Genomic DNA, 288,358 nt, shown 5'->3' with positions numbered 1-288,358 from the left:
ACAGTCTCACCTCCGTGAAAGCAGCGCTGCAGAACGCCTCCCTTCGTTCCTCCTTCCCTCCTTGTGTCCCGCCCTTGCGGAAGTTACGTCAGACGAGGGCGGGACACAGGGAGGGAAGGAGGGCCGAAGGGAGGCGTTCTGCGAAGGTGAGACTGCGATTTCAATGCAAGGGGCAGACGGTCGACGACGGAGGGTGGGTGGGACTGCGGCGCCGGGCCTCCAAGCCTGGGGAATTTTGTCCCCCCTGCCCCCCCTCTCAGCGGCTATGAGTCTCTGTTGTCTAAGTTGACATAAGAATAGCCATACTGAGTCAGACCAATAGTCCATGTAGCCCAGTATCCTGCTTCCAACAGTGGCCAATTCAGATTCATGCTACTCATTCCAGGGACAAGCAATGGCTTCCCCAGGTCTATCTCAATAGCAGACTATGAAATTTTCCAGCGGGAACTTATCCAAAACTTTTTAAAACCCAGATACACTAACCACTGATACCACATCCTCTGGCAATGAGTTCCAGAGCTTAACTATTCCTTGATTAAAAGAATATTTCCTACTGTTCATTTTACAAGTAATACCATGAACTTCCTTAAGTGTCTCCTAGTCTTCGTACTTTTTAAAAGAGTAAAAAAAAAATCAATGTATGTTTACCCGTTTTACACCACTCAGTATTTTATAGACCTCTATCATATCCCCCTCAGCTGTCTCTTTTCCAAGCTGAAGAGCCCTAACCTCTTTAGCCTTTCCTCATACGAGAGGAGTTCCATCCAGTAGCGTAGCCAGACCTCAATTTTTGGGTGGGCCTGGGGGTGGACTGGGTGGGCATTACTCATATATTTCCTCTCTGTCCATCCCCCTCCAGTAAAGATAAATACCTGGGCTGGCGGGGATCTCCAGGCCCTGCCAGCTGAAGAATCTTCTGGAGGCCCCCAAGGCTTTAGAAGTCTCATCCTTGCGCCAGTCACCAGCGTGGCGGGAAGCAGCATTCAGCAGCGTTGCCTGCGTGCCTGCCTTTTAAAATAATTTGTCTCCCCAGGCTCCGCTGCATTTATTTTTTCGCCCGTCGCAAAGCGCTGCCATTCGCACAGGCAGGTCCGCTCCCCTTTGCCGCGTCCATCCGGCCCTCTCTGATCCACTTCCTGTAGTGGATACGTAGGGCCAGATGGATGTGGCAAAGGGGAGCGGAGCTGCCTGTGCGAACGGCAGCGCTTTGCGACGGGCGAAAAAATAAATGCAGCGGAGCCTGGGGAGACGAATTATTTTAAAAGGCAGGCAAGGCTGCACAACACTTCTTTCCGGACCCGGCAGAGTTGCGTGAGAAAAGGCAGCCACAGCAGCAGGATGTTGGATGGGCGGACCTGGAGGGAAAGTGGTTGGGCCTGGGCCCATCCAGGCCCGCCCGTGGCTACACCCCTGGTTCCATCTCCTTTATCATTTTGGTTGCTCTTCTTTGAACCTTTTCTAATTGTGCTATATCCTTTTTTAAGATACAGCGACCAGAACTGCACACAATACTCAAGGTGAAGTTGCACCATGGAGCGATACAGAGGCATTATAGTATTCTTGGTCTTATTTTCTATCTCTTTTCTAATAATTCTGTTTGCTTTTTTGGCCAACGCCACACACTGGGCAGAAGATTTCAGTGTATTGTCCATGATGACACCTAGATCTTTTCTTGGGTGCTGACTCCTAGGGTGAAACCTAGCATCAAATATCTATGACTGGGATTATATAAGTAAATAAGCATCGCCATGCTGGGACAGACCAAGGGTCCATCGAGCCCAGCACCCTGTCACCGACAGCGGCCAAAAGAACAAGCAATTTGTTCCGCCCATCCTAGAAATGCTGTATTATTCCCTCGTCCATTCAATAACATTATATGGCTTTTTCCTCCAGGAAGCCATCCAACCCTTTTTTGAAGTCCGCTAAGTTAACTGCCTTAACCACCTTTTCCAGCAGCGAATTCCAGAGTTTAACTACGCGTTGAGTGAAGAAACATTTCCTCCAATTCATTTTAAATTTACCGCACTGCAGCTTCATCGCATGCCCCCTTGTCCTAGTGTTTTTGGAAAGCGTAAACAGACGCTCCACATCGACCCGTTCCATTCCACTGATTATCTTATAGACCTCTATCATATCTCTCCTCAGCCTCCTTTTCTCCAAGCTGAAGAGCCCCAGCCTCTTCAGCCTATCCTGATAGGGAAGTTGTCCCATCCCCTGTATCATCTTTGTCACCCTTCTCTGCACCTTTTCCAATTCCACTATGTCTTTTTTGAGGTACGGCGACCAGAATTGAACACAATACTCGAGGTGCGGTCATACCATGGAGCGATACAATGGCAGAATAATATCCTTATTTTTGTTTTCAATCCCTTTCCTAATGATACCCAACATTCTATTTGCTTTCCTAGCTGCAGCAGCACATTGAGCAGAAGTTTTCAACATATCATCAACGATGACACCTAGATCCCTTTCTCGGTCCGTGATTCCCAAAGCTGAACCTTGCATGACATAGTTATAGTTTGGGTTCCTCTTTCCCACATGCATCACTTTGCACTTGTTCACATTAAACGTCATCTGCCATTTAGACGCCCAGTCTCGTAAGGTCCTCTTCTAATTTTTCACAATCTTCCCGTGATTTGACTACTTTGAATAACTTTGTGTCATCTGCAAATTTGATTACCTCACTAGTTACCCCCATTTATAGGTCATTTATGAATATGTTAAAAAGCAGAGGTCCCAGCACTGATCCCTGAGGGACCCCCTAACTACCCTTCTCCATTGTGAATATTGACCTTTTAATCCTACTCTCTGTTTCCTATCTTTCAACCAGTTTTTAATCCACAGTAAGACACTACCTCCGATCCCATGTCCCTCTAATTTCCTCTGTAGTCTTTCATGAGGGACCTTATCAAATGCCTTCTGAAAATCTAAATACACAGTATCAACCGGCTCACCTTTGTCCACATGTTTGTTTACCCCTTCAAAGAAATGCAGCAGATTGGTGAGGCAAGACTTCCCTTCACTAAATCCATGTTGACTTTGTCCCATTAGTCAAAGTAGGGTATACACAAAAAGTAGCACATATGAGTTATCTTGTTGGGCAGACTGGATGGACCTTGCAGGTCTTTTTCTGCCGTCATATACTATGTTACTATCAGCTTATTTTCGAAAGTGATCGCCGGCCATTTCCTGACATAAATCGGGAGATGGCCGATAATGGAAAGCTGCTTTTCTGACAGCATCGCCGCTTTCCAGTCGTCTCGCCGGCAAAAGTTGAAAGGGGCGTGTCGCCAGCTAAGAGTAAACAAGCGATTCACGTCTACTCTTTACACTGTACTCTGTATTTTATAGACCTCTATCATATCTCCCCTCAACAATGTCTTGTCCAAGCTGAAGAGCTCTAGCCACTTTAGCCTTTCCTCATAGGGAAGTCGTCCCATCCCCTTTATCATTTTTGTCACCCTTGTCGGTATCTTTTCTATTTCCACTATATATTTAGCCTTTCTTCATAGGGAAGTCGTCCCTTCCCCTTAATCATTTTTGTCGCCCTTCTCTCTACCTTTTCTAAATCTACTACATCTTGACTACCACCGGTAGCTTCTTTTCGTACTACTTTTAATGCAAAATACGTTTTATAGTTCCCCTTCTTGAAAAACTTTCTGGCAGGTGGAAATTAGCAAGATCTTAATTCAGTCCTTCTGCTTCTTTTCTCTGGAAGGGTGACAAGCAGGCTTATTTTCGAAAGAGATGGAAGCCCATCTTTCGACACAAATTGGGAGATGGGCGTCCTTCTCGCAAGGTCGTCCAAATCGGCATAATCGAAAGCCGATTTTTGGGCACCCTCAACTGCTTTCCGTCGCGGGGACGACCAAAGTTCACCGGGGTGTGTCGACAGGGTAGTGAAGGCGGGACTGGGGCGTGATTTAGAGATGGGTGTCCTCGACTGATAATGGAAAAAAGAAGGGCGTCCCTGACAAGCACTTGAACGACTTTACTTGTTCCATTTTTTTCACGACCAAGCCTCAAAAAGGTGCCCGAACTGACCAGATGACCACCGGAGGGAATCGGGTATCACCTCCCCTTACTCCCCCAGTGGTCACTAACCCCCTCCCACCATAAAAAATAAGGTTAAAAATACTTTTTTGCCAGCCTCAAATGCCATACTCAGGTCAGGTCCATCGCAGCAGTATACAGGTCCCTGGAGCAGTTTTAGTAGGTGCAGTGTACTTCAGACAGGCAGACCCAGGCCTATCCCCCCCTATCTGTTACACTTATGGTGGTAAATGGGAGCCCTCCAAAACCAACCACAAACCCACTGCACCCACATGTAGGTGCCCCCCTTCATCCCTAAGGGCTATGGTAGTGGTGTACAGTTGTGGGGAGTGGGTTTGGGGGGGTTGGGGGGCTCAGGACCCAAGGTAAGGGAGCTATGCACCTGGGAGCAATTTGTGAAGTCCACTGCAGTGCCCCCTAGGGTACCCGGTTGGTGTCCTGGCATGTGAGGGGGACCAGTGCACTACGAATGCTGGCTCCTCCCATGACCAAAAGGCTTGCATTTGCACGTTTTTGAGATGGACGTCTTTGGTTTCCATTATCACCGAAAACCGAGGACAACCGTCTGAAGAATGACCTAAGGACAACCATCTCTAAGGTCGACCTAAATTTCATGATTTGGGCGTCCCTGACCGTATTATCAAAATGAAAGATGGACATCCATCTTGTTTCGATAATACGCATTGCCCCACCCCTTTATGGGGCCGTCCTGCAAGGACGCCCTCATGAAAACTTGGGCGTCCCGTTTGATTATGCCCCTCGAGGTCTCCTGACCCTGGGTCTTTGCACAATTTGTTAATGGGAGGGAAGGGAAGCTTTGTGTCTGTGGAGGTTTATCCTGTGGAAATGTGATTTACTCAGTCGGAAACTATTTTCTTTTTCAGAATCCCTAATATCCGAAAGGACCTTTCCAAGCAAGATTTTTCCAGAGGTAGAACCCAGGTAGGTACCGGGGGTAGATGGGGGGGGGAGGTGAATATAAGGGAGTATCCAGAGGCAGCATATATTCTACAGTGGAAGAAAGTAACCCAGATACAGGGTAGGGAGTGTGGGTCTCAGTATAGTGAATGGTACACTAAGAGACGCAGGGCATGGTCACTCTGTACAGAGAAAGAGAGGATGGCGGGGGGCACTGACAATGACCAGGTACCAGAAAAATAGGCAGGATATAGATAGTCAATGAAGAGGAAACGGGAACAGATGAGAGAGAGAGAAAGGCTGGGTGTGTGCAGAAGTGAGAGGAGAGGGCTTCTGCCTGTAGGATGAGTGGAATGAGAAAGGAGAGATAGTGGATCGGGGGGGGGGGGGCAAGATGAAAGAGGGCTATCTATGTAGGGGGCATGGCCTGAGGGATGTTGTCTGTGAGTAGACCGGGTGAAAAAATAGAGGTTGAATCTGTAGGAGGAGAGAGGCTGTTTTCCTATAGTAGACGTAGGAGGGCAGAGACTCTGGATGAGACATTAGAGGTTTCATGGAGAAGTTGGGGGTCTGAGAAAAAAGAGGTTCTGTGTGGAGGAGTCAGGGTCATGGAAAGAAGAGGTTACGTGGAGGAGTCAGGGTCATTGAAAGAAGAGGTTCCATGTGGAGGAGTCAGGGTCATGGAAAGAAGAGGTTACGTGGAGGAGTCAGGGTCATGGAAAGAAGAGGTTCCGTGTGGAGGAGTCTGGGGCTAGAAAAGAAGATGTTACATGGAGGAGTCAGGGTCATGGAAAGAGGAGGTTCCGTGTGGAGGAGTCAGGGTCATGGAAAGAAGAGGTTCCGTGTGGAGGAGTCGGGCTAGAAAAGAAGATGTTACGTGGAGGAGTCAGGGTCATGGAAAGAAGAGGTTCCGTGTGGAGGAGTCAGGGGCTAGAAAAGAAGATGTTACGTGGAGGAGTCAGGGTCATGGAAAAAAGAAGTTCCGTGTGGAGGAGTCAGGGTCATGGAAAAAAGAAGTTCCGTGTGGAGGAGTCAGGGTCATGGAAAAAAGAAGTTCCGTGTGGAGGAGTCAGGGTCATGGAAAGAGGAGGTTCCGTGTGGAGGAGTCAGGGTCATGGAAAGAAGAGGTTCCGTGTGGAGGAGTCAGGGGCTAGAAAAGAAGATGTTACATGGAGGAGTCAGGGTCATGGAAAAAAGAAGTTCTGTGTGGAGGAGTCAGGGTCATGGAAAGAGGAGGTTCCGTGTGGAGGAGTCAGGGTCATGGAAAGAAGAGGTTCTGTGTGGAGGAGTCAGGGTCATGGAAAGAAGAGGTTCCCTGTGGAGGAGTCAGGGTCATGGAAAGAAGAGGTTCCCTGTGGAGGAGTCAGGGTCATGGAAAGAAGAGGTTACGTGGAGGAGTCAGGGTCATTGAAAGAAGAGGTTCCATGTGGAAGAGTCAGGGTCATGGAAAGAAGAGGTTCCGTGTGGAGGAGTCAGGGTCATGGAAAGAAGAGGTTCTGTGTGGAGGAGTCAGTGTCATGGAAAGAAGAGGTTACGTGGAGGAGTCAGGGTCATGGAAAGAAGAGGTTCTGTGTGGAAGAGTCAGGGTCATGGAAAGAAGAGGTTCCATGTGGAGAAGTCAGGGTCATGAAAAGAAGAGGCTACGTGGAGGAGTCAGGGTCATGGAAAGAAGAGGTTCCGTGTGGAGGAGTCAGGGTCATGGAAAGAAGAGGTTCCCTGTGGAGGAGTCAGGGTCATGGAAAGAAGAGGTTACGTGGAGGAGTCAGGGTCATTGAAAGAAGAGGTTCCATGTGGAAGAGTCAGGGTCATGGAAAGAAGAGGTTCCGTGTGGAGGAGTCAGGGTCATGGAAAGAGGAGGTTCCGTGTGGAGGAGTCAGGGTCATGGAAAGAAGAGGTTACGTGGAGGAGTCAGGGTCATGGAAAGAAGAGGTTCCATGTGGAGGAGTCAGGGTCATGGAAAGAAGAGGTTACGTGGAGGAGTCAGGGTCATGGAAAGAAGAGGTTCCATGTGGAGGAGTCAGGGTCATGGAAAGAAGAGGTTCTGTGTGGAGGAGTCAGGGTCATGGAAAGAAGAGGTTCCATGTGGAGGAGTCAGGGTCATGGAAAGAAGAGGTTCCGTGTGGAGGAGTCAGGGTCATGGAAAGAAGAGGTTCCCTGTGGAGGAGTCAGGGTCATGGAAAGAAGAGGTTACGTGGAGGAGTCAGGGTCATTGAAAGAAGAGGTTCCATGTGGAAGAGTCAGGGTCATGGAAAGAAGAGGTTCCGTGTGGAGGAGTCAGGGTCATGGAAAGAGGAGGTTCCATGTGGAGGAGTCAGGGTCATGGAAAGAAGAGGTTACGTGGAGGAGTCAGGGTCATGGAAAGAAGAGGTTCCATGTGGAGGAGTCAGGGTCATGGAAAGAAGAGGTTCTGTGTGGAGGAGTCAGGGTCATGGAAAGAAGAGGTTCCATGTGGAGGAGTCAGTGTCATGGAAAGAAGAGGTTCCATGTGGAGGAGTCAGGGTCATGGAAAGAAGAAGTTCCATGTGGAGGAGTCAGTGTCATGGAAAGAAGAGGTTATGTGGAGGAGTCAGGATCATGGAAAGAAGAGGTTCCATGTGGAGGAGTCAGGGTCATGGAAAGAAGAGGTTCTGTATGTTGTGGTGGGATGAAGAGAGGAGGAAGGAGAGTTTTGTGTGGATTTGGGAGGGAATAGCAATGGAGTAGTAGGCCTGATATTTGGACCAGCAGGCTGGGAACCAGGGACGCCATCTTTCAAATCTCACTGCAGAAGTAATTTAACCTCTATTGCCTCCGGTAAAACTTGAATTATATGCCTTCAGAGGAGGAGGAAGTAACTACTATACCTGAATGTAAGTGACCTTGAAGTACTGAGAAAGGCATGAGCTAAATCCAGATCCCTTTCCCTGTCTGTAGAGATGTGAGGACTGAAGCTTAGCTCTGCTAGAATGGAGGGGACAGCAGAAGTGTTCTGTTTCGGGAAGGGTGGTGGGTGATATTGCGTCTGTATTAGGGAGGGAGAGAAATATGTATGTGTCTATGTAAGGAGAAGGAGACAGATATTGTCTGAGCTTAGGTTGGGAATATAAAGGGTCATTAAGGAGGTAGCAGGGAATACTCCACAATTTCTGAGCCTGACATGCCTCTCCTCAGTACTGAAATGGAGTTCCTCGAACAGCTGGATTGGTTGCTGGACAATTATAAAGATAAGCCACTTCCAGAAGCCAAAGACTGCAAATGTGCCTTTATCATGGTTTCTGTGACTTCTGCCCTTGCACGCCACTGGAGAGGAGTGGGAAATATAACCAAAACGCTATATTACTTGCTGGAATCTGCAGCTGCAGCTTTGTACCTTTCAAATAGCTACATGGTAAGCACACGCTATTTCTGTCAGATCATGTTAAACTTGTGTAGCTCTCTGGTAATTACATGGTAATCACTTACTATCTCTGCCAGCTCATGTTACACACGTGTAGCTTCTGGTAATTACATGTAATCATATGCTATCTCTGCCATCTCATGTTACACATGTGTAGCTCTGATAATTACATGGTAATCACATGCTGTCTCTGCCATCTCATGTTACACACATGTAGCTCTCTGGTAATTACATGTAATCATATGCTATCTCTGCCATCTCACGTTGTACATGGTAATCACAGGCTATCTCTGCCAGCTCATGTTACACATGTGTAGCTCTCTGGTAATTACATGTAATCATATGCTATCTCTGCCATCTCATGTTGTACATGGTAATCACAGGCTGTCTCTGCCAGCTCATGTTACACATGTGTAGCTCTGATAATTACATGGTAATCACATGCTGTCTCTGCCAGCTCATGTTACACACGTGTAGCTCTCTGGTAATTACATGTAATCATATGCTATCTCTGCCATCTCATGTTGTACATGGTAATCACAGGCTGTCTCTGGCATCTCATGTTACACATGTGTATCTCTGATAATTACATGGTAATCACATGCTGTCTCTGCCAGCTCATGTTACACACGTGTAGCTCTCTGGTAATTACATGTAATCATATGCTATCTCTGCCAACTCATGTTACACATGTGTAGCTCTGATAATTACATGGTAATCACATGCTGTCTCTGCCATCTCATGTTACACACATGTAGATCTCTGGTAATTACATGTAATCATATGCTATCTCTGCCATCTCATGTTGTACATGGTAATCACAGGCTGTCTCTGGCATCTCATGTTACACATGTGTAGCTCTGATAATTACATGGTAATCACATGCTGTCTCTGCCAGCTCATGTTACACATGTGTATCTCTGATAATTACATGGTAATCACATGCTGTCTCTGCCAGCTCATGTTACACACGTGTAGCTCTCTGGTAATTACATGTAATCATATGCTATCTCTGCCATCTCATGTTGTACATGGTAATCACAGGCTGTCTCTGCCATCTCAACATGTGTAGCTCAGCTGAGTGTGTGAGGATACGCTGAGCTGGGTCTGTAAGGTTAATTCTGTGAAAGGATGAAGGCTGCTGCACAATGAGAGGCAGAATCACAGCATAAAGCCAGATGCCGAAGCCAGGATGAAACACAACAGATACTAGGAAACTGACACAGGGCTGAGGACTTTAGACTGAATTCCAAGGGGTAGAGTTGATACAGTGAAAATGAAGAAAATGCAAAGCTGAAGATTGACCAATAGTGTGGAACAAAGGAGAGATCAAGCTACACCTGGAAGGTGCTCATACGTGAGAAGTGAAACACAGCAGATACCGAGACTGAATGGAGGTACCCCTGCAAGGCTAAACCAGGGCTGGCACTGCTAAGCCAAATTGTAGCTAACATTCAGAAGATTATCATTTTCAAAACACTTCTGAGGCTCCCTAGTTAATCTAAAACTGATCTAAAAAGCTTCCTTCTTAATCTGGTCACTGCCCAGGACTGGATTGTGGGTACGGATAGACAGCCTGGAACAAGCTTCTCAAACCCTATCTTCAGCTTTCCTATAATAATGGAGTTCGTCATTTTTATCTGTGTAAACCACTCAGATGGAACCCGATGGGCAGTGTAACAAAGAATAAAGAACCTGGGCACAGCTCATTCTGCAAGACCAACTAAATATGAAAAGAGAATCACCAGTGATTTTGAGAGATTAAGCACAGACCATTCTGTCAGGAGAAATTAGGGCCATTCTGTGAATAAGTAGTGCCATACTGGGAAAGACCAAAGGTCCATCTAGCCCAGCATCCTGTCACCGACAGTGGCCAATCCAGGTCAAGGGCACCTGGCACGCTCCCCAAACGTAAAAACATTCCAGACAAGTTATACCTAAAAATGCGGAATTTTTCCAAGTCCATTTAATAGCGGTCTATGGACTTGTCCTTTAGGAATCTATCTAACCCCTTTTTAAACTCCGTCAAGCTAACCGCCCGTACCACGTTCTCCGGCAACGAATTCCAGAGTCTAATTACACGTTGGGTGAAGAAAAATTTTCTCCGATTCGTTTTAAATTTACCACACTGTAGCTTCAACTCATGCCCTCTAGTCCTAGTATTTTTGGATAGCGTGAACAGTCGCTTCACATCCACCCGATCCATTCCACTCATTATTTTATACACTTCTATCATATCTCCCCTCAGCCGTCTCTTCTCCAAGCTGAAAAGCCCTAGCCTTCTCAGCCTCTCTTCATAGGAAAGTCGTCCCATCCCCACTATCATTTTCGTCGCCCTTCGCTGTACCTTTTCCAATTCTACTATATCTTTTTTGAGATACGGAGACCAGTACTGAACACAATACTCCAGGTGCGGTCGCACCATGGAGCGATACAACGGCATTATAACATCCGCACACCTGGACTCCATACCCTTCCTAATAACACCCAACATTCTATTCGCTTTCCTAGCCGCAGCAGCACACTGAGCAGAAGGTTTCAGCGTATCATCGACGACGACACCCAGATCCCTTTCTTGATCCGTAACTCCTAACGTGGAACCTTGCAAGACGTAGCTATAATTCGGGTTCCTCTTACCCACATGCATCACTTTGCACTTGTCAACATTGAACTTCATCTGCCACTTGCACGCCCATTCTCCCAGTCTCGCAAGGTCCTCCTGTAATCGTTCACATTCCTCCTGCGACTTGACGACCCTGAATAATTTTGTGTCATCGGCGAATTTAATTACCTCACTAGTTATTCCCATCTCTAGGTCATTTATAAATACATTAAAAAGCAACGGACCCAGCACAGACCCCTGCGGGACCCCACTAACTACCCTCCTCCACTGAGAATACTGGCCACGCAATCCTACTCTCTGCTTCCTATCTTTCAACCAGTTCTTAATCCATAATAGTACCCTACCTCCGATTCCATGACTCTGCAATTTCTTCAGGAGTCTTTCGTGCGGCACTTTGTCAAACGCCTTCTGAAAATCCAGATATACAATATCAACCGGCTCCCCATTGTCCACATGTTTGCTTACCCCCTCAAAAAAATGCATTAGATTGGTGAGGCAAGACTTCCCTTCACTGCCTGTTTTTTACAATATACAGTTAGAGTCAATATTCAATAGCACTGCCCGATTGAATATTAAAAGTCAGCCACTCAGCATGGTTTAAGTGGTCAGGAGGAGTCTTTCTTGCTTACTTAAACCGAGCTCAATATCAACCCCAAAATCACATAAAAATGTCAGTATAGCAAAGGACAGAAGGTCTTTAACAGCTTCTTAAATTCTACCATGTCTGTCAGAAGCCTCCGGGCAATGGGAAGTCTCTTCCGTTCCTCTGGACCTGCAATAGAAAATGTGAGCAAAATGAATTTTAGGAATTGAAGGGATGGATGGAAGCTGAATGCCTTCAAAGCACAAAGATCTACTCACTACTACTACTACTACTTAACATTTCTAGAGCGCTACTAGGGTTACGCAGCGCTGTACAGTTTAACTAAAAGGACAGTCCCTGCTCAAAAGAGCTTACAATCTAATGGGCGAAATGTCAAGTTGGAGCAGTCTAGATTTCCTGAATAGAGGTATGGTGGTTAGGTGCCGAAGGCGACATTGAAGAGGTGGGCTTTGAGCAAGGATTTGAAGATGGGCAGGGAGGGGGCCTGGCGTATGGGCTCAGGGAGTTTATTCCAGGCATGGGGTGAGGCGAGGCAGAACGGGCGGAGCCTGGAGTTGGTGGTGGTGGAGAAGGGTACTGAAAGGAGGGATTTGTCTTGAGAGCGGAGGTTACAGGTAGGAATGTAAGGGGAGATGAGGGTAGAGAGGTAAGGAGGGGCTGCAGATCAAGTGCATTTGTAGGTTAATAGGAGAAGCTTGAACTGTATGCGGTACCTGATCGGAAGCCAGTGAAGTGACTTGAGGAGAGGGGTGATATGAGTATATCGGTCCAGGCGGAAGATGAGGCGTGCGGCAGAGTTCTGAACGGACTGAAGGGGGGATAGATGGCAAAGTGGGAGGCCAGTGAGGAGTAGGTTGCAGTAGTCAAGGCGAGAGGTAATGAGAGAGTGGATGAGAGTTTGGGTGGTGTGCTTAGAAAGGAAGGGGCATATTTTGCTAATGTTATAGAGGAAGAAGTGACAGGTCTTGGCTATCTGCTGGATATGCGCAGAGAAGGAGAGGGAGGAGTCGAAGATGACTCCGAGGTTGTGGGCAGATGAGACAGACTCAGCCCATAAACATTCAATATATTAGTCAGAGGTCACCTGCATTGAAACATTAATTCCACACAAGGAGGCATTCACAGGACGTGAGCATAGATGGGGTTGATAGTTGACACAGAATACTGGAAATTACAGCAGTCAAAGACCTAAGTGCCTGCTGCTTAAAGTTCTTCTATAGTGTGAGGTATCATGTTGTGAAGTTTTAGAGGCTTAATAAACCATTAAGTAGTGCAGCATTTTCAAACAGGAAGCAATGTGAATGTGCTGGGGAACATCTGTCAGTGGGAAACAAGTGCAGTGTCTTCAAGCTATCCAATAATCAGTTTTAGAAAGTACAGTCCTAAAATCACGATAGGCAGCATGGTTTACTCCTGCTTAAGAGCCACAACTGAAAAAACGCTGGACTTTCATAGACAATGTGGAATCAAGGGTCCCTTCTCTGTCAAATACCAGCTGCAGCCCCTCTAGGAAGGTTCTCTGTGCGGCCCAGTACCCCCAAGGAGAAAAATACAGCTTGTCAGATTGACGACAAATTTACCACAGGAGGAACCAACTTGTAGTACTGAGTCCCATGGTAAACTAAGCTGCAGTATAATGTCGTAGTTCGCCAGAGTAATCTCTTCTCTTAAGGATCTAAGGGGCCCTTCCACTAAGGGTTCGCATGCCCTAAAGCAGCTCTTTCCCACGCGCTAAGGCCATTTTTATCAGGGCCATGAAAAGGGACATTTTTTTAATTTTTCCAGTTTATGGCTGAGCTGCAAAGGCTGGCGTAGGTGAAGGCTGAGCCCTGCTTGGGTTTTGGAGAGAGCTGTGGAATCTAGATTCCAGCGTTGCTCATTTCCTGTCAGCAGATTCCAGAATTTGATCCGAGTTTTGGACTCCTGATGAAGGTACATGCTAAAACACGGACCATGTTGAGTCCATCTCTAGGTCCAGCTTGAGGCTTTCCTTCAATGTGCTGTCTACAAGCAAATGCTGATGTGTACATATGAATAAAAGATTTGAACTTTTGATTCATCGCATTGCTCATTCCCACCCCTTTTTATTTTCTTCATGTGCACTGTTAACATTAAGCATGTGACCACTTAAAAAAAATTACAGATTAACCGTGTGCTCACAGTAATGTAAATGCGCTGACAGGTTAGTGTAGGAATGCTCACTCTCCTCCCCTGACATGTCCCCTCATTAAAAAATGACAAAAAGACATGCAAAAACGAATATTTTGTGGTGTTAAAGCACATCTTAGTAAAAGGACCCCTAAATGTATTTACCTTAGAACAGTGGCTCCCAAACTTGGTCCTGGAGGCCCCCCAGCCAGTCAGGGTTTCAGGACTCTGTAGAATTCAAAGTAAGTTGCTCATAAGCTTTTTGTGCATCTAAAAACAAAAGGAGGAAAAGACCTCAAAAGACCCTCAGTGCTCAAGTGAACTTGTCACTAATGTACTTTCAGCACTCAATGGGTCGTTACATCATCATTGGCCAAAAACCTTCCTAAAATATTTTTGCACTTTTTTAAAATTCAGAATTTGACTTTTTGCTCATATATATACAGAATCAATAAAGTGGTGCCAACTTCTAACAGAAAAACAAAACATTAAAGCAAAAACAAGTAGGGCGACTTAGCTTCCTTATTTGATCCAACTTCAAAAGCTTATGAGCAGTGGTGTGCTGGTAAATTTTTAACAACAGGCTCTCTCCCCGGTCCACCTCGGCGCCCCCCCCCCCCCCCCCGTCCACCTCGGCGCCCCCCCCATCCACCCCTGCGCCCCCCGTCCACCCCTGCGCCCCCCCAAAAAAACAATTGCAGAGCTGGCTATACCCGGAGGGGGGGGGGGGGGGGCAGCGGCCAACACATTACTCTCTCCAGGAAAAAAAATTAAATGATCCCAGGTTCCAATCTAATTCATGTTTAATATGGGATAAAATGCCATAAATAAGTAAATAAACATAAACCTTTAACGTTCAGCACCTGATTCTCAAAGTGAACATATTCCAAACACTATAATGAAAATAAAATTATTTTTTTCTACCTTTGTTGTCTGGTGACTTTGTTTCTCTGATCATGCTGGTCCAGTATCTGATTCTGCTGCTCTCTATCTGTTCCCTTGACTCCGTTTCCAGGGCTTCCTTTCCATTTATTTCTTTTCTTTCCTCCTTTCTTCTTCATTTCTGGTCCTCCGCATACTTGACTGTACAGTGGATCCAGCTTCTACCTATTTTCTCCATCCATGTGCAGTTTCTCTCCTCACTTCCTTTTCCCTCATCTAATCTCCTTCCTCTATCTTCCCTCCATGTCCAGCATTTCTTCTCTCTCCCTTCCCTCCCCTCCATCCATGTCCAGAATTTCTCTTGCTCTCTCTGCCATCCATGTCCTGAAACTCTCCTCTCTCCCCTGCCCCTCTCTATCCATCCATACCCAGCAATTCTCTTCTCTCCCCTGCCCCCTCTGCCCAGCAATTCTCTCCTCTGCCCATTCATGCCCAGCAATTCTCTCCCCTGCCTCCCTCTGCCCATCCAGCGATTATCCTCCCTCCCCTGCCGCTCCTTCGCTCCCACCCTCCCCTCCGTCTTTTTTGAATTACCTCCGTCGAAGCGCCGCCATTTAAAGCCCTGCTGCGTGCTGGCTGGCCGTCTCCAGGCTTCCCCTGCTTGATTTGGATGATGTTCGTGCCTTAGTCCCGCCTTCGCGAAAAAGGAAATGACGTCAGAATGAAGGCGGGACTAAGGCACGAACATCATCCAAATCAAGCAGGGGAAGCCTGGAGACGGCCAGCCAGCACGCAGCAGGGCTTTAAATGGCGGCGCTTCGACGGAGGTAATTCAAAAAAGACGGAGGGGGGCGAAGGACATGGTTGTACATGCTTCGGAGCGGCAGGGGAGGTAAGCATGGCCTGTGATGGCGCCCTCCTGCCATGCTTACCTCCCGCAATGGAGCCGGCTCGCCCCCAACAACAACTGGCTCGCAAGAGCTGTCAAAATTTAACAAGCGGCTCTTGCGAGCCGGCTCCAGCACACCACTGCTTATGAGTATAAAGAGCCTACGAGCAACTTACTTTGAATTCTACAGTTTTTTTTGGTGGAAGTAATTCTTATATTCTATAAAAACGTTTTCATGTTTTCAGGATATCCTCAATGAGAGAGATTGGCATTTAGTGGAGGCAGTAGATGCAAATCTCTCTCATGAATATTCACTGTGGATATCCTGAAAACCTGACTGGCTGGGGGAGCCTCCAGGACCAGGTTTGGGAAGCACTGCCTTAGAAGAAAGGAGATCTGATAAAGATATTTATGTACCCCAAATTCTGAATCAGGCACAAGGGCGAACCTCTTTCAGAGAAAATAGTGCACTAGGTCACAATATGAAGGAGACTCAGGAGTAACACCTGCAAGTATTTATTCATGGAAAGAGCGGTGGATACGTGGAATGAACTCCAGAGGATGAGGTGGAAACAGAACCAGAATTAACAAGAATAGGAGACACGCAGAGGAACACCAGTGGCAAAGCGAATAACAATAAATCAATGTTTTCAACCCAAAATAACAACGGTAAGACTACAGTGGGCCTTCAAAAGGGCACTGGGGTAACCTGCATGGAGTGGAGGTTTTTAATCGTAAACAGCAATGGTATCAGAGACGCAGGCCTCTAAGAAAGCTGGGGCGACCCACATGAAGAAGTAAGGTTCAAGCCATGCATCAATAGGCATGAGGAGGCTGGATTTATTATGGAGAACAGCCTGACTGACCCTGGTGGATGAGAGGATTATTAAAAATGTTGGTAACATAGTAGATGAGAGCAGATAAAGACCTTTCCAGTCCATCCAAGTCTGCCCAACATGGAAAGAGGCCTAGGTTGTGGCTTGAAATGACTTATTAGTGAGGTGATGGATGCAGTCAGTATAGTAGATTCTGGGCATAGTTAGGACAAATGAGGAGAGCAAACATGGGGAAGATAAAGCTGATATTGAGTTGTATATGGGAATTTACTGTATATGCAGATACATCTCCACTGGGCAGACTGGATAGTTCAATTGTGTCTGAGCTCAACCTGGGGATTGGATGCTTAATTAAAGTCATAAATGCATAAATAAAGTACTAGTCAATTACTTTCTATGGAAATAATTACATGCGTCCTGATTTCATCCTGTGGTGTACATTTTCTTCTTTCTATTATTCCTGAGGCACTCTCATACCTGAATGAAGCCTCCAGTCTTCTAGACTTGGTGAAAAACCACAAGAATACAGGTTCCTTTATGTCTGACATGGATACCAGTAAGGTGAAGATCCCACGATTTGAGAGAGCCTGCCTGTATGCGCTGAAGGGAGAGGTACAAAGCTAACCATAACTGTAAATTATAGAAATTTCGAGAAGGCAGCTTGGATGAGATATGAACCCAGAGCAATTTTTCTGTAATGCATAAGGACCAATACAAAGAGAGAGATTTTGTTTGTTACCAAGTATGAATGCAAGTTGATATCACAGCAGATGATATATTAACATTCTATGAAGGGTAACGATCTTGGAAATATTATACTTCACTAGGGGTAGTGTACATCCGTATGCCATTAAAAGCACCGCCAGGACTTATGGGACCTGATACAAGAAAGAAGTTACGGTCGGTAAAAAAAAGGCTAGTGAGGGGGGGAAATGACTGGGGGAGAAGTACTTGGGGGGAATTGTCTCGGGGGGAATTGGTGGGTGGGAACCAGTGGTGTGCTGGAGCAGGCTCTCACAGGCTCGCAAGAGCCGGTTGTTAAGTTTTTAAGAATTTGGGGAGCCGGTTGTTAAAGTAGGGCCCTCCATGGCTACTTTAACAACTGGCTCCCAAAATGTGAGCTTGGGCCCCCTGCTGAATTCTCTTTTACTTTGCTGGTGGGGATGCTGAGCCCTGCCAGCCAAGTAAATAGACTACTGCTGCTCCCCGCTCCAGCTCTGGGCAGCAGGCTGGGACTTCTCGAGCATGTGAGAGAAGTTCCAGCATGCTGCTCAGAGCAAGACGTTGGGAGTGGTGGCAGTCCATTTATTGGCCAGCAAAGGTATGCCTAGCGTGCCCGAACGAAGGGAGGGAGGAGAGAGAGGCAAGTGTTGCTTCCCCACCCCACCAACCCCCATCCCCCCGGCCACCCCTGGCCCTTCCAACTGCAGAGCTGGCTACGTCCAGAGAAAGAGCCTGTTGTTAAAAATTTACCAGCACACCCCTGGTGGGAACTGTCCGGATGGGAACTCGCCTGATACCGTATGATTAGTGATTCTGGTCTCCAGCATAGATTCTTCTGTCACATGTGCTCTTTTTTTTTTTTCAGGTGTTTTTTAACATGGGTCAGATTAAGCAGTCAGAGCACACGCTGAAGAAAGCCCTCCATCAGCTCCATCGCAGTTTCCCCCACACCATTATTGCTGCATCCTTTAAGCTCTTGGTTGAGAAGGCCAAAAACTCCATGCTTCATAGGAGGAAGGCCCAGTCCATCAAGGAAGGAGACTATAAGTGAGACCACCACCCTCTCCGTTCTCCTAGTATTCAGAATCCCACGAAAAGTATTACAATATGAGGGAAATTGTTGAAAGGATGATGCAGTTGTGCCAGGTGATCTGCCTGTTGTCACGAAGAGTGAGGATTGGGTAACAGTACTGCATCACAGGATAATATGGCTGTGACACAGCAAGGGCTGATTGTGTAATATTACCACAGCACAGGAAGTGTGTATCACTTAATATGGCCATGCCGGAGAGAGCACTAATCATCATCTTGCCTTGTAAATATGAGACCTAAGGATCTGAAATGTGTTTGCTTGCACATGTGGAATTGTGCATTTGGCACTTCAGATTCTTTTCGCTTAGTTTAGTCCCTTACCAAACGTACTGTGGGCTAAATGTGAACCAGGCTGCATATAAGGGATACAGTATATTTAATCCAACAAGACGCTGTCAGAAGTGTTACTGAAAGGATAGAAATGGCAGATATTTAACTGGCTATCAAGATAGTATAGGTGCAATTTTCAGCTTCGGTGCTTTGAAAATTATGCCAAGGATCCTGCCTGTGCCATTTCTATGGAAATCAAGACATGTGGATTTAAAAATCCAGACCACATGCATTATTTTCCAATTCTACCTGAAATACTCCTCCTCCTGGAAAAGCCTCCCCTAAATGTGGGTAAAAGTAAATACACTGAAAATGATGACAATTTGAGAAAGGGAAATCTAAAAATGTTTCTTTCTTAGAGGCGCAATGGGTGGGATTTAGATTTGACCATTTTGTATTGAACTGTATCACACATTATTTTGCATTCTTCTAATTTAGGGATATCGGGTGATTTTAATTTAGCTGTGGATTCTGTAGTTACAGCTCCTTTTAACTAAGCTGCGGTAAAAGGCTGTCTTTTTTTTCTCAAAAAGAAATGGCCGTGCGGTAAGTGAAGCACTTACTGCCATCCATGGAGGGCAGCATTTTGTAGCACCAGAAATGGCCCTGTAGTGATCCCACTATCCAGCAGGTCACAGTCTTCATCTGTCTTTTTATTTCTTGTTCTGCAAAGTCAAGATGCTTGAATTGATCCACGGTCATGGACAGAACATATTTTAATTACATGTGAGCTTTTACATGTGGGGAAGTGAAGGCTGAGGAAAACCCTGGGTAAAAGAAATGCATGGTGAAGGTTGGCTAGTAGGAGAGCTGATGAACAGGTCAGCTATTGGACCTCTGATTTAAGTGCAGCAGCTAAACATGGAATTAAGGTTGTGCTTACCAAAACCTTTTGCAGCTCCAGAAAACACGTGACCCCTGCTCCTACCCCTCCTTCTGTGTTACAGCCAATGCTATCACCATGGACTTGAGGGGTGGCAAGCCTGGTGACTTTCCTTTTTGCCTTTCCAGGTTGTGGCTTCAAATTTGAATATTGCAAACCCATTTGGGATTCTGACCCATAGTGTGGGAAGCAAGGTGCCTGAAATGTAATGTTGCGTTAAAAGGAGATGGTGATGGGGGAAGAAAGAAAAGAGTACATTTTTTCTAGAAAACAATATCATTCTTATCATATTGAAAACATAATCATGGTGGAAGCAAAAAGGATTTCTATAGGATTAAGAGTGATACCTCCCTGCAGTCCCTTCCAAACATAGTGTTTTGAATGAGAGTCATGATTTTTTTTGTTCCAATCTCTTTATTAATATCTTTCAACAATTTACAAACATCTTCACAAACAAGCATTGGCATCAGAGGTGGAGTCTGTGACAGAACAGTGTTCAAACCTGCAAAACTGCCTTAAATAATTCTGAAGTGTATTTCACTAGTTTGGCCAGCAGGTGGTGCATGTTTATATTTAGAAGCTGCTGCAGAACCAAGGCTGTTCTCTTTGTTTTAAGTCTTTTGGAAAGGCAGTCTGCAATATACTTTCAAACTTGTTGTCTGAACTGTAATTAGTCCAGGAGCTCATTTTCATTTGGATTTTACTGGCTTTTTCCCCAGTCTTAGCCTGGAAGAAAAGAGAGTAGTATCTCTTTGCTGAGGCTCAGTGAACAATTACATGTCCTGATCTTCCTAGGTACTGTTTAGACAGTATACAAATGTTTAGTTAGTTTTCTAATTGATCCATTTTTTCAGTTACTTGTTAACTGTTTGCTGATTGCACATTTTCTGTCTATTGTTCAATATTTTTATAAGAATAAACATAATTGTTTGTTCGCCCTGCTTGTCTGGACTGTTAAAGAATCCTGGTGGTTTGTGTGTTGTGTCTGTGAGTGCTTTCTGGGAACTGTGGGACCACTGGGAGTGTGGCCCGAGTAACCTAGAAATTACTGGGGACAATCTGTTACTGAAGATAATGTTTGGTCACTGCTGGTACTGCAGCCTCTCATTAATCCTTCATTCTGACTGATATTGTAGCGTTTTATCTATTTATTTATTTATTTATTTATTTATTTATTTGTAACATTTGTATCCCACATTTTCCCACCCACTAGCAGGCTCAATGTGGCTTACATATTACCGTAAAGGCGATCGCCAAGTCCAGTGGGGGTAAACAAATACGATTTAAAGTAAGGGTCAGGTAAGGGGAGGGTATTAAGGTGCAATAAGGGTAATTAATCTGCTTTGCTAAACCTTTGCAGCTGCTGTTGGTACTGAGTCCTCTTTATGATCCAGCATTATTTTTAAACAGTAGTTGAGGCAGATAAAAAAAATAAAATTCCAGGTATTGAGGATCAGTATCTGGACAGAACCAGAGTCTGGAGAGTGGCAATATTCAGCCTGTTATGAAGACTGTACTGCTGAACAACCCTGAGTAGACCCCCCCCCCCCCTCTTCCCTACTGTATCTGGTGCTGCCCGTTATGTATATTGTCTCCTTTATACTACACACTTTTAGCTGTACCAATAATTCATATTTATGGGAGTTATTTTTGGATCTCTTGAGAGACCTGAAATGAAAGCGCTAAACCCCTACGAGAAAAGCTACACTGGCTCCCACTTAAAGAATGCACCACGTTCAAAATATGCTCCCTAGTCCACAAAATCATTCACGGAGATGCACCTGCCTACATGTCAGACCTGATAGACTTACCACCCAGGAATGCCAAGAGATCATCCCGCACATTCCTTAATCTGCACTTCCCTAACTGTAAAGGTCTAAAATACAAACTAATGCATGTGTCAAACTTTACCTACTTGAGCACACAGTTATGGAACGCATTGCCGCGCAACCTAAAATCAATTTACGAATTAACGAACTCTGCAAACTGCTGAAGACCCATCTCTTCAACAAGGCATACCAAAAAAATGAACAAATGTGAACATACATAACTCCTACACATATATTCAGAACTGTATTACAAGATCTGCCTGTTATACTACTATAATGTTTCTTCATTATCATGTTGCCCAAGATCCTACTGTTATACTAAATTTATATTTTCTAACACATTTCCATTATTCATGATGTATTTTAAGCCACATTGAGCCTGCAAAGAGGTGGGAAAATGTGGGATACAAATGCAATAAATAAAATAAATATGAAATACTCAGTCTCCAGGAGTATCCCGTGTTACTCTTTAGTCTGGAGGTAGAGCTACATTGTGCAGAAAAATATTGGTCAGGATGTAGAATGGGCCAGTCTCAGGGAAGGCAATTGTTGGCAGATAGATATTATGTGAATTATTTCTAATACTGATGAACGTTTGCTTTCCCACAGTGAAGTAGAATTGGCATACATACATCAGCAGATCCACTGCCTGTCCCTGCTCTGGCAAATATACAGTATGAGCTCTTGGTCCCAGGGCAAGCTGCGAGCCACCCTTGCTGTCACCATGCAGGTCAACTCAGCTGAGAAGTCCAGAAATGAAGCCAAGGTATGTCAACAACTTGTTACCACTAGGATATTATTATTTTGCATAAACTAAGAATGGAAGATGAAGGACAGAAGAAGGAACATTTTCTACAGGCCATGGATTGCGTAAGTCATACCAGAAATCAGTTTTAAGTTACATAGGTTTTCATTGCTGGTATGACCAAGTGCCAGCACTTTGTATGGCTTTCTTATGTCTGTCCATGGCTTGCACAACTCCTATCCCAAAGAAAATATTTAACTATTGGCCCTGCTTGAGGCTAGTTTTGTAACAGGGCGTGATGTCTATGGTGCATATTTTAAGCCCTTTTTGTAAAGGTACCTATGTCTGTAACTCAGGACAGCTACGTCCCTGCATGAGTTTGGATCTATTTTACTTCCCCTTGGAAGCTCACATTTCTATCTCTTGCTTTTGTTCTAGATTATTTCCTCCTACATGGACTACTTCCAGTGCTGCCAGAGTCTGGGGAGTAAGGCACATTACAGACGCTTTGAGGTGATGGCCATTCAGCGCAGCGCTCAGCTCCCCCAAACCAAAGAAGGCATCTTTGTCCTTTGCCAACTGTCCTTAGCCTTGGCCAGCATGAAGCTGTCCTCGGGGCACCTGGCAGAATCCATAAAGTTTGGTGAGTGTGGGCAAAGATGCTGTTGTGTCTTGGGATTGATGGATAAGACTCACTCATGACTGCTCATTTCTTCGGCTTTGCAGGATATCGCTCCTATCACCTGGCCACACTGCTGAATAGACCGAGTCTGGACTGTGCGGTGCTTCCTCTTCTCTTTACAGCTTTGATCTTGACTAGCAGGTAGCATTTCACCGAGGCCTGTAGCTTCTTATATTGTTTTCTTAAACACTGATGCCACATATGGAGATGTGCCAGCAACTTCGTTTCAACTGGGGAGGGGGGTGAAGGGGTTCAACAGCCTACCCAAAGCAATGTCTAATATCATCACAGAAAAATATATTTATTTATTTAATACATTTATATCCCACATTTTCCCACGTTGTAGGCTCAATGTGGCTTACATAGACCCGTAGTGAAGACTACAGTACAGAAAAGTACAATTAAACAATGTAAGAGTAAGGTAATAGACAGATAGGTATCATTTTAACAAGTAAGGTAGCAAAAGATAATACAAAGTTACATGTTAATAAGGTCGATGAATCTTGCTGAAAACCAGGAATGGGTGGGTTAGGTTGAGTCAGGAAAGTAAGCCTTCTTGAACAGGATGGTCTTCAATAATTTTCTAAAATTTAGATAGTTCTGGGTTGATTTTACGGATTTGGGTAAGGCATTCCATAGTTTTGTGCCTGTGCAGGAGAAGTTGGAGGCGTAGGTAGATTTATATTTAAGGCCATTACAATCAGGATAATGTAAATTTAGGTAGGATCAGGTTAAACTGGAACTGTTTCTAGGTGGTAGGTCAACCAGATCAAGCATGTATTCGGAAACTACACCATAAACGATCCTGTGAATCAGGCTGCAGACCTTAAAGGCAATAGGTTCTTTGATGGGAAGCCAATGTAATTGTTCACGAAGGGGCTTGGCAGATTCAAATTTAGATTTACCAAAAATCAGTCTCGCTGCTGTGTTCTGGGCAGGCCTATCTACGTAGGCCTTAATTCTATAAACTTGTGCAAACAATTTTACACTTAGGGCTACATTCTATATATGGCACCTGAAAAATCCACACGGTAAAAAATACGCCGAGGCATATTCTCTAAAGTACGCCTAAATTTTATAGAATCTGCTTAAATTTCTATGCGGTATATAGAATATGCCGAGTGCCTCTCTATGTGACCAAATTTGGTCGTATCCATTTAGGCCATGTTTTACTTGGCACAAATCCCGACACCTACATTAGGTGCAGAGCAGGTTTATTCTATAATAATGCGCAAAGATTTTCAAAACACCCATGACCTGCCCATAACCACGCCCTTTTCAGCTATGCGACTTGGAATTTACACACATCATGTTACAGAATACACTTAGCGAGTTGTGCCTGTAAATCTTAATGCCAATTAGTGCTCATAATTGCTACTTAACATCCAATTAACAATGCTGATTAGCTGGTTAACCAATTAAATGATGTGCATTGATGTAGAATACGCTTTGATTTCCCTGTGCAAATTAAGGCATCATATATACACATGTGAGTTATAGAATAGTGTCAGTTACAGCCAGTTAGCTGCTAATTAGTGTTAATTGGTGCTAATTGGCATTAGGTGGCAGTTATCCCCATAACTGCCCTTAGGTGAGATTCTGCAAATTGTATGGAAAAGTCCATAATATGTAAACTGCTTTGATTGTAAACACAGAAAGGCAGTGTATCAAATCCCAGCCACTTTCCCTTTCCCTCTATGTAATGTGTAAACCGCTTTGATTGTAACTACAGAAAGTGTATCAAGTCCCATCCCCGTTCCCTTTCCTAGGCTCACATGCTAGGTAAAGTGGGCACGACCATTATAGAACTGCCCCTGATGACATGAGATAATGCCACTGACACTCAGTATCAATTCAGATTGTGCCTTCTAAAATACCACAATGTGAGCAAATTGGGTCTCCATTCACACAGCTGCCTGTAAGATCGACTAACAGCATCCTTGACACCCAGTATTAATGCAACTACAAGCTTAGGTAAGAGGATTAAGGGCCGGCATTCACTTAAACTGTGGCTGTGATATCAGGGACTAGGATTTATGCAGTTACTCACTTTGGCCATTAGTGGGACTTATTTTCAAAGCACTTACTTACAAAGTTCCAAGTGCTTTGAAAATATACCTCAGTGTGACTCTGCTTTAACACTATACTTCCTTTACCAGCAGGTAAAAATGCTGAGGGCAGGTGCTGGTAGAAATATAGAAGTATAAACAGTCACAAAAAGAGAGGGAATACAGCACACAAAAACAACCAAGCAAACAAACAAACAAAGCAAACACTGGGCCTTCAGGATTGAGAAAAATGTAGTCCTTTATTTATGATGAAGACCCGACACGGGCCGTGTTTCGGCGTACAAACGCCTGTTAAATGTTTTAGGGATTTGCACACATGAGTTTGAAATATGATATAATTGTGTGTAATTGTGCACATATATGTATATGTATATGTATGCATTTTTATGTTTATGAGTAAGTATGTGTAGATGTAGATACATGCAGATTTACATGTGTAGATGTATGTATGAAAATATGGTTTTTAAAGAAAATGTCTTTTTTTATATATATGTACATGTATGGGTATAATAATTATGACATGTATATGTGTATGTATATAGGATTGTATTTGTATTTTAATTTTTAGAGATTATTTTGATGTTGGTCCTCCACTATTGTATTGTTTTTTAATAATTTTATATCTGACATATATTTTTATGTATTTCCATGTTAGACCCCTGATGCAGGCGTTTCTACTCCGAAACACGGCCTGTGTCGGGTCTTCATCATAAATAAAGGACTACATTTTTCTCAATCCTGAAGGCCCAGTGTTTGCTTTGTTTGTTTGCTTAGAAATATAGAAGTTGACATGGGGCTTTTTCATTTTCTTTTGCTGTAACCCACTATCTAGCCTTTTTGCAGTGGTCAAGATCCTTTCAACTAACCTGCCCTGCAAGAGTATGTGAAGGCAATGGTTGTTCTTTACCAGGAACCTTGCTCCTTCCTCTAGGTTCAGTGAGAGTGTGACTGTGATCCGCTGGCTGGAAAAACTCAAGGACCGACATCATATCATCAGCACCAGTGCCTGGTATTATATGTTCTGCTTAGACCTGCTGCTTCAGTGTGGTAAGTGGGCTGTTACCCAGGGGTAGAAAGACAGGTATTGAAGATATAGTACAATCAATAGTGATGGACTAAATTGCAGATATCAGGTGGTATGAGAAATACGGATGTGACCTCTCAGGTTTGCGAGGCTGAGGAATATCTCAAGGCCAGTGCAACCATCATTGGTAGGGTCTTGGCCAAATATATACAACTCTCGTCAACTTTCTTTCCCATGAGACAGAGGCAGTGAAGGGTTCCCTGATGTTGCTAGCTGTTAATAATTATTAGGCACATTAATTCAAAAGACCATTTCTCAACTCATAATACAATTCCCTTATACAGGACTCTCCAGTAATATATAAATATATACAAATGAAGGGATAGGAAAACAATGAAACAAGTAGTCCATGAAAAGAAAAAGAGACGGTTACAAAAAGAATCAAATAGTCCCACTGAATGGGTAATTCTTAGTCGCTCATTTTCAAAAGAGAAAAAGGTCTCAGAAGTAAGTGGCATAAAGTGCCAGATGGAGATTTTTTACAGGAAAACGACCAAGTTGCTATTTTTCAAATACAGAATTGGGACTGATTTCTTGGACGTTCGTCTAAATCACAATGGGACATGTTGAAGGTGTGTTGGGGGAGGGGGGGCTATTTTGGATGGGCCCCAGCATTTGGACATTTTCCCAGGATAATGAAATAAGATAAACCATGTCTAGGGCAAAGATTTGGACATTTTTATCTGGACCTGTTTCAATTACAGCTACGTCACAAAAAGGTGCCCTAGCTGACCAGCTGTCCACTGGAGGGATTAAGGCTTGACTCCCCCTTAATCCCCCAGTGGTCACTGATCGGTCCTCCCCCCCCCCCCCCCCCCACAAAGATGTGACAGTACGTACCAGCCTCTATGACAGTGTCAGATGTTATATCCATTCCTATTAGAGCAGCAAACTGGTCCCTGGACTAGACTAGTGGACAGTGCAGTAAACTGGAGAGAAAAGGACCCAGGTCCATATCCCATTCTAACTAGTACACTTGTGGTGGGAATTGTGAGCCTTCCAAAACCCACTGCACTTAAAGATAGGAGACACCTGCAGACCTGAGCACTTTATTACTATCATTATTATTCCAGTTGTCCCGGATTCGGGTATAGTGAGCTCTTGGACTGCAGCCGGAGCTGAGGCAGACAAGTCACCTGGGCTGGCACAAGGCAGAACAAGATAGGACTAAACAAGGCAAGGAAAGACTGGATTAAACGAGACAGGACTAGAATAAACCAGAAGACTAGACAAAGCAAGGCAGAGGTAACAAAGTACAATAGACAAGACAAGGTTCGGATCCAGATGAGGAAAGCAAGGCAAAGGGGCAGAACTGGAACCCAGACAGGACAAGGCAAGACTTGGAACTAGATTAAAACTGGGGCTGGGACCCAGGCAATACAAGGCAAGGCAGAACAAGGCAAGACAAAGAACTGGATTAAAACTGGGTCCAGAAAAGGCAAGACAAGGATTGGATCCGGACAGGGAAGGACTGGATGAGATGAGCAGGGCTGTAATAGGCAAGACTAAAGACAAGTAGGACAGGGACTGAAGCTGAAGACAAGCAGGGCAGAAACAGAAGCAAAATTACAGACCAAAGACAAAGCAGGAGCAGGCTGGAAGTGCAACAAGAACAAACAAGCAAGACTATAAACAAGGCAATAGCCAGATTTGACTTGGCAGGAACAGGAACCAGGAACAGATTGGGCTGGGCAGGATCAGGAACAAGGAACAGACTTGGTTTGGCAGGATCAAGAACCAGGAACAGACTTGGCTTGGTAAGAATAGGAACCAGGAACAGAGCTTGGCTTGGCAGGATCAGGAATGTAGCTTGACTGTAGCAGAAACCAGGAACAAAGCTTTGGCTATAGCAGGAACCAAGAACAAAACTTGGCTGTAGCAGGAACCAGAAACAGAGCTTGGTTTTAGTAGAAAGCAGAAACAGGGTTTAACTGTAGCAAGAGTCAAGAGCAGGGCTAGAGTAAAGCAGGAACCAGAGGTAGAGTCTAGCCATAAGAATTTGGTTTTGGTTTAGTTTGGGTTTGTGGAGTGCGGTCCAATTTTCTATCACTCTGACACAGGTTCTGATGGCATCTAGTGTCTCGCACCATGTTTGGAAGACAGGGATAACTACTGTGATGTCATCTGCGTGGATGAAGTATTTTAGCTAGTTCAAAGGTAAGGCCCAGGGATTGCATTAATAGGTTAAAGGGGGAGAGTGGGGAGTCCTGGGGAACCCCACTAGCCGGCCTCCATTTGTCAGAGAGTTTCCTGTTTTTCTTAACAATGTAGTATCAGTATGTTAGGAAGACATGGAACCAGTCTGAGACCTGTCTGACAATTCAGAAGTGATTTAGGATTTGGCACATCAGTTCAAAGTCTACTAAGTCGAAGGCACTGCTCAAGTCGAAATGAATGATGATTGCGCAGTAGCCAGTAGAGTAGTTCCTTACCATAGGTCATTAGGCCAGACACTACGGTTTCTCCTGAACTCAGCCGGTGAATAGGTATAAAGGATGTATTATGTTGACCACTCTCCAAGTTTCAGGTTCAACACTTGATTTTAAAGATGGTTACAAATTACTAATAACAGAACTAAAAAATGAACTTGCAGATCTGCCAGTACTCTGGGGAGTATACCATACGATCCTGGTGATTTGCTACTCTTTAGTTTGTATGTCTTTAGTTTATTTCCGGCATGGATATCTCCTAAAAATAATAGGTTAGAGGAGTGAAGTTCAATGTCTAAAAATGAAAACAAAAACTACTTCACTAATGTCACTACAAATCTTAATAGTCATGTATAAAGCAGAAGGAAAGCCTCAGAAGCTGGAAACGGCACGTTTCAGTGCTCAAACTCGCTTATAATCATTGGCAAAAAAACCCTCCTGCTTGTATTAATATGAACTATTGATCACTATTTAAATCAAATTTTAAACACAATCACCACTTAACTTTAGTGTTCAAACAGCAGCATAGCATCCTGAATGCCCTCTTAAATCTTTTCCGACAGTTGCCAGTGTTTCACGGCTGCATCAGGGAAACAGGCTTTATCTAGTGCACAAACAAGAATCCACTTAGGATTTTTTTTCTACCATAAAAAGATTTTTCTGCCGACTTGAAATGTTAAACATTACATACTGTACATTGTACTGCTCCTGATTCAGTGAACAATAATATGGCAGGTTGGTGTTTTCATTAATTCTTTATATCTTATTTTATCCAATCAAGGATCTGATTGGTCCACACCCCAACCAATCGAAAAAAAAGGGGCAAATTGAAAACTTCACAAGCTGCAATTACTTCAGTAATGCTTGCAAGAAAAAAAATTGTAAATACTAAATCTCCCCCAGCAAAACAAGGTACCTGACAAGAAAATTAAATTATACATAATAAAACCAGTCAATAGATGAATTCAGACCAGTAGGATGTAAGGAAATCAATTTTTAAATCCATACTTGGCTCACGTTGTTGCAGTTGGGGTTTTTTTCTATCTCCTCCTCTCACATTCGGGGGTATCTGGTCTATTATAAGACATTGTAAATCAGAAAACACATGATTAGATGACAACCAATGCTCAGCTACCAATGCTTCCCTTCTTTCTCTTATTAATGTGCTACTGTCATTCTTGTTTTGTGTTTCATCAGTTTTTATTAATGATACTACAATATAATATAGCTTACAGTCAATAGAGACAATATTTCCAATGCCAAAACATTCAACATAACAATAATAACATAGCATGAGGCATCATTAATTATTATTTTACCCCTCCCCCCCCACATTCCTCCCCACCTCCCCTCCCCCCTCCCTCCCCTCTCCCTCAAAATGTCATTCTTATTTTACATTCTCTAGATGTTTGACCTATATATAATTTCATGCCAGGACACTGGATACAATAAACCATGTGATCTGATTCACAGGCTGTAGTGTGTTTTAATTTGTATGACTTGCCGTCTGCTGGATTCACAAAGCAGGACAGTGTTACCATCATGCCACAAATCCAGGCATATTAAACAAGGGGAATGCTCACCGCAGGTTGAACCATGAGTTAATTTAGTGCCCCAAAGTTTTTTTTTTATTAATTTTTCCCCTGCGATACACTAGCCATAACTTATTATCAGTGAAAGGTGGTAAAAATGTCACTGGGTTCCAATGTTTCTTCAAAATCGCTGCTGTCTGGTGAGCACCTGCATTATCTCTTAATACACGTTAAAAATTATTATTATTATTATTATTATTATTAATTATATTTGTACCCCACGCTTTCCCACACATAGCAGGTTTGATGCGGCTTACGTAGTAAATAGAATTACAAAGTCTTGAAGGAGAATGTTACAAGTTGTAGTAAACATAGTAGTAGTGGGGTTTTGAGAATATGTAAATTGAGCATGGAAAGGTAAACAAAGATAGGATGATCAAAAGGAGAAGAGATTGGGAGAGGTAAGGAGTAGGAAGGATGGAGAGGAAGAGATTGAGGAATGAGCATAAGGAGATTGTGAGACTTGGTCAAAGGTATAATAATCGTCGGGGCAGGAATCATGTGGGTGGGCTTAAAAAGTTAAGTTGGGTCATTAGGGTAAGCTTTCTTGAAGAGATGGGTCTTCAACATTTTTCTGAATGGTAGATGGTCGTTGATTGTTCGGATGGATCTTGGCAGAGTGTTCCAAAGCTGGCTGCCCAAAAAGGAGAAACTGGATGCATAGGAGGTCTTGTATTTAATACCTTTGCAGTTGGGAAGGTGTAAATTGAGGTAAGTACGAGAAGACGATGATCTACTTCTGGTTGGGAGGTCGATGAGGTTATTCATGTAGTTAGGGAATTCTCCATATATGATCTTATGAATCAGAGTGTGGACTTTAAAATTTATTCTTTCTCTGATGGGGAGCCAATGAAGCTTCTCTCGAAGAGGTGTTGCGCTATCGAATCTTGACTTGCCATAGATAAGTCTGGCTGCCATGTTTTGGGTAGTCTGAAGTTTCTTCAGGATTAGGATCTTACATTCTAAGAAAACACTGTTGCAGTAATCTGCGTGCGTGAGTACTGTGGATTGTAATAGGTTCCGAAAGGTGTCCAGGGGAAGGTATTGTTTCACTCGTTTCAAAATCCACATCATCTGTTGACTCATCAAGTCTGACCCTTTCTTGACATAACAGATCTCTGTCATTAAGGGGCCCTTTTACTAAAGGGTTGCTGTGCCGGCCCAATGTGGCCTCCGGTGGTAGGTCTACCTGGAGCACACGCCATTTCCGGCACAATAAAAAATATTTTTGTAACTTTTACTGCGGCACTAACCGGCAATAATTGGGCAGCGCTGCGTGCTGCCCAGTTACAGCGGGACCCTTACCGCCACCTCAATGGCTATCAGTAAGTGCTCCTTGCTGCATGGCCATGTGGTAAGAGTAATCTTACCGCATGGCCATTTGTTTTTTAGGGGCTTTTTACCCACTGCTGTAAAAGGGACCTGGTGTTCGGGAAAAAAACGTTCCCCACTGCTATCGCAGAGCCCTTTTTACCGCAGCTTGGTAAAAGGACCCTCTAAATAAAGCTAAATGTCTTTTTAATTAAATCTTGAGAGCACCAATGTTGTTGCAATTTCTTAGATAAAAGTTTTGATTGTAATTTATATTCCTCGGTGGAGGAGCAAATCCTACGATACTGCAAAAATTGTGAAGAAAGCAAACTCTTCTTTAGTGCAATAGGATGTCTGCTCGAGAAATCCAAGAACGAATTTCTGTCAGTCTTTGTGGAAAATTGAGTGCCAGGGTGAGTGATTAGAACATCCACAAAAGACATTTGTGACTCATGACAACACATTGAATACTCAGCTTTAGGATGATAATCGTTCAATTCTGCTGTAAACACTTGGAACAGGAAACAACCACGGAAAGTGGAGGAACACTCAGTCCCTACGAATGTCAACCAAACAAATCCAAAAGTAGGGTAGGCTGGCTCTTGCAAAAAAACAGCAAGGGAGACTCTTTGTCAAATGTATAAACCTTTATTAAAAGTCACCAAATTACTCAGCTGCCGTGTTTCAGTGACGAAGCGCCTGCTTCAGGAGTCTTATGGTGATGGTTATAAAAAGGTAGATGATATTTCAAAACCAAATGCAAATTGGGTTATCCAGAATTTAAGAAGATACTTCCAACAAATATCATAGCTTAATACACGTTACAAATTCTGTTGACTTATCAAGTTTGACCCTTTCTTGACATAACAGATTCTGTCATTACAACGTCACTTTAGTAAAGGGTTGCCGTGCCGTGTTGGAAGTATCCTTTTAAATTTTGAATAACCCAATTTGCATTTGGTTTTGAAATATCACCTACCTTTCTATAACATACACCATAAAACTCCAGAGGCAGGCGCTTCGGCGCCAAAACACGGCAGCTGAGTCGTTTGGTGACTTTTAATAAAGGTTTATATGTTTGAGCAAGCATATCCCTTGCTGTTTTTTGGAAGAGCCAGCCTACCCTACTTTTGGATTTGTTTGGTAAAACATTGCAACTCATCTCAGGACCCTTCCCATAAGAAAATAATGTCATCAGTGATCTAGACCATAACTTGGTCTGGGCAAAAACTCTTGATGACAAATCCCATGGTTCGTCAAATGCAGTCATAAATACATTTGCTACTGAAGGAGCCATTGTGGCTCTCATTGCTACTCCAGAGATTTGTTGATATAATGGTCCTTCATAGCAATCTCGATAAACTGAATTATTAAAGAAGCAGGTACTCTCTTTGAGTCAGGTCTTTTTTTCTAGACAATCCTGCAGAATTGACAACAGCCCATCTTGTGGAATTATTGTATGTAAAACTTCCACATCTAAAGTTACTAATAGAATTTCAGAATCATATAATGATGTTACTTAATTTTACTCTGGAAATGGGTAGAGTCTTTTATATATGAAAAAGATGTCTTAACTAATGGACGTAAGAAATAGCAAATACTGAAAGCAGTTCTAATAAAGAATCTTTACTCTACACAACAGGTCTTCCAGGGAGCTGGATCAAAGTCTTATAAATTTTTTGTAAAAGATACAGGACTGGAATTTTGGGATATTTCTTGTTCAAAAATTAAAATTCATGATTTGTTAAAAATCCATCCTGAAAAGCCTGTTCTGTAATAGTTTTGATTTTGCTCTATAAAGCTGTTGTAGGGTCTTCATTCTAAAGAATATAATCCTCTTGTGCTGATAAATATCTCTCAATTGAAGAGCGGGTGAAGGCAGTAGCCAAAAAGGTGTTTATTGCGCTGTGGAAGTTATGTTATATAAGATCAAATTTTATGCCAGAAGTGTTTAGATCGATTGAGCAAGCAACTGGGCTGTCACATACTGATTATTGTACCATTATTTACCTAGGTTGTAAGAATGAAGTGTTACAATATAAGTACCACTGTGCGATTAATATTTAGGGTTTCTAGATTTAACCGTTTCCCATTATTGATACAGTTGTATTGGTTGCCAACGCAAGTGCGAGTTGTTCCTTGTTTTTTGAATAGTGCACGGTGAAGTACCAGAGTATATGATGAGTTTGATATGATTATCGCATATAAATATTACAACTGGATCTAGATGTTTTATACTTTTACAATATCCAGATCCAAAACAGGTGGTTTATAAACAGGTTTTCTCTGGCACATTTGCTTATTTAAAAAAGAGAAGTGGGATCGAGAACCAGGATTTACAAAGACTGGACCACAGTAATGATGAAGACGAAGCAAAAGTTTATTGAACAATAAATGACTCGACACAACGTTGTGTTTCGGCCAGAATGTCACGTCTGTGGCCGTGACCACCTTCAGACTTACCTTATTTCTGGGGGTCAGCATCTGTGCTGGCTTCTGTCAGTTTCTGTGTTAGTTTTGTCTCTGTCTCTGTGTGCTGATTGCTTCACGACCTCACCTATGTGGGCTATGCCTCTCTGAGGAGCCAGCTTCTAAGATGGCTCCCGCTTGTTCTGTTCCAGCTTCCAAGATGGCCCTTCCTGTGTGTTCACTTCCTATGTGTTCCAAGCCTCTACTTGGTGTGAGTGTGTTCCCTGCTCCTGTCCTGCAGTAGGTGACATCATCAGTGAGAGCCTTCATAAGGAAGTGCTGTGCTTGCATTCAGGGCCTTTGCATAGAGAGTGTTATGCCTAAAGGTCGTCAGGTTAGTGAGTGCACTGTTGCGCTGCTACTTAGCCTTTCTCTGGGGCTCTTGCCCATCTGCTATTTGTCTCTGTGGACTGCTAGTCCTTCTGAGTGGGCTCTTGCCCTTCTGCTTTGTGTCTGTGGACTGCTAGTCCTTCTATTGCTTTGCTCTGTGTTTGAAGTCTGAAGTTTCAGCCTTTGTTGTCTCCCAGTCTGTGTTTGGAGCTGCTGAAGCTTCAGCCAAGACTCTGCTATCCCTGGTTTATTCCTCTTTCTGCTGCCTGCCCTAAGACTCTGTTAGTTCCTGGTTACTCTCTTGTCTGCCGCCTGTCCAAAGACAAAGACTCTGTTAGCTCCTGGTTTATTCTTCTGTCCGCTGCCTGCCCAAAGACTCTGTTAGCTCCAGGTTTATTCTATTGTCTGCTGCCAGGCCCTAAGACTCTGCTTGTTCCTGGTTGCTTCTTCTGTCTGCTTGCCAAGCTTGCTTGTATTTCCTGAGTCCTGTTTCTGCCAAGCTTGCTTGTATATCCTGAGTCCTGCTTCTGCCTAGCTAGTGTGTATATCCTGAGTGTATATCCTGAATCCTGTCTCTGCCTAGCTAGTGTGTATATCCAAAGCGTATATCCTGAACCCCGTTCTGCCTAGCTTGCATGTACATCCTAGCCCCTGCTCCTGCCAAGCCTTGTGTACGTCTTGTCTCCTTAGTCGGTCTTGTGTTTCTAGCTTGTGGCTGCGTGCAGCTTTTAGTCCTAGTCTAGTTCCATGCCAAGCCTCCCTCGTGTATCACAGACCCAGGGTGGGTCCTCTGGATCTTCAGTTCCTGCCTTGTCCTGCAAGTCCTGCCGGCCACCTGCACTCAGGAGTTCAACTCCTGAGGAACAGTGGTCAAGCACAGGTGAAGCTGTTACTGTTCTGCCTGTTCTAGTTGCCTGCCTCAGTTACTACTCCAGTCCAGAGTTCCTGTCCTGCTCTTCCTTGTATCCAGTCCCAGGGTGGTCTTGCCTGCTGCTGCTGCTCCTCGGCAGTGGTCCAAGGGCTCACGAATTCCGGTTATGCCTCGAGGACCTGACACAGAAGGCCTACAGCAGGAGTCTTTGTGTTCAAATAAAAAATGATGATGAGGGTCTTGAAATAGTATGATGAGAATCCAAGTTTGATGGATTATGGTGGTCTTTAAAAAGACCGTTTTGAAAAATCTGTATTGAGTCTCGAAATAGACAGTCTCTAACAGTATTTGCTTATTTGGCAGCTAGCCACTGGAATGATTACCTATTGATCTAAGAATGCAATCTTTTCGAAAACTATCATGTATTATTATTATTAATTGACATTTGGCTTCCATCTCATATTCCACTCTGTTTTGTATCACAGTGGCCCCACCTTTATTGGCTCTGGAGATCAGCAATTGATCATTTTATTTTTGTTACATTTGTACCCCGCGCTTTCCCACTCATGGCAGGCTTAATGCGGCAGGCAATGGAGGGTTAAGTGACTTGCCCAGAGTCACAAGGAGCTGCCTGTGCCGGGAATTGAACTCAGTTCCTCAGTTCCCCAGGACCAAAGTCCACCACCCTAACCACTAGGCCATTCCTCCTCCTCATTATTATGCAAAGATCTTAGAGCTGATTTTTCTGCTCCAGAACAATTTGAATAAGTGGAAAACTTTTTGTCCTTTTTCCAGTTATCTTTGTCCCTCAATATCAGACCTTTAATAAACCTGTAAAACAGGATCCAAGGTGTAGGGAAGACCCTAGTGGATGCATTCCTCCATAATGGAGGTATCACTCTGAATTGTTCTAACTTCTTCTTCCAATCATGATTCTTTTTCAAAATATTCTAATTCCGAACCCGATTTTAATTCCTTTTCTTTCTCCTCAATTTGTATTTCCAAAAGTCCTGCCATTTCATGTGTTTTCTCAATAATTAGCACCATAAGATCTAAAGAGCATTTATTTAAGATGGAAATCCATTTTTTACAAGAATCTCATCATCAGAAAATAACTGGGTTGTTTAATAATACGGAAACCCTGGGGTATATATTCATGTTTACAACATTCAATGATTGTTGCACTGTAGAATGTGCAGTAAGTAATGTTTAACATTTCAAGATGGCAGAAAAACATTTTTATGATAGAAGATCCTAAGTGGATTCTTGTTTGTGCACTAGATAAAGCCTGTTTCCCAGATGCAGCGGTGAACGGACTGTGAAACGTTGGCCACCGTCAGAAAAGATTTAAGAGGGTATGCACGCTGCTATTCTGCTGTTTGAACGCTAAAGTTAAGTGGTGATTGTGTTTAAAATGTGATTTAAATAGTGATCAATAGCTCATATTAATATAAGCAGGAGGTTTTTATGCTAATGATTGTAAGCAAGTGTGAGCACTGGAAGAGTGCTGTTTCCGGCTTCTGGGGCTTTTCCTTCTGCTCTATATATACCTATTAAGATAGATATCTCCCCCACATCTTCCTCAGTAAAGACTGAAGTAACAAATTAATTTAGGGAGGAAGTTATCAATATGAGCTACCGTTAAGATGAGTTATTTTACTACAAGTTGTACTGTTTTAGCACAGGGTCTCATTGCATAAAATGGGACTATGCTAAAACAGCATGATTTGTGGAAAAATAGCCCACCTTAACAGTAGTCCATGTTGATAACTTCCTCCTTTGGTCTCTCTGCTATGGGTTTGTTTTCCCTTGATCAGCTAATGGTCCAACTGATTCACTTACTCACTTCTTGCTTCAAATGTACCTTAAAAAGTTTTTATTGTGTGTTTTGTTTTGCCTGTAAGCCTCTCTTTGCCTTCCTTATCAGTTTTTTTTTTTTGCATCTAACTTGCGATTTTTTTATGTTGTTATCCATTATCTTCATTTGGATCCTTTTTTCCATTTTCTCAAGTATGTTTTTTTAGCTATAATAGTTTCCTTCATCCCATTTTTTAACTATGCTGGCTCAATTTGTCCTGCCTTCCTCTTTTTTCAATATGTGGAATACATCTGGTCTGGGCTTCCAGGATAGTATTTTCTTCCTGCAAATGCAAAAGAAAGCACATTTTGACAGTTTGCTACCTAAGGGACACTTGAGAGACACAGACTGCACTCCTGTTTCAGGAGAGTGAAGGGAGAGACTCTGCTGGAAAAGAAACAGGACATAAGTCCTGGGGACCATCACATGTCCGGTCAGACCTGGATAGTCACTGCAAGTGCTCAGCATTGAATATCTGGGTATAGTTTAGCTGGTGACAGCACATAAAAAAAAGCTGAGTGCCATTGGCTGAATATTAGGGGGAGCGTAAACAATCATTTTTACATCAGTTAATTCCAATATTTCTTTTGATACCTAGAGAGTGCCCTCTTTCTTTTTAAGGGCGCAAAATCCCTTCAGTCGATGAGCAGATTTCATGGTACAGGCTAGGCTCTCTGCTGCTCATCGGAACAACCGATGTGAAGAGAGGCTGCAGAGTGTGTGTCATTCTTCCATGACACACGGAGAGAATACCCATTCCGGAATACCCTGCATGTAGAACCTGAAGCCTAAATTAAAGCAACAGTGGCAGGAAGATATTTTGGATAATGGAGTTGGCAATTAGAGGATCTTAATAATATTTTCTTATATATTGTGGTTCATTTGAACTATAATGGGCCATTCTTTCTAAGGGTAACCACTTCAGGTTTCAGGATGAACAAGATCCTACCCCAGGACCAATTTTGGAACCAAATTTGAAAGGGAATCAGGGTTTGTGCTTGGGTTATTTATTTATTTATTTATTGCATTTGTATCCCACATTTTCCCACCTTTTTGCGGGTTCAGTGTGGCTTACAATATGATATAAATGATGGAAATACAATTTGTTACAACTTGGTTATGGATTACATTGTGTAGATTTAAGCGAGACAGTCAAGTAACGTTAAGGAATATAACAATGGAACACAGACATTGAAACATTGGAAGGGGACAATGGGAGGCTTAAAGGGCAATATTAAGGCATGAAGACATATGGTATACATATTTCTCTGAGTGGAGGTATGAGTGGTGTGCGATTACGGGAGAGGATTGTAGAATTGGATGTGTGATGCATTAGTGAACAGTGAGTATGGACTTTATGTGTTTTGGCTCTTTCCGTATGTTTTTTCAAAAAGATGGGTCTTCAATACTTTGCGGAAGGAAGTTTGTTTGTAGATTGTTCTTAAGTTGCGCGGCAGTGTATTCCAAAACTGCGTGCTTATGTGAGAGAAGGTTGACGCGTGTAGCATCTTGTATTTCAGGCCCTTGCATTTGGGGAAGTGAAAGTCGAGGTTCCCAGTATCGCTCCATGTTGCAACCTCACCTTGAGTATTGTGCTCAATTGTGGTCACTGTATCTCATAAAAGATATAGTAGAATTAGAAAAGGCTCAAAGAGTGACTAAAATGATAACGGGGATGGAACCGCTCTCATATGAGAAAAGGCTAAAGAGGTTAGGGCGCTTTAGCTTGGAAAAGAGACGGTTGAGGGGAGATATGATTGAGGTCTACAAAATCCTGAGTAGTGTAGAATGGGTAGAAGTGAATCGATTTTTTACTCTTTTCAAAAAAGTACAAAGACTAGGGACACTCAATGAAGTTACATGGAAATACTTAAAAAAAAACAGGAGGAAATATTTTTTTATTCAACAGATAGTTAAGCTCTGGAACTTGTTGCCGGAGGACGTGCTGACAGCAGTTAGTGTATCTGGGTTTTTAAAAAGTTTGAACAAGTTCCTGGAGGAAATGTCCATAGCCTGTTATTGAGATGGACATGGGGGAAGCCACTGGTTGCCCTGGGTTGTTACTATTTGGGTTTCTGCCAAGTACTTGTGACCTGGCTTGGCCACTGTTGGATGCAGGATACTAGGCTAGATGGATCATTGGCTAATCTTATGTTCTTAACAGTGCTAAAGTGTTATGCACCATTTCCATTTGCATCTTTGAGGCCTTCTGTCATGACTAATTTGTCCCACTGTTACTCAGTTTGTGCATCCTTTTGGCAACACTTTACCTTCATTGACCATCGTTTAAGCCCCTGCTTCTCTCATCATGCATCCTTTAGAACCCTTCCTGGCACCCACACAGCATTTTTGGGCTTTCTGCTGTTCCACACCCAGTGTCCATTAGACCCCTGGTACCTCTACTAAGTTTAAGCTTCGAGTTTATTATAATTAGATATACTACTTATTGGATGACCACCTAAGTGGTTTACAATATAAAATGTAAAAGGGGAAAGTAGAAACATCTTTTGGGGCCCCTTGTACATTCTTTGAGCAATCTACTGAACCCACTGAGCACCCTTAGGATAGTAAGAGGGTAAGCGTAGAATATGTTTGGAAGAAATTGCAAGAAATGGGCTCAACTGATTGCCAGTCAGGAAGCAGCAGAGCCTGGTCAGTTTACACTGAAGAAAACTGTTAAAGAACCAAGTAGTGAAGTGACAATGTTTACGTGAGATGGCCAACGCAAGTGTAGGCTTATAGCAGATTTATTCAGAATGATATAGCCCAAATTTGATTGAAATTAGTCAAGGTTTGAAGAAAACAAGCTTGTACATTTAGTGTAGGCCTAAGCTAAATGGATAGAGGCAGCGGTGATCCCAGTACTGATCAGTATACATGTAGATTTCACCTGGGAGGAGCCGATTCTACAAAGGAATTCTACAATGCGTGAGATAAACACAAAGGAATCCTGTTTAGAAGGTATGGATCCACAGAAGCTTAGCGGAGATGGGTGGCAACACCGGTAATTGGGAAGCAAAGCCAGTGCTGGGTAGACTTCTACGGTCTGTGCCCTGACAATGGCAAGGACAAATCAAGGTCAGGTATACATATAAATTATCACATACAATGAGTTTATCTTGCTGGGCAGACTGGATGGGGACCGTACAGGTCTTTATCTGCCATCATCTACTATCTTACTATGAAATGTAGGTGCCGACTTTCCTAAACAAAATAGTAGCATAACAGTGAAAATAGAGCAGGCAGAAATGTGTGCATCTAAGAGTCCCGGCTCTACACTGAATGTTAGATACAAAAATAGGCTTATCGGGATTTTGGCATGTGCATTTGCCATTATTCTAATGACTTATGTATATAATCAGCATGTAACTGCCAAACTTCCCTTTATACAATTGCTCTGCCTGTGGCATGGAATATGCATATTTATTTAACTGCTGCAGCCACAAATTACTTTCCAAATATCTATCAAGTTCCTCATTCAAAAAAATGCATCCACTCAATGTTTGCTTTATAACCTAACCTATTCAATGGAGAAAGTCATCGTTGCTCCTTACATATTCATTTTTTGGCTCTATCATATCTTTGTATCGTACAGGAAACATCGTCAATAATTCTACAGATTAATGAGTTCAGGAAATGGTGTTTCTGTAACAGCGTGTAATTATCAGAGCCTCACTGTGCTGATTTTCTAACATCCTAACATTTGATTTCATTTAATTAGTTAATATACTGCTTAATATAGTTCAGTTTTAAAGCAGTTTACAATAAAAAAAAAGTACAATGAGTGTCCTAACAAACAACAGAATTGCATAACTAAAATTAAAGTAAATAATCGGCAATGATCACAGTCATCCGTCTCGTCTTCCGCCAGGGTCGCTTTACTCATACTACCCCTCTCCTCAGGTCGCTTCACTGGCTCCCTATCCGTTTTCGCATCCTGTTTAAACTTCTTCTACTAACCTATAAATGTACTCATTCTGCTGCTCCCCAATATCTCTCCACACTCGTTCTTCCCTACACCCCTTCCCTTGCACTCCGCTCCATGGATAAATCCTTCTTATCTGTTCCCTTCTCCACTACTGCCAACTCCAGACTTCGCTCCTTCTGTCTCGCTGCAACCCTAAGCCTGGAATAGACTTCCTGAGCCCCTACGTCTTGCCCCATCCTTGACCATCTTAAATCTAGATTGAAAGCCCACCTCTTTAACATTGCTTTTGATTTGTAACCACTCGTAATCTCTCGCTTCTATCTACCCTCCTCTCCTCTTCCTCTACATATTAATTGATTTGCTTGCTTTATTTTTTGTCTATTAGATTATAAGCTCTTTGGGCAGGGACTGTCTTTCTTCTATGTTTGTGCAGCGCTGCGTACGCTTTGTAGCGCTATAGAAATGCTAAATAGTAGTAGTAGAAGATGAAAGGGCCTCACTCTTTGTCCTATATAGATGAATCAGTGACTGTCTTTAGAGGACTACAGAAGTATGTTTCCCTGCATACGGGGGTAGGAGGGAATTACCATCTTCAAGTCTCTGTTCAATGCTGTATATGTCCCATATGAATTACACAAATCATGACAACAGTAAAAGGCTGCATTGGTACTTTATTGTCTTCTGCGAACTGTGATGAAAGTGACGTGGTTGCTATATTTGTCCACTTCAATGTGCAAAAATAAAGGTTAACAAAACTTCAAAAGTAATACCCTTTCATTGCTTCTTGACTAGGTTTCAGGAACTAAAGTCTCAATTTATTTTGACCAGATGAAGGGTAGAGACCTTCCTCAAAAGCTAGTCAAGAAATTAAGGGGGTCTTTTTGCTAAGCCGCGAAAGCATCTACACATATCCAACGCTTGCCAAAATGGAGTTACTGCCTGACTACCGCGTGGCTCTTGAAGTAATTTCATTTGTGGCGCGCGTCCAATACGCGTGGTCTGAAAAATTTTTTTCGGATGAGCGCCAAGTGGCATTTGGCACATGTAGGTCATTACTGCCAGGTTACTGCGTGAGTCTTACCACTAGGTCAATGGCTGGTGGTAAGGTCTCAGACCCAAATGGACGAATGGCAATTTTCATTTTGCCCCATGTCCATTTTCGGCAGAAATTTTAAAAAGGCCTTCTTTACAGGCACGCTAAAAAATGGATCGTTGCGCCCCCAAACCCGCGCCTACACTACAGCAAGACATTTTTCAGCGCACCTTTGTAAAGGACCCCCTAAGTTAGTTTTTTTTTAATAAAAAAGGTATCACATTATGTTATTTCTCTTGACCTTGATCTTTCCACATTTTGGGATAGACACAAAGGGATCTTCCCAGATTCAGTAAAATGCGTGACCATACAGAGGGATAGGAAGGATCAAATGCTCACATTCAGTGGTGCTTATTTCAATGTTTCTTTCCTATCCACTCTTTCTGAGTCCCTTCCAACTTACTTGAAAATCCTCATTCCTATAGCTTAAGCTCTTCAAATCATCTTGCTGTCCCTCTACTACTCAGTGGAAAATCCAGTGCTTTTCAGTTGCAAGCTGAACTCGTCTGCAATATGTTGCCCCTTTCTGTCCTAGCAGCTTCACCATATCAGGTCTTTTCCCTCACACATGTTTCATCTTCACCGGATTATCCTACACGGAGAGCTAGTAGGCTATTCAAATAAGTTTGAACTGAACAAACCTCTGCTCTTCTTGCAAATTACCAACTAGGCAACCTTTTCTTCCATCTTTCCATCTCACCCTCTATTGTATGCCTTTCTTTGTAACCATTTCTGTATCTTGCTTTAATTCTCCCTGAAAGCATTATTTAACTCATATGATTACAGGAGGAAGTTGAAGGACATCTGATATGAAACTGTAACCATCTCGTTGCAGGTTTTGCTATTCAGTCATTTGAAGAGTGCCTGGAATTTTGTAGACAAACATCACACCACTCCATCCTGTTGTCTGAAATACGCTTGTTGTTGAATCTATACTCATCACTGGCACTCTGGTAAGGCACCAACTCCCTTCCCAGCACTTTAATCCACAAATCTCTCCTCTTAGCATTGTATAAGCCACCCCTCTGAATTCTGGTAGCTGATTGATACCTCTCTCCAGCACTCTGATAAACCAGACACCAGTGCTCCAGTAACCCACAGACCCCTCCTACTCAGCCTTCTAGTAGCACACAGATCCCACCCTCTCAGCTTGCTGTTAACCCAAGACCCTTACACTATGCACAGTAGTAGTTCAAAGACCCTCAACCTTTACTTGTCTACAGTTCACAGAACCTTCCCCAACAGCATAGGAACACAGAAGGTACCAAACTGGGTCACAAAGGCAAATCAAGCCAGATCTTTGACAGTAGCTGAATCTGTTCACAAATACCCATGCAAAGAATAGATCCATACCTTTTTGCTTGGACCTGGAGTTAAACAATGACTTTCTCAATTCTGCATGGCTAATAATGTTTTATGGATTTTTATTCAACAGGAATTTTGTTTTAAACCCAGCACCTCTTAATCAAAAGAATCCACTCCTTCCACGCTCCATAAAGCACAGGCCCTCTCTTTTTGGTAGTCCAGAACCCAGAGATCCCCTCAGGACTCGAGTAATCTATGATCAGAGACCTCTCTCCTTCAGCTCTTCATACCTACAGATAGTTCCCTGAGCAAGCTAGAATTCACAGACCACTTCCCCTTGGGTATTCTCACTCTGCTCCCCTTCAGTATTTTAACAACCCACCAATCCTTTCCCTTCCACTCAGCAGTCTTATTTAAGTTTCATTATAGATTAACTATCCCGCCTATCAGAGCAGGTGTCTAGAGAGCGTACAGGCTAAAAACATAAAATAGATATCCTATACATATCGACAATAAAAGATATAAGAGGAAATAGGGTAGAACTACAATATCTGGATAGGAAAGAGGGGTGTAGGGGCAAAAAATAAATAAAAGGGAGGGGAAGCATTAAATCTCATCATCAGTCAGACTCACCCTCCTCGGTGGAGGGGAAGGGGAAATGAATGAAAAAGGTTTAGGAAAAAAATGCATTTAGAAACAGAAAGGTCTTAAGCTCCTTTTTAAAACTTTGGAGATGTGGTGATGAAGTGATTATGGGAGCCTATTCCAATGTTCCAGGTCCTGTACAGAAAAGATAGCTTTCCTAGTATGTTCGTGTATAATATCACGAAGAGACAGTATTACTAGTAAATTTTGAGCGGATGATCAGACTAGTCTCTGGTTGTCACATGGAATCAATAACTGGGAAAGATATGGTGGTTCTCCAGATTGGTGGATCTTATAGACTAGCAGTAGAGAATTTATAGATAATACGGTGGGGCAGTGGGAGCCAGTGGGAAGCTTAAGGAGTGGGGTCACGTGGGTCAATTTCTTTTTGACAGTTATTAGTTTTAATGAGCTGTGTTTTGATTATCTGCAGAAAAAGAAAGCACCAAGAGCCTTCAAAAAGGGACACGGTTCCTTTAATCCTATCACTTGAATATCATCTTCCATAAATGGCCCGACACGAGCCGTGTTTCGGTGCACAGTGCCTGCGTCAGGGGTCTGTGTTAAACATATACAACATTATAGATTAAACATAACAAATCAAATTGCATTTGCTTAAGAAATCAAAAGGAATGAATGGGGTGAAGGAAATGACATTGCTATCTGTGATTTCTTATGTAAAGTGTACTGTGTGTGCACTGTGAAACTGCGTATTACATATTACAATATTACAAGTAAAGTGCATATTGTCTGAGTTAAGTGAATAAAGAAAGAAAGTGTTTAAAAATTTTAAAAAATGTGTTTGGATTATGAATTCAGTTTATTTTGAGTTGAGTGTCTTGAACCACCAGATAGTATGGAAACATGCTTGAGTGCATTGAAAGTGTGATAAACCATATAACGAATGAAGTGCTTCATTTCACGAAACAATGTGAATAAATTATTCTAAAATGTGTGGAAGTAGTGTAATTGTTCGGGAACTCATAAAAATGTAACAGTATCAAAGTGATGGCATGTGCGGAGAACAACACATTCTCCTTCAGAAATAAAGAACAAAAAACAATGTTCTCGAACAATTACACTACTTCCACACATTTTAGGATAATTTATTCACATTGTTTCGTGAAATGAAGCACACAGGCGGACGATGGCATCTAAATCAACTAGATGAGAAAAAGCCCTGTGCAAGCGAAGACAAAATGGCGGAAGTGCATGGGCCCACGACGTGGCCCTATACAGAAGGCACAGCTAGAACGACTTACTCTGGCAGTTTCATGAGCGCTGGAGCCTCAACTATCGCAACTCTCGAGCCAGATCCAGTGATTTGCAGTGCAGATGGCAGGTTTCTCCATGAGGGCAGATGAACTGGAGAACCGTGTCTCCGTTGCTGGAGGACCTCATCCAGGAATGGTAGCATGCAGCTGGAGAAACTGCAAGCGCGGCTGCCAGAACTCAGCATGAAGCTGGATGATCTGGAAAATCGTTCCAGACGGAACGATGTTCATTTTGTGGTTTGCCTGAATCCATACCTGAGCAGATATTATCACATTGCTTGAAGCACTGGTTGTTGGCCCAATTGCCTTTGTCTAATTTACAAGGCCACTGGTTCTGGAGCACTCGCACAGGATAGGTTGCAGGTGGGAGGACACGACTCATCTTCTTGTGGTCACAGCACAGATTCTCAACTACACTCATAAAGTAGAGCTATTGCAGCAATACAGGTGACATAGAGAGGATCTTAAATATGTCTGTGACACGGTGTTTTTGTTCCAGGATTATTCTCCAGCCCTAGTGGAACAGCGCCAATGTTTTACCCCTCTCTGCAACAAGCTCCGTGAAAGCAATGTGCAATTTTTACTTTTATAGCCTGTGATTCTTAAAGTTTACTGGAATGTGGTGTGGAAGGTGTTGAGATAAGTTATGTCTCTGGTTGTGGCAGCTGGGGGTCACCAGCATAAAGGTGATACTGAAAACCATGGGAGGAGATCAGCGCACCAAGGGAAGAAGTATAGATGGAAAAAAGAAGAGGTCCCAAGACAGAGTCCTGAGGTACACCAAATGGTAGTGTGATAGAACTGGAGGAGGATCCACCAAAGCTTACACTAAAAGTGCGATGGGAGAGATAAGAAGAAAACCAAGAAAGAACAGAGCCCTGACATCCAAGTGAGCACAGTGTATCAAGGTGTGATCAACAGTGTCAAAAGCAGCAGATAGAATAGAGATATTTGGATCTGACTAGTGATGCTCTCCCTTCAGGAAACCTTTCTCTACCTTGTCTCTGTAGGCCTGCTCTATAAACCTCTCTGTCTACCTCAGCTCCTTCAAGTCTGTTATTCTAGCCTCCAGAGATCGAAGCAGTTCCCTGAGTGCTAGGAGCTCTTTGCACCGAGTACACACATATGACTTCTCACCAACTGGGAGATAATCAAACATGTGACACTCGGAGCAAAAGACTGGATAGCCCCCATCTCACTGCTGGAGTGGTTGCCTGCATCTTATTATTGGTGATTTCTCAAGTTTCTAATGGAGTGGGAATATGTAAACTAAAGTCCCCTAGATTGCTAGCCATATGCTAGGCTACGCTAATATTTAGTTTTTATATTATTATTACTATTATTATTAATTTTTTAAAAATGTTATTAGTGGGATCCCCTCTATGGATCTAAGTAGACCTCCGCTCACAGGACAAATCCCTCCTCTCCGTACCCTTCTCCACCACTGCCAACTCCAGGCTCCACCCATTCTGCCTCGCCTCACCCTATGCTTGGAATAAACTTCCTGAGCCCTTACGCACGCCCCCTCCCTACCCATCTTCAAATCTTTGCTCAAAGCCCACTCTTCAATGTTGCTTTCGGCACCTAACCTTTATACCCTCAGGAAATCTTGACTGCCCCAATTTGACTACCCCTTTTTGACTGACTGTACATTTGTCCTTTAGATTAGATTTAGACAACACCCTCATCCTCCCCGTCTCGTCAGCCCGCAATCTCGGAGTCACTTTTTGACTCCTCCCTCTCCTTCTCTGCCCATATCCAGCAGACAGCTAAGACCTGTCGCTTCTTCCTCTATAATATTAGCAAAATTCGCCCATCCTCTCTGAACAGACCACCCGAACCCTCGTCCCACTCGCTCGTTACCTCTCGTCTTGACTATTGCAAACCTTCTCCTCACTGGCCTCCCGCTTAGCCACCTATCCCCCCTTCAATCTGTCCAAAATTCTGCCGCATGTCTTATCTACCGTGTGAACCGATACTCTCATATCACCCCTCTCCCTCAAGTCGCTTCACTGGCTCCCGATCCGCTACCGTATACAGTTCAAGCTTCTCCTATTGACCTTCAAGTGCACTCAATCTGCAGCCCCCCCATTACCTCTCTACCCTCCTCTCCCCGTATGTCCCACCCGTAACCTCCGCTCTCAGAACAAATCACTCCTTTCTGTACCCTTCTCCATCCACCGCTAACTCCAGACCTCCGCCCCTTCTGCCTCACGTCACCTTAGTGCCTGGAACAGACTTCCTGAGCCCATACGCCATGCGCCCTCCCTGCCCATTTTCAAGTCCTTACTCAAAGCCATCTCTTCTCCCTTGCTTTTGGCGCCTAATCACACCTCCCCATTCATGTTACCTACACTGACTACATAGTTTTTACCTTTAGATTGTAAGCTCTCTTTAGCAGGGACTGTCCTTCCCCATGTTTAAACTTGTACAGCGCTGCATAACCCTGGCAGCGCTATAGAAATGCTAAGTAGTAGTAGTAGTAGTAGTAATTACAGTCTAATGGAGATGCCCTAATTAAATTTGTAGCCTCCTAATTGGTTCCAAGGGCCTATATAAATCAGAGATCAGGCCAAGGGTGGATGAGAGGGAATTAAGTCTAAACTGAGGCTTCCTGTGCTATTAGCTGTGCTTTATACTATAGTAGCTGTAAAATAGCCCCCTTGCAATGCTAGCCTATGGGACTGTAACAGAGACTTTATATGCTAAGAGAAACTATCCTTAAATCCCTTTGTAACGTGAACAGAGTAACTTAAAATAAAGTCCCTGAGGTTACCTAGTTAATTCTAAGTCTACCTTTCCTCAAGTTTAAAAACAATTTCCCCACAAATTCTTATCAATGAAGCTCTTTCTTGCTCTGGAAGTCCTCCCTATTACTACTACTATTTAGCATTTCTATAGCGCTACAAGGCATACGCAGCGCTGCACAAACATAGAAGAAAGACAGTCCCTGCTCAAAGAGCTTGCAATCTAATAGACAAAAAATAAATAAAGTAATCAAATCAATTAATGTGAACGGGAAGGAAGAGAGGAGGGTAGGTGGAGGCGAGGGTGTTACAAGTGGTTACGAGTCAAAAGCAATGTTAAAGAGGGTGGGCTTTCAGTCTAGATTTAAAGGTGGCCAAGGATGGGGCAAGACGTAGGGGCTCAGGAAGTTTATAGGAAGGCGTAGGGTGGCAGCGAGACAGAAGGAGCGAAGTCTGGAGTTGGCAGTAGTGGAGAAGGGAACAGATAAGAGGATTTTACCATGGAGCGGAGTGCACGGGAAGGGGTGTAGGGAAGGACGAGTGTGGAGAGATACTGGGGAGCAGCAGAAGTGAGTACATTTTAGGTTAGTAGAACGTTTGAACAGGATGCGAACAATGGATAGGGAGCAGTGAAGGGTCTTGAGGAGAGGGGTAGTATGAGTAAACGCGACCCTGGTAGGAAGATGAGACCGGGCAGCAGAGTTCTGAACCAGACTGGAGAGGGGAGAGGTGACTAAGTGGGAGGCCAGCAAAAAGCAGATTGCAGTAGTCTAAACGAGATGGTGACAAGGGTGTGGATGAGGGTTTTGGTAGAGTGCTCGGAAAGAAAGGGGCGGATTTACGGATGTTGTAAAGAAGAAACGACAGGTCTCTTCTGTCAGGACTAGAGACTACTTACTCTAGTATATATTTCTGGCTCACAAATTAACTTTTTTTTTTTACCTATAAAAACTGGGCTGGGCTTAAATCCACATTTAGAGCAGAACCCTTTCTGCTTCTGTAGCCACCCTGTTTTGCATTTTGTCAGTCTATTTTTATGCTATCTCCTCTGAGAATTTTCTATTTTACTTGTATTACATAAAGGTTCATTTGGATTCATAGGACTATGAAAAAAACTTGACATGAGATTTGCCCTGCCCTTCCCTTTCCAGAATCATATCATTACACATGCAGATTACATTCACATGTAAATGGTGATTTCAGAAAGCCTAGATGCTCTAAAATGCACAGATTGCAAGGGGGAGTGGTGCGGTGAGAGGGAGGGAGGGATTGAATCACGGTGTAGCATATTCCTGACTATTCAGACTCTGTTCCTCCTCTGTTCATAGGTTTGCTAGGCTGGAAGACTGGGATCTCTTTCAGCCCATGTTTAAAAGAGCCAAGAAGCTGGTACCACAGACCAACGCCTCCTTCTTTGCACTCTATGGATTTGCCAAGTTTTTGGAATGCATGTCCTAATGCTAAGGAAAGCCATGGTAGATGGAAGTGAGAACCGAGAGAAATCTTTGGCCACACACTCAAGGTTTCTACATAGAGTAAATATTTTTTTACCAGTTGAGAGAACTCAGCGCTGGTCTGAGTCTCACTGCTGTTCTTCTCAGCATATCTGAATTGGGAATTTTGCTGCAACTGCATAACAGTTCCCTTAATAGTCCATCTCTAATGCCAACAGTCTCTGCGCTGAGTTTTGATGCTGCTTTTAACTCCTAACCCTTATTCACTTGTTCAGAACCCTTATTTTATCATCCCTCACTTTAATATTCCCTTATGCCTGTTTGTCCGTTTTGTCTGTCCTAATTAGATTGTAAGCTCTGTCGAGCAGGGACTGTCTCTTCATGTCAAGTGTTATGGTGCCTTTCTCCTCCATCCCAGTCCCACCATCTGGTGTCTCCCATTCACCCAGCCTGTGGCCCTCCCCATGCACCTTGTCCCGTATTTACACCTGGCTTTTCCCACCTCTAATTTCTATAATTCTTCTCTCCTTAGTACCTGACGGAATTTAAATCAAGATGCACAACGACACCTGTATTTTTTACTCGCCTGTTCCACCTGAAAAGTTTTGTACTCATGCTGACTAAGAAGCCAGAAATTGGCCTTGTATTTCTGCAAAGGCTTTTGCTTTGGCAGAGGAGCACGGGAATAAGCTGGAGGAACAGTGGATAGAGTTAAGTGCGGTGAGTGCAAACGACTGGAATTCACACTGCTTCTTATAAGGGAAGCTAGAACAACATGTAGGCGCAGAGCAGAAACAAAGAGGGAAAGGTCAGATAACAGGTGTGTGACACAGGGTGATAGGAGGGAGGAGAAATGAGCCTGCAAAAAAGCCAACAGTTGTGAGACTCCGGAATAAGAAAGGGAAGGTTTAGACTGCAGGTAAAAAAGAGAAAGAGAGAAACCATGAATTTAGTGATAGTGTGATAAAAGAAAAACTCTGCTACATATTACCCTTCAAGCTTCAAATAGGTGTTAATCCCTGCCATAAACTAATTGAAAATGGGAGAGGCTCATGAAGGTCAAATTTCAGGATACTGAGAAGAGAGTATTAAAAGATAAAAAAAAAAGATTTCACTTGATATCACACTATAGCTACTGTAGTACCTGTGTTAGGCCTTCTTCAGATCAGTGGCATAGCCACAGGTGGGCTGGGGTGGGCCGGGGCCCACCCACATAGGGCTCAGGCCCACCCAACAGTAGTATACATTTAGCGGTAGCTGGTGGGGATCCCAATCTCTGCCAGCTGAAGACTTCCCCCTGATGGTAACGAAAATGCTGCTCTCCACGATAGTGGCACCTACGCATGCTCAGTTTTCAGCGCATGTCTGCTGCAAACTGCCAAGGTGGAGAGAAGCATTTTTCCACCAGCTGAGATATTTTTTTGGTGCGGTGGAGAACACTTGGTGCCCACCCACTTCTTGCCTAGGCCCACCCAAAATCTACTGTCTGGCTATGCCCCTGCTTCAGATGCTCATTATTTTCACCCTGAATATTTTACATCCATGTAATTTCATCCTTTATGGTAACCTAAATGTACATATCAGATGGGAGACATCCTAAATGTGTGTACCAGTGGGTGGGGGGTGGCAGCGACCTAAATGTAATACCAGATGGGGTGTCACCACTAGGGGTCACTCTCGTACCTGCACACTGGTCTTGATTCTCTTCTGGTGATAATGTCTGGATGGAGTCCCACCCTGATACAGTGGAGATTGCTTGCCTAGAGGGAATCATTCTCTGCTTTGGAACAGCTGCTCTGCTAGTCAATGTGACTTCTCAGAGATCAGGCTGCCCTGTCCTGTGGTGGTTCCATCTGCGGACGAACTTGCTAAGCACTTCAAAGAAAAAATTATCAATCTACGCAGCACACTATCTCAGAATAACACCGACCTGGAAAGCTTTCTTAATGAGCTGGACCCAAAGCCAGGAGAATACCCGGCTGACCAAACTTGGTTAAACTTCACCAACCTCACTGTCGATGCAGTTGCCCAGGCGGTCAGCAAGTTCTCCACCACCCATTGTAAACTCAACACCTGTCCCAACTATCTAATGAAATCAGCCCCAGACCATTTCATAGTAGACCTCACATCCCATCTAAATTACATGCTACAACAAGGACTCTTCCCTAAGGAAAAAAGCAGTATCTTACTCACACCAATTCCTAACGACACCAAGAAAAAGACAAACGAAATTACTAACTACCACCCAGTAGCATCCATCCCGCTGACAACAAAACTGATGGAAAGCATGGTAGCCAAACAACTTACAGAATACATAGACAAAGTCTCTATACTCCACGAATCGCAGTCTGGCTTCTGACCCCTCTACAGTACAGAAACAGTACTAGTCTCTCTCCTAGCCAAATTCAAACAGGAAATAGCAATAGGCAAAAACATCCTCCTCCTCCAATTCGACATGTCTAGTGCATTCGATATGGTAGACCATAATATACTAATAAGATTACTATATAAGCTCGGGATTGGAGGCAACATACTTAACTGGATCAAGAGCTTCCTAACTACAAGAACATATCGAGTAAAGTCAAACTCAAACAACTCATCACCGTGGAAAGCAGATTGCGGAGTACCACAAGAATCATCCCTCTCACCCATCCTCTTCAACCTAATGATGACCCCACTAGCCAAGTCCTTATCCAACCAAGGCCTTAACCCTTTTCTATATGCAGACGACATCACAATATACATACCTTTCAAATCTAAACCATCAGAAATCACCAACGAGATCAAGATCAGCTTGAACATCATGGACTCCTGGGCAATGGCATTCAAACTAGAACTCATTAAAGAAAAATCACACTGTCTCATTCTCTCATCCCAACACAGCGCTGCCCACCCCACAACTATTAATACCCCAGACTATTCCCTCTCCATCTCAGACAGCCTGAAAATTCTCGGCATTACCATTGACCACAACTTAACACTAGAGAGCTAAGCCACAACCACAATAAAGAAAATGTTGCACACAATGTGGAAACTCAAACGTGTGAAACAATTCTTCCCGAGGGGAATATTTCGCAAGATGATATAATCAATGGTACCAAGCCACGCTGACTACTGCAACGGAATATACGCAGGATGCAAAGAACAAATCCTAAAGAAACTGCAGACTGCTCAGAACACGGCAGCTAGGCTTATCTTTGGTAAAACACGATTTGATAGTGCGAAACCCCTCTATGAAAAACTACACTGGCTTCCAATCAAAGAACGAATCTGCTCACTGTTTCATAAAATAATACACGGTCTAGCTCCGGGATACATGATCGACCTACCAACAAGAAACACATCTGAAGCAGCAAGAACATACCTAAATCTTCACTTCCCAAGATGTAAAGGACTCAAATACAAATCAACATATGTGTCCAGTTTTTCCTACATTAGCACACAACTGTGGAACACATTACCAAAAGCCTTGAAAAATATGAATGACCACCTAAACTTTCGGAAAAACCTAAAAACTCACCTGTTCAAAAAGGCATACCCCACCGATCCAACATAAATGCCCAATCTCTGCAACACAACATAACTAAATCACGGTACAGATTGGACACAAACCTTCCGTTGCACGATCCCAATGTGGTTACTCACATTAACTGTATCGTACTACTTAACCACATCACCTTGTATTTATCTACACCGGAGTCCGCAAGTACTGCTCCGGAACTATGTAAGCCACATTGAGCCTACAAATAGGTGGGAAAATGTGGGATACAAATGTAACTAATAAATAAATAAAGCAGCCTTCCACAAGCTTTCATTGAACAAGTTATTATATGTGACCATCTCTTGGATAAGGTGACTAATGTCTCAGATCCAAAATGTTCTGAATAGATGATTTTTCATGCAATGGGTCCATAAGAAGTCTGTAAAAAGTTACATGTTTGAACTTCTGTAACTTTTTAGTATTTTTCATATAAAAGGATGGGAGTTTGGACTGTTGTATTACAAATCGTTTGCTCTAACAGAATTCATTATAATCAAATTTTTTGTTTCTGGAAACTTCAGTCACCTTTTCCCAGAGATGATCCCATACATTAAGGGTGTGTGATACCCCGAGTCAGTGGCGTAGCCAAGGGTGGGCCCGGGTGGGCCCAGGCCCACCCACTTTTGATTCAAGCCCACCCAGTACCAGCACACCTATGATATGGCTGGCAGGGATCCCCAAGCCCCACCAGCCAAAAACTCCCAACAATTGTACCTCCTGCATACCTTGTAAATAGCAGATCTTCGCCTGCAGCCAGCAGCGACTGATACACACTATTCGTACCGGCTCCACAGCCTTCACTCTGATGTATTCCCGCCTATGTGGAAACAGGAAGTTGCATCAGACTGAAGGCTGTGGGGCCAACGTGAGCAGTGTGTATTAGTTGCTGCTCGCTGCCGGTGAAAATCTGATACTTAAAGGTATGTGGGGGAGGGGGGATATTTGAGAGATCATATGGTATGCAGGCGAGAGAGGGAAAGACCAAATTATTTGTCGGACAGGGCAGAGTTCTTCTGCCCACCCATGTGGGGCCCAGGCCCACCCAAAACTGGGTGTCTGGCTATGCTCCTGCCCCAAGTGAGGGTTGAGGGTAGGTCTGTGAAATAACACAGCCGGACAAAGGGATATAAATGAAAACATGCTTATTTAATTGAATTCTGAAGTCTGTTATGTCACAGGGCCAGGAACATAAAGTAAAACACCTCTTTAGTTAAAAAAAAAAAAAAAGCACAGTCTTAAGCAGGCCTCTGGCTGCCACGCCCCAAACAGCCTGTAAGACTTTCTCGGTTCTTCTCTGAGTTGTAGGGTTTGGCTCCAGCCAGACCTCAGAGTAAGGCTTGCAAGTCTCAAACAAGAAACAAAAGTGGTTACCTCAGTCAGGTCACAATCATTAAACGTAAGTTGTTGTGGCGTATGCTGGGGCTTTGATTTTACCTTCCCTGGACCTCCTTAACCTCAGACTAGACCTGTCCTTTATACTTCCTGGTTCTGACTCCAGCCTTCGCTGCTCACTTCTTCACAGGGTGGGACTAGTGTTCTTAAGGTGGCTCAGGCTACCTGAGGGACTATTCTTGTGGGAGGGGCAGTGTTCTATAAACCCCCTCACATACCCTCCCCCTCAGATCAACTGTGTCCTGTTGAGCACCTGCCATATCGGGATCCACCTCCTAGGACGAAAAGTCTGTCTTAGCATGCTCTCGGCCCATCCAATCATAATTTACTTCTTGACACACTGTCCTCATTTGGGTTCCAGGGCTCCGTCCTCTCCTGGTTCTCCTCGTATCTTTCCCAACGCACCTTCAGAGTATTTTCTAATGGCTCTTCCTCCACCCCCATCCCACTCTCTGTTGGGGTTCCTCAAGGATCTGTCCTTGGACCGCTTCTTTTCTCGATATACACCTCTTCCCTGGGCTCGCTGATCTCATCACATGGTTTCCAGTACCATCTCTATACCTATGACACCCAGCTCTACCTCTCCACTCCCAACATCACAGTCGAAACCCAGGCCAAAGTTTCGGCCTGCCTCTCAGATATCGCCGCCTGGATGTCCAACCGGCATCTGAAACTGAACATGGCAAAGACTGAGCTCCTTGTCTTTCCACCCAAACCCTCCTCTCCTCTTCCCCCACTCTCCATCTCTGTTGACAACGCCCTCATCCTCCCCCGTCTCGTCAGCCCGCAATCTCGGTAATCATTTTCGACTCCTCCCTCTCCTTCTCTGCCCATATCCAGCGACAGCTAAGACCTGTCGGCTTCTTCCTCTATAATATTAGCAAAATCCTCCCGTTCCTCTCTGTACAGACCACCCGAAACCCCTCGTCCACTCACTCGTTACCTCTCGTCTTGACTATTGCAAACCTTCTCCTCGCTGGTCTCCCGCTTAGCCACTATCCCCCCTTCAATCTGTCCAAATTCCGCCGCACGTCTTACTCTACCGCGTGGAACCGATACTCTCATATCACCCCTCTCCTCAAGTCGCTTCACTGGCTCCCGATCCGCTACCGTATACAGTTCAAGCTTCTCCTGACCTTCAAATGCACTCAATCTGCAGCCCCCCATTACCTCTCTTCCCTCCTCTCCCCCTATGTCCCCACCTGTAACCTCCGCTCTCAGGGACAAATCACTTCTATCTGTACCCTTCTCCACCACCGCTAACTCCAGACTCCGCCCTTCTGCCTCGCATCACCTTATGCCTGGAAACAGACTCCCCGAGCCCATACGCCATGCGCCCTCCCTGCCCATCTTCAAGTCCGTACTCAAAGCCCATTCTTCTCCCTTGCTTTTGACGCCTAACCACCTTCCCCATTCATACCTAAACTGACTACATAGCTTATTACCTTTAGATTGTAAGCGCTCTTGAGCAGGGACTGTCCTTCCCCATGTTTTAACTTGTACAGCGCTGTGTAACCCTTGTAGCGCTATAGAAATGCTAAGTAGTAGTAATATCAAAGTCTCCAAAGATTCTAACCTTCTCCAAGGAAAACTGCATTTTTCCAGCCTTATGCTGTGATGCTGAAATGTAATCTTTCTGTACCTATTCTTTGGATTTTTTAGGAACTGTGGTTTGGAGGACAAAACATCCCTGAAAACCGGTGGAGAGCAGCAGCAGAAGTGAAAATGCCACACTGGGGCGAAGTGTAGCAAAAAATGAACCCGGACATTCTTTACAAGACCAAGTACCTGTTAGAGCTTCCAGCTTTGTGCAAAAAGATATAAAAAGGAAAGATTCAGAAGACACAACTGTCACAGATCAGTTTTGATGAAGACTCCACAGGTTTCTTCAGCCCAATGCCATGGATATAAAAAGCATTGACAGCGAGTTTCCAGCCTGCCATAGCTGCCGTACCTCAATTTGTGCAGAAAATGAATAAACACACAGAAAAGCATATCTGACTCTGTTCGATATAACATTAGTGATTCTAGATAACTCCAAAATGATTAATGTTTATTTTACAATGTAATTGTCTGCTCTCAATCCACAAGACACACTTAAAGTTCAAATATACACAGAAAGCTCCTTATTCTATCAGGGCTAGATTCTATATATCATGCCTAAAAATTTGACAGCAAAATGAATCTTTTGCTCAGTGTGTGGCGGCGACAAAAAAAGCAGTTTTGGATGAATTCAATTGAAGTTTATTCAACACCATCCAATTCATAATTGCAGTCAGACAAGTCAATGACTTCTTCAACTGAACTCCACGAGTAGACCCCCAAGAAAGATATAGCTTAATATCATCTGCAAAGGGTATGGATATGAATCCCATGATCTATTGCAATATCAAATTACAGGTCTCCCATAGAGATTATAAAGCAATGGACATAAAAGAGCACCTGGAAGAACTCCATACATTAGGGCTTAGGTTTGAAAAGCTCAAAATCAACTAAAATATGTTGGTACATAAGAACATAAGAGTAGCCATACTGGGTCAGACCAATGGTCCATCTAACCCAGTATCCTGTTTTCCAAATAGTGGCCAAGGCAGGTAACAAGAACCTGCAGAAACCCAAATCTGTGCAACACTACCATACTACAAATCCCAGGGCAAGCAGTTGCTTCCCATGTCTATCTCAATAGAGACTATGGACTTTTTTTCCCCAGGAGCTTGTCCAAACCTTTTTTAAACCCAGGATATGCTAACCACTGTTACTTCATCCTCTGGCAAAGAGTTCCAGAGCTTAACTATTCATTGAGTGAAAAAATATTTCCTCCAATTTGTTTTTAAAGTATTTCCATGTAACTTCATTGAGTTCCCCTAGTGTTTGTACTTTTTGAAAAAGTAAAACATCGATTCATTTCTACTCGCTCTACATCACTCAGGATATTGTAGACCTGAATCATATCTCCCCTCATCCATCTCTTTTCTAAGATGAAGAGCCCTAACCTCTTTAGCCTTTCCTCGAGGAGTTCCATCCCCTTTATAATTTTGTTCGCTCTTCTTTGGACCTTTTCTAATTCCGCTGTATCTTTTTTGAGATACAGCGACCAGAAATGAACACAATACTTGAAATGAGGTTGCACCATGGAGCAATACAGAGGTATTATAGTATTCTCAGTCTTATTTAACCTTCCTTTTTCTAATAATTCCTAACATCCTGTTTGCTTTTTTGGCTGCTGGAACACACTGGGCAAAAGATTTTAGCATATTGTCTACAATGACACCTAGATCTTTTTCTTGGATGCTGACCCCAAGGAGAACCCTAGCATCATGTTCATGTCCCTGGTTCGGATTATTCTTCCCAATATGCATCACTTTGCATTTGTCCACATTAAATTTCAACTGCCATTTGGATGCCCAGTCTTCCAATTTCCTAAAGTCTTCCTGCAACTTTTCACAGTCCACATATGATTTAACAACCTTGAATAGTTTTTGTGTCATCTGCAATTTAATCACCTTGTTCCAATTTCCAGATCATTTATAAACATGTTAAAAAGCACTGGCCCCAGTACAGATCCCTATGGCACTCTACTATTAAGAAAACACTCTAAATATTTCTACTGGGACACTCCAAATCCGTATCTCCTCATTTGAATGGCAAACCAAGCTTTAGTAGCAATGGGTGTCCATGAGGTGGTTTGAGGTTCGTTGGTTATAATTTAATTTAGATCCTGTATTTGGATCCCAAAGTTAAGAGTGGTGACACACCTGTTTAGCTTTTGAATTTTCCAATCCTTTAGTTATTTATAGTACTCTACTATTAAGTACATAAGTATTGCCATAATGGAACAGACCAAAGGTCCATCAAGACCAGTATCCTGTTTCCAACAGTGGCCAATCCAGGTCACAAGTACCTGGCAAGATCCCAGAATAGTAAAACAGATTTTATGTTGCTTATCCTAGAATATGCAATGGATTTTTCCCAAGTCCTCCATCATTGATAGAAATGGTCATTTAACCCTACCCTGCTGACTCTGTCCCATTAAACCATGTTTATTTATGTGTTCCTTAATTGTATTGTTTAATAGTTTCCCCTATTTAAACAGCACTGACTTCAGGCTTACCGGTCTGTAATTTCCTGGATCACCCCCGAAACCCTTTTTAAAAATCAATGTCACATTGGCCACCCTCCAATTTCCAGGTACTATCGACAACTTTATGGTTAAATATTTTTATTCAGTTATCAACAACCATTTCAATATACAAGGGAGAGAATACTCAGTTTGTTAAACAGCCAAGTCTTTAAAGTGCATTCTGTGGGAGATGCAGCCAAATGGCGTTCCTTTACACCTATTTATTCTTATTTGAATTGCGCATTCAATTTGCCTTGCTTTATCCGGACTGCCTATGGGTGTCTTACCAAGGATGGACTCATCTTTTGATAGCTCAGAGGCAGTGCGGACTTTCATGGATGGACTGGAAAGAGCATTGGGAGTCTCCAGTGCAGCAGGAGTTATTATTATTATTTATTGTATTTGTATCCCACATTTTCCCACCTATTTGCAGGCTCAATGTGGCTTACAGAGTCCTGTTATGGCATTGTCATTCCAGGATATCAGATACAATTAATAATATAACAGGTTTAGTCAAGGAGAAGGAAAAGAGTTAGGCGGATAAGTGCAGAAGGTAAACTTTCATGATTGGGGTGGGTTGGCGAGGTGGTTTAGTAGGTTATGGGTTCTCTTTGTAGGCCTTGTTGAAGAGATATGTTTTCAGGGATTTATGAAAGTTAGTTATTTCATCAATATTTTTCAAGGCATTGGGTAATGCATTCCACAACTGCGTGCTCGTGTAAGAGAAGGTCGTTGCATGTATCATTCGTATTTTAGTCCTTTACAGCTGGGGAAGTGCAGATTGAGAAATTTGCGGGATGATCTTTTGGCATTCCTGGGAGGCAGGTCCACAAGGTTTAGCATGTAGGTTGGGGCATCTGTGTGGATGATTTTGTGTACCATCGTGCAGATCTTGAACACGATGCATTCCTTAATTGGGAGCCAGTGAAGTTTCTCTCTTAGGGGTTTAGCCCTTTCATATTTAGTTTTTTCCAAATATGAGTCTGGCGGCGGTATTCTGGGCTGTTTGGAGTTTTTTGATAGTTTGTTCTTTGCAGCCAGCATGGAGTGCATTGCAGTAGTCCAGATGACTTAGTACCATTGACTGTTCCAGGGTGCGGATGATGTATCTCGGGAAGAAAGGTTTTATTCTTTTGAGTTTCCACATGGAGTGGAACATCTTTTTCTTCGTATTCTTCACGTGGGTATCAAGTGTGAGGTTTCGATCAATGGTAACTCCGAGAATTTTCAGATTTTGTGAGACGGGAAGAGAACAGTATGGTGTGGTTATGGTGGTGAAGTTGTTTGTGTTATGTTGTGAGGTGAGTACAAGACATTGTGTTTTTTTCTGCATTTAGTTTTAGCTGGAATGCATCCGCCCAGGAGTGCATGATTTGGAGGCTTTGGTTGATCTCGTTGGTGATTTCACTTAGGTCATGTTTAAATGGGATGTAAATCGTGACATCATCTGCGTATATCTAAGGGTTGAGGTTTTGATTGGCTAGTAATTTGGCTAAAGGTATCATCATTAAGTTGAAGAGGATTGGTGAAAGGGGGGATCCTTGGGGGACTCCACATTCAGGTATCCATGGGGCTGATATGTCCGTATTCGTTGTAACTTGGTATGATCTTGAGGTGAGGAATCCTCTGAACCATTTGAGAAACTGCACCTCCTACTCCAAAGTATTCTAGTATATGTAATAGTATTCCATGATTGACCATGTCGAAGGCACTGGACATGTTGAATTGTAGAAGGAGTATGTTGTTGCCAGTTGCAATTGCTTGTTTGAATGAGTTCATTGCAGACACTAGAACAGTTTCGGTACTGTGATTCGACCGAAATCCTGATTGAGACTCGTGCAGAATTGAGTGTTTATTTAGGTATTCAGTGAGTTGTTTCATCACTATGCTCTCCATGAGTTTGGTTATAAGAGGAATAGATGCTACTGGGCGATAATTGGTTAGGTCCATTGTGTTTTTCTTAGCATCTTTAGGTAGAGGAGTGAGTAAGATGTTTCCTTATCCGTGGGAAGAGACCATTTGAAGTCTGTAGTTTAAGTGTTTCGTGAGGTCTGTTTTGAATTGTTTAGGGGCAGATCTAATTAGGCTAGTAGGGCAAGTGTCTAATTTGCATTGTGACTTGGCGTATCTTCCGAGCCCTTGTGAGATGTCGTTGACTGAGAGCGTGTCAAAGTTGGTCCATGATCGATCTGCTGGGTATTCCCCAGGTGTAGGGTCTAGACATTCCAGGAGGTTTGTATAATCAGTTATGTTGATGGGTATCATGAGTCGGAGCTTTATAATTTTTTCCTTAAGTAGTTCGCGAGATTGGTTGTAGATGGAGTGTCTGTATTATTAGAAGTAACCGGAGTGGTATTTAGTAATTGGTTTACGAGTAAGAAGAGTTTGTGTGTATCCTTGTAGTTTGGTCCGATTTTGGTTTTATAATATGTTCTTTTAGTTTGTCTGATGGTGTATTTGTATTTTCTTTGTAGTTGTTTCCAGTCTTTGAGTGTGGATTCGTCTTTTTCTTGTTCCAAGTTCCCAAGTTCTTTCTAGTCTTCTGACTTGTGTTTTTAGTTCTTTCAGTTCTTCGTTAAACCATGGTATTCAGTTTTTTCTATGTGAGGTTCTGGTTTGAAGCGGTGCTATGTTGTCTAGTATTGTTCTGCATCTGTTATCCCATTCTTGGAGAAACTGGGTTGAGTCTGTAGGTGTTGTCCATTCGTCAATGTAGAGTTGCTGCCAGAATGTTAGTGGATCTATTTGCCTCTTGTAGTATAGGTTGTTGTTCTTGTTTTTGTTGTGCCTTTTTTGTTCGCCAGTGAAGGGAGAGGTTTGCTCTGTAGTGATCGGACCATGGTGTTGCTGTCCATTTTGTATTTATAAGTGTGAGATTTGGTTCTGATGAGAATTTGTGGGTAATGATATCTAGTGTATGTCCTTGTTGTGGGTGGGTTGCATGTTTGGCCAGTGAGTGATTGACGTTTCCATTTGTGGAGTTCAGGAAAGGACCCTCTGTTCATGGATCTTGTTACCCTGCTTTGGTGTTTATAGCTTCGGTGTGGTAGCAGGCCGGCTGCTGGCTACAGTGTGCGGGGTGTTCTGTTCTGCTGACCTATGGACTTGGTTCTCCATGCTTGCACCCCAATTGCTGTGGCCATGATATTAGGCTATTCCCTGGGGATCTAGCATTCATGGTCAATACTGATGGTTTTTAACAGAGGCTGGAGGAATCTCTGAGCTCGCTGCAGCCCGTTTTTTTTGTTTTAAAGAGACTCGGTAGACTCTGTGCGACCCTGCCTTTGCTCAACTGGACAATGGTTTTTGTGATAGTGGGAGGGTGTTTTTGTTTACACGAGGGTGGCATACTGGGCTATTATCCCTTTGGATCTGAACAAGTCTCTTTGGCAGGTTGCTGGAGTTCTGGGATGCATGGTTCTGAGGACTGAGTACCTTACTATTTTGTATTGGGGCAATGTAAAAAGTTTCTGGTTCCCCTTGTGAGTTTTTTTTCTCTCTCTTCCTCTCTTGAGACAGGGTTCAAATTCATGGTGTTTGATTCCATGGGTTTTGGGAGAGGGTGGGCGTTAACTTTTGTAATTCATGGAAGCCACATTGTGGTCCGCATTTGTGGGGAAATGTGGGGTAGAAATGAACCGTAAATAAATAAATTTAGGTATTCACCTTCCCTTGGATGTATCTAAATTAATAATCTTAATGTTTTCTCAATATTGGAGTCCACTCAATTGCAATTGGATAGTTGGCGAGACTTACCAGTTTTGTTGTTAGGGCGGGTTCACCTTATCCATATGGTTATATTTTCCTTGATGGTTATAACTTCTGTAGACACTCCCTATCAGGAAAGGTTTGGCCAGTCTCTACCAGTTGTTTGCTCGGTTCTGCTGGGCAGGTAAGAAACCTAAAATGAAACTTTTACTTTTGTTAGGTAATTGGTCTGCAAGCGGCTTGGGGACTTCGGATTTCCTTTGGTATAATAGGGCATGCCTTTTACGACATTTGAGAGATGGATTGTATGAAGAGATGATTTTACACCACTGGAACTGAGCAGGCATTTTTTGCCTTATGATTGTTTGCATTTGCTGTATGCTCTGGTGACTTGGATTCCTGTGCAGTTGCGGGCAAAATGTGTTGCTTTCACCAATGCGGTGAGGTTTGAAGAGGGTGATGGTGGGATTGTTGGGGGGAGGGGGGGACCCTAGGATCACGGATCACTTTCCCATTTGGGGCAATGGGGATTTTGACCTGGGATGAATAATGCAGACATAGTCTGTTTGGAGCATGTTTGGGCCACAGAGTGGAGTATCCTACTGTTTGCGGATCTTCAGGCCATTTAGTTGATCACTGGGGTCATAGATTTGCCTACAGTCAGGTTCAGCAGTAAGTTGCCTCCCTGGTAGGGGAAGCACTGTGCCATGGAACTGGGGCCAAATTGAGAGATTTTTTTTTTTATAATCTCTCGGTGCACGGAGTCGCCATTTCAACCATGCATAAGGCCCTGCAAAGAGTGGTGCAGGGGAAAGATTTAGGGGACATGAAGCATAAATGGGCTAGAGATCTTGGTATTCCTTTGGATGGGGTGGACTTTCTGGCTGCTGTTAAGGTATCCCATGGCTGATTTCCTGGGCTTGTTTGCAAGAGTGTCAGTTTCGAATCTTATATAGGTCTTATTTTACATAATACCAGCTCTTCAAAGCCAGAAGGATGAATTTGCCTACTTGTATTAAACGCAGGATGGCTGATGGTATGTTTCTCCATTTGTTTTGGGACTGTATGAGGATACAAACATGCCGATCTTCCATTCTGCGCTTTCTGGATGTTATATTTAAGTGGAAAATTACTGGTTCAGTGGAACAGTTGCTTCTGGACATGCCGGGGCATTTCGGAGTAGTTCCAAGAAAGGTATTTTATTGTTTCGTAAGTTGTCCTATTGGCATTGGTGGAATCAGGTGCATTTGTTGGCCACTTGGGAGGCAAAAGAGCGAGGGGTTCTTTTAAGAGGAAAGTCCATTTTTGAAGGTGTGGGAAGCCTATTTTGATATGCTTATCTTCTTGAGGACATAGTTTTTTGTTTAGTAATTTGTAACCATAATCTGCTAGCTATATAGCTTGAGTGGGTTTCTTTTGATTTGGTGGAGGAGTTCTGGAGTCGTAAGAATCCAGGCTCTCGGATTCCTTAGGTGCCTTTTGGGTAGTTAATGGGGAGGGCGGATTTGTGAGATTGATGATAGCTTTCAGCCTCATTTGTGCTGTATGTAACTTGTGTGCTTGCCGATTTGTTCTGTTGGCTGGTGTCTTGGCTTTGTCATCAATAAAAATTGTTGGAACATAAAGAATGGAAAGAAAATTGCATCATTCTACGTTTCTAAGTTGGTGCACATTTATCCTAATGACTACCATTAATTTTGCAAAAAGTGATTTCTATCAGATGTTGAGTAAGAGGTGGAAGACCTATGCAATTACAACCTTTGGTTTCTTATTGTTAATTACTTTTTAAATACTTCTTTCACAGCGATGTAGATTAAGTGTAGACAGTGAAACAAATTCCTACCCTACCTGCAGTTGTAGCTGTAGGCCAATATTCAAACACATTTATACATTTTCTGAAGTGATACACATGCAACAAGGTTTATTTTTCAACACTGGCAGGCTTCTATAAACCCGGGCACTAACATTTACGTACCATTGGCTGAAAAAATGTTTAGTATACAAACATATTCCTTTTTGAATGCCTCTCTATGAATCCAAATATCCATCTTACGTACTTCACAACCAACCAAATCCACAATGGAGTATGATGTTTCTGGGAGGGAAAAGCCTTGGAACCCTACCTCCACCTTTTAGTTATTTGTAAGCGGCAGGACCTGTCAGGGTAGTTAACGTCACGGACACAGAATAGCGCTTAGATGGCATGTACACATGTACATGTGCATTTACTTGTGTATATGTCATTTGTAAACATTTCATGTGCAATAGGCGTGTGAAGATTAGCATCCATTTCATGGAGTTATATTACAGTTCCGTATGCAGAGGAAGAGGCCACAAATAGGTACAAATGAATAAATATATGCGCTGATATTTGACCTATTTATCTATATATTATACGTTTGACTCAGATCTGGGAAAATCAGATCTAACGAGCCATCTGAGCCCAAATGTACAATCATCTGCATGTTGCCAATTTTCGGGGTCTATAGATATATCTATATGTAGAGTCCCTGATAGTCCGATATTCATATATATATATATATATATGTACTTTATACTTACATATTCAGCAGTGCTAGCTATACATATAGCACCACTGAATCAGGAATAATTTGAAACTGTTTATGATTAGATGTTTACAGTTATTTGCAAAACATTTTACTGAAAATTCATCAGGCACTTTTCAGACAGAAGATGAAATGTACAAAGGTTGAAGACTTTTGAAAGGCAATTTAGCCCCTTTTAATTTATCACGTGTCTCCTCGACTTCACCTACATTTTCTCAGCCTACCAGCACCTCCTTGACGTACTTAAGTTGGTATTTTTGAATTCCAGTAGTTTGACTTGCAATGCCTCTTTGCCTCAGCTATTACACCAGACCCCACTGTCTGAAGATGACTTGATGCTCAGGTGGCTGCTGACCAGGGACCTAGACAGGCTCTGTCTGTTTATAGGTAGCAGGTCCCATGTCATTCTTTTCCCCTTTGGGTTCCAGTCAAGGAAAGTCATTGATGGGACTTTTAATTTACTAGCCATCAATCTGAGTATTACTTCAGTTAATACTAAAGTCCCATCAATGACTTTTCCTCCATTCCCACCTTTTGGATAAGAGGATCATCCCAAGGATTATGGGAGGATTATTTATTCCAGCATACACAACATAGATCAGGACAGACGGATCTTCCAATTCAACACATGGGAGTCACAGCAAGGAGACCTTCCTCTTTATTTGTAGCGGTACAAAATATGTAATATATTTTTCATACAAAATATTCATAAGGATAATTAACCATAAGCAAATCTATACACAGACTTATAAACCCCCAAACAGTCTGGTTTCCTGTGAAACAGGAACTACAAGGAAAGAAACAAACTCTAGAACTGGCATGCCTTGATGGCTCCCAATATGTCTGACATTTATCAAGCAAACTTGCATGATTCAAGCTTCAAATGTATGATGGGATATTAGACCCCATCTATCAGCTGATATATGGTACTCGACCTATCAGAGATTCCCCAGACAGTGGGAACTCTGTCACTGAGACATCACAGCTGGAGAGACCGTTATCAAAGGGACTCCACCGATGAAGGAAACCCTATCAAACAAACTTCACAGATAGAGAGGTGAAACTCTTTCAAACATCTCAGACAGAGAAGACCTTGTCACAGAGACTGCTTGAACAAAGAGAGGGAATCCTGCTATAGAAACTGACCAAATAGAGAGAGCTTTGCCACAGAGGCTCTCTCGCAGGGACCCCAAAGAAAGAAAAAAGAAAGAAAGAAAGAAAGAGAGAGAGAGAGACAGAGAGTCCCTGTCACAGACTTTCCAGAGAGAGAGAGAGAGAACCCTGTCACAGACCTCTTGGACAGAGAGAAAGAGAGAAAACCCTGTCACAGGCCTCTTGGACAGAGAAAGAGAGATCGAGAAAAAGAGAGAACCTTGTCACAGGCCTCTTGGACAGAGAGAGAGAGAGAGAGATCTCTGACTTCCTAGACAGAGAAAATACCCTGTCACAGAGAATCCTCAGACTGAGGAAAACTTGTCACACAAGTTCCCCAAATAGACAAAACCCTGTCACAAAGTCTTCAAAGACACAAAAACTCTGTCAGATTTTCCCTCTGTCACATTCACTAGCTACTTTGCTTCAATTCTTTAATTACAATACACTGAAGATCTAGGACCCTGTGTCAGACATAGTTCTATGTTTCTATCTATGGCTGAGGGTCCTGCCTCTCCCTTTCTCTCTCAGTCAGGGCCCTGTCTCACTGTGGGCTCTATCTCATACTCAGCTGTATCTTTCCAAGGGCTCTACCTCACACACAGCTCTTCCCTTGTCTCAGTGAGGGTCCTGTCTCGCACACACCCTGTCTTTCTGAGGGCTGTGCTTCACACACAGCTCTGTCTCTCTCTCAGTGAGGGCCCTGTCTCACACAGCTCTGTCTCTCAGTGAAGGCTCTATCTCACGCTCAGTAAGGACTCTGCCTCACACACAGCTCTCTCTCTCTGAAGGCCTTTCCTCAGACACAGCTCTCCATGTCTCTCAGTGAGGGCTCTGCCTCATGCTCCGTTCTGTCCCTCTGAGCTCTTTCTCTGTGTATCTTCCACTGAGCACCCTGCCTCTCTGTATGAAGACTTTGCATCGCTTCTCTCTCCTCTGCTGGCCCACCTCACTTTTCATTATCCTTATCATTACAATCAGCATTCCAGTGCACATAAACACAGCTGGCCTGACATTTCATAGAGAAATCAACCCCACCACAAACTGACTGAGCCTCTCTTCCACGAGAAGTCATCAGGCTCTAACAACAAGACCTTTTCACCTTCAACATCCACTGAAAATGATGTTAGGTACATGTTCACACCCTGCATACACAAACATACACGACAAAGCATCCATTTGCAATAGTGTGTGTATAAACACATGTAGGGACCTGTATATTCATATGGAAATACATATGCATCATGTATAACTATGTATATCTATAACTGCATTTATAGATACGTTCAGCTTGCTGATAGAGACACTCAGATACATTTAATGCACATATACACATCCAGCAAGCTAGAATCAGACATGCCAGAGGAACAAGAATGTAGACATAAGCAGGCATACCTCCACTCACACAAGCACTCATATCCATTGTTCACAAAGATCAGACATCAGATAAGCACAAACATACATGCACAGGTACACAGACAAGCATACCAAGGAGAATATTATAGCAAGCATGCACACAAACCTGAATTACAAGTACACACACACACCCTACGTGTATAAAGAATCCTGCATGCATACACAGAGCTGTGTGTGTGCACAATGACCCTACCTGCCTAATGTCTTTCATGAACATACACATGGCTCCCATGTAGACATACAGCCTCCTACATACACACATGTACACAGACACTGATGTCAGAGCAGAATTCCAGCTTGTACAGCTTAGTCCAGGCAGCACTTTCCTTGTTTTGACTTTTAAATGCAACATCCATGAAGAATGAAGAGAAGGGCTGAGTACCCTGTAAGAAAAAATGACAAGATCCTGATCCCACCCATGGCTGAAGTTCTGGAACAGTCTCCCAGCAACTGCTACATCTGCAGCAAAAGAACACATAAAAACATGAGCCACCCCTCCAGCTGATAACTGCTCCCCTCCCTGACCCCACACACATAACCCACAGGTAACAGAGTCAGAAAATTTCTTTGATGTATAATATATATCTATCTAACTTCCCCAGTGAAAAGACAAAGCTACAAGCTGCAATTTTTAAAGATCCTGGACAGGCAATCACATAATTCTCTGTTAGTTGGGTTGTCAGAACTTGATTGCTTTGACTACAGCTGCTTGCTGCTATAGACAACTGCCTAGTCTGCTTAAAGGTTAAGCCGACACTGGGCAAACCACACTGCTAGCTGCTTCTGCTATTCCAATTTTCTACCTTGTTCACTCAATGAAGTTACATGGAAATACTTTTAAAACATATAGGAGGAAATATTTTTGTACTCAACAAATAGTTAAGCTCTGGAATTCATGTCAAAGGGGTAAAAGGAGCACTCAGGGAAGAAAAGGCCATAGCAGAGAGATTAAATTAATTCTTTGCTTCAGTTTTCACAGAGGAAGATGTGGGAGAGATACCAGAGACCAAGAAGTAGCGTGATCAACATGGCACTTCCAAAAAACCAAGGAGACGAATGATAAAAGATGGTTCTCTAATAGTAAATGAGACTCGACACGGCACTGTGTTTCGGCGAACAACGCCTGCCTCAGGAGTCTGTATGTTGTAAAAACCAATAAGTGGAACTGAAAAAAGAGGGAACCAAATCAAGCCTTTAAAAAGACTAGTGATTGCTGACACAGCGATATTCTTGTTGGGCTCTCATTGTACTCAACTTTCCTCACACTTTCGTTGGTTCTTTTATCTAAGTGCTTGGAAAACTTACCGATCACTAGTCTTTTTAATGGCTTGATTTGGTTCCCTCTTTCTTCAGTTCCACTTATTGGTTTTTACAACATACAGTTTCGTTATCTAAGTGCTTCAAACACTTACCAATCAAGACCCTAAATAACTCTTGATTCATTAAGTCAAAAGTAGAGGTGAGATCAAGCTGGATCAGTAAGACTTCCTAACCAGTATCAAGTTGGCAAGTAATATCATTGATCATTGAAAAAGAGCAGATTCTGTGCTGTGGCCTTTACAAAGCTTGATTGAAATGGGTGAAAGGAGTTACTAGAGTTTCAAAAATTGAGTATTTGGGAGAGTACTGCTTTTTCACATATTTTAGAGATGTAAGGAAGATTTGCAACATGATGAAAATTAGAACACTCTAACAATAATCTAATACTAATTAGTGAATCTATGCTTATGTTTATTGAAAAATTACTAGAACTGAAAAAAATTCTATTAAAAAAATAAAGAAAAATCAGCAGAGAGAGAGAGAGAGAAAATTTGCACATTGTTACAGGAGTGGACAAAAGGGAGAAACTTAGGAGCTTTACATGGCAATGGTCGCAAAGGAACTTCCACGCATGTTCAAAAAAGAATTTTTTGCAGTGAACTTCCCCCTACAGTCTACAAGGGCAGAAAAAGGTAAGATAGTGTATTTAGATTTGAAAATTAACTATATGGTGCTTTCATCCTCTGACCTAAAACATGCACCTTGGAATGCTAGGAACTATTAGGGAAGGGATGGTGAATAAGACCAAAAATACTATAATGCCTTTGTATTGCTCCATGGTGAATCCACACCTTGAGTATTGAGTTCAGTTATAACGGAATTAGAAAAGGTTCAAAGAAGAGCGACCAAAATGATAAAGGGGAAGAACTCCTCTTGTATGAAGGAAGGCTAAAGAGGAAGGCTCTTCAGCTTGGAAAAGAGACGGATGAGGGGAGATATGATTGAGGTCTACAAAATCCTGAGTGGTGTTGAACGTGTAGAAGTAAATCGATTTTTTACTAGTTCCAAAAGTACAAAGACGAGGGGATACTGTAGGAAGTTACATGGAAATACTTTCAAAACAAATGGGAGGAAATATTTTTTCACTCAATGAGTAGTTCAGCTCTGGAACTCTTTGCCTGAGGATGTGGTAATAGCGATTAGCGTATCTGGGTTTAAAAACGGTTTGGACAAATTCCTGTAGGAAAAGTCCATAGTTTGCTATTGAGACAGACATGGGAAGCAACTGCTATGGAGTGTTGCCACAATTTGGGTTTCTTCCATGTACTTGTGACCTGGCTTGGCTACTGTTTGGAAAACACAATACCGAGCTAGATTGACCATTGGTCTGACCCAGTATGGCTCCTCTTATGTTCTTATGTATGTTCTTGCAACATGGATTTGAAGTTTGGATCTGATTACTCACCTTTCATAATCTGACCTTTAGGTGAGTTACATTTAGGTAATGTAGTTATTTCGCAGCGCAAGAGAATTTACCAGGTAAGTTTTGTACCAGAGGCATTGGAGGGTCAAGTGACTTGCCCAAGCTCTGAATGTTGTGGAAGTTGATGTATACATTTAGCCAGACTGAGAAGCACAGCTTAAAACATGGCCAATTTATCTAGGTAAAAGTACTTTGGCAACACACGTAAAAATTGTCATGTCAATGAAGTTTCCCATATCTGAATTTTATGGACAGGAAGTAGAAGGAAATTAAAAAAGACTAGGGTAAGCAAACAAGGGAGAAACGGAGGAGTGAAGTGGGAGAGCTGCCCCTGTACCTTGTGCCCTTGGGACAGATGCCCATCCTCAGGACCTTCCTCTGTAACAATCTCTGGCTGTCTCCTTGTGGACTGTCCTTCTTCAGCCCGGCTCCCCATTGGCTGATGGGAAAAAGAACCTGGGGTTCTGTGTACTGTGCCTGCATCTAGGGAAAGAACAGCAAAGAGAACGAAATGTTGGGAAAGAAACATGAAGCCCTGTGGTTGTTCTCTTTGTCCTTCTGTGTCTCAGAGTCCCACAGCACCTCCAGTCCTGACACTGCAGGGACAACTACAGTGATAAGAGAGTAGGATATGGTGACAACCAAAAGAAAAGAGGGAAGTACAACAGAGAGAGGATGCATGGAGTCAAAATACCTGTAATTCCCCCGTACTGGTGCTGGAATCCGCTTTGCAAAGCAGAGGACTCCTCTATGGGAGGCTGTGCCATAGGAAGAGGATAGCTGGCAGAGTGAGGCATGGACATGTGTGTGCTCAGTGCAGCTGTGTCCTCCTGTATACTGTCAACACTCTCATCGCTACCCTCCCTGTGCCACACATGTCGCTCAGGCTCCATCTGTGTGTGCCGCTGGTGTGCCTGCAGAGAGGGGTGAAAATTGAACCAGACTTTAGAGACAGCCCCACTCTAGAAACAGGGAGGGAGAGAAAACGTACTGTAGCCTCACATAAATGCAAAATTGGAATAGGGCAGGAAAACCTATGATATAACTAAATCCATGAATTTAGCAGTAAGGTAAAACAGGATTTTTGGAAGTCTCAAGACTCATCTCTTTGCGTTGTTTCATATTGGGTTCATGAAATATACGTTATATTGATTGTATTCTCTTGTTACTATGTAAGCCGCATTGAGCCTGCGATGAGCGAGAAAGCACGGGGTACAAATGTAATAAATACTTATGTAACATATGTTTGTGCTTTTAGAAGTCCTGTTCTTTTTTTGGATGTCTGAACACTGGCATTTAAATGTCCATATTGCATGGACGTCCAAATCCTGATTTTATAAAGTCAGAATATAGGTGTCTAAAACTGTAGCTAATCTGTATGGCAAGGGGGCGTGGACTGGGTGTGTTTTGCACAAGACTAGAGAGGAGCCAAAATATGGATACCCAACTTTGATCTCAGAAGGGGAAGGGATGGCTATTTCTAAAAAGATGGACGTTGTTATTTAGATCTGGTACTTGGCATGTCCAAGTTAAAAAAGGGGGCTCTCAATGAGCAGCTGCCACACTTCCACCCACCCATGTCAGACCAGATCTCACTGAGTAAGGAAGCAAATGCAGGATTTTTAACACAAAGGCTCCTTATACCATGCTGAAAACCCTGCATTAGCTAATGCAACTTAGTAAAGGAATCTCTTATTTATTTATTTATTGCATTTGTACCCCACATTATCCCACCTTTTTGCAGGCTCAATGTGGCTTACAGAGTAGGTTATGATAAAGACAGTGCCTAATTTAAATACAATTGATCTTAGTTTTATTATACATTATTGGGACAAGACTTCTAATTTATGATGAACTGCGTTGACATCTGTTTTGTACTGATGTTTATTTGTATTGTATTACTCAGTGTGTGATGCACATTGTATGTGAAATAGTATACCGAGCTCCTATTTCCTCAGCAAAATTGATTAGCTAATAGAGAGTGACACGGTAATAACATGGTTACCACAGAAATACCGCAGTAATGGGAAACTTAAAAAAAAATGATGTGGTACTACTGCAGTAAGAGTAAGGCGTTACACAGTACTGCCGTGGGAGTGGGGACCGCCCTTACTTTATCTTCATGGTAATGGGGATAAAGGTCTGGCTGCCCAGTTCTGCCCTACCTCCCCAAGCCTACCTTAACTCGCCCTGGGTACAGAGAAAGGCGACGAAAATGATAAAGGGGATGGGATGACCTCCTTATGAGGAAAAGCTAAAGCGGCTAGGGCTCTTCAACTTGGAGAAGAGATGGCTGAGGGGAGATATGATAGGGGTCTATAAAATAATGAGTGGTATGGAATGGGTGGACGTGAATCGCTTGTTTACTGTTTCCAAAAATACTAGGACTAGGGGGCATGTAATGAAGTTATTAAGTAGTAAATTTAAAACAAATCAGAGAAACTATTTCTTCACTGACTGTGTAATTAAACTCTGGAATTCACTGCCAGAGAATGTGGTAAAAGCAGTTAGCTTAGCGGGGTTTAAAAATGGTTTGGATATCTTCCTAAAACAGAAGTCCATAAGCCATTATTAAGATGCACTTGGGAAAAATCCACCGCTTATTTGTAGGATAAGCAGCATAAAATGTTTGTACTGTTTTGGGATCTTGCCAGGTACTTGTAACCTGGATTGGCCACTGCTCGAAACAGAAGCTGGGCTTGATGGACCTTTGGTCTGTCCCAGTATGGCAACACTTGTGTTCTTATTTTGTAGAATCTATATTATGCATCCTAGACACTATGGTCTGAGTTCTTAATATATGATCCCCTAGAACTGTCAAGGTATTGGCAGAATATAAGACCCAGATGTAAAGTAATGCTTTTGTTTGATAGTTGGGTGGTAAACAAACAATAAAATAATAATAATAATAAAACTCTTTGGGGTTCAATCGTGCAGATTTATTCTGTACGACAATTTAATTCTTACCCAGTTATGTAAGCATCTGATTCTAATTAGCTAATAGAAAGTGACCCGGGGACAAAAATTTGTTCCTATTCCCTCCCCACAACCAAACTTTTTTTCCTATCTCCATCTTATCCTCGCTGTCAAGCAGAGTTTCTAAGTCCATCCTCTCACCATCTCTGCAGTCTTAATTTTCTTCCCCATGTCTCCCCACTCAAAGCTTTGAAAATTGACCCCAGTATTTATTTATTTATTTATTTGTTGCCTTTGTATCCCACAGTTTCCCACCTCTTTGCAGGCTCAATGTGGCTTACAATACATCAGAAATACATGAAAAAGTATACATTAGTGATAACTGAAGGATTTTGGGTAGCATGATAATGATAAAACATGATAGTATTTTAACAATCAAACATATTAAGAAATATTTATAGTTAAAATAATCCATATATAATACTAATAATAGTATTACAACATAGGAAAGTTTAATTTTACTTCCATTTAATTTCAATATATTCCATTTTTATAACACCAGGCTTCCTAAGGAAGATTACAACAACAGTTAAGATGAACCTACCAGGAAACAGGATATTCTCACTGAAATCTGGCCATGTATTACTGTATTCTATAGAACAGTGAATAAATGTGTAACAAAATACACTGTTTATTACTGCTCTTTCTACCAGCTACAATAATTTTTTAAACAGTTTTAGTGAGATTGAGTTTTATTTCATAATATGGGAAGCTGTCAAATAAGTTTAAAAAATGTTTTATCCTCCACCTTTTTAGGCACTGCCTATCCAACTGTAACAGCTTTAGGCTTTTTTACAGATGGACCATATAAAGGCAGTCCCTTATTTCTAATAATAATTAGTTATTGTTTTCAATAGCGTTTGCTATTGTTTTGGGTGAACTAAAATGGCGGCAAGATCCGCCTAATGCCGGAAAGCTCCAGCTTTATCCTACAACAATGGAACAAAATGAAAATGTCTAGGGCCAAAATCAAGACATTTTGGGTAGACCTGTTTCAATCACGACTAAGTGACCAAAAGGTGACCTAAATGACTAACTGATCCATCGAAGGGATTAAGACATAAATCTGTTTCTTCCACAGTAGTCACTGACCCCCTCCCACCCCCCAAAGATGTGAAAGAAACAGTACATACCTGCCTCTATGACAGCTTCAGGTGTTATGGCCAATCCTATTAAAGCAGAAAGCAGGTCCCTGAAGTAGCCTAGTGGTCAATGCAATGCAGTGTAGAGAAGGGGACCCAGGCCCATATCCCACTCTGACTGGTACACTTGTGGTGGAAAGTGTGAGCCCTCCAAAACCTACTGTACCCACATATAGGTGACGTCTGCAGCCATAAGGGCTATTGTAGTGGTGCATATTTGAATATAGTAGGTTTTTGGAGGGCTCACCATACAATATAAGGGGGTAACGGTGAGATATGTACCTGGGACCTTTTATGTGAAGTTCACTGCAGTGTCCCCTAGGGTGCTCCACTGCTCTGCTGGGATGTCTGTGTGGCCAGTCTACCAAGAATACTGCCCCCCCCCCACCCCATACATCCCAATGGCCTGTTTTTGTATGTTTTTCCCTTGAAATTTTTTTTTAATGCTCATAAAAGATAGATGCATAGAGCATAAAAATGTCTAGCAAATAGCCATTGTCGAACAAAAAGTTGGACGTTTTTCTGGTTTGAAAATGGCCTTGTTTGCAATTGGATTTTTAACGGCCAAAGTCAGATTTAGACATCATATCGAAAATCCCTCTCTATGTGTTATAATCAAAGTATTGCTAACAGTATTTAACTTGCTATTGAAGATGTCTTCCCCTGTCCCTTGAGTTGTATATCACTTTATTTATTTATTACATTTGTACCCCACATTTTCCCACCTATTTGCAGGCTTAATGTGGCTTACATAGTACCGAAGAGGCTGTTGCCAATTCGGTTGATAACAGATACAAAGTTATATTGTGGTCAGATGAGGTAGGTGTGGATCAGGCATCAAGGGGTCGAAGGAAGTGAAGATTATAAATTGTCCAGTACGATCATTAGTTATGCTGTGTTGCTGGATGCTGGGATTTATGTTGGATCGGTGGGATAGGCCTTTTTGAAGAGGTGAGTTTTGAGTGATTTCCTGAAGTTGAAGTGGTCATGGATTGTTCTCATATTACATAGTAGATGACGGCAGAAAAAGACCTGAATGGTCCATCCAGTCTGCCCAACAAGACAACTCATGTGTGCTACTTTTGTGTATACCCTACTTTGATTTGTACCTGTGCTCTTCAGGGCACAGACCGTATAAGTCTGCCCAGCACTAGCCCCGCCTCCCAACCACCGGCTCTGGAATAGACCGTATAAGTCTGCCCAGCACTATCCCCGCCTCCCACCACCGGCTCTGGCACAGACCGTATAAGTCTGCCCAGCGCTATCCCTGCCTCTCAACCTCCAGTCCCGCCTCCCACCACTGGCTCTGGCACAGACCGTATAAGTCTGCCCCGCACTATCCCCGCCTCCCACTACCGGCTCTGCTATCCAATCTCGGTTAAGCTCCTGAGGATCCTTTCCTTCTGAACAGGATTCCTTTATGTTTATCCCACGCATGTTTGAATTCCGTTACCGTTTTCCTCTCCACCACCTCCCGCGGGAGGGCATTCCAAGCATCCACCACTCTCTCCGTGAAGAAATACTTCCTGACATTTTTCTTGAGTCTGCCCCCCTTCAATCTCATTTCATGTCCTCTCGTTCTACCGCCTTCCCATCTCCGGAAAAGGTTCGTTTGCGGATTAATACCTTTCAAATATTTGAAAGTCTGTATCATATCACCCCTGTTTCTCCTTTCCTCCAGGGTATACATGTTCAGGTCAGCAAGTCTCTCCTCATATTATCATATCATACAGCCCTGAGAACCATTGACGAAATAACTAACTTTCGCAAATCTTTGAAGACACATCTCTTCAATAAGGCCTACAAAGAGAACCCCTAGCCTTACAAAACTACCTCACCTACCCACCCAGTTATTAAAATCCACCATCGCTACTATCCTGCCCAACACCTTCCTTCTCTCTTCCCTTTCTTAATCTCTGTATATTACTAATTGTATCTGATATCCTGGAATGACTATGTCATAACAAAACTCTGTAAGCCACATTGAGCCTGCAAATAGGTGGGAAAATGTGGGATACAAATGCAATAAATAATAAATAAATAAAATATGAGACAAGTGAGTGTGGTGTACAATACTGGAGTTGCTGATTCTTAATCTGTCTTTTTTCTTTTTAAACTTCAACTAACAGCCCCCTAAAAATATAAGCTTCTACCTGTTTTCTAAAAGTAAAATAACGAATCCGTTTAGCAGATGATTTTGCTGCACAAAGGGATTAGTATGGCTCTTCCTATGGATTGTACTAACCCTTCTTCTCCATCTATTCCTAAATTTTATAAGCATAATCCATGTTGGCTCATTCTATGCATAAAGTTCTGCATATAGGGGGTAATTCTATAAACATGAATCAGAGGTGCCAAAAACTGATAGTTACATGCAAATGTGCACTAGATACTATTCAAAAAAGTCCTGCCTAAGTTCTACATTATGTAACTACAGGGGGCAAATTCTTGGGCAGAACATGGAGAGGCCATGGGAGTGTCTCAAAGTGACAAATGCAACATGTTCAATACTATTAGTTATATCCATCACTTGGCACATATAAGTGCATCCCTTTATACCCACCATCGACAGCGGTATAACTGTGGCGTGCATCTTGGCACCCAGCGCACAGCCTTGGCATGCCTAAATGAAGGTGCCAATTTACAGAATTGCCCGACCATCAGAAATGTGAAAAAGACATGTGGTTGGTGTCAGAACCAGCTGCATAAGTCTTTTTGAATACTGGGCTCATTGTTTTTACTTTGTACATTATTGTTAAATATGGCTTAAATTTTATCCTTTTCATTGAATAAGAATGGTTTCAATTAAAATAGGTATCATGGTAAGAACTTCTTATTGTACTTGGCATTCACAAACTTTTTCGGCACTATAGTTCGTGCAGTTGAAGAGAGGTGTGTCAGGTTTGCCTCCTGCAAATATAGGGTGGGGCTGCAGGATTACTTCATGTGGGAAGGGGGTGGGACTCCAAGCTCACTTTGCATAGATAAAAGGCAGAGCTCCAGGCTTATCACAATGGAAGCGGCTGTTGCCGTTCCGGGCTTATTTCAGCGTAAGTAAGTGGGGCTTCAGGGCTACCTCATGCAGGCAGAGAGCACAGATACTGGTTTATCTCACTATAAGTAGGTGGAGGAGATCCAAGCTTACCCCGTGCATGTAGAGGGCATGCAGACTCATCTCGGTTGATCCATATTCAGAGAAGATCATGCTCTGTAGTTGCCCTTCCCATGCACTGCTTCCTGAACTTGATGTTCTTGCATCCATTCTGCACAAATAAGGAAGTATTGATGAGGGTCCCCATCACAGGAATCTGTCAGTTGTTTCCAGACACACCCTCCCCTTTCTATACACATTATTCTGTTATTAATCTCACTTTAATTTTCTTAGGACACAGAGGAATCTCAGGAGGAGACCCTGAAAGTAAGTCTTTGTCTGTTAATGAGTACTCAAAGAACTGGTGTAGCACAGAATGACCAAGCTTGATTTAAATATTTTTTGTATTTGGCACAAGCAAGACATCGGAACTTTTTAGAATTTATAGGTATTTAGAATATGCAATTACTTACCCATGGCAAGTGTTCTCTGGTGGCAGCAGCAGAGTGAGCCATGGACATGGGTCATTGGACTCTCACGATGGCTTGGAGGATGTTTCCAGAGCTATAAAGGAAAGGTTCCTAGGTATCCACAGCATCCAATGCACCACTAGGCCCACAGCTACTCAGTTTATCAGCAAGAAGCAGAGGCCAACTCTCCAAAAAGGAGCCTGAAAAATTAGGTCTTACCTGATAATTTTCTTTCAGATGAACCCAGAGACTTATAGGTTGTGACCATCTACCAGCAGGTGGAGATAGAGAGCGCTGATTGAGCTCTCATATAGGACGGAATGCTTCTTGGTCAGTCAGTATTTCTCATAACAAAGCAGAAGGGAACAGAATTATAACGTTTCTCCTTCCCCACAGGGAAAAGTAATAAACCAACAGTCCGTCTAAAATGTAAAAATGCAGCAACACGATCCAAGAGAGAGAACTAGCCAATAGAAAGCGCTGGAAAAACAGGTTGGGCCTTTAGATCCATCTGTTGCAACTAAAGGAAAGAAAATTATCAGGTAAGACATCATTTTTTGTTCCTTAGTGTCAGCAGCAGATGAATCCAGAGACTTGTGGGATGTAGCAAAGCAGTCCTTAAGTAAGGTGGGAACCTGAAGCTCCCGCGGATAGCACCGATACTCCAAAAGATGTATTCGACTGAGCAGACACATGCAAACCCTAGCATCTGAAGAAGGTATACAAGGAAGACCATGTCACTGCCCTACATATTTCCTCCAAGGAGAACAGACAGGCTTCCGCCCAGGAAGTCACAACAGCTCAGGTAGAATGTGCCCAGAATCTGTCTGGAAGTGGTTTAGTCACTAGTAAATATGCAGATGCAATAGCCTCCTTGACCCAGCATGCAATCATGGCTTTGGAAGCCACATTACCTTTTTGAGATCCTGAGCAAAGTATGAACAAATGATCTGACCAAAGGAACTCATTGGTCACATCCAAATAGTGTAGAAGTACACGGCGAACGTCAAGCAAGCGGGAAGAAACAAAGGTTGATTGAGAAAAAAGGCAAAAAACACCTTAGGAAGGAAAGACAGGACTGTGCGCACCGTAACCCCTTTAGAAGAAATCTGGAGGATCTTGACAGGACAAAGCCTGGAGTTCCGAAACTCTGCTTACTACTACTACTACTACTACTATTTAGCATTTCTATAGCGCTACAAGGCATACGCAGCGCTGTACAAACATAGAAGAAAGACAGTCCCTGCTCAAAGAGCTTACAATCTAATAGACAAAAAATAAATAAAGTAAGCAAATCAAATCAATTAATGTGAACGGGAAGGAAGAGAGGAGGGTAGGTGGAGGCGAGTGGTTACAAGTGGTTACGAGTCAAAAGCAATGTTAAAGAGGTGGGTTTTCAGTCTAGATTTAAGGTGGCCAAGGATGGGGCAAGACGTAGGGGCTCAGGAAGTTTATTCCAGGCGTAGGGTGCAGCGAGATAGAAGGCGCGAAGTCTGGAGTTGGCAGTAGTGGAGAAGGGAACCGATAAGAAGGATTTATCCATGGAGCGGAGTGCACGGGAAGGGGTGTAGGGAAGGACGAGTGTGGAGAGATACTGGGGAGCAGCAGAGTGAATACATTTATAGGTTAGTAGAAGAAGTTTGAACAGGATGCGAAAACGGATAGGGAGCCAGTGAAGGGTCTTGAGGAGAGGGGTAGTATGAGTAAAGCGACCCTGGCGGAAGATGAGACGGGCAGCAGAGTTTTGAACCGACTGGAGAGGGGAGAGGTGACTAAGTGGGAGGCCAGCAAGAAGCAGATTGCAGTGGGCTGATACCTGGATTTCTGATTAAAACTAGGCTGCCCCAGACAATAACACCTGGTATCTTTAAAATGAGAGCGAGTCTGACCCGACTGGAAAGAATGTTTAGACTTGTCCTCAGGAAGATGCTGATTCTTTGAGTCACCCAGATCTTTCACTAACTTTGCTAAGTCCTCACCAAACAACAGCTTGACCTTAAAAGGGAGCTTAACCAGTCGCTGTATGAAGCTGCATCTGCTGCCCAGTGGCGCAACCACAGCGAACTATGGGCTGTGACCATCAAAGACATCTACTTGACTGATGCCCGAATCAAGTCATACAAGGAATCCACTAAATATGTCAGCCCCATCTCCACATCTGGCAATTTAGTAGGAGGCTGTCGGATTCCTGGAAGGAATCCGAAATCTGTTGCACCCAGCTAAGGCGTGCTCTAGCAGCATACGAGATGCAGATAGCTGCTTGCAGAGAGAGAGAGCACTTCTGAATTGTCAAAAGAAGGTTGCACTGAATCCACTAGTTCAGGCTGAGTTTGTCTTGGAGGGTTCAAGAGCGATGGAGACGAACTGTTGACAAGGGACCGCTGAAGTGGTCTGATGTGGAATCTGGCTCATGGAAGAATGTCCAAGATAGAGGCCATTGTGCCCAGAACTTGAACAGATTCCCAGACCCCGGAACATGGAAGGGAAAGTAGATCCTGACTTGGGTGTGTATCTTTTGTTGATGTGAAACAGGAAGAAATGTCTTCCCTAAGCCTATGACGAATATCACTCCCAGATACTCCAAGATCTGTGTTGAAAACAACTGACTTAGTGAAATTGAATAGCAAGGAATTAAAGAAGAGTAGCTATCTTGGATGAAACTTGCAGACTCTCTTGAAAGGAAGAATCACAAATCAGTCAATCGTTGAGGTCTGGATGAACCTGCAATCCATCTTTGTGAAGGAAAGCTGCCACTACTACCATGAACTTGAAAAAATGACCTTGGTGATGTAGAAAGGCTGAATGACATGATCATAAATTGATAATGTTCTCCAAGGATTGCAAATCACAGAAATCTTCTATGGGGAGGACAAATGGGAATATGAAAATACGCTTCATTGAGATCCAGGGAAGTTAGAAACTTTCCCTGCTGGAGTGAAACTATTACAGACTGTAATGTTCCCATTGTGAAATGTTGAACCTTTAACACTCTGTTGACTCTTCTGAAGTGCAAACCCAGGTAGAAGGAATCCCCCATCTTTAGAACTACAAAGTAAATGGAATAACTTCTCATTTCCCAATCTCTACTGTGCCTAAATGAAAAAGCATTTGGAAGGTGGCTTGAACTGTATGACATTTGAGCTGGAAGTTGTATGGAGATTCCAAGAAAAAATCTGCAATGGAATGGGAGAACTCCACTTTGTAACCCTGTTTTAGTATTTCCAAGACACATTGGTCTAAGGTAATTTTGGTTCACTCATCATGGAACCTGGAGAGGTGCCGTAATATTATGACACCCAAGGAGTGAACAGAGACTTTATCATTGGGACGTGCGGGAGGCATTGGTAGACCTGGAATTTGAAGCTGAGTTCTTTCTGTCCGCATGAAAGAAGGTTTGTCATTGTTGAAGTGGGAATCCTGAAAGTTAGATTTGCTTGGTCTGTAGCACTTGTCCTCATAAAACCTAAGATGAGACTGAGAGGATTTAAAAGAATATTTAGGCTTGTCTTCTGGCAATCTCTGAGACTTGGAGACCCCTAGGTCTTTAACCAACTTCTCTAGATGTTCTCCATACAAATGTTTACCTCTGAAAGGTAGCTTGCTAAATGTGACTTAGAAGCCACATCAGCTGTCCAATGCCTAAGAAAGAGCTATCCTTGCTGAGTGTCAAGAATTGGCTAGCGTGGCTGTGCACTAGGACTGGTTGGCATGGCTGCAAATTGGAGCTAACTACTGTGGCTGAGAGTCAGAGCTAGATGGTGTAGCAGAATATGGCTGTTTGTACCACTGTGCACTACTGATGGCAAGATGCAATGGGACCTGAATCAGCAACCTCTGGATCTCTGTGCTCATTCTCAGCTGGTTGCTTTAACCAGTAAGCTATTCCTCTACACTGAAATAGCCCAGTAATATTCCTAGTCATCCGATACAATGAAAAGGTGCAAAGGTGCATCAGAAGCATTAAAAGGCAGTATGACATACAGCTAGTGGCACCGCTGAAACAGTGGTGGCTGGAGCTGGTATGCAAGAATTTTGCCCAGCGTCGGTGTGCAATACCAGAGAGCAGAGCTGCAGTGGAAAACTAACACAGTTAACCTTTAGCACTGTAGCGTAGTGTTAGCTTCCCCAGCCATGCAATGAATTGTGGCAAGGCAAGCAATATGGGAGAGTGAAGTAAAATATGCCCCATTTGAAATACAGCTGAGTTCCACAGCTTCTAATATTATGCACAAACCAGCCATGAACCTATGTCCTTCAGGTTGAAAGCCAGCCACCTTCCAGTTCCGCAAATGAAGTGAGGGGAAACTTTCAGGTTGTTTTTTTAAAGTAACTGCCCTCTGTCAAAAAACTGAGGGGACTCATAGCTCTCTAAATGGAAGGTATATAAGAATATGAAAACACTAACTAGGCCCTTTCAGAGGACCTAACACACATGGTGCACTGACCTGATGTTGTTCGCTGGCTCCCAGCCTAGGAACAGCATTTAACCAACTCTGGAACTATAAGCAAAACCTTAACTCACCACAGGCAGCTTGGTACTTGTTTGGTGACTGCTGCCACCAACAAACCCACTTTAGGCAAACGTAGGTTTTCCAGCTCAGCACAGAAATGGGGTAAAGACGCAATAAAGCCTTCACCACCCAAAGGTTAGTGTCTGAGATGACCCATTAAGCAGTAATGATTTCTTGCATAGCCTCATGCATTGGAAAAGACTTAAGCGATCTTCTAGTGCTCGCCATTTTAGGATTATCAGCATCCTAAAATAGCGGGATCAGAAGAAGAAATATTAAGAACCTGGAGAGCCTTAGGTATAGAGGAAGGCAACTCTTCCTTATAAAATACCGCACTGTGGTGGGATCATCAGATTTCTCTGTAAACAGCTCCTTCCTACATAAGTACCGCCATACTGGGAAAAGATCAAGGGTCCATCAAGCCCAGCATCCTGTCTCCGACAGCAGCCAATCCAGGCTTCAAGAACCCGGCAACCTCCCCGCCCCCCCCCCCCCCCAAAAAAAAAAATTAATAATGTTCAATGGACTTTTCCTTCAGGAATCTGTCCAAACCCCCTTTAAATTCCGTAAGGCCAGCTGCTGTCACTACATTCTCCGGCAACGAGTTCCAGAGTCTAACTACATGCTGAGTAAATAAAACCTCTCTCCTATTTGTTTTAAATCTACCATATTCTAGCTTCATCTTGTGTCCCCTGGTTTTGTTGTTGTTTGAAAGTGTAAAACTCTTCACATCTGTCCGCTCTACTCCACTCATTATCTTCTGGACTTCTATCATATCACCCCTCAGCCGCCTTTTCTCCAAGCTGAAGAGCCCTAACCTTCTCAGCCTTTCCTCATAGGGAAGTCGTTCCATTCCCTTTATCATTTTCGTCGCCCTTCTCTGCACCTTTTCTAATTCCTTTATATCTTATTCGAAATGCGGCGACCAGAATTGGACACAATACTCGAGGTGCGGTCGCACCATGGAGTGATACAATGGCATTATAACATCCTCGTGTTTGTTTTCTATCCCTTTCCTAATAATACTCAACATTCTGTGCGCTTTCTTAGCCGCTGCAGCACACTGAGCAGAAGTTTCTAACGTCTTATCCACAATGACTCCCAGATCCCTTTCTAGGTCCGTAACTCCTAACGTGGAACCTTGCATGACATAGCTGTAATTCGGGTTCCTCTTACCCACATGCATCACTTTGCACTTGTCAACACTGAACTTCATCTGCCACTTGCACGCCCAATCCCCCAGTGTTGCGAGGTCCTCCTGTAATCTTTCACACTCCTCCTGTGACTTGACGAGCTTGAATAATTTTGTGTCATCTCCAAATCCTCCTGCATCTTTGCAGAAAGGGACTGCCTTGACTCCCTCAGATTGAGAGGGAGACAGGGGAGCAATAGACCCTACTTCTGAGCTGGAGTGCAAATCTCTTCTCTTCGGGGAAGGGTCCATCAGGGGAGACTGAGGTAGGGAGCAAGTCAGAAATCTCCCAAGGGTGAGCTAAAAAGTAACTGTCAGTTCCCCTACCAGACTTCTTCAACATATAGGTATTATGGAGCAGCAGAATGAACTTGGTGAGGAAAAAAGTCAGAAGACTCTGCCCCCAGAGAAACCCCTGGAACAGCTGACATATGTGTAAGGACCTCCAAAGCAGTGCCAGGTAAACAGCCATCGGCAGTGCTATTTCAGAATCACACTACAGTAAAATGGTTGCCGGATCACTTTCAGCCCCATGAGGAGAATAAGCCTGCATCTCTCCCACGTGGGATACTAACAAGGCCTCCCCGAACATGGTCCCCTGTGCTAAAGGAGGGCCTGCAAAGCAACTGGACACTGCCCCGATGCTGCTTTCTGCTTCCAACAGTGGGAACACTGTTTAACAACTTTGGCAGCCAGCACAAAGAAAATAAAACCGTGACTGCCCGAAGTTGAAAGAAAATTTAAAGATACACTCATCCCGGGAGAGCAAGCGTCGGGAGTCCTGCCTGAAGAACTCAATGCTACTGGAAGCACACTCACACCCTCTCCACTACTAAGCCCTTTATACTGCTCCAAACCAGTATTCCTCCTGCTGCCAAGGCTGTGGGCTTTAAAGAATTATGCCCCAATTTGTATTTATTTATTTATTTTTAGTAAGGAAGGAGAATTGAAGAAGGGCTGGAAAGGAAAGATGGGTGGGAGAGGGATCTGGTATCACCAGGTGTACTCCCTAAGGCTGGCACCGCTCAGCTGCGCACCCAAAGTTCCACTGAACAGAAGCCACCATCAGATGAAACCAGGAGCTAGTGATAAACCGTCCATCCGCTTGCTGGAGATAGAGAATACTGACTGACCAGGGAGCATTCCATCCTGTAAGACAGTTCTGTTCAGCGCTCTTTATCTCCACCTGCTGGTAGATAGTCACAATCCACAAGTCTCTGGATTCAATTGCTGCTGATGCTATGGAAGAGTGGGTTGTCTGGCTTGCTACGTTGCTTACATCAGCGAACACCTCACAAGGGTAAGCAATTTTGCTTTCTGTGATTATAAGGAGGGGCAAGAGTCACATATTCTGTTCTGATTAAAAGAGGAGGGAATACGTCCACCCCCTTTAAAGACAGCATTAGTGAAGTTGCTGCTGAAAAAGGGTGTTTGGGATCCAGAGGAGGTCTCTAATCTCCCTCTATTAGATTAATTTCTATGCTGAAAATCTAGGATTCTTCATTTTTCACAATTTGGTTTTAGAGAATATTGTAGTATGAAATCTTTATTAGTTTATTTGATGAATAAGACACATTTGCAAGCTGATAGGGGCTAGGGTGCTCTCTTGGTTCAGCTGGATCTTGCTTCTGCTTTTAAAACTATAGACCATGAGTGTCTTTTGTATTTTTTACAGTCCTTTGGTATCACAGGTTTGCCTCTAAGTTGGTTTAATTTTTTAAAAACTTTTCGTGATATAGTTTATGCCCAAGTCAATATCATACAATAAGACCAATATACCAAAGCAGACAGAAGGGTACACTTATTTACAAGTATTCTATAAAAAAAACTATTGATATCGAATGAGGATATAACAAATTTATATGCTGAAGTTTTTAAAATCAACCTACAAACACACCCCACAATATCCCCCTAACCCTTCATATCTATAGTTAATAGTTTATTTAAAATTTGCTATACCGTCTTTGCTGATGAGCAGGACAAGGTGGTGTACAGGAGACAGGAGCTGTACCTGCACTAGTATACTAGGGTACTCCGATACTAAGATGTTTTTATTTAAAGGTTGAGTGGTTTTTGCTTGCATGAATTTTTTTATCTTAACCTATGTGAGGAAGCAGGCAACTACAAGGACCAGAATGCACTGCAGCAGCAAGACAGCCAGAGTCAGGGGGAGGACTCTAGGCAGGAGAGGGTAAAGCCAGAAGTTAATTGGAAAACTGAACCAGCTGTGACAGGGTTTGAGGCAGCTTCATTAAGAGAGGGGTGGAAAGCTGTAGGGAGGAGTTGGAGTAGATGGAAATACTGGAGCAGCTCTCTCTGGAAACGCTGACAACTGGAGAAGGAAAGTAAAGACTTCTGTTTGACTGTTTGAGTTTAAGAACCTGTCTTAAGTTGAGAAGGGTTTATCTAGCAGGCTCTGAGTAAAGGGCCCTTTTGTTGTGTTTGAGTTAAAGAGAAAATATTTATGTTAAAGAAGCAACAAGCCATAAGGAGTGTGTTAAATGGCCAGTAATAAAACCCTTAACTCTAAGAAGCCTGGTGTTGGTGAACGTTTATGGTGAAGAGAAAAGAGGAGGCAGCAAGCTCCCCAGTGTGTGAGGCAGAGTCCTGGTGTGTGTGGCCGAGCAGGGAAGAGCCCAGCAGTGACTGTCTGTGAGAGAAGCTAAGCAGGGTCAGCCCTGGCGGGGTCCTGGAAGGGTGACCAGCTTTACACCTGGAGTTCCTTGATGAACGACAAGAATCGAATAGTTCAAAACTGACAAAAAATAGACAGAGTGCAGATTCAAGATAGCACCTGTATAGGACGTATTTGCAGGATTCTCAAACTTACCTAGCGGTTTTCTAGCTTGCAGTGCGGTAAACAGAGCTCTTGGGTGAGGCTCATTGAATTACATGTCCTGATCCTTCCAAGTACTGTTTAGCCAGTATGCAAATGTTTAGTTAGTGTTATAATTGATCCATATTTCAGTTACCTGTTATTGTTTGCAAATTTGCACTATTTTGTTCTACTGTTCAATATTTTTAAGAGAATAAACATAATTGTTTGTTTGCTCTGTTTGTCTGGACTGATAAATAATCCTGGTGATTTATGTTTTGAGTCTGTGAATGCTTTCTGGAAACTGTGGGACCACTGGGAATGTGGCCCCAGTAAACTAGAAATCATTGGGGATAAGTGGAGAGCGGGAGACTTGCCCGGAGGTGGTTGTGACCCAGTCGGTGGAAGGAGGGTGCTAGTGTAGAACATGACTGGCAGGTGCAGGCGGACCTGAGCTGTGCTGGGGATAGACCCTCTAAGTGGCCGTGGGGTAACCCCAGGCGGGTAGCTAGGAATTTCATGACATAGCTCCTTGGCAAACCAAATGAATCAGTAAAAACTGGAACAAGATTTTGCTCATGCAAACCTCATCACACAAACAGTGGATCATGTCATCTTAAATTTTGCTGTTCAGGGAGTACAGCCTATGAGAACAGTAGAGCTGCTTATGTTTGTTGAACTCAAACAAAAGAGTGATGAGTTGGGTCACTTTGAAGAGAAGATGAAGCTGAAGCTGGTTGAAATTCCTGGTGAACAGACATATGTCTGTACCACAACAGACTGCTCATCATCCCATGGAAAATGTAACATTGAGTTGAATGTCCACTATATTGCTAGAATCTTTAGAGAGGAAGTCTCCTTACATAAGAACATAAGGCCTTGCCTGGCCTTAAGAAGACTGAAGGGTTCACACACATTTGACATTCTTGTATTATTTCTTGAAGACATTCATGTGGAGTCTGCCATCAGAAAAAACATTGTTAGAACAACAGACAATGATTCCAACTTTTGTGAAAGCCTTCTCTGTAACAGAACATCATGATGATGATAACAAAGATGAAGATGCAAGTGATGAACTAGACAGTACAAACATACCAGGCTACAATCTACTTAGGAAGGCTAGAGATGTTCGTAAAGGTGGAGGAGTAGCTCTGTATGTGAGAAACAATATCACAGCAACTGAAATGCCAGGAAGAAGCGATATGGATCATCTTGAAAAGAGATGATGGAACCTCTGACCACATGAGTGTTGTCTACAGACCTCCAACACAATCAGAGGAACAAGATAAAGATCTGGTTAAAGATATCCAAAAGTTGGGAAAGCAAAGACAGGTGTTGTTACTGGGAGATTTCAACCTACTGGATGCAGATTGGAAAGTTCCACCTGCTGAATCGGAAAGAAGTAGAGAGATCATGGATGCCTTACAAAGTGCTCTGCTCAGACAAATGGTGACAGAACTCACGAGGTAAGGAGCGACACTGGATCTGGTGCTCACAAATGGGGAAAGTGTGTCTAATGTCTGAGTGGGTACCCACCTGGGCAACAGTGATCATCATACAGTTTGGTTTGATATAACAACTAAAGTGGAGGGTATTTATTTATTTTTTTTTTATTACATTTGTAACCCGCGCTTTCCCACTCATGGCAGGCTCAATGCAGCTTACATGGGGCAATGGAGGGTTAAGTGACTTGCCCACAGTCACAAGGAGCTGCCTGTGCCTGAAGTGGGAATTGAACTCAGTTCCTCAGTTCCCCAGGACCAAAGTCCACCACCCTAACCACTAGGCCACTCCTCCACGCCACTTAAAACTCACTGGATTTCAAACATGCTGACTTTAGTAAAATGGGGGACTACCTGAAGAGCTGATGGGCTGGGAGGATATAAGAGAAGTGGAAAGGCAGTGGTCCAAGCTGAAAGGAGCTATAAATATGGCTACTAACCTAAGGAGAGCAAATAAAAGAAAGAAACCGATATGGTTCTCCAAGCCAGATCCCACATGTTTAGATATAGTTTGGTAATTTCAATTTGTATATCATTTCCAGCCCACTTCCTGAACTTACCCTGATCCCATCATACTGCTGTGGGGGCACGCATGGGGAATCCGATTATTTGGCACTTGGAATCCACTATTTGCTTGCTGGCTGGACTGTACTGAGGAGAAAGACCGAAGCGCAGATGCTACCTCAGATACAGCAGTGAAGGGCTGGGAAGCTTGCAGGTTGCGAACACCACAGTGTGCTAGGGAAGAAGGTCCTGCAATGATGTTTGCAATTAGACTCTGTGGCTGAAAGAAAATAAAGTGAAATTATTTACTTGAGGTGAGCATATCATCATCATCATTACCATCACATTTATCTGATATACCACAAAGTCAAAATATTATCTAAGCAATTTATAATATTAAAATATAATAAAAATAGAAAATACAAGTTAACAAGACACAAATTCCAAAGCTAAAAAGTAATATTAATTGAAGAAAGCGGAAACAATAGGAAGGGAACGTGGATTTATAAGACTAACTAGCGCAAGCATGTAAAGGTAATGCTACAATAGGAAAGCCACACAACGAAGATGATCCAAAACCTTAGCCAGAGTAAAAGGCGAGGCCATAATGATATGTTTGAGTGGCATGACCTGGGTTACAAGCATGGATGAGGCATCTAGAATGGGGTTGTCCAGCCTTGGTCGTCAGGGACCTCAATCCGGTCAGGTTTTTAGGATTTCCCCAATGAAAATGCATGAGATCTATTTGCATGCACTGCCTCTATTTATTTATTACATTTGTACCCCACGCTTTCCCACTCAAAGCAGGTTCAATGCGGCTTACATACTAATTGGGATTACAAAGTATTGGTGGAGAGAAATAAGTTGAGTATTATCGGAGTAATAAAAGAAATAGGAATGTAGGAATGCAGGGATGAGGGGAGTAGGAGAAGTATGAGCAAGGGTAAGTGAGCAATTGGAGGGTAGATGAGGCGGAGGGGGATGGGCAAGAGTGAAGGGAGTAGGAGAGGTGTGAGTAAGGGTAGGTGAGCATTGGGGGAGGGGTAGATGAGGCGGAGGGGGATGGGCAAGAGTGAAGGGAGTAGGAGAGGTGTGAGTAAGGGTAGGTGAGCAATTGGAGGGTAGATGAGGGGGATGGGCAAGAGTGAAGGGAGTAGAGAGGTGTGAGTAAGGGTAGGTGAGCATTGGGGGAGGGGTAGATGAGGCGGAGGGGAATGGGCAAGAGTGAAGGGAGTAGGAGAGGTGTGAGTAAGGGTAGGTGAGCATTGGGGGAGGGGTCGATGAGGCGAAAGGGGATAGAACAGGGGATAAGCAGGGGAAAATGAGGCAGGAGATGTAGTCTAGGTCATTGTAATTGTCTCCTGGATATGTGATGAATAGATGGGTTTGTGGGAATTAATCTGGATCGTTGGGTAGGCTTGCCTGAATAGATGGGTTTTTAGTGATTTCCGAAACGGCAGATGGTCACTGAGTGATCGGATTGGTCTGGGGAGGGCATTCCAGAGTTGGCTGCCTAAAAAGGAGAAGTTGGATCCATAATAGGTTTTGTACTTGAGTCCTTTGCAATTGGGGTAGTGTAGGTTGAGATAAGTTCGTGAGGTTGTAGACATGTTCCTGGTGGGGAGGTCGATCAGGTCAAGCATATAGCCTGGAGATTCACCGTGGATAATCTTGTGGATTAGTGTGTGGACTTTGAAATTGATTCGTTCTTTGATAGGGAGCCAATGAAGTTTTTTTCGAAGAGGTGTTGCACTTTCAAATCGTGGTTTGCCAAAAATGAGTCTAGCTGCTGTATTTTGGGCAGTCTGAAATTTTTTCAGGATGTGTTTCTTGCAGCCTAAGAAAATACTGTTGCAGTAGTCGGCGTGGGTAAGTACTGTGGATTGCACCAAGTTCCGGAATGTTTTCAGGGGGAGATATGGTTGTATGCAAATAGATCTCATGCATATTGATTGGGGAAATCCAGAAAACCCAACCTGGCAAGAGCCGAGGTTGGACACCCCTGATCTAGAATGTTTCCAAAATACTGTAAAAAACTGTAAGATTACTCAGGAAAAGATCCATGTGAGACTGGATTAGGCACCATTTCCAAAGACAGCAAGACACTAATGTAACCAAAGCTCTCAGACCTTACTAGATTAATAAAACTATGCATGTATGGTACTTCCTGTGTCCGTAGCATTGTCACCTCAGTTCCATATAAAACTTGCAAATCGCTGACATCAGGTGGTCCACTGACACCGCTATGACTCTAACAGGTCCTTCAGGGTCAAGCTCACATGGGCATAAGTGAAAGAGATGCAGTATTGGGATAATTCTATAAGTGCCTTATTATAGGTACTGAGAATGCTATAAGTGCCAGTATTTTAGTCGTTTACAAGCATAAGTGATCATTTACTTATTAAGGAGTCATGGATTTGATATACAGGTGAATAAGGAGTTAAGAACTAAAAGCAGCCTCAAAAATGTGAGTTTTTAGCCTCTATTTGAATAACACTAGGAATGAAGCATAAGACACTAACTTCGGAACTCTATTCCAGTCCTAAGGTGCAGCAAGATGGAAAGAACGGAGTCTGAAGTTGGCAGTAGAGGAAAGATTTAGCTGATGAACAGAGTTTCCAGGGAAGGGTATAGGGAGAGATAAGAGATACTGAGGAGCTGCAAAACAATAAGAGGAGTTTGAACTGTATACAGAAATGGATAGGGAGCCAATTAAGTGACTTGAGGAGAGGGGTTATGAGAGTGTAGCAACACTGGTGAAAGATAAGTCATGCAGCGGAATTTTGAACTGATTGTAGGGAAGAGAGATGGTTTACTGGGAAACCTCTGAGAAGCAAATTGCAATAATCTAAGAGGGAGGCGATGAGAGAGAGGGATACGGATTTTCACAGTGTGCTCAGAAAGGAAGAGACACTTTTTGGTAATGTTATACAGAAAGAAATGCCTAGCACTAGCAGAGAGAGAATAGTCAAAGATGACCCCAAGGTTATGAGGTGAGAAGACAAGGAGGATGACAGCGTTATCCAAAGCAATAGAGAATGGGGGAAGATGAGAGGGGTTGTAGAGGGAGGATGCTCAGTCTTGGTCATGTTCAGCTTCAGATGACAATGAGATATCCAGGCAGCCAAGCAGGCTGAGACTTGGGTCTGGATTCCTGGTGAATTTTCTGGTGTGGAGAGGTAGATCTGGGAGTTATCAGCAAAAAGGCAGTACTGAAAACCATGGGAGGAGATTAGAGCACAAGGGAATAAGTATAGAGAGAGAAAAGAAGAAGTGCCATGACTGAGGTGGGATAGCAGTGGAGGAGGATCCACCAGAGCATACGCTAAAAGTGCGATAGAAGGGATACGAAGAAAGCCAAAATAGAAAAGAACCCTGAAATCCAAGTGAGGACAGTGTATCAAGGAGTAGGTGACAATCAACAGAAGAAAGAGGACTGAGTACGGGCCCTTGGATCAGGCCAGGAACAAGTCCACTGGACACTTTTGCAAGAGTTGTTTCTGTAGAAGGCAAAAGCCAGCTTGTAGAGGATCAAAAATAGCTTGAGATGTAAGAAAGTGAAGACAGCGGCAGTGAACAGCATATACAAGTAGCTTGAATAAGAAAGGGAGGAGGAAGTTGGGTAAATAGTTGGAAGGACGGTGAACATTTTTTTTTTCCATGGGTGGTGTAACCACAGCATGTTTGAAGACATCGGGAACAGTTGCAGTGAACAATGATAGATGGAGGATATGACAGATACAAGGGACAGAAATGAATAGATGGGTGGGAATAAGATCAGAGGATCAGGTAGTGAGTTTGGAGGGGGAGAGATGATGTGCAGTTTCTTCTGTGATTTTAGAAAAGGAAGAAAGAATGGCAGAGGTTGAAGAAAGTTTGTAAGAACGAAGTGGGGGAGGTGGAGAAGGAAAATGTTCCACTCAACGTGGAAACTCAAACGTGTGAAACCATTCTTCGAGGGAAACATTTTGGAACCTGATACAATCAATGGTACTAAGCCACCTAGATTACTGCAATGGAATTTATGCGGGATGCAAAGAACAACTCAAAAAGAAACTTCAGACCGCTCAAAACACGGCAGCCAGGCTTATATTTGGAAAAACGCGATTCGAAAGAGCCAAGCCCCACCGTGAAAAATTGCACTGGCTCCCAATCAAAGAACGTATTGCTTTCAAAATCTGCACCCTGGTTCATAAGATTATCTACGGCGAGGCCCCGGGATACATGACAGACCTCATCGACCTACCAATCAGAAATACAACCGGATCAACACGAACATATCTAAACCTCCACTACCCAAGCTGCAAAGGGCCCAAATACAAATCAACTTATGCATCCAGCTTTTCCTACATAAGCACACAACTATGGAACGCACTACTAAAAGCCGTGAAAACAACCTATAACCACCTAAAGTTCCGGAAATCACTAAAAACCTACTTGTTCAAAAAGGAATACCCTACCGACCCTACTTAAATAACGGAACCCTGCAACACTACAAAACCAAAGAACGAAATGGATATAACTTAACTCTTCCTCTATACGATTCCCTAATTATGTTTGTTCCACATGAACCTTATTCTGCCATAACATCACTATGTAACTGTTTATACTGGAATTGGCGAACGCCTTTACGGTACTATGTAAGCCACATTGAGCCTGCAAATAGGTGGGAAAATGTGGGATACAAATGCAACAAATAAATACATACGACCTAGCAGAGAACTGAAAATTAACCTTGTGAACCTTGTCAATGAAGTACTCGGCTATAGTCTGGGCAAAAAGTGAAGAGGGGGTTGGAGGTGGAGGCATTTTGAGGAGGTGAGGCTTGGAGGCAAGAGAGTTTGTCAGATAGATAAAGTAGTTTTCTTTGACAAGTGGAAAAGCAGATTGAAAGAACGTAAGTAAGAGATGTATGCAGTATGAAGTTAGCATGGGTGTGGAATTGTAGCCATAGGTACTCAGCAGAGTATGCAGAAGAATAACACGAAATCTCAAGGTCAGGCAAGGCTGTGGTTTAGTATGCCTTAGAGAACAGGGGATGGGAGGAGTGAGAGTCCAGAGTGGAAAAAAGAATACTATTATAGGAAGAGACAGCATCATTGACAGACTTGGATAACATAGTGGAAGAGAGGAGAGGTGAAACAGTGGTGGAAAGAATGCAAGGGTCAATAGCCTGAAGATTCCTAAATGTGTTGGTGGTGATTGGATGAGACTGAGTGGGGGAGGGGTGATTAAGCATGAAAGTTATCAGACCGAACCTCGAATAATGTGTGCAATTCTGGTCACCATATCTCAAAAAAGATATAGTGGAATTAGAAAAGGTACAGAGAAGGGCGACGGAAATGATAAAGGAAAGGCTAAAGCGGTTAGGGCTATTCAGCTTGGAGAAAAAACGGCCAAGGGAAGATATGATAGAGGTCTATAAAATAATGAGCAGAATGGAACGGAGTGAATAGATTGTTTACTCTTTCCAAAAATACTAGGACTAGGGGGCACGCAATGAAGCTACAAAGTAGTAAATTTAAAATCAATCAGAGAAATTATTTCTTCATTCAATGTGTAATTTAAACTCTGGAATTCATTGCCAGAGAATGTGGTAAAAGCAGTTAGCTTAGCAGGGTTTAATAAAGGTTTGGCCAGCTTCCTAAAAGAAAAGTCCATAAGCCATTAATAAAATGGATTTGGGAAAATCCACTGCTTATTTCTAGATTAAGCAGAATAAAATGTATTGTACTATTTTGGGATCTTGCCAGGTACTTGCGACCTGGATTGGCCACTGTTGGAAACAGGATACTGGGCTTGATGGACCTTCGGTGTGTCCAGTATGGCAATGGTTATGTACTTATGTATCCAGGTGGACATATGTCTAGGATTGCTGGATCATCTTTTGCATGTAGCCAAGTTTCGGAAATAAGGGCTAGACCAAATTGAAATTCGGTTATCCAATCTTTAATGATTTCAGTTTTGTTGATAACCAAGCGAGCACTGGTATGACCTATGGTTACGGGCAGGTAGGAATGCTTATCAGTAATTGACAATGGGATTTTAGTGAGTATGCATTTGATGTATGAGGTTCTTGAAAGTTATGATACTTAAGAGGGGCATTTTCTAAAGAAACATCCAATTGCGATTTGGATGTCTTTGAAAAACGTCGAAATCCAGGGGCGGGGAAAACCGTATTTTCGGAAAAAAAGATGGATGTCCATCTTTCATTTCGAAAATACCATCAGAGACGTCCAAATCCTTAAATTTGGATGTCCCTAGATTTGCACGTCCTTGGATATGGACGTTTCTGACTTTCGGCGATTTTCAAAACCAAAGATGTCCATGTCAAAAACATCCAAATGCAAGCCATTTGGACATGGGAGGAACCAGCATTTGTAGTGCACTGGTCCCCCTGACATGCCAGGACACCAACCGGGCACCCTAGGGGGCACTGCAGTGGACTCCATAAAATGCTCCCAGGAACATAGCTCCCTTACCTTGTGTGCTGAGCCCCCCAAAACCCACTACCCACAACTGTACACCACTACATAGCCCTTACGGGTGAAGGGGGGCACCTAGATATGGGTACAGTGGGTTTGTGGTGGGTTTTGGAGAGCTTGCTGATTCCTCCACAAATGTAACAGGTAGGGGGGGTATGGGCCTGGGTCCGCCTGTCTGAAGTGCACTGCAGTACCCACTAAAACTGCTCCGGCTGGCATAGAGGCTGGCACAAAATATTTTTAAAGATGTTTTTTGACGGTGGGAGGGAGTTAATGACCACTGCGGGAGTAAGGGGAGGTCATCCCCGATTCTCTCCGGTGGTCATCTGGTCATTTCGAGCACCTTTTTGTGCCTTATTCATAAAAAAAATACGTCTCAGTGAAAACGTCCAAGTGTTCATCAGGGACATCCTTGCTTTTTTCGATTATGGGTCAAAGACGTCCAAGTGTTAGGCACGCCCAAGTCCCGCCTTCGCTAGGCCTCCAATATGCCCCCTTGAAATTTGGACGTCCTTGTGACGGACTGCAGTTGTAGACGTCCAAAATCTGGTTTTGATTATACCAATTTGGATGTCTCTGTGAGAAGGACGTCCATCTTCCGATTTATGTCGAAAGATGGACGTCCTCTTTCGAAAATGAGCCTGACAGTGGGAAGTGTGATGTTTGGAGCATTATGAACCAGGTATTGAGATTCTAAAATAAAAGGATTATTTTGGTATCTGGTAAGTAACCCATATGATAGGGTCCACCATAGGAGTCAACGCACTAGAAAAAGATCTGGGTGTCATTGTAGACAATATGCTGAAATCTTCTGCCTAGGATGCTAGGAACTATTAGGAAAGGGATGCAAAATAAGACTAAGAACATTATAATGTCTCTGTAACGATCCATGCTACGATTTCACCTTGAGCATTGCATTCAGTTCTGGTCGCCGTATCTCAAAAAAAGATATAGCGAAATTGGAAAAGGTTCAAAGAAGAGCGACCAAAATGATAAAAGAGGATGGACCTCCTCCCATATGAGGAAAGGCTAAAGAGGTTAGTGCTCTTCAGCTTGGAAAAGAGATGGCTGAGGAGGGGGGGGTATGATTGAGGTCTGTAAAATCCTGAGTGGTGTAGAACGGGTATAACTGAACCAATTTTTCATTCTTTCAAAAAGTACAAAGACCAGGAGACACTCAATGAAATTATATGGAACTACATTTAAAACAAATAGGAAGAAATATTTTTTCACTCAAAGAATAGTTAAGCTCTGGAACTCACTGCTGGAAGATGTAGTAACAGCGGTTAGCATATCTGGGTTTTAAAAAGGTTTGGACAAGTTCCTGGAGGAAAGGTTCATAGTCTGTTATTGAGATAGACATGGGGGGGGGAAGCCATTGCTTGCCCTGGCATTGGTAGCATGGAATGTTGCTACTAATTGGGTTTCTGCCAGGTACTTGTGACCTGGATTGGCCAATGTTGGAAGCAGGACACTGGGCTAGATGGACCATTGGTCTGACCCAGTGTGGCTCTTCTTATGTGCTCTGAGCTGGATCTATATTTACATCTAACCCTCCTCCTGGACAGCAAAAGAAATAGCCTACAGCAACTTGCCTCAATGGGACCATCCAAGGATATCAGAACCAGAAACTACAAAGTGTATGACTATAATATGTGGGTTGAAATTTTATTTTAATTACATAACTAATTCTAAGATTTTGATTCTTTTAAAACTAAAGCCCACCATCAACCCCCTATGAATTTAGTCTCCAAAGAAATTCACACAGAAGTGCAAAGTATAATCATTCTTTTCTCTATTACTGGAAGCCTTTCATCTCTCAGGCCTGGTCTGAATTTACAACTTTAAAAGGTCTGTTTTCTCAGATCTGTTGACTTAAAGTCTTTAATCTTACAGTGCCAGCTGGTAAGATAGTTGATCCACCCAGTGAAATTTGCCTAATGAATGGAAAACAAAAATGAGAATGTTATAATGCCTTTGTATTGCTCCATGGTGTGACTGCACTTTGAATACTGCAATTCTGGTTACCGCATCTCAAAAAAGCTATATCAGAATTAGAAAGGATACAGAGAAGAGCAAGGAAAATGATAAAAGGGAAGAGACAACTTTCCTATGAGGAAAGGCTAAAGCAGCCAGGGCTTTTCAACTTGGAGAAGACATGGCTGAGGGAAGATATGATAGAGGTCTATAAAATACTGAGTGGAGTGGAACATGTAGATGTGAATCGCTTGTTACTGTCTCCAAAAATACTAGGAGGCACGCAATGAAAAGGTAGTAAATTTAAAATGAATCAGAGAAAATATTTCTTCACTCAACGTGTAATTAAACTCTGGAATTCGTTGCCAGAGAATGTAGTAAAAGCAGTTAGCTTAGCAGGGTTTAAAAAAGGTTAGGATGGCTTCCTAAAGGAAAAGTCCATAGACCATTATTAAAATGACTTGGGGAAAATCCACTGCTTATTTCTAGAATACGTAGCATAAAATGTGTTGTACTGTTTTGGGATCTTGCCAGGTATTTATGACATGGATTGGCCACTTTTGGAAACAGGATGCTGGGCTTGATGGACCTTTGGTCTGTCCCAGTAGGCAACACGTATCTTCTTATTATCACATACTATACTTTCAGGCAGTCTCATTTCCCACAGATTATGAAACTTACCTCATATTCTGACTGATTGGAGGCGAAGCGGATATTCTCTGGCAGCAGAGTGTGCAGTGCAAGGACACTTCCACTGTCCCTCAGTACCTTCTCCTTTAGCAGACTGATGAGAAAGGTACTCTCCCGTGGAGGCTGCCACTGAGGGTTGGTGATGGCAAAGTGCATAAGGGACAGTTCTGTCTTTCCATCTTCTGCTTGTTGGTAAACCGAAGCTTCTGTCTTCCCTGTTGGTATCCACTGAAACCACAAAACAAGGAGAAGCCATGAAACTCCCCAGATTGAGGGGATGTGACCTAGGCCCCATACACTGGTTGTCCTTCCCTCTCACTGCTCCCCCCCCACAAAAACAAATAATCCCATAAGCCACTATATACAGTGGGGGAAATAAGTATTTGATCCCTTGCTGATTTTGTAAGTTTGCCCACTGACAAAGACATGAGCAGCCCATAATTGAAGGGTAGGTTATTGGTAACAGTGAGAGATAGCACATCACAAATTAAATCCGGAAAATCACATTGTGGAAAGTATATGAATTTATTTGCATTCTGCAGAGGGAAATAAGTATTTAATCCCTCTGGCAAACAAGACCTAATACTTGGTGGCAAAACCCTTGTTGGCAAGCACAGCGGTCAGACGTCTTCTGTAGTTGATGATGAGGTTTGCACACATGTCAGGAGGAATTTTGGTCCACTCCTCTTTGCAGATCATCTCTAAATCATTAAGAGTTCTGGGCTGTCGCTTGGCAACTCGCAGCTTCAGCTCCCTCCATAAGTTTTCAATGGGATTAAGGTCTGGTGACTGGCTAGGCCACTCCATGACCCTAATGTGCTTCTTCCTGAGCCACTCCTTTGTTGCCTTGGCTGTATGTTTGGGTCATTGTCGTGCTGGAAGACCCAGCCACGACCCATTTTTAAGGCCCTGGCGGAGGGAAGGAGGTTGTCACTCAGAATTGTACGGTACATGGCCCCATCCATTCTCCCATTGATGCGGTGAAGTAGTCCTGTGCCCTTAGCAGAGAAACACCCCCAAAACATAACATTTCCACCTCCATGCTTGACAGTGGGGACGGTGTTCTTTGGGTCATAGGCAGCATTTCTCTTCCTCCAAACACGGCGAGTTGAGTTCATGCCAAAGAGCTCAATTTTTGTCTCATCTGACCACAGCACCTTCTCCCAATCACTCTCGGCATCATCCAGGTGTTCACTGGCAAACTTCAGACGGGCCGTCACATGTGCCTTCCGGAGCAGGGGGACCTTGCGGGCACTGCAGGATTGCAATCCGTTATGTCGTAATGTGTTACCAATGGTTTTCGTGGTGACAGTGGTCCCAGCTGCCTTGAGATCATTGACAAGTTCCCCCCTTGTAGTTGTAGGCTGATTTCTAACCTTCCTCATGATCAAGGATACCCCACGAGGTGAGATTTTGCGTGCATAACCATGAGCACTGTCGATTGACAGTCATTTTGTACTTCTTCCATTTTCTTACTATGGCACCAACAGTTGTCTCCTTCTCGCCCAGCGTCTTACTGATGGTTTTGTAGCCCATTCCAGCCTTGTGCAGGTGTATGATCTTGTCCCTGACATCCTTAGACAGCTCCTTGCTCTTGGCCATTTTGTAGAGGTTAGAGTCTGACTGATTCACTGAGTCTGTGGACAGGTGTCTTTCATACAGGTGACCATTGCCAACAGCTGTCTGTCATGCAGGTAACGAGTTGATTTGGAGCATGTACCTGGTCTGTAGGGGCCAGATCTCTTACTGGTTGGTGGGGGATCAAATACTTATTTCCCTCTGCAGAATGCAAATAAATTCATATACTTTCCACAATGTGATTTTCCGGATTTAATTTGTGATGTGCTATCTCTCACTGTTACCAATAACCTACCCTTCAATTATGGGCTGCTCATGTCTTTGTCAGTGGGCAAACTTACAAAATCAGCAAGGGATCAAATACTTATTTCCCCCACTGTATATATACATATATATACACACACAGGCTTGCCAATACACATACCCTAACAACTTTTATTGCATACATTGGGATTCTCTCAGTCATCACTCTCCAAACAATATAAACACAAAGAAACAACACAAAATTCCAACATAGTTCAAGGAAAGTTGAGACAATAAACATAACCATTGGATACATCCACTGATAGAGAACATGAGCATCAACATCAGACATATATGTTTAAAAACTATTCACACATATGTAACTGTCTCTGGGAAAATGTGACTAATGTCTCAGATCCAAAATGTTGAGAACAGCTAATTTTTCAAGTCATAGGATCACAACACAATCTTGTATTTGTTATCAACCGAAATGGCAAACGCCTTTACGGTACTTTGTAAGCCACATTGAGCCTGCAAATAGGTGGGAAAATGTGGGGTATAAATGTAACAAATAAATAAGCAGTCTGTAACATAGTAAATGACGGCAGATAAAGACCTGTACGGTCCATCCAGTCTGCCCAACAAGATAAACTCATTTTACATGCTATGTGATACTTATACCAGAGTTTGATTTGTCCTTGCCTTTCTCAGGACACAGACCGTAGAAGTCTGCCCAGCACTGTTCTTGTACTAAGTTCTGAACTAACATCGAAGCCCCTTAAAATTTACACTCCAGCCCATCCTTATCTATTCAGTCACAATCAGGGCGTAGACCGTAGAAGTTGCATGTTTGAACTTCTGTAACTTTTTCATGTATTCACATAAAAGGATGGAGTTTGGACACTAGTATAACAAACTGTTTGCTCTAACAGAATTCATTAAAACCTTATTTTTTGTTTCGAGAAACTTCAGTCACCTTTCCCCAGAGTTGGTCGCATATGTGTTTATAACTTGTAAGAGCAAGTACTGGCCGCCAAGAGTTGAAGTCTCGCGAGGGCGCTTCAACTCTCGGCAGCCATTTTGAATCCCGAGACCGTCACACAGCAACAGGATGCAGGGCAAGGGCAGCGCTCCGGGCAGGAAAGAGGGGGCTGTTTCCTGTCCCGAAAAGGTCACTAGACCACCAGAGCAGTAGATAGTAAGTAAGGGAAGGGGAGGGGAGACTAGGATAGGTCCGCCACCTGCCCACCCGTTTATCCAGAAATCCGGACAAACGGGCAGACTGGCAAAACCCGCCCGGACGCCCAGACATGTCCTCAAAAAGAGGACATGTCCAGGTAAATCCGGACGTATGGTAACCCTAGCTGTAACAAATGTATTTACATTTTTTAATCCACTGATGCTCTTTATGGATTTGGAGGTTTTGATGCTCACTCTCCAATCCTGGTGCTTTTTTGATAATTATAGCTATTACTTCAGCCTTTCCATACCGCTGGGTGTCCATGCTGGCGAACATCCATCTGTGCAAAGGAGCATGTGTCCCCAACACCAACCACATCCACGGTGAAATTACGAAAAAAATCAATGATTTCCAAGGACTTCGGTCTCAGGCAGAAGATGAGTATGAATGGGGTGATAACTGGACTCAGCAGCTCCTCCAGGATAAACATCTGCAAAGAGGATTAATAATATTGACACACTGCTTGTTTGCTTTTCAAGCTCCAACATTTTAGAAATTCTCACCAGATAATCTTAGAAATGTTACTAACTATACCATGTTTAAGAAAGGTCTGAAGACGCTATTGTTTCAGATTTATGTGACAAAGAAATATTTACTTATTTATTAGAATTTATTTACCGCCTTTTTGAAGGAATTCACTCAAGGCGGTGTACAGTAAGAATAGGTCAAACATGAGCAATAGGCAATTACAGCAGTAAAAATATTCAAATAATACAAAGTATGGCTTGGAGGGGCATAATCGAACGGAAACGCCTATCTCCATGGGCGTTTATCTCCGAGAATGGGTCCGTGAAGGGGCGGGCCGAACTGTATTTTCGAAACAATGGATGTTTTTGAGCTGGGCGTTTGTTTTTTTTAGCGATAATGGAAACTAAAAACGCCCAGCTCAAAAACGTCCTAATCCGAGCCATTTGGTCATGGGAGGGGCCAGGATTCGTAGTACACTGGCCCCCCTGATATGCCAGGACACCAACTGGGCACCCTAGGTCAGTGCGGTGGACTTCAGAAAAAGCTCCCACATGCATAACTCCCTTACTACGGGTGCTGAGCTCCCAACCCCCCTCCCCCAAAACCCACTACCCACAAATGTACAACACTACCATAGCTCTTAGGGGTGAAGGGGGCACCTACCTGTGGGTACAGTGGGTTTTGGAGGCCTCCCATTTACCAGCACAAGTGTTACAGATGGGAGGGGGATGGGCCTGGGTCTGCCTGTCTGAAGTGCACTGCGGTACCCACTAAAAGTGCTCCAGGGACCTACATACACGCAGGCCTCTAGGACTTGTTACTGCTGTATAACATTGGCACACCAGTTGACACCTGAAGACTAATCTCTCCGAAAACGTCCTTTATTGGAATAAGCACGCTTACTCAACTGCAGATCGGGCTGCTTCTGCCTTCTCTGCTGCCTTGGCCCCCAGTGGTTCTTTTAAGTTGTTCGGCTGTATGGAGGCCCACGTGGCTCAAAGGAACAGTCAGGCCCAGGACAAACGGAGTAGGAGGAAGCAGCCCAATGTGTGGCTGTGCAGCTCCTCTCTCTTGAACGCTGCATGTGCAGGTAGGCAGAGAGGGAAGGGGTGCCTGATAAAAAGGTGGATGAAGTTGGGGTGGGAGCTAGAAAAAAAAAGTGGTGCGTGTGCGCGTGCTATGGGGGGGGGGGGGGGGGGGTATGTGACATAGGGGTGGGTTGAAGCAAGGTGGATGTGGCGGTGTGTGCCGTGGGAAGGGAAAGGACTACAGTGAGCTGGATAGGGTAGTGTGTGCCGTGCGGAAGGTGGGGGGAGGGTTGAATGGGGTGGAAGTGATGAAATGACTCCTGCACAGTAATAATCAAACACTGCAATGTATCAGTCCTGAAGTAGCCCTGTGGAATGCTCATCCTACACTTCATAACGCAGATTGCAAAATTATCACTGCAGAGCTTTAGCAGTGGAAGAAGAGAGGATCCTAGGAGGGTGCAGGACTTACAGCTTTATACTGGAAAAGTTGTGCAAATTGATCTCGGGTCTCGTAACGGTGCGCGTTGCCTTGCCAGTGGTCAGGCATGTAATGGATATGTGCCAGGATCACTTTCAACAGCTGCTCTGGACAATACACTAGATGTTGGTCTGGAATGAAGGATCTGCAGGCATTGAAAGAGAGAAGAATCAATCTGAGGATTTTTAAAGTAACCCATCATCTCCTGCACTTGTGATATGACACTCTTGTGCCATCACTACAAAACTGGCAGGGTGCAGTGCTCCTTTCCTGCACAATAAGAGAGAGAACTCCTCTGCAAATAAACTACTACCAAAACCGAAGCAACAATCAACTACCAATGCAAAAATACAGAAAGGGTCCTGTTTACTAAGGTGCGCTAATGCCTAGAGACACCCATAGGAATATATGGGTGTCTCTAGTGTTAGCGCACGCTAAAATCACTAATGCGCCTACAGTGCGGCTTAGTAAACAGGGTCCAAAATCTTAGTTAGAGAAATAAAGTCCTGATGTAGGCCATTAACCGGAACATGGCCATATTGAACCCATCTGTTCAAGCAAGCCTACCCAAATGACCCAATCTAATCCTATGATCCCATCTACCCAACACATATTCAGAAGACAACGACAATGACTTAGACTACATCTCCCTTCAAATTTCCCTATGTTTTTCCCATGTCCCATCCCCCTCCCGCCTCCTCTACCCCTTGCTCATACCTTTCCTACTCCCTTCACCCTTCCCCTTCTCTACCTACCTATCTCTTTTATTATTCTGCCATAATTAACTTATATTTTCTTTATCAATACTCTGTAATCAATATTATTATGTAAGCCGCATTGAACCTGCTTTAAGTGGGAAAGTGCGGGGTACAAATGTAATAATAAATAAATAATATTGCATATTTCCTCTCTAATCATGTTTATTTGCTTGGACCAATATTCAACGAAATGGCTCCTGGATGGTTAAAGCACCTGTTCTTTGCTAACCGGTTAGAGCCATTGAAAATGTTCAGTTGGCACCTATCTCAAAACTGGCTATTTTGGGGGCATTCCGGGAGGTGGAATCAGCAGTTGGCCAGTGAAATGCCGATATTCAGCACTTAAATGGCAAAATAGGTCGGCATAAAAGTCAGTCCTATCTTTATGTAATGCCCCATAGCTGCACCTAACCGGCTCCGCAAACATGGAAATTCAATGCTGAAGCCCAGACATGGCCTAGCATTGATTTTCTGGGCATAATGCTGGTTGAATATCGGTCCTGCTGTTACTAATAAATAGTGATTTATTTCTATTTCTGTCTCCATAAATGTATTTTATAATAAAGAAACCTTTTTGTATTTTTGCATTGTCAGTTGATCGTCCTTTCACTCTTGGCTTGCGATGCTCTTCTCCTGCATTGTCTGTGATACTTCTCTCCTGCATCTACAGCATTCCTCTCTTATTAAAAACTCATCCTGTCTCTGACAGTATATAATTTGCATACTTTTCCCTCCCTGACTTAACCCCACTTACTTTGGCAACAGGTAGAAGCACCCGCATTCCCCGGGATTCTATATATCACACTTCGATTTCCGCATTCCATAGCAATGCGCACAACTTAATTAGTTAACAACCTAATCAGTGCTGATAATTGGATGTTAACAACCAATTATCAGAACGAAATCGCCATGAATTAAAATTTACGTGCACTTCAAGCGTATTCTGCAACGTGGAGCGCATACATATAAGTCACATACTTGAAAAGTGGGAACGGTGATGGGAAGGGAGAAATGCTACATGGAGGGGAGGAGGATAAGAGATATGGGGGTGGATGAGGAGGCAGAAATGCTACATGGAGGGAGAGGGGTAAGAGATGGAGAAATGTTGGACACAGAGGTGAAGGGGAGGGAGAGATGGTTCATGGGGTGGAGGGGAGAAAGAGAGAGATGTGGCAAAAAAGAGGAGCAAAGGAGAAATCTTGGAGGGGATGGAGTGGTGAGAGGGGGATAAATGTTGGACCTGGGGCAAAAGGGAGGGGAAGAGAGAGAAGGTAGACAGTTGAGAGGTAGATATAATAGGCATCTCAGAGACTTAGTGGAAAGAGCACAATCAATGAGACACTGTGTTAGGGTACAAATTGTATCGCAATGAAAGAGAGGATCAAATTGGAGGGGGGGGGGAGAAGGTTGCGCAATATGCTACAGAGGGAATTGAGTCAAATAAAATAAACCTTTCAAATGAAACAGATAGCAGCGTGGAATCATTATGGATAGAAATTCCATATACGGATCTACTACCGCCTGCCGGGACAGAATGAACAGACAGATGAAGAAATATTTACAGAGATTAGGAAAGCTGGCAAATTGGGCAACGCTATAATTGGATGAGTTCAATTACCCTGATATTGACTGGATAAATGTTATATCGAGTGCCAGGAAGATAAAATTTCTAGATGTACTAAATGACTGCTTCTTGGAGCAACTGGTCCAGGAACTGACAAGAGGGAGAGACATTTTGGATCTGGTCCTTGGTGGCATGCATGGCATATGCGAGAGGTGGTGGTGTTGGGTCCCCTGGGAAACAGTGATCATAACATGATCAAGTTTGAGCTACTATCTGGGATGAACCTGCAAAGGAAATGTCATGTAGCTGCATTTAATTTTCAAAAGAGTGACTATAATAAAATGAGGAAAATGGTTAAAAAGAAATCAAAACGATTGGCTGCTAAGGTTAGGACACTAAATCAGGCATGGACATTATTCACAAATACCATCTTGGAAGCTCAGACCATATGCGTTCCACGCATTTGCAAAAGTGGAAAGAAAAGGACAGCCAGCATGGTTAAAAGGTGAAATAAAAGAGTCTATTACAGCCAAAAAATTATCCTTCAAAGAATGGAAAAAGGACCCAAATGAAGAAAATAAGAAAAAAACATAACCACTGACAAGTCAGATGCAAAGCATTAATAAAGAAGGCTAAAAGATGAAGAGAAACTTGGCCGAAGAGGCTAAAACTCACAGTAACAACTTTTTCATGTACATCAGAAGCAGAAAGCCCGTGAGGGAATCCGTGGGACCGTTGGATCACGAAGGAGCAAAAGGGGTGCTCAGGGAGGACAAGGTCATAGCGGAAAAACTGAATGAATTCTCTGGTTCTGTCTTTATGGAAGAAGATGTAAGAGATCTGCCTGTACTGGAAATAGTTTTCAAAGGTGATATGGAGGAACTGAAATAAATGTTGGTGATCCTGGAAGATGTACTGAACCAAATCGACAAATTAAACAGTAGTAAATCACCTGGACTGGATGGCATACATCCAAGGGTACTCAAGGATGAAATTGCTGATCAGCTGTTAGTAATATGTAACCTGTCATTAAAATCGTCTGTAGTACCTGAAGATTGGAGGGTGGCCAATGTGATCCTGATTCTTAAAAAGGATTCTAGTGGTGATTCGGGAAATTATAGACCGGTAAGCCTAACATCAGTGCTGGGCAAAATAGCGGAAACTATTATAAAGAACAAAATTATGGAACACACAGACAAACATAGTTTAATGGGTTTAGCCAAAGGAAGTCTTGCCTCACCAATTTGATTCATTTCTTTGAAACGTGGAAAAGGGTGAGACAGTTGATATACTGTATCTAGATTTTCAGAAGGCTTTTGATAAAGTTCCTCATGAGAGACTCCTGAGAAAATTAAAAAGTCATGGGATAGGAGGCAAGGTTCTGGTGTGGATTAGGAATTGGTTATTGGACAGAAAACAGAGGGTAGGGTTAAACGGTCATTTCTCTCAATGGACGAGGGTGAATGATGGAGTGCCACAGGGTTCAGTACTGGGACCGGTGCAATTTAACATATTTATAAATGATATAAAAATTGGGACGACGAGTGAGGTGATTAAGTTTGCAGATGACACAAAACTATTCAAGGTTGTTAAAACACATGCGGACTGTGAAATATTGGAAGACTGGGCATCCAAACGGCAGATGAAATTTAGTGTGCACAAATGAAGGTTATTCACATTGGAAAGAATAATCTGAATCATAGTTACCTGATGCTAGGGTCCACCTTGGAGGTCAGCACTCAAGAAAAAGATCTAGGTTTTGTTTTAGATAATACGCTAAAATCTTCTGCTCAGTGTGTGGTGGTGGCCAAAAAAGCAAACAGGTTGCTAGGAATTATTAGGAAAGGGATGGTGAATAAGACCGAAAATACTATAATGCCTCTGTATCGCTCCATGGTGCGACCGCACCTTGAGTATTGCGTTCATTTCTGGTCGCCATATCTCAAAAATTAGAATTAGAAAAGGTTCCAAGAAGAGCGACCAACATGATAAAGAGGATGGAACTCCTCTCGTATGAGGAAAGGCTAAAGAAGTTACGGCTCTTCAGCTTGGAAAAGAGACGGATGAGAGGAGATATGATTGAGGTCTACAAAATCTTGAGTGCTGTAGGATGAGTAGAAGTAAATTGATTTTTAACTCGTTCCAAAAGTACAAAGACAAGGGGATACTCAAGGAAGTTACATGGAAATACTTTTAAAACAAATAGGAGGAAATATTTTTTCAGTCAACGAAAAGTTAAGCTCTGGAACTCTTTGCCGGAGGATGTGGAAACAGTGGTTAGCATATCTGGGCTTAAAAAAAGGGTTGGACAAGTTCCTGGAGAAAGAGTCCATAGTCTGTTATTGAGACAGACATAGGGGAAGCCACTACTTGCCCTGGAATTTGTAGCATGGAATGTTGCTACTATTTGGGTTTCTGCCAGGTTCTTGTGACCTGGTTGGCCACTGTTTGGAAACAGGATAGTAGGCTAGATGGACCATTGGTCTGACTCAGCATGGATTTTTATTTATTTTTTGTTACATTTGTACCCCGCACTTTCCCACTCATGGCAGGCTCAATGCGGCTTACATGGGGCAATGGAGGGTTAAGTGACTTGCCCAGAGTCACAAGGATACTCTTATGTTCTTATTTATGAAGTGAACAAATTTGCAAACACTAAGGGGGGAAGTTATCAATGTGGGCTACTTTTAAGTTGGGTTATTTTACCACAATTCGGGTTATTTTAGCACAGGGTCTTGAGCTGTGGTAAAATAACTCAACTTTACAGAAGAACAAGGTTGATAACTTCCCCTCCTAAATTATTAAAAGTGCCTGCAAGATTGGGAACTGCATTTAAATAGCAGATAAAATTTAATGTGGATAAAGGTAAAATGACATTCAGGGGCCCTTTTACTAAGGCGCACCAAATAATGGCTTGCGTATAGACGTGTGTTTTGTGCATGCGCAGAATCATTTTTCAGCTAACCTGTAAAAAATGCCTTTAAAAATTTTTTTGCTGAAAATGGACGTGCGGCAAAATGAAAATTGCTGCGCGTCCATTTTGGATCTGAGATCTTACTGCCAGCCATCGACTTAGCAGTAAGGTCTTGTGGTAATCATCTACACACTTAGAATGACGATTACCAGTGGTGTAGGAAGGGGGGGGCGGTCCGCCCCGGGTGCACGCCGCTGGGGGGTGTCGGCTCCGCGCTGGTGCACTGCCCTCTCTGCCCCGGAACAGGTTACTTCCTGTTCTGGGACAGAAAGAGCACTGAACCAGCGCGGAGCCGACACACCCCAGCAACGTGCAGTCGGGGCGGATCGGCCCTCCCGCCCGTCCCTCGCCGCAGGTATTCGCTCCGGGGAGGGGGGGGTGCGCTCCAGCGGGAGGAGGGTGCATCGTGCTGCACCCGGGGGGGGGGGGGGATGCGCAGCGGCGACCCGCCCCGGGTGTCAGCTCCCCTCACTACGGCTCTGACGATTACCGCCCGTTTTTTGCCGCAGTTGGGTTGTTTTCAGAAGAGATGAGCAAGAAGGAATAAGAGAAAGGTTTGCAAGCTAATAAAAAAAATATGTGTCTAGAAGATTTTAATTATTGTAATGCAAATTATTTAGGCCTCACAAATAAGGTCATTCGGGGGGTAAATTTATAAAGCTTCTTCTGTGTGTAAAGCAAACTGGCTCTTATAAAACTGTACACAGCGCAAGATAGGGTGCAATTTAGTCTTAACTAATAATTTCCTTTCTTTGAGTCCTACCAGACCACTCCAGAATGGATGGATTATTACCTTCTATCAGTGCATGGAGACAGACCTTGTGAGCTCCGCCCTATATAGAGCAATGTGCAGACACACGCTCCTCAGTATTTCTCTGTCTCCAGCGGATGACAGAAGGGCATACTGTGCTCTGGTGGTGGACAAGTGGTGTTAGGATCCTACTAGGCCTGACTGAAGAACTGCTAATCCAATTGAGAGAAGACAGAAAAGGGGGTTTGAAGCTTTTTGCCAGATGGCTCCACCACCATTACCCCTTGCACCAGTCCTGTGTTATTTGGAGAACCATATCTAAAATTGCTCCCCCTCTTGTAGGATCTGCAGCCAGCTGCAGTCATTTATGGTACATGAAAACTTTATCTCCAAAGTGTGCCCATTCACCATATAAATAGCAGGATAGTGCTTTTGTTTCCTGCCACACTAACTGGACTCTATCTCATTTTTAACATTTTGATATATTTTATATCCCGCTATCACAGTCTCCCATTAGTTATCCTCTTTCCACCAGATCTGTTTTGAATCCATGCTTTCATTAACTGCAAACATATTCTAACTAATTTTAGACTTCTGCCATTTGTACAAAGACACCATAATATATTCTTTGCATTCCTATTTAACTTAGTATTAGTAGCTCGCTCTAATTGGAGTGGAGGAGTGGCCTAGTGGTTAGGGTGGTGGACCTTGGTCCTGGAGAACTGAGGAACTGAGTTCAATTCCCGACACAGGCAGCTCCTTGTGACTCTGGGCAAGTCACTTAACCCTCCATTGCCTACCGCATTGAGCCTGCCATGAGTGGGAAAGCGCGGGGTACAAATGTAACAAAAACAAAACACTCATTCATACTTGCCTGCTCATTATTTCAATTCATCTGAGCTACCTTAGCTTCATACACATCTCTTCTGTCAGGACATTATTTTCCTTTAGTGTAAATCTTTACATCCTTTCACAATAATGAAGTCAGAATCCAACCTTTTCCAACAATTACCACCCTCCTCTCCCCCAAATTAATTTCCCTGTTTTTTAAATTTAATGTTTATTGAACCTTTAGCAAAATGAAAGAAGTAGCATATTTTTCTCTTTTAATAGTATCCTTAGAAAATACTTCACGTCAAACCACGCGGTCATTGACTTTTTCCCATGCTCTAGACTAAAACTTGCTCTACCTCCTTTTTAATTCATAGCACTACCAGCCAGATTCCATGCTAAGGTGGAGCTTTTCCAACCTTTGGCCTGTAGAAAGTCTAGGAATTGACCTGAATAGGTGAAGGGAAAATGAGTGGAATTCCACCAAAAGAATAACAGACTTGTACAACTGATCACACAAAATTTGTACTGGGATTCGACAGTGTAGCCACTCAGTAAACTCCCATCACTATTCAACCGTTAAGAAGATTTGAAAACCTCAGCGATTTTACTGCACCTACCGCCTCATCGGTTTTCAAAACAATGTTTCAAATATATATTTATTAAAGACCCGCACTCATCTTAAATATAAATGATGAAATGTCAGATGGGGGACGTGGAGGGGCAAAATCGAATGGGGGCGCCCATCTATAAGGGCGTCCCCGTAAAGCGGCGTCCCCGACCGTATTATCGAAACAAGATGGGCGGCCATCTTTCGTTTCGATAATACGGTCAGGGACAGCCAAATCTCAACATTTGGGCCGCCCTTAGAGATGGCCAACATTGGTTTTCGCCGATAATGGAAACTAAGGGTGCCCATCTTAAAACAGGCCAAATCCAAGCCATTTGGTCATGGGAGGAGCCAGCATTTGTTATGCACTGGTCCCCCTCACATGCCAGGACACCAACCGGGCACCCTAGGGGGCACTGCAGTGGACTTCACAAATTCCTCCCAGGTGCATAGCTCTCTTACCTTGTGTGCTGAGCCCCCCAACCCCTCCCCAAAACCCACTACCTACAACTGTACAACACTACCATAGCCCTTAAAGGGTAACGGGGGGCACCTAGATGTGGGTACAGTGGGTTTCGGGTGGGTTTTGGCGGGCTCACATATACCACCACAAGTGTAACAGGTAGGAGGGGATGGGCCTGGGTCCACCTGCCTGAAGTGCACTGCAGTACCCACTAAAAAATGCTCCAGGGACCTGCATAGTGCTGTGAATGAGCTGGGTATGACATTTGAGGCTGGCATAGAGGCTGGCAAAAAAAATGTTTTGTTTTTATTTTGGGTGGGAGGGGGTTGGTGACCACTGGGGTAGTAAGGGGAGGTGATCCCCGATTCCCTCCGGTGGTCATCTGGTCAGTTCGGGCACCTTTTCGAGGCTTGGTCGTGAACAAAAAGGGGTAATCCCAGTGGTGTGAGCTAAGCTGGCATTAAAGGTGGTATTAGGGGACAGTCCTTGAGACAGCCCATAAGGGCGAAACATGATCGTGTTAAGACACTATGGCCCCCGCCTGACATTTCATCATTTATATTTGTGGGTCTTTAAAATATATATATTAGACAAGATAAAAGATAAGTTTAAAAGTTAGAAAAATTTAAAAATTAAAAATTTTTTTTTAAACCGATGAGCAGGTGGGTGCAGTAAAATCTTGCAACAGTGTGGTCGCTGGCAAGTTGCACCACTGAGGTTTTCAAATATCTTCTTAACAGTTGAGTAGTGGTGGAAGTTTACTGAGTGACCACAATAATAATGCCATAGTATTGTTGGTAGCAGGATTATTAAGTAGAAATGAGACAGACTGCTATGCACCCCCCACCCCTCTTCCCCAGCACAGGACTCCAGACCTGCAGATGGTGATGCCCAGACCCAACAGCGTGATCATGGTGAGCACGTGTTCTACAGCCAGTACGTCTTCGTCATAAACGGTGAGTGCGATCAGGACTGCTAAAATGGATCCTGCAAAGAAAGCCACGTTCTTGGCCACAATGGTAAGCAGCGGTGATAGAAAGCAGTTCATGTACTTGGCAGCAGGTTTGTAGCCTTTGCTGAGGCGGGAGTGCAGCTCATGATCCAGCTCATTGAAGTGACGCAGATAACAGCGCCCATAAAGCGACCAGCAGCGTGCCCCCAGGCTGCCCGGCTCCCTCTTCAGGATCTCTGTGTAGCTAAAAAAGGCATAGAGTATCTGCCAAATGAGGATGAGTGGGCACAACAGCAAATTGGCCATCCCTATCCACAGAATGCGGGAGCCCAGCTTTCCAGCCAGCTCCAGTCTGTTCCCCATACACTTGTACTCACTCTTCAGGCTCCACTCATTCTCAAACAGGGAGCCTGGGCCCCAGAAGAAGATAAGCTGGAAGTTATACTTAAGGCCCTGAGTGTAGAAGATAGTGTCCCCCAGGAAAGGCAACTGGAAGCGGATGGGTAGCAGAGATTTGTTAACCATGGCCACCATATAGTTCTTGAATCGCAAGATGCGGTGGTAGATATCCAGCTCTGTCAATTCTTTCTTGTGAATACAGATTTGATGTTCCTTCTGGATCTCGATAATGCGGGCCTGGACTTCTTGCCATGTGTAATAGGGGAGGTCAGACTGTGGAAAAAGAAGGACAAGGAGATAACATCAGGGCACAGAATCGAGAGATACATCAAAGGCCACACAGCATTCATGAACAAAGAGCAGAAAACAGTAGTACTAATATTTTATTATTATTAAAAATATTTATATCTTGCCTATCTTGTAACAAAATAAAGACTCCAGAGGAAACTGGAGAGTCATGGGATCGGAGGTAGGGTATTACTATGGATTAAGAGCTGGTTGAAAGATAGGAAGCAGAGAGTAGGATTGAATGGTCAGTATTCTCAATGGAGAAGGGTAGTTAGTGGGGTCCCTCACAGGTCTGTGCTGGGACCGCTGCTTTTTAATATATTTATAAATGACCTAGAGATGGGAGTAACTAGTGAGGTAGTTAAATTTGCAGATGCAGCGCTGTGTACGCCTTGTAGCGCTATAGAAATGCTAAATAGTAGTAATAGTAGTAGTAGTATGACACAAAGTTATTCAGGGTTGTCAAGTCGCACGAGAACTGTGAAAGATTACAAGAGGACCTCGCGAGACTGGGAGATTGGGCATCCAAGTGGCAGATGAAGTTCAATGTTGACAAGTGCAAAGTGATGCATGTGGGTAAGAGAAACCCGAATTACAGCTATGTCATGCAAGGTTCCACGTTAGGAGTCACAGACCTAGAAAGGGATCTGGGAGTCATCGTAGATAAGACGTTGAAAACGTCTGCTCAGTGTGCTGTGGCGGCTAAGAAAGTGCACAGAATGTTGAGTATAATTAGGAAAGGGATGGAAAACAAACACCAGGATGTTATAATGCCGTTGTATGGCTCCATGGTGTGACCGCACCTCGAATACTGTGTCCAAGTCTGGTCGCCGCATCTAAAAAAAGATATAAAGGAATTGGAGAAGGTGCAGAGAAGGGCGACAAAAATGATAAAGGGGATGGAATGACTTCCCTATCAGGAAAGGCTAAGAAGGTTAAGGCTCTTCAGCTTGGAGAAAAGGCAGCTGAGGGGTGATATGATAGAAGTCTACAAGATAATGAGCGGAGTAGAGCGGACAGATGTGAAGCGTTTGTTTACACTTTCAAACAATAATAGAACCAGGGGACACAAGATGAAGCTAGAATATGGTAGATTTAAAACAAATAAGAGAAAGTTTTTCTTTACTCAGCGTGTAGTTGGACTCTGGAACTCGTTGCCGGAGAATGTGGTGGAAGCGGCTGGCCTTATGGAGTTTAAGGGGGGTTTGGACAGATTCCTGAAGGAATAGTCCATTGAACATTATTAATTTTTTTTTTTTTTTTGGGGGGGGGGGGGGTTGGGTTTTGCCAGGTTCTTGAAGCCTGGATTGGCCGCTGTCAGAGACAGGATGCTGGGCTTGATGGACCCTTGGTCTTTTCCCAGTATGGCGGTGCTTATGTACATAATATTAAAACAGTACATATGAGTAACAGAACTACATATAAGATAACAACATAATATAGAAAAAAAAGACCATAAACCTCATTCCTCCCTCATAATCTAACCCAAGGGTTAGAGTAGCCTAATGGTTAGTGCAGCAGACTGAGATCCTGGCAACCTGTGTTCGATTCCCACTGCAGCTCCTTGTGACCCTGGGCAAGTCACTTAACCCTCCATTGCTCCTCGTATAAAAACTTAGATTGTCAGCCCACTAGGAACAGAGAAAGTATCTGCATATAGGGCTAAATTCTATATATGGCGCCTTAAAAATCGGCGCTGAAAAAACAATACGCCTAGGCGTATTCTATAAACTACACCTAAAGTTAGCAGCGGTTTATAGAATACACCTAGCTGGTTTACAGAACATGCCTGAACCTAACTCTAAGCATGTTCATCCACGCCAAGAAAATGTGGTGTAAATACCGGCGCCTAAGAGGCACGGAGGAGGTGTATTCTATAACCATGCGCGTAGATTTTTGGAACACCCATGGTCCGCCCATGGCCCCCGTTTGGCAGCACACATTAGAATCTATGCACACCACTTTATAGAATACTCTTAGCAAGTTCAGCACGTAAATTATAATTAATGCCAATTAGTATCAATAATTGCTTGCTAAGTGGCAATTATCAGTGCTGACTGGCTTGTCAAGTAATTAAATTGTGTGTGCAAATACAGAATATTTATTTAACACATTTATATCCCACATTATCCCACTTAGTTGCAGGCTCAATGTGGCTTATACAATACCGTAGAGGTACACTCCGGTTCAACAATACAAATACGTAGCACAGTAGAAAGCATGTAACAAACATCAGTATAAAACAACAAGGAAATAAAAAGAGGGTAGTTATAGAAATCTAGTACGGTTCATATTTTGTTGTGTCGCATGAAGTAGGAAGTTAATTTGGGTCGGGGGGGGGGGGGGGGTAGGCCTTCTTAAACAAGTTGGTTTTCAGTAGTTTCCTGAAGTTAAGCTGGTTATGGATAGATCTCACGGTTTTGGGCAAAGCGTTCCACAGTTGTGTACTTATGTAAGAAAAGCTGGATGCATAAGTTGATTTTTATCGAAGTCCATTGCAGTCTGGATAATGCAGATTTAAATAAGTTTGGGATAGGCTGGTACTGTTTCTGGGTGGTAATTTTATGAGGTCCAACATGTATGACCTGATTTGTGAGTACAATTTTGGTCGTGCTATATAAAATCCAGGGAATAATGTGTACAGTGCTGTGTACAGTGCTGCATATGTCTACTAGCACTATAGAAATGATTAGTAGTAGTAGTAGCATAAGCATTAACGGATTTGTTTGTGAAAATGATGATATTATCCAGCAGTCGATTCCAAGCTGACGGGCCAACTATCGAAAACATGCTCTTACATAAATTAGTTAATTTCAAAGATGGACAAATTAAAAACCCTGATGACTAGAGCATAAAGTGCACTCAAGAATATATGATTGTAAAACTGAACCGCTGGCTTGATCCTAAGTTATGAATCCACTTACAAATCAGACAGAGTACCTTAAACTGAATGCAATAATGTACCAGCAACCAATGAAGCTCAGTCAAATGGGGTCAGATATGACCTCTTACTGACGCCCAGTAATAATTATCACAGCTATATTCTGTGCTATTTGTAAAGTTTTTAAAACCACCTGCGGTAATCCTACAGTGATGGGAATAGTGAAGATACTTACTTGTAGCAGGTATTCTCTGAGGACAGCAGCAGACCTTATATTCTCGTAGTTGGGTAACACAATCCCGAGTTGTCCGGTCCAGATCTTGTAACAAGCTAAAAAACTGAGCTTTGTGGAGTGCGGAAGCCACTCCACCGCGCAGGCATGAGTGCCTTTCCACCCACCGCAAGAGAGCAGTTACTGCAGTTAGATACTACAGAGTTAAAAATAGGAGACAACTCCAAGGGGAAGCGGGAGGGTCTGTGAGAATATAAGGCCTACTGTCCTCAGAGAATACCTGCTACAGGTAAGCACTTTCTCTGAGGACAAGCAGGCCATTAATTCTCACAATTGGGGTATCCCTAGCATCCAGGCTCACTGAAAATAACAAACATTGATGAACTGGGCTTCGCAAAGGCAAGGGCATAACTCAGGTTAACCTGAAACTATATTCAAACTGAGTGAGAGTACAGCCTGGAACAGAAAAAAATGGGCCATGGATCTGACATTGTGAGTCGTGACATGACCCTCCAGGGTCAGTCCAGCCTGGGCATAAGTGAAGGAAATGCAATCTGCCAGCCAATTAGAGATTGTGCCTTTCCCAATGGTGACTCCCATCCTGTTGGGATCAAAAGAAACAAAAAGTTGGGCGGACTGTCTGTGGGGCCTTGTCCGCTCCATGTAGCATGTAGCAGGCCAATGCTCGCTTGCAGTCCAAGGTGTGCAAGGTGCTCTCGCCAGGATGGGCATCAGGTCGGGGAAAGAATGTTGGCAAGACAACTGACTGGTTCAGATGGAACTCCAACACCACCTTCAGCAGGTACTTAGGGTGCGTGCGGAGGACTACTCTGTTGTGATGAAACTTAGTATAAGGTGCATCCACCACTAAGGCTTGAAGCTCATTGGCCCTACGAGCTGAAGCAACAGTCACCAAATATTTCAGATGGCAGGAATTCAGTGGCTCGAAAGGAGCTTTCATCAGCTGGGTGAGAACAACATTGAGGTCCCATGACACAGTTAGAGGTTTGACAGGGGGCCTTGACAAAGGCAAACCTCTCATGAAGCGAACAACTAGAGGCTGTCCAGAGATGGGCTTACCCTCTACACACTGATGATAAGCACTAGTTGCACTGAGGTGAACCCTTATGGAGTTGGTCTTAAGACCAGACTTGGAAAGATGTATAAGTTATTCAAGTAGGGTCTGTATAGGGCAAGAAAGAGAATCTAGGGCCTTACCCTCACACCAGATGGCAAACCTCCAACATTTGAAAGAATAACACCTCTTGGGAGAACCTTTCCTAGAAGCCAGAAAGACCCAGGAGACACCCTCCGACAGACCCAAGGAAGCAAATTCTAGGCTCTCAACATCCAGGCTGTGAGAGCCAGAGACTGAAGGTTGGGATGCAGAAGAGATCCTTTGTTCAGTGTGATGATGGTTTGAAAACAGTCCAATCTCCACGGTTATTCAGTGGATAACTCCAGAAGACAAAGGAACCAGATCTGCCGAGGCCAGTAAGGCATGATCAAGATCATGGTCCCATGGTCTTGCTTGAGTTTCAGCAAAGTCTTCCCCACAAGAGGAATGGAAGATACTCACACAGAAGACCTGTCCCCCAATGAAAAAAGGAAGGCATCCAACGCTAATCTGTCATGGGCCTGGAGCCTGGAACAGAGCTGAGGGACTTTGTGATTCATTTAAGTGGCAAAGAGATCCACCAAGGGGGTGCCCCATGCTCGGAAGATCTCACAGGCAACGCCCATGTTGAGGGACCACTCGTGTGGTTCATAACCTTGCTCAGCCTGTCAGCCAGACTGTTGTTTTTGCCCACCAGATAAGTGGCTCAAAGGAACATACCATGCTGGCGAGTCCAGGACCACATCCGGATGGTCTCCTGACATACAGGCCACGATCTCTGAAAGCCTTTAGAGTGATCCAGATCGCCCAGAGCTTCAGAAGATTGATCTGCAGATCTGTTTCCTGGGCAGACCAAGCTCCTTGAATGTGAAGCCCATCCACATGAGTTCCCCAACCCAGAAGAGATGCATCCGTCGTCAGCACCTTTTGCGGCTGAAAAATTTAGAATGGAAGTCCCAGAGTCAAATTGGATCAAATGGCCCACCACTGAAGACACTACGATGACATCTTCCAGACTTCACGTAGCTTCACACCACTGAAAAGCCAGAGTCCAGTAGTTTGATCTCATGTGAAGGTGTATCATAGGTGTTACACATACTGTGAACGCCATGTGGCCCAACAACCTCAACAAATACCGAGCCATGACCTGCTGCGAGGCTCAAACCTGAGAAGCCAGTGCGACTAGAGTGTCTGCTCTCGGTTTCAGGAGAAAGGCTCAAACCTTCTGTGTACCGAGCACAGCTCCAACGAATTCCAGTTGCTGAGTAGGTTGAAGATGGGACTTGGGATAGTTTAAAACGAACCCTAAAGTAAAAACTTTTTTCATGTTTGGGAATCCACTTCAAGTCAGTTCTGTGAAGTAAGCATTTTTACATTATAGTTTTGGAGTTAGAAGGGTTTTTTTTTTTTTGGAGCCTATGAAGATTAAACAGCCCGTTGATTTCTTTACACCCACATTGTTTTTCAACGTTGTTTTCAGGTGGTTGGTTGGGCTTCCTGTTGAGGCTTTTTTCCCCTTTTCTTCAAAAGGAAACACTGAACTTTACAGCTAAGATGTTCTACAATGCACTTCACAGAACCATAGTCATACATATATAAAAATACTTTGGTGCCAACATATGAGAGAAACTTTTGATTCTTCAAAGTAGTTTACAATAGAAATTAATATGCTGCCAGAAAGAAAAGAAAAAACAATTGTACATATTTCCCCAGGAGTTCCACTGGCTTAACACGGAGAAGGCCACAGCCCATGAATTCTGAATGGTGTCTGTAATCAAGCCAAAAAGCATGTCCCAATAAGCTTCTGCATGACGGCACATCCACCATATATGAACGAATATGCTCCTGCTTCCACAAGCACACTAACATTTCTCAGAAACATGACCACACATTTTCTGTAAGCGAACTGGGGTAAGGTACCACTGATACAACATTTTATTTATTTATTTGTTACATTTGTATCTCACATTTTCCCACCTATTTGTAGACTCAATGTGGCTTACATAGTTCCAGAGCAGCACTTGCGGACTCCGGTGTAGACAAATACAAAGTGATGTTGTGGTTAAGTAGTTCGATAAAGATAATGTGGCGCAACTACATTGGGGATCGTGCAACGGAAAATTTGTGTCCAGTCTGTACCGTGATTTAGTTATGTTGTGTTGCAGAGATCGGGCATTTATGTTGGATCGGTGGGGTATGCCTTTTTGAAAAGGTGAGTTTTTAGGTTTTTCCGGAAGTTTAGGTGGTCATTCGTGTTTTTCAAGGCTTTTGGTAACATGTTCCACAGTTGTGTGCTAATGTAGGAAAAACTGGATGCATATGTTGATTTGTATTTGAGTCCTTTACATCTTGGGAAGTGAAGATTTAGGTATGTTCTTGCTGATTCAGATGTGTTTCTCATTGGTAGGTCGATCAAGTATCCTGGAGCTAGACCATGGATTATTTTATGAACCAGTGAGCAGATTTTGAAAGCAATTCATTCTTTGATTGTTAGCCAGTGTAGTTTTTCGCAGAGGGGTTTCGCACTATCAAATCGTGTTTTACCAAAGATAAGCAGTCTGCAGTTTCTTTAGGATTTGTTCTTTGCATCCCGCATATATTCCGTTGCACTAGTCCACGTGGCCTAGTACCATTGATTGTATCATGATGCAAAATATTCCCCTCGGGAAGAATTGTTTCACACATCTGAGTTTCCACATTGTGTGAAACATTTTCTTTATTGTGGTTGTGGCTTGGCTCTCTAGTGTTAAGTTGTGGTCAATGGTAATGCAGAGGATTTTCAGGCTATCTGAGATGGGGAGGGAATAGTCTGAGGTGGGCAGCGCTGTGTTGGGATGAGAGAATGAGACAGTGTGTTTTTTCTTTATTGAGTTTTAGTTTGAATGCCATTGCCCAGGAGTCCATGATGTTCAAGCTGATCTTGATCTCGTTGGTGATTTCTGATGGTTTAGATTTGAAAGGTATGTATATTGTGACGTCGTCTGCATACAGAAAAGGGTTAAGGCCTTGGTTGGATAAGGACTTGACTAGTGGGGTCATCATTAGGTTGAAGAGGATGGGTGATAGGGGTGATCCTTGTGGTACTCCTCAATCTGCTTTCCACGGTGATGAGATGTTTGAGTTTGACTTTACTTGATATGTTCTTGTAGTTAGGAAACTCTTGATCCAGTTAAGTATGTTTCCTCCAATCCCGAACTTGTCTAGTAATCTTATTAGTATATTATGGTCTACCATATACAGTGGGGGAAATAAGTATTTGATCCCTTGCTGATTTTGTAAGTTTGCCCACTGACAAAGACATGAGCAGCCCATAATTGAAGGGTAGGTTATTGGTAACAGTGAGAGATAGCACATCACAAATTAAATCCGGAAAATCACATTGTGGAAAGTATATGAATTTATTTGCATTCTGCAGAGGGAAATAAGTATTTGATCCCCCACCAACCAGTAAGAGATCTGGCCCCTACAGACCAGGTAGATGCTCCAAATCAACTCGTTACCTGCATGACAGACAGCTGTCGGCAATGGTCACCTGTATGAAAGACACCTGTCCACAGACTCAGTGAATCAGTCAGACTCTAACCTCTACAAAATGGCCAAGAGCAAGGAGCTGTCTAAGGATGTCAGGGACAAGATCATACACCTGCACAAGGCTGGAATGGGCTACAAAACCATCAGTAAGACGCTGGGCGAGAAGGAGACAACTGTTGGTGCCATAGTAAGAAAATGGAAGAAGTACAAAATGACTGTCAATCGACAAAGATCTGGGGCTCCACGCAAAATCTCACCTCGTGGGGTATCCTTGATCATGAGGAAGGTTAGAAATCAGCCTACAACTACAAGAGGGGAACTTGTCAATGATCTCAAGGCAGCTGGGACCACTGTCACCACGAAAACCATTGGTAACACATTACGACATAACGGATTGCAATCCTGCAGTGCCCGCAAGGTCCCCCTGCTCCGGAAGGCACATGTGACGGCCCGTCTGAAGTTTGCCAGTGAACACCTGGATGATGCCGAGAGTGATTGGGAGAAGGTGCTGTGGTCAGATGAGACAAAAATTGAGCTCTTTGGCATGAACTCAACTCGCCGTGTTTGGAGGAAGAGAAATGCTGCCTATGACCCAAAGAACACCGTCCCCACTGTCAAGCATGGAGGTGGAAATGTTATGTTTTGGGGGTGTTTCTCTGCTAAGGGCACAGGACTACTTCACCGCATCAATGGGAGAATGGATGGGGCCATGTACCGTACAATTCTGAGTGACAACCTCCTTCCCTCCGCCAGGGCCTTAAAAATGGGTCGTGGCTGGGTCTTCCAGCACGACAATGACCCAAAACATACAGCCAAGGCAACAAAGGAGTGGCTCAGGAAGAAGCACATTAGGGTCATGGAGTGGCCTAGCCAGTCACCAGACCTTAATCCCATTGAAAACTTATGGAGGGAGCTGAAGCTGCGAGTTGCCAAGCGACAGCCCAGAACTCTTAATGATTTAGAGATGATCTGCAAAGAGGAGTGGACCAAAATTCCTCCTGACATGTGTGCAAACCTCATCATCAACTACAGAAGACGTCTGACCGCTGTGCTTGCCAACAAGGGTTTTGCCACCAAGTATTAGGTCTTGTTTGCCAGAGGGATCAAATACTTATTTCCCTCTGCAGAATGCAAATAAATTCATATACTTTCCACAATGTGATTTTCCGGATTTAATTTGTGATGTGCTATCTCTCACTGTTACCAATAACCTACCCTTCAATTATGGGCTGCTCATGTCTTTGTCAGTGGGCAAACTTACAAAATCAGCAAGGGATCAAATACTTATTTCCCCCACTGTAACTGTTCTCCACCATATTACTAGTAATAGAGATCTTGAGAAGATGTTTAAAATTTTTTTTCCCATACATCAGGTTCATAAGTACACCCTAAGAGACCCTCCCAGATAAAAATATATATAATAGGTGGGGAAAGTTGTTGTACCAAGGCTCGATAGAATGTAGAAATACAACCCCACCCACTACTCCCATTCACCACCCACTCCAAGAAAATCTCCTCATGTGCTAAATTTGTAAGGGCCTTTCTGCGAATAAATTATGAAACTTGTCTATAATGAAAGAAATCCGTAGGACCCAGCCCAAATTCCTCCTCCCGAACCCTGAGAAATTTGTTGACTGTTAAGAATCAGATGTACGGTACTATATTTCTTTGGAACTACAAAATAAATTGAATAATGTTGGTAAGTGTTTTGCCGACTGCTGCCGGTGTTATTCCTGGATATTCAATTCCGGGCTATGTCCGGGCTTCAGCACTGAATACCCAATTTACGCGATGCAGGCTAACAAATGGCCATGGGTTGCTGCATAAAGATAGGACTGTGTTTTATGCGGTCCCCCTGGCACTTAACCAGCCAAGTGCCAACTCTGCCTCTAGAACGCTTCCAGAGTAGCCGGCTTTCACTTAGGTGCTAACTAGTAATTTTTAGCAGCTATAACTGGTTAAGTGCTACTGAAAATTAATGGATAGCCCTGTACAAGCAATTTAACCAGTCAGCAGCCATTTCAGGCCAGTTAAATTGTTTTGAATATCGACCAGTAAATGTTTTCACTTAATTGTGATATTTATGTATTGTTTTAATTTTATAAAATGTTTTATTGCAACTTGCTTAGATTACATATATAACACAGGATATAAATGTGATAACAAAATCAATCAAAAAAGATATATATACATATATAAAACATAGTTAAATCATATAAAAGTTAAATAAATCTTGATAGGTAACATTAAGTGCATCTTCATTATCTGCAATGCATTAACTGGGGCAATTCTATAACTAGCTGCCTCCAACTGGGCACCCAGAGGGCCCGTGGTAAGAGCCTACTCTATAAAGGAACCGAAGCACTTAGGTTCCATTATTGAACAGTAGCAATCATGCTTAAACTCAGACACTCGCACTTATGCAAGCCATGGAGTTGGTGTTAAGTGCGTGTGCCTAACTATGTCAGGAACACATGTAACTAAGGACCCACCTATCACTCCCATGCTCCACCCTTGTAAATGTATGCTGTCTAAGTTAAGTGGGTATTTGCAGACCACCACTTAGGCACAAAAGTTACTATTCTACAAATGTATGTGCGCAGCAATGGAAATTTTGGCCAATAACACACAGTAATCGGAAATTTTCATGTAGTTTAGTAAAAGGAACTCTGAGAGCACATTATATAAAAGTGATTCTTACCATGGGGATCTTGAGAGCACTAACGTAGAAAGAGTGAATCTCCCAGTAGCAGCAAATGTTGTAAATAAATTTAATCAGTCGATGGATCCAGAAAACACTTGCAATTACTAAGATGAAAATTAGAAATCCATTGCTCTGTATTCTGTAAAATAAAACAACAAAATCAAAAAGCCGTTAATGTGCTGAGAAACAGCAGCAACTCTGGCGTTACTTAAACAGTAACATAGTAATATGGTTTCCCACTGCAAATAAAGACACGCACGGTCCATCTAGACTGCCCAATAAGGCAGCCAGAGCCACACCTGCCACTCCATGCAGATTACACTCTGTCATGAGGGGCATAGAATCTACCATTGAACGAGTCAGGCAAAATGCCCAGGGCTGCCCAATGATAGGGGCCACCTGAAGATGACCTCTCCCTTCCTCTCCATGTCCAGGACTGGCATCTGTAGCGCATTACCAGCATAGGCTGTGGTGAAAGTGGCCTCTCTCTGGCCAGCAGAGCCTTTCTTTTGTGTGTCCGGCCCCAACTACCTGTGGCTGGGACACACAGAGGAAAGGCACTGCATCTTTTTAAAGACTGTTTTGCCCATTTTGTTCAGACTATAGAACAAACTTGTCCATCATACACAATTTACACTTCTGAACATCATGGACTCCTGGGCAAACTCATTCCAACTGAAACTGAACACTGAAAAAACACACTGCCTGATCTTCTCGTCTCAACATAACAACTACAAACCCGCAACCTTAAATACCCCAGGACACACAGAAGAAGGAAAACCTTGACAACAGCTCTACACAAGACTGTGTGTCGCCAATAGGCGTCCTCAGGAGCAGTTCATATCGCCACCGCTGAGCAATGACTACTCTGTTATCAACAATAAAAACCAATATAGGAGTAAATGTTAACATTATATCAACACCTATCATTGATCAATCTACATAAAAATGTTTTATCATATTAATAAAACACACTGTCCATCATATGCAATTTTCGGCACATCCTGATCAGGATGGAAAAAGCAGAACTCAACTGCCAAAGAATGCTGAAGCATGTGTATTCGGGCAGTTCTTAAATAAAGACTATTGCCCAATTACTGCATTACGTCATTACACGGATTTAACACCAATTACCTAAATCATTTCACTTCCATCCATTCTACTTCTTTATTAAGCCCAAACAGATGAAACGTTTACCAGGTGAAGATCATTCGCTGTTGTATTTTTAACACTTTTTGTGAAATGTTGCCACCACAGGACAAATGAACATGTATCAAAACTGAAAATCTCAAATCCTGAATAGAGTGCTTCATTTCCATCCAATGGCTAACAAGAGGCGCATCTGAGCGACATTTTCTCCAATCCTCAATTTAATTTTCTACTTGTTTGTCTCACATACCATTTGCCACAGGGGCATATTATAACATACACTACCCCTTCAGATAAACAATTTACTTGATTTTCTAAGTAAAATGTCTTTGGCCTATGCTGATTGAAAAGAGCATTACCTTCTATATCATATTTACAATAGCTACATGATGAACAAACATTAAAACCTCCCCCATCGCTGGTTTCCCTCAATTGACTTCGTGTTAATGACATTAATTCAGCTAAATTACATCCTCTTCTATAAGCAAATTTTGGTCTCTCCTGAAAAACAGAATGTACCTTCAGAATGTCCCAATATTTAACAATCGCCATATATAATGCTAACATCTGAGAAGCATTATACCGAGGGCGGGACCAAAGCTGAGAGAGAAGGGAAGGCTGAAGCTGAGCTTGCTCGCCTTTCACTGCTGCCAGGTCCGAGGTAAGATGAGTTTTAAATTCTGAGCAGCAGGAAGGCGAGGACAGAGGGCTGTTGTGGGAGAAAAGGGCAGGCAGGTCGGGCTGGCTGGAGTTGGAAGAACTGGAACCGAAGGCGGGTTAAAATATTAGGGGTGCTCGAGCACCCACAGCACCCACGGAGTCGGCGCCTATACATTATAATGCTTTTGTATCGCTCCATGGTGCGACCGCTTCTCGAATATTGTGTTCAATTCTGGTCGCCGTATCTCAAAAAAGATATAGTGGAATTAGAAAAGGTGCAGAGAAGGGTGACAACAATGATAAAGGGGATGGGATGACTTCCCTATGAGGAAAGGCTAAAGCGGCTGGGGCTCTTCAGCTTGGAGAAAAGACGGTTGAGGGGAGATATGATAGAGGTCTATAAAATAATGAGTGGAGTGGAACAGGTAGACATGAAGCATCTGTTTACACTTTCCAAAAATGGTAGGACTAGGGGGCATGCGATGAAGCTATGAAGTAGTAAATTTAAAACAAATCGGAGAAAAATTTTCTTCACGCAACGTGTAATTCAACTCTGGAATTCATTGCCAGAAAATGTGGTAAAGGCGGTTAGCTTAGCAGAGTTTTAAAAAGGTTTGGACGGCTTCCTAAAGGAAAAGTCCATAGGCCATTCATTATTAAATTGGACTTGGGGAAAATCCACTATTTCTGGGATAAGCAGCATAAAATGTTTTGCACTTTTTTTGGGATCTTGCCAGGTATTTTTGACCTGGATTGGCCACTGTTGGAAACACAATGCTGGGCTTGATGGACCTTTGGTCTGTCCCAAGTATGGCAATACTTATGTACTTATGCTCATACTTAAAATAATTATGATCTATCACTAGCGCTGCCATGTCTTTAATTAATTTTTGATGCGGTAGCGTTAATCCTGTTTGATGCAAATACTCTGATATAACAGATTTGGCACCCTCCTGTAGTATATTAGTGTACAACGCATTAACGTCCAGTGAGACAAAAATAATGGGTGTGTTCTCCGGTATCAATGTATCATTCAATATACGTATTAAGTGTGTGGAGTCTCTTATTTATGAAGTGATTTCTGGAACAAATTCCTGTATATGAAAGTTAACGTATTGGGATAATGGTTCAAAGAGGGAATATTTCCCTGATACAATTGGTCTACCTGGGGGGGGGGGGGGGGGCAACATGGATTTGTGGATCTTAGGAATAAAATATATCATGGGGACCCTTGCAGATTCATTATAAAGATATCTGGATTCCTTAGACGACAAAATACCATCTGTTGTCGCTTGTCCTATTAATTTTGCTACTTGCTCCTTATAAGCTTCAATAGGATCTCCTGATAATTTCCGATAATACTTAACGTCTGTTAATTGCCTTTCTGCTTCTGCCTGAAACATAACTTTATCCATAATAACCACGCTGCCCCCTTTATCCGCCCTACTGATTACTAGGGATTTATCACTTTGTAACTGTTGTAACGCTTGTTGCTGATGTCTAGTTAAATTGTGAAATACTTCATTTTGATTAGATTCAAGAGCCTGGAATTCGATCATTACTAATTGCTGAAATGTCGCTATGACTGGATCACATTGTGCAGGGGGAATCCATTTAGATTGACACTTAGAAAATTCTGTAAGATCACCATCTTTCATCCTGTGATCCTTAAAAAAACAAATTCAACCTTAATTTTCTAAAAAATCAATATAAATCCAATCGACTATTAAATGGACATATCGTGTAGAGGGCACAAAAGATAATCCCAATCTCAAAACTTCCAATTGAACATCGGACAATTGTTTAGATGACAAATTATACATTTCCATTAACGAATCCTTGCCCTGTCTGCGGGGTTTGTTGGTTCTGCATGCTGCTCTAATAGACTTGACTTTAACATCTGAGGCTGTCATAGAGGCTGGTAAGTCATATTTTATTCACATCGGGGCCCTTTTACTAAGCCACATAAGCGTCTACGTGAGCCCAACGTGCACCAAACGCGTGCCAAAATGGAGTTACCGCACAGCTATCACTTGGCTCTTGCAGCAATTTCATTTTCGGCATGCGCTCGATAAGTGCGGCTGAAAAATCATTTTTATTTTTGCCCGCGTGTACCGGACAAGCGCCAAGTGGCATTTGGCGTGCATAGGCCATTACTGCCTGGTTACCATGTGAGACTTTACTGCTAGGTCAATGGCTGGCGGTAAGGTCGCAGATCCAATATGGATGCGAGGCAATTTTGATTTTGCCACACATCCATTTTTGGCAAAAATTTACAAAAAGGCCTTTTTTTTACAGGCGCACTGAAAAATAGTTCTATCAAGAAATTACAATTGTTGCAAAATACCACAGTCAGACTACTATGCCATGCAAGGCAGCATGGCAGAGTATCCCAGCTAGCTTTCTGATACCATTCTTATCAGCTGTTCCTGGCGAATTCTTCAGCGAACTAACTAGTATCGTTAACATTAGCTGTTTCTGCCGTTTTTTTCCTTTAGTCATTGAAATCAAAACCCTCAACAGTTCCTGCCAGCTCCTGCTGGTATTTTCTCTTTCTTTTCCACTTTTCTAGCGGGCTCTTATATATCTGGTGAGTGGCAATTTCTCCTTTCAGTTAGCTCTCGGATACCTTTCTTCTCAGCTGTTCCTGCTGGTTTCTTTTGCTAGCCTTTTCTTCTAACACTCTCAAGCCTCTATCATTCTGCCGTTTTTTTTTCTTTTGCAACCGTGCTGTGAAAGATTCTCGTCCTCACTTTCTCCTCCAACGGCTCGTTTCGCAAACTTTTTCTTGCTGCTTCAGGAAGAAAAGCTTTCATGCTGAATTATCCTAGGACGATTTCTAGCCTCAAGATGGCCGCAGTTTTTTTTTAAACACTTTGTCTTGGTGTCAACCAATAAGCACTCGATTTTAATTTAAAGGGCCAAGCTCTATTAAAAAAATGCTTTCCATTCAATGCTTTTATTCATGCCCTCTGGCGCAATGGTATTGTATTGAAAAATAAATCTCTGTTCTTTTTCCCAGAGCTGTTTTTTAACATCCCCTCCTCTCTTGCCCTTTTGGATTCTATCTATCACCATGAAGCCCATTTGTTCAAACGTGTGTCCTTTCTCTATACAATTTTGTGCCATTGGGGCTTCCAATCTTCTATGCAGTATCCCATGTTTATGCTCAATTACTCTTGTCTTAAATTTGAGGGATGTGTGTCCAATATACAATTTACTACATGGACATCTGCAAGCATAGATCACATTGGTAGAGTCGCAGTATACTGGGACCTGTATTTGTTGTTGCCCACTTTGCCAGGTCAGTATCGATCCCTCAATGATGCTAGGGCATATACAGAATTTCCCACATCTTTTATGATAGACCAAAACCTCCTCCTTATCAGTCCATACATCTGAATTACACAGTAACATAGTAGATGACGGCAGAAAAAGACCTGCACGGTCCATCCAGTCTGCCCAACAAGATAACTCATATTTGCTACTTTTTGTGTATACCCTACTTTGATTTGTACCTGTGCTTTTCAGGGCACAGACCGTATAAGTCTGCCCAGCACTATCCCCGCCTTTCAACCACCAGCTCTGGCACAGATTGTATAAGTCTGCCCAGCACTATCCTCGCCTCCCAACCACCAGCCCCTCCTCCCAACCACCAGCTCTGGCACAGACCGTACAAGTCTGGCCAGCACTATCCCCGCCTCCCAACCACCAGTCCCGCTTCCCACCACCGGCTCTGGCACAGACCGTATAAGTCTGCCCAGCACTATCCCCGCCTCCCAACCACCAGCCCCGCCTCCCGATCTCGACTAAGCTCCTGAGGATCCATTCCTTCGGCACAGGATTCCTTTATGCTTATCCCACGCATGTTTGAATTCCGTTACCGTTTTCATTTCCACCACCTCCCGCGGGAGGGCATTCCAAGCATCCACTACTCTCTCCGTGAAAAAATACTTCCTGACATTTTTCTTGAGTCTGCCCCCCTTCAATCTCATTTCATGTCCTCTCGTTCTACCATCTTCCCATCTCCAGAAAAGGTTCATTTGCGGATTAATACCTTTCAAATATTTGAACGTCTGTATCATATCACCCCTGTTTCTCCTTTCCTCCAGAGTATACATGTTTAGTTCAGCAAGTCTCTCCTCATACGTCTTGTTGCGCAAATCCCATACCATTCTCGTAGCTTTCTTTGCACCGCTTCAATTCTTTTTACATCCTTAACAAGATACGGCCTCCAAAACTGAACACAATACTCCAGATGGGGCCTCACCAACGACTTATACAGGGGCATCAACACCCCCTTTCTTCTGCTGGTCACACCTCTCTCTATACAGCCTAACAACCTTCTAGCTACGGCCACCGCCTTGTCACACTGTTTCGTCGCCTTCAAATCCTCAGATACTATCACCCCAAGATCCCTCTCTCCGTACCTATCAGACTCTCCCCGCCTAACACATATGTCTCCCGTGGATTTCTATTCCCTAAGTGCATCACTTTGCATTTCTTCGCATTGAATTTGTAAATTAGTATTTCTTATATATGATATCATTAGATTTTGTTCTCTTAATACGTCATGTGTTTGTAGTATGCTCCAATGTTTTTTAACTATGGCTGCCACTCTCTCGGATTGTTTAGTATATTTCAGAACAGTTGATTCTTAAATCCTTCTCTCTATTCCCTCTGAGTAAGCTTCTTTTCGTAGACTATTATTTATCTAACGTAAACAGTATTATTTTTAACTCTGTCATCTTCACAGATTCCTCTTTATTTATTTATTTGTAGCATTTGTATCCCACATTTTCCCACCAATTTGCAGGCTCAATGTGGCTTACGTTTGCTATAATGGCGGATGCCATTTCCGGGTAATAGAATTCATATGGTATTGCATTAGTGTGCGGACATACATGTTAAGAAATATACAATGGAATGTACATGGAACATAACATAAATGGAGTAGATCATGGTAGAGAGGAATACAATAAGGTATTCATGAAGTTTTCTGAGGTATGAAATTGGATTGTAACATACATTAGGTCATCTACTATATAAGAGAGCCTATTCGACATGAGGTAGTGCTTGATCTTTGGTTATGTGAAAAAGGTTTCGGTTTTATGTAGAACGTGTATAGTGTTATTATTTAGTATTTAAGATGAATGTTTATTGTATGCCTTTTGAAAAAGATCTGTCTTCAGTAGGCTTCTGAAGATAGTTACATCTTGCGTTGTTTTTATGGCCTTCGGTAGTGCGTTCCATAGCTGCGTGCAGATGTAGGAGAAACTGGTCGCATATGTGGATTTATATTTTAGCCCTTTGCAATTAGGATAGTGGAGATTGAGGTATGTTCATGACAACATTTTTGCGTTTCTAGTAGGTAAGTCTATGAGGTCTGACATGTAGGTCGGGGCTTCCCCGTAGATGATTTTGTGGACCAAGGTGCAAACTTTGAACGCAATTCGTTCTTTTAATGGTAACCAGTGTAGTTTTTCTCTTAGGGGTTTGGCGCTTTCGTATTTCGTTTTCCCAAATATGAGTCTGGCTGCTGTGTTTTGAGCAGTTTGAAGCTTCTTAATGATTTGTTCTTTGCATCCGGCATAAATGGCATTGCAGTAGTCTAGATGACTTAGTACCGTTGATTGTACTAGGCTACGGAATACTTCCCTTGGGAAGAAAGGTTTGATTCTTTTAAGTTTCCACATTGAGTAGAACATTTTCTTTGCTGTATTTTTCGCATGGTCTTCAAATGTGAGGTTCCGATCAATTGTGACTCCCAGAATTTTCAGGTTGTCTGAGACCGGAAGGGTGTAATCTGGTGTGTTTATAGTATTTGGTTTGTTTGTGCTGTATTGTGATGACAGGATGAGACATTGAGGGGCATAATCGAACGGAAACGCCTATCTCCATGGGCGTTTATCTCCGAGAACGGGTCCGTGAAGGGGCGGGCCGAACCGTATTTTCGAAAAAATGGACGTTTTTGAGCTTGGCGTTTGTTTTTTTTTAGCGATAATGGAAACTAAAAACTCCCAGCTCAAAAACGTCCTAATCCGAGCCATTTGGTCGTGGGAGGGGCCAGGATTCGTAGTACACTGGCCCCCCTGATATGCCAGGACACCAACTGGGCACCCTAGGTCAGTGCGGTGGACTTCAGAAAAAGCTCCCACATGCATAGCTCCCTTACCACGGGTGCTGAGCTCTCAACCCCCCTCCCCCAAAACCCACTACCCACAAATGTACAACACTACTATAGCTCTTAGGGGTGAAGGGGGCACCTACATGTGGGTACAGTGGGTTTTGGAGGCCTCCCATTTACCAGCACAAGTGTTACAGGTGGGGGGTGGGGGATGAGCCTGGGTCCACCTGGCTGAAGTGCACTGCGGTACCCACTAGAAGTGCTCCAGGGACCTGCATACACGCAGGCCTCTAGGACTTGTTACTGCTGTATAACATTGGCACACCAGTTTACACCTGAAGACTAATCTCTCCGAAAACGTCCTTTATTGGAATAAGCACGCTTACTCACAGTTAACTGCAGATACCACTGGCCCCACCACTGGCAACGAGTCTCCCTGGTAGTGAGATTAGCAGGTCAGAGCTGGCAGAATGCTGTACAATGCCCTCTTTCAGCCACATTCAAGGGAAGAACTAAGTTCTCTAATGTGGCTAACACATGGAAGGGATCTAAAACTGGCTTACAAAAATGGCCACTACCTCATGGACTACCGGAAACAAAACAGGGCACACTCTGACCCAGTAGGCAGCGGGAAAAGCACTATGGGAGAAGAGCCTACCAACTACCAACATCGTGAGACTGTAACAGAAGCTAATGAAATCACGGAGCCCAATACCCTACACCCACCACAATGCAATGCTGATGTGACCCTGTACTGCACCCGAGAGCCACATCTGACCCAGGGAAAAGCTGTGAGAGGATCGAACACATTCTGCTGTCATGATGGTGGGTACGGCATTTGAGGCTGGCATACAGGCTGGAAAAAAAAGTTTGTAAAGTGGGGTTTATTTTGGTGGGAGGGGGTTAGTGACCACTGGGGGAATCCGGGGAGGTCATCCTCGATTCCCTCCAGTGGTCATCTGGGCAGTTGGGGCACTTTTTTGGGACTTGTTCGTGAAAAAAAAGGGTCCATAAGTAAAAGTAGGGCCTCCGCAGACTTGACTGGAGGAGATATAGAGTGGATCCAGCTTTTGCCTATTTTCTCCATCCATGTGCAGTTTTTCTCCTCTCTTCTCTTTCCCTCATCTCCATCCATGTGCATCTCCTTCCTCTGTCTTCCCTCCACTCCATCCATGTCCAGCATTTCTCCTATCTCCCCTCCCCTCCATCCATGTGCATCTCCTTCCTCTGTCTTCTTTCTCCTCCATCCATGTTCAGTGATTCTTCTCTCACCCCTGCCATCCCCTCCATCCATGTACAGCAATTATTCACTCTCCCCTGCCCTCCTCTCCATCCATCCATGTACAGCAATTCTCCACTCTCCCCTGCCCTCCCCTCCATCCATCCATGCCCAGTGAGTCTCATCTCTCCCCTCCCCTCCATCCATGTCCAGCTATTCTCCTGTCTCCCCTGCATCCATCCATGTCCAGTGCAATTCTCCTCTCTCCCGTGCCCTCCCCTCCATTCATCCATGTCCAGCAATTCTCCTGTCTCCCCTGCCCTCCCCTCCATCCATGTCCAGTGATTCCCGTCTCTCCCCTGTCTTCCCCGCCCATCCATTTCCAGTGATTCTCCTCTGGCCTCCCCTCCCATCCACGTCCAGTGATTCTCCTTTGCCCCCTATCCTTCCCTCCCATCCATGTTCAGCAATTTGCCCCAGCTCCCACCTGCTTCCCTTTTCAGCCCCCGAGTTCCACTCTTAGCCCCCTTCTCAGCTGAACCAGACCGGACTCAAACTGCTGCCCCAGGAACAGTCACTTTGCATTGTATATCTCATCACTTGCTATCTCCTGACAAAGTCAGAAACAGACAAATGCCATTACCTGCTGCTGCAGACACTGGGCGGTAGAACTGCATTGGGCAGTGTTATTTTGATGTGATCACTTGGGTATTCGCTGTGATTCACTATCTTGTTTGCAAAGAGGATGTCATAATCGATGCAACTAATAAGGAAAGTGCTGAAGGTAACCACAAAGATAAATTGTCTGCAAATGAAGAACAGAGAGGAAGGTAAAATAAAGATGCTCAGGCCTGCATGTGAGCTATACAAGAAATGAATAATTGTACACCATGTCCCAGAACAGCACGCACATTTTCAAGAAGACAAGTATATACACACAGAGGATAATTTTAGAAAGATTTTCTGCATATACACCTTAATTCTATATGTGGCTGAAAAGAGTGCACACAAATTTGGCCACGCACCCAATTTATTTGATATACAAGTCAATTAGCACTGATAATCAATTATCAGAACTAATTGGCATTAATTTAAAATTGTACGTGCCTTTTTATGCGCAGATTTGAAAAGGGGGTGCGGCCATGGGTGGATCAGGGACATTCCTGGAATTTGCACGTAGTGTTACAGAATAAGGGATATCTGCACCTAATGTAGGTGTGAGAATTTACACCAGGTTTCAGTCGGTGTAAATCCTCGTGCCCAAAACTGGGCGCAGATCCCAGCACCCAACTGTGAGCACAGTTTATAGAACAGCGCTTAGTACTAATTTTATTTATCAGAATTTAGTCCATAATGCATGTTCTTCGTGTGGAAATTGCCTTTTATACTGCTGTTTGCAGCTATACATGTGTCAAGAAAAAGTGTACTTTTCTGCACACAGCTCTTCCCTGGGTTATAGTTTGGGTGAAGCTGCAAATGTGCATTTACATGCATAGAGCTCACGCATACATTTGTGCCTTCTTTGGAACAGGTGCAAATTTTATGCAGGTTAATCTGTTCATTACTGAATTGTCTCTTAAAATTTAAATTACTGTTAAAAACATATTTGTTTGTGCAGGCCTTCCCATATTTATCCATTTCATTTTAAACCAAACTATTTGTCTGCAGATCCATTGACAGCACCACCCTTACAAAATCTTTTTCTTCTTTACATATCCTCCCCCCCCCTTTTTATGTCTTAGTTGATAAAGATGTTAAGATATTAATGATATTTTAGTATCTTAATTTTTTTTGCAGATTTTCTATTATTGGTTTCTTTCCTTATCTTCTCTCCACATCACTCCCGATGTCTGGGTATTTGCCCTCCTACTAAGAGATGATATATGGATAAGTGCTGGGATGGATTACATTAATTTATAGGAACTACTATAGGGAGAGAGACCTAGATAGGATTTATTCCCTTAGATGATGAATATTACCAGCCTAAATGTGGAGGGTGGCCACTGTGACGCTGATTTTTAAAAAGGGTTCTAGGGGTGATCCGGGAAATTATAGCCCAGTAAGCATGACATCAGTGCCGGGCAAAATAGTGGAAACCATTATAAAGAATAAAATTACAGAACACGTAGACAAACATGGTTTAATGGGACAGAGTCTGCATGGGTTCAGCTGAGGGAAGTCTTGCCTCACCAATTTGCTTCACTTTTTTGAAGGCATGAATAAACATGTGGATAAAGGTCAGCCGGTTGATGTAGTGTATCTAGATTTTCAGAAAGTTTTTGATAAAGTTTCTCATGAGAGACTCCTGAGAAAATTAAAGAGTCATGGGATAGGAGGCAAAGTTCTGGTGTGGATTAGGAATTGGTTATTGGCCAGAAAACAGAGGGCAGGGGGGTTAAATGGTCTTTTCTCTCAATGGAGGAGGGTGAACAGTGGAGTGCCACAGGGGTCAGTACTGGGACCAGTGCTAGTTAACATATTTGCAAATGATATGGAGATCGAAAGGACGAGTGAGGTAATTATATTTGCAGATGACACAAAACTATTCAAGGTTGTTAAAACAAGTGAGGAATGTGAAATATTGCAGGAAGACCTCAGGAAATTGGAAACTGGGCATCCAAATGGCAGATTAAATTTAATGTGGACAAATGCAAGGTGATGCACACTGGAAAGAATAATCCGAATCATAGTTACCTGATGCTAGGGTCCACCTTGGGGGTCAGCACCCAAGAAAAAGCTCTAGGTGTCGTAGATAATACACTGAAATCTTCTGCTCAATGTGTGGTGGCCAAAAAAGCAAACAGGATACTAGGAATTACGGAAAGGGATATGAGAGTCGTTCTACCTCCAATGTACACCGCCTACAAAAGTTGTCTCATTGGATGGTATCAAAGACTAAATAAACTTGAAACTTAATCATTTTACATAGTAACATAGTAGATGACGGCAGAAAAAGACCTGCACGGTCCATCCAGTCTGCCCAACAAGACAACTCATGTGTGCTACTTTTTGTGTATACCCTACTTTGATTTGTACCTATGCTCTTCAGGGCACAGACCATATAAGTCTGCCCAGCACTATCCCCGCCTCCCAACCACCAACCCCGCCTCCCAACCACCGGCTCTGGCACAGACCGTTGCATACGTTGCATCAATCTGGCGTAACAGTAGGCACCTAAATGTGACAGTGTACAAAGGGAAAGGCCTGTTAAAGATTATTTATTTGCTGCATTTGTATCCCACATTTTCCCACCTATTTGCAGGTTCAATGTGGCTTACATTATGTTGCAATGGCAATCACATTCACAGAATAAGAAGTTCAGATTATATTACAAACTAGTAAAAAAGGCCCGTTTCTGACACAAATGAAACGGGCGCTAGCAAGGTTTTCCTTGGAGTGTGTATGTTTGAGAGACTGTATGTTAGAGTGACTGTGTGTGAGAGTGAATGCGTGTGTGTGTGTGAGAGAGAGTGAATCTGGGTGCGAGTGTGTCTGTGAGAGAGAGAGTGTGTGCGTGAGAATGAGAGTGTGTGCAAGTGTGTATGTGAGACAAAGTGTGAGAGTGTGTTTCACACAGATACAGTGTGTGCAAGAGAGAGAGAGTGTGTGCGTGAGAATGAGAGTGTGTGCAAGTGTGTATGTGAGACAAAGTTTGAGAGTGTGTTTCACACAGATACAGTGTGTGCAAGAGAGAGAGAGTGTGTGTGAGACACAGACTCTCTGTGAGACTGAGTGTATGAGACCAAGAGAGTGTGTGACTGTGTGACACATAGAAAGTGAATGTGATACAGTGCGAGACATAGAGTGTGTGAGAGACAGTGTGTGAGAGTGAGAGAGAAAAAGACATTGACTGTGAGAGAGAGAGACTGTGTGAGAGTGTGTGTGACACCCCTCTCTGGTGTCAGGCCCCCCTCCCTCTCCCTCTCTGGTGTCAGGCCCCCCCCCCCCCCCCCCTCTCTCTCTGGTGTCTGAGCATTACTGTGCAGGACGCTGAGCTCTGGCTGTGCTTCAAGGAACTGACAAATCCTATTTAATAGAATGCACCTCCAACATTCTGAAGCCGAGAAACCTTGTGTGGTTGGTCACTTCTGCTTGTGACGAACCCGGAAGTGCGTGATGTCAATTCAGGAGATGGACAGAGAGAGCAGGAATGCCTCAGCCATGCAGTCAGCTTCAGAATGTTAGTGGTGCGTTTTATTATATAGGATAAGGTGCATAAGAAAATTAGGTAAAACTAGAAGTAGATAAATAGGTAATTCATAACATAGATGAGAGCAGGACAAGATATAATGTTCAATAATGAGAATACGATTAAAGTAATCAAATTAGGAGAGTTCAATAAAGTTAGTTTTGGTGTAGTTTAGGAGTTAATTCATTATGGAGGATTCTTTTTATAAGTCTCTTTGAACAAGTTAGTCTTTAGTAGTTTCCGGAAGGTTGTCAAATCATGCGTTGTTTTTATGGTATTTGGTAATTCATTCCATAGTTGTGTGCAGATGTAGGAGAAGCTAGATGCATGTACAGATTTATATTTAAGTCCTCTACAGTTGGGATCGTAGAGGTTTAAGAAAGTGCGTGATGAACTTTTGTTATTTCTTGCTGGTAGGTCTATTAGGTCAGACATGTAAGATGGGGCCTCTCCATAAATGATGTTATGAACCAAGGTGCAAATTTTGAATGCAACTCGATCTTTTAATGGGAGCCAATGTAATTTTTCTCTAAGGGGTTTGGCACTTTCATATTTCGCTTTTCCGAATATGAGTCTGGCAGTGGTGTTTTGGGCAGTCTGGAGTTTCTTAATGGTTAAGATAAAGGCCAAGGCAGAGAACCTCACATTTTGTAAGAAAAAACAGTAAGAGGAACAGGAGGCTGCTTTGGTAGATGGCATAGATGGGCAGACTGGATAGGCCTTATGGTTTTAGCTGCCTTCTTTTTTTATATGTTTCTATGGATGGTATTTGATATACCCCCTTTCTGTGGGTACAATCAAAGCGGTTTACATGTTATATACAGGTACTTATTTTGTACCTAGAGCAATGGATTGTTAAATGACTTGTCCAGAGTCACAAGGACCTGCAGATGCATAAGTGGGAGACCCTCCTGTAGCCTGCCCATGTTCTTCCTTTACTATTATTATTCTTTCCAGTTTTTATATTCCACCTATCCCTTTGGTTTTAGGAATATTTTTCTTTAAATTCCTTTACAAAATAGCATAAAATAGCCACTTTTTTAGGATACTTCATAAAGGTACCTTGTTAAGAAAGTACCCCACGCTATGTCCAGGAAGAGACATACACACAGCTCCACCACACACATAGACATGGAGATGTATTTTCAAAGAACTTAGACTTACAAAGTTACATAGGTTAATATGGAACTTTGTATGTCTAAATGCTTTGAAAATGAGTCCCATGGAGGGGCATAATCGAACGGGGCGCCCAGGTTTTCCTGAGGACGTCCTCACAGGATGTCCCTGCGAAGGGGTGGGGAAACCCATATTATCGAAACAAGATAGGCGTCCATCTTTCATTTCGATAATACAGTCGGGGACGCCCAAATCTCAACATTTAGGTGGACCTTAGAGATGGTCGTCCCCGATTTTCACCAATAATGGAAACCGAGGACGCCCATCTCATAAGCGACCAAATGCAAGCCCTTTGGTCGTGGGAGGAGCCAGCATTTGTAGTGCACTGGTCCCTCTCACATGCCAGGACACCAACCGGGCACCCTAGGGGGCACTGCAGTGCACTTCAGAAAAAGCTCCCAGGTGCATAGCTCCATTACCTTGTGTGCTGAGCCCCCCAAACCCCACAACTGTACAACACTACCATTGCCCTTGGGGATGAAGGGGGGCACCTAGATGTGGGTACAATGGGTTTCTGGTCGGTTTTGGAGAGCTCACATTTACCACCGCAAGTGTAACAGGTAGGGGGAGGGATGGGCCTGTGTCCGCCTGCCTGAAGTGCACTGCAGTACCCACTAAAACTGCTCCAGGGACTGCATACTGCTGTCATGGAGCTGGGTATTTTATTTGAGGCTGGCATAGAGGCTGGAAAAATTATTGAAAAATTTTTTAGGGTGGGAGGGGGTTAGTGACCACTGGGGGAGTAAGGGGAGGTCATCCCCGATTCCCTCCGGTGGTCATCTGGTCATTTAGGGCACATTTTTGTGGCTTGGTCGTAAAAAAAAAAAGGACCAAGTAAAATCGTCCAAGTGTTCGTCAGGGACGCCCTTCTTTTTTCCATTATCGGCCGAGGACGCCCATGTGTTAAGCTTGCCCCAGTCCCGCCTTCGCTATGCTTCTGACACGCCCCCGGGAACTTTGGTCATCCCCACGACGGAAAGCAGTTGGGAATGCCCAAAATTGGCTTTCAATTTTGCCGATTTGGGCGACCCTGAGACAAGGACGCCCATCTTCCGATTTGTGTCGAAAGATTGGCGCCCTTCTCTTTCAAAACTAAGCCTGATGGTAACCTATGTAACTTTGTAAGTCTATGTGCTTTGAAAATGAGCACCATAATCACATATGTAGATAGAGAGAGAAAGATACGCACATTAACTCGAAAATCTCTCCAATGAGCATGCAGGTAAAACCATTCTTCTGGTGCAGATTATATACCTGAAGACATCTGTTAAGGATATCAGCTTCTCAATCTCTCTAGGCTGGAGCCCTTCCTTACCAATAAGAAGAACCTCAGACCAGGGGTTCTTAATAAAGTGTGCAGAGTGCTCTGTTTTTCAGGACATCCACAGTGAATTTTCAGCATATATATTTACAAACAGACAGTTTCAAAACTAAATTCATTTGCCTAGTTTGGTCACCCAGACCATTAGACTTGTTCTGGCTCTCAAGGTCTACAGTTAAGAATGCTGTCATAAACCATCACTCAAATAAAAGTTTCCATGGCACCATGAGGATTTAAGCTGCATCTTGAGGCATCATTCCTCTATGTGTCCTAGAGTGTCACTCCCATAGGCGCCCTGTATAAGAGGCTTGGGGAGGCTAAGCCTCCCCAGCCCAATCGTGGACATCCGTTTTGTGACCCCCAGCCCGCCATCCGCGCGCATGTTATCTTTTTTACTTCCGTGGCAGCAACGTGACGTCGCTTCCATGGAGAGTACGGAGGTAAGCTCCGCCATGGCAGTGACGTCCCTTCCACGGAGACAGAGGTAAGCTCCGTCCCCTTTAGCCTCCCCAAAACAGTTGGCTACCGACCGTCTATGGTCACTCCCTAAGCTGACATTACTCCAGTTAAGAGATATCATTGGGATCTTGCCAGGTATTTGTGACCTGGATTGGCCACTGTTGGAAACAGGATACTGGGATGATGGACCTTTGGTCTGTCCCAGTATGGCAATACTTATGTACTTAACTATGTATACATACAAGATAATCAGTTCATGTACTATAGATTTTTTTTAAGCACTTACGCAGTTGTTACCATTTCCAACCACATAAGTTGTTTTGAAAATCACCCCTTATGTGCGTACATTTATGTCTGTTCTTTGGGGTACACACATTTTTTGATTTGTGCGCTGAGCAGTCAGTGCAGAATTTAGCACACAATGACCATTAGCATGAACCTGCCCCCACATGTACCACACACTAAAACCAGTCAGCACTGTAAAATTCCTATGTTGTTTAGTGTGACTTGGAGAAGGCTATGGGAGGAGATAGGATGCAGCCTGCCCTGACAGCTAGCACATGGCATGTTACCACACACTGTCAGGGCTTCTAATAGCGCATGTGCACAAAATACCACCTCCAAAAGTAGCATTATGTGCACATGTGTTACTGGTAGTCAGATAGCATGGCTGTTGTCCAAATCAAAAAAGACAACTGTGATTGCAAACACTATACTGATCCCCCCTCCTCCCCTCCCAATGTACTCCCTTGGATTTAAACAACTCCAAGACCAAATATGTCACCCTCCCCCACACCCTCTCTGGCACTTACCAGGGTAGCACCAATAGTCTAGATGAGGATGGTTCCTGCCCCGGCCAATACTCTTGCCCTGTTGCTGCCCAGGGCAAAATAGGGGCTAAAACCCCTAGCAGTAGACTCACAGGTACTACCACTGGGGGTCAATCGGCCAAATAAGGAACAACTGCCCCTATTTAGCAAATTGATCCTCTAGAGAGTCTAGGGGGTCATAGCTGCCATTTTGTACCCAGGCCACAATGGGATGGGAGTAGAGGGGGATCACTCCTGTTGCAGCTGCAAAACTACCAGAGATTCTACAGTAATTGCGGGGAGGCATGTGGGGGGGGGGGGGGGGGGGGGGGGGGAGGGGTGATGTGGTTGGGGAAGGAGTGGGCGGATGGGCATGGTGTTCATGATTGGGTTTGTCTTTTCAATTTGAACAGTAGCCATTTTAAATGCATGATCAGATGGTGCAATTGTGCTATGGTGATTTATGCAAAGTGGGTCAGCAGATGCTGGCCACACCCTTGACATTTACCACACAGGCTTTGTATTTACTGCACAGAAAAAGCAGATGTAAATCTCTGCGAATAATTATCTAATTCTAGTGTCTTCATGTAATTTAAGGGCCCTTTTACTAAAGCATGTTAATTTTTTGCATCTGCTTTTTCTGTGCAATAAGTACAAAGCCTGTGCAGTCCTAGCATCTGCTCTGTTTTTACCATAGAGTGCAGACACCTATTGCAAGGGCCAACTTTGCATACCTGCACACCCCACGCTGGATCTGCCCTCTGAAATACCTCTTCAAACAGTGGATTAACATATGTGTATACAGGCTCTACACGCAGATATCTATCCACATATCGAGTAAGGAAATTTTATAACAGGTCATTTCTGTTAGTAAAGCAATGCTTTACCTACACAAATGCCTTTAAATATTATTCTCATCTGGGTTCCAGAGTCTAAACCGACCCCCAGGAAGTAATTTAAAAAGTACGGGATAATGTTTAATTGGCATTGGGAGTGCTGTCGAAAGGTATGTTCAAGTTTTGAGTTTGATTTGTTGCAAGTATATAATGTCATAATATGCGTAAATCCTAATGGCAAATATTAACAAGGGTTCAATGAACATGTATTCCACAGTGGTGACCTACTGCGACGGGGGGCTATAAGAGCCAAAAGCCCCTTGCGCATCTTTGTTAGCAAGACATCAAAGGAGTGGGGCACTGTTGGAAGTTTTTTTTTTTTTTTATGACATAGCAGAGTTTGTTATGTGGGCGACCTTATGCTCTATAAAGGATTAAGTGGGTTAGAGATTTAATATGGGTAAGCACTTGTTGGAGTTTTTGCATAACGTTGGGATTGGAATGGGGTTGGGGTATAGGGAAGGGAAGGGTTGGGGGGAGGGAAGAGAAAGGGGGGGGGGGGGAAGAAAATGTATGGAATTACATGTTCAAGAAATGTTTCACTGTGATTTAACTGCTGTATTTGATGTTATTCCATCAATAAAATAGATTTAAACTAAAAGAGAAATGAAATCTTACCTACTAATTTTCTTTCCTTGAGTCTCTTCAGACCATTTACGATGAGTGGATATATGACCAGATGGGGAAACTGAGAACTACTGAGTGATATTCATATAAGGCAGCAAAGCAAGACAGGCTCTTCAGATCCGCAAATAGTGTAGAATGCAGAAAAAAAAACAACAGATTCCAGAGTAAAGCTCTCACAGGAAATATATTTAATAACACGAGTACCCAATGTGGCCCATGTTTCACCCTCAGGGCCCACTTTTCTGAAAAGGTCTGAAGAAGAATGAACTTTTTTGTACTCTGTGCTTTTTGGTGATTTAAAGGTTAGGGTTTAAAAGAGGTAAGGTAGGTTTATAGTTGTGTCTTCTAGACAGCCTCTAGAAGGCACAGCAGGGCCTAGTTCAGTTCATTTAAAAAAGAAGCAAGCTTTATTAACTAGCTTCCATAGGGTACAACCCTTTTCCCCATAGTTTTAAACTGAAACATTCTTCTAGAGGCACAAACTTAACTGTAACAGGCAAGTGTATTAAAAAGGATAGTAGCAGGGCATAAACTTTGTCTTAACAGAAAGTTACTTTCTGTTCTTGCCTAGAAGCGAGGTAGCAGTGCTACTGAACTGAATTAAGTGCTAATTAAGGTGTGAGGAAAATAGAATAGCTGCAAAGGTTACTAGGGCAATCTGATTACTCTTAAGCTTCAAAAGTACAAAGAGAGGAAAGGTCTCAGGAATCTTTCTTTCTAAGAAGCTCTGACAGCCCGATGATCAGAAGCCCCAGAACAGAGGGAGGATTGTGCCTGGGCATAGGAGAAACTTACATGGTAGTGAAGCCCTGCCCAGCACATCCCAGGATGCACTGGGCAGGGTGCCACCATTTTGGAGGCGGTACTGGAATGAGGAGGGAGAGCTACTTCCTCCTCCATTGTGTCAAAGTACGGGGGGTCAGGACCTCTAGACAACCAGGTGGGGGGAGGGCGCTAGACCACCAGGTGGGGACTGGAGCTCCACTGGAACTCCAGCCTGTCAGGGGGGTGGAGGGGATTGGGGCCCCTGTGGGGGTGGCATCGAGGTCGAGTTGGTCAAGAGAAGGGGGAGAGGCTGCAGATCTTCTACTGGGGATGGATGGGGGAATGCTAGCATACAGATGCATGCTGGACAGGGCTCCCCATTCCTCCCCAATGCTCCAAGCTGGTGTAGGGTTTACAGTGGTAGCAGCGCGCTAGCTTGGTGCACTGCCTGCTGAGCACTGGGGAGGAATACTACTGTCCCTGTTTAGCATGCATTTGCATGCTATTAGCATTTAGAGCAGGCAAGCACCAGTGACGTAGCCAGACCTATCATTTTGGGTGGGCTCACAGTTAGGATGGGTGGCCTCCTAAAACTCTCCCCCCCCCCCCCCCTTTGTCCTGCGTCTCTCTCCCTTTTCTCCAACCCTGGATCCAGTATTATCCCCCTGCCCATGGCCTGGCAGCCCTGCAGGTGTACCTCAGCATTTTCTCTGGGATGGCCTTCATTGTCTGCACTGCCACCACGATCCTGCATCTATCTCCCTATGTCCCAGCAGCAGCGGACCAGCGGTAGCGATTCATGCTGCCTCCTGCTTCGTTCTAACCCGGAAGCATCTCCTCTGCCGCGCGCCCGCGTCCTGCCCCAGCAGAAACAGGAAGTTGTAATAATGGGGGCGGGAGCGGCAGAGGAGATGATTCCGGGTTAGAAGTAGGAGGCAGCATGAATCGCTACCGCTGGTCCACTGCTGCTGAGACAGGGGGAGGTAGATGCAGGATCGTGCGGCGGTGGTCGGCAGCGTCTGGGAAGCAGATGCAGGATTGGAGATCAGCCTGCTCCCTCCGCTGCCGTTCTGATGAAGGTGCTCCACTGCTGGGTGGGCCTGAACCCAAACTGGGTGGGTTCGCCCCTGGCAAGCACATTGTTACTTGAACTACAACACACAGTATAAACAGATAGCCTCTAGAAGGCACAGCAAGGCCTAGTTCAGTCTTTATTCCCACCATCCTCCCCAACTCTCGACCATCCCTAGCACATCTCTTCATTTATAGTCTTAACTAATAGTCATTTTTTTCTAATTAGGATAACAAGAGGGGATTTTCATTAGAGTTTTAATTACATTTAATTACTTTCTGAGCAGTAAACACTAAATAAATCACACAATATACCATATCCCTAGTATCTTAAGAAGTTTAAACAACACAATAATACTAAGATGTAGATAGCAGTCCAGTAGCAACAGGGGTGCTATCCAGTCTTTTGCACTGAGTGTTACATGCATGTTTATCTCCCAGTTGGTGAGCGGTTATATGTGTGTGCTCGATGCAGAGAGCTCCTAGATCTCAGAGAATGAGTCCGTTCTCTTGAGGCTAGAGTAGCAGAGTTGCTGAGGGAGACAGAGAGGTACATAGAGGAGGCCTACAGGGATGTTGTAGAGAAGTCCCACATCCAGTGTGGCAGCTTCTGTGCTGCTTTGGAGAAGGGAGGATTCCTAAAAGTAGAGAATCACCCTGGAGAAGTAGGAACCAATTTTGCAGCTAGGACCTGCCCACTAGGGTTGAAATATCCTCTCGCAACGAGGATGTGTCTTTACGAGCTTCTGCCCAGATGTTATAGTTGGTGATTCAATCATTAGGCATCCTTCAAAGAATGGAAAATGGAAACGAATAAAAGAAAGTAAAAAGCAATATAAGCAGTGTCAAGCTAGATGCAAAGCACTGATAAAGAAGGCTAAAAGAAAATATGAAGAAAAACTTGCTTTTCAGGTATATCAGAAGCAGAAAACCTGAGAGGAAATCCATGGGACCATTAGATCTTGAAGGAGCAAAAGGGGCACTCAGGGAGGACAAGGCTGTAGCAGAGATATTGAATGAATTCTTTGCTTTGGTCTTTACGGAAGAAGATATAAGAGATCTACCTGTAACAGAAATGGTTTTCAAGGGTGACGATGAGGAGGAATTGAAAGAAATCTCAGTGAACGTGGCAGATGTACTGAGCCAAATTGACAAGTTAAAGAGTGATAAATCACCTGGACCAGATGGCACACACATCAGGGTACTGAAAGCACTCAAACATGAAATTGCTGATCTGTTGTTAGGACATGTAACCTGTCATTAAATCATCTGTAGTACCTGAAATGGGAGGTGGACAATGTACGCCAGTTTTTTAAAAGGGTCAAGGGGTGATCTGGAAAATTACAGACTGGTAAGCCTGATTTCAGTGCTGGGGAAAATAGTGGAAACAATTATAAAGAATAAAATTATGGAACACATATACAAACATAGTTTAATGGGACAAAGTCAGCACAGATTCAGCCAGGGAACATAAGAGTAGCCAGACTGGGTCAGACCAATGGTCCATTTAGCCTGGTATCCTGTTTCCAACAGTAGCCAAACCAGGTCACAAGTTCCTGGTAGAAACCAAAATCATGGCAACACTCCATGCTACCAATTCCAGGGCAAGCAGTTACTTCCCCATGTCTGTCTCAATAGCAGACTATGAACTTTTCCTCCAGGAACTTTCCCAAACCTTTTTTAAACCCAGATACACTATGCACTGTTAATACATCCTCTGGCAAAGAGTTCCACAGCTTAACTATTTGTTGAGTGAAAAATAATTCCTCCTATTTGTTTTAAAAGTATTTCCATACCTCACCAATTTGCTTCACTTGAAGGCATAAATAAATATGTGGATAAAGATGAGCGGTTGACTTAGTGAATATAGATTCTCAGAAAGCTTTGACAAAGCTCCTCATGAGAGACTCCTGAAAAAAGTAGAAAGTGCTTCTGTGGATTAGGAATTAGCTATTGAACAGAAAACAGCGAGTAGGGTTAAACGGCCACTTTTCTCAATGGAAGAGGGTGAATAGTGGAATGCCACAGGGATCTGTTCTAGGAATGGTGCTATTTAACATATTAATAAATGATCTGGAAAATGGAACGAGTGAGGGCGATTAATCTGCAGATGACACAAAACTATTCCAAGTTGTCAAACGGCATGCGATTGTGAAAAATTGCAAAAGATCTTAGGGAACTGGAAGACTGGGCATCCAAATGGCAGATAAATTAATGTGGACAAATGCAAAAGTGATTGCACTTTGGGGAAAATAATCCGAATCATAGTTACCTGATGCTAGGGTCCACCTTAGGAGTCAGAACTCAAGAAAAAGACCTAAGTGTCACTGCAGACAATACGCTGAAATCTTCTGCCAGTGTGCAGTGGTGACCAAAAAAGGAAACAAAATTATTATTATTATTATTTGTTACATTTGTATACCACATTTTCCCACCTATTTGCAGGCTCAATGTAGCTTACATAGTACCGTAACGGCGTTTGCCAGTTCCGGTATGAACAAATACAAGGTGATATTGTGGTAGAATGAGGTTCGTGTATGGTACATACATTGGGGGAACTTAGAGAGGAAGAGGCAGATTTAGGATATGTCCATTACGGTCTTTGGTTTTGTTATGTTGCCGGTGTTTCAGGTTTTTTATGATGGGTCGGTGGGGGTATGCCTTTCTAAACAGGTTTGTTTTCAGTATTTTCGGAAAGTCTAGGGGGTCGAGCGTAGTTTTTACTAACTTTGGCAGTGCGTTCCATAGTTGTGTGCTTAAATAGGAAAAAGCTGGATGCATACGTTGATTTGTATTTGAGCCCTTTGCTGCTTAGGTTAGTGGAGGTTAGGTATGATCGTGCTGATTTCATAGTGTCTCTGGTTGGCAGGTCGATGAGGTCTGTCATGTATCCCGGGGGCTTCGCCGTAAAAAATTTTATGAACTATTGTGCAGATTTTGAAAGCGATATGTTCTTTGATTGGGAGCCAGTGCACTTTTTCCTCGGAGGGGTTGCGCTTTCAAAATGCGTTTTTCCAAATATAAGCCTGGCTGATGTGTTTTAGGCTGTCTAAAGTTTCTTTTGTTCTTTGCATCCTGCATAAATTCCATTGCAATAGTCTGAGTGGCTTGATTGTATCAGGTTATGAAATATTTTCCCTCGGGAAGAATGGTTCACGCGTTTGAGTTTCCACATTGAGGAAAACATTTTCCTTATGGTGGATTTCGCTTGGTTCTCTAATGAGAGGTTCTGGTCGATTGTTACTCCGAGAATTGTCAGGCTGTCTGAGATAGGTAGGGTGTAACCTGGGTTGTTCATGTTTGCGGGTTGTATGTATTGTGTTGGGGATGAGATGATCAATGTGTTTTTTCTGTGTTGAGTTTCAGTTGGAATGCATTTGCCATGAGTCCATAATGTTTAAGCTGAGCTTGATTTCATTTGGTGATTTCTGCCATATCATGTTTGTAGGAGATGTATATTGTAACGTCATCAGCGTAGATGAATGGGTTAAGGCCTTGGATGGATAAGGCCTTGGCTAGTGGGGTCATCATGAGGCTGAAAAGGATCGGTGATAGTGGTGATCCTTGTGGTACTCCTAATAGGAATTATTAGGAAAGGGATGCAAAATAAGACCAAGAATATTATATTGCCTCTGTATTGCTCCATGGTACCACCTTACCTTGAGTATTGCATTCAGTTCTGGTCACCGTATCTCAAAATAGATATACAGGCATATTTTCAAAGCACTTTGGGAGGCTAAGTTCCATAGGTTTCTATGGAACTTTGGGAGGCTAAGTGCTTTGAAAATACGCCTCATAGTGGAATTAGAAGAGGTTGAAAGAAGAGCAACCAAAATGATAAAGGGGATGGAACTCCTCCCATATGAGGAAAGGCAAGAGGTTAGGGCTCCTTAGCTTGGAAAAGAGACGGTGGGGGGTATGATTGAGGTCTATAAAATCCTGAGTGGTGTAGAATAGGTAAAAGTAAACTGATTTTTCACTCTTTCAAAAAGTACAAACACCAGGGGACACACAATGAAATTGCATGGAAATGTTTTTAAAACAAATAGGAGGAAATATTTTTTCACTCAACGAATAGTTAAGCTCTAGAACTTGCTGCCAGAGGATGTAGTAACAGAGGTTAGCGTATCTTAAAAAAAGGTTTGGACAAGTTCCTGGAGGTAAAGTCCATAGTCTGTTATTGAGATAGACATGGAGAAGCCACTGCTTGCCCTGGGATTGGTAGCATGGAATGCTGCTACTAATTGGGGTTTCTGCCAGGTACTTATGACCTGGATTGGCCACTGTTGGCAGCTGGATATTGTTTTAGATGGACCATTGGTCTGACTGGTCTATGTTCTGATAACTAAAGCATGACATTTAAACATATAAATATCAATCTAAGTAATACATTCACAAATGCACACTAAAAGCAATTGCATAAAGAAACCAATTAATAAAACCAAAACTCAGAAGTAAAAAAATAGAAAACATGCACAGTATATGGAACCAGGAAATGAAGGGTATAGTGACATTAATTTACAATGTATAAGTTTTATTTTATTTAACATTTTTTATACACTGCACAATCCAAATGTCTCAGCGTTATACAAAATATACATACATAAAATCAAAATATATTCCATCACAGTACCATGACATTGAAAATAACTAAAATATAATCACAAATAAATAATCAACATAAAATCTTGGCTTCAATCTCATTATTCAACCTCATCTTCTTCCCAGCTTCTCAAATCATATCATCCAACCCATATCTCTCTATATAAAAGGCAACCCCAACGTTCTGAAGCCTCCACGGAAGTTGGAGGCGCCTGAGATATCCGGTGTGCCCTGGAGTGTCTGCCCCGACCTCGGCGTCAAAACGTCATGACGTTGAGGGCGGAGCGATAACACTCGAGGCCCAAAACCGAAACGCCACAGGCACGGCCACGGAGGCGCAGCAAACAAAACAAAAAAAAAACCCTACCCACACACAGCGCGCGAACACCGAACAGGCAAGTAGCTCGGAGGGAGGGGGCCCCTTGCTAGCGCCCGTTTCATTGCCCTCAGAAACGGGCATTTATTCCTAGCATTTATATAAAGAGATAGGTCTTGAATTCCCTTCTGAACTGTTTAATCTGTTGTATTTTCCAGATCGTCTATGCCAGATGATTCGCAATTGTCATTCAAACAATCAATTGCTGTGATTCAGCTAGCACAAACAATCTGGGCAGTAGTTTAATCATTATCTGAATGAGGAAGGAACATGTGTAAATCAGCCTTCTCAGCAAGCCCTCTTGTTTTACATTGATTACTCTGAGTTTGCTGCAACATACAGGCTCGTTTGTCTGGTAAGGACATATGGGTCCCTGTTTACCCATATAGGTCGTGGTGTAGGCGCGCTAATCTTTGGCGCGTGCTACAGTAGACACCCATTATTCCTATGGGTGTCTCTAGTGTTAGCACTAAAAAGTTTGTGCACCTACAGCGTGGCTTAGTAAACAGGCCCTTTGTGTTTTATAAAGATTATTTATAGTACTTTTTAATATTGATTTTTTTATTAGTGGTTTTCATACTTTTTTAGCACATAGTGCTGTCACTGTATTGTGGAGCGGATTTGCTGCTTTTTTAGATCCTCTTTGACCCCTTGTAATTGGTATATATTTTAGAACCTTTATGCATTTAGTAGCACATCTGTTTCATGCACTTCACCTTGGATTCTGCAATTTAAACACCTTTGAAAGCTGCATTAAATCACTGAGTAGAGAATTTTAATTTCAAGATGTATCATAATGCATGACTCAGTGCACAGCCCTTTTTATGCTTGGCATGTTAACATATGTTTATTTATTTATTTGTGACATTTATATCCCACATTATCCCAACCAAGTTTGAGTTCAGTGTGGCTTACAATAAACAGTATAGGATACATAACAAAGAAATAATGCATAAGGAAGTAATTTGCTGTAAGAATCCAATTTTACAATACAATATCATAAACAAACTGGGACAGCTATGGATGTTTAACATTTAGAAAATCTATTATGAATGAGGAATTGTACATGAAGCAAAGAGAAAGCTAATGGTGAATAGAGTAATAACCAATTCAGGTAATAATTGTTGAGATATGGTTGTTTCCTTGCAAGGGTTTGTTTGAATAGGAACGATTTGGGGATTTTGTGGAATCTAGTATATTCCTGTATATTTCTTATTTTGGGTGGTAAGGAGCTCCACCATTTGATTCCTAGGTGTTTCACGTATATATTGTAAATTAATGTCAGTATGCATTTCACTTGTCAGTCCCCATACACTGTGCATGTTTTATATTTTTTACATCAAAGTTTTGTTTTTATTTAGTTTGTTTTATATATTTGGTTTTTAGTTTGCATTTGTTTATGTATTATTTAGAATTGATATTTATATTTTTAAATGTCATATTTTAGTTATACCCCTAAGGCAGCCAATAGGCCAAAAGCGGAACACCCAAGCAAGGCAAACCCAGAGCTGAGCTGCCCAGGTACTCACCGAGAAATACTGGCCGGCTCAGGGCTGTACAGGACCTTATCGGATGATATCACTCAGTAGTTCTCAGGTTCCCCATCTGCTGGTAGGAGATCATCTACTCATTCATCGGGAACGGTAAGGAAAGCATTTTTTATACGTAAAGCATGTTTTACAAGTGGTAAATGACTCTTATAACTCTGTGTGGCAGCGTACACAAGTACATGAATGCACACCCACAGATTGTATGTACTTTTAAAGGCACTGTGCACAGGCATTCCTAGGGGCATGGTTTTGAGTACAGCAGGAGTAAAGCTGCAATGTATGCATAACGTCTTATAGAACAGGTGGGTGCACTCATAGGGGCTAATTTATAAAGGCGTCAGCCAGGTGTGAAGACCAAACAAGCATCCATTTTTGGCCTGGTTTATAAAGACATACAGATGCCTATCAGGGGCATTTTCGAAAGAGAAGGGCGCCCATCTTCTGACACAAATCAGGAGATGGGCGTCCTTCTCTCAGGGTCGCCCAAAGCGGCATAATTGAAAGCCGATTTTGGGCACCCTCAACTGCAGTCCGTTGCGGGGATGACCAAAGTTCACGAGGGTGTGTTGGAGGCGTAGCAAAGGCAGGACTGGGGTGTGCTTAAGAGATGGGCGTCCTCGGCCGATAATGGGAAAAAGAAGGGCATCCCTCACAAGCATTTGGTCGACTGACCGGATGACCACCGGAGGGAATTGGGGATGACCTCCCCTTACTCCCCCAGTGGTCACTAACCCCCTCCCACCCTAAAAAAAAAATTTTCCAGCCTCTATGCCAGCCTCAAATGTCATACCCAGCTCCATGACAGCAGTATGCAGGTCCCTGGAGCAGTTTTAGTGGGTGCAGTGCACTTCAGGCAGGCGGACCCAGGCCCATCCCCCCCTACCTGTTACACTTGTGCTGGTAATGTGAGCCCTTCAAAACCCACCCGAAACCCACTGTACCCACATTAGGTGCCCCTCTTTACCCCTTAGGGCTATGGTAGTGGTGTACAGTTGTGGGGAGTGGGTTTTTGGGGGGGGTTTGGGGAGCTCAGCACCCAAGGTAAGGGAGCTATGCACCTGGGAGCAATTTGTGAAGTCCACTGCAGTGCCTGGTGGTTTCCTGGCATGCGAGGGTTACCAGTGCACTATGAATTCTGGCTCCTCCCACGCCAAATGCCTTGGATTCGGTCATTTTTGAGATGGGCGTCCTCGGTTTCCATTATCGCCGAAAACCGGGGACGACCATCTCTAAGGTTGACCTATATGTTGAGATTTGGGCGTCCTGACAGTATTATCGAAACAAAAGATGGACGCCCATCTTGTTTCGATAATACGGGTTTCCCCGCCCCTTCGCCAGGACGTCCTTAGAGATGGGCGCCCTTAGAGATGGTCATCCCTGTTCAATTATGCCCCTCCACGTGTCTTTATAAGATGCTATGGGTAAACCAGCAGAAATTGAGTTTCTTAATTACGTATGTAGTTATGATCTGAAAATGTATCCATAGAAAAGGAGGTGCAAATCTCTGTGTATAGTTTTTCCTTAGGGCAATTTGCAAAGTGAAAGTACGTACATTCATTCAGTTTGTAGCTGGAGTAAAGACCAAAGAGCAAAATACCTCCCTCTAAGGTCCGTGTCCCAGAGCATCACTTTATTATCCTGATGCTTTGAGCTTTTTGCCCAAAGTGCCATTCTTCTAACTCAACACTAGAAGCTGTGTCCCAGGATCTCACTCTGTATCTAATTCTTGACATCAGAAAGGATACTCGACAGAAGAACAGATCCAGGTTCTCTATGTGATGCCATTGAGCTGCAACAAATAGAAGATAGGTTATTTTTACTGCACAGAATGATGCTCCATCTGTAGATATGCAGTATTTTTCCTGTCTCCTCCTAACATTCCTCTGCCATCCCCTCAACCATCAAAAATACACTACAGTATATAACCTCTGCCATTATTGATCCACCACGATTGTCCTCTCACTTTCTCTGAGCCCTTCATCAACCAGAACAAAGGCCCCAGCCCAGTATCCAGCAGCGGTGGAAAGAGGAAGTTTCTAAGAAACAGGGCAGAATAGTTATTCCCTGTGGCGAAGCAGGGTGTTTTCAAGTCTGTGAATTGTAATAGTTTCATGCAGTGTATTTCTCTTGTTTGGCCAGCAGGTGCTGTTTGCTCTGTGTTTTAAGGCTGTTGCAGAGAAGACTGTTTCTTTTTAAGTTAAGCCCAGAGGAAAAAGTATCATGCCCAGCTATTGGCCAGATTCTTTCAAAATGCTCTGGGCTCTGATTGGCCCTGGAGTTCAAAATCCAGCCAGGAGGTACTGGATTTTCCCCAGGCTCAGCTAGGGAGTGCAAAGGGTAAACATCTCTGCCCTGAGACCCTGTTCAAGACCTGTGAACAGTTATTTTCCTGAAACTCCCTAGGTGCTACCCAGGTAGTAGTAATAAAGTGTTTAGAATAGCTTTAATAATGATCTTACTCAGTTACCTGTTATTGCTTGTTGTTTTTCCACCTGTCTTATATCATCCACTGTTCTATTTCTATGATAATAAACCCACTAGTTTGTTAGCTCTGTTCTCCTGGACTGACTAAGAATCCTGGTGGTTTGTGTTTTGGGTCTGTGGGTGTTTTCTAGGAACTGTAAGGCCTCTGGGAGTGTGGCCCCAGTGTCCTAGAAATCACTGGGGAATAACTTGAGAGTGGAAGACTCGCCCAGATGCAAGCAGGACCTAGTCAGTGGGAGGAGGGTGCATTGTAGAGTACGTGTACAGGTGCAGGTGGGCCTGAGCAGTGCTGGGGACAGACCCTCCAGGTGGCCACAGGGTTAACCCCAGGTGGGTGCTAGGTGTTTCATGACACTCCCTTCTAGCAGTCATGGGCAACCTCCCTGACTGTTATGTTGCATAACTTGTGACTTTCTGCCTTCTATTACCTTATCTAGCCCTGATATTCCATTCCATTTATTTAAATATTTAACTGGTCCACAAGGCAAAGAACCTAAAAAATATTCATCGAACACAATAAACACAGTCTAAACATGTAACATAATCAAAAACTATAATAACAATAATGGAAATAGCAGTGATTAACTCCAGCAAACAGACAGTATCCAAGGCATCAAAAATAGGATGAACTATCAAAAAGTAGGGAAAGCATGCAGAACATGGCTCATGGAATTGTTTTCAATCCCTTTACATGTAAATGCATGTGTGTTTGTAGGCACTGTTAGTATACAGAAAATCACTCATACAGCAATTACTATGGACTCATTTTGCTATGGAGATGACCAGTACCTAAATATGGCCCTTAGATTCATGATAGGCTGTCCACCAATGAAAGAATAATACCAAAGTGGAAATACATATTATTTATTATATAAAAAATAAGGGCAATGTAGCAAACCAATATTCAAAAATAGGTACTGTCACAAATACTAAAAATTACCAATAGATATATGAATATATATGCAATTATGTAACTATACAACTATATATATCCTGAGAAGAGATTACCAACTTAGCAGCAAAGACAGGCTAATGACCACGGGGGTCCTGAGGTAACCAATCCTTCACAGGCAAAAACCAAAATTAATTAAACCTGAGCATAAGAGGAAAACTTCTGTCTCTCTCACTCTTGCGGTCCATAGCTTCAGAGTCCAGATGGGCAGATGAATTGGAGCCTCCTCTCCAGGCTCTAGCAATTTTCCTGCGACCCCTTCTGATCAGAATTTAGTCCAAGGTTCCTGCTCTGTGAGCAGACAGTTACACGGCTTTTGGAACTTGGCCTTGTGCTGTACCTAGCACAGAGATACAGTTCATAGGTGTTCTGGCAATTCAGTCTCTCCTCCAAGACAGATCTGTACACCATGAAATCTTCTTCTCTTGTTTCTCTTGTCCAGTGTTGGCATTGCTCTCCGGGTCTATAGCTGACAAACATGGATCAATCACAAACCGTCTGTCCATCTGTACAATGAGAGGCCTTGTGGGCATCCTGCAAGAACAGCTTATCATTAGTAGGCTTGCAGTACCAAGCTCCCCTCCATGGTTCCCAGAAGTTCCAGAGACACTGTCTCTGTGAATTCTGCTCCTCCACACCTTCCCAGGAAATAAACTGGAAGGCTAGTGAAGGAAAACATGTCCTTAAATGAAGTCACTAACACAGCTGTGTCAAGAAGCAGTTTTCCTTGTACAAAAGCTGGTTCATGTTGTATTCAGGCCTCAGGCTGCAGATTGTATATTGGTTCAGAAAAGATGGTTCAGGCTTAACTTGGTCTCAGACCAGCAAAGGTGAGAAAGCAGTAAAAACCCCTACAATGTGTTCAAGGGGAGGGGGGGGGAGAGCGGTCAGGGTGTGTGTGACAGTGTTGCGTAAGTTACTGATGGATGTTCAGTTTTTTACTTTGTGTTACCTCGCCTTGAATCTCTAGCAGGAGGGTTGGCAGGTTACAAGTACCTGATAACATAACATAACAAAATAATATATTAAAGTTACTAGTTTCTACAAAGAAGAGAAAAAATTATGTTTCTTACCTGATAATTTTCTTTCCTTTAGTCCCAACAGGTCCAGAGACGAGTGGGTTATGGCCCCTACCAGCAGGTGGATACAGAGAGAACGCCAGAGCTCTGCCATAAAGGATAATGTGCAGCAGTCTCTCTTTCAGTATATTCGATACCAAAGCAAAAAGGAAATCATGAGTCCATGAATCAAACTCCTGTCTCTGACACAAAACAGATGAAGTAAGGATTGACCACCAGAGACAGGGCAAGGCTCGACCACCAGAGACGCAGCAAGGCTGGAAATCCAGAGACTGAGAAGGCCTCGACATGAACGTAGGGTCCTTCCCCGGTTTAGGCAACAATATAATATGAGCTAGATTCTGATGGAGGTCTCCCCCTCCCTGTACTAAGCTGTTATACATATTGGCCAGAGGCTACGCCACTACATCCGACAGGATTCTGTAATATTCTGGTCCAAAACCATCTGGGCCTGGGGCTTTTGTCAACTTTAATGCTTTAACACCCAATCTGATCTCTTTTGCAGAGATAGAACGGCTCAAAGTCTGTACTTGATCTATAGTGAACCTAGGAACCAATAAATCTCGAAAGAATGCATCCCTCTTCTCTATATCCAATTCTCTCGCCTCATATAAAGATCGATAATATTGAACAAACTGGGTTTGTATTTGGGATTCTTTATGGTATCTCCGGCCAGACCCATCCTTAATATAGATAATGACCTGTTTTTTCTTTTAAGGATGCACTAGATTGGTCATAAGTTTTCTAGCCTTGCTGCCCCATTTAAACAATTTAAACCTTTGATAATAAAATATCTCGCTCAGCCCGACTAGTGAGCAAAATATCAATCTGGCGCCTGATCCCCAGCAAGGCGTCTTTAGAGGACTTATTTAAACGGTGCATATGCTGCCGACGAAGGGACTGATATTCCTGGGATAGTTTTAATAACTCAGCCTCTAACTTTTTCTTCCTGCTCAATGTGTATGCCAATATATGACCCCTTATTACTACCTTAGAAGCTTCCCAAGAAGTAACTGGGCCCACTTCTGGAGTCTCATTAGTGGATTGATAGTGTAGCCAGTTCTCCCTCAGGTAAGTTCAAAAAGCTGTGTCATTATACAATGAGGGCGAGAATTTCCATATCCTCTCTGTCGATTCTGCTGTGTAGTGAACAGACCGTTATTATGCATGTTATGCTCATTTCCCATCCCACAGGCCTCCCAGCTAAGCCTGCTGGACTCTTTCATCCCCTGAGTAATGACCCAGACTAAATAACAGCGACGATAATTCCAGGGTGCACTGTCTACCCCCATCTTCCCTCTTACAATATCATTCCCTTCTACTACCCCATATTCCCCCCAATCATACTCCCCCTCCCTCCCGAGCACATCATTCACACATCCCCCTCCTAACTCCCCCAGTTAAACCTCTCCTCTCTCTTAAACAGTGAAGCCATCCTCCCCCCCCTCCCCGAACAAACACAACAGAATATTTCCACCCCACGCCCTCTCCGCCATCTAATTATGATACATGTTCCTCCCCTTGTATTCTCCCCAGCCACTCTGAATGCTCTCCCCAATTCAGACCAGTAAGCTGTTACAACAAAAAAAGTACATATAACAGAAGATTCCTTGTGGCCTTTGAAAAAGATGACTCCAGAAGCCCCATATAGTCACCCCCACTCTTCCAGACATAGCTGCCCTTCCATGTTAAGATTCCAGAGCAAAGGGATCCACATCTGTAGAGTCACTAGGTCCTTTCTGCTGGGGGTATTATCCAAAAACATGGTGGAATTTGGCCTGATCACTCGTCTGATGGGGCCCCTCGCTATTAAGAATGTCCAGGAATGCCTGAGCCTGTGAGACCTCCAAGAACAGAACCGTTTGTCCTTAATGCCAGATCCGGAGTTTAGCTGGGTACAAAAGCGAAAAATGTATACCCTTTCTATGCTGCAATGTACATGTTGGCGCCATAGCTCTGCACATTTGTGCTACCCCGGCTGAGTAATCATTAAACAATAGCAGCTGGTGCCCCTTACACTCCAGTGTCGTCTTCTTAGATCAAAAGGCTTTCAGCAAGTACTCTTTTTCCAGCCAGTTCATATAGTATGCGATAGCCATGGGCGGTTTACTTTCTCGCTCTTCTTGCATCCCAATCCGGTGTACACGATCACACTGCAGTGTATTTGTACATTCTTCTATGCACAACTGTGCTGGCAGCCATGTACTAAAGGTCTTTATCTGAAACTGATTTGGGCAGTCCAATGACCCGAAGATTGTTACGACAGTTCCAGTTCTCTTGCTCCTCCAAACGATCACGGGGGGCTGCTGCTGCTTTTTGTAGTTCACAATCTGCGTCACCATGCCATGCGCTGCATCTTCTTGCGCTGACACACGCTGCTCCACCTCGGCAATTCTCCAGGTCTGAGTGTCGAATTTCTCATTTATCTTGTCCACCGCAGATTGAATTTTATTTAGACGGTCTTCTAGTGCCGTTGCGACTGTGCGCGAGATCTCCTTAGCCCAGTCTCCCAGCGCGGTCATCTGCTGTGACTCTGGGCCTGCCACCATCTTAATTACTTTCAGTGAAAGAACCTATTTTGTTTTTCAGGCCTCTCTGGCTCCTCGTGGGCATACCTTCTCCCACAGCGCTCCCTCCATCGCTCAGCTTCACCCAGGCGGTGTCCAATTAAAACGTAAGTGTAGAAAATTCAACAGACTTGGGGAGGACTCAGATATTTAGCAGATTTTTGCAGAAATTTGGCGGAGCTCTCTTTCTTGTTGCCATTCAGGTGGCAGGCATCACGTGACCCCCCCCCCCCCCCCCCCCCCCCAGTCCTCTCCTTCTATGGAAACCTGTCCAATCTACACTAAAAAAAGCTCTCTGTCCATCTGCTCGTTTCTATTTCACTTACCACTGAAATCTTCCTCCAGCAGACACTACTTCCCTCCATCTTTGGGGGAGAGAGAGAGAGAGAGAGAGAGAGAGAAGCAGGAACATATCCATTAAATGACTTACATTTACTGCCCTCAGGAACATACACCAACAAATCTTCATCTCCAGGGGGAGAGTCATTGTAAGAAGATTCCAGGCGCTGATACTCAGTGTCAAAGTGATCCATCTCAACAGGTTCTGCTCATGATCTTATCCGAGGGAGTCTACAGAAAGAGTAGAGAGACATTCAGAAAAGGAGAATAAAATCAGTAAGGGAGGCAGGACATTCAAAGAAAGTGAAAAAAAAAGAGTACACATTTTCAGAGAAAGATAGTAAATAATTTTCATACAGGACAATAAGAAGATAGCAAAGAGATTTGGAATTAAGAGAAATGGTATTGAGATGGTCATCAAGACAGAAAGAGAGAGAAAAGGGAACCAAATAGTAGGATACGGTCAGTATCACAAACACAGAGAGGCCAAGCAGACAAAAAGAAAGACTGTACACAGAGTAAGAAAATAAAGCTGAAGGTGTATTCAGTAATCACATGTTCAGGACAGGTGATGCACATTTGAGAACGCAGTTTTCTGCTGTTGTAGGCAACGGACTGGTAGCTCCCGAGGAAACTACAAATAAGTGAAACGGAGTAGCCCTGTTGAGCGATAAGAGCCAGTTCAGTTAAAATGCTTTTAATCGAAAAAAAAATATTTAATGCCTAAGTTACGTGATTGAACAGAGGAAACAAATCTGTATATTTCATTTTTGGGATTAGATATCTTTTAAATCATTAAGGGAAAATTAAACATTTTAAAAATGTATATAAATAAAAAAGAAAAAGGCAGGAGGAGATTTTTATGATTAATGAAGTTGCACAATTTTTGCAATCAATTTGCAACCATATAGGCATCTGAAGTCTTTTCTTCCTCAATACTTAAAATCAAAATTAAATGGAGTTTCCTAATAGGAAATACTGATTGAGACCAATATTCAGTATTGTAACATTAGTTGTGTGGCCATTAATGCACAAAATAGAAAATTAGCCATATTTGGCCACAGCAAAAAGTGACCTTAGTGTGCAGAAAAGATGCACATAAGGGAAAGCTACGGCCACATTTTGCCTTAGCTTTGTAAAAGGGTCTCTACAGCCCCTGTTTACAAAGCCATGCTAGCGGCTGGAGGTGCGGTACTGCCGACACAGGGCTGTGTCGGCATTGCCTTGCAACTTTGTAAACGGGGGTGGGGGGTTTGTACTTGAGGCAATGGAGGGTTAAGTGACTTGCACTAGATCACAAAGAGTTGCAGAGGGATTTGAACGTTGCTTCCTGGGTACACAGTCCATTGTTCTAACCATTCGGCTTCTCCTCCACTCCACATGATACTCACTTGATTAAAATGTACCAAGTAATCACATCTAGTTAATTTAAAGGTTTGTTATAATGCCTTTTAATAGTGTACAAAAAGCACTTTACAGTAATTAAAAAAAGGATATAAAAACATCAAGGAGTTCTGACAGGCTGAGCTGCTTACCTGCTGAAGGCGGCTGGAGAGGCACCCCAGAACACCTATGACTGGTGTGAGGACCCCAGAAGAATACAGCTGCGTCCTTGCCGCGCAGACAGGCCGAGCTGCTTACTTGCTGCAGGCAGTTGGAGTGGCACCCTAGAGCATCCCCAATTGGTGTGAGGCCCCCAGTGGAATAAAGCAGCATCCTAGCCCCGGCACGCCTGAAGGGGCATAACCAAAGGGACAGGTTCTGCCCCTTTGTAGCAACCCAAGGATCAAGGAATGGGTTTCCTTGCTTCTCTAAATTGGAACGCGCAAAGGAGTTCAGAAGGGACCTGCACAGCTTGCTATTATTCAGAGACCCATGAATTTCCGTCTTCAGCAGGCTTCCTTGAGACAGCAAATGTGAAACATGGTCCATGTCGAGACCCAGGATCCTTACTGAAGATAAGTACTGCTACAGTTTTTTAATTTATTTTTAAAAAGCATTCACTATGGGTGGCATGAAGTGATTACAAAAGATGTGTAGTATGAGGATGTAGGTGTGGCAGTCCTTGGAAAGCCTATGAGTGCAAAAAAAAACCACTTTCACTTATTTTTTTTATTATTTCTGATTTTATATTCTAAATATGATACTGCACTGTGGGACTTGCTTTGTATACTGAGTAGGTAATAAATAGAAATAAATCAAAACAGAGAAAAGAAAATATGATGATACCTTTTTTATTGGACTAACTTGCCTGAGCATGTGTGTGTAGTCCTCTCTGGGTTTGTTTAGAAAGCGGTGGGTGCGGGCTCCTTCCATGCACCTGGTTCTGCTCTCTCTCTGCCTGGCTTCCAGGCTCCTTGATTGCTTTGCTTCCACCCACCTGTTTCTGCTTGCTCTCTCTCTCTCTCTCTCTCTCTCTCTCTCTGCCTGGCTTCCAGGCTCCTTGATTGCTTTGCCTCCACCCACCTGGGTCTGCTCTTCCTCTGCCTGGCTTCCCTTGCTTCTCTCCTATTGGTCTTCCGGTTCCTCCTCCCCTGCTCTTGTCCTATGGCTGTGCTCCTTCTCCCTGCTGATGTCAGACGCCAGCACTTTATCAGCTGAGCTCTTCCTGGACTCCATGCTTCGGCTTCTACTTTGGAAGGTGTTTCTAACTCTGTAGTCTGCTTCTTATCTACTGGTCCCTCGTTGCTGACGAATAGTTAAGCTCTGTAACTCTTTGCTGGAGGATGTAGTAACAGCGGTTAGCGTATCTGGGTTTAAAATAGATTTAGACAAGTTCCTGGAGGAAAAGTCCATAGTCAGCTATTGAGACAGACATGGGGAAGCCACTGCTTGCCCTGTGATTGGGATCATGATATGTTGCTATTTGGGTTTCTGCCAGGTACTTCAATAGAAATCAAACAAAATAAAACATGGAAAGGAAATAAGATGATACCTTTTTTTATTGGACATAACTTAATACATTTCTTGATTAGCTTTCGAAGGTTGCCCTTCTTCCTCAGATCGGAAATAAGCAAATGAGGTAGCAGATAGTATATATGAGAGAAACACCAAAGCATTACTTTGACAGTCTGACAGAGTGGGAGGGTGGGGGTATGCATGGGGACATCAAAGCATTTCATTGATATTCTAACAGGATGGGTGTTGGTAGGTGAGAGGAGGGTAATAAACAGAGAAATACAGCTTTATGTTTTATAATGAGTTAGAAAACCCAGATCCTTATAAGTCCTGTTTGTTGGGTGTCAAAATATTCAATCATTCTTATTTCAAAGGTCTTACGTTCCTGTATTGTTTTAAAATTACCTTTCAGTATTCTTACTGTGAAATCACTGGTGCAGTGTTCTGGTCTTGTGAAGTGTTGGCCCACAGGGGTGGGGGCCTGACTGGCACCAGCTATTTTCATGTGATGTCTGTGTAGATTGAATCTTGTCTTAAGCATCTGGCCTGTTTCTCCAATATAGCATCCTTCGTTACATTTCTTACACTGAATGATATATACCACATTGGAAGATGAGCATGTAAAATAGTCCTTTATGTTGAATATTTTTCCTTTGTGAATGACTGTGGGGTCTTGTGAAATGTTTTGGCATAGTTTGCAGCTGGCTGTGTTACACATTTCACAAGACCCCACAGTCATTCACAAAGGAAAAATATTCAACATAAAGGACTATTTTACATGCTCATCTTCCAATGTGGTATATATCATTCAGTGTAAGAAATGTAACGAAGGATGCTATATTGGAGAAACAGGCCAGATGCTTAAGACAAGATTCAATCTACACAGACATCACATGAAAATAGCCGGTGCCAGTCAGGCCCCCACCCCTGTGGGCCAACACTTCTCAAGACCAGAACACTGCACCAGTGATTTCACAGTAAGAATACTGAAAGGTAATTTTAAAACAATACAGGAACGTAAGACCTTTGAAATAAGAATGATTGAATATTTTGACACACAACAAACAATAAGGATCTGGGTTTTCTAACTCATTATAAACCATAAAGCTGTATTTCTCTGTTTATTACTCTCCTCTCACCTACCAACACCCATTCTGTTAGAATATCAATGAAATGCTTTGATGTCTCCATGCCAGTGGCGTAGCCAGACTGCCAATTTTGGATGGGCCTGAACCTAAAGTGGGTGGGCACAAAATTTTCTCTCTATTCCCCCTTCCCCAGCAAAATTTAGTCACACTAATCAGATGCATTTGTCACATAGGGGTAAAGTGCTGCTTTTCAGTGCATCAGGTTTCAGAAAATTTATTTAAAAGCCTAACACCCTTTTCAATGAGCTTTCAGAGGCCAAAACCTCCTGCCTCAGGTCAGCATAACGCTGTTATGGTATCCTCTCCTGACCTAAGGAAGGAAGTATTGGTCTCTGAAACTTTATTAACACAGGTACCATATTACTTTATCCTAAATTAAAATAAAATTATTTTCTTTACCTTTGTTGTATGGCCATTTACTTTTTCTCATTGTGTTGCTCCCAGTCTCTAGATTCTACTTTCCTTCGTCTTTCTCTTGCCAGGGTTTCCTGTCCATTCACCACCTATGGCTTTTCATCTTTTCCTCACCCTTGTTCTCCACATGCCCCTTCCTCTTATTCTCCAGTCTTTCCCTACTCTGTCCTCTCCCTCTTTCCATCCAGCAGCTCCCCTCTTTCTTTTGCATCCAGCGTCTCCTTTTTCTCCCTACCCTTCCATCCAGTGTCTTCCCTCTTTCTCTCCTCATCCTTCCACCCATCTACCCTCTCTCCTGATCCTTCCATCTAGTGTCTCTATCTCTCTACCCTTTTCTGTTCAGTCTCCCCTCTCTCTCTCTCTCCACATCCTTCCAGTCTCTCCCCTTTCTCTCTGCATCCTTCCATCCATCACCCCTCTTTCTCTCCCTATCCTCCCATGTCCAGCGGCTCTCTCCCTTCCTCCTCTCCCTCCCATGTCCCAACGGCTCTCTCCCTTCCCTCCAGTCCCTTCTTCCTCTCCCTCCCATGTCCCAACGGCTCTCTCCCTTCCCTCCAGTCCCTTCTTCCTCTCCCTCCCATGTCCAGCAGCTCTCTCCCTTCCCTCCAGTCCCTTCTTCCTCTCCCTCCCATGTCCCAGCAACTCTCTCCCTTCCCTCCAGCCCCTTCTTCCTCTCCCTCCCATATCCAGTAGCTCTCGCCCTTCCCTCCAGTCCCTTCTTCCTCTCCCTCCCATGTCCCAGCAGCTCAGCCATTTTTCCTCCAGGTCCGCATCCTTCGTGCTGTCTCTATCCCTTTTGTCCCACGGAGGCAGCGCTTCCTTCCTGCCCTGTCTTCTCCCCAAACTCCGCTGCATCGGTCTCTCCCTGCAAGTGGAATCCTCCTTCGCCGGTCGCGCTGCGCTGCCATGCACATGCAGCTTCGCTCCTCCCCCTGCCGCGTTCATCCGGCCCTAAACAGGAAGTGCATCACAGAGGGCCAGATAGACGCGGCAGGGGGAGGAGCGAAGCTGCATGTGCATGGCAGCGCAGCGCGACCGGCGAAGGAGGATTCCACTTGCAGGGAGAGACCGATGCAGCGGAGCTTCGGGAGAAGACAGGGCAGGAAGGAAGCGCTGCCTCCGTGGGACAAAAGGGATAGAGACAGCAATGCGGATGGGCGGGCCTGGAGGGAAAATGGGTGGGCCTACCAACACCCATTCTGTTAGAATATCAATGAAATGCTTTGATGTCCCCATGCATACCCCCACCCTCCCACTCTGTCAGACTGTCAAAGTAATGCTTTGATGTTTCTCTCATATATACTATCTGCTACCTCATTTGCTTATTTCCGATCTGAGGAAGAAGGGCAACCTTCGAAAGCTAATCAAGAAATGTATTAAGTTATGTCCAATAAAAAAGGTATCATCTTATTTTCTTTTCCATGTTTTATTTTGTTTGATTTCTATTGATAACCTTTAAGAGTGGACTAACACGGCTACCACACCTCTCTACTGCCAGGTACTTGTGATCTGGATTGACCACTGATGGAAACAGGACTCTGGGTTAGATGGACCATTGGCTGTTCTTATGTTCTTATGTACATAGGGAAATATAATCCCAGGTACAAGTACAAAATGCTGGGTGTTGAGTTAAGAGTCACCACTCAAGAAAAAGATCTTGGAGTAACTGTGGACAATACATTGAAATTCTCATCCCAGTGCAGTGTAGTAGTCAAAAAAAAAAAGCATATCTACATTTTGGGATGTTTCAGGTTCTTATGACCTCAACTGGCTACTGTCAGAGATAGAATTCTGGGCTCAGTGGCCCTTGGAGGAACTCAGTATGGCTTAATGTTTTTATGTAAAGCCCCTAGCAGGGAGAGCTATGTGTCCCAACAGATAGAGAGAAAACATCCCACTGAGAGTATATGGACATATCATTGCATCCAGAGAAAAGTCCCAGGTAGGTAGAGACATGTTACAATATCTGGAGAACCCCAGTCCCGTCCTCCCTCATGGCAGCTACAGAGATGAACTGTAAAATCCAGGAAAACTCACCCTCTAGTAAAGCAGAAAGGGAAAGGAGTTTAAAAGTGAGAAGAGAGCATGAGATGGGAAACAAGAGAGATTACACTAGACCAGTGATTCTCAACCCAGCCCTTGGGACACACCTGGTCAGACAGGTTTTCAGAATACCCACAACAAATAAGCATGAGACAGATCTGCATGCAAATATTCATCTTGGCTTCACTCAATGGATCATTGTAAACTGTAGTATGCCAAACTCATTTTAAATCCTCACAGGCTCCTTTTTCGTTGTGGTTCTGTCCGTCCTTTAGTTTACATTTTGGAATAATTTTATCTTGTGGAAAGCAGACATGAACGCCAGTCTGGTAAGTGTGTGAATACAGTGAAAAAGACATACTAAGAATACTGCAAGAACACTAATAGAAAGACAAACAGATCAGTGAAGAATACAAGCAGTATTCTCTCAAACACAGCCTGTTTCCTGCTCAGTACATGGCAATTAACATAGCAAGCGTTAAAAGACCCCTTACCTTCTCCATTTAGGCAGTCTGCCAGCAACAGCCATGCATCCACTGCTCTTCCACCAGATTTCAGTTTCTGAGATATTCTGCTGAGCAAAGAGATGAATAAAAAGAAACAGCAAAGATGAAATCAAAAGTGAAAGAGCAGCAGGATGTTAAGAGAGGGAAAGGTCAACCTCACACCCTGAGAGTAAGCTAATCAATCCAGAACTCCAACTAGAAACTATGAACCTCCCACGCTGGATAAAGCAATATATTATCCACAAAGTACCTTTCCAGAGAATGGACTGAAAAGTCAGAAAGCACAGTCAGGCCATTCCTGGATTTTCAGTATCTGTTTCTTAACGTAGAAACTCAGAAATAAAATTGGTAATAATAATATACCTTAAAAATAAAAACAAAATAAAGTGACACCTTTTTACTGGACTAACTTAAAACATTTCAGGGTAAATATTCAGCAGGCGGGATTATACCTGGATATTTAATGGTGGGGAATGTCCAGGCCAAGCACTGAATATCTGGTTTGCATGACCAGCTATCCCTTATCTGGTTAACAGCGATATACAGCGCTGAGCATCTGGTTTCTGCGACTGGCTATCCCTGATCCAGTTAAGTGGGATATTCAGCACTGAACATCTGGTTTGAGCGACTGGCTATCCATTATCCGGTTAAGTGCGGGATTCAGTACTGAACATCTGGTTTGTGCGGCCGGCTATCCCTTATCCGGTTAAGTGCGGGATTCAGTACTGAACATCTGGTTTGTGCGGCCGGCTATCCCTTATCCGGTTAAGTGCGGGATTCAGCACTGAACATCTGGTTTGTGCGGCCGGCTATCCCTTATCCGGTTAAAAGCGGGATTCAGCACTGAACATCTGGTTTGTGCAACCGGCTATCCCTTATCCGGTTAAGTGCGGGATTCAGCACTGAACATCTGGTTTGTGCGGCCGGCTATCCCTTATCCGGTTAAGTGCGGGATTCAGCACTGAACATCTGGTTTGTGCGGCCGGCTATCCCTTATCCGGTTAAAAGCGGGATTCAGCACTGAACATCTGGTTTGTGCAACCGGCTATCCCTTATCCGGTTAAAAGCGGGATTCAGCACTGAACATCTGGTTTGTGCAACCGGCTATCCCTTATCCGGTTAAGTGCGGGATTCAGCACTGAACATCTGGTTTCTGCGGCCGGCTATCCCTTATCCGGTTAAAAGCGGGATTCAGCACTGAACATCTGGTTTGTGCAACCGGCTATCCCTTATCCGGTTAAGTGCGGGATTCAGCAGTGAACATCTGGTTTGTGCGGCCGGCTATCCCTTATCCGGTTAAGTGAGGGATTCAGCACTGAACATCTGGTTTGTGCAACCGGCTATCCCTTATCCGGTTAAGTGGGGGATTCAGCACTGAACATCTGGTTTGTGCGGCCGGCTATCCCTTATCCGGTTAAGTGCGGGATTCAGCACTGAACATTTGGTTTGTGCGGCTGTCTATCCCTTATCCGGTTAAGTGCGGGATTCAGCACTGAACATCTGGTTTGTGCGGCCGGCTATCCCTTATCCGGTTAAGTGCGGGATTCAGCACTGAACATCTGGTTTGTGCGGCCGGCTATCCCTTATCCGGTTAAAAGCGGGATTCAGCACTGAACATCTGGTTTGTGCAACCGGCTATCCCTTATCCGGTTAAGTGCGGGATTCAGCACTGAACATCTGGTTTGTGCGGCCGGCTATCCCTTATCCGGTTAAAAGCGGGATTCAGCACTGAACATCTGGTTTGTGCAACCGGCTATCCCTTATCCGGTTAAGTGCGGGATTCAGCACTGAACATCTGGTTTGTGCGGCCGGCTATCCCTTATCCGGTTAAGTGCGGGATTCAGCACTGAACATCTGGTTTGTGCAACCGGCTATCCCTTATCCGGTTAAGTGGGGGATTCAGCACTGAACATCTGGTTTGTGCGGCCGGCTATCCCTTATCCGGTTAAGTGCGGGATTCAGCACTGAACATTTGGTTTGTGCGGCCGGCTATCCCTTATCCGGTTAAAAGCGGGATTCAGCACTGAACATCTGGTTTGTGCAACTGGCTATCCCTTATCCGGTTAAGTGCGGGATTCAGCACTGAACATTTGGTTTGTGCGGCTGGCTATCCCTTATCCGGTTAAGTGCGGGATTCAGCACTGAACATTTGGTTTGTGCGGCCGGCTATCCTTTATCCGGTTAAGTGCGGGATTCAGCACTGAACATCTGGTTTGTGCGGCTGGCTATCCCTTATCCGGTTAAGTGCGGGATTCAGCACTGAACATCTGGTTTGTGCGGCCGGCTATCCCTTATCCGGTTAAGTGCGGGATTCAGCACTGAACATCTGGTTTGTGCGGCTGGCTATCCCTTATCCGGTTAAGTGCGGGATTCAGCACTGAACATCTGGTTTGTGCGGCTGGCTATCCCTTATCCGGTTAAGTGCGGGATTCAGCACTGAACATCTGGTTTGTGCAACCGGCTATCCCTTATCCGGTTAAGTGGGGGATTCAGCACTGAACATCTGGTTTGTGCGGCCGGCTATCCCTTATCCGGTTAAGTGAGGGATTCAGCACTGAACATTTGGTTTGTGCGGCCGGCTATCCCTTATCCGGTTAAAAGCGGGATTCAGCACTGAACATCTGGTTTGTGCAACTGGCTATCCCTTATCCGGTTAAGTGGGGGATTCAGCACTGAACATTTGGTTTGTGCGGCCGGCTATCCTTTATCCGGTTAAGTGCGGGATTCAGCACTGAACATCTGGTTTGTGCGGCTGGCTATCCCTTATCCGGTTAAGTGCGGGATTCAGCACTGAACATCTGGTTTGTGCAACTGGCTATCCCTTATCCGGTTAAGTGGGGGATTCAGCACTGAACATCTGGTTTGTGCGGCCGGCTATCCTTTATCCGGTTAAGTGCGGGATTCAGCACTGAACATCTGGTTTGTGCGGCCGGCTATCCCTTATCCGGTTAAGTGAGGGATTCAGCACTGAACATCTGGTTTGTGCAACCGGCTATCTCTTATCCGGTTAAGTGAGGGATTCAGCACTGAACATCTGGTTTGTGCAACTGGCTATCCCTTATCCGGTTAAGTGGGGGATTCAGCACTGAACATCTGGTTTGTGCGGCCGGCTATCCTTTATCCGGTTAAGTGTGGGATTCAGCACTGAACATCTGGTTTGTGCGGCCGGCTATCCCTTATCCGGTTAAGTGAGGGATTCAGCACTGAACATCTGGTTTGTGCAACCGGCTATCTCTTATCCGGTTAAGTGAGGGATTCAGCACTGAACATCTGGTTTGTGCAACCGGCTATCCCTTATCCGGTTAAGTGCGGGATTCAGCACTGAACATCTGGTTTGTGCAACCGGCTATCCCTTATCCGGTTAAGTGCGGGATTCAGCACTGAACATTTGGTTTGTGCGGCCGGCTATCCCTTATCCGGTTAAGTGAGGGATTCAGCACTGAACATCTGGTTTGTGCAACCGGCTATCTCTTATCCGGTTAAGTGAGGGATTCAGCACTGAACATCTGGTTTGTGCAACCGGCTATCTCTTATCCGGTTAAGTGAGGGATTCAGCACTGAACATCTGGTTTGTGCAACCGGCTATCCCTTAACTGGTTAAGTGCGATATTCAGCACTGGACCGCCTATGTGGTAAAGATAGTACTGTGTTTCATGCAGTCCGATTTGTCTGGTTAACCTAGGAAATTAAGGGTCCCTTTTAGCATTTTTAGAATGACTAAACGCTAGAGATGCTCATATACTAGTATTTTTTTTATTTATTGCATTTGTATCCCACATTTTCCCACCTATTTGCAGGCTCAATGTGGCTTACAGAGTTTGGTTATGGCATAGTTATTCCATAATATCAGATACAATTATTAGTGTTCAGAGATTAGGTAAGGGAAGAGAGAAGGTATTAGGCAGGATAGAGGTGGACTGTAATAAACTGTGTGGATTGGTGAGGTAGTTTTGTAGGGCTGTGTGTTTTCTTTGTAGGCCTTGTGGAAGAGACCTGTCTTCAGGGATTTGCGGAAGTTATTTATTTCATCGATAGCTTTCAGGGCTGTAGGTAGTGCATCCCACAACTGCGTGCTTAGATACAAGGTGGTGGCGTGTATCAGCTTGTATTTTAGTCCTTTACAGCTGGGGAAGTGCAGATTGAGAAATATGGGACTCTCTAGCATTTAGCATGCACTAAAAACGCTAGCGCCCCTTTGTAAAAGACCCCCTCAGTGTTGAACATTGGCAGTTAACTGCGTAAGTGCTGACTCTGCCCTAGGACTGCTCACAAAATAATCGGCTACAGCTTTAGTGGTTAGTGCCGATATTCAGTGACACTGACTGGTTAACTGCCACTAATTATCAGTTGATAGCCCAACACAAACAATTTAACAACCCAGGAGCCTCTCCTGGCAAGTTAAATTGCTTTGACTATCAAACTCTTCTTTACTAGTATTGAAATAGATTAGAAGCTGTAAACCAGGACCGATTCACCAATTGCTTTGCCCTGAAATCAGGCCACTCTGCCCCAGTAGCAACTGGAAGTCTTCACACCACTGCCTCTCTCTAGACTCTGGCCCTGAGCATCTTACTAATTTATTTCAGAGCCATAAACACCAGAATAGCCTTAGGGTGGTAGAAATCAACACAAGTGCCCTGGCTCACCACAGAGGGAGTCAAACCTGATTAAAACTGAAGAAGGCACAACCTGTGAACAGGCTTTTTCAACCCTCTCCCAAATATCTGCCCTAGACTATGGCAATTCTAACACCAGCCCTGTCCAACACCCCCAACTAATCTAATCTTGTGTCTCCTTCAACCCCATTAACAGTCCAAAGATATTATGCACCTTAGCTCAGAGGAATCCACGTTTTTTCAACAGTGATTTTAGGACAAAAAGCTCCCTGAGAAACTTAAGAGGGGTGTCAAACGTAGCTGCTTGCTCAATTATTTACTTAATATGTTGGCGTGGGTGGGTGCATGACCATGGTTATTACTGTATTATCTCCCAATATTACTGTATTATCTTTCAAGCTAGGTCTTATGTTTTAAATACTGTAATCCTTTATTATGTTTTGATCTACTATGAATTTGTGTAATTTGTTTTCTCCCTGAATGACACTGTAAACTGCTACAGCTTTCATTGAATTAAACACAGTATATTAGATGTTTTTAAAGGAGAAACTGAAGAGCACTTTCCCAAAATTCAGTCAGTCCATTTTTGTCAGTTTTGAGCTATGCAATTAATTTCGTTCATCAAGGCATGATAATGTAGTTTATTCTTGTGCCAAAATTCACTCAGTCCATGAGTTCTGGCACAGGAATACACTATAGTAAATCTTGCCTCGATAAACGAAATTAATTGCTTAGCTCAAACTGCCCCCCCCCCCCCCCAAAAACAAAATAGAGTGATGTTTTGAAAAGTGCTCTTAAATTATGTTTTACCTGATATTTTTCTTTCCTTTAGTCTTACTAGACCAGTCCAAAACATGTGGAATATGTCTGTCAACCAAAGGATGGATACAGAGAAACAAAGCAGTTCTGTGTGATTCATTCCATAAGGGCACTGTGCAGTCTTAGAATACTCAGTAATTTGGATGACCAAGCAATGAAGCTTACGTTCATCCTTCAGGTCAAATGTCACATTCATTGATTAAGCAAACGAAACAACAGGGGAAGAGATCTACACAAATCAGACAGAACTCCAAAAAAGCAGAGGAAATCACACAGCTCCAAACGTGTAGAGAGAACAAGTAGCCTTTATTTCAAAGTACCAACAAATAAAGACCTCACACGGGTCCGTGTTTCAGCGGAGACACCACCTGCATCAGGGGTCTAACAGAATTGCTCTCTAAAAGAACAATCTTCTACATACGATGCAAAAAACAGGAGAAAAAAATCCAGAATTAATCAAGTTCAGAAATATTTCACTAGGGAGGGTTTCTGGATTGGTCTGGTAAGACTAAAGGAAAGAAAATTATTAGGTAAAAGAGAACTTCTCCTTTGCGTCTATACCAGACCAGTCCAGACCATATGGGATGTAGCAAAGCAGTCCTGAAACTAGGTAGGACTTTAAAAAAACATGCTAGTACATGCAGTACTAAGAAAGGGTGAAACTTTGTACCTGCATAGTGGGAGTATATGGCTCAGAAAAAAGTAGGAAAGAACAATTATGTCACTCTACATCAATCATCCAGATTCACCATGGAGAACTTTGCTCATTAAGGGGGTCTTTTACTAAACTGTGGTAGCGTTTTTAGTTCACGGTAGAAATCAGCTGGTGGTAAACGCCAAGATGCCCATAATATTCCTATGGGATTCTCGGCATTTACGGCCAGCTGATTTCTACCCAAACTAAAAACCTACTGCGGCTTAGTAAACGACCCCCTAAATTCAAAAACTCCTAAAAGAAGGGTCAAAAATCAGTTCTGCAGGTTGTTCCCACAAGCCACTTGAACCAGAAGGCAGTGAAAAGAAAAATGAACTCTGATGGAAATGAACATCACTCACTGAGATATTAATTCAGTAAAAAAACAGAGCTGCCTACCAATATTTAAGTAAAGCGGATATTTAGTTTTCTTGAATCTTCCCTTCCCTAACAAGAGGAAGATAAGGGAGGTAAGAGTCATAAGTACATATTGCCATACTGGGAAAGACCAAAGGCCCATCAAGCTCAGCATCCTGTTTCCAACAGTGGCCAATCCAGGTCACAAATACCCGGCAAGTTCCCAAAAACGTACAAAACATTTTATGCTGCTTATCCAGAAAGTGTTGGTTGTGTATCTGTAATGCAGGCAGTATTAAAGGTTGGAAATGTTGTTAAAATAGGGATACCAACCTGTGTTACTCCATGCAGAACCTACAGGTCACAGCATAATCGGAAAAGCTAAGTGGGTCTGCTTTAGGTTTTGTGCTAGAGGTGTATTCCTAAGCCAGCTGGCCCACTGATCTAGGGAGGAATTAGGAAACTAGTTCACTCTAGAGCAGGGGTTCTCAAGCCAGTCTTCAGGACACACCTAGCCTGTCAGGTTTTCAGGATAACCTGGTTTGGCCACTGGAAACAGGATACTGGGCTAGATGGACCATTGGTCTGACCCAGTATGGCTATTCTTATGTTATGTTCACCTAAAGCAAGCTCTTGCAACCACAATGCCACACATAGCAGCCTGCAAAGCCAAGGCTGACACATCAAATGTCTACTTCAGGAAGGTCTCCAGCCTGCAAATCTGAGGATCCTTCAGAACCATACCCCGTTTCACTGGGATCAAAGTCCTCTTCATAACTACTGCCACACCGCATCAAGCTTTGGTGGCTGCAAGGACTATTTATCCTCCATTGGAATGGGTTAAAGGCCCATCATGGACTGGGGTAAAGGCACATCCTGGACCTCTCCACCTTAAAAGTGGCATCTGGCGCATTCCACTCCAATGTGACCATGCCCTGGTTGTCCTGTGGAAAGGGAAAGGATCGAGTGTGTTTCTTAATGCCCTTCAGGTGCAGATCACTTTTCCTGACCTTGACCTCCTAAGGGTAGGGTCCTCTTACAAATCTAGAATGGAAGAGACCTGTCTAATAAGTACCTGAAGCTCATCCTCCGGGAAGACCCTAACCACGGTAGGGTCTTCTCCAGGTGGCACTTCCTCTGTATCTTTGTCCTCAGAAGGCTCGCCCACCAGAGACCCTTCCTTCAGGATCTCTAAATCTTCCTCAGATGCACCAGACCAAGTCTCCCTAAGGTCCACAATGCAATCCAGTCTTTGCCTGTTAGAGACTCTAGAGCTATCCTCAGCTACATCTCAGGCCTGATTGGCATTGGCACTGACCCCCGTACCCCTAAGATCTCAGGGTGCCAGTTCGCCTGACTGGCGCAAACAAAAGGCTTGATACATAACTAAGATAAACTCTCTGGGGGAAAACCCAGTTCCCTCCAGAGCTCTCATCTTTAATTTTGCACCACACACACACCCTCATGGGATGTAGCCACAGCAGCTCCTCTGCCACCGGCATAGCATCCAAGATGGTGGCAGCCATCTTCTGACTTGGCTCTGCACTCAGTGCCAACCGGTGCTCCCAAGTCCTCCAGCCACCCAATGTCAACTGATGACCCGCTGCCCTTCGACGCACCATAGAGCCAACAATCCACCCCTGAGTTTTCCAAGCTGCACCAAATGCATATGGCACCACCAGGACTCCATTACACTCATACTTCACAAGTCACCAGTGCATGTGGCCCACCTTCCACTCCCAGGAAGGACACAGGCCTTCTCATTACCAGGCAGATGGAAGGAGGCAGCAGCAGAGAAAAAATAACAGAACTGTCCCAGGAGCAAATAGGCACAGCACAGAAGGAGCCTTTTTTGTCTGTCTGCCAATGGGATCACTAACAGGCTCTCAAAGTCTCAGTGCCACAAGCATGGGAAGAAAATCGAGGTACAAGCCACTTCAGAGAGACGCCAGGTAAGGGGAGCACCAGAGCGGGGGGGAGGGAGGGGGGGGGCCTGCCACTGAGGTGTAACACCCCTGGGGCACTGAGCTGGGCCAGTCAAGACCCTTCCTCCATGAAGCAGAGCTTACTCACTACTGCTCTGCCTCTTTTTGTTTTCTTCCTTGCTTGGAAATCCCAAACAGCCCTAAACACAACTGGCCTACCTGCCCAGGGCAGGCGGTACAGGTTTACCCATGTTTAGCATCTGCTGGAGACTGAGAAATACCTGGCTAGCAGAGGACTAAACAAGGCAGATATAGGAAGTTCTGAAGTCACTGTTCTCAGTCTCCATCTGCTGGTAGGATTCTAGGGATGCTAATTATTTATTTCTTTGTCTCCATCCACTGTTGATGGAACCTACATGTTCTTTTCTGGTCTGGTATGGAAACTAAGGGGTCATTTTACTAAGGTGCGCTAACAGACTTAATGTGCTTTAAGTGTCATGCAGCCCATAGGTATACAATAGGCTGTGCAGCATTTAGCGACCACTAATTGTTAGCATGTGCTAAATCCATTAGCTACATCTATTATCTTAGTAAAAAGGACCCCTAAGAAATAATTATGTGCAAAAGCTGCATAATCAGAAATCCTCAAACATTTTAGCCTCTTATGACATGATTTATAACCACAGAAATTCAAAATTATGTGTACAAGCTAAATACGTAAAAAAACATAAAATTTTCTGCTAAAATTCTTAAGTAGGCTGCACCCCAAGATCAGGTGTGCCATATTTGGTCCACAGGCCACACATAAGATACCCCTGCCCTAGGTGAACTTTCTACCTTGCCCCCGCCTCAATGAGCTTTTAGGCACCTAAGCTCTCGTTCCTACTCCCCCCAAGATTCTGATAATTTAACTGAACAATGATGATCACTCCAACACCACCTCTCCCAAATGACCCTATAAAAATGCATAATTGGACATCACTGGGTCAATATTCAAAAGGGTTTAATCAGGCAGGAGAGGCTCTACTGAGCTGGCCAGACACAGATATTCAGCAGTACTTAACTGGATAGTGCTGCTGAATATCACCAGAAACTGGACATCTCCTAACTGGCAAGGTTAGGGGGTGGAGTTAGGGCAGAGCAGCAACTTAGCCAGTCAACGATACTGAGTCCGCTAGCTGGCTAAGTGAGCACATAAAGTTCGGACAGCAAAACGGCTGAGTTAACCCGACACCTGCCTGAATGTTGGCTACTGCCCGGTCAACTTCCAGTTCAGTGGACATACCTGGATAGTCAATGCTAGGAGCCACATATGCCCCAGTATTGAATTTTCTGGGTTGGGTCAGCCTGTGGCTGGAAGCAGCTGATAAGCCAATTTACCCCCCATATTTTAAAATATTAAACTCTTTCATATATATATATATATATAGATAGATAAAGATAGATGTAAATATATAAAGTGACACACACAAAGATATACATACATACAGGTCAAGAATTATGTTTTTTTTTAACAGAGTGCCTAGGTCCCCAGACCTGTGCACCCACTAATCCAATTCTGAACTCATATGACCCTGACCTTACCACAACCTAATTCTGAACCCCCTCACAACCCAACATGAACACCCACAAACCTAATCCTGAACATCAGACACCCTGACCTGACCCCCCCCCCCCCCCCCAATCATGCACCCTGAACTGAGGTCCCACTAACCTAACAGGACACTCACACATAACCTTGCCTGATCCAAGCACCCGCTAACATCCTAAATCCTGACCTGTGCCCCCCAACACTAACCTAATGATGAACCTTACAGACACCCTGACCTGAGACTCCATTAACCTAATCCTGAACCTCACATACTCACTCTCAGCCCTTTATTAAACCAACTGACCTTTGCCACCCCGCCATTAACCTAATCCTGAACCCCACACACAGAGAGAACTGAGCCCCACCCTTAACCTAATCCTTTATCTCTCAGGCCCCCCACCTCGGCTGCCCACATTCACCTGACCCCTTCTCTCGCCTCTTTCTTTTCTTTCCTGCCCATTATCTTCTATTTCCTACCCTCTCTTACCCCATTTTCCCTTCCTACCTCTCTCTTGCCTTTCTATCCGCTCCCCTTACCTTCCAGTTCTCTTAAACATTTACTTCTCTTCTGCCCTTTTTCCCCTTCCCTTTCTCTCTCTACCTCCTGCCCCTTATCTTGCCTCTTCCCTCTTTCCCTCCTCCCCTTCCCCTGTTCCCTCTCTCTCACTTTCTCTTACCTACGCCTTCTCTTCTTCCTGCCCCTTCTTTGGTCCCTTCCCACTCTCTCCTTTCTTTGCCTTGTTTTATCCCTTCTCTTTCTTTTGCCCCTTCTTCTCCTTTTCTTTCCTTACTCTTCTGTTATTCCTTCAATCTTCCCCTCCTGGCCCTTCTCTTGCCCTTAAACCCTCCCAGTCTCTTTCCTACCTCTTCTCTTAACTCTTCCTTCCCTCCCTTTCTTCTGCCCCTTCTCTTACCCTCTCATTCTCCTTCCCTCCTGTCTCATCTCCTTCCCTTTCTTGCCCCCTCCTTCTCGCACCTTCTCTCTCCCTTTCTCTCCTGTCCCTTCTCTTTTTCCCTCCCTCTCTCTCCATTGCGCCCCCTTCTACTCTTTCCCTGGCCCCTTCTTATTCCTCCCCTCTTTTAGTCCTACCCTGACTCCTCCCCCTTTCCCCCTGTTCCTTCTCTTGCTCTCTCGTCTCCCTACTGCCCCTGCTCCACTCCCTTTTTCCATTCTACCCCTTTTCTTGCCCTCTTCCCTTCTTCTTTTTGCCCCTTCTTTGGTCTCCTTTCGTCTTCCTTCCTTCTTTTCTATCCTCCCTTCTCTTCTCCCTCACACTTTCTCTCCTGTCCTTTCTCTTGCCCCACCTTTTCTCACTCCTTCTTGCCCCTCCCTTTCTCATGTTCCTACTCTTGTCCCCTTCCCACCACTCCTGCACCATCAATTGCCCTCCCCCTTTCTCTCTGTTCTCTTGCTCTTACCGTCTCCCTCCTTCCTACTCCTTCTCATCTTTTCCTTCTCTCCTGTTCCCTCATCATATTTCTTCTTGCCACGTCCCCAACTCTCTCTCTCTTGCTCTCTTCTGCCCCTCATCTATTTCTCTCACTTGCTTTCTGTGTGCCCCATCCCTTTCTTTTTGTCCCCTTCTCTCACCCCTTCCTCCATTTGTTCTCCCTGTCCCCTGTTCTCCCTCATTCTCTTCTCCTCCTGCCTCTTCTTACCCCCTCAATCTCTTCCCCTGCCCTTTCTTTTACCCCCTCATTCTCTGTACTTCATGCCCCTTATGTCCTTATTTTCTCTACCTCCTACTCCTTCTGTTACTCTCTCATTCTCTTCCCCTCCTGTCCTTTCTACTGTTCCTCTTTCTCTACCCCCCCCCCCCCCCATAAGAACAGCCATACTGGGTCACACCAATGGCCCATCTAGCTCAGTATACTGCTTCCAGCAGTGGCCAATCCAGGTCACAAGTACCTGGTAGAAACCTAATTAGTAGCCATATTCCACGTTACCAATCCCAGGGCAAGCAGTGGCTTCCCCCTCCTTATCTTTACCTCCTCTTTTTGTACCTCTTCTCCTGCGCCCTAACTCTTTCCTGGCACTCCTCTTATCCCCTCTCACCCTCCTGCCTCATGTCTTGAACTCTCTTCTCCTTCCTCTGCCTCTCCTTTCTTCCTGCCCCTTCTCTTGAACCTTCTTTCTCTTCCCCCTTGTTTTGTCCTCTCCTTTTCCTCTTCTCCCCTCATTGTCTTGCCCTCCCCTCCTCCCTCCCTTTTCTCTTCTCCCCTTCTTCTCTTGCCCCCTCTACCTCTCCTTTCTTCCTGCCCCTTCTCTTGAACCTTGTCTTCCCCCTTGTTTTGTCCTCTCCCCTCCCTCTTTTCCCCTCATTCTCTTGCCCTCCCCTCCCTCTTTTCCCCTCATTCTCTTGCCCTCCCCTCCCTCTTTTCCCCTCATTCTCTTGCCCTCCCCTCCCTCTTCTCCCCTCATTCTCTCAGTCCTTCCTCTTCTCTCGCGCACCCGCACCTTTACCACACACAGGCACAGCCTCCTCCACTGTCTCCAGTCCCACCACCAGCGCCGGGCCCAGCAAGCCGTCAGTCTCATTGCGCCACAACCTTTCTGACCAATCAGCAGCTGAGACAAAGACTGGCATCGCCTCTCTAAGGACCAATGAACTGCAGATGGGCGGAGCCACACCAGCCGGTTCTGAGAGGGCGGGATTTCCATTTGTTGTAGTTTCTCACAGCGCGCGGTGGGAGGGGCTGAGCCGATTGTCATGGAAGCCGGAAGTGATGACACACCCGGAACAGGAAGATAAAAGTGTAGGTTAGCGGCGTAGAAGAGCAATAATGTGTCATCAGCGACAGCGTGAGGAGAGGCAGAGAAGAAGCTGGGGAGTCTGACACGGCCACGCAATGACCGGCTGTCTTGGGCTCTAACAGCTTCATTTGGTGCGTAAACTGACCTTTGTGAAGAGCGTTTGATGCATTGATCTGAGTCAAAGCCTCATCCTGTCCCTTTAAATGTACCAGACACGTGGCCACAGGGAATTCCCTTCCTCCACACTTGTGACCATTCTCTGGTCCATGATTACGAAACTCTCTTCTCTTTAGGTCAGGGAATTACTTAAGGTTGTTTCCCCCACCCAGATGATATAATTGCATTGGCTTTTCACGCAACAGGTTGCATCTGATGGATATATCCCTTTTACAGGGATTTCATGACAGCTGATCCTGACCAGCACATGACCCATGCTGTCTGCCCAGAAAGATACTCTGGATTGCAGCTGTCCCCCCCCCCCCCCCCCCCCCCCCCCCCCCCGCGCACACCTTGTCCTTAGGTTTTTAACTGCCGTTCACTGCAGATTATCCCCTCTAACTAGAAATAAAAAAGGCATCATCTTATTTTCTTTTCCGTGTTTTATTTTGTTTGATTTCTATTGATCCCCTCTAACTGAAAGTCCGCGTTTTTTGTGTGTTGTCTTGTATCTGTCATTTCCTAAGTATGTTGTATCTTGTCCTGATATCATTATGTATGTTTTATCTAATTATCCACTTCCAATCCTACATGATATACTTATGCACCTTTATTTGTAACAATTCTGAAATTATTATTCTGTTAATATGATTGCCATGATATTCTTAATCACCTTATAGTAACATAGTAACATAGTAGATGACGGCAGAAAAAGACCTGCACGGTCCATCCAGTCTGCCCAACAAGATAACTCATATTTGCTGCTTTTTGTGTATACCCTACTTTGATTTGTACCTGTGCTCTTCAGGGCACAGACCATATAAGTCTGCCCAGCACTATCCCCGCCTCCCAACCTCCAGCCCCGCCTCCCAATCTTGACTAAGCTCCTGAGGATCCATTCCTTCGGCACAGGATTCCTTTATGTTTATCCCACGCATTTTTGAATTCCGTTACTGTTTTCATTTCCACCACCTCCCGCGGGAGGGCATTCCAAGCATCCACTACTCTCTCCGTGAAAAAATACTTCCTGACATTTTTCTTGAGTCTGCCCCCCTTCAATCTCATTTCATGTCCTCTCATTCTACCACCTTCCCATCTCCGGAAAAGGTTCGTTTGCAGATTAATACCTTTCAAATATTTGAACGTCTGTATCATATCACCCCTGTTTCTCCTTTCCTCCAGAGTATACGTTTAGTTCAGCAAGTCTCTCCTCATACGTCTTATAACGCAAATCCCATACCATTCTCGTAGCTTTTCTTTGCACCGCTTCAATTCTTTTTACATCCTTAACAAGATACGGCCTCCAAAACTGAACACAATACTCCAGGTGGGGCCTCACCAACGACTTATACATCAACACCCCCTTTCTTCTGCTGGTCACACCTCTCTCTATACAGCCTAACAACCTTCTAGCTACGGCCACCGCCTTGTCACACTGTTTCGTCGCCTTCAAATCCTCAGATACTATCACCCCAAGATCCCTTTCTCCGCCCGTACCTATCAGACTCTCCCCGCCTAACACATACGTCTCCCGTGGATTTCTATTCCCTAAGTGCATCACTTTGCATTTCTTCGCATTGAATTTTAATTGCCAAACCTTAGACCATTCTTCTAGCTTCCTCAGATCTTTTTTCATGTTTTCCACTCCCTCCGTGGTGTCCACTCTGTTACAGATCTTAGTATCATCCGCAAATAGGCAAACTTTACCTTCTAACCCTTCGGCAATGTCACTCACAAATATATTGAACAGAATCGGCCCCAGCACCGATCCCTGAGGCACTCCACTACTCACCTTTCCTTCATCTGTATCTATATTCTGAAATTCTTATTCTATTAATGTGAATGTCGTCGTAACATTTTGTAAGCCACATTGAGCCTGCAAATGGGTGGGAAAATGTGGGATATTTATTTTATTTTATTTATTGCATTTGTATCCCACGTTATCCCACCTCTTTGCTGGCTCAATGTGGCTTACAATACATCATGGATAGTGGAAATGAGAGGAGAATAGACATTTGGTGTTACAGAAGGTTTTTGGGTTATACAAGTGTAGCAAATAAATGTAAGTATTGCCATACTAGAACAGACCAACGGTCCATCAAGCCCAGCAACCTGTTTCCAACAGTGGCCAATCTAGGTCACAAATACCCAGCAACAGTGGGGTAGCCACATGTGGGCCGGGGACCACCCATTTATGGCTCAGGCCCACCCAACAGTAGCACATGTTTAGCGGTAGCTACTGGGGATCCCAAGCTCTGCAATTTGAAGACTTCCCCATGATGCTAATGCAAATACTACACTTCACGATACCAGCACCTGCACATGCTCAGTTTTCAGCACATGCCTGCTGCAGATTGTCAAGGTGGAAAGAAGCATTTTCTCGCCAGCTGAGATTTTCTTTGGTGGTGGGGGAGGGTGGAGAATACTTGGTGCCCACCCAAAATCTGTTGTCTGGCTACGCCCCTGCCCAGCAAGATACCAAAAAAGTTCAATACATTTTATGCTGCTTATCCCAGAAATGGCAGTGGATTTTCCCCAAGTCAAATTTAATAATGGCCTATGGACTCCCCCCCCCCCCCCCCCCCCCCCGAAAATGAACTCTGGCATACCTTTAGAGGAGGGAGAATTTTCTGGGGGTCACTAAGCAGACAGAGCTGGTATTGACGGCCAGGTGAGAGAATCGGAGTAAAGGCCAGCCCATGGAGACTGGGTTACGAGATAAGACATTGGAGAAAATTCTGCTCTTTCGTAGCAATGAGGGATTTCCCTTTTTCTTCAGCCTCCTCCTCTCACACCAGCACACCTTCCTCAAATCCAGGATTGCTCCTACATTCTTTCCTGCAGGTCCAGGATCCACCCCCCCCCCCCCCCCGCCACATCAGTCTCCCTTTCCCTGCAGCCCCCTCCTCACACCAGTACACCTTCCCCAAATTCAGCATCATGCCTGCCTTCCTTCTTGCAGGTCCAGGATCGCTGCCGCTTCCTTCTCCTTCCCCCACTGCCACTGCAGTGCTTGCAGCTTACATTTTTGGGCCATCCACAAGGGAAGCAGGAAGCAGCAGATGCCAGACTTGCGGGAGGAGAAAGTAGGGAGCGATGCGACTTCGCACCCCTGAGAGTTCACTGTAGCTCACCAGGGGCCACGGCGCACAGATTGGGAACTGCTGCCTTAGAGGAAATGAGGGATAGGGAAGGTATGATAGACATTTAAATACTTGAGCGGTATTAATATACAAACCTTTTCAAAGATGTGGGAAAGAGAGAGTTGAGGGGGGGATATGATTCAGATCTACAGGTAAAAGTGAATTGATTTTTCACTTTTCAAAAAATACAAAGGCAAGGCGACAATCAATGAAATTACATGGAAATAGTTTTAAAAGAAATTGGAGGAAATATCTTTTTGGGCATAAAAATGGTTTGAACAATTGGCCACTATATAATCGATTATGCTTGGGTACGGTTAGATTTTCAGTTACAGTTAGGTACTGCACTGCAAAGACGCTGTTTTTTTTCCCCTTGGCATTTTATCGTGATCCTAAGTTTCAAGAATGTGTTCTCAACTGCTGGCTGGAGTATGAGATTAATAATGCTGCGCATCTTCTCCAGTGATATACTGGGAGGCGGCGGTCCTTCGAGGAGAAATTATTAGCTACTCTTCCCACATCAAGAAAACAAGAGATTGGGAAATCTTGTGTTTGGGAGATCAATTAAATAGGGCTTGACAGCATTTCTTGGGGGGGGGGGGGGGTTGCACATTGCAGCTCATAAGCAGTTTCTTGAGCTTCAAACTGCACTGAACACCTCATACATCAATGTGCATTGGTCAGACTAGCTTTAAAATAGCAGTGACTGGATGTTACACCGTCAAATCTATACCCCATTGGACACGGAGCAAGAGTATTGTGCTCCATACGACTTAAACTTTTTGTTGCATTGCAGACAGTCTTGCCTTCCCTCTACACTTTGACAGCATTTTACTTTGTCCTTTAAGAGTCATGTGGAGCTTGTTGGTGACCCTTTGGTTACGGATTAGCTTCCAATTCAAGGCAACATGGATTTTGAACTTAGTATGGATAATCCAGTATTTCCTGTGTGGGGTAGTAAGAACATTACTTTGTTGGAACATGTGTTGAGTCCGGAGGGACAGTTAATCAATTTTGAAGTTTTGCAGCAGTGTATCAATATCACTTGGGGAAATAGCTTTGCATATTGTCAGTTAAAGTGGCTTCATTGGACTTGGACAAACTGCCCATGAATTTGGATAATCAGGTCTGTTCTTTTTTTCTTGGTATCTCTGACTCTAAACTTTGTTTCGGACCTTCACAAAACAATACTTAAATGGGAGCCTAGGAAGGATCTTGCGGTGATTCATCAGAGGTGGATAGAGGATTTGGGGATCCTCTTGGAGGATTGGGACCTCCAGGCAAGTTTGCAACAACTCTCCTCTATTACAAAATCTGCAAGACTTCAGGAATGTTATTATAGGTTACTTTACAGGGCTTATTTCACCCAGCAGCAATTGTTATTCAGGTGGTATTCCATCAGCTTCTTGTAACAAATGTGGGCATGATATTGGTACTTTTATCCATTCCTTTTAGTCCTGCCTACTGATATAAGACTTCTGGGGCAAATTAGTTAGATACCTAGTCACTTATGTGGCAATAGAATATCTGGGATGGTAGATCAGCTTTTATTGGGTAGACCTGGAGCTTTTCGTGGTCTAGGAAGGGGTACCATTATTCTTTGCTGTAAATTGTCTGGTGGGACATAAATGTATACTTCAATATTGGACAGTTCCGACATCTCCGGAATATTGGCATTGGAGAAATCAAGTCCGCCAGTTAGCTATATGGTAGGGCATCCCTTAAACGCAGGAAATCTTTTTTTTGTTGGTTTGGGATTCTTATCTGTGGTCACTTACACCAAGGGGCTACAGTTTACTGCTCAATGCACCGAGAGTCCTGGTCTGTTCTCAGTGGGGATATGAGGGTTATGGCCCTCACTATATCAATATAGCTCTGTATATATATTAACGTAAAACTAGATAGGTGTATACCTTTTGGAGGGACGTGGTGCCAACCATTCTTTACTGCATTGGGGTCTGTTAAGGAAGGGTGGGAGGACTTCTTGGGGGCTACAAGAGTACAAGCTCCTATGGATCTGGGCATGATGCTGTTGTTTTAAGAGGGATGGGTAGTGGGGAGGGTTTACAGGGGGTGAAGGGATGTTGATTGATAACAGGTGGGGGACAGGGGAGAATGGATGATGAAATAAATTCGTGCTATTGGTTTATCCTGCCTATTTAATAAGTTTCACATAAAAGTATTAACATGACAACTTATGGAAGATTAAGGGGCGCTGTTGTAACTGGCAGTGGTCTTAGTTTGTTATTTGGGGTCCTGTTTACTAAGCTACGCTAAGGGAGTGCTGGCATTTTTAGCGTGTGCTAAACGACACTCATATATTCCTATGGGTAGTAAACGGGACCCTTGGTGTGTTCTCTCGATATGATTATTTTCTTTAATAATTTTACTATACATCTTGCTGCCGTTATTCTATATTGTGGACGTATGTTTGAGAATATTTTCCTGTTTTTCTTATGGATATACTTTTTTTTTTAATTACTTCAGTTGCATTCTTTGTGATGTGATTATATATTTCGAAATGATGAAAATTTAAAAAAAATTTTTTGAGCAAGTTCTTGGAGTAAAAGTCCGTAGTCTGTTATTGAGACAGACATGGGGAAGCAAAAAGGGCAGGGGGGGTCCACACCTTCCACAAAAGAGCAAGCACAGCACGAAGCCACTGCTTGCCCTGGGATTGTGGGATCTTAATATGTTGCTACTAATTGGGTTTCTGGCAGGTACTTGTGACCTGAATTGGCCACTGTTTGAAAGCAGGATCCTGGGCTTGATGGACCATTGGTCTGACCCAGTATCGCTATTCTTATGTTTTTAGAGTGGCAAAATTCCTGCCACTTTCCAAATAAGGTATATAGAGCATCCAGAAAATAATTTTAAAGGAAACTTGATAACAAGTAACTTTTTAAAAGTCACCAGAAAATGCAACGGGTATCTCATTAGCAAAACTTTGCAGTGCTCGAGTAAGGCTGAGCTGAAGCAGGAGAATGCAACTAATGAATTGGAGCCTTGTAAAAGAAAAAGGCCAGCCTCGACAGAATAAAACCCCCAAAAGAGGAATCTGCAACTGGTTGATTTTCCTAATTCAGCTAGAAATAGTATGGTGAACCATTGGTAAAACCCAATTTACAGCCAACCCGACATAGCCATGATTCATCTAATGACTGCCTTGGGGCTAATTACAAAACAGTTCTTAATACATTAGGTAAGTAATGCCATACTGGGAAAAGACCAATGGTCCATCGAGCCCAGCATCCTGTCCACGACAGCGGCCAATTCAGGCCAAGGGCACCTGGTGAGCTTCACAAACATTCTATACATGTTGTTCCTGGAATTGTGGATTTTTCCTAAGCGGTTTATGGACTTGTCCTTTAGGAAACCGTCTAACCCCTTTTTAAACTCTGCTAAGCTAACCGCCTTCACCACTTTCTCCGGCAACAAATTCCAGAGTTTAATTATACGTTGGGTGAAGAAACATTTTCTCAGATTTGTTTTACATTTACTACACTGTAGTTTCATCGCATGCCCCCTAGTCCTAGTATTTTTGGAAAGCGTGAACAGACGCTTCACATCCACCTGTTCCACTCCACTCATTATTTTATATACCTCTATCATGTCTCCCCTCAGCCGTCTCTTCTCCAAGCTGAATAGCTCTAGCCTCCTTAATCTTTCTTCATAGGGAAGTCGTCCCATCCCCGCTATCATTTTAGTCGCCCTTCGCTGCACCTTTTCCAATTCTACTATATCTTTCTTGAGATGCGGCGACCAGAATTGAACACAATACTCAAGGTGCGGTCGCACCATGGAGCGATACAACGGCATTATAACATCCTCACACCTGTTTTCCATACCTTTCCTAAAGCAGCATCCATTTACTTTGCACCAGGCCTGAGAGTGAGTTTTCTGCACACTGATTCTTGACCTACCATAGCTGCTGTTCATACTGTACAGTGTTTTCCTTCTCTCGCTTGTCAATTTCTGTTGCTTTTCACTGTGCTTTGGATTTTTATTCTGTGTCCTTTCTAAAGAGCGTGACTGAGTGAAAGCTTTTCTGAAGGTGATGGTACACTGGAGTTTTGCACTTGTATAATGGGTTATTGAATACCAAGGGCTGAATTTATTTAAAAAAATTTTCTTGCATTCTAGGTGTTCGATAAAAGACCTTTAATGAATTGGGCCTTAAGAGTGAATGATCCACACTGATACGGTTCTGTTGTTTTTCTTTACAGGCTGGAAGTAGCTTTTTTTTTTTTCTCTTTTCACGCATCTGTCTCTCCAACAATGCAGTTGGAAACCTGGTCGGTGTTTGAGGCTGGCCAGGACTCTTGTCTCCTAGATGGACTATCGGTGGTTAATGTCTCCACCAGGCGCATTGTCCCTGAGAAACCCAGCAACATATACACAGGTATCTGACACTTTACAGTACCCTCAAAATAAAGTGTGGTTTGCTTTGATGCTTTTCTGCCACTCTTACAGTAGTTGCAAAATTGTGGTGCTGGGACATTGTGCTGTTTTGCCAGGATGCTTGGGGGCTCTGATGTTAGGGTGCTTGTATTCGGCTATTTTGTATCCCAAATGGATTCCCACTTATGGATTTCTCAGCAGCATAATGAAACTATTAAATGCTGGTGCTGTATTTTCATAGCTATACAAAATGGTATTGTGATTAGCATGTGAACACATCTCCTTGTTTTGTTGGCTGGAACTGATGCAAGGGAGGGTGTATCACACATAAAACAAGGGATTAGTTCTGTTAAACTCAAGGTTTGTTGTATGGAGAGACTACTGTGTTTTGATTTTTGAGTCAATTATTCACACACATTCTATGTAGGCATACACAAAACATTGCTTTGCATTTTCTTCTAGTACTAAGTATCATTTCTACAGCACACTGTACACTAAACATGTAAGAGGCAGTTCCTGCTCGACAGAGCTTAAAATCTAATCAAGACCAACAGGTCAAATAGGGGCCAAGGGAATTAGCTTGAAGTCCCCCCTCACCTACCACCGCAAGTATTTGCAAACCCTGTTGGTACCTGTTGACTGACGCATTAGCTCAACTTTGGGGTAGTAATTGGTGCAAAATTTCAGGGGGGAGGACGGCTCATTTACTAATACTATTGTGCTTTGGAAAATGCAGTATAAATTTGTAATGGCATCTCTAGGGCTACACTGCAACAATCAGATCTTTGCCCCGAGTGCCAACAGAGTAGGGCCACCTTGGCTCACATGTTTTGGCATCGTGACTACAATTAGAACATTACCGGGCATATAATTTAACTTTAATATAAGTACATAAGTACATAAGTAATGCCATACTGGGAAAAGACCAAGGGTCCATCGAGCCCAGCATCCTGTCCACGACAGCGGCCAATCCAGGCCAAGGGCACCTGGCAAGCTTCCCAAACGTACAAACATTCTATACATGTTATTCCTGGAATTTTGGATTTTTCCAAGTCCGTTTAGTAGCGGTTTATGGACTTGTCCTTTAGGAAACCATCCAACCCCTTTTTAAACTCTGCTAAGCTAACCGCCTTCACCACATTTTCCGGCAATGAATTCCAGAGTTTAATTACACGTTGGGTGAAGAAACATTTTCTCCGATTTGTTTTAAATTTACTACACTGTAGTTTCATCGCATGCCCCCTAGTCCTAGTATTTTTGGAAAGCGTGAACAGACGCTTCACATCCACCTGTTCCACTCCACTCATTATTTTATATACCTCTATCATGTCATATATCATTAGGGATTTAATCAAATGGCTTCAGTGGGACACTCCAGCCTTTCACTATGGCTTATTAATAATGGAGACTTGGAGATCCAGGACATGACTTCTGCTAGAGGGCTCTCTCGTCAAAGAATTTGGGAAGCCTTTTGAAATGCCCTTGCCCCCAGTTGCACATAGTCGAATATTAAATATGAAACCTTAGGCTATATAGTGGCCTATGGAATGTTCATGCCCTGGAGGTTTTATTTTTTGGTTACTATGCAAGAGTTTTGTCTAAAGGTACGCAGTCGTGTACCTGGCTGTAGTAAGGGTTAACATCTTTAACGTTTTTTGTTCTTTATTATTTTGTTTGGTTCTTGTTTCTCATAACAACTTATGACATGATTGTACTGCTTTTATCGTCAATAAAAAAAAGCTTTTGCTATAAATTCATAATAAACACTTTCTATTTTTGTCTGGGCATTTTATTTTTCTATTCATGTTGTTCCCAGTTTCTGTCTTCTGCTTTGCTACTAACTTTCCAGTGGTTGCTGTCTGTCCTTTCTCCTCTCATCCTGTCTTCCATTCCTTCGCATCTGTCTCTGACATATTGATCTTTCTATTTTAGCTCTTGTGTACTCAGATTTCACCTTTTTCTCTTACCCATCACTTCTCCACCTTGTTTTACTTTTCACCTAACTATAAACTTTCCATCTCCCATTTTGACTGTCTCACTCCTTTCACAGTCTTATTACCTACCTACCTTCCTTTATTTAAAAAAATGTGTATCCCACACCGTCTGCAGTTCTGGACGGCTTACATCAAAACATAATAAAATTTACAAATATATAACACTTAAAACACCAAGACAAGAGCATGTAAACTTTCATTCTCTGAATTAGAGTGGAGGAGTGGCCTAATGGTTAGTGCAATAGGCCTGGATCCTGGCAACCTGGGATTGATTAGCACTGCAGCTCCTTGTGGCCTTGGGCAAGTCATTTAACCCTCCATTGCCCCAGATACCAAAACTTAGATTGTGAGCCCTCTAGGGACAGAGAGAGTATCTGCATATGTGTACAGCACTGCGTATGTCTAGTAGACCTATAGAAATGATCATTATTAGTAGTAGTAAAATCATCCAAATGTTTGTAGCTGTTTACTGAAGGGGAGCATTGATTGTACTTGTCTCCACTGTTGAGAGACGGTTCCATAATTGTGGAACTGTGACCATGAAAACCTTTTCTCTGATTTCCTCTAATCTTACCTGCCTGACAGAGGGGATTTCAAGCAGACTCTGAGATCTCATAAGTGACTGGGAATATATACTTTGAGGGCAGTAAAAGGACATAAGCGAGATTCATCCTGAAGTGTTTTAAAAACAAGTGTCTCAATCTAATAGGAAGCCAGTACAGCTGCATCGATATTGACGTATATTTCAACCCCCCCCCCGCTTTAGTCGGCATTTTCTCCGAATACCCCATATCTTCCCTTCTATCGTCTCCATTTTCTACTCTTCCCTTTCCAGAATCCATCCCTTGCTCTTTCACTCCCTGCATATCTCCCTCCTCTTGACTCTCAACCCCCCTCCCTGTACTTTGACTTTCACTTCTAGAGGTTGCTGGCGGTGAGCAGAGATTCATACATAACTGTTCACAGCCAGCTCCAGAGTCTTCCTTTTGCCATGTCCCGCTTATGTGGAAATAGGATGTCCTCCTTATAGGAAAAGCTCTGGAGCCATCTGCCAGCACTATATGTATGGGTGGGAGGGGAGTTGAGAGATGCGGGGAATGAAGGGAGAGATACCAGATGAGATTAGGGAGTGTGGAAGAGAGAGAAAGAGAGATGCCGGACCATGGGGGAAGTTAGCTGAGTGGCACCCATTAAAAAGACCCTGGAGAGAACCCGGCTTGAGCACCCCCAGACCAGGGCCCTCAACCAGAGAGTCCCTTAAGCTGCATTATCCCTGCAGAACAAGGCTTATCAGGTGTTGAGAAAGCATCCAGTGGGTGTCCTGATCTACCTCAGCCTTCTTGGAAAAGATGAGCATGGGAAAATCCAGAGTAAACTGCACTGCTAAAAGATAACGCACCTTGTTAAATCAGCCTGTGTATGGTTTTGCTGAATACAATCCCCAGACACCTATGTTTTTATATCTCTTTCTGTGTTTCAGAGCAAACTAAACAAGTGGACAAGGAGAGTGTTGAAATGATTCCAGAGATATCGGATCGGATGTGCTGTTCCACCTGCCAGTGTGTGTTCGAGAACCGCGAGGAGCAAGTAAGGAAGGGAGGGTAAAGATGGGGGTTGGGGGAAGAGTTGAAAGATAAGGCCATAGCTGATAGTAAATGAATTCTTTGCTAAAGAGTGACAAGATTCCATTCAGAATCTCAGAAAGTAGCAACATTCCATATTACAAATCCCAGGACAAGCAGTTGCTTCCCATGTCTGCCTCAATAGCAGACTATGGAATTTTCCTCCAGGAATTTGTCCAAACCTTTATTAAACCCAGATACGCTAACCATTGTTAAATGCCAGGATGTTTAGTACAGCTACTAGAAAAGACTGTCCTTAAAGCCCTTCCCTGCTTCTTCCCCCAAATTGTATCCCTTTCTAATAATGGCATTAATTTGCACTGTTATGCCTCTGGTTCTAATCACTGTCCAAATTGGTGTGTGTATTTTTTTTTTTTTTAAATAATGATCTTTCTTTTTCTGCTGCAGATTGAGCACTACAAATTGGACTGGCACCGCTTTAACTTGAAACAGAGGCTTATGGGAAAGGTCACAGTGAGCGTGCAAGAATTTGAGGACAGGACATGTGCAGGTAAGAGAGATTAGGCACTGCATCGCTTAAGGTATTGTCGTACCAGGCAGAAAAGAATCAAAGTAGCAGGAGATGTGAATTAGTAGGTTAATGGTTAGTGCAGTGGTCTGAGAAGGGGAACTGGGTTCAATTTCCAGTGTGACTCTGGACAAGTCGCTTAATCCTCCATTCCCCCAGGTACAAAATTAGTGTCCTGTATATAATATGTAAACCGGTTTGATTGTAACCACAGAAAGGCAAATGTCCTTCCCTTGTCTAGAATCACCAGGAGGTCCGTATAATCTGAAAAACCTTTGTGTATCTTGGAGACTAAAAGCTCCTCGCTTTAGCTGTAAGAAACATTGCAGGGACTTATCTGTGCCTCTCCCTTGCATTGTGAGAAGAGGGCCCTGTGGTCTAGTGTGTGTCACACTTTGCTTTCCTTCCAAAAAGGATAAAGAGTCATGAATTTGATAAACCACCTTTCTCTGTCCCTAGTGGGCTCACATGTTTTCCTATCTGGGGCAATGGAGGGTTAAGGAACTTCAGATCTTTATTTTAAAATGAATCTTAGTGGCTGTTGCAATGTTCCCTTTAGCTTCTGGTCTTGGTGCACTTCTGACGTCCCTTTGTTTTGCCCTTCCTTATCATAATTTGTTCCTTTTCATTCTTCTCATTCTCTGTTTTTAATGCTTGTCTTCCTCTCCTTACTTGTGAACTGTAGGTGATGTGTCCAGCATAAGTGGCTCAGACTGGGAAGATTCTTCAGAAGAAACCGAGACAGATCAGTTACCTGCAGGTGGCAGTCTCGCAAGTGAGAGTGCACGCGAGGAGGGCAATCGTACGGGCAGCCAATCCCACAGAGTACTCTTCCAGAATGCTGAGGGGCAGTTCCTGTCTGTGTATCGTTGTGTGTTGAGCACCCAGAAGGCAAGTTAAAGGCTCCAGGTGCAGGAGGAGGGGGAACAGACGGCCCCTCCTCTAGGGGAAGCGAAACAGTCCATAATACAGAATAGAGGATGGGAGCGACCAGGGGGAACAAGGAAATGGGACATGATGGAAAACTCCGTTAGATTGTATCTCAAAAAGCTTGTAGACAATGGTGCTGTTAAAATGCACCAAAAGCTCTATGAAAGGAGAAGAGAAACGGATACTTCAGAGGGATATTAAACGAGGGAAAGGAAATGCTAGATTGGAAGGAATTGGCAGATGCTTCATCCTATTCCTAATATTCTTATTTTGGGGAAAATAACTGAGAGCTTCTCTGTCATGGTTGTTCCCAGAGACGGCGAAGATATCGGGATAGGCTCCAGTTTTGTCTCACTCTTGAACACGATTGTTCTGGTGACAGTGATAGATATTTATGAAGGGAACTGGATAAGGAGAATGAGATTCAATTTGTCGGCTGCATTGGTTTGTGTGAATGAGAAATACTCTGGAGTTGGTTGCTGGAAAAAACCTCATATTGTTACCCGTGTTTAATTGTTATTTTTATTTTAGTTACCCCGCGCTTTCCCACTCATGGCAGGCTCAATGCGGCTTACATATACAGGTACTTATTTGTACCTGGGGCAATGGAGGGTTAAGTGACTTGCCCAGAGTCACAAGGAGCTGCCTGTGCCTGAAGTGGGAATCAAACTCAGTTCCCCAGGACCAGAGTCCACCACCCTAACCACTATTAGAGCCACATGACAGGAAGGATAGTTCAGAATTCTGTTAATATTTTTTTTACTGCTATTTAACTGCTTATAGTGCTCTTGGGGTTCACTGCAGACTATTTCCCATTAGCCCTGGCCATTTTAAATTACTCCCTGGGAGCATCGAAATGTGTGTGAGAGGCCCAATGTTTCTGGGGAAAGGGGAATACAGGCATAGCAGCTAATTATACAAATTAAACAGCTTTAACTTGTGAAGTTTATTGCATCCTTCAGCATTCATTTTGCACAATAAGCTGCCTTGCATGTATTTGCATGCTTCATAGCTCATTCTTTAATATGTTGTGGTGTACAAAATCCTGCATTAAGTTGCATTAGTAAATAGAAGTTTATATTTGTCTATTATTCATTCATGCATTACCTATCAGGTAGAGTAAGTCAGACACTTTAATGCAGCTGCATAAATGCCGGTGGGTACTATTTTAAAGACCCTCCATTGTCTGCCAGTAGTGCCATGAACTTGGATTGGCTGCTTTGGGAACAGGATATTGGGCTTGATGGACCACTGGCCTGTATTATTCGGCCAGTGGCTCTGGGAGGGGGCAGTCTAGAGCAAGATAGGTGCTGTGAAGGATTGACTGTCTCCCCTTTGCCTAAGGTTGCTGAGATGGAGCCGTCAGACCTGGTGGAGTCTTTGAAGAGTCTGCATGTTAACAGCTGCTGGGTGATTCTCATGGCAGGAGGAGGTCATTTTGCTGGAGCAGTCTTCAACGGGTAGGAAGAGGCTTTGCCGTTTTCAGGCTCCACATCAGTCGAGAGGAGTAGGTGGGAGACTTGAACAGGGCTTAGGGGGCTTCTGATGAGTAAATCTGCTAACAATCGGGGTTCCTGGGAGTGAGTGAGGGTTCATGAAAAAGCATGTACATGGTGAGGGAGAAGTGGACGAGGGAGGTGTCTCCTGGTGGCTTATAATGGCAGTTTGATGAGAAGGGTTAAGGGGCTGTCTGGCTGCCATTAGGGGAGAAGGTTGCTTCTGAGGAAGGGAATGCATTCTGATGTGACTGGGGGAGGGGGATAGGGAGGCAACGGTATCTCTTTGATATGAGAGGATGCAGTGAAGGGCATGCTCACTTCTGTTGAGGAGGGTGAGAAAATTCCCGTAGGCACAATTAATAATTTTTACTGTTTATAATCTCCCACTTTGAAAAGGAATGAAGCGGTGAAACACAAAACTTTCCATCGATACACCATTCGAGCCAAGAGAGGGACATCGCAAGGGCTCCATGACCGCCAGAACCGTGGCAGCATGCCTAGGTCAGCAGGAGCCTCTCTGCGACGCTATAATGAAGTGGCTCTGGTAAAGGTGAGTGCCGTGGTGGGGGTCATAGGCTGTGGTGCTGGGCACTGTGCTGCAAGGACACAAGTTCTGAGGAGAAACTGCTCATTCAGAGGTGCAGGGCGGTGTGAAGGGAGTTTTCCGCGAGGGGCTGCAGGGGTGTGTGATTTTTACGATACAGCCATATGATGGGAGGTGTAAAGAGAGTTTTCCGCAAGGGGGTGCAAAGGTCTGTGCAGCTATGTGACGGGAGGGTCACGTGAGGGTGCATGATGGGGTTTGAAAGGAGGGTCATATGAGGGGTGCTGTGGTATGTAGGATGCAGCTACGTGAAGGGAGGGGGTGGGACGGTGCATGGCCTAGGGCTGTGCCTGGGATCACCAAGCCCCATTGAAGGTGAGAACTTCAAAATGCTCTGTCTTCTGTATTAGCTGTACAGCTCTGCTTGTATCTGATGCTGTATGAAAAGAGCAGGCGCTGATGCCTTTGTCTCTGTGCAGGATATACACGCCGTGCTGGAGAGCTGGGCCCAAGAGATGCAGGAAGCACACGCCATCTTCTTGCGTGCTCCCAGTCACAACAGAGCTATCTTCTATGGAACGAAAAACAGCCTTTTGCAGAAGAACGATCCCCGTGTGCACAACATTCCCATTGCCACACGCAGGGCCACATTCAAGGAGGTTAAACGAGTGCATGTTGCACTTGCTGCCCTGCAGGTGTACGGTGAGACCCTCTACCCCTACCTCCCCCATAGCCCACCTTTTCTGTGGTGAGGGAGCAATGACTTCCTCTTATATAATTAGGTAATCGAAGGATAAATTAGACCTTTTTTTTAGATTTTTATTCTCTTTTAGGGAAGGACACAGATACCACGGATATCGGTTCTCCCAAAAAAGTCTGGAAAAAGATGAAAAACATTACGTTGAAAGAGCCCTGTAGAGCAGAGACACACGGTGAGTTACACCCTCAGCAGTTACAGGAGAGAAGCCCTGAATCACACTTCAGTGCTGGTAGAAATAATATGATAAGGGCAATTCATTTTCTGGAGCCTACACAGGATGTCCATTAAAAAAAAACAAAAAAAAAAAACAGGACCCCCCCCCCCCCCCCAACCTTTTTCCAAGTAACCCAAAAACAAACGTGCTACTATTTTTAGAAAAAAATTATAATAAATTACTATTATTGACGAGCTACTTCAAGATGTTATAAAATCTGGATGATCCCTGTTTTCAACATGATGACATAGGTCATGACCACTAAAGTCAGGATGTGACTATTAAGATCCATTTTTAGCAAAGTGGCGTTTAGTGAAGAAGATGAAGTTGTGATTAAATCTTTGTAACAAAATAAGACACATGGCACAAAGCGTTTGCTAAAGGAGTTGCCTGATAAAGGTTGGACATATGGCAGACTAAAGAATCTACTTTGATACAACAGAATCAACCAAGTGCCGAGCTGGAAGCGGGTGCCTACAATCTACATGAACTGAAGAAAACGTCATTAAAGTTGAGGAGTTTGTGTTAAACCAGGAGGATAAAGCGCAGACTCATCGAACAATCATCGGTAGGGGAAATTGTGAAGCAAGAGGAAAGACAAAGGGCTACTGAACTAACAGAGGCTAAGAAGCCCTGGTATCAATATTGCAAACTACAAACAGTATCGATTATCAAGTTTCCTGAATTTCATTTAGTTCACGGATGATAAAATCTTTACTGTAGCTTTGCTGGTCAACAGACAAAACGATCATGTCTATGCTCCAAATGGCACAGAAAACAAAAACTTAGCAGCCACTCATTTGTTCTGCACTCTTACAACATTCAGGAGACAAATGGTTTCTTTCGTTATCTTTGCCTAAGGCCAGACAAGCATTCATTTCATGGAACCAGATTAAAATCGATTGCAATTACAGAGACATTCTACCGCAGCAGAAACTTCTGCCTGAAATTTGAGACATTTCTGAACGCTTTATTTTTCAACAGGCTAGAGCTCTGGCGCATTGAGCTTGAAGAAAAGTTGAGCTGTCAATTAATGAAACCCCAGCTTGGCCTCCAAACAGTCCAGATCTAAATCCGGTTAATTACAAAATCTGGTGTTCAGTGTTTACAGAACAAAAGTAACTGATGTCTTAGTCCTAGTCCTATGTCAGTGAATATTGGATGCATGGAACAAAGTTGACCAGCAAGTATTTGAAGTTATCAATCAGTGGCTTTGATTTGTGAATGTGTCACAGTCAAAGAAGGACATTTTGAATACATCACAAGCCACACCCACTCCCTGCCTCCTTTGACATCACTAGACATGACCTCTTTTGCATAGCCATGCCCCTTGTCCCACCTTATTTGCATAGTCCTGCCCCAATCCCAACCCCTTTGGTGATGACACAAGAAGTGACATCCTAGCTGTACCCCTTTTCCAAGATGACCAGTACTGTATACATAACATCACTTCCTGTTTCCACTTCTAGCCACCATCTTGGATGGGGTCACGTGATGGGAAGTGACATCAAAAAAACCCTGCTGTTCCCCCTGGAGTCTTGAAGGAATGTGCTCATGCACAGCTTAACTTTTTTTTTTTTTTTTTTCCTCACTGCATCTCAAAAAAGGTATAGTGGAATTAGAAAAGGTACAGAGAAGGGCAATGAAAATAATAAAGTGGATGCGATGACAAAGGCTAAAGCGACTAGGGCTCTTTAGCTTGGAGAAAAGATGGCTGTGGGGAGATATGGTAGAGGTCTATAAAATGAGTGGTGTGGAACGGGTAGATGTGACTCGCTTGTTTATTCTTTCCAAAAATACTAGGACTAGGGGGCACGCAATGAAGCTATAAAGTAGTACATTTACAATAAATTGGAGAAAATATTTCTTCACTCAACGTGTAATGAAAATCTGGAATTTGTTGCCAGAGAATCTAGTAAAAGCAGTTAACTTAGCGGGTTTAAAAAAGGTTTGGATAACTTCCTTAAAGTCCATAAGCCATTATTAAAGTGGGCTTTAGGGAAAATCCATGCTGGGCTATATTATGTGGATGTAACAGCCTATATTATGTTTTTAACAATTGTAACATTACATAGTAGATGACGGCAGAAAAAGACCTGCACGGTCTATCCAGTCTGCCCAAGATAAACTCGTATGTGCTACTTTTTGTGTATACCTTACCTTGTGTATCTGCCATTTTCAGGGCACAGACTGTAGAAGTCTGCCCAGCACTAGCCCCACCTCCCCCCACCGGCTCTGCCACCCAATCTCTGCTAAGCTTCTGAGTTTTGATTCTATATTTTTTAGTATAATTTTTATAGATAAAAACATAATTATGTTTTTCACTTTTATTTTTAAATTTAAGTTGCACATGTGTTGTGTTGACTGCGAAACGCAGCACTGTGTAGAATCCTTTTACTAATGGTTCAAGTTGATGGACTGTTAATAAATATCATGTGTTGTGTTGGATACATTGGTCTGTCTACCCCCCTCTTCTTTTTGTCTTTTTCTGTTTGTGCTCGATCAGGGGACGCGTCTGCTTTTTTTTGTTCTCGTGACCAGACACGACTGCACCATCGCTCTGTAGTCTAAGGCAGCGGTCAAAAAATGCAAGACCTCCAACTCTTCCCCCCCAACCCCACCCCCACCCCCGTCTTCCCCCAGAGCCTATTTTGCTAGCATGGTCTAGTTTTGTTGGTTGGTTTTTGTATATTCTTACGTTACATTCTATCTCTCAATTAAAATTATTTGAGCTATAAAAAGAAAAGAAAAATCCCAAGACCTCCAGAGCACATGTTGTCACACCCCCTAGAAAGGATCAGTGTGTCCTTGATGCAGTACACAAAAAGAAAATCTGAGAAGCAGCCGTTCCCACATTAAAAATTGTGGCATATCGGCTATAGATCCTTCGTTATCACTACTCACATCTTCAGCAAGTTGAGGAATCCTCAATTCCAGTTTCAGATAATGGCCGTGACATGTCATCTTGCCCCCAATGCCCCCTGCAGTACTAAGAATGTACCTTGTAGCCCAGTAGTGGTTTTAACCTCGTCTCCCTCTTTTTGTGTCCTCCAGATCTCTTCAGGTGATAGTGCTCCATATCTGTCAGTTCTCCTGCCTCACTAAGGGGAAAACTCCAGAAATGAAACAGAGGGGTTGAATTTTTACAGCTCCTCAAACTCATGCTTGGATGCTACTATGTAGGTTAGAGTTGTAGGTTTGCCCATTGATCAGATGGTGGTTCTTCCCCTGGTGTGTAGAGCATCATTCATGGTGTCTAGTGGTTATGGTGTTTCTGTTTTGGCAGGTATTGGAGTTTAGAAAGGGGAATGGGGGTGACATGCTACTGATTGCCCACAGTTTTCTTTTCCTTACAGGGTGTCCTGGGAAGTTGAAGGAGGAGGACGAGATGGAAGAGGAAGAGTTGGTCCCAGCAGAGGAGCTAATAATGGAAGAGGAAAGTCTGGAAACATTGCACCTTAAGGAGTTTGAGGTGTTTCCCATACGAAAACGGAAAAAGAAGAAAAGGAAAGATGGCAAGAAATCCAATGAAGGTGAAAGGGCATGGAGGGGTGGGCCCCTAGAGAGAGGACATTTATTTGGGGGGGGAGGCAATTGTGTTGAATGCGTGAATAGCAGAATGTTTCATTCTTGCATACTGGGCTGTCACAACAAAGTGAAGAATAAGGATCCCAGGCCTGGCTTCTGCTTCTCTGGGACTGGGGATGCACATGTCTTGCACCAGCTGAGCAGACTCGGGTGTACACATTCTAGGCCCTGGAGGGAACCAGAGTCTGTGGCTTCTGATTGTAGACTGTTGGCACAGTGACATGGATACATGGTTATAAATAAGGGCTTTATGACTTCACGTGTTTCTGCTGTTAAGGAGTCTTGTGGTCACATTGTACTTGATTCTGATCCTCTTCCTTGTGAACGGTTGAGAGCATGATTGTTGAAGATCCCTCCATTGCCATGAAATCAAGAGGAAAGTATATAAATTCAGGGGTGCTGAAGCTTGAGCTCAGCCCCATGAGTTGTGTACTCCAGGTAACAAACATATCCAGCGTAAACCCTGAATGGTCCAATCTGTCATGAGTAGGCGTCTTCTGAGTCTGTCTCTTGGGACAAAGTTTGGTCTATAATGAGGGAGGGATGAGGTTTTATGCCTAAAGGATCTTGAACAGATATCTGTCTGCCACACTTAATCTGAGCAAGGATGTGGTGGATTCAGTACCTCATGAGAGCCTCCTGAGGAAATGACAAAGTCATGGGATAGGAGGTAGTGTCCTCCTGTTATCTTTTAAACCAGTTCTCAATTCACAACACTAGGGTTAAATGGCCAGTATTCTCAGTGGAGAAGGGTGAATTGTGCGGTTCGCCAGGGACCTGGAAACAGGAATAATGAATGATCCTATATAATAATTTGCACCTCCGTCTGGCTGCCTGGGTTTGTAACACAGTTCCTATTTGGTCCGCCCTGGGGATGACATCACAGGGCAGACCAATGGGAAGTGAGAGGGAAGGGAACCCAGCAGCAGCCACCGGAGGTGAGTAAACAAACACCCTCCCTCCCTCCCTCCCTCCCTCCTTCCACTCCCGTTTGTCCCGGTTGCACGGGCCGCGACGGCTCCACTCCCGTTCGAGTTCCACGCCTCCCTCCCTCTGGAGGACCTTACTAGGAAACTAGATGACGTTTAATGTGAGCAAGTGCAAAGTGATGCATGTGGGAAAGAGGAACCCAAACTATGATGCTAGGTTCCACATTAGGAATCGCCGCCCGGGAAAAGGATCTAGGTGTCGTGGTTGATACGTTGAAGCCTTCTGCTCAGTGTGCAGCGATGGGTAAGAAAGCAAATAGAATGTAAGGTATTATTAGGAAAGACATGGAAAATACAACATCATAAAATCTTTATATCACTCCATGATGCGACCGCAGATCAAATATGTACAATTCTGGTTCAGAAAATTATATAGTGGAATTTGAAAAGTTAGAGAGAAAGGTGACCAAAATAAGGGAAATGGTTTCCCAATGAAGAATTTCTAGATAAGTTTAAAGAAGAGATGGCTGAGGGAAGATATAGGGTCTATAAAATGAATGGAGCAGAGTGGAACGGGTAGACGTAAATGACATGTTTTCTCTTTCCAAAAGTACAGGATCCAGGGAGCATTCACTGAAGTTTCTAAGTAGTACATTTAACTTTTTAATTGTATTTTTATTGTTGTTAAAACCGAGTTTCGGCTTTGGTTAAAAAAAAAAATCTGGGTTTATATACTATGGGGTTAGTTTTCATTTATACAGATTGTATATTAGATATAGTGTTGAACGGGCAGTGTTAAGTTATATGTATGCCTGATCTTAATATCCTTATGTAAACCGCACAGAATTTATTTGGTCACTGCGGAAGTAAAGTGTAGTTTAGACTGAACCTCAGGCGGATCTGCTCTGCAGAGTTGAGAAAAACCCAGTCACATCCCTCTGCACTTCAACAGGTCAAGGGATGATGAGCAGGCTTGTAGGTAAGACCATTTGAATGGTCTAGCTAACTTCCACACATGCTTTCTGCTTCTAATATACCCAGTGGCGTTCCTGGGGGGGGCTGGCACCTGGGGCGGATCGCTGATGCGCCCCGCCCCCCCCCCCCCCCGATGCAGCACGGAACCCCCCCGCCGGGTGCACGCTGCTGGGGGGGGGGGGGGGGTGCCGTGCGCGCCTGTCCTCCGTTGTTCCATGCTTCTTCTCTGCCCCGGAACAGGTTACTTCCTGTTCCGGGGCAGATAAGAAGCATGGAACAACGGAGGACAGGCACGCGTGGCACCCCCCCAGAGGCGTGCACCCGGGGCGGACCGCACCCACCGCCCCCCCCAGGAGCGCCACTGAATATACCTGAAAAAGCTTTTGCCGAGTAGTTTTTGTTTTTTTTAACTCTACAGCAATCTTCTTTTCAAATTCTATTTTTTTTTTTTTTAGCGTTCCTTATCAATTCTTTGCATCTAACTTGCCTTAGTTTATGCTTCTTCCTGTTTTCTTCATTCTGATCCTTTTTTTTCCTTTACCTTGTTAACCATGCCAGCTGTTGTTTGGGCTTCCAAGATGGTATTTTTAAATACTGTTCATGCCTGATTCTTAACCTTTTTAGCTGCTCCTTTTAGCTTTTTACGAGTTTCCTCATGTTATTATAGTTGCGGTAATTTCCTTAGTGTCTTCGCTCCAGCTATCTCAAATTTTGATTGTGTTATGATCTCTATTGCCAAGCAGTCCCAAAACGGTTACCTATGAGGAAAACCATTGTATGACTATGCCAGTAATATCAATCTCTTGAAGCCAATCAAGTTAAGAGAATGTGACCAACCAAGCCAAAAGCTGTAGATATTCTTAATAAGAGCACTGTTTCAGTTCTGTGTGATTTCTGAAAGACAATCTTATTTTGGAGTAACATGTTGGATTGTTCCAAGAATATATGAAGTTGCTCAGCTACTAATTATTCTAGTATTTTAGAAATAAAAGGGGAGATTAATCTGGGGTGGGGGGGAGAGAATTCTACATTACAGGATGGGCTTTGCTAGGTCAGGTTTCCTGGGTTGCAGTTGTTGCTGTTGGCTCTTGAACTTCAGAGGTTTGAATTAGGAATGTGAGATTTCCGCATGACAGGTGGAGTTAGCAAGAGGCTGAGGGTTGGTACGGATGGGTTTTGGGATGGGCATGTTGTTTCTGTATAACTATACTGTATACATCATGGACGTTTTGACTCGGATGCTTCTGGAGTCTCTGACTCTGATGCTTTACATGGCCCAATCACTGTAACTGTGGCTGTAGAGGGAAGTGCTGCAATGTGTCCGGTCTGGCTCAGGGATGAATGTCTTAGCTTGGGCCAAGTTGCTCTGGGAGGAGTTCAATCATGTGTGTCACAGGAGGAGCCCTCACTGCAGAGGAAAGTGGTGGCTCTGAGGGAACTTAAAAGGAACAATAGTCAGCCTCGCAGTGGGAGAGTCAGTTGGTGTCGGCAGAGTGGAGACAAAACCTCTACTGTTCCCACGTTGATGCAGGTAGGGGAGCCCAGACCTTAGGTTGTCTTGTAGCCTTAGAGCAGTGTCAGTCAGAAGTGAAGGCTTGAATGGACATGAAGCTGTGGTAGTCTAGATCCATAGGTGTTTTAGTGAGCATGCAGAGTAGATGGTCTTTGGGTGGAGTTGTGCTTCCTGGTTCTTGATTTGATGTGATAAATAGCAGAGCCCGTTGGGAGTAGTGATCTAGAAGTTTGGAGGGTTTTTGTCCCCAGTTCACTTGGGAGCTGGAGAGGAGCCCCTCAGCCTTTGTGGAGGGTGGATACCTTGCTGAAGTGTCTTCTTTTGTGGAGAGTTGGACATATCTGGTGGATCCAGCGAATGAAAACAGACTGTCAGACATAGGGAGCTGCATCAGGTCAGGAACCCTGTGCATGCCAATGAAAGCACCTAGGTTTTTCAGGACTCTGGAGAGCAAAAGCCATTTGAGGATCAATCTGACAGCACTGCACATATTGCTGTATGATCCTGCTTATGAACAGAGAATACAAGTCTTTAACAATCCTAATAACAAGGAACTGAAGTATCCAGCTTTGGGTGTGCTTTATGTCTTTATCAGTGGACTGTCAACTTGTGTTTCTCTGTAATGCCATGTTGTCTTTTGGATTCCTGTGCAGAGCCTCTTGATTGCCCTGGAGTTCCTCAGACCCACTTGCTGCAGTTCTCGGCTGGTGCTACTCCAACCAAGGAAGCCCTGAAATCACCAGGATGCCAGGAGCAGAAAGGCAGGGCCCACTTCAGGATAGCCACGGGAGAAGGTCAGGCTTGCTGCATTGTGCTTTCTCTCCATACCTTCTTCCTCTTGCATCTATCCCCCCATCTTATGTCTCGACTACCCCCCACCCTTGAGAGTTTTTATGATCCCAGTTATCCATCTTCACTCCTTTTCCTTGCATCTTTCCTATTTCCTAATTTTATCCGTGAGTATCTGGTGTTCCCACTTCTCTCTCCCCTGGGAGTTGAGGAGTATCCTAGTGGTTAATGCAGTGGGCTGAGAACCTGTGGAACTGGATTTGATTCCCACTGCAGCTCCTTGTGACTCTGGACAAATCACTTAACCCTCCATTGCCCCTAGGTACAATACATAGATTGTGAGCCCACTAGTGACAGAGAAAGTACCTAAATTTAATAATTGTAGACCGCTTTGACTCTACCACAGAAAGGCAGTATATCCAATCCCATTACCCTTAGATAAGAACATAAGAATAGCCATATTGGGTCCATCTAGCCCAGTATCTTGCTTCCAATCCAGGTCACAAGTACCTGGCAGAAATCCAGTTGACAGCAACGTTCCATGCTAACAAATACCGGGGCAAGCGGTGGTTTCCCCATGTCCATCTGAATGACAGACTGTAGACTTTTCCTCCAGGAACTTGTCCAGACCTTTTTTTTTTTTTTTTTAAACCCTTACCCTGTTTTCTCCCACCTAGTTCTTGAATTTCTGCTGCTTCCTTCTTTTGGCCATCAGACTGCTGTTGCTCCTTTTGATTCCTCGTCTGTGAATCTCTGCTGCTTCTCCCCTCCCTTGATAAGTAATTCTTTTTTCTGTGTGACTTCCCCCCCCCCCCCCCCCCCCCCCCCAATACTTTCAGCATTTTCTTGCCATCTTCCCACAGGTACCCTCACTTACCAACTCAGGAATGAGCTGTTCACCTTTTGTAAGACAGGTGCGACCGTTTCATTGCAACATTTACTGCGACCGCTGCTTCTAGGAGCAGCAGAGTCTGAAGAGAGGCTGAGTGCAGATGCTGAGCCTGTTCATACAGCTGGAAAGACGGCAGACGAGTGTGAGCTTCTAAGACCTGATTCTGGCAGTATGCATATGCAGACACATGCACACGATGCCCTGAGAGAGCAGCAAGAAAGCCAGAGGTTAGAAGAGGTGGAACAGCGCAATGTCTGCACCCTGAGTGAGGAAGTATCTGTTATCCATTCTCTAATAAATGAACGGATCGACGGCACAGGGTTTACACTTCTACACTTGGCAGCTGCCATAGGACAAAGCAGCATTGTGCGTGTTCTTCTGGATGCAGGCTGGGATCCTGCAGTCAGGTAACTAATGGGGGGAAGGGCAAAGGGACCTGAGCATACACATGTACAGTGAGTGTAGGGATGCAGTGCACGGGATATAATAAGGGTGAAGGGCGAGGAACTCGAACATCCGAAAGGCATTGTGGGAATCCAGGTGCATTGTTAAATCTCCTGTGGGTTCCCTTTGCAGAGATGATGCAGGGCAAACACCATACTTAGTTTCTGCTGACAAAAGGACCAGGAATGTGTTTCGGAAGTACCAGGCTGACAACCCGGGGAAGTTTGATTACAGCACAGCACAGGTAGGTGAGGGAAGGGGAAGTGAGCAGAGCTTAGCCTTTCCTTGGCCACTTTTTCAGCAGGATCTGGCAGCCCTCTCTATCACGGTTTTGCTCTGTTTCAGATACCTGAGCCACTAACAGCTGAGATTGAAGCCAAGAAGTTGGAGAAGAGACGAGCACAGAAGGCACAAAGGAGACAGCGGGAGAAGGAAGAGAAAGAGAGACGTAAGCAGGAGGAAGAAGAGACTGCAGAGAAGATCAGATTTGCAGCCCTGAGTGACAGGGAGAAGGTGAGAAGACCATGCTTGTCCCTGCTCTCTTTAGCTTTTCATAGGAATGACTGTCATCTCTCTGAAATGAAGTGATTCTCATAACCCTGAAGCGTGCATGGGATGGTGGAGGTTCACACCTTTTAACATGGTGGTGGAGCTGTGTTCTCTTCAGGACCTTTTTAAATACATTTTAAAAATACTCCCACCCAGCTACTCTTTCATGCCACCTGGCTGAGAGAAATTTCTGGGGCGAACACACTGATGAAGCGTGGTGAAGGATGAACTCGCCCGCTGTAGCATTCCTAGCCTAGCAGATTGTCAGGAGAGACTTAGCTTGCGGTGCGCCTAGGATCAGATGTAGCATGCCTAGCCTGGTACAATGTTGTCAGGAAGAGACTTACCCTGTAGTGTGCCTCTGCTAGGATCAGGCTCACGTGTATTGGACTCTAGTGATGGGTTAGGTCCTTGCCCTGTAGCGAGCCATGGGATGGTGGCCTGAGCCCATACCTTGTAGCACACCTGTGCTGGGTGCTGGATGCTGGGCATCTCCTGTAATCGGCTTGACTCAGCAGCACCTCACCTTTGCTGTTTATTTTCTGGTTCTCTTTCCCTCCAGAGAGCTCTGGCTGCTGAGCGAAGATTTGCTGAGCAATTATCCAGTGAAGGAACACCAGTCGCAAACATTGAGTATGTGCTGCCTTCAGACGGGCTTAGTCTGCATTACTAGTGGGGGGGGGGGGGGAGTAGCAGCAGCAAATCTGGTATGTGTCATGTTATAAGTGTGTGGGTTTGCATGAAAAGTGGCATTTCAAACTAGAGAAATGGAGTTTGGGGTTACCGTAGCTGGTACTAAGGAATCCGCAGTTAGGTTTGAATTTATAGTGTCAGGACTGCAGAAGTTCTGTCGCAGCACAGTCTCCGGAGCCTTGTCAGCATGCAGGCGGAACACAGAACTGCACAGCTGAAGCAGGCCCACATTTAATTAGAAGCAATGAAATTTCCATTCAGAAGGACAGCGATTTCTCGCCTTAAGTATTCAGTGTCAGAAGATGTCCATGATAACATCACAGTGTGATTACTCCTCCCTTCCCCGCCCAAGAGCCCAGTGGAACCTGATGGTGCAGTAACTTTTTTATTTATCTCTATATATAAAAGGCACCACCAACGTTCTAAATGAAGCCTCCAGCCGGAAGTGTGAAGGGGGAGAGATATCCGGTTTCCCCATGAGTGTCTGGCCCGCCCTCGCTCTCTCTGTAACACAAACAGTGAAGGTAAACACATCAAAGCAGGAAATCAAATCGCTCTCTCTCTAACAGTGAAGGACTCAGAGGGGGGAGGGGAGAGAGGGCAGAAGCCCTCACTATCTCTGTAACAAACACAGCACAGCAGGAAACTTAACACTGAAGGACTCGACTCAGAGGGGGGAGAGGACAGACAGCACAGGGGAAGGGAGAGAGGGCAGGGACACACACACTCCCACATGCACACAGAAGAAAACCTTGCTAGCCCCCCCCCCCCCCCCGTTTCATTTGCATCAGAAACGGGGCTTTTTTACTAGTGTAATATATTTTCTGTTTCTCCTTTCTGACGTCTTCTACTGTGGATCACTTCAAAGTAATTAAAAAGCACCCAAGCTCCTGTTTGAGCTTTTTATTATTATTATTTATTTTTTCATTTTTTAAATGATTTCACTGTGGTTTTTCTCTAGATTATGTCCTATAAGTAGTGTTCCTAGTACAACAGGACCATATTTGCTTTGGACACAGATAGCAGACAGGGACTCATGGCCAAGAGAAGCAGTGCAAAAGGATTTGGGGTGCAGATAAGTCCAGCCCATCGATGCCCACAACGGAAGCGGCATCAGATGCTGGGAATGTAACATAGTAAATGATGGTAGATAAAGACCTGCACAGTCCAGCAAGCCGGCCAGAGCCACACCTGCCACTCTCCGTGCAGGTTACACTCCTGCATGATTAAACAGGGCAGGCAGCGGTTTACTACCACACGATGTAATCCTGGAAAATGTCTGAAGAGTGGCCGCAGCATAGTCGCACTCATTATCAATACAAGTTTAAAGCAACAATCCAACTACACTCAGTAAAGAATCAAAGTGAGTTACATGAAGTTCAAAACACACAATTAAAGATACTGATAGCTTTGATCTATTATTTCTCCAAATATTTGCTAAAAGATAAGTCTTCAGTCCTTTATGTACGTACATAACTATTGTAGATTCAACAATTCCTAGAAGTTTGAATGTTGAAAATTATTATTTTATTATTATTTATTGCATTTGTATCCCACATTCCCCCACCTACTTGCAGGCTCAATGTGGCTTACATAGGTTTGATAATATTGTCATATCAGGATATCAAATACAGTTAGTAATGTGTAGCGATTAGGAAGGGAGGAGAGAAGAAGGAGAGAGTGAAGTGACTTAGTGAGGTTATGGGTTCTCATTGTAGGCCTTGTTGAAGAAGAATGTCTTCAGAGATTTTTGAAAGATAGTTGCTTCATTGATTGCTTTCAAGTCTGTAGCTAATGCATTCCATAGCTGCGTGCTCATGTAAGAGAAGGTGGTGGCATGCATCAGTTTGTATTTAAGTCCTTTGCAGCTGGGGTAGTGCGGGATGATCTTGTGGCGTTTCTGGGAGGTAGGTCCACAAGGTTTAGCATGTAGATTGGGGCGTCTGCATGAATGATTTTGTGTACAATCGTGCAGATCTTGAACGCAATGCGTTCCTTAAGTGGGAGCCAGTGAAGTTTCTCTCTTAGGGGTTTTGCGCTTTCATATTTAGTTTTTCCAAATATGAGTCTGGCGGCCGTATTATAGTTTGTGGGTGTCTCCCCCCTGGGTTAGTAAAGATTCCAATGAAGGATCCATATCAAATTACATAAATAGGAACCTCAAAGCTCCTGATAGTGGTTTCATCAATACGATAGTATTTACCCTATCAGTTTAGGAGTTCATTACTATCATTGGTTCCTGTACGGAACAAAGGAGAAAAAATGATCAAGCGCAAAAAACTCACTTTACCTAAGAAAAACGAATGATCTAAAAAACTCCAATGTTCCTACCTATCCACCTAGTGAGAGACACCAAACTACTACTCAAACAGACTGAGCCCGACTCAAATATTAACTGCACGGGCAACCCCCCATCTACCCAGACAAGCCAATAAATCTACTCCTAACATCCACGAACTCAACTTGAACGGTACCTGATACTTAAGTATAGGTTATAATGAGTCCTGAGGATAGGCGGCTGATATCGGCTTGGACGGAGAGGCAGACCGGCAATCCTGTTTTCCTTCTTGGCTACAGCCTACATTGCAATCAGTCTATACCCTTCAACAAGTGTGCCTTGTTTCGCCAATTCCTTGGCTGCTTCAGGAAGGGCGCTGAGATGACTCCAAATGCCAGATACGACAAAAAGATCTGAGTCCCAGTCGCTGGTTACACCACCAGGGGAAAGACGGCAGGGATTTTTTTTTCAAAGTTTCCTGGTCAAAAATCAAATTCTATCCCATTCTAGACCTAACAGCCCTGAACAAATGTCTAATCCAGTGGTTCCCAAACCTTTTCCCAGAGGCACCCCAGCCAATCAGGTTTTCAGGATACCCACAATGAGTATTCATGAGAGAGATTTGTATTATAAACAAATTACATTTACTAAAAACTTGTAAGTCAAGAAAGAACAAGCACACAGAACTTACACACCAATACCACAGTGTTCTAAAATTAATTCTTTCATTCCAGTTATACAGGACATATAAAATTGAGTCAGTCAAAGATGGAGGTAATCCCCCATCACAGGAACAAACCACTGTTAGGTTCAGAAAGTTGAGTGCACTTAATCATTCAGGTGCTGGAGTTACTAGGGTTCATCAGAAATTAGCCCAAATCTCATCTGAGCCCATCACAGCAATTTTGAGTTCATATGAGCCCTGATAGCCACAACTCAAGCATCAACCTTTCTTCCTCAAAAAAGGATTAACATAATGTGTTAATATCCATAGCGGAAAATATTCTGAAGAGTTACAGAGGTGACTAAAGTTCTGAGGTTTTTTTCCTCCACTTCTACAAAGATTATTATTTATAGAGATACATCACCTCTGGGGTTGTTTTGCATGTGAAATACAGATTGTTCCACTCCATTATTTTTGAAAGATTAGAATCTACCCCCAGGTCCATTTCTTTTGGTTCCAGGCAGCCTTAAAAAGATAATAAAGGATAAAAGGCCTGTTGGACTTCATTACTTCTCTCTTCCCCTTTTTTTCTGATAAAGGCAGCCTATTGCTAGGGAGTCCCATATTGTGAGCATTTCACTATCCTACTTGTCCTTGGAGAGAACACTTACCTGTAGCATTTGTTCTTTGAGGACAGCAGCATGCAAACCTTGCAGTATCCTCCTTTAGCTAAGTAATGAGCTGTTGTGGTCCTGCAGTGTGGTAAATTTAAAACGAATCGGAGAAAATTTTTCTTCACCCAACGTGTAATTAGACTCTGGAATTCATTGCCGGAGAACGTGGTACGGGCGGTTAGCTTGACGGAGTTTAAAAAGGGGTTAGATAGATTCCTAAAGGACAAGTCCATAGACCGCTATTAAATGGACTGGAAAAATTCCTCATTTTTAGGTATAACTTGTCTGGAATGTTTTTACGTTTGGGGAGCGTGCCAGGTGCCCTTGACCTGGATTGGCCACTGTCGGTGACAGGATGCTGGGCTAGATGGACCTTTGGTCTTTCCCAGTATGGCACTACTTATGTACTTATGTACTTATGCATGGAAGTGGCACATAGCTGAAAATGGCTGTCAGTATTGCAGTAATGTTCTGCGCTGGGCTCCGTCAGATGCCACTCATGTGGTAGAGACCCCCTGCTTACAGGTACGTAAGTCTGTTTTCCTGCCTCAGTGATTAAAATAGGGTGGTGGTCTGCTGGGGAGGGAGTACAATCATGCTGTGATAAACATGGACATCTTCTGGCAGTTCTGTTCATTTTCTATCCCAGGGGAAAAACTTTGTTGTGAGCAGTAATAGCCCTGAAGAATTAGGCAACAAGGGTTGCGAAATGTCTGTCTTGGAGCCAAGTAACTCTGAAAATGGAAGGGCATGAGGGAAAAACTGAAAAGACACCTCAAATGCAAAATGGCCCAGACTAATAGCGCAGTGTATTTGTATGGGAGGCATAGTTCCTGCTTTTGCAGGATAGAAACGTAGCACTTAGGAAACTCAAACCACCCCTCTCCAGCCCTCTAACTACTCCCCCATAGCTGTCCCTGATGCAACAGCCCCAACACCCCCATACACGGACAGTGGAGCCAGAAAGAATTCCTTGAGCAATGCTTCATAATGCTGGCTCTGCTTGTTTAATAACGTCATAATGTAAACAAACAGAAGGATGTTGGTACATTAGGAAAATGAACAGACGAGGAGCAGAGGAGATTTAATGAGGTGACGGGTATGGGGTCAGTAGCTGCAGTCTACCATGGCTGGCAAACAATGAACACAGTCAAAGCTGAGTGCGTCTGTATCTGGTTCTTAGACGTAGCGCTGCCATGGCTGGGATTCCTTGCCCTTGGATCTTTTCAATGTTACCACCATCTCATCCCCAGCCTGAGGAAAAGCTGAGCTCAGGGGTCAAACCCAGACCTAGCACAGCTACTGAGTACCTAGGCTGGCCCATCCTGCAAGATTAAGCAGAATTGATAGCAACCAGCTACAGTGCGTACTCACCTTCCACCTCGTAATCAGGAGGGTGAACTTCAGGGACTTGGTGTCATCTTACCACTAAAACAACTGTGTAAAATTTACCATGTTCCATTTCTCAGTGTCCTGCAACTGGCTTAGGTCTCAACGTATTGGTCCCAGCGCTCACTATGGCTTCACTTCTCAGGGCTCCTTAGTGCTGTGAGTGCACAGAGTTAACAGGGAATGCACTCTAGTCACTACCAAGCAAAGACATTACTCACACTCTGTTTCCTTCTCACAGGCGCTGCTGGACGTGTGGCGGATCTCTGCTGGGAAGAATCCCCTTCCAGTACTTCGACTTTTCTTTCTGCTCCACAGCATGTCTGCAGCAGCACAAAAGAAGCAGAGCAGCCAAATCCTAACTTACCAGCCTGGTATATGAGCCCTGGCCAGAGAATTGCACCAGTCAATGCAGGAGCCATGACCACGTGCGCTGGTGATTGGCTAAAGTGATCCTGTTCTAGTGCTTTCTTTCAGGTTAAGACCCACAAGTAACCCTCATCAGGTTTGTCGAGTGGTTTAGCCTGACAATCATTCTTATACCTCTGATAGCACAGATTGACGTCCCTGTGTGTGAAATTCTCCCTCTGGACTAGCACTCGCTTCTTGACACTCTCTCCAAATGAACCTAGAATATTTTAAGCTGCTTCTGGTTTGCTTGGGGGACATATGAAGATGATCACGAAGTAATAAAATCTTTGTTTACCTGAATTACAAAACATCTCCTCAGTTAGTAGCCCCATGTAGTGTGGGAAATCATGTGCACAGTAGTAAGTGGAACGTACCCCTCCTCTCGTGAACTGATATGACCCAGGTCTTCCATGTAGCTTAGGGTAGAACACAACAGGCTGAAATTAAAAATCCTGAAAGTAGGTCATGGGGTAGGAGAGGGACTCATGCTGAAGGGAGGAGAGTGGAGGAACAAGCTATAAGCACAATCATGGGCAGATGGTTAAGGGGGGGGGTGTGGATATGAGAAGAAGTGAAGCATGGAGAGTGGAGGAAACAGCTGCCGAGAGAGGGGCAGGGCTGCTGCAGCCACCGTCCCCCTTCTCACTTACCTTCTTGTGTGTCTGTCACTCTCCTACTCCTGTGGGCCGGGACCCAGATTATTCCGTTAACGCAATCACCCGGATCCCGACACCAGAGAGAGAGAACTACCCTGGCGCTGGAGAATCTTGCCCCCCTTAGCAGCCCTGGGAGGAAACAGCTGTCATGAGTCATGGGGGGAGGGGGGAATTAGGAAGAGGGACTCATGGAGAGTGGTTAAGCTGTCCCTGCATCATGGAGTTTGATGCTATACATAGAGGGCTAGTGGTATGGCCATGCAAGCCTGCTGCTTCTTGTATTGAGCCTCGCATCCAGCTCTGATGCCCTCTTCTGTCATAGGGGTTTGCAGGAAGGCTGTGCCTTTCCTGCAAGATATTTAATTTACTTTATTTCTTATGAATTGCAACATCCCCAAAGGAGTTCAGTGCGATTTACATAGTAAAAGAAGCTGGACCTACCCGTTTCTTAGTTTCAAATACAGTTTGAAACTAAGAAGAAAAAAAAAACCCAACCTGTTCCTCAGACTTACCCAGAACCTATATTTCACACAAGTACATTTCCAAAGCCTTACGAAACTTCATATAACAAGGGATAATCTTTATCTGAATTTATATAGCATTCCACCATTTTGATGACAAATACGGTAAAGTGACATCATGCAACGTCTTATATCTAATTCCCCTTGGCGAGGGAAATGGTAGATTCAAATAGTTTCCCACTAACCTTAGGGCATAAGATCCAACTAAAGTATTCGGGCATTGTTCCATGCAATAGTTGATAGACTAATGTACATAATTTAAATATTCCCCTTGCTTCCACCAGTGCAATTCAACATACAGGGGGTCTTTTACTAAGCTGTGGTAGCGTTTTTGGCTCGCAGTAGATATCAGCTGGTGGTAAATGCTGAGACACCCATTATGTTTGTTTATTTAAAACGTGATATACCACCTTTATGTTGCAATAGGTCAGAGGTTAACAAAGCAAATATTAAACACAAAAGCAAAGAAAAGGAACTCAAGTATAATAAATTACAAAACAGTTAAAATCAAATACTATAGACACAAGCTACAGTGTCTGCAGGTCTGACGGACTGGCTGTGTAAAATCAATGGGCACTAAACTGGAAGGCCAATTGAAAAAAAATGAGTTTTAAGCTATTTCTTAAAATTAATAAGAGCGAGTTCCACCCTATTGGTTGCCGGTAAATTATTCCAAAGGGAGGGAGCCAAAAAACAGAATGTCGAGTTTCGAGTTGACTTGTAATGAGCTTGTTTAGGGGAAGGGTAACACCAAATGATTAGCGTCAAGTGATCGAAGTGAACGGGACAGAGTATAAGAAATGATTAAAGAAGAAATGTATGCAGGGCTACCAGAATGTAAAGTCTTTAAAGGTAAGTAACAGAATTTTAAACCAGATACCATATGACACAGGTAACCAATGGAGTTCAAAGAAAGACGGTGTAATAGAGTCAAAACGTTTTGCTTTGAACAATAGATGGATTGAAGAATTTTGGAGAGCCTGAAGTCTACGTAATTGGAATTGTGGAAGGCCCACATATATGGTATTACAATAGTCTAGCCTAGAAATGACAAAAAACATGTAATAGCATGTGTAAAGAATTAAGTCCAAAAAATTTCAAATTGACCTCAAATGATGAAACCAGAAAAGCCAAGATTTTAAAACATTTGAAATTTGTGTGTTAAATGAAAGTTTAGAGTCAATATATATTCCCAGGTCATAGAATGACTCAACAGAGGTGATTTGATGTCTGAAGAAATGTAAAGGTATAGATGGTGCACTAAGGGAACCTCTGATCCAACATGCTGTCATTTTAGTAGGGTTGAGTATGACTTTGCAGGACATTAGCCAATTGGACAAAGCAGTAAATGCCTTTTAGAGGGGTTTTAAATCAATAAGTACGGAGATGTAGGATATATTAGAAGAATAAAACTAAATAAACACATATTTTGATCTTGAAGTAAAGTTGCGAGTGGACTAAGAAAAATATTGAACAGTAATGGCGGAAGGACTGATCCCTGGGATACTCCACAAGTTAACTCATAATTAGAAGATGTGCCAGTAATTGTGGAAACTGAAAAAAAAAACTCCCTGTGAGAAAAGATGTAAACCAAAGCCAGAGTAGTATCTATTAGACCTGTTGACCAAAGGCCAAAAGAAAAGAATGATCTACAAGGTCAAAAGCAGCTGATAAATCTTAGGAGATGAGAAGAGCAAGATCTCCCTTTTCTTGGATAGTTTGTAGTTCTCTAAATAATGTGGTCGCTGTTTTTTCTGTACTATGTGTAGCTCTAAAACCTGTCTGTGGTAGATGCAGAATATTAGTTTGATTAAATAATACTTTTTCTGTAATTTGTGTAAAGATTTATTTATTTTTTTATTTATTTATTGCATTTGTATCCCACATTTTCCCACCTTTTTGCGGGCTCAGTGTGGCTTACAATATATTGTGAATGGTGGAAGTACAATTTGTTGCATTACGATTATAGGTTACATAGTGAAGAGTTATGGGAAGACAAAGTCAACGTTGAAATATAGATGCACAGGTTAAGAGTCCAGATGGTAGTTAGAACGGTCTAACAGATCAGACTTAAGATTTTTTTTAAAAGATTCTTCCATGATTGAGGCACTTTTTTCAGTTGTTTGCCAAGTGACGAACTAGGGGTGACAATCCATGTCAAAATCTTTAACCAATTGGATGGAACAGAATCTAATAAGTGGCAAGATGGATATCACTGTTTTTTTTTCTAAAATGGTAAGAGATGGAACATTAAAATCGCTCCAGTATGCAGAACAACTGATGGGACTTAAAGCCTCAGTAGTAGTGGATGAATAGGGTTCAGTACTAGGAGTTAGCGATAATTGTAAACTAGCAGTATTTGATTGAAAATAATTAGCCAAAGCAGTAGCTGAAGGAAAATTCTGACCATTCGCTCTATCATAATGAGTGAGGTCAGAAACAATTTTATACAACCTCCTGGCCGGATAAGAGGAGTTACTAAGAATTTTGGTGAAATTTTTCTTCTTTGCAAGTATAAGTTCAGAGTTGTAACGAAGCAATACCTCCCTAAACGATTGTTTCAAAGCACATTTGTCATTTTTCTGCCAAAGGTGTTCTACTCTGCGTAACTGATGTTTTAATATTAATAGACCACGATCATACCAAGGAACCTTTCTGTGGTGACAGTGACTTATAATTGTATCACCATTGGTAATTTTCTGGTGTTTAAAAATGGGCTTTAAAGTTGATTCCCAGCATACAGCTGTTCTTCTAATGTCATACATCTGAAAAGAGAGAATCAGTTGGACAGCTTGATGACTGAGGGGTGAAAGGGGCACTCAGCGAAGCCACAGCAGAGTACTGGTCCCAGAAATGGTATTCAAAGATGAGTCAGAGAAACTGAATGAGATCTCTCTAAACCTGGAGGATGTAATGGCGCAATTTGACAAATTGAAGAGTAGCAAATCAGCTGGACGGGATGGTATTCATTCCAGAGTACTACAATTGAAAAATGAACTTGCAGAACTATTGTTAGTAATACGTAATTTATCTTTAAAATCAAGCATGGTACTGGAAGATGGGAGGGTGGCCAATGTAATGTTTTGGTTTTTTTTAAGGTTCCAGAGGTGATCCGGGAAATTATAGACTGACGAGTCTGACTTTGGTGCTGGACAAAAATGGTAGAGACAATTATAAAGAAAAAAATTAACAGAGCATATTCAAAAGCATGGATTAGTGAGACCAAGCCAACGTGGATTTTGTTGGAATGTAATTGTATTTTACATGCATTGCCTGTCACCTATTATTTCTCTGTGATTACTCTGTGACCTCTGATGTGAATTACTTAGAGAGGTCACACAGCTATGCAACTTCCTGTGGGGTTAGATGCAGCACATGCAGCACATGGAGCACATGGAGCTCATGATCTCTCCTAACCTGAGAGGATCTATGGTGGTGTGAGCATCCATTACCATCTAAGCACATGGAAGGAGCTGATAATACAAATGTATAGTAATATGTATATATAAGCCTGTCTGATTATAATCTAACTACAAACTGTGAGTAAACAGATGTTTTGTTACTTCAACTTTAAAGTGACTCAGCAGTGAATTATTCAGGGGTGAATGAGAGAGAGATGAAGAAAGAAATTAACATTTCTAAAGCTGAAGCTGTGTGTACTAAAATCTGCTAATTATTTACTACAAATAATCCAACAAAAGGGTTATGGGCCCAGGGTCCAGGAATTGAAAAAGAAGAGAAATATTACCAGGCAGAAAAAAAGGCCACATTTTTCTCTTAAGTTTTAAAGGAAAGATTCAGTCTGTCTCTCTCTCCCCCCACACAGCAGACAGAAGGCTAAGAAAATGGCTGAGGGAAGAAATTCACCATTGTTCTATTCTCTCAAGGTGCCTAAATTAACTGAGTTTAATTATCGGCAGTGGGAACTAAGATTCATATGTCTCCTTCGAGCAAAAGATTGAATATATGCTTAGACCAAGACAGAACAGCTGAAAATATGGCTGAATGGGACAATGCAAACTATTATGTGAAGTGCATGCTTTTGGAAGCTCTCTCAGAGAAACAAGCCATATTAGTGGAGGGAAAAGATACACCAAAGGACATTTTATATAAACTGAGAACTATGTATGCAACTACATATGCAAAGCAGCAACCAATTTGGTTGGCAGAGTTGAATGAAACCAAATTAAGGGATAAAAGTAAATGTAATGATCACATTATGCATCTTATGTCTTCATTTCAAAAGCTAGAACTTTCTGGAATTCCCATGTGTGATGCATTGAAAAGAGCATTTTTTTTTACCTCACTATCAAAGAAGTTTGATGTTTTTAGGTCTGTAAATGAGGCCATTGAAGGGCAATCTTTTGAACAGGCAACATCAAAACTAAGGCAGGAATGCATAATAAATGATTCTGAGGAGATGTGTTCTCAAAGTCAGTCAGAGAGAAATGAAACAAATTTCTTGGCAAAGAACAGAGGAAGGCGGAGCTATGGGAAAACTCCACCCAAGGGCAAGCTGATTTGCTACTCATGTGGAAAGGAGGGACATGTATCTAAATGGTGTAAGGAAACACAAAACACTCCCTCTAGCTCACCTAAGCCAATGGAACTAAAGAATTTTCAAACCAGGAAATGTATGAAGGACAAAGATAAACACAAGGGCTTTCTAATGGCAGAAAAATCTTTGACTATGGTAAATAATAATTCAAATGAAAGTACTTGGATTTTGGATTCGGGGAGCACATGCCATTTAACCAATTGTAAGGATTTCTTTCAGGAAATGTGTCCAGAGGAAGGTATTCTTAAAACTGCAAACGCAGGGACTGCTCAGATCCAAGCAAAAGGTATTGGATTCTTAAAATGCAAAGTGTCTAATGAAGTTAAAGAAATTCCTGTAAATGATGTCTTGTATATTCCCCAAGCAGTTTGTAATATGCTTAGTGTATCTACATTAGATAAGAAGGGATTTGTGATTCATTTTGAAAACAGTAAGTGCACAATCTCTAAAAATGATGAAGTGTATGCTGAAGCTTTTATGCATAATGATGTTTATAAGCTGAACATTTCAGGTGAAGCCTCACATATGGCGCAAGTAAGGAAGAATGATGGTAAATGTAGTCTGGAAATCTGGCACCGCCGCCTGGGACATCGTGATTCTAAGGTGATCCAGGATCTTTACAGTAAGCAACTGGCCACCGGCATTCAGATAAGTGCAGATGCTGGTAAAATGGAGAAATGCATAGACTGTGTTACTCAAAAAGGTGTAAGACCCTCATTTCCTGCATACACAGGAAATAGGAGTAATAAAGTACTGGACTTAATACACAGTGACTTATGTGGACCGTTTAATATCCCATCATTGGGAAATAACAGATTTGTGCTAATATTCTTGGATGATTTCTCTAGATATTGTGTGGCCTATTTGCTGAAAGAAAAAAGTCAAGTCACAGACATGCTGAAGAAATACGTAGCCATGGTGAGCAATAAATTTGAAAGAAAACCAAAGGTTCTTCAGACCGACAATGGTGGTGAGTTCACTTCACAAAGCATGCGCACATTTCTAGAACAAGAAGGCATTCAACATATCACAACAGTAGCTTATACACCAGAGCAAAATTCTGTTGCAGAGAGAAAATTTAGGTCACTTGTGGAAATGACCAGATGTATGCTGTCAGATAGCAATCTCCCTAAAAGACTATGGGGGGAAGCAATTCTCACAGCAGTGTACCTACAAAACAGAATGCCAACTAAAGGCGCTGAGCGCACACCACATGAGACATGGCATGGTAGGAAGCCAAACCTGTCACACATAAGAACATTTGGAAGTACAGCATATGCTCATGTACCAAAGCAAAGAAGGCATAAGCTGGATTCCACAACAGAAAGGGGCATTTTAGTTGGCTATGCTCCAGGACACAAAGGATATAGAATTTTGAATCTGAAAACTGGCATTGTTGGCATAAGACATGTTACATATTTTGATGAAAACAAAAGGGTTGATAAAGGCTGGATTATCCCAGATGAGCCTTATCATCCAGAATATGAAACTAGAACCATAATAGACATGCCAGTGTATATAAATGCCATACCAAGGCAGATGTCTGAAAGCAACTCATCTGTATCTAACGAGGAACAGACAGAGGAAGCAGACACAGAAAGGATCATTGAAGAAGACAGTACAGTTGGAGAAGGGGAATCAATTGGAGAAGGACTCTCAGATTTAGAGGATGCGGAAAGGTCAGACCAACCTGTTGTCAGACGCTCATCCAGGGAAAACAAAGGTGTTCCACCCCCAAGACTGTCTTACCTAACAAAGTCAGCAGAAGCTCAAGAGCCCTTAACATGGGATGAGATTGAGAAAATGTCAGCAGAAGAAGCTGCTGAATGGCATAAAGCTGCACAAGAAGAAATTGATGCATTGGATAAAAATAATACTTGGATTCTTACAAAATTACCTCCTGGCAAGAAAGCTATAGGATGCAAATGGGTATTCAAGTTAAAAAGGAATGCACAAGGAAAAGTGGAAAGGTATAAAGCCAGATTAGTGGCAAAGGGATATCTTCAAAAATATGGAGAAGATTTTGATGAAGTGTTTGCACCTGTAGTGAAACACACGACAATCAGAACACTTCTGAGCATTGCAGTCTCAAAAGGCATGCAAGTCAACCACATTGATGTGAAAACAGCGTTTCTTCACGGAGATATAACTGAAGATTTGTACATGGAACAGCCAACAGGTTTCATAAATACAAAACAAAGACAGCTAGTGTGTAAATTAAACAAAGGTCTTTATGGATTAAAGCAAAGTGCAGAATGTTGGAATGAAAAATTGCATGAAATATTGACAAATTTAGGATTTAAGCAAGGTGAAGCAGATAAATGCTTGTACACTAGGTGCACAAATGGACAATATGCATACATTTTAGCTTTTGTTGATGATCTGCTCATTGCAAGCAAAAGTGAGCAAGAGTACAAGGACATTGTAAAATGTTTAAACCACAATGTTGAGATAAAAGAACTTGGAAATGTGTCATACTATCTTGGTATAGAAATTGAGAAACAAAATGATGGTTCTTATCTTCTAAGCCAGAAGCAGAAAATAAATGAGCTTATTGAAAGTTTAGGTATGCAAGATGCCCAAGTTGTAAGCACTCCCATGATCACTGATTTTCTGAAGGATGAAACAGTAAGAGAACCTTTACCAGATAACATCCAATATAGATCAGCCATAGGTAAGCTTTTATATCTAGCTACCACATACAGGGCTGATATAGCAAATGCAGTAGGAATTTTGAGCAGAAGGGTCAGCTCACCTACCAAATCAGATTGGACTGCAGTTAAAAGGATGGTAAGGTATTTAAAGGGTACCATTGATTGTAAATTAAAGATTTCAGCCAATAGTAATCCAAAACTAATATGTTACTGTGATTCAGATTGGGCAGGGGATCATTCTGATTATAAATCCACAAGTGGATATGTGTTTATGTATGGAAATGTACAAATTTCATGGGCCAGTCATAAACAAAGTATTGTGAGTTTGTCTTCTACAGAAGCTGAATATGTGGCCGTATCGGAAGCGTGCAGAGAACTGATGTGGATTGAAAAACTTTTGCTGGATTTTGGAATAGCTGAACAGAGACCAATCCAGATAATGGAAGATAATCAGAGCTGCATCCGACTGTCACAGAATGACAAGGTTCAGTCACGTACCAAGCACATCGCAACGAAATACCACAACGTGCGAGAGTTGGCGAAAGAAGGGGTCATCAGTCTACACTATTGTCACACCAGTGAGATGACAGCTGACATCATGACCAAACCGTTACCCAGAGAACATTTTGTGAATCTGCGTATAAAGCTTGGACTTTGTATGAATAAATAATTGCATGACAGTTATGCATGAGAAGGGGTTTGTTGGAATGTAATTGTATTTTACATGCATTGCCTGTCACCTATTATTTCTCTGTGATTACTCTGTGACCTCTGATGTGAATTACTTAGAGAGGTCACACAGCTATGCAACTTCCTGTGGGGTTAGATGCAGCACATGCAGCACATGGAGCACATGGAGCTCATGATCTCTCCTAACCTGAGAGGATCTATGGTGGTGTGAGCATCCATTACCATCTAAGCACATGGAAGGAGCTGATAATACAAATGTATAGTAATATGTATATATAAGCCTGTCTGATTATAATCTAACTACAAACTGTGAGTAAACAGATGTTTTGTTACTTCAACTTTAAAGTGACTCAGCAGTGAATTATTCAGGGGTGAATGAGAGAGAGATGAAGAAAGAAATTAACATTTCTAAAGCTGAAGCTGTGTGTACTAAAATCTGCTAATTATTTACTACAAATAATCCAACAGATTTAGTGAAGGGAAATCTTGCCTCACCAATCTATCACATTTCTTTGAAGGGGTGAACAACACCTGGATAAAGGTGAGCCAGTCGATATTGTATATCTGGATTTTCACAAGGCATCTGACAAAGTACCTCAGAGGAAATTGGAGAGTCATGGGATAGGAGGTAGTGTTCTGTTGTGGATTAAAAACTGGTTAAAAGAAAACAGAGAGTAGGGTTAAATGGTCATTATTCTCAATGGAGAAGGGTAGGTAGTGGGGTTCCCCAGGGGTCTGTGCTGGGACTGCTGCTTTTTAACATATTTATAAATGATCTAGAGATGGGAGTAACTAGTGATGTAATTAAATGTGCTGATGACACAAAGTTAGTCAAAGTTGTTAAATAGTGAGAGGATTGTGAAAAATTACAAGAGGACCTTATGAGACTGGGCATCCAAATGGCAGATGACGTTTAATGTGAGCAAGTGCAAAGTCATGCATGTGGGAGAGAGGAACCTGAACTTATAGCTATGTGATGCAAGGTTCCACATTAGGAGTCACTGACTGATCTAGGCGTCATCGGTGATGATTCGTTGAAACCCTCTGCTCAGTGTATGGTGGTGGCTAAGAAAGCAAATAGAATGTTGGGTATTATTAGGAAAGGAATGGAAAACAAATATGAGGATGTTACATTGCCTTTGTAATGCTCTATGCTGTGACAGCACCTCAAATATTGTGTGCAATTCTGGTCACCTTATCTCAAAAAAGATATAGTGGAATTAGAAAAGGTACAGAAGGGCGATGAAAATGATAAAGGGGAGGGGACTACTTCCCTATGAGGAAAGGCTAAAGCGGTTAGGGCTCAGCAGCTTGGAGAAAAGACAGCTGCGTGGAGATATGTTAGAGATCTATAAAATAATGAGTGGCGTGGAATGGATAGACATGAATCGCTTGTTTACTCATTCCAAAAATACAGGACTAGGGGGCATGCAATGAAGCTACAAAGTAGTAAATTTAAAACGAATCAAAGAAAATATTTCTTCACTCAAGGTGTAATTAAACTCTGGAATTCTTTGCTAGACAATATAGTAAAAGCAGTTAGCGGGGTTTAAAAAAAGGTCTGGATAGCTTCCTTAAAGAAGAGTCCATAAGATGGACTTGGGGAAAATCCACTCCTTATTTCTAGGAGAAGCAGCATAAAACGTATTGTACTGTTTTGGGATCTTGCCAGGTACTTGTAACCTGAATTGGCCACTGCTGGAAACAGTAATGGACCTTTGATCTGTCCCAGTATGGCAACACTTGTGTTCTTATGTTCAGTGTGAGAGGATGCTGCATTATCTAGATAAAAGGTTTTAGTTACAGAATCACTTCCTATCACACTGAGGCAGGGGATTTAATCCCAGTCCTTGGGATGAACCCAGTCAGGTTTTCAGGATACCCACAAGAGGTTTGCATATACTAAAGGCAGTACATGGACATTTTTTTTGCATGCATATTCTGTATGGATATCTTTAAAATCAGACTGGCTTGCTCTGTCCCTTGCACTAAAGTGATGCTCCCATTTCAAGTGACCTTATTCCTCCAGGGTAGCACAGGGGTCAGACTACAGGTGGGATCCTACCAATGTGGCACTGTAAGTCTTCTCCATAAACTTTGCCTGAGTTCTTCCATTTTAGCCTCTGTAGGTCAAACTAGTTCTCTGAGAGCCAGAAGCTTTTTGTACTGAGTACACACAAAACCTTTCACCAGCTGGCACTCAGTCCAAAATACTATATAGCTCCCTGGCTTGTTGCTGGACTGCTGTCTGCATTCTAATATTGTTGCTATTTATTTAAAGTCATAAAGGGTGTAGGAAATATTTAATCTAATGTAAAGCCATTCAAATTCAGTTGGTGATGGTTAATCAATGACTTGCTGGAGGATTAGAGTTAATCTAGGTCAGGTTTACTCCCTTCTTTATCTAAATGACAAAAACGTGAAAACTTTCCCTCCCCTTAGTAGGAGTGGGTTAGAGCTGTAGGGGAGCAGGAACAAAAACACACAGGGATTTAAAAAACTCTTAAATAGACTAAGGCACAAATATTTTGCAATGCAGCCCGCACAAGCCTTAAGATACAATTTCCCAAACAGCGATACTCTGTGTTCACCAGCAGCTTTTGCTTAGTCCCTCAGAAAGCTGAGGTGCATTCCAGCCCTGCAGTCTGTTGGATTGTTTTATTGTACTGAACTGTGACCTCTAGGTGAAATGCCTGAAGCCCACTTCACAGAACTAAAAGAAGCTGCACCTCAGCTTTTATTCAGGGGTGAAGATATTCTTTATAAAAATAATGCTCAGTACATAGTGAAAAAATAGAGAACAGCAAATTAACAAAACTAAAAGTTCTAGAAAGATAGTAACTTTTCTGCCGTTAGTAAGAAGTGATTTAAGTCCATTGTTTTTAGGAAGGAAGAACCCTCACCTCTGCAATCGTTCTCATATTATAAAAGACAAGTGGTGCTCTTAGCTCCTGCACTGGACAAAATGGAATTACACAAAGGATTTCAGGGAAAGAAGCATGCAAAAATGCCCCCTCCCAGTGTTCTGTCCCCCGACAGCCTTGCACTAGTTCATAACGTGATCCTAAAATGTGTGTAATGCCTTTACTGTTGTTCTCATTTCTAAGGACTTTTGCTGGGCAGTCTCTCATTGTAAAGATATACGAGCAAGGCACTGTGGTTAATGTAGTTCACTTGCTTGGTTGTGCAAGAGTTGTTACCACTGGTTGTGAGGCTGCCCAGATCTCCTTTCCCCCTCTGCTGAGCTTGGTTCTTTTGTCTTTCTGCTATTACTTCTTGTTCAGCCTTACTATCTCTGCCCTGAGAGGTCAGCCAGGTATGACCTTCCCCTCCTATCCCTAGGACCACCCCATGCTACCTGATGGCAGGCTCTGTTCCCATTGACCTCTATCTGCTCCTCTCTGAGCCTGTGTAAAACTCCAACCCCCCTTTGTCCTCTGAGCCACGAGGCATTCCAATACCATCTGGCCAGAGACATGGAGCTTGCACCACCCTATGCCAGATAGCTCTGTCTTGCTGAGAACTCCTTGTAAAGAACCTGGATTTTTACCCTGAGAATATCTCCATCCAAATGAGATATTGCACATTCCAGTCACCCAGCTTTGGACTATTTCTATCTGCTCAATTACCCTCTCTCCCCCCTGCAATACAACTACCTCTCCTCAGATTCCTACCTCCTACAACCTCCAGATTAAGAAGTCTCTGTATTCTGAAGCAACATTTCTGAACATCTATCTGTGAGTAAATTATCTGTGATTTATTCAATAAAAGAGACTTCATAAAATTAATAGAGACTTCAGGTGATTTCATGTGCCAGGGTTATACTTCACGGCATTGAGCTTCATGTAACAAAGCCTCAGAGAACAGAGCAGAGCCAACAAGGAGTTTTTGCCTGCTTCTTTCCCAGAAATCCTTTTGTGTAAATCCAGAGCTCTGCTCTGTTTCCCTACATACTTCCTCATGTATAGCATTCATTGGGAGGTTGCTCTTATCAATGCTCCTCTCCTCACTTTGCACTTTCCATCTTGGGGCACTGTATGTCTGAAACAGACCTCTGGAATGAATTAAGTTTGTCATAGTACTTTCTCTGACCTTATTGAAATCCAGTCTAAAACCTCGCGTAATGAGGCTGTTTTTAAGTATCACCTCTGCCATCCCTGTTAGCCTTGTTGATTTTAACTAGTTTTCTCTAACAAATACATTTCTTTTGGCTCTTGTTTGCTTTGCACGTGTGACTTGAGTAGACCATAAGCCCCGTAGAACAGGACTTCCTCTTCTGTGTAACTGTATAGCATTGCATATATCTAATAGCATGTTGCTTATAGTCTATCTACAGCACCAAGATCAGACCTAGGAAGTAGTATCAGATGTTTCAGCAGTCAGTACCCTTGAGGAAGAGACACAAAAATGGGAGCATCTGTAATTTAACACCGTCGGGCAAAGATGTGGTTTCCTACCTAACTCATTTCAATGGCTATGACAATCTACCCCTGAAAGTTAAACAAAAAACAAGACAGTATGATCTTAGGCAATAGTGTCACCTGGCACTACAATTTGCCCAACTCCAGTTAAAACAACAAGCAGATGGCCATTCTTAGCCATAAAAAAAAAAAAAAGCTGATTTTAGGATGTTTCAAGATGGTGGGAGTTAAGCCAAGAGAGGTACTCTTCCACTTGAAAGAAAATAATTAAGACCATCCTAAAATCCTACCCTCGAAGGAAGGGGCAAGCAAAGCACTGAAAGAACCCCAGGATGACATGCACAAAGAGGAGTTTCTTGGGGATATTTCAATGTTCCTTTTCTCCTGAAACACTGCAGTCGACCCAAAGGTTACAATAGAAGTATTCTTGCTCTCTACAGGAGGGGTTATATAGAAGGTTCTCACTTGCTGTGTTGTGGGGGTTACAATAGAAGGACTCGTTTTCTCTGTTATGAATCTCTTATATTTCCATGCTCATCACCATGATTATTTCTTCCATATTTGTTTATTCACATATCTCTTTATCCTCGGTCCTCTTGGACAGTGTCATTTAAGATAGGTCGCTCAAGAAAGAGTCCATAGGTTTCTTTGGGGGCCCCTTGGAGCTCTAGGATGGTGATGTTATTAGGCAATATAGCGTCAAGGATTGTTCCTGGTACAAACAGTGTCTTCTGGGGACCCCTGGAGGACCAGTAACGCCCAAGGTTAAAACCATTAATCCACAGCTGACCCTGTAAATACAGAAGAGTAGTAAAACATTATTGGAACAGCCAATCATTTTTATTGCATGGCCTAGCCACTACTATGTTTACTTTGATATGGCATACCGTCACCTTCCGTCTCTACTTATCCACCTGCCAGCATCACCACCTACACTTCCCTCCCTCACCTCTTGACATCAATATCATCTCTCCCACGCACTCTGGCATCAGCACCATCTTCCCTACAATCCCTCCCCCTCTCTGGCATTTGCATCATGTTCCCTCCCCTCCACACTAGCACCAGCTTCCCTCCCACCATCAAGAGGAATCAGTCATCTGTGGCTTGCTGTTCTGCCCATTTCCTTCTATTTTTGCTATTTATTTTATTTATTTATTTATTCGCATTTGTATCCCACATTTTCCCATATTTGCGGGCTCAGTGTGGCTTACAATACTTTGAGAATGATGGAAGTACAATTGGTTACAGTACGATTATGGATTACATTGTGATGAGTTATAGAAACAGAGTAAATACAGGATATCATTTGGGAATAGAACATCAGAAGATAACAATGGTGAGTCGAGAGGGGGACAAATAATATCGAGGTAACATCAAGGTTTAACATTCTTATTTTTGGGTAGGGTTTTAAGGGTGGTGAGGATACGGGAGAAGAGACTTCAGGGTGGAGTGTTTTGGTGCGTATCTATTGGTTTGTATGGACTTCATGTGTTTTGATTCTTGCCGTGGATTTTCTCAAACAGATAGGTTTTCAGTAGTTTGCGGAATTCGGTCAGTTTATAGATCGTTTTCAGATTGCGTGGTGGTGTATTCCAGACTTGTGTGCTCTTGTATGCGAAGGTCGATCCGTGCATTGCTTTGTATTTTATTCCTTTGCACTTGGGGAAGTGGAGATTGAGGAAGGTTCGGGTGGATCTTTTTGCGTTTCTGGGTGGTAGGTCTATTAAATCAGACATGTATGCAGGGGCTTCCCCGTGAATGATTTTATGGACTAAAGTGCATACTTTGAAAGTGATGCGTTCCTTGAGTGGTAGCCAGTGTAGTTTCTCCTGTAGGGGTTTTGCACTTTCGTATTTTGGTTTTCCGAAGATGAGTCTGGCTGCTGTATTCTGGGCTGTTTGAAGTTTCCTCAGTATTTGTTCCTTGCATCCTGCATATAATGAGTTGCAATAATCCAAGTGACTGAGTACGAGTGATTGCACTAGACTGCGGAAGACATATCTTGGAAAGAATGGTCTAATTCTTTTCAGTTTCCACATGGAGTAGAACATTTTGTTTTGTTGTGTTGTTCGCATGAGTCTCGAGTGTTAGGTGGCGGTCAATAGTGACTCCAAGGATTTTTAATGTTTCTGAGATTGGCAGATTTATTTTAGGTGTGTTAATGGCAGTAAACTTATTCATGTTGTATTGGGAGGTCAGTATGAGGCATTGAGTTTTTTCTGTGTTCAGTTTCAGCCGGAATGCATCTGCCCAGGTGTTCATGATGTGTAGACTTTGGTTGATTTCGTTAGAGATTTCACTAATGTCTTTTTTGAATGGAATGTATATCGTTACATCATCGGCATATATGTACGGGTTAAGGTTCTGGTTTGTTAGAAGTTTTGCCAGGGGGGTCATCATTAGATTGAAAATAGTTGGAGAGAGGGGGGATCCTTGCGGTACTCCACAATCAGGTGTCCATGCAGCTGACGTAGTTGAGTTTGATGTGACTTGATATGAGCGTAAGGTTAAGAACCCCTTGAACCAGTTTAGGACATTGCCTCCGATGCCAAAATATTCGAGAATGTGTAATAGGATACCGTGATCTACCATATCAAAGGCACTTGACATGTATCTAATAGTGTTATAGAAAAGAGTAAAGAGTAGTAGAAATCAAACACACTGTGGCATCTTCTCTTAAGAGACTCAGTGATCCCCATGTGATTCTGACTTCAAAAGGAAGCTGCAGGTAAGGACCTGCTCACTGACATCCCCTACTGGTGGAAGTCCACAGAGCAAACAGGAGCAGGGAGAAGAGACCACAAAACTGCACTATTCTCTGTGGGGATGTCTGTACTAAAGACAGATCCAGGTTGTCAGGAATAAGCTGGACCCCTTCCTTGATTTCTTCCCCATTCTCTCTTAAAGTGGGCTGATTAATATGCAGGCAGTAAGTAAAAGGAAATGTGTACTATGCGACTGCATTGCTTAACAAGGGCCAGATTTATGTATTACTGAGACCTGGATGGTGTATCGCTCACACAATGTGCTGAGGGGTATGAGTGTATTAATAAACATAGACGCTTTTATTTATTTGAAACGCAGCCATCGATGCGGTTTGCAATATTAATAAAAGTAATTAAAAAAACTGAACAGTTTACACAATAATTAAAGTAATAAAGAAGTGATGGGGTAGCTTTTGTCTACCGTTGTCTTTCCAGGTTTTCACAGGTCTTGCTAAAAGATCTTTCACCTACTGAATATTTATTCAATGAGTCTAAAATGCTTTCTGGAATTTACATTAATTTGGTGCACTTACTGTCCACTAGATATATTAGCTGAAAATGTGTATTCATTGACTGAGTTTCTTTGAATTATGAGAAGTTATTGGTTTTAGGGAATTTTAATAGACCTCTTGGTCCTAAGAAAAATACCTTGCAAATGTTATTTATGGACAACCTTGGTTTTGGTCAAATGGCTAATTCTATACATCAGCAAGGAAATATTTTAGATTTGGTTTTTGTGTCCCAAGCTTTATTTTCCAGTTGGATTTCGACTACATATGCTATATGACCTGGTCTGAACATTATTTCATCCATTTCTTTTTTCAAAACTGAGGCAAATGTGCACAGTGTTGCTATAAAAGGAAAGAAGAGCAAGAAAGTTGGTTTAAAAAAAAAAGCATCTATCTGAAATAGATTTAAATGATGTTATAGTTCCTTAATTGCCCATGTTATTGAATTTTGAATTGTATAAATGACATGACAGATGGTTTGAATTTTTAAAAGATGCTGCTGAAGTTGTAAGTTCTTCTGTTCCCAGAAACAAATGGTATCTCTTGAGGGGCTAATTGCATCAGAACGCAAAAGGCGTAAAAATCCATCTCGGGAGCTTAAGAGGCAAATGCAGAGCCCTGAATAAGTTTTATTCAGGGATTCTATGAAGTAAAAAGTAGAATTATATCAATAACCGATTGGCTGAGGCCAAAATCGTTCACATTCTGACATCTCCTTCAAGCTCATATTTCCACAAGGGGATGCATAGAGATGCAATGATTGAGGCAGACACTCATTCTGGCCTGTCTAGGGAGCATTGGTCTCAATTTTAAGCAGTCACAGATATGATGGTTGCTAAACATCTTCAAAGTTTGCACTCTTCAGAAATAGTGCTTGATTTGATTCCTTTTCCACTTGTAATTCAATGTAGCAAAGAATTTTTACTGTTCGTGGCTTATTTGGTTAATCTGTCTCTCCTGAGTGATAATGTCCCTGACAAATTAAAAGAACACTCCATAACCTTATGTGAAAATATAGGTTAGATGAACGCCATGTTTGTTATGTTACAAAATGGAGGAAAAGGGCCTCCTAAATTGCCAGTGTTGCTTCAATGCTTTCACACAACCTTAGTCACCACCAAGACTTACAATCATCATTGGCCAAAAAGCTTCCTTTTATACATGGTCACTTTATTATAACATCTTTTAGTAGTTGTATAGTGCATCAAGCATAGTTCCTAGAACCTTTTTAAAAATCGGCATCACATTAGCCACCCTCCAGCCTTCAGGTACTATGGATGATTTTAATGACAGGTTACTTATTACTAACAGCAGATCAGCAATTTCATGCTTGAGTTCTTTGAGTACACTTGGATGTTTGCTTCTTGTACTATACCCAACATTCCACTAAAGATTAGATCCAAAATAGCTCCTGTTGGTTCCTGGACCAGTTGCTCCAAGAGGCAGTCATTAATTTCATCTAGCAATTTTACGACCCTAGCCTGTCCTCTTGGGTCCTGTGTGTGGCAGGGAGCATTTCTGAAAATGTTAACCTGGAGGTTCTGGGTTTGAGTTTTCCTACCTAAGAGCCTAAATTTGGCTTCCAGAACTTCCCGCCCACATTTTCCTATGACATTGCAAGCTCCTCCCCAGTACTGTCTAGAATCTTGGTGATGCATGAGGTCTGCCACCTTCACACCAGGCAGGCAAGTGACCAAGCAGTCCTCAGTTCCACCAGCCACCCAGCTATCTATATGCTTGATGATCAGATTTCCAACTTCAACTGGTATCCTAACCCTTCCCTCCTGGGTAGAAGCTCCTGGAGACACATCCTCGGTGCAAGAGTATATTGCATCCCCTGGAGGCAGGTCTTGGCTTCAGGATCACTTCCTGCCTCTCCACAGTGATGCTCTCCCTTCAGGAGACCTTTCTTCTACACGGCAGCACAGAGGTTGCCAGACTGGGGTGGGACTTCTCTACTGTATCCCTGTAGGCTGCCTCTATAAATTTCTCTGCCTCAAGTGTGCCTAGTCTGCTATGGAGTGCACACTTGCGACTTCAGAAACAATCAAACACGTGATTGCTGGACTGCTGCCTGCAGATTATTATTGGTGATTTCTTAATTAAGTTACTAGTGGAGTAGGAATATGTAAACTAAAGTCCCCTAAGATTTTAAGATACCCGCAAACGAGCCTTCTCCTTAGTAGCCCCCACGCTCTGGAATGCAGTCCCTGAAAGGCTTCGCTTAACACAAGACTATATCTACTTCAGGAAGCAGGTGCAAGCTTGGCTCTTTAACCAGGCCTTTAACGGAAGAAGTAAATGACACCAGCTGCACATACTATAGCAGGACATGTGTATCCAATCCTACCCTAGCTAACGTTCATGCACCTTTCTGACTTTGTTTGCAACTTTCTTTAAACTAGTCCCTTATTTTCTTACTCCTGTTTATCTATCTTATCTATCTATATTTTCCTTCTTTGCTTACGCCCTATGCTGTCTATTAAAATGTTTTATTGTGTATTGTGTTGACATAATGTAGCATGCTATGCCATACTTTGTATAGTTGTTTGAATATGTTTAGTGCTGTAATTGTTTCTTGCTTTGACTTATTCTTGCTGTACTCCTTGAGTGAATTTCTTTAAAAAGGCAGTAAACAAATATGCAAGGTGAAGAAATAGCAGCACGGTTATGGATCAAGGGATGTTGTTAAAGGTGAAGGCTGACCAAACTAACAGACCAGACTGTAGTTAGAATGGTATGTGCACGGGAGTTCAGGAAATAGAACATGAGGTAATAGACAACGTAGCAGGGAGTTTCTGGCTGTAGAACACAAGAGAAAAAGATGATGAGTGAAGAGAATGACGTAATCTCTTATGAAAAGGCTTTGTGTAGAAACAGTATATAAGTGGAGTGGAGGAGTGGCCTAGTGGTTAGGGTGGTGGACTTTGGTCCTGGGGAACTGAGTTCAATTCCCACTTCAGGCACAGGCAGCTCCTTGTGACTCTGAGCAAGTCACTTAACCCTCCATTGCCCCAGGTACAAATAAGTACCTGTAAGCCGCATTGAGCCTGCCATGAGTGGGAAAGCATGGGGTACAAATGTAACAAAAAGAAAAAAAGTAGCAGCATGATTAGTAAATGTTAGACAGTTCTCAGCCAATACTTTTGTATAAGCAGAACTGTACTCCTATGAGAAAATTTATTTTAATTCTGTATACTCTATTGGTAAGTTAATAAATTACTTTTCTCATATGTGGCCTTGGTCTTTTATCATTCCAATCTTTTCCCGGGATATGTATGATTATTGGGATGGTGGTAAAAAGACCTAAATCTTTCATAAGATCAGAACTTCAAGCACACTTACTATTACTACTTATCATTATGCAGCGCTGTACACTTGAACATGAACAGACAGTCCCTGCTCGACAGAGCTTACAATCTAAATAGGACAGACAAAAGATAAGGGAATATTAAAGTGAGGATGATAAAATAAGGGTTCTGAACAAAGTGAATAAGGGTTAGGAGTTAAAAACAGCATCAAAAAGGTGGGCTTTTAGCTTAGATTTGAAGACGGCCAGAGATGGAACTTGACGTACCGGCTCAGGAAGTCTATTCCAGGCATATGGTACACTTATCTTGTACTCCTGACAGGGACCCATTTCACCCAAAGCTTTATCAAGGAAGTGTGCCCAGAAATGATTCAGCATTCTGTCACCTTCATCTTCAATGCCGTTTGAATTGCATTGGTTGCTAGTTTCTGCCAGAAGCTGCTGTGCCTGGTTTACAAGGCCTTTTGCATGGGTGATCCAAAATATCTTTCCAACAAATTAAGTAAACTGTACCAGCGCCTACTGCAATCTCAGTCTTGTTTGTTTCAGCTTCCTTTGCTTAATTCTGTTAAACTGACTTCCACAAGAAGCAGAACCTTTTGCTATATGGGACTCTTTGCCAGAAGACGATGATAGTATTACCAGCTATATTGGCTTTTGTAAAGCCCTAAAAACCTGGACTTTTGAGAATACCTTTGGTTGTTCTTAATTCCTTTTTAATGTATTGAATTACTGTAAACATGTCTTATGATTATGCGAACAGTTTTATTATAAATTGCTTTAAAACCCTGCTGTTGTATGTGGCATATCAAATGAATAAATCAAATCAACAGGGCTGTCTTGGAGAATTTAAAATCAAAACACCATAAATGGAATGGGGTAAACCCAAGACCAGTGGTGTGCTGGAGCCGGCTCACACCGGCTCGCAAGAGCCGGTTGTTAAATTTTCTTCCGGCTTGTGAGCCGGTTGTTGCAAATAGCGAGCCGGCACTGGCTCTCCGCCCTCCCTCCCTCCGGATCCGCTTCACCGCCCGCTTGTTCTTTAAATTCTTCGCTTCCAGCGCTGAGTCGCCGACTGTCCTGAGTCCTCCCTTGCCGATTTGCGCTTTATAAATGGCCGCCGAGACTTCCAGAGGCGGCCTCACGAGACTTCGGCTGAAGTCTCGGCGGCCATTTGAAGCGCGAATCGGCAAGGGAGGACTCAGGACAGTCGGCGACTCGGCACTGGAAGCGAAGAATTTAAAAAAACAAGCGGACGGTGAGTGACCGGATCGGGAGGGAGGAAGGAGAAGAAGAATTCACAAAACAACTCGGGAGGGGGTGGCAGGGGGGAAAAAGAGAGTCGTTGCTGAGCATGGGTGGATGGAGGGGGTCGCTGGACATGGGTGCATGCAGGGCAGAGGGTCACTGCTGGACATGGGTGCATGCAGGGCAGGGGAAAGGAGGGTCACTGCTGGACATGGGTGCATGCAGGGGAGAGGAGGGTCACTGCTAGACATCTGGGTGCATGCAGGGCAGGGCAGAGGAGGGTCGCTGGGTATGGGTGCATGCAGGGCAGGGGAGAGAAGGGTACACTGCTGGACATGGGTGCATGCAGGGCAGGCAAAAGGAGGGTCACTGCTGGACATGGGTGCATGCAGGGGAGAGAAGGGTCACTGCTGGACATCTGGGTGCATGCAGGGCAGGGCAGAGGAGGGTCGCTGGGTATGGGTGCATGCAGGGGAGAGGAGGGTCACTGCTAGACATCTGGGTGCATGCAGGGCAGGGCAGAGGAGGGTCGCTGGGTATGGGTGCATGCAGGGCAGGGGAGAGGAGGGTCACTGCTGGACATGGGTGCATGCAGGGCAGGGGAGAGAGAAGAAATGCTGGACATGGATGGAGGGGAGAGAAGAGTGAGGAAGGAGATGAGATGAGGGGAAAGGAAGAGAGGAGAAAAACTGCACATGGATGAAGAAAATAGGCAGAAGCTGAGGACCAGAAATGAAGAAGAAAGGAGGAAAGAAAGAAATGGAAAGGAAGCCCTGGAAACGGAGTTAAGAGGACAGATAGCAGCAGAATCGGATACTGGGCCAGCATGATCAGAAAAACAGTCACCAGACAACAAAGGTAGAAAAAAAATCATTTTATTTTCATTATAGTGTTTGGAATATGTTCACTTTGAGAATCAGGTGCTCAACATTAAAAGTTTATATTTATTTACTTATTTATGGCATTTTATCCCACATTAAACATGAATTAGATTGGAACCTGGGATCATTTAATTTTTTTTCCTGGAGAGAGTAATGCATTGCCCCCCTCCCCCGCTATAGCCAGCTCTGCAATTTGGGGGGGGGGGGGGGGCGCTGAGGTGGACCAGGGAGAGAGCCTGTTGTTAAAAATTTTACCAGCACACCACTGCCCAAGACTATCCCATCCCTAACATAAGGCAGTCTAGAAATTATACCCCCCTCCTCCCTGGTTTTTCATCACCGAAAGAGTTAAATCCATAATGATCCTGGAGATATGTCATACATTTCCTCATTTCACCTCAGAATTTAAGCCCCTTCACTATTCTTTCACTATCAGGAGCATCCCCCAATTTCCTGAGGATCTTCTCTTGCCTCCCCCACCTTTAACGCTCCTCCTGAGTTGCATGTCAGGATTTGATCCTAACTTTTCTATTTTGTTGTCCTTACCTTACTCCAGCCTGGCAGCTTGAGGTAAGTATCTCGAGGAAAGCCTGGCACGAGGAAAGTCCCTGAGTAGAAGGCTGGAACTGTGCTATTAACACCCTTCTTTTTTGGATGCCTCATGTGCTGCCACTTTTCAGGCCAACCAGCAGAGATTAAAGTATCGATGTTCAACGAGTACATCTCCCAGTTATTCAGTATATAGGAACCTAAAGTGATATTGTCAACCAGACCCTGGAAAAAGAGACAGAAAGGAAACAGCAGTTCAGCCCACACATTTGGTAAGAGGAGGGACAAGGAAAAAGACGAGCAGTAGAACAAAAAAAACCAGACTAACCTACAGTGAAAGATGTAGGATAGGAAGTATCCCCTCTGCTACTGTCACTTTTGCTAGATGCACACAACCCTTCTCTTCTCTAAATGGTATCAGACTACCACATGCACCCTGCAAGCTATCCATGGCTCTTTCCTCATTCTTTCTTCAGTGAAGCCTGAACAAACGCTTTTGTTGTGTATTTCTACTACTACTACTACTTGCACTACCATCTTAGCCAGGGTTTGCTAAACCTGTCCTGGGGATACCCCATACCCAATTAGGTTTTCAGGATCTCTATAGTAAATAATTCATTTATGTATATTGGAAACCCAGTATACGCAAATTTATACCATCTCATGAACAACAACACCGGTCATCATAACCAACACTGACATCCCATCTGCAGACAATCTTGCCAAATATTTTAATGAAAAAATTGTCAACCTATGCAAAACTCTACCTCAGGACAACACGGACATAGAAAACTTCATGAATGGGCTAGACCCAACCCCCGGTGAATACCCTGCAGGCCGAACATGGTCAAATTTCGCCCTCCTCAGTGCCGACACAGTCACCCAGGCGATTAAATGATACTCCAACAGCCACTGTCAATTGGACACCTGCCCCAGCTACCTAATACAATCTGCCCCCCACCGCTTCATAACAGATCTCACATCCCATTTAAGCTTCATGCTTCAGCAGGGTATTTTTCCTAAAGATAAAAGCAACATCCTGCTCACCCCAATACCAAAAGACACCAAGAAAAAAAACAAACGATATCACTAACTACCGCCCAGTGGCATCTATCCCATTAGCAGTCAAACTAATGGAAGGACTGGTGACCAAACACCTCAATGACTACATAAACAAATTCACTATACTACATGAGTCACAATCAAGATTTCGACCCCTACACAGCACTGAAACAGTACTACTTACTCTCCTAACTAAATTCAAGCAACAGATAGCCATAGGCAAAAGCATTCTCTTCCTCCAATTTGACGTCAAGTGCATTTGACATGGATAACCATAACATACTACTAAGACTCTTAGATTACTTCGGAATCGGTGGTAACACTCTCATTTGGCTCAAGGGTTTTTTAACCACCAGAACATACCAAGTGAAATCAAGCACAAACATATTGTCACCCTGGAAACCAGATTGCGGAGTACCGCAAGGAGCACCACTATCACCGATCCTTTTCAACCTCATGATGGTCCCACTAGCCAAGGCCTTAGCCACCCAAGGCCTTAACCCATTTATCTACGCTGATGACGTTACACTATACATCCCCTACAAACATAATCTGACAGAAATCACCAATGAAATCAAGCTCAGCCTAGACATCATGAACTCATGGGCAAATGCATTCCAACTAAAACTCAATACTGACAAAACACACTGTCTCGTCCTCTCATCCCAATATAATACAAACAAACCCACAAACATTAACACCCCAGAATATACCCTCCCTATATCAGACAGCCTGAAAATCCTTGGAGTAACAATCGACCGAAACCTCTCACTAGAGACCCAAGCTAAATCCACCATACAGAAAATGTTTCAATGTGGAAACTCAAACGCGTGAGACTATTCTTCCCGAGGGAAATATTTTGCAACCTGATACAGTCAATGGTACTAAGCCACGCAGACTATTGCAATGGAATCTATGCGGGATGCAAAGAACAAATTATAAAGAAACTTCAGACCGCCCAAAACACAGCAGCTAGGCTTATATTTGGAAAAATGTGTTTTGACAGCGCCAAACCACTCTGAGAAAAACTGCACTGGCTTCCAATTAAGGAACATATCGCTTTCAAAATCTACACAACAGTTCATAAAATTATCTATGGCGAAGCACCGGGGTACATGACAGACCTCATCGACCTGCCAACCAGAAACACCATAAAATCAGCACGATCATACCTAAACCTCCACTACCCAAGCATCAAAGGACTCAAATACAAATCCACTTATGAATCTAGCTTTTCCTACTTAAGCGCACAACTATGGAACACACTACCAACAGCAGTAAAAACTACGCTCGACCACCCAAATTTCCAGAAAGTACTAGAGTAGTGTGGTAGCCGTGTTAGTCCACTCTTAAGGTTATCAATAGAAATCAAACAAAATAAAACATGGAAAAGAAAATAAGAGGATACCTTTTTTATTGGACATAACTTAATACATTTCTTGATTAGCTTTCGAAGGTTGCCCTTCTTCGTCAGATCGGAAATACACTGTCAGCTAGCACATTTGCTTATTTCCGATCTGAGGAAGAAGGGCAACCTTCGAAAGCTAATCAAGAAATGTATTAAGTTATGTCCAATAAAAAAGGTATCATCTTATTTTCTTTTCCATGTTTTATTTTGTTTGATTTCTATTGATAACAGAAAGTACTAAAGACAACCTGTTCAGAAAAGCATACCCCACCGACCCAACATAAAAAACCTGGATACCTTGCTACACAACGTAACCAAAGACTGTATTGGACATATCCTAACTCTTCCTCTCCCTCTCTAAGTTCCTCCAATTGTATTTACCATACATGTAACCCATTCTACCACAATTTCACCTTGTATTGATCATACCTGTATTTGTTCAAACCAGAATCGGCTAAAACCGTTTACGGTACTATGTAAGCCACATTGAGCCTGCAAAAAGGTGGGAAAATGTAGGATACAAATGTAATAAATAAATAAATCTCATGCACAACTAGCTGTGGGGTTCCCAGGGCAGGTTTGGGAAGTCCTAACCTCTTCTACATTTCCTTCTGCCTAGAGCTTTATTGTCTTAACTACTTTCCCTGCTTCCCTTGGCTGTGTCTGTATCTGTTACCTCCTGTGTGTGTGTGTACGTGTGTGTGTCTGTTTTGTTTGTATATGTATATCTTTGCGTGTACATGTGACAATGCATGTTTTCCCTATGTATCTGTGTGTTTTCAGTGGGCCTAACTGGAGGGTGGTACTGTTGTGGGAGTAGTTGCGAGGGGGGGGGATAGTTTTGTAAGATGGGTGCAGTTTGTGGTGCACGGGGCAATTGTGAGGGATAATTTTGGGAGTTGGGGGAGTGAGGGGGTTGAAGTAGTTTTGGGATCTGGGAAGATGGTCAGACATTTGTGTAGTGGTTTCACTTGCAGGAGGTATTTCTGGCAGGGGAGCAGTTTGTGAGCTGCAGTCAATGCTTTGGGGGTGGGGCAAGTTGTGGGATAGAGGGATAAGGCAGTTTAGAGGTGGTGGGACAGTTGCAGGGGATAGTTCAGGAGAAATGGAGCAGTTTGCTTGGTGGAGGCAGTCAGAGGAAGAAGACAATGTTGAAGGGTGGGGCAGTAGTGAATGGAGCTGGGCAGTTTCAAAGGAGGCACTTCCTTACAGCTATGCCTCACTGTATGCACAGACCTTATATTAGCCAGACCCACATTTTGCTGATAAAAACTGTTTTCACATTGCAGAATATAACTTTCAAACAGAATTAGAATCCATTTACACCCCAGGAAAATTATGTGCCAAAAAATTACATAAGAACTGGAGCCACACTGGACTTGCTGCTTACTAATGGGGACAATGTTTCTGATGTTATAGTAGGTAATCATCTGGAGTGATTTAATATTAGGTGTGGAGAGGGTTCATTCAAAAGTGAAGGTTTTATACTTCAAAAAAGCTAACTTTTTTTAGATGGAATTATTGAAAAGAGCTATTGTAAGGGCAACAAATCTTTTTGTAAGGAAAGTAAATAAAAGTAAGAAGAAAAGGAAGCTGCTTTGGTTGTTCTCAAAAATAGTAGCTGAAAAGGTAAAGAACAGGAGGTTAGACTTTATAAATTATAAGAGATTGAAGAAAAAGGAAGGCAGGCAACATATCTGGAAAAGCTAAAAGCTAGTAGAGTAGTCAGGAAAGCAAAGATGCAAATGGAAGAAAAAATAGCCAATATGGTAAAATGGAGGAATAAGACATTTTTTAGATATGTTAGTGATAGGAGAAAACGACACTGACCTAGACTGCTTCTACCACCTGATTTCCCTATGCTTATCACATGTCTCATCACCCTCCGCCTCTTCTACCCCTCCTCCAATGCTCACTTTCCCTTGCTTGTACCTCTCCTACTCCCTTCACTTTTGCCCTTCTCTACCTACCCATTTCTTTTATTATTCTACTATACTTAACTTATATTTCTTCATTAAAACTCTGTAATCCCTGTTACTATGTAAGCCGCATTGAACCTGCTTTGAGTGGGAAAGCGCGGGGTACAAATGTAATAAATAAATAATAAACAGAAGGGTAAGGCTATAGGGCTGTGTGATGAGGATTCCTGCATAAAATGAAAGGCCTTTCCTAACTTCTTCCTTCATTCCATCCTGGAGTGCCCTGTTCTAGCTATCTTGTGGTCTCGGGTCCCTCAGAATAATCTGCAGTATCAGTTTGAATGGTCTTACTCTGTTTTATTGCTGGGTAGTGGGGAGTCCTTGTGAAAGGGGGCTTACAGAGGCAGATTTGTGCTCTTGGCAGTTCTGCTGGCTAAGAAATGTATATTGCACTCATGGATGGCTCCAACACCTTCACTGATAGCCATATGGCAGAATTATATGACAGAGAGATGGTGGAGTGGTTACATCTTCAACGTCAGTTGTTCACATCTGGAGGAAAACATCACTACCAGGATCTTTGGCATAGATATGTAACACTGTTTGCTACGGTAGATGTTGGGGATCACAGCAGTGGTTGAGATGGTAGTAAATGAGATCTGTGAACTCGGGGGGGGGGGGGGGGGGGGAGCATGGGAGGGACTGGGGATTTATGAAAAATGTCAAAGAGAGGCATTGCTCTCATTGCACTGCATGGACTTGCTGTACTTTGGTTACAATTGTTGGGTTTTCTGCTTTTTGTTATGTTTACTCTTGGAATTGTGTAGTGTTCTTGTCTTTAAAATAATACATATTAAAAAAAAATTCCATTAGCCAAACTCTGCAGGCTGTCCACACATGTTATTCTATATATGTTTTACCACAGATGTGTATTATTTACCTTAAAATCATTAAAGCTTTCACCAAAGTTAATCCTGCCCATGTTTTCCACCAGAATGTCCAGCTGGTCCCCTTTACGGCCTGTCACACTGACCATAAGCACTGAGTCTCGCTCCAGTGTCCCTTTATATACCTGAAACAGAACATGACAACAGAGGCTTGAAAATGGAGAAAAATAAAAACCAGCTTCATTTTCCTTCTCCAAGTACTGCTTCAAATGAAAGGAAGCTGTGTAAGCTCTCAGTACTAGAACAGAAGGATTATAGGCGAGTAGAACCAACTACTATTTATAATTTATATAGTGCTACTAGATATATACTTTTTTTTCACAGAATAATAATTTGGTTCAAATACGAAATATTCCATTTGGACTTTATCCAGTTTTTCCACTTACCCAAAGGAGGGCAGAATACTTCACCAGTGCTGAGGAGAGTGTCTTACTCATGTTAATACAGGTACTGTACCTTAGCTTTTTGGCTATTCTCCAGTCCTACGTTACTTACCTGTAGCAGATGTTCTCGGAGAACAGCAGGCATATGTTGTCACATGTGGATAACGTCATCCACAGAGCCTTGTGCACATACCTTGAGGTAGTGCCCCCACTGCGCATATGCCTTCCCATCCAACACTCAAGTGCGGGACCAGCAGCACAGTACTAAAGCTATGAAGACAAATCCAAGGGGAGGCAGGAGGGATGTGAGAATATATGCCTGCTGTCCTCAGAGAACACCTGCTACAGGTAACTTAGCTTTCTCTGAGGACAAGCAGGCATAATATTACATAGTAACATAGTAACATAGTAGATGACGGCAGAAAAAGACCTGCACAGTCCATCCAGTCTGCCCAACAAGATAAACTCATATGTGTATCCTTACCTTGATTTCTACCTGCCTTTTTCAGGGCACAGACCGTATAAGTCTGCCCAGCAGTATTTCCCGCCTCCCAACCACCAGTCCCGCCTCCCATCACCGGCTCTGGCACAGACCGTATAAGTCTGCCCTCCACTATCCTCACCTCCCAACCACCAACCCCTCTTCCCCCACCTGCTCCACCACCGAATTTCGGCTAAGCTGCTGAGGATCCAATCCTACTGCACAGGATTCCTTTATGTATATCCCACGCATGTTTGAATTCCGTTACCGTTTTCATCTCCACCACCTCCCGCGGGAGGGCATTCCAAGCGTCCACCACCCTCTCTGTGAAAAAATACTTCCTGACATCTTTCCTGAGTCTGCCCCCCTTCAATCTCATTTCATGTCCTCTCGTTCTACCGCCTTCCCATCTCCGGAAAAGATTCGTTTGCGGATTAATACCTTTCAAATATTTGAACGTCTGTATCATATCACTCCTGTTCCTCTTTTCCTCCAGGGTATACATGTTCAGGTCAGCAAGTCTCTCTTCATACGTCTTGGAACGCAAATCCCATACCATTCTCGTAGCTTTTCTTTGCACCGCTTCCATTTTTTTAACATCCTTCGCAAGGTACGGCCTCCAAAACTGAACACAATACTCCAGGTGGGGCCTCACCAATGACTTGTACAGGGGCATCAACACTTCCTTTCTTCTGCTGATCACACCTCTCTCTATACAGCCTAGCAATCTTCTCGCTATGGCCACCACCTTGTCACACTGTTTCGTCGCCTTCAGATCCTCAGATACTATCACCCCAAGATCCCTCTCCCCCTCAGTACCTATCAGACTCTCACCGCCTAACACATAAGTCTCTCGTGGGTTTCTACTCCCTAAATGCATCACTTTGCACTTCTTCGCATTGACTCAATAGCTACCAGGCTCACAATAAAAATCAATTTTGTAACTAAGGAGACAGTGAGCGTGGTGGAAAAAGAAGGGTCGGAGGGCGATTGACTTTTAAGTAGTAAAAAGATTCTGCATGACTGTTTGTCCATACCACACCTTAACGCAATCCTAATTTACAGGCCGCCAAGCTACTGGCAAGACTCCCAAACACACCTCATGGACTTCATCTCGAATGCATGTGTCTCTACTTCAAACCTTATCATAATAGGCGGTATTAACCTGCACCTGGAAGATCTTACCTCTACAAGCACCCAAGAATGCAAAGAATTCCTACAACTATGGGACCTTCACGTACCAAACACACAACCAACACACACTAAAGGACACACACTAGACATTATCACATATAAATTCGATCCAGACCTAAACCTTATACTAGCAGATACAAAATGGATACCCACACCATGGTCAGACCACTACAAAGCATACATCTCCCTCCAATAGCGAACGAAAACCACAATAAAAAAACAAGAACAAAAAACCTACACCACGAGAGGAAAAATAGACCCGGTAATATTCTGGCAAACAGATCTACTATAACGGATGGACAACAAAGGCAGACACAACCCAATTCCTCCTAGACTGGGACGACAGATGTAGAACAATATTAGACAACATTGCCCCAACTCAAACCAGAACCTCGCACAGAAAGAACTCAATACCGTGGTTCAACGAGGAACTGAAAAAACTCAAAACACAACTTATGAAATTAGAATGTGCGTGGAATAAAAAGAAAGACGATCCCACACTTAACGCTTGGAAACAACTCCGAAGAAAATATAAATACACCATAAGACAAACCAAAAGACTATACTACAAAACTGAAATTGGACCAAACTACAAGGACACACACAAACTCTTCCAACTCGTGAATAAACTACTAGACACCTCACCAGTCACGAACAACAGCAAAGACACACCAGGAGCTGACAACCTCACGAAGTATTTCAAGGAGAAAATAGTACAACTGCGATTTAAAATACCTGTCAGCCCCTTCGAATACGCTGCACTCCTAGACTGTTTAGACCCAGACCTTGGAGCATACCCAGCAGATAGGATCTGGACTGAATTCGAGATACTATCGGAAGACCTTGTCTCCCAAACGCTTAAAAGATTCGCCAAATCTCATTGCAAACTAGATATATGCCCAAACAACCTTATGAAATCAGCCCCTCAACAATTTATAAGAGACCTAACGAAACACGTGAATTTTATGCTACAAAATGGACTCTTCCCAAAGGAGAAAGAAAACATTCTACTCACCCCCATACCCAAAGACGCAAAGAAAAATGCGAGTGAATTAACCAACCTATAGACCAGTAGCATCCATTCCCTTAATAACCAATTGTTTCTTTACCTGGAATGGCGATGCCATAACAGGTCTTTGTAAGCCACATTGAGCCTGCAAATAGGTGGGAAAATGTGGGATACAAGTGCAATAAATAAATAATACCCAACATTCTATTCGCTTTCCTAGCCGCAGCAGCACACTGAGCAGAAGGTTTCAGCGTATTATCAACGACGACACCCAGATCCCTTTCTTGGTCCGTAACTCCTAACGTGAAACCTTGCATGATGTAGCTATAATTTGGGTTCTTTTTTCCCCACATGCATCACCTTGCACTTGCTCACATTAAACGTCATCTGCCATTTAGCCACCCAGTCTCCCAGTCTCGTAAGGTCCTTCTGTAATTTTTCACAATCCTCTCGCGAGTTAACAACTTTGAATAACTTTGTGTCATCAGCAAATTTAATTACCTCGCTAGTAACTCCCACCTCTAAATCATTTATAAATATATTAAAAAGCAGCAGTCCTAGCACAGACCCCTGAGGAACCCCACTAACTACCCTTCTCCATTGTGAATACTGCCCATTTAACCCCACTCTCTGGTTCCTATCCTTCAACCAGTTTTTAATCCACAATAGGACATTTCCTCCTATCCCATGACCCTCCAATTTCCTCTGTAGCCATTCATGAAAATCCAGATACACAATATCAACCGGCTCCCCTTTGTCCACATGTTTGTTTACTCCTTCAAAGAATTGAAGTAATTTTGGTCAGGCAAGATTTCCCCACACAAAAGCCGTGCTGACTTGGTCTCAGTAATCCATGTCCTCGGATATAGTAGATATAGTAGAATTGGAAAAGGTACAGCGAAGGGCGACGAAAATGATAGTGGGGATGGGACGACTTTCCTATGAAGAGAGGCTGAGAAGGCTAGGGCTTTTCAGCTTGGAGAAGAGACGGCTGAGGGGAGATATGATAGAAGTGTATAAAATAATGAGTGGAATGGATCGGGTGGATGTGAAGCGACTGTTCACGCTATCCAAAAATACTAGGACTAGAGGGCATGAGTTGAAGCTACAGTGTGGTAAATTTAAAACGAATCGGAGAAAATTTTTCTTCACCCAACGTGTAATTAGACTCTGGAATTCATTGCCGGAGAACGTGGTACGGGCGGTTAGCTTGACGGAGTTTAAAAAGGGGTTAGATAGATTCCTAAAGGACAAGTCCATAGACCGCTATTAAATGGACTGGAAAAATTCCTCATTTTTAGGTATAACTTGTCTGGAATGTTTTTACGTTTGGGGAGCGTGCCAGGTGCCCTTGACCTGGATTGGCCACTGTCGGTGACAGGATGCTGGGCTAGATGGACCTTTGGTCTTTCCCAGTATGGCACTACTTATGTACTTATGTACTTATGCTCTGTAATTTTGTTTTTAATAATAGCCTCTACCATTTTCTCCGGCACTGACGTCAGACTCACCGGTCTATAATTTCCCGGATCTGCCCTGGAGCCTTTTTAAAAAATCGGCGTTACATTGGCCACCCTCCAATCTTCCGGTACCACGCTCGATTTTAAGTATAAGTTGCATATCACTAGCAGTAGCTCTGCAAGCTCATTTTTCAGTTCTATCAGTACTCTAGGATGAATACCATCTGGTCCAGGAGATTTGCTACTCTTCAGTTTGCTGAACTGCCCATTACGTCCTCCAGGTTTACCGTGAAGTCAGTAAGTTTCTCCGACTTGTCCGCTTGAAATGATTCCTTTATGTTTATCCCACGCATGTTTGAATTCCGTTACCGTTTTCCTATCCACCACCTCCCGCGGGAGGGCATTCCAAGCATCCACCACTCTCTCCGTGAAAAAATACTTCCTGACATTTTTCTTGAGTCTGCCCCTCTTCAATCTCATTTCATGTCCTCTAGTTCTACCGCCTTCCCTCCCCTTACTCCCCCAGTGATCACCAACCCCCTCCCACCCAAAAAAAAACTTTTTTAGCAACCTCTATGCCAGCCTGAAATGTCAAACCCAGCTCCCTGACAGCAGTATGCAAGTCCCTGGAGCAGTTTTTAGTGGGTACTGTGCACTTCAGGCAGGTGGACCCAGGCCCATCCCCCCCCTACCTGTTACACTTGTGGTGGTAAATGGGAGCCCTCCAAACCCCCCCAAACCCCACTGTACCCACATGTAGGTGCCCCCCTTCATCCCTAAGGGCTATGGTAGTGGTGTACAGTTGTGGGTAGTGGGTTTTGGGGGGATTTTGGGGACTCATCACACAAGGTAAGGGAGCTATGTACCTGGGAGCTATTTTGTTTTTTTAATTTTTAGAAGTGCGCCCTAGAGTGCCCAGTTGGTGTCCTGGCATGCGAGGGGGGCCAGTGCAGTACAAATGCTGGCTCCACCCACAACCAAATGCCTTGGATTTGGCCGGGTTTGAGATCGCCGGCATTAGTTTCCATTATCGCCGAAAATCGATGCCGGCCATCTCAAACCCGGCCATCTCTGACATTTGGCCAGGCCCAACCATATTAGCGAAGAAAAAGATGACCAGCCATCTTTTTCGAAAATACGGTTGGCTCCATCCATTTGCGGAGTTGGCCGCCACCGTTCGATTATGCCCCTCAGTGTTAATTTGCAATCTTTTGTCTGATTTTTATTTAAGGACATTTGATCTACTATGGTCTCTTTTGCACCTCGCTATCGGGATACTGTATCGCCCCTGTTTTGGTGATATCTTTGAAAGATACCTTGTTCCGAACCATGCGTTTCTGAATGACTGTCGGCCTTCCCCCAGGTTCTAGTTTAAAAGCTGCTCTATCTCCTTTTTAAATGCCGATGCCAGCAGCCTGTATTGTGTTCTGTGTGTATGCCACATGGACTATGATATTTTCTGTAAATATTACCCCTCATTTCTAGAACATGCTCTGCATATATTTTATATGGGAATATTCTTTTTTGTTAATTTCTGCATGTATCTCACTTTTAGGGTATGTTAGAGGAGTCTCAGTGTCTTACCCCATTAACTAGGACGTATCCCAGATCATGGACTCCATTGAGAGAAGACATAAGCGGGGTTGGATTCCAAGCATCTATTGGTAGGCGAGTGCGATACAGCATGAATCCAAAGTACTAGAATAGAGAATGAAGAAGAGTTTTCCCACAGTTCACTCTTAAGTTCTGCCATTTCCTTGCACCTAGCCTTCTACATAGATACTATAACTGTAGAGTTTAGTAATACAGCCTTCATATCTCAGGCACAATGTTCTCTACAGTCAGAATGTCTGTGTGAAGGTGTTTAAATCCCTACAATCACCAATACATCTGGCACCAGCAGGAAATATTAGGAAACAGGAGTAAATAGGGAAGAGTGAGATCCCTTCTCATCCTGAGACACCATTCTGAGTTCACTCCTGTGTATGCTCTGAACTCTAAAACAAGCACACACATACACAATGAGCTCATTCACATGTACAATACTGTTTTAGTTCACTCTCATACCAATACACAGTAGTTTGAGTTCATTGTCACGTATGCAAACACTGAATTCTCTCAGACAATCTTTTTTTGAGCAGGAGGGTTACATCTCTTCTTTTGATAACAGTTGTTACAGAATCATGTATCCTGTGGGCTCAGATTGTAGTGTGTTCAACCTGAGTCCAAGGTCAGCAGGGGATCCTCCAACATTTGATCCCACACCTGATTTTAGCAACATGACTGAGAAGTCATCAGTCTTATGTTCATTCTAACACACATGCACAACCCAGACTAACTTATATGTGTTTAAATTGGAAGTATATCACCTGCTTGATGTCTTCAAAACTTAATGGGTATGGCGTTTTCACTGGTGGGTATGGCGAGAGATCATCAAGACAATCTATTAATTCTCCAATCTGCAAAGATACAAGAATTCTCAATCTAAAGCAATGAAAAAGCAGTAGCATTCTGCACACCTGTCTACTGTATAGTGCCAGAACTTTACCTACAACGGTCTCATACAGGCAGTAAAATTCACCTAGCAGGTTTAAAAGTACCTCAGAGATTATCTTGAGGAATAAAATGAATCAGAGCCAGAGATTGTGAGGCCATGTTTGAACGTGCAATGAACAGAAATGCTGCCAACAATTTAAGAGAAATTAGAGAACATCTACTCAGAAGTACACAGTTGAAAAAGTTCTAGGCTAAATCTGGCCCTCATGCTAAGCTACTGCCAAAATAATGTACAGAACACTGTCTTACATGGCCAGTTCCTTTTATACTAGCTCTCAGGTTAGTCTATAACCTAGGTTAAGCACTGTCTCTGGAAATCTGTATACCAACCTTCACAAAGCTGAGATTTTACACACTCAAACGGTTCTTCCAGACACTGTAATTGATAAAGACTCCTCTTGTACTTTACTCTCTGCATTATTGAGCTTAGTACTTTATTTTGTTTATATTGACTTATGAGACACAATATAATTTAGAGAGTTTATATTGAGCTAATATTTAACTGCTGTGTATTTTTCTCAGAGTTATATTATTTATTACCATTTTGGAGAGTTTTGATTAGAAACACAGAGTTTTTCTGACTGAAAATGGTGTGATTTTTGCTGTAGAAGCTGAGTACCTCGTCTTTGTTCAGGTCACTGAGGTCTTTTCTTAATTTCCTTATAGGAGGACTTTAATTTACTTGTGATTTACAGATTGGGTTTTCTTGTGCAATACTGTAAGTCTTCAACAAGCCATTCAGACTTAACAAACAAAAAGAAGGAAATTAAGAAGGAAAACATGATGTAAATAAATACGTAGAAGACAGAGTAGTTCAGACTGGTTTAAGACCTAATGGAAAAGGAATTGTCATAAGATTTGGCGAGGGTATGAGACCTGGCAGATTCCCCCAGTTCCTGGCTCCTAAGTTCCATAGCTGCGTTTTTCCTTGGGGGGGGGGTTAGCTTGGAGAGGGGGTAGAGAAGGTCTGGTGGGCAATTGCCTTGGTTTGCTCTTGTTATACTGCTTGTGATATTATCTGCTTACTTCTTTAATAAAACCAAGGTAAGACAAAACTCTTGTTGTATAAAGCTCATCACCAGTGTATATCCTGGGGCTTACGAGAGCAATACCTCTTTGCTATGTGGTTCTTATAGTCCACTAAATCCAGATTCAGAGTGGATAACTCAGAAAGAGATCCTACATATTACAAAAATTACATTTTATCTTCATCATCTCATTAAAAAATCAAACTTTTTCAGAAAACAGATAATTCTTTAAATCTTTTCAAAAGGCAACATATATATGAATTTTCCAAATTGTCAGAGGTAATCTAAATAAGATAAGAACATCTTCCTAAGAGATGGATAATTTAACTTTAAATAACGTTCCTTTTGAGCCAAACAAAAAGTTGAAGAGAAATCAAGATAATGAATAGACAGCTGGAATTATCTCCATATAAAGATTTATATAGTAAACAAAATTTAAATTTTATCCTAGAATCAACAGGAAGCCAATGCAAATCATACAACCAACAAGTAGCTCTCTCATATCTACCCAATCCATAAATCAGTCTCATGAGCCCTCCATACAGTGAGCTACAAATAATCCAAGTATGGGAGAAGAATGGCTTGTGCCACACTTCTAAAACTATACGGAGGTAACAAGAGCGCAATACCCTCAATTGCCTTAGCCTAAAAAGGAATTTTTTCATTAATGCTTTTAATTGTTATTTATTTATTTATTTATTATTTATTTATTACATTTGTATCCCACATTATCCCACCTCTTTGAAGGCTCAATGTGGCTTACAATTCGTCATGGATACTGGAGATAGAAGAGAATATACATTTGGTTTTACAGAGGGTTATGGGTTACATGGTGGTAAGATACATGAGAGTATTAAAGCAAAAGGCATTAAACTACATTTCTGGATATATTAAAGATAGTACAGTTACACGTGTTGATCTTTATGATATATCTTGTCGAAGAGATAAGTTTTCAATAATTTACGGAAATTGGTCAATTCAATTCAAAAGACAAACTTGAGTCAATAATAACTCCAAGTACTTTGGAATGGTCTTTAATTTATAAATTTTCTCCAGACTATAAAGTAAGATGTTTCATTGAAAATGACTCATAACCTCCAAACCGTACTCCTGTATTTTAGTTTCTCATAGCCCGATCATCTGTCTTAACAATAATTTCCCTCAAAAACTTCCTGGTATCTTCATAGACCTACCAACCAGAAACACAATCGGATCAACACAAACATACCTAAACCCCCACTACCCAAATTGCAAAGGACTAAAATACAAATCAACTTATGCATCCAGCTTCTCCTACATAAGCACACAACTGTGGAACGCACTACCAAAAGTTGTGAAAACAACGTACGACCACTTAAACTTCCGGAAGTTACTAAAAACCAACCTGTTCAAAAAGGCATACCCAATAGACCCCACGTAAATGCCTGAACACTGCAACACAACGAAACCAAAGCTCATAATTGGTCACTAACTAACTCTTCCTCTCTATGATTCTCTAATGTGTCTGTAACACATGATTCTTATTCGAACATAACACCATTTTGTATTTCTCTACTGGAGATGGCGAACGCCTTCATGGTACTATATAAGCCACATTGAACCTGCAAATAGGTGGGGAAAATGCGGGATACAAATGTAACAAATAACATAAAATAAAATTTATCCAAGCAGTACATAGCAAAAAATATCCTCTGTATATGAGAAAACCATAACACCTATTGTTGACAATACACAATCCATCTTACTCAGGTAGATATTAAACAGGGATGGCGAGAGTGAGGAACCTTGCATAAGTACATAAGTATTGCCATACTGGGACAGACCAAAGGTCCATCAAGCCCAGCATCCTGTTTCCAACAGTTGGCAATCCAGGTCACAAATACCTGACAAGATCCCAAAACAATACAATACACATTTTATACTGCTTATTCTAGAAATACAATACGTAAACCAGTAGAGAGAATCCCAAGAGTGTATGGTGTTGTCCTAATGTGCAACTTAGTGCTATTTACTGATAAAGATAATCTTTACCACCACTTTAGGTGTGTATCTTTTAAATGGCGACAATTTTAATCATTGACTGCCTCTCTCCTGCCTCTATTTCAATACTTGGCATTCTCTCTACTGTTTTACGTATTGTATATCTAATTGTTGCAGTAGAACATTGCCAGTATTTATTGACAGTATTCTAGAAATAAATAGTGGATTTTAATAATGGCTTATGGACTTTTCTTTTAGGAAGCTAGCCAAATCTTTTTAAACCCCACTAAGCTAACTGCTTTTACTACATTTTCTTGCAAAGAATTCCAGAGTTTAATAACACATTGAGTGAAGAAATATTTTCTCTGATTTGTTTTAATTTTACTACTTTGTAGCTTCATAGTATGCCCCTAGTCCTAGTATTTTTGGAAAGAGTAAACAAGCGATTCATGTCAACCCATTCCACTCGTTATTTGGTTAGTGACTCCTAATGTGCAACCTTGCATTACATAGCTAGCTAGCTCTGGACTCCAAAGATACATTAGAACCTTTCCTCACCCTATTAAGATCTTTTCTGCAAAAATTCTTCAAACCAATTCAAAACCATCCCACCCACTCCAAACAGACTCAATCTAATTAACAGTTGTTTATGAGAAGGGTGACGAAAATGATAAATGGGATGGGACTTCCCTATGAGGAAAGGTTGAAGCGCCTAGGGCTTGCTTGCACTGCTTATTTCTGGGATAAGCAACATAAAATGCATTGAACTTTTTTGGGATCTTGCCAGGTATTTGTCACCTGGATTGGCCACTGTTAGAAACAGGATACTGGGCTTGATGGACCTTTGGTCTGTCCCAGTGTGGCAATACTTATGTACTTATGACACAATGCATCAAAAGCAGCTGATTTTCCTGAAATCAATTTAATAATGGTCTATGGACTTTTCCTTTAGGAATCTGTCCAAACCTTTTTTTTTAAACCTTGCTAAGCTAACCGCCTTTACCACATTCTCTGGCAACGAATTCCAGAGTTTAACTACATGTTAAGTGAAGAAACATTTTCTCTAATTCAAATTAAATTTACTACTTGTATCTTCATGCCCCCTAGTCCTAGTATTTTTGGAAAGAGTAAACAAACGATTCATGTCTACCCGTTCCATTCCACTCCACTCATTATTTTATAAACCTCTATCATATCTCCCCTTAGCTGTCTTTTCTCCAATCTGAAGAGCCCTAGACACTTCAGCCTTCCTCATAGGGAAGTTGTCCCATCCCCTTTATCATTTTCATTGCCCTTCTCTGTACTTTTTCTAATTCTACAATATCTTTTTTGAGATGTGGTGACCAGAATTGAACACAATATTCGAGGTGCAGTCGCACCATGGACCGATACAAAGGCATTAAAACGTCCTCACTTTTATTTTCCATTCCTTTCATAATAATACCTAACATTCTCTTTGCTTTCTTAGCCGCCGCAGCACACTGAGCAGAGGGTTTCAATGTATGATCAACGCCGCCGCTGAGATCCCTTTCTTGGTCGTTCACTCCTAACGTAGAACCTTGCATTACGTAGCTATAGTTCAGGTTCCTCTTTCCCACATGCATCACTTTGCACTTGCAAACGTCATCTGCCATTTGGACGCCCAGTCTTGTAAGGTCCTCTTGTAATTTTTCACAATCCTAGCGCGATTTAACAATTTTGAATAACTTTGTGTCACCAGCAAATTTAATTACTTCACTAGTTACTCCCATCTCTAGATCATTTATAAATATGTTAAAAAGCAGCAGTCCCAGCACAGACCCTTAGGGAACCCCACTATTTACCCTTCTCCATTGAGAATACTGACAATTTAACCCTACTCTCTGTTCTCTATCTTTTAACCAGTTTTTAATCCACAATAGGACACTACGTCCAATCCCATGACTCTCCAATTTCTTCTGGAGTCTTTCATGAGGTACTTTGTCAAACGTCTTTTGAAACTCCAGATATACAGTTTCGACCGGCTCCCCTTTATCCACGTTTGTTCACCCCTTCAAAGAAATGTAATAGATTGGTGAGGCAAGATTTCCCTTCACTAAATCCATGTTGGCTTTGTCTCATTAATCCATGCTTTTGAATATGCTCTGTAATTTTGTTCTTAATAATAGTCTCTACCATTTTGCCCTGCACCGATGTCAGGCTTACCGGTCTTTAATTTCCCAGATTCCCTCTGGAACCTTTTTAAAATATCGGCATTACATGGGCTACCCTCCAATCTTCCGGTACCACATTTGATTTTAGATTTAAATTACATATTACTAACAATAGTTTTGCCAGTTCATTTTTCAATTCTATCAAAACAAACAGGGCAAATAAGAGAATTTGAAAGCATGAACAGAAGAATAAGGACAAGAGGTCTGCAAGCAGTCTCAATAAGGTGGACTTTTAGGCTGGATTTGAATGTTTCCTATGCTATGAACTTCTATGTTTTGTTGTGCCGGAGGAAAAAAGCCTCAACAGTGTTGTAGAGCACAATTTTCTCTTTCAGATGATACTGTTCACAAGCTGATTCAGGCAGACTCTTTTTTAATAATTGGCTTTGAACTTTGGTACATTTTACCATATGCGCTGACAGTGCCAAATTTGAAGAGATCCTGCAGGGCGGTTATAGATGCTGGTTAGTTGCAAATCTGGCAGTATTATGTCCAGCACAAGCATAATGCTTGTTCAAAAGTTCAAGTCCGTATCTTTGTTTGCATGGAAGTTGTTGCAGTTTGAATATTGATCCAAATATGTTCCGATGAGTCGCAACCAATTTTGATGCACAATTTGAGTCAACTTGTTTGACTGGATTTTGCATCCATAATGTTAAAATGTATTTCATCGGAATTAGCATCAAAAACTGTACAGGATTTGAATTTTTTAGCTATTCTTATAAATGTGTTTGGATTTTATTAGACCCCAAAAATGGCATTTTGGTAAATGTCGCACGGTCATGGACTGACAACCTTTCAGAAAAGGGGGTCTAGATCTGCAACTATTGCAGTTAGAGACCTCAAATTTTGGGAAACTTCGTTTAACACCTGACTCACGCAACAGATAAAATTTGAACAAAATTGGAGAACATGATGGTGGGAACTTTTTTTTTAATTTTAGACCACTTGGCATGGAATGACCCCGATGCTAGAACCTCAAGTTGGCAATATCAGACAAGCAGGCTGAGATTTGGGCTAGTATTTATGAGACGTAGATCTGAAAGCCACAAGAGGAGTATTCAAGAAAGAAGTACAGAGACAGACATTGTCTTAAAACAAAGCCCTAAGGTACACTGATTGAAACTGGAATAGCAATGGGGGAGGATCCACCAGAATAACCCCCTCATTCTATAACAGAGCGCCCAAATTTAAGCACCATATGCACGCTTAAATTTATAGAATAGTAGTACTTAAATGGGTGAATGTGCATTTGCCCATGCACATGTGTTAGCATTAGTGTTCTACCCTCATTTGAAGCAGATCTTGCTCTCTGTGTATAACAGATTACATTGTCTGTATGTGTACATAAGTATTAAGCTGTGTATAAGGAACTTCTGGAGTTTGTAGTTCTTAAGTGATAGGCCCTTTCTGAGCATCCATATTCTGTACCCAGTGCCTCATGGGACCCTTCTGGGTTGCTATATATGCTGGGAGTAGCAGATTCCCCCCCTCCCTCTGATTGCCTCTTCTAAGGTAAAAAAGAGAAAAATATGGCAATGCACTAGAGAGCTGTGCTTAGTTCAGACAGCCAGTGTGTAGAGAGACTTCTAACTGTTCATGCTGAGGCAGGAAATTGCTGCTTGTTTTCCACTCAGAACTTTAAGTAATCCATGGTGGTTTTTCACACTTTGAGTATTTCACCCCCTTTTTTGGGTATTTCATATTGTCAGCCATCCCGTCTCTCTTGCCTATGAAAGGGGCTAATCACAGATACAGACTCACTGTGTTCAGGATCTACTACTACTACTACTTAGCATTTCTATAGCACTACTAGATGTACGCAGCGGCTCAACTTAACTGTGACTCTATTATTTTTTTCTCTTTATTTTTATTGATCAACTTGCATTTGAAAACAATGAACAACAAAGACCAGCAGAAGAAACTTTTACAATCAAAAGTTATACCAATCCAAGGGCCCTGTTTACTAAGCTGCATGCGTTAAACATGTACGAGCGCTAACTGTGTAGGCGCCTATAGGGATATTGTAGATAGGCACCTACACGGTTAGTGTGCATGCTAATTGTAGGTGCGTTAAAAATGCTAACGCGCCTTAGTAAACAGGGCCCCAAATGTGTCTATTCTTCTGCTTCTGTTTCAGCTGTAGAGATTGCAGATGAGCCTATATTTGTAGACTGTCTTTGGCACTTATTTCATCCGATTGCTGCTGGAGAGGTTAAGCTACTGTTTAACAAAGTCTCTCATTCACAATGATTTTAGACGTAGTTCCCATGTATTTAATATCAAAGGCCCCTGATATTTTTGTTCAATGGGTTAAATCAGGAATAAATTGAGATGTTACAACAGGGATTCTTACTTTTGGATATGGGTAGCATCATCTTGACACCTATACTCAAGGGAACTGACTTGGATCTTATACCTTCTAATTTCAGGCCAGTAGCTATTATTATTATTATTATTTATTTATTGCATTTGTATCCCACCTTTTCCCACCTATTTGTAGGCTCAAAGTGGCTTACAGAGTGTGGTTATGACATAATCATTTCATGTTAACAGGTACAATTCTTATAGTTTGAGTGTTGGTAAGAGAAGATTAACATAATCTTTTCATGATGACAAGTACAATTATTACTGTTTAAAGATTGGGTGGAGGATAGAGAGAAGTGTTAGGTAAGTTAGAGGTGAGCTGTGGTAATTGTGTGATTTGCTGAGGTAGTTTGTAGGCTATGCATTTTCCTTCTAGGCCTTTTGGAAGAGATGAGTTTTCAGAGATTTGCGGAAGTTAGTTAATTCGTCAATAGCTTTCAGGTCTGTAAGTAGAGCATTCCACATCTGCGTGCTCAAGTAGGAGAAGGTGGTGGCGTGTGTCAGTTTGTAATTCAGTCCTTTGCAGCTGGGGAAGTGCAGATTGAGATATTTGCGGGATGATCTTACAGCGTTTCTGGGAGGCAAGTCCACAAGGTTTAGCATGTAGATTGGGGCGTCTGCGTGTATAAGTTTGTGTACTATCGTGCAGATCTTGAACTCAACACGTTCTTTGAGAGGGAGCCAATGGAGTTTCTCTCTTAAGGGTTTAGCACTTTCATATTTATTTTTTCCAAATATGAGTCTGGCGGCTGTATTCTGGGCTGTTTGGAGTTTTTTGATTGTTCTTTGCAGCCGGCGTATAGTCATTACAGTAGTCCAGGTGACTTATTACCATTGACTGTATCAGGGTATCCCTTTCCTGACTAAACTAATACAATCGTATGTGAATAAACTGTTTGCGGAACACATGGATAAATGTTCATGTTTACATACATCTCAGTTTGAATTCAGGGCCTGTCACAGCACGGAATCTCTGTTATTGGTGCTGACTTCTTATGTACAGAAATTTCAGTGCTAAGGGAAACAAATAGTTCTACTGCAGTTTAATATATCTGCTGCTTTTGATGCAGTGGACCACACAATCTTTTATCATCAAGCCTGAGTGCAGCTCGAGTGGGTGGGATAGTATTTAAATGGTTTAAGGAATTTTTACAAAACAGTAATTATGCTGTAAGAAAAGACACGGTTCTCTCTCGTAGCTGGTCCCAAGGTTGTGGTGTCCCTTTGTCTCTTCTTTTTAATTTTTTTATGTCTTCACTGGGTAACCTTTGTTTTAGTTCAGAGGAACTTCTGTTATTGTATGCTGATTACATTCTGCTCTTCGTTCTTACACTACAGAATATGCTCACCTTCACCCCTTCAAAGAAATGTAGTAGATTGGTGAGGAAAGATTTCCCTTCACTAAATCCTGTTGGCTTTGTCTCATTAACCCATGCTTTTGAATATGCTCTATAATTTTGTTCTTTATAATAGTTTCTACCATTTTGCCCGGCACCAACGTCAGGCTCACAGGTCTATAACTTCCCGGATCACCTCTGGAACCTTTTTTAAAATTTGGTGTTACATTGCCCACCCTCCAATCTTCCGGTACCATGCTTGATTTTAAAGATAAATTACATATTACTAACAATAGTTCTGCAAGTTCATTTTTCAATTCTATCAGTACTCTGGGATGAATACCATCCAGTTCAGGCAATTTGTTACTCTTTAATTTGTCAAATTGTGCTATTACATCTTCCAGGTTTACAGAGATTTCATTCAGTTTCTCTGACTCGTCAGCTTTGAATACCATTTCTGGCACCAGTATCTCTCCCAAATCTTTCTCAGTGAAGACCGAAGCAAACCATTCATTTAATCTCTCTGCTATGACTTTGTCTTCCCTGAGTGCCCCTTTTACCTCTCAGTCATCCAGTGGTCCAACTGATTCTTTTGCCCAATCAGTAGAGGAATTAGACAGATATTTCGAAGAGAATATCCTCAACTTAAGGAAGTCTCCCACAGGATGACACCAACTTTGAAACCCTCATAGACAAACTTGATCACCCACCAGAGGAATCTCCAGCAGACAGAACATGGATGGTCTTTGAACTATCCACCAAGGAGACAATAGCCCAAGCTATAAGAAAATTATCCTCCGCTTACTGCATGCTAGACACATGCCCCAACCATGTCTTGAACACAGCTCCAGACCGATTCATAGACCAACTCAGATCCCTCTTGAGCTTCATGTTTTGGGAAGGCTGATTTCCAATGGAAAAGGGAAACATATTGCTTAAACCAATTCCAAAGGATAACAAGAAAAGCATAAAGGACACCATAAACTACAGGCCAGTGGCATCCATACCTCTAACAACTAAAGTAATGGAGGGTATAGCGGCCAACCAGCTAGTTGATTACATTACCAAATTCTCCATACTACACGAATCCCAATCAGGCTTTAGGCCTCAGTACAGCATGGAAACAATGCTGGTTACTTTACTAGCCAACTTTAAAAAGGAAATCACCAAAAGAAAAAGCATCCTCCTCCAACAGTTTGACATGTCAAGTGCATTTGACATGGTTGACCACCAAATCCTACGGAGAATACTCGATAAAATTGACACTGGAGGGAAGGTACTTGAATGGTCCATAGGATTCCTGACTTCCAGATCTTACCGAGTAAAGATAAATCCCTTAATCTCTTCCCATGGAAAATGGACTGTGGGGTCCTTCAGGGCTTGCCGCTCTCACCCATACTATTCAACTTAACAGTGGTGCCCCTAGCCCAATTATTGGCTGAATAAGGTTTCAACCCCTTCATATATGCTGATGATGTGTCCGTCTACATCCCTTTCAACAAGAATCTGTCCGAAATCATGACCAGGATCACCGACAGCATAAACACCATGGAATCCTGGACCTCAGCATTCAAGCTCTAAGTTAAAGAGAGAAAAAACACAATGCCTGAAACTCATCACCACACAATGTTGAATGCTTCACAAATATCGATGCTATGGGAACCTCCCTCCCAAGAACAGGCAAACTAAAAATCCTAGGCTTCACCATAGACCGCAATCTAACCTTTGACAACCAAGTCTCAAATACCATGAAAAAATGTTTAACCTGTTGTAGGTTTCAACCTTCATCTCTCCCTCATCAGATACCCCTGAGACACAAAGGAATCACCATGCTCTGGTCCAACATTCAAATCAATTGGATAGGTCCAAGTGGTCCAGTCCTTCCATGGAATCAGTGCATGTTCACAGTTATTTTTACATTCACCAAATGGGTAGAACATCTACACACTCCCAACTGTACCACAAAAACCACTGTCACCCTGCTAATAAACCATGCTTTCAACAGGTAGGAGTTGCCCATGTGGGTAAGTCTGGACCAGGGACCTCAATTTACAGGTCAAGTCATCAAGCATATATGGAAGGTACTGGGTGTTGAAAATAATTATCATATTACATATCACCTCCAGTGCTCTGGGTCAAGTCAAAAGAGCTAATATTTATTTATTTTTTATTTTTGTTACATTTGTACTCTGTGCTTTCCCACTCATGGCAGGCTCAATGCGGCAGGCAATGGAGGGTTAAGTGACTTGCCCAGAGTCACAAGGAGCTGCCTGTGCTGGGAATCGAACTCAGTTCCTCAGTTCCCCAGGACCAAAGTCCACCACCCTAACCACTAGGCCACTCCTCCACTATTACCAGCATTTTAAAAATATATGTATCAACCTCTGGTAAAGACTGGGATACGAAGTTTCATTTGTACCGCTGGCCATCAGAGCTACACCACATTGCTCCCCAGGAGTGTCATATTTCGAAACAATAACAGGTAAGAGATATGATACTTCCTATCCATCTGCTTTACCAAACTCAAGATGTAAATCTTAGCAGTGCCACCATGGCATATGAATATATTTCCCACTTATCACAACATTTGCCAAAGAAATCTCAAAAGTGTCGCTAGAGGAAGGGGTGTGGGGGAGGACCCAAGATGGCGGCATGTTAGATGACATGAGAAAGCACTCTTAATTTCCTCTTTAAAAGGTTTCTCCATTCCCAATATGGGTAAGAAAAGAAAAGGCAAACAGAGTGTCAGTGCCTCGGATTTTTCCCCATCTCTGGGGCTGATGCAGAATTTTGTTTTCCAGCCTTAAGTAGCAGCTCAATTTGCTCCGGGCAGCTTGCTTGAAATGCCAGGAAGGGAAGGAGGTTTGGTAGCATCTCTTGGGCTTGACATCACCTTAAGCTCCGAGCAGCGCACAGCTCTGATGAATCATCAAAGAAAACTGGTTCAAGATTGGTACTGGAAGAGAGTTTATGACTCCCTAAGTGAAGGCATCTATTTTGACCCCATCTACTGCACAGATTATGGAGGAGAAAATCACAACAGCCCGGGACCCACCAAGTAGTTATTACTGTAGCTTGCATCCTAAAAGTCGGAAAGAGGGGATCCCTAATGGACATTTTCTTCAGTTACAGCGGTTATGTGCTACACAATAGAGTTTTGAATATCATGCTAAAGATTTAGGAGACCGATTTATTTATTTGTTACTTTTGTATCCCACATTTTCCCACCTTTTTGCAGGCTCAATGTGGCTTACATAGTAACGGCGCTAACCGAATCCGGTCTGAAACAAATAACAAGGTGTGAACAATACAAGGTGATACTGTAATAGAGTGAGGTACATGTAAGGTAGGTACAGTTGGGGGGAAAATTAGAGAGGGGGAGGAAGAGTCCGGTAGTGTCCATTATGGTCTTTGGTTACAATTGTGTCGCAGGTATCCAGGTATTTTTATGTTAGGTCGGTGGGGTATGCTTTTCTGAAAAGGTCTGTCTTTAGTGCTTTCCGGAAGTTTAGATGGTCGAACGTAGTTTTTACTGCTTTTGGTAGTGTGTTCCATAGTTGTGCACTTAAGTAGGAAAAGCTGGATGCATAGGTAGATTTGTATTTGAGTCCTTTGTTGTTTGGGTAGTGGAGGTTTAGGTATGATCGTGCAAATTTTGTGGTGTTTCTGGTTGGCAGGTCGATGAGGTCTGCCATGTATCCCGGTGCCTCGCCGTAAATAATTTTATGAACAGTCATGCAGATTTTGAAAGTGATACGTTCTTTGATTGGTAGCCAATGCAGTTTTTTTCGGAGTGGCTTGGTGCTGTCAAAACACGTTTTTCCAAATATAAGCCTGGCTGCTGTATTTTGGGCAGTCTGAAGTTTCTTTATGATTTGATCCTTGCATCCCACGTAAATTCCATTACAGTAGTCTGCGGGGCTTAGTACCATTGACTGTATCAGGTTGCAAAATATTTCCCTTGGGAAGAATGGTTTCACGCGTTTGAGATTCCACATTGAGAAAAACATTTTCTTTATAATGGAATTTGTATGGGTCTCTAGTGTGAGGTTACGGTCGATTGTTACTCCGAGAATTTTCAGGCTGTCTGATATAGGGAGGTTGTATCCTGGGGTGTTAATGTTTGTGGGTTTGTATGCATTGTATTGGGATGAGATGATGAGACAGTGTGTTTTTTCTGTATTGAGTTTTAGTTGGAATGCATTTGCCCATGAGTTCATGATATTTAAGCTGAGCTTGATTTCGTTTGTGATTTCTGCCAAATCATGTTTGTAGGGGATGTATAATATAACGTCATCAGCGTAGATAAATGGATTTAGGCCTTGGGTGGATAAGGTCTTGGCTAGTGGAGGCATCATGAGGTTGAAAAGGATCGGTGATAGTGGTGATCCTTGCGGTACTCCGCAGTCTGGTTTCCACGGTGATGATATGTTTGTTTTTGATTTCACTTGATATGTTCTTGTGGTTAGAAAACCCTTAATCCATTTGAGAATGCCATCACTGATTCCGAAGTATTATAGGAGTCTTAGCAGTATGTTATGGTAAACCATGTCGAACGCACTTGACATGTCAAATTGGAGGAGAAGAATGCTCTTGCCAATTGCTATTTCCTGCTTGAATTTGGTTAGGAGAATAAGTAGTACTGTTTCGGTGCTGTGTAGGGATCGAAATCCTGATTTTGACTCATGTAGTATAGTGAATTTGTTTATGTAGTCATTAAGTTGTTTGGTCACCAGTCCTTCTATTAGTTTGACTACTAATGGGATAGATGCTACTGGGCGGTAGTTGGTAATGTCGTTTGTTTTTTTCTTGGTGTCTTTTGGTATTGGGGTGAGCAGGATGTTGCCTTTTTTTTGGAGAAGATATCCTGTTGAAGAATGAAGTTTAAGTGGGATGTAAGATCTGTTATGAAGCGGTGGGGGGCGGATTGTATTAGGTAGCTGGGGCAAGTGTCCAGTTGACAGTGGCTATTGGAGCATTTTTTAATCGCCTGGGTAACTGTGTTGGCTGAGGAGAGCAAAATTTGACCATAATTGGTCAGCAGGGCATTCACCAGGGGTTAGGTCTGGACCATTAATGAAGTTTTCTATGTCCATATTGTTCTGAGGTAGGGTTTTACATAAGTTTGTGATTTTTTTGGTTGTGAAAGGGTTACCCTGGTAGGGTTATTAGGACTGCCTACAAGACAGCAGCTAATGCACACCGGCAATGGTTAATTAATACTCCAAAGGGTAATATGGATCATGATGAAGGACCTGTGTGTGTTTTACCATATTCAGTTCAAGCTGGATATATTAAAAAGATTATACAGAAGCATTGGCCTTTCTTAGCTTTATATGGAATAATTTGCCATTGTAATAAGTGGTATATAGGGCAAACCAGATGCAAGATAGGATTGCAAAACATCTTAGTAATTTACACACACATAAAAGAGAAGCTCCTTTAGTTTCCCACTGGGGACAGCACAAGTACACAGAACAAGATCCCTTACTGAATAAACTTTCCTAAACATATATATGTGGTATACATTTATTCTTAACTGACCTGCTGTGAGACCCGCTTGCCTCAAACCGCCAAACCCAGCTAAAATGCTGACGCATGCGGACTATAGTCTAATTTTCAAATCAACTGTTCCCTAATAGCAGTCTCTTTATTTCCTTCTTCAACCCTCTAGGGGTCACTGTTTGCCAACAGAAGATAAAGCGAATGCTACATACCTGTAGAAGGTATTCTCCGAGGACAGCAGGCTGATTGTTCTCACTGATGGGTGACGTCCACGGCAGCCCCTCCAATCGGAAACTTCACTAGCAAAGGCCTTTTGCTAGTCCTCGCGCGCTCATGCGCACCGCGCATGCGCGGCCGTCTTCCCGCCCGAACCGGCTCGTGTTCGCCAGTCCCATATGTAGCAAAACAAAGCAAGGGAAGACACAACTCCAAAGGGGAGGTGGGCGGGTTTGTGAGAACAATCAGCCTGCTGTCCTCGGAGAATACTTTCTACAGGTATGTAGCATTCGCTTTCTCCGAGGACAAGCAGGCTGCTTGTTCTCACTGATGGGGTATCCCTAGCCCCCAGGCTCACTCAAAACAACAACCATGGTCAATTGGGCCTCGCAACGGCGAGGACATAACTGAGATTGACCTAAAAAATTTACCAACTAACTGAGAGTGCAGCCTGGAACAGAACAAACAGGGCCCTCGGGGGGTGGAGTTGGATCCTAAAGCCCAAACAGGTTCTGAAGAACTGACTGCCTGAACCGACTGTCGCGTCGGGTATCCTGCTGCAGGCAGTAATGAGATGTGAATGTGTGGACAGATGACCACGTCGCAGCTTTGCAAATTTCTTCAATAGAGGCTGACTTCAAGTGGGCTACCGACGCAGCCATGGCTCTAACATTATGAGCCATGACATGACCCTCAAGAGCCAGCCCCGCCTGGGCGTAAGTGAAGGAAATGCAATCTGCTAGCCAATTGGATATGGTGCGTTTCCCCACAGCCACTCCCCTCCTATTGGGATCAAAAGAAACAAACAATTGGGCGGACTGTCTGTTGGGCTGTGTCCGCTCCAGATAGAAGGCCAATGCTCTCTTGCAGTCCAATGTGTGCAGCTGACGTTCAGCAGGGCAGGAATGAGGATGGGGAAAGAATGTTGGCAAGACAATTGACTGGTTCAGATGGAACTCCGACACGACCTTTGGCAAGAACTTAGGGTGAGTGCAGAGGACTACTCTGTTATGATGAAATTTGGTGTAAGGGGCCTGGGCTACCAGGGCCTGAAGCTCACTGACTCTACGAGCTGAAGTAACTGCCACCAAGAAAATGACCTTCCAGGTCAAGTACTTCAGATGGCAGGAATTCAGTGGCTCAAAAGGAGGTTTCATCAGCTGGGTGAGAACGACATTGAGATCCCATGACACTGTAGGAGGCTTGACAGGGGGCTTTGACAACAGCAAACCTCTCATGAAGCGAACAACTAAAGGCTGTCCTGAGATCGGCTTACCTTCCACACGGTAATGGTATGCACTGATTGCACTAAGGTGAACCCTTACAGAGTTGGTTTTGAGACCAGACTCAGACAAGTGCAGAAGGTATTCAAGCAGGGTCTGTGTAGGACAAGAGCGAGGATCTAGGGCCTTGCTGTCACACCAGACGGCAAACCTCCTCCACAGGAAGAAGTAACTCCTCTTAGTGGAATCTTTCCTGGAAGCAAGCAAGATGCGGGAGACACCCTCTGACAGACCCAAAGAGGCAAAGTCTACGCTCTCAACATCCAGGCCGTGAGAGCCAGGGACCGGAGGTTGGGATGCAGAAGCGCCCCTTCGTCCTGTGTGATGAGGGTCGGAAAACACTCCAATCTCCACGGTTCTTCGGAGGACAACTCCAGAAGAAGAGGGAACCAGATCTGACGCGGCCAAAAAGGAGCAATCAGAATCATGGTGCCTCGATCTTGCTTGAGTTTCAACAAAGTCTTCCCCACCAGAGGTATGGGAGGATAAGCATACAGCAGACCCTCCCCCCAGTCCAGGAGGAAGGCATCCGATGCCAATCTGCCGTGGGCCTGAAGCCTGGAACAGAACTGAGGGACTTTGTGGTTGGCTCGAGATGCGAAGAGGTCTACCAAGGGGGTGCCCCACACCTGGAAGATCTGTCGCACTACACGGGAATTGAGCGACCACTCGTGAGGTTGCATAATCCTGCTCAACCTGTCGGCCAGACTGTTGTTTACGCCTGCCAGATATGTGGCTTGGAGCACCATGCCGTGACGGCGAGCCCAGAGCCACATGCTGACGGCTTCCTGACACAGGGGGCAAGATCCGGTGCCCCCCTGCTTGTTGACGTAGTACATGGCAACCTGGTTGTCTGTGTGAATTTGGATAATTTGGTGGGACAGCCGATCTCTGAAAGCCTTCAGAGCGTTCCAGATCGCTCGCAACTCCAGAAGATTGATCTGCAGATCGCGTTCCTGGAGGGACCAGCTTCCTTGGGTGTGAAGCCCATCGACATGAGCTCCCCACCCCAGGAGAGACGCATCCGTGGTCAGCACTTTTAGAGGCTGAGGAATTTGGAAGGGACGTCCCAGAGTCAGATTGGACCAAATCGTCCACCAATACAGGGATTCGAGAAAACTCGTGGACAGGTGGATTACGTCTTCTAGATCCCCAGCAGCCTGGAACCACTGGGAAGCTAGGGTCCATTGAGCAGATCTCATGTGAAGGCGGGCCATGGGAGTCACATGGACTGTGGAGGCCATGTGGCCTAGCAATCTCAACATCTGCCGAGCTGTGATCTGCTGGGACGCTCGCACCCGCGAGACGAGGGACAACAAGTTGTTGGCTCTCGTCTCTGGGAGATAGGTGCGAGCCGTCCGAGAATCCAGCAGAGCTCCTATGAATTCGAGTCTCTGCACTGGGAGAAGATGGGACTTTGGATAATTTATCACAAACCCCAGTAGCTCCAGGAGGCGAATAGTCATCTGCATGGACTGCAGGGCTCCTGCCTCGGATGTGTTCTTCACCAGCCAATCGTCGAGATATGGGAACACGTGCACCCCCAGCCTGCGAAGTGCCGTTGCTACTACAGCCAAGCACTTTGTGAACACCCTGGGCGCAGAGGCGAGCCCAAAGGGTAGCACACAGTACTGGAAGTGACGTGTGACCAGCTGAAATCGCAGATACTGTCTGTGAGCTGGCAGTATCGGGATGTGTGTGTAGGCATCCTTAAAGTCCAGAGAGCATAGCCAATCGTTTTCCTGAATCATGGGAAGGAGGGTGCCCAGGGAAAGCATCCTGAACTTTTCTTTGACCAGATATTTGTTCAGGGCCCTTAGGTCTAGGATGGGACGCATCCCCCCTGTTTTCTTTTCCACAAGGAAGTACCTGGAATAGAATCCCAGCCCTTCTTGCCCGGATGGCACGGGCTCGACCGCATTGGCGCTGAGAAGGGCGGAGAGTTCCTCTGCAAGTACCTGCTTGTGCTGGAAGCTGTAAGACTGAGCTCCCGGTGGACAATTTGGAGGTTTTGAGGCCAAATTGAGGGTGTATCCTTGCCGGACTATTTGGAGAACCCACTGATCGGAGGTTATGAGAGGCCACCTTTGCTGAAAAGCTTTCAACCTCCCTCCGACTGGCAGGTCGCCCGGCACTGACACTTGGATGTCGGCTATGCTCTGCTGGAGCCAGTCAAAAGCTTGTCCCTTGCTTTTGCTGGGGAGCCGAGGGGCCTTGCTGAGGCGCACGCTGCTGACGAGAGTGAGCGCGCTGTGGCTTAGCCTGGGCCGCAGGCTGTCGAGAAGGAGGATTGTACCTACGCTTGCCAGAAGAGTAGGGAACAGTCTTCCTTCCCCCAAAAAATCTTCTACCTGTAGAGGTAGAGGCTGAAGGCTGCCGGCGGGAGAACTTGTCGAATGCGGTGTCCCGCTGGTGGAGCTGCTCTACCACCTGTTCGACTTTCTCTCCAAAAATGTTATCCGCACGGCAAGGCGAGTCCGCAATCCGCTGCTGGATTCTATTCTCCAGGTCGGAGGCACGCAGCCATGAGAGCCTGCGCATCACCACACCTTGAGCAGCGGCCCTGGACGCAACATCAAAGGTGTCATACACCCCTCTGGCCAGGAATTTTCTGCACGCCTTCAGCTGCCTGACCACCTCCTGAAAAGGCTTGGCTTGCTCAGGGGGGAGCGCATCAACCAAGCCCACCAACTGCCGCACATTGTTCCGCATGTGTATGCTCGTGTAGAGCTGGTAGGACTGAATTTTGGCCACGAGCATAGAGGAATGGTAGGCCTTCCTCCCAAAGGAGTCTAAGGTTCTAGAGTCCTTGCCCGGGGGCGCCGAAGCATGCTCCCTAGAACTCTTAGCCTTCTTTAGGGCCAGATCCACAACTCCAGAATCATGAGGCAACTGAGTGCGCATCAGATCTGGGTCCCCATGGATCCGGTACTGGGACTCGATCTTCTTGGGGATGTGGGGATTAGTTAAAGGCTTGGTCCAGTTCGCCAGCAATGTCTTTTTTAGGACATGGTGCATGGGTACAGTGGACGCTTCCTTAGGTGGAGAAGGATAGTCCAGGAGCTCAAACATTTCAGCCCTGGGCTCGTCCTCCACAACCACCGGGAAGGGGATGGCCGTAGACATCTCCCGGACAAAGGAAGCAAAAGACAGACTCTCGGGAGGAGAAAGCTGTCTCTCAGGAGAGGGAGTGGGATCGGAAGGAAGACCCTCAGACTCCTCGTCAGAGAAATATCTGGGGTCTTCTTCCTCTTCCCACGAGGCCTCACCCTCGGTGTCAGACACAAGTTCACGGACCTGTGTCTGCAACCGTGCCCGACTCGACTCTGTGGAGCCACGTCCACGATGGGGGCGTCGAGAGGTAGACTCCCTCGCCCGCATTGGCGAAGCTCCCTCCGCCGACGTAGTCGGGGAGCCCTCCTGGGAGGCGGCGGCAGCCGGTACCGCACGCGGCACCGACGCCGGAGACCTCACCTCGGGCGATGGGCCAGCCGGCGCCACGCTCGACGGTACCGGTGGCGCAAGCACCGCCGGTACCGGAGGGGTAGGGCGCAACAGCTCTCCCAGAATCTCTGGGAGAACGGCCCGGAGGCTCTCGTTCAGAGCGGCTGCAGAGAAAGGCATGGAGGTCGATGCAGGCGTCGACGTCAGAACCTGTTCCGGGCGTGGAGGCTGTTCCGGGCTGTCCAGAGTGGAGCGCATCGACACCTCCTGAACAGAGGGTGAGCGGTCCTCTCGGTGCCGATGCCTGGTGGGTGCCGACTCCCTCGGCGACCCAGAGCTCTCGGTGCTGACCCAGGAAGGAGACCGATGACAATGCTTCTTCGATGTCTTGGAACGAAGCATGTCACCGGAGCTTGCCGGCACCGACGAGGACGTAGAATCCACTCGTCGCTTCCTCGGGGCCGAGGCCGAAGGAGGTCGGTCTCGGGGGGGCTGTACCGCAGGAGCCCTCAGGGTAGGGGGAGACCCACCCGAAGGCTCACCGCCACCAGCAGGGGAATGGACAGCCCTCACCTGCACTCCAGACGAAGCACCACCGTCCGACGACATCAGCAGACGAGGTCCCGGTACCACCGACGTCGATGCAGCTATCCGATGTCTCGGCGCCGATGCCTCGATGCACTCGATGCACTGGCGGCCGAGGATGAAGCTCTGGACGCTGAAGACTTCGATGCACTCGATACCCCCGGTGCCGATGCCGACGAAGAGCCCGAGAACAAAACGTTCCACTGGGCCAATCTCGCTACCTGAGTCCGCTTTTGCAAAAGGGAACACAGACTACAGGCCTGCGGGCGGTGCCCAGCCCCCAAGCACTGAAGACACGACGCGTGCCTGTCAGTGATCGAGATGACCCGGGCGCACTGGGTGCACTTCTTGAAGCCGCTGGTAGACTTCAATGTCATGGGCGGAAAAATCACGCCGGCGAGATCAAAAGTCGAAATGGCGGAAAAGGCACCGAAAAAACTAGGGGAAGAAAACTTCGACCCGAGGCCTAAAAGTGGCCTACCCCGACGACGAAAGAAAACTTACCGGGGCGAAAGCTGGAAATAGCGGGGGAAGAAAAGACCAAGAGTCTTTTCCCACACAGAATGGATTATAATTTTTCTCTTTTGAAAACACACGACGAACGCGCGAGGTCGACTTTGCGGGGCCCGACACGGCGAAAACACGACCGTACCGAGCGCGGAGAAAAGAAGACTGACGAACACGAGCCGGTTCGGGCGGGAAGACGGCCGCGCATGCGCGGTGCGCATGAGCGCGCGAGGACTAGCAAAGGCCTTTGCTAGTGAAGTTTCCGATTGGAGGGGCTGCCGTGGACGTCACCCATCAGTGAGAACAAGCAGCCTGCTTGTCCTCGGAGAAACTGTTGTTCTTTTCTTAACAGCACTACGGGCCTTTAAAAATGGAACACAGTTCTTTAATGAATGAGCCTTGACAAAAAGACCCGACACGGGCCGTGTTTCGGTGACTAGCACCTGCGTCAGGGGTCACAGTGATGACGTGGAAAACTTGGGGAATAACTCGAATATATTCCTCTACAATATATTATTCCTTACCCCACGTCTCATGTAGTAAAAGCTACAAAGCACCAAGGCACTTTCACTTTCTGTATCAAAATCCATTTTGATACAGAAAGTGAAAGTGCCTTGGTGCTTTGTAGCTTTTACTACATGAGACGTGGGGTAAGGAATAATATATTGTAGAGGAATATATTCGAGTTATTCCCCAAGTTTTCCACGTCATCACTGTGACCCCTGACGCAGGTGCTAGTCACCGAAACACGGCCCGTGTCGGGTCTTTTGTCAAGGCTCATTCATTAAAGAACTGTGTTCCATTTTTAAAGGCCCGTGGTGCTGTTTTTTTTGTTTGGACTTTAGTTTGTACTTTGTTCCCTCTCTTTTGTTATGTTCTTTTCTTAACAACAGAACAGACACATTACCACCTCTAGTTAACTGAACATGGGTTAAGACCACAAACTCGGTGGCCTAGTTCAGTAATTTCCATGCGCAGATCAGCCCCCAACATGGCCAACTCCATCTGGATTGCTTTAATATCCGATTTGATTTCTTTCAGCCACTCTCTAATCTCATTTAAAGGCCCTCCATGTTGCATGGCCAAGATTTCTCCAGCTAAAAATAGCTCAGGTTACTATGTCAAAGAAAGCTGTTAGGAATCCAGCGCCATCTTCTCGCCTATCTTGGCCTTCGTGCTGCTAGGCCCCAAATTTCCTGTGTAGGCAAAGCCCAACAAATCCACTGACTGGCTTTTAATGCTCATCTCATGCGTTTTGGTACACTAAGGTACAAAACACCAGTTTTTATAGGCCTAGGTTGCCAGGTGATAAATGTATATAGCTTTGAAAGAGAACCGCCCAGAGCTCTCAAGTCATATAGCCATCACTTCCTCTCCCCTTTCATTTATTTTTCTGCCTCTCTGTCCACATTTCATTTATTCTTACTAGCCAGTCTTTAATTTCCCTCTTTTTACTACGTCTACCTAATGGGAAAAGAGTTACAATCAAAGAGGTTTAAATATCATATACAGGTACTTATTTTGTACCTGGGGCAATGAAGGGTTAAGTGGCTTGCCTGGAGTCACAAAGAGCTGCAGTGGGAATCAAACCCAATTCCCCAGGTTTTCAGGCCGCTGCACTGATCATTAGGCTACTCCTACAGCTTTCCATCTCTTTTCCTCACCCCGGCTCTCCCATTCCCACTTCCTTTAATTCCCCAGTTGTTCACTATCCTCTTTCTCTTCTATTCAGCATTTCCCCTCTTCTATCTACTCCACTTCCATCCAGCATTTCTTCTCTCCTCATCCACCGCATCTGCCCCCTTCCATTCAATATTTCTCCTCTCCACCTTCCATCCAGCATCTCCCTTCTCTCTTCTTCCCTTTCTTTCTGGCATCTCTCCTTTCCATTCCATTCGGCCTCTCTCTCCCCCCTTCCAATTCAGATTGCCTATCTTCCTTCTATCCAACATCTCTCCTCTCTATCTTCCCCTCTTCCATCCAGCATCTGCCTTCTCTCCTTCTAAGCAGGATTTCCTCTCTCATTCTTCTTCCATCATCTCCCTCCTCTATCCACTATTTCCAGCTGGCTTCTCCTCCTCTCTCCTCCCTGCCAATCAGCATTTCTTCTTTCTTCCCGCTAACATCCAACATCTCCCTCTTTCCATGCAGCATCTCCCCCTCTCCAGCCAGTGTCTGCCTCCAGTTCTCCATCCTTCCAGTCAGCCACTGCTTCTCTTTTTACACTCTCTATATGGCATTACCTCCATCTTTCTTCTCTCCTTTCAACTACCATATTTCTCTCCCTCACTCCCTTCCTCCTCCCCCCATCCACCAACTGGAGCAGCAGCGGCAATTAAAGAAAGTCATATGGCTGTGGTTCAACTTCTGCTGGTCCAGTCCTGCCCCCTCCAGAACAGGAAGCTGACATCAAAAGGGTCGAGACTGGAAGACCTGGCTGCATTGGGCAGAGAAGTTGCAGCCCTGCACCCATTTTGTTTGGAAATGGCAATAGGAGGGAGGGAGGTGAGGAAAGATGTGGTTGTGGCTTGGGAGGTCTAACCTTCCCCAAGCCTCTTATACTAGGCACCTATGCCAACTGCAATGCTTTTAGGCATCCATGTAAAATACCCAGATAAAAGTGCACTGTAGTAATCAAGTTTAAATAGAACCTGGCTTTGAACAACAGTTCTAAAATCATCTGCAGAAATTATGGGCTTTAATATACTCGATACATACAAAAAAGATAATGATAGCCTTGACTTATTCTTGCAGGATGTTTAAAAATGAAAATGTCAAACATATTATCCAATCCCTGCACCACAGCCCATGACTACAATCAAATTTATCTAACATTTTATGAAGACACAAATCTTGGAAAATTCACATGGTAATGAATGCACAAAAGTACCTCTCACCTTCTTCAGAGGAACAAGCCCATAGGCAAATTTTGGTGTGGCGGGGGGCATCGGACCATGAGGTACATCCAGAAACTGGTCAAGAACAAAATAAAGAGGAGAATCTGTTATTTAAGTAGGGGGTAGACAAAGATTGGAAAGGTAGGCCAAAAGACAGTACCACCCCATTCTTGTCTAAACACACGTTTTACGAAAGTTTAAAACACACTATTAACCCTCACAGACCAAAAGAACTCACCACCCCTCATTCTTCTAGGACCTTCCATACCTTACTGATGACAGATCTTATAGAAAACAGTTTGTCTGTGGGGTCCCCAGCTTCTGAGAGAGGGGCATCATAATCATAGCTAGTAGTCACCGGCAAGTACTTGTTCTTGTAATCAGCACCTGGACAAAAGGTAAATAGAGTGACATTGATTTGGAGAAGGGTGGGAGGTAGAGGCTGGGGAGCGTTGTTCCAGCCCTATCATATGGGGGGAGGAGAAGAAAGCAGAGGAAGTGCAGCATTCCTGTGAGGGGAAATACATTTTGCCAGCTATATGAATTAAGAATAGAGAAGGGAATGAGGGAACGTAAGAGTTAGGCATACCAGTTCTGGGAAGTACTAGTAGAGGAGAGGAAGGGGTATCAACCGTATAAAGTGAGAGTGAAAGGGAAGGGAAGGGATATCAGGGCCTGTGAAGTATGTGGGTCAGGCCCGGGAGGTAGGAGGAAATATGTCAGGTTTGTGAGGTGAAAAGAAGAGGTTGAGCATGATCTGTGATATCAGACTCAGGGAGGGACTGAGTGCATGCTCTGCCAGGTCAGTGAAGTTCAAGAGAAACAGTGTGTTCCATGAGGGCTTTAAACTAGGATTGTCATAGATGAATAAACAAAGCTCCCAGGCAAGTAAAAGCTCTAAAGGTCTCTATAGAAACAGAAAGAAAAAATGGCAATATGTGGAAAGCTGTGTATATTAATGTAAGTTCTGTATCTAGAGGCTAACTTGGATATAGTGGTGGTCACAGAGACGTGGTTAACAGCGAACCATAACCGAGATACAGCTATACTGGGCTATAATCTATTCAGAAAGGACAGTATAGCGAAGGGGGAAGGGTAGGGGATAAGATTTGATATACTGCCTTTCTATGGTTACAATCAAAGCAGTTTATAATGGAGGGTTAAGTGACTTGCCCGAAGTCACAAGGAGCTGCAGTGGTTCCTCTGGTTCTCAGGCTGCTGCACTAACCATTGGGCTAGTCATCAACTCATAGGAAGAAAGGGAGAAAGGGTGGTGCTATATGTTAAAAATAATATTAAAACAACAGAAGTACGGGACTTACAAGGTAAGAAGACGGCACTGTGGGATAATTTGGAAAAAGGGAACAGAGCATCTATTTACAGACATCATAACTATTTTAGGATTTAGCTCACGCCATTTTTAGAAGCATCTCAAGGGTGCTACATTCAGGTACACTAGGTATTTCCCTGTCCCTAGAGGATTTACTATCTAATTTTTGTACCTAAGGCAGTAGGATCTAACCAGGTGGAAGTGGAGGGCCTAAGATGAGCTCTTCAAAAAATTTTTGAGACCTGATCTTGACTCTCAGTTGCCTCAGATATAAACTTAGACTGTGATCCCTAAGGGGAAAGAGAATAGAAGTTGCTTACCTGTAACGGTAGTTCTCCGTGGGTAGTTCATCATCTAGCCACACAGCTGAAGTGACATCTGGATGACGTTCCTGACCCAGCCTTCCAATAGCACAGAACTTTAAAGAGCTCATAAGTACATAAGTATTGCCATACTGGGACAGAACAAAGGTCCATCAAGCCCAGATCCTGTTTCCAACAGTGGCCAATCCTGGTCACAAATACCTGCAAGATCCTCAAAAAAGTACAAAACATTTTATGCTGCTTATCCCAGAAATAGTGGATTTTCCCCAAGTCCAATTTAATAATAGTCTATGGACTTTTGCTTTAGGAAGCCGTCCAAACCTTTTAAAAACTCTGCTAAGCTAACCACCTTTACCACATTTTATGGCAACGCATTCCAGAGTTGAATTACATGTTGAGTGTACTAGTGCTGTCCGGTCAAAATATTTTTGAATCAGTACGATTCGATTCTTTCAAAAAAAATGGTTTTCGGTTGAATTTGATTCGATTTAACTAGATTGAAATAGTGAGGCCCACATGCTAATATTATAACACAAAGGGTAAAAAAAACAAAAAAAAAAACAGGCAGCAGCAATTGAACAAAGGCAAACTTTAATGTGAGCATGCCATGCTGTGTTCCACCATGTGAAAAGTGAAGTTTGGTCAAGTCCTACATCTTCCAATTTTTATTAAGAAAAATCATTTTGTCCACTTTGGCTGGCTTCATAAAACTGCAATTATAATTTGATCAACAGCAGCAGAAAAAATTCTTTCTGAGGGCACAGAGGTGGCTGGCGTACACAGAAACCTCTGTGTAAGCCAGTTCAATAGTGGCAATTTCATTTGACTTTGCTGCCAGAAACAAAAAACATCACAGCCAGTTTCCAAAGGATCTTCGTGTTTATAGCAAGCAAGTTCTGCACTGCATCTAATTCGAATATCACTGTCATAGTCTGATTGTGATGGAAGTCTGGCTTTCTTAGCTGAAACATTTGTATATTCCACTGTTTCCCAGAAACTGCGTTTTTGTTGAGGCTTATCCACATCATGTGTTCCAAACTCTGGAACGGCTGGTAATGTCTGAGTGATCTCCATGGCTGTGCCGTTGCTGACTGGTACATCAGTGGTTTGCATTTTCATGATCTCTTGAGCTGCAACTGCAATGACATCTGGTACTTCACCGTAGGTTGACTTGAACCTCAGATCCAGGAAGCTGCTTAATCTATATAAATGATCAAATATTATATCTTGAAATCTGTGGAGTAAACTTTTCTTCAGCTCTTCTTTCAAGCGAGAGATAACTTTCAGGTTTGCTGATTCTGTATCTTCATCATCGATATCAACTTCCTCCTCTCCTGAATCTTTTCCATATGTTGTATTGATTTAATTAATCAGGTGTTCAACCAGCGGATGAATGACACAGTAGCATACTGTTCTCCAGATGCAATTGTTGTGGCTTCCTCAAAAGCCTGCAAAACATCAACGAGTTTTTGGGCAAGATCATAGTCACGTTCAGCAGGTGCACTTTTCTTTCTGATTTTATTGCTGCTGCTCAAAGCTAAACCAATGGTTTGCTTCAGTTCAACTGCACTTTGCAACATAATGCATGTACTGTTCCAACATCTTTTCATATCACCAATCAGTTTCTTCACTGGCATTCCCAGCATTTCTTGAGCAGTTTTCAAGCTTTCTGTAAGTATAGTACTGTGATGGAAAGTGCTGACGATATCATGGAATTTATTGATGACATCAGAGATTGCTGGATGAAACCGCAGCCCATCTTCCACACATAACTACAGAGTGTGTCCGAAGCAACAACGGTGAGCGGTACAGATTCCTTTTCAAATAAGTTTCCCCACTGCATTTTTCTTAGATGCAGCAATATTGGTAACATTTGCAAAAACTTTGCCTTCTAGCTGCCATTTCTTCACTGCACTTTCCACAGTCACCTGTACGTCTCTCTGGCATGTACTCCCTGAGCCAGTACGTCAGGCTCAGTCTCTGGCTGTCTTCAAGTCTAGGCTTAAAGCCCACCTCTTTGCTACTGCTTTCGACTCCTAACCATGACTCTCTTACTCAACACCCTCACTTATCACCCCTACCACTGCAATTTCCCCACCCCTAGCTGTCTGTTCGTCTGTCCAATTTAGATTGTAAGCTCTGTTGAGCAGGGACTGTCTTTTCATGTTAATATGTACAGCGCTGCGTAAGTCTAGTAGCGCTATAGAAATGTTTAATAGTAGTAGTAGTAGTACTGTGTATCCAGCACAATAGTCAATGCATGAAAGTCATCATTTATGCCATGTGCAGTAATAATAATATAAGCTGCCATGGTTCTGCTGGTCCAGAGATCTGTGATAATGCTTGCATATCTTTGAAGCTGACTCAAAATGTAGATGGACGACTCAAAATGTAGATGGACATATCATCATATTTAGCTTCAATCATTCCACATAAAGTTTGACATGATGGCGGTACAAACCCGTTGAGAGACTGAGAATAGGCCAAAAAGCCTTCATCTGTAACAACCCAAATTGGTTGCATATCTTTACCAATAAAATAAACGAGGGCAGTGTTAATTTTTTTCTTTTCTGCTGGTGGAAGTGGCTTGTGGAAAAAGCATGAAACCCGGGCTTGAGAAGAGGCTGCTGATGTGTTAGGCTTTGTGGCCACAAAGGTGTTGGACTTAACAGATTTCTTAGAAGTGTCTTCAGCTTGAAGATCAACAAATTTTGCTTTATGATGTCTTTCAACATGCTGCCAAAGATTACTGGTGCCACCACTATGTTTAACTTTAACTTTGCAAAGCATACATTTCGCAAATTCTCCGTTCTGTATGGTTTCATCATTCAATTGTGCAAATACAGACCATATTACTGACCTCTGACCAACAGGGCATGCTGACCTTGATTTATTCTCTTTCTCCATCAAATCCATTGTGTTCAAGATTTGCAGTTCAATTTGCATGGAGGTTGGGGCATCCTGTGCGAAGAAGACAGAACTGCAATCTTCCCTCCAGCAGAGTGTGTCTTTTAGGCTTGGGGAACAGTCAGAGAGCCACTGGGTCTTAGGAGGAGCACTAAGGGGGAAAGTGGGAACATGGCGGCATGGAGGTGGGGGGGTGGGACACACATCCTGCGTGAAGATGGAAGATGCAGAAGAAGGCGGGAAGGTGGCTGGTGGCAGAGAAAGTGGCTAATAGTGAATTTTTAAAAAAATCAATTTTTTAACGAAACGAATCGATCTGATTTGCCGAAAATGAATAGATTTGAATCACGAATTGGACAGCACTAGTGTGTACCTTCCCACCACTGTACAATAGTATAAATACAGTAAAGTAGACCTGTCAAATCAGTTAGTATTCAAGCTTGCAACAACTCAGGGTGGGCGGGTGGGACTGTGTGGCTAGATGATGAACTGTTGAAGGAGAAATACCATTACAGGTAAGCAACTTCTATTTATTTATTGCATTTGTATCCCACATTTTCCCACCTTTTTTTTGTTACATTTGTACCCCGTGCTTTCCCACTCATGGCAGGCTCAATGTGGCTTACAGTATGCCGTAGTGGCGATCGCCATTTCCAGAATGAGAAATACAGGTGGTATTGCATTAAGTACATACAGGAGGATGCAGAGCAGTGCGCTGGGCAGGAAAGAGCCCCCTCTTTCCTGCCCAGCGCACTGCTCTGCATCCTCCTGTATGCTGCCTGTGACGGTCTCGGAGAGATTCAAAATGGCCGCCGAGAATTGAAGTCTCGCGAGGCCACTTCAATTCTCAGCGGCCATTTTGAATCTCGCCGAGACCGTCACAGGCAGCATACAGGAGGATGCAGAGCAGCGCGCTGGGCAGGAAAGAGGGGGCTCTTTCCTGCCCCGACGTCACTAGACCACCAGGGAAGATCGCGTGAGTAAGGGGAGAGGTCGTGACAGGGCGATCCCGAACTCGGAGGGAGGGATTCGGACAAGACGCACCGGAGCACCTAGGTTTTAGAGGAGGGAAAAAGTGCGTCTTATAGTCCGAATTTTTTTTTTCCTATTTCCCTCCTCTAAAACCTAGGTGCGTCTTATGGTCCGGTGCGTCTTATAGTCTGAAAAATACGGTATTTTATTTTTATTTATTTCACCATTCTTGATATACCGCAAGGGGGCCGGTGAGGGCAGCTATATGGTTTTCAACAGTATTTTAAAAACCGTATTAAGAAAGCAACTATTTTAACTAAATAATTTTTCTCAGTCTTTCGCAGCTTCACAACATCTCCTTCTAGCACACAAAGTTCTTCCCTTATCCCTTCAGCTAAATGTCTCTCGCAATACTTCATGACTAAAGTTCAAACTTTACTCAACAAGTACCCACCCTCTGGTCCCACCCCTTTGTCTCCACCCCCCCCCATGTCGGACTGTACTGGCTCCCCATCATGAACCTTTTCATCCACAAACTCTCCACTCTCTCTCCTTAGCCCTGCTTGGCACCAGGTCTACCTACTATGCTCTTGACCCTCTACCCTCTTCCTGGCTAAAGATCCAGGAATTTAATCTTTTACCATATATTCTCTCATTAGTTAATAAAAGTCTCTCATTAGGACAGGTCCCACAACTGTGGAAATCTGCCGTTGTCAGGCCCATTCTAAGAAAACCTTCTCTTGATCCTCAGCTTCCTGCCCACTACCAGCCAGTTTCCAACTTATGTTTCTTACCCAAAGTTTTGGAGAAAATAGTATTTTCCCAATTGTCTTCCTATGCTCTTCATCCAAAACAATCCGGTTTTGGGACCCACTTTAGCACAGAAAGTGTCATCACTGCTGTCCATAATGAACTTCATACTCACTTCGACAAACATAAGGCTGTTTTAGCTATTTCTCTCAATTTGTTGGCTGCTTTCGAACTTGTGGATCACTCTCTACTATAATCTCATCTTTCCTCGCTTGGTCTCAGGGGTCAGTTCTTTTACCTCTGCTCTTTAACCTATTTCTCAGCCCTCTTGTAACTCTGATCCAATCTACCGGCTATCGTTCCATTTCTATCCTGATAACACCCTCTTACTTTTCCCTACTAACCCTTACAGTACCTCACTTTCACCGCTTCAAAACTGCTTAGAACTTGTTTCCAGGTAGCTTGCTGACCACAGACTCGTACTGAACAAAGGCAAAGCTTGGCTTGCTGGATCACAGGGAGATCTCTCGATTCTGTCCGCCCCCCTCTGAACTTCTTTGGCTCCAACATCCAGCCAGTGGATTCTTTCTGCAATCTAGGAATTATCTTCAATTCACATCTCACATTCGTACCCCAAGTTGCCAATATCTGTAAAACAGGGTTCTTCATCCTTCACCAACTACGTGCAGTACGTTGATATTTCAATTCATCTGTTTTCCATTCACTGATCCTAGCGCTTGTAACTTCAAGACTGAACTATTGTATTATTGTTTACCTTGGTTTCGCCCAGACCACCATCAAGTGACTACAATCCCTACAGAACATAGCTATCCGTTTGCTTTGCCATGCCCACTGCCAAGACGATGTTTCCCCTTTGTTCCAACTGTACTTCTGGCTTCCCATTCAACAGCACATTGTCTTTAAACTGTTTATACTTGCATTTAAGGCAAATAGGCTAGGACTCCCAGAGTATCTATTCTCCTTCATCATTCCATATTCGTTGGCCCATCTTCTCCATTCCCTGATTGACCACCGCCTGGACTTACCTGGTCCCAAGTTAGCACAATTACAATCAATGAGACATTACACTTTCCACCTTGTTGCTCCCTGTCATTGGAATTCACTACCTTTGAAACTCTGCGCAGAACCTTCGTTCAAGATTTTTAAAGCTGGCTTGAAAGCCTGGCTGTTTGTCCAGGTCTTTGGTTCATCTGGTGTATAGCTGCTATAGGGCAGGATGCTGTAATTCCCTTCCCCCCTCCCCCATATTTCCTTACACTGTTCCTCCTTTCTACCCTCCCCTCTCCTCTCCTTAATTGCCCTCTGCTTCACAATCCCCCCCCCCCCCCCAAAAAAAAAAACCTTCTCTTTTCCTTTCTCTCCCTACTCAGTGTGGTTGATCCTCTGTATGCTTATCATCCTGTATGCTGGTTATTTTCCTATCAAATATTGTAGTTCCTTTCTGATAACTTTGATTTTATTGTACACCGCCTAGATCTGTCAGTTAGGCTTGGTGGTATAGAAAATCTTAATAAACTATAAACCAGTGGTTCCCAAACTTTCTCAGGTCAGGACGCCCCTAGGCTACACATCTCCTCTCAAGTCTCCCCCTCCCGTTGTCGCCACCGATGGTATTGAGTCCTACCTTCTCTCCTTCCTCTGTCCATCTTCTTACCACCTTCTCTCCCCGTTCCATCCAGCTTCTATCCATCTTCTCTCTCCCTTCCATCCAGTTTCTGTCCACCTTCTCTCTCTCTCTCCCTTCCATCCAGCTTCTGTCCACCTTCTCTCTCTCTCTCCCTTCCATCCAGCTTCTGTCCATCTTCTCTCCCACTTCCGTCCAGCTTCTGCCCTCTTTCTCTCTCCATCCTTCCAGCTATGGTCTCCCCCTTTCTCTCCATTCTTCTACCCAGCATCTTCTCTCTCTCCAACCCTTTTCCATTCAGTGTGTTCCCACTTTTTTGTCCCCATCTTTCTGCTCATCTCTCTCTTCTATCCAGAGTCCCCACTCTTCTATCGTTTTTTCTCCCCTCTTCCCATTCAGCAACTCCTGCATCTCTCTCTACAACCCCCTTTCTCCTCCACCCAGTATCTTCTGTTTCCTGGCCACCACTGCTTCTTCTGATGAGCAGCAACAGCCCCGACAGAACAACAAATAGCAAGCACAGGGCCACACCTTTTCAGGGACACGCTGTTGGCTCTGCCATCTTCTGCCCCAGAACAGGACGTTGACATCAGTGGGGGCAGAGGACGAAGAGCCAACAGCATATATCTGAAGTGGCGGCTTTCTGTTGTTTTGCTGCCACTGCTGCTCATCGGGAGAAGCAGCAGCAGCGATGCAATGGTGGCAGTGTGTCAAAGTGGGAGAATTGGGGAAACTTGGTAGGTCTGTAGGAGGAAGGTGAAGAAAATATGCCGTGACACCCCTGTGAGTTTGCTACAGTGCCCTAGGGTGCCGCAGCACACAGTTTGGGAACTGCTGCTATAAAGTATAAAAACTCAGGGGAAAAAAGAAAAAAACAAAACACAGAGGAGACAGAGGGAGACAGGTTAGGCCTTAGTGAAGAGGTCTGTCTTAAGAAGAGATTTAAATTTGAGAAGAGAAGACTCAAAACAGAGCTCTGCAGGGAGGGAATTCCAAAGAGAGGGTCCAAAGTAGTTGAAGGCAGTTTTGCAAGAAATGACCAAATGAAGAGCTTCTGGTGAAGGCCGCACAAATAGATTCGAAGATGTGAAACGGAGTGCATGAGTAGGGACTCAAGCATGAAATTGTGGATCTGCTGTTAGTAATATGTAACCTGTTGTTAAAATCGTCCATAGTACCTGAAGATTGGAGGGTGGCCAATGTGACACAGATTTTTTTAAATGGTTCTAGGGGTGATCCGGGAAATTACAGACTGGTAAGCCTGACGTTGGTGCCGGGCAAAATAGTGGAAACGTACGACCACATAAACTTCCGCAAATCACTAAAAACTAACCTGTTTAAGAAGGCATACTCTAACGACCCGACCTAAATGCCCAATCTCAGCAACACAACCAAACTAAAGCACGCAATGAACATAACACAATTCTTCTGTTCTATGATTCCCTAATGTGGCTGTACCACATGAACTTTATCTTACCACGACAACACCTTGTATTTGTTCACACCGGAGCCTGCAAAGGCCCTCCGGTACTATGTAAGTCGCATTGAGCCTACAAATATGTGGGAAAATGTGGGATACAAATGTAACAACTAAATAAAATAAAGAAAGAAAGAAAGAAAGAAAGAAAGAATAAAATTACAGAACACGTAGACAAACATGGTTTAATGGGACACAGTCAGCATGGGTTCAGCAAAGGGAAGTCTTGCCTCACCGATTTGCTTCATTTCCTTGAAGGTGTGATAAACATGTGGATAAAGGTGAGCCAGTTGATGTAGTGTATCTCGATTTTCAGAAATCGTTTGATAAAGTTCCTCATGAGAGGCTCCTGAGAAAATTAGAGTAATGGGATAGGAGGCAAGGTTCTGGTGTGGATTAGGAATTGGTTATTGGATAGAAAACAGAGGGTAGAGTTAAATGTTCATTTCTCTCAATAGAGGAGGGTGAACAGTGGAGTGCCGCAGGGATCTGTGCTGGGACCGGTACTATTTAACATATTGATAAATGATATGGAAATCGGAATGACGAGTGAGGTCATTAAATTTGCAGATGATATAAAACTATTCAAGGTTGTTAAAACATGTGTGGACTGTGAATTTTGCAGGAAGACCATAGGAAATTGGAAAACTGGGCAACCAAATGGTAGATGAAATTTAATGTGGACAAACGCAAGGTGATGCACTTTGGAAAGAATAATCCAAGTCATAGTTACCTGATGCTAGGTTCCACCTTGGGGGTCAACGCTCAAGAAAAAGAACCAGGTGTCATTGCAGAAAATACACTGAAATCTTCTGCTCAGTGTACGGTGGTGGCCAAAAAAGCAAACAGGATGCTAGGAATTATTAGGAAAGGGATGGTGAATAAGACCGAAAATACTATACTGCCTCTGTATCGCTCCATGGTGCAACCGAACCTTGAGTACTGCATTCAGTTCTGGTCGCCATATTTAAAAAAAATATAGTGGAATTAGAAAAGGTTCAAACAAGAGCAACCAGAATGATAAAGGGGATGGAACTTCTCTCGTATGAGGAAAGGCTACAGAGGTTAGGGCTCTTCTGCTTGGAAAAGAGATGGATGAGGGGAGATATGATTGAGTTCTACAAAATTCTGAGTGGTGTAGAACGAGTAGAAGTAAATAGATTTTTAATTCGTTCCAAAAATAAAAAGACTAGGGGACACTGAAGGAAGTTACACAAATAGGAGGAAATATTTTTTTCACTCAATGAATAGTTACGCTCTGGAACTCTTTGCTGGAGGATGTAGTAACAGCGGTTAGCGTATCTGGGTATATAAAAAGGTCTGGACAAGGGAAAGTCCATAGTTTGCTATTGAGACAGACATGGGGAGGCAGCTGCTTGGCCCAGGATTGGTAGTATGGAATGTTGCTAATAATTGTGTTTCTGCCAAGTACTTGTGATCTGGCTTGGCCACTCTTTGGAAATGGGATACTGGGCTAGATGGATCATTGCTCTGACCCAATATGGCTACTCTTATGTTCTTATGGACATAGAGAATAGGAAGCTTATTCAGGTAGGCAGGGGTTGAAGGAGATCGGCCTTTGAAAACAAAATAAAAATGAATTTTGAATTGAATACAAGACGAGTGGAGATGGGAAGCCAGTGTTCAGTGTGAAGAAGGGAAATGATATGATGAAAAAAATTGTGCACAGTGAAGTAACTTGACAGCTGTGGACTGAGTAAGTTGCATGTTTTTTGGGACCCAAAGCAATTGAGAAGTTTATTGAACTTGAAGAAAAATGTGACATAGATGTTATGCTACCTTGTTAATTCCATCAGTTTGCACAGTCTAAATTGATTTAATAGTAACCTGTTCCAATATTTTGTCTTCTTTCCCTATGAACATTTGAAGTATTGTCTCCTTTATAAGATTTTTTAAATCCATTGAGGGCTTGATAAAAAAAGTCATGAAGGTTTATTTCTATTTAATTTCCTTATATGTAGGTTTCTTTCATTATATTTCCTGTTATTTCTAGACAAAGAATTTGTACGTACAAATTTACATAAATAAAAAGGAATAGCTTTCACTCTCCAAACTTGAATATTATTAGAAATCTGTGGGGAGATCTCAAACATGCAGTACATGGAAGGAGACTGAAAAATATTTCTGAGTTAGAAGGGTTAAGGAGGTCTTTTACTAAGGTGTGCTAGCGTTTTTTTGCTCATGCTAAAAAGCAGCTGGCACTAAATGCTGAGACACCCATAGGAATGTAATGGGTGTCTCAGCGTTTAGCATCAGCTGATGTTTAGCACAAACTAAAAACGATACCAATAACCCAAACATGCAACCCACCCACAGCAATGGACACACACTAGATATCATTACCCATAAATTCTCATCAGAACCAAATCTCACACTAATAGACACAAAATGGACAGCTACGCCATGGTCCGATCACTACAGAGCAAACCTCTCCCTGCACTGGCGAACAAAAAATGCACAACAAAAACAAGAACTACAAACCTATACCACGAGGGGCAAAATAGACCCGCTAACATTCTGGCAACAATTCTACATCGACGAATGGACAACACCTACAGACTCACCCCAATTTCTTCAAGAATGGGACAACAGATGCAGATCCGAACTAGACAACATAGCACCGCTTCAAACCAGAACATCACATAGAAAAAACTCAATACCATGGTTCAACGAAGAACTGAAAGAACTGAAAACACAAGTCAGAAGACTAGAAAGAGCATGGAACAAGAAAAAAGACGAATCCACACTCCAAGACTGGAAACAACTACAAAGAAAATACAAATACACCATCAGACAAACTAAAAGAACATACTATAAAACCAAAATAGGACCAAACTACAAGGATACACACAAACCTTGCCTTCTCTACCTCACCAGCTCTCCCTCCACTAGTCCGTTCCCCTCTCTCTCCTTCCCCTCATTCCCTTTCCTCCTTTCCTGAAGTTACTATTGAGGAAACTACACTTCTCCTTTCTTCCTCAAAATGTACCACCTGTTCCTCTGATCCCATTCCCACCCACCTTCTTAATGCCATCTCTCCTACTCTTATTCCTTTTATCTGTCACATTCTCAACCTCTCACTTTCCACTGCGACTGTCCCTGCTGCCTTTAAACATGCTGTGGTCACACCTCTCCTTAAGAAGCCTTCACTTGACCCTACTTGTCCCTCTAATTACCGACCCATCTCCCTCCTTCCTTTTCTCTCCAAATTACTTGAGCGTGCTGTTCACCGCCGCTGCCTTGATTTTCTCTCCTCACATGCTATTCTTGACCCATTACAATCTGGTTTTCGCCCTCTCCACTCAACCGAAACTGCGCTTACTAAAGTCTCCAATGACCTATTACTGGCTAAATCCAGAGGTCAATATTCCATCCTCATTCTGCTTGATCTTTCCGCTGCTTTTGACACTGTCGATCACAGCATACTTCTCGATACCCTGTCCTCACTTGGATTCCAGGGCTCTGTCCTTTCCTGCTTCTCTTCCTACCTCTCCCTCCGCACCTTTAGTGTTCACTCTGGTGGATCCTCTTCTACTTCTATCCCTCTGCCTGTCGGCGTACCTCAGGGTTCTGTTCTTGGTCCCCTCCTCTTTTCTATCTACACTTCTTCCCTTGGTTCATTAATCTCATCCCATGGCTTTCCTACCATCTCTATGCTGATGACTCCCAAATCTACCTTTCTACCCCTGGTATCTCACCTTGCATCCAAACCAAAGTTTCAGCGTGCTTGTCTGACATTGCTGCCTGGATGTCTCAACGCCACCTGAAATTAAATATGACCAAAACCGAGCTTCTCATTTTCCCCCCCAAACCCACCTCCCCGCTCCCCCCGTTTTCTATTTCTGTTGATGGCTCTCTCATTCTCCCTGTCTCCTCAGCTCGAAACCTTGGGGTCATCTTTGACTCTTCTCTCTCCTTCTCTGCTCATATCCAGCAGACCGCCAAGACCTGTCGTTTCTTTCTTTACAACATCCGTAAAATCTGCCCCTTTCTTTCCGAGCACTCTACCAAAACCCTCATCCACACCTTTGTCACCTCTCGTTTAGACTACTGCAATCTGCTTCTTGCTGGCCTCCCACTTACGTCACCTCTTCCCTCTCCAGTCGGTTCAAAACTCTGCTGCCCGTCTCATCTTCCGCCAGGGTCGCTTTACTCATACTACCCCTCTCCTCAAGACCCTTCACTGGCTCCCTATCCGTTTTCGCATCCTGTTCAAACTTCTTCTACTAACCTATAAATGTATTCACTCTGCTGCTCCCCAGTATCTCTCCACACTCGTCCTTCCCTACACCCCTTCCCGTGCACTCCGCTCCATGGATAAATCCTTCTTATCTGTTCCCTTCTCCACTACTGCCAACTCCAGACTTCGCGCCTTCTGTCTCGCTGCACCCTACGCCTGGAATAAACTTCCTGAGCCCCTACGTCTTGCCCCATCCTTGGCCACCTTTAAATCTAGACTGAAAGCCCACCTCTTTAACATTGCTTTTGACTCGTAACCACTTGTAACCACTCGCCTCCACCTACCCTCCTCTCTTCCTTCCCGTTCACATTAATTGATTTGATTTGCTTACTTTATTTATTTTTTGTCTATTAGATTGTAAGCTCTTTGAGCAGGGACTGTCTTTCTTCTATGTTTGTGCAGCGCTGCGTATGCCTTGTAGCGCTATAGAAATGCTAAATAGTAGTAGTAGTAGTAAGTCTTCTTACTCGTAAACAAACCACTAAATACTACACCAGTTACTTCTAACAACATAGACACCCCCATCAGCAACCAATCTTGAGAATTACTTTAAGGAAAAAATTATAAAGCTCCGACTCATGATACCTACCAACATAACTGACTACACAAACCTCCTTGAATGTCTTGACCCAATACCTGGGGAATACCCAGCAGACCGATCATGGACCAAGTTTGACATGCTCTCGTTCAATTACATCTCACAAGCGCTCGGAAGATACGCCAAGTCACAATGCAAATTAGACATTCGCCCTACTAGCCTTATAAGATCTGCCCCTAAACAATTCAAAACAGACCTCACGAAACACTTAAACTACAGGCTACAAAATGGTCTCTTCCCCACGGATAAAGGAAACATCTTACTTACTCCTCTACCTAAAGACGCTAAGAAAAGCACAATGGACCTAACCCATTATCGCCCAGTAGCATCTATTCCGCTCATAACCAAACTCATGGAGGGCATAGTGACTAAACAACTCACTGAATACCTAAACAAACACTCAATTCTGCACGAAGCTCAATCAGGATTTCGATCGAATCACAGCACTGAAACGGGTCTAGTGTCTGTAATGAACTCATTTAAACACGCAATTGCAACTGGCAACAACATACTCCTCCTACAATTTGACATGTCCAGTGCCTTCGACATGGTCAATCATGGAATACTATTATATATACTAGAATACCTTGGTGTAGGAGGTACAGTTCTCAATTGGTTCAGAGGATTCCTGACCACAAGATCATACCAAGTATTTATTTATTTATTTATTTATTGCATTTGTATCCCACATTTTCCCACCTCTTTGCGGGCTCAGTGTGGCTTACAATACGATATGAATAGTAGAAATACATTTGTAACAACTTGAATATGGAATACATTGTGCAGAGTTGTGTGAGACATGCGATTATCATTAGGAATATAACAATGGGACATCAACATGGAAACATTAGGAGGAGACAGTGGGACACAACGAACGCAGACATATCAGCCCCATGGACACCTGAATGTGGAGTCCCCCAAGGATCCCCCCTCTCACCAACCCTCTTCAACCTAATGATGATACCCTTAGCCAAATTACTAGCCAATCAAAACCTCAACCCTTACATATATGCAGACAATGCTACGATTTATATCCTGTTTAAACATGATCTAAATGAAATCACCAACGAGATCAACCAAAGCCTCCAAATCATGCATTCCTGGGCGGATGCATTCCAGTTAAAACTCAACACAGAAAAAACACAATGTCTTGTACTCACCTCACAACATAACACAAGCAACTTCACCACCATACCCACACCAAACTGCTCTCTTCCTGTCTCAAATAACCTGAAAATTCTTGGAGTTATCATTGATCGAAACCTCACACTCGATACCTATGTGAAGAATACAACGAAAAAGATGTTCCACTCCATGTGGAAACTCAAAAGAGTAAAACCTTTCTTCCCGAGATACAACTTCTGTACCGTGGTACAGTCAATGGTACTAAGTCACTTGGATTACTGCAACGCACTATACGCTGGATGCAAAGAACAAACTATCAAGAAAGTTCAGAATACCGCCGCCAGACTCATAGTTGGAAAAACTAAATATGAAAGTGCAAAACCCTTAAGAGAGAAACTTCATTGGCTCCCATTTAAAGAACGCATCACGTTCAAGATCTGCACGATGGTACACAAAATCATCCACGCAGATGCCCCGACCTACATGCTAAACCTCGTGGACCTGCCGCCCATAAACGCCACAAGATCATCCCGCAAATTTCTTAATCTACACTGCCCCGGCTGTAAAGGACTAAAATACAAGCTGATACATGCGGCTGCCTTCTCTTACATGAGTAGGCAGTTGTGGAATGCATTACCTACTGCCTTGAAAACAATCGACGAAACATCTAACTTTCGTAAATCTCTGAAGACATATCTCTTCAACAAGGCCTACAAAGAGAACCCATAACCTAACTAGATCACCTCACCAATCCACCCCAGTTATGAAAGTCTTCCTTCTACATTTATATGCTCAAATCTTTTCTTTTTTTTTTCCTCAATCTTTTTGCATCACTAATTGTATCTGATATCCTGGAATGACGATGCCATAACAGAACTCTGTAAGCCACATTGAGCCTGCAAATAGGTGGGAAAATATGGGATACAAATGCAATAAATAAACCCCAAAACCCTAGTGACCCATCGGAAACCCCTGGTGAGTTCTTATACAAGGATCTCCTACAATCGCTAAGACACCTGTCCTCTCACTGAGATTTTTATCATACCCCAAAAATCACCAGGCGAACACACACATGCCAACCCATATACAACAACATCCACATTCCACTCCTCCCTCCCCCCCCCCCCCCAACAGATCTATTGTGGTCTTCATTTTCGATAACAGAAGAAGGGGGTCTGCTCCATGTTGATTCCAAATACTGAGGAGTAAGAACATAAGAATAGCTATACTGGGTCAAACCAATGGTCCATCTTGCGCAGTAAGCTGCTTCCAACAGTGGCCAATCCAGGTCACAAGCCTGCAACAAAGCAGTAGTGGCCACGTGAACAATCTGAAGATGTCTCAGATCTTGTACTACTAGGTCCTGAATCATTTTACTAAGATCTTGAAGGATGAGTCAGAAAAGTAATAGAGGGCGATGGGGTCATAAGACACAGTAAGGGCAATTCTATAGCTTTGCCTAATGTTAGGCAGCAAGTGCTCGCGTATGTCATAGAATAACATATGTGTGTCGAAAGACATCAATAACTGGCAGCTATTCATTATTTTATAACATATGTGATAAAGTTGTTTAGTGCATAACTGTGAGGGGGTATACGGGTCTATAAGCCGTTGGTACGTTGCCAAGTGATACTATCAGTTGCAATGTATTGCATTGCACACTTAGGCATGCTAACTTGCACTTGCCATTGACATGTCATAAGCTGGTGTGCCTATATTTTGATGCAGCAATGCAGCTTTTCACTAGTATTCTATAACAACTTAGGTGCACCCTGAAACCCAAGATGTAGCTGCCACATTTATAGAACTGCCCGGAGTACATTGTGGATACCTACAGGTAGACATAGAGGTGCAATAAACATTCTAAAACTGAATAAATGGAATGGAATCCTTTTGGACCAGGAGATGCTGATCTGAGAAAGCCTCCTGAGTAGCCAAGGAAGATTCAAGTTTAGAGATCACTAGAAAAGGCAAAAAGCAGATTAAATGCTAGGCCTGACTAAGGACAGCAATGGTTGAGGTAGACATTGATAGCCTCTACAATGAGAGAATATAAAAGCTCAGCACTGCTAACCAAAGGCGGTCGGTGGCCCAACTGTTTGAGGAGGCTAAAGGGGCGGGGTTAGGGGTGGAGCCAGGGGCGGAGCTTAAATACATAATTGTCTGATAACACACAGAAAAAAATAAATACATAAAAATAAAATAATCACAATTAATACCTTTTATTAAATTTAGATATTAGATATGTATCATGTCAAAGAATAAAGTGGTTGCTCAAAGCATATTCTAAGCACAATCGCTCAACTGCAAAACACTATGCACAACTTTGTGCAAAAACACACTCAGAACCTTACTGTACCATAAATATTACACTGGGCAGAACCTAATACACCAATATACCACCCATACGGAAAATGCAGACCGTCAACAATATGAAACAAGGGATCATATCACAATTCTCATGTAGAGCCACAAAACACCCTAATTCATGTTTAATGTGGGATAAAATGCCATAAATAAGTAAATAAATATAAACTTTTAATGTTGAGCACCTGATTCTCAAAGTGCACATATTCCAAACACTATAATGAAAATAAAATGATCTTTTCTACCTTTGTTGTCTGGTGACTTTTTCTGATCATGCTGGCCCAGTATCCGTTCTGCTGCTATCTGTCCTCAGTGCAGGTCAGGAAGTCATCCTCGTTAAATATCTCCCTGGCAACCCAAGACACCTCCAGCCAACCCCACTTTCTCTCCCAGCAGTAAAGTAAACAAATTAAACCATAAACCAATTTCTACAATTGGTTACACAAGGCTAGAGGGCTTTCACTGCAGCTCCTGCTGTGAGGATGGAGGAAAATCAACAATTTAAACCCCTCAGAGCACAGCAAGGGAGGCTTAGCCTGTCCAAGCCTCTTATACCGGGCACCTATGCTGCTAACATGTTTCTATCAGAAATGCAGCCACAATCACAATATAATCTCATTTACTGCAATTGTTCATTTGAAAAACCTTGGTGGTGATTCATTTGATAAGCAAATTAAAACTTAGTTATTTAGAAAATTTGTTTTGATCTGCAATGATTAGATAGAATGTTATTTTTTCTTAATTTTGTATTTCCTGGAGATGTCCAGCTTCTTTATAATTGCAATCCGCACTGAACCGTAAGGTATATGGTAGAATATGTTTATTGTTGTTGTTGTTATTATTATTATTCACATGAGCAATATAAACGTATGACTCAACAATTTCATCATTTGTCAGAACTTTTATATGTATTATACTTTAATTCAACTTTCAACTGCTCAATTATATCTATTTTCAAATTCTATATAAAATGTCAAATTTATCTTAACTAAAGCACATCACTACCAGCAAATAAAAGGTCCCCCAGATCCGAAATGGACCATGTTTTGCAATAGCTGCTTCAAAGGCAGATCCTACATAAATAATGGTGTTCTGATTTCTCATTCCTCATGGCCAGATTGGAATTTCTGGAACACCATTACTACTATAAATAATTTCTATAGCGCTACCAGTCATACGCAGTGCTTCACAATGGTTTAACATCCTTTCTGTCAGATAGAAAGTTTGGTGGGTCAATGTTGTTCTGAATTTTTTGAGTGCAACACTAGAGTACCCCAGGGTTCTACTTTATTTGCAGTATCGTTTAATATTTTTTTTTGTTGCCATTATGTAGGTTTTTGGAAAGTTTGGATGTCTCCTTCAGAATTTATGCTGATGATATCCAATTTTTATTAGTGAATCCTGTGTGGAGGACATTTGAAGCGTTACAAGTACATAAGTATTGCCACACTGGGATAGACCAAAGGTCCATCAAGCCCAGCATCCTGTTTCCAACAGTGGCCAATCCAGGTCACAAATACCTGGCAAGATCCTGAAAAAGTTCAATACATTTTATGCTGCTTATCCCAGAAATAGCAGTGGATTTTCCCCAAGTCAATTTAATAATGGTCTATGGACTTTTCCTTTAGGAAGCCATCTGGGTATGATCAATCAGTGGTTAAAAGGTAACTATTTGAAACTAACTCAGATATTATTATTGTCAAATTTTATCTATTCAGATATTCCTTTGCTGTTTGTGATAGATGATGGAGATCAAAATAGTGGATATAATGTGTAATCTGAGTGTTATTTTGGACACATAGAGGGGAATAATCGAACGGCGCCAGCAATCTATGTTGGCGGCACCACAAACAGCTAGCCGAACCGTATTATCGAAAAGATGGCCGGTCATCTTTTTTTTCGATAATACGGTTTGGCCCAGCCAAATGCCAGAGTTTGCCGGGTTTGAGATGGCCGGTTTTGTTTTTCAGCAATAATGGAAACAAAAAGCGGCCATCTCAACCCCGGCTAAATCCAAGGCATTTGCTCATGGGTGGAGCCTGCATTTGTAGTGCACTGGTCCCCCTCACATGCCAGGACACCAACCGAGCACCCTAGGGGGCACTTCTAAAAAAAAAAAATATATATATATATATATATATACAAATAACTCCCAGGTGCATAGCTCCCTTACCTTGGGTGCTGAGCCCCCCAAATCCCCCCTAAAACCCACTCCCCACAACTCTACACCACTACCATAACCCTTATGGGTGAAGGGGGGCACCTACATGTGGGTAGAGTGGGTTTTTGGGGGGGGGTCTGGGAGGGCTCAACACTTACCACCACAAGTGTAACAGGTAGGGGGGAGAATGGGCCTGGATCCGCCTGCCTGAAGTCCACTATAACCAACAAAAACTGTTCCAGGGATCTGCATACTGCTGTCAGGGAGCTGGGTATGACATCTGAGGCTGGCATACAGGCTGGAAAAAAAGGTTTTTATTTTTATTTTTTTAGTGTGGGAGGAAGTTGGTGACCACTGGGGGAGTACAGGGAGGTCATCCCCCATTCCCTCCGGTGGTCATCTGGTGAGTTGGGGCACCTTTTTGAGGCTTGGTCGTGAAAATAAAAGGACCAAGTAAAACCGGCAAAATACTAATTAACGCCGCTTTTTTTTCCATTATCTGCGAAAGCTGGCCATCTGGTAGCCATGTCCATGCTCGCCCATGTCCCGCCTTCGCTACGCCGCCAACACGCCCCCTTGAATTTTCGCCAGCTTGGCGACAGGAAAGCGGCGAAGGTGTCAAAAAAGCACCTTTCAATTATACTGTTTTCGCCGCTTTTGAGAGATCGCCGGCCATATCCCGATTTATGTTGGAAGATGGCTGGCGATCGCTTTCGAAAATGAGCTGGATAGAGGCATAGTTTCAAAGCACTTAGACTTCCAAAGTTCCATAGGTTTCTATGTAACTTTGTAAGTCTGAGTGCTTTGAAAATGAACCCTTAAATTAACAATGAAAGATCAAGTTGTTAAATTAATTAGTCTGATTTTTTTTCTAAATTAAGGCTTGTGAGATGGCTACAGGATCGTCTAAACACTTTAATTTTAGAATGGTTGTACAGTCCTTAATATTTCCATGTTTCAATTACTGCAACAGTTTGTTACTTGGTCTTCCGAAAACATCTTTAACTTACAAGCAGCACAGAATGCTACTGCAAGGATACTGGCAGGTCTACCTAGGTACACTCATATCACCCGTCCTTAAAATTTTTCATTGGCTACCGATTGAGCAATGAATTAAATTTAAGATTGTTTGGTCTATAAAGTACTTCACCAAATGCTCTCATCCATTCTTCTCTCTAATTTACAACTTTATCAGCCTGCTAGGTCTTTATGTTCTGGTTTCCAAGACTTATTGAGGTTCCTTCTTTTCATCTTATCTGACTTGAATCTGGTAAGAAATCCATGTTTAGAATCATGGGACCTAAACTATAGAATGAATTACCTGTATCTTTTCAAAGTATTATTTCTTTTGTTCAGTTTGAAAAAAGATCTTAAAACATGGCTGTTTCAAAAGGTGTATGGTATTGAGACTTATTAGTTAGTGTATCTATCCTGATCATTATGTGATTTTAAATACTGCTGTTTCATTTTGCTTGTGTGTTATTTATTTTATTTGTAGCATTTGTATCCCACATTTTCCCACCAATTTGCAGGCTCAATGTGGCTTACATTTGCCGTAATGGTGGTTGCCATTTCCGGTTAACATAATTACAGTTGGACTATTGCGTTAAGGTACATACATACTGTCACAATGCACTGGATACTAAGAGGAGGGCCCTCATTCTTAGATGGGCCCTCTTTAGTCACCTCTACCGTGTTGCACCCCGGGGAGTCAGTGACATTATATTTGTGCTTTCCTAGCACGCACATTCGATTATACATTCTGCAAAGGAACTATCAACCCCTGAGGAAGGCTTTTTGACAAAACAAGGACCGTGTTGGGTCCTAATAAATTTTGTTTGGAGCTGTCACCGCTGTGTTTGGCTGGTCACTTGGATTTGTTTTTTCCTCCACTCTGTGTTGCTTTCTGTTTGCCCTCTTTAGTCCCAAAAGGCCAGCTAAGACTGACAGGCTGCAAAAGTCTCAAGGTTTTAGCACACTGCTCACCATGGAGTGCTC

General features: G+C 43.4%; 3 protein-coding genes and 1 long non-coding RNA gene across 9 annotated transcripts in view; 2 read left to right on the top strand and 2 right to left on the bottom strand.

Moving 5' to 3' along the window:
- The first annotated feature begins 48,974 nt into the window (after positions 1–48,974).
- Positions 48,975–55,799, top strand: LOC115473700. Its single transcript, XR_003942733.1, has 3 exons — positions 48,975–49,140; positions 49,605–49,792; positions 55,668–55,799. It is a non-coding gene; the product is annotated as an uncharacterized LOC115473700 (long non-coding RNA).
- Positions 55,800–65,695: 9,896 nt separating this feature from the next.
- On the bottom strand, positions 65,696–176,507 carry ATG9A (autophagy related 9A). 5 transcript variants are annotated; one of them, XM_030210019.1, is made up of 16 exons: positions 176,488–176,507; positions 163,574–163,650; positions 156,668–156,807; positions 150,901–150,944; positions 137,869–137,933; positions 131,958–132,119; positions 122,157–122,298; positions 110,931–111,679; positions 102,096–102,249; positions 100,378–100,557; positions 97,058–97,294; positions 87,971–88,194; positions 76,975–77,092; positions 70,406–70,625; positions 70,049–70,194; positions 65,696–67,427 (listed from the first exon to the last, which is right to left on the bottom strand). In XM_030210019.1, exons 3-16 carry the CDS (start codon positions 156,768–156,770, stop codon positions 67,422–67,424), a joined length of 2,550 nt encoding a protein of 849 aa, XP_030065879.1. In that variant the 5' UTR covers positions 156,771–156,807; positions 163,574–163,650; positions 176,488–176,507; the 3' UTR covers positions 65,696–67,421. The 5 variants fall into 5 exon arrangements, with proteins under 5 accessions (XP_030065879.1, XP_030065876.1, XP_030065877.1 ...); XM_030210016.1 differs by lacking the exon at positions 176,488–176,507 and adding an exon at positions 176,046–176,131; XM_030210017.1 differs by lacking the exon at positions 176,488–176,507 and adding an exon at positions 176,046–176,128 and having other exon boundaries at positions 163,574–163,653.
- ANKZF1 (ankyrin repeat and zinc finger peptidyl tRNA hydrolase 1) lies at positions 176,376–210,520 on the top strand. The gene is made up of 16 exons (XM_030210022.1): positions 176,376–176,473; positions 183,868–184,043; positions 187,517–187,623; positions 188,067–188,169; positions 188,873–189,078; positions 190,462–190,577; positions 191,013–191,166; positions 191,640–191,862; positions 191,994–192,092; positions 195,491–195,667; positions 199,793–199,933; positions 200,792–201,227; positions 201,397–201,508; positions 201,610–201,777; positions 202,376–202,446; positions 207,753–210,520. The coding sequence occupies exons 2-16, from the start codon at positions 183,920–183,922 to the stop codon at positions 207,871–207,873; spliced, it is 2,358 nt and encodes a 785-aa protein (XP_030065882.1). The 5' UTR covers positions 176,376–176,473; positions 183,868–183,919; the 3' UTR covers positions 207,874–210,520.
- A 10,217-nt stretch (positions 210,521–220,737) lies between these two features.
- GLB1L (galactosidase beta 1 like) overlaps positions 220,738–288,358 on the bottom strand; it is a 194,939-nt gene continuing 127,318 nt past the window's right edge. For both annotated transcript variants that reach the window (XM_030208753.1, XM_030208752.1), the window contains exons 13-19: positions 266,713–266,831; positions 266,445–266,519; positions 242,917–243,006; positions 242,132–242,245; positions 236,014–236,145; positions 230,682–230,909; positions 220,738–222,213 (exon numbers count right to left, since the gene is read on the bottom strand). In XM_030208753.1, coding sequence (XP_030064613.1) covers positions 222,004–222,213; positions 230,682–230,909; positions 236,014–236,145; positions 242,132–242,245; positions 242,917–243,006; positions 266,445–266,519; positions 266,713–266,831 — 968 coding nt within the window. In that variant the 3' untranslated portion in view covers positions 220,738–222,003. The remainder of the gene's footprint in view (positions 222,214–230,681; positions 230,910–236,013; positions 236,146–242,131; positions 242,246–242,916; positions 243,007–266,444; positions 266,520–266,712; positions 266,832–288,358) is intronic.

Source organism: Microcaecilia unicolor, chromosome 7, assembly GCF_901765095.1.
Source record: "Microcaecilia unicolor chromosome 7, aMicUni1.1, whole genome shotgun sequence".
In the NCBI taxonomy this organism is placed as follows: domain Eukaryota; kingdom Metazoa; phylum Chordata; class Amphibia; order Gymnophiona; family Siphonopidae; genus Microcaecilia; species Microcaecilia unicolor.
This window is presented reverse-complemented; position numbering and strand designations above follow the sequence as displayed.

What these genes read in the sequence shown, in the direction of transcription:
- ANKZF1 (XM_030210022.1), top strand. Translation starts at nt 183,920, where the DNA reads ATGCAGTTGGAAACCTGGTCGGTGTTTGAGGCTGGCCAGGACTCTTGT. An exon ending in ATGAAGTGGCTCTGGTAAAG is followed by an intron (nt 191,167 to 191,639) that starts GTGAGTGCCGTG and finishes GTCTCTGTGCAG; the next exon opens with GATATACACGCCGTGCTGGA. An exon ending in CCCTGAGTGACAGGGAGAAG is followed by an intron (nt 201,778 to 202,375) that starts GTGAGAAGACCA and finishes CTTTCCCTCCAG; the next exon opens with AGAGCTCTGGCTGCTGAGCG.
- ATG9A (XM_030210019.1), bottom strand. Translation starts at nt 156,770, where the DNA reads ATGGATCACTTTGACACTGAGTATCAGCGCCTGGAATCTTCTTACAAT. An exon ending in CCCAGTGTCTGCAGCAGCAG is followed by an intron (nt 122,299 to 131,957) that starts GTAATGGCATTT and finishes TTTATTTTACAG; the next exon opens with AATACAGAGCAATGGATTTC. An exon ending in AACTTTTCCAGTATAAAGCT is followed by an intron (nt 100,558 to 102,095) that starts GTAAGTCCTGCA and finishes TCCTCTTTGCAG; the next exon opens with ATGTTTATCCTGGAGGAGCT.